The 288358-nt window shown below is 42.6% G+C and overlaps 5 protein-coding genes across 14 annotated transcripts; 4 read left to right on the forward strand and 1 right to left on the reverse strand.

The window, feature by feature from the left end:
• The first annotated feature begins 14142 nt into the window (after nt 1-14142).
• Nucleotides 14143-61866, forward strand: RAB3GAP2 (RAB3 GTPase activating non-catalytic protein subunit 2). Its single transcript, XM_053383128.1, has 35 exons — nt 14143-14423; nt 21331-21395; nt 21881-22007; nt 23302-23383; nt 24743-24790; nt 24929-25004; nt 25536-25637; nt 26912-27011; nt 28052-28150; nt 29230-29378; nt 31179-31258; nt 31374-31463; nt 32714-32853; nt 33335-33551; nt 34187-34330; nt 35678-35760; nt 39333-39397; nt 40014-40104; nt 41626-41753; nt 43505-43718; nt 44521-44618; nt 45078-45183; nt 46484-46644; nt 47398-47614; nt 50282-50455; nt 50581-50687; nt 52095-52161; nt 52830-52900; nt 53723-53758; nt 54961-55035; nt 56530-56748; nt 57772-57861; nt 57952-58170; nt 59221-59379; nt 61626-61866. Exons 1-35 carry the CDS (start codon nt 14288-14290, stop codon nt 61767-61769), a joined length of 4179 nt encoding a protein of 1392 aa, XP_053239103.1. The 5' UTR covers nt 14143-14287; the 3' UTR covers nt 61770-61866.
• A 1114-nt stretch (nt 61867-62980) lies between these two features.
• On the reverse strand, nt 62981-97939 carry IARS2 (isoleucyl-tRNA synthetase 2, mitochondrial). Its single transcript, XM_053383129.1, has 23 exons — nt 97675-97939; nt 96025-96147; nt 95462-95618; nt 94914-95062; nt 94774-94823; nt 94574-94683; nt 94378-94468; nt 92936-93051; nt 91814-91983; nt 90052-90142; nt 89768-89919; nt 89097-89257; nt 81227-81329; nt 80584-80671; nt 72471-72579; nt 72257-72359; nt 68853-68978; nt 67307-67438; nt 66250-66356; nt 65626-65771; nt 65082-65272; nt 63433-63574; nt 62981-63302 (listed from the first exon to the last, which is right to left on the reverse strand). Exons 1-23 carry the CDS (start codon nt 97879-97881, stop codon nt 63160-63162), a joined length of 2967 nt encoding a protein of 988 aa, XP_053239104.1. The 5' UTR covers nt 97882-97939; the 3' UTR covers nt 62981-63159.
• A 1014-nt stretch (nt 97940-98953) lies between these two features.
• Nucleotides 98954-109822, forward strand: BPNT1 (3'(2'), 5'-bisphosphate nucleotidase 1). Its single transcript, XM_053383143.1, has 10 exons — nt 98954-99064; nt 99722-99816; nt 101152-101276; nt 103297-103401; nt 103821-103928; nt 104484-104532; nt 105491-105582; nt 106503-106700; nt 107966-108071; nt 109030-109822. The coding sequence occupies exons 3-10, from the start codon at nt 101157-101159 to the stop codon at nt 109176-109178; spliced, it is 927 nt and encodes a 308-aa protein (XP_053239118.1). The 5' UTR covers nt 98954-99064; nt 99722-99816; nt 101152-101156; the 3' UTR covers nt 109179-109822.
• Nucleotides 109823-110922: 1100 nt separating this feature from the next.
• Nucleotides 110923-151486, forward strand: EPRS1 (glutamyl-prolyl-tRNA synthetase 1). 9 transcript variants are annotated; one of them, XM_053383120.1, is made up of 35 exons: nt 110923-111250; nt 113672-113756; nt 114865-114964; nt 115716-115872; nt 116615-116760; nt 118018-118112; nt 118985-119111; nt 120005-120197; nt 120938-121109; nt 122489-122722; nt 124199-124283; nt 125104-125163; nt 125470-125490; nt 127979-128089; nt 128990-129126; nt 129888-130095; nt 130556-130668; nt 133694-133811; nt 134542-134925; nt 135930-136163; nt 136528-136797; nt 137311-137544; nt 139002-139270; nt 140292-140343; nt 140809-141018; nt 141216-141288; nt 141981-142060; nt 143162-143263; nt 143888-144043; nt 144130-144327; nt 145921-146094; nt 146956-147116; nt 148166-148244; nt 150489-150553; nt 151118-151486. In XM_053383120.1, exons 1-35 carry the CDS (start codon nt 111208-111210, stop codon nt 151266-151268), a joined length of 5097 nt encoding a protein of 1698 aa, XP_053239095.1. In that variant the 5' UTR covers nt 110923-111207; the 3' UTR covers nt 151269-151486. The 9 variants fall into 9 exon arrangements, with proteins under 9 accessions (XP_053239095.1, XP_053239096.1, XP_053239102.1 ...); XM_053383118.1 differs by lacking the exon at nt 110923-111250 and adding an exon at nt 111335-111500; XM_053383121.1 differs by lacking the exon at nt 125470-125490 and having other exon boundaries at nt 110924-111250.
• Nucleotides 151487-156655: 5169 nt separating this feature from the next.
• On the forward strand, nt 156656-168558 carry SLC30A10 (solute carrier family 30 member 10). 2 transcript variants are annotated; one of them, XM_053383138.1, is made up of 5 exons: nt 156656-157110; nt 157618-157665; nt 165698-165781; nt 166891-167130; nt 168061-168558. In XM_053383138.1, exons 1-5 carry the CDS (start codon nt 156663-156665, stop codon nt 168546-168548), a joined length of 1308 nt encoding a protein of 435 aa, XP_053239113.1. In that variant the 5' UTR covers nt 156656-156662; the 3' UTR covers nt 168549-168558. The 2 variants fall into 2 exon arrangements, with proteins under 2 accessions (XP_053239113.1, XP_053239112.1); XM_053383137.1 differs by lacking the exons at nt 156656-157110; nt 157618-157665 and adding an exon at nt 163413-164365.
• The last annotated feature ends 119800 nt before the right edge of the window (nt 168559-288358 follow it).

The following is a 288358-nucleotide window of genomic DNA, read 5'->3' on the forward strand; positions in this document are numbered from 1 at the left end:
TACCCCCACCAAATGGAGTACAGTAGGTGGCTAGTAGAGGGCCTTCTCAGTGGTGGCACCCTAGTTATGAAATATTCCTCACAGAGTGGCTTGCCTGACACCTATTATTTGGCCTTTCAGGTGCCTGATGATCAGGGCCCGATTTAGGTTTGATGAGGCCCTAAGCTACTGAAGGTAATGGGGCCCTTTTTATGTTCAGCTGTCCTTTGTCAACAACAAATTGTTGCTGTTTTTTGTGTTGAATATATATATTGAATATATGCTATATGGTAGTTTATGGACCTAATAGGTATCTACTGTAAAGCCATTTGCACATAACAAAATATGTATTTTCTCAAAGTAATTGTTGAACTGAAATACAATTAAGAAGTACAGTCATACCTCGGGTTGAATGTGCTTCAGGTTGAGCGCTTTTGGGTTGCGCTCCGTGGCAACCCGGAAGTAACGGAGCACATTACTTCCAGGTTTTGTTGCTCGTGCATGCGCAGACACTCAAAATGACGTCACGCGCATGCACGGAAGCAGCAAAACGTGACCCGTGGACGTGCCGTCGCATCTTACATTCTATTCAGGATGTGAACGGGGCTCCAGAACGGATCCCGTTCGCATCCTAAGGTACCATTGTATATTAATAGTGAAATACAATATATAGAAATGAGCAAACCAGTGATATTTTAGGGAGCAGGCTAGCAGGTGAGGCCCACTACTTACATTATAGGAGCCTACACAACACGAAACACTCTTGCTGTATGTAGGTTTTATTTTATTTGTTTTTTATCTTATATTTTGGAAATGTACATCCAGGTTTTTTCCCCTTTAATTTTTTGGGGTGCCCCCAAGAGAGTGGGGCCCTAAAATATAGCTTGTTTAGCTTATACGTAAATCCGGCACTGCTGATGATGTTCCCTAATTTCAATGTCTTCTACTGGTCTATAAATCTTTCAATATTTATGGATTTTTAATTTATGGATTTTTATGGGGAGAAATGCTGCTATTAGATTCCTTATGTTTTTGTTTCATCCCCTGCTGCTGTTTTAAGCTTATTTAAATGTTATCTTTTCCCTTTTTAATGTAACTGTGTTACTTTTGTTATTGGGTGGTATATAGTAAGTAAATGAATCCATGGCTAAATCCCAACTGTTTCTAAAAGCTCTCCTAGCAACTCCCATTAGGCTCAACAAATTGGTTCCATGATCCCCTGCCCTGGAATGACTTCCAGCTATATTCTAGATGGGTTGGAGGAAGGGTCTTCTTTTTGCAGTCAATAATCTTATTAATTGATGCCCACAGTCCTCACTGAATAGCAGACTCCATTGCGCCAAAGAACAAATGTGATTACTGTCACATTCCGCATAACAGAACAGCATGGTTTGCAACAATCCAGCCCCCACAACGACAAACTCACTTGATATCTCCATCTGTTTCTATTAATCTGCCTTGACACCAGCCTGAAATTAAAATAATAATGCTAAGAGTTTTATTGTACAGTACACACACACACACACACACACACACATTTGTCGAAGAAGATAGATATGTAAACAAAGAAGAAAACAACAACTGTGAATTAACACTTGAGTGCAATTATTTTGCATGTTCAGACCCAGAGACCTCCCCCCTAAATATTGTCACACTTGACTCAAATTTTAGTTTTGGTTTTTGGCAGAATTTAGGCCACAGCTTTATTGATTACAGTAGGTGAGTGGTTGCATAGGCTCTGGTTTGACTGGCTCCCTGCACCCTTGCAACAGCATAGGTCAGCCAAGAGTGAACACCTGGGTAGGCGAAAAGCCGGGAACAGACTGTTCACCTCCCAGATGCCCCCCTGGACTCAGGCATGGGCACAGCCCCCTCTCGGGGGTTGACCAAACCAGCTGAGTCCCTGGATTCATTCAATGGAATACCCTTCACATAGGGATGGCGAGACCGTTCTCCCATCCCTATCACCTGAACCAGAGCCTATCCGCAACCTTACAAGTTGTGACGATTTGCTACGCGGCAAGCGAAACCCAAATGGCAACAGCCAATCAGCCAAGTGGGAAAATTCCTGCCGTGTCCCTGTCCCTACGACAGACGACACATGACGGCATAGCAAGGTCAATCGCAAAATGCCCTAAAAGTAGGGAGAGGTGGGTGGGTGTTCCGAATGCACGAGCCAAAAGAGAAGTTCTGGGTCACATGCATAGGTATGTATAGGTCCTGCAATCTGTTTAGACTGTGGCCCATTGGCCAGATTGAACCCAACATTGAAGAACCTACCAATTGGGTGTTGTGGCTGACCAATCTTTTTTTAAATAATAATAATAATAATATTTATTACTTTTAAAAGTTACAAAAAAGGAGAAGAAAGAGAGAAAAAGACAAAAAAGAGGAAAAAAAACAAAAGAAGAAAAGCAAAAACAATACAATACAATATATGAACAATACAAACCCAACCTAAACCCATTAAACTAGACACATAAATAAAGCAAAACAAAAACACTTTAAAAACATCCCTCCTTTTCCATACTCTATCCTTCATTCCCTTGTTTCCTTGACTTCCTCACACCTCCCTTTTTGTATCCCACTTCGAGTACTTGTTTCAGCAAATCCTTTCCATCTTTCTCTATTTTCTGTCATCTTATAAATAACATATTCTTTAACCTTATTTCCCATTAAGGGTAAATTACTTATATGTACTTAACTCCTTATAGCATTTTTGCTAAATCCATAAAATATAATTCCATCATTTTTCTAACAGTCATTACTTTAACAATATTTCTAAATAAACACTTTAAATTATCCAGTAATCTTCCACTATCTCCTCTCCCTGGCTTCGGATTCTGCCAGGCCTTTCCGTCAGTTCCATATAGTCTATCAACCTGGAGATCTTATGTCCGAGGCTCTTAAATCTTTTCCAAGTCCCTTCTGCAGATCTTCTTCATATTCTTTGATACTCAGGAGCAAATCTCGGGAAAACTCCAACCTAGCAATACTTTTATTCCTTCTGAACAGTTCAGCCAAATTTCCATAGTTAAAAGTAAAGTCCATAAAGAATTTCAGGACGTATTTCAGGATTCCTCCAATTCTAGATGCCCCCAAAACTTCAGGCTCCTCCAAACCCAAGCCCATGTCCCAAAAGTCAGTCAATCCCTGGATAGAGGGATCTTTCCAACTTTCAATCCAAGCCGGGATCCAAACCTCAAAATTTGACTTTTGCTAGGTTCAATCATGAAAGACCTCGATTTATAATCCTCAACTTGCTTCTGAGAAATTAAGGATCCCACTTGTACTACTTTAAGCTTCACAACAACAGCTTTCTCCTTTTCCTCCACCATTTGTCCTGCCAAGGTATGTTCCTGTGCCAAATCCTGAATTGTTTCTGTATTGGTACTCACTTTTTGACTCAAATTAGTCACTTTCTGTTCCAAGTTGTCAATTTTAAAGATCGTGTCATCTGTCTTTTTATGGAGCTGTTCCAGCAAGTAGTTTATCTTATATAATACAGTCACAATAGCTCCTCCTATCAACATTTTGAATAGTCCAAGGTCAGTCTCTGGTTCTCAGAATCCTTATCTTGCAGCTGGAGATCTCCCTGTTACACTCCTGTAACAGTTTCACATGCTCCCTCTAGAGGGAAACAGTCTCCACTTGTAACAATTCTTTCAAGCACGACTCAAGCAAATAACAATAGTTTAAATTTTCGGTTACTTTTTCCTCCTTTTTTTGAATGCAAAAGAGGACAATGGAAACAGTGTCTTTCTTATTTAGCTAGCTGTCAAATCCGTTCTGTCAATGAACATTCCCCGAATGTCATCTGGCAGCCCTTTTCCAGGTTCAGAGCAGTGGCAATTTAATTTTCACTCTCTCCTGCAGGCACACTAGATCCAAAACTTCCCCCCTCTTCTCCTGCTTCCAAGGGGGGTTATGTAATTTTGTCCGATGGAAATTTAATCCTTTGTCAAAAGCTTTCAAAGACTTTAGCTTGTAGCGTCTTTGCTTCAGTCTATTTACAAAAGCGGAAGGCGGACTTCCTGTTTAGAACCTTCCCGCTTCGGTGCCAAATTAAAGTATTTCAAGATCCAATTTTCCGTTCTACTCACGGGTAGTTGTTTAAAATCCAATTGTCCACAGGAAAAAGTCAGCGCCCTCCGGCAGCAGCAATGCGGCTTCACTCCGTGAAAGAAGCGGTTGATTCAAAGCAACACGCCGCTCACCCCACGTCGCTCCGGATCCCCGAGTCAGGGTTTCCCCGTGAGTAGGGGAGGCGCAAAGGGTGCCAGCCGAATCCCAAGTTCACAGGCTTCTCCCGCCTGTGATTTCTATGGGTCTCCGCCTTCACCATGGCGGTCAGACCCTGCTTTTCATGGAGCAAGTTCCTCCCGATCGGAGGAGCTCCGCCATTGCCGGAGGCGCCAACCCGGAAGTCTCCAATCTTACCCACCCACAACACAGGTGGTCAGTCTCCAGGTCTCAGTGCAACATGTGCCCTCTTTTCGGGAAGACACGATTTAATGTATTTTTAAAATGTATTTTAATGTATTTTTAATCTCCTGTTGGAAGCCGCCCAGAGTGGCTGGGGAAACCCAGCCAGATGGGCGGGGTATAATAAATTATTATTATTATTATTATTATTATTATTATTATTATTATTATTATTATTAATTTCCACCTGTAAAGAATGGATTCTGCTATATCAGGACAATTAGTTTTATTAGTTATTTTCGGTTATGCTCAAGATTTGCATGTCTCTCTTCTCTTTTTTTATTATAACTGTTTAAGCACTTTGTTATTATGATTCCATATTACGAACCTTCAGATTTGTTGCAGAAATAATGCAGTCTTGTGGCACCACAAAGACTAACGTGTTTATTGTAACATAAGCTTTTATGGACACTAGAATAACCTCTCTTGAATAGTGGAGAACAAACCAGCTGCATCTCAATTAATATCAGCTTTTCATTTACGCCTTGCTTTGCTCCTGAATCTATTTCTGTAATAACTTCAGATTTGACTATACAACGTAGGCTTTTCACACAGTGAGTTGTTCCCAGTGTTAGACTCGTAGGGCTAGCAGCTGACAAATACCGTACCTCGTAGATAGATGTCTGTAGGTGGAGCACCCCTTTTTCTGCTCTGCTTTTCTGACCCGTTTCTGATTGGGTCATGGGATGTGTTTGCTGTTTGGGGCTGAGACCCTGGACCACAGTTGGAGACAGTTATGCTTCTGACTGCCAGTTGTTGGAAACCAAAGGAGAGGGGAATGCTATTGAGCTTGCGTTTTGTTTATGGGCTTCCTACAGGCATCTTGTTGGCCACTGTAAGAACAGGATGCTGGACTAGATGGACCAAAGGCCTGATCCAGTCTGTGCTCTTGGATGCTCTTTACTGATGGTTGTAATCTGCCTACATGTTTTAGTTGCTGCTGTTTTAGTTAATGTATTGGTGTTGGTCATTGTAAATACAAAACAATATTTATTAAATACATAAATATTAAACCACATTCTGTGACAAATTCTCTAGCGTCGAAACACCCTAATCTACAGATGCATTGTAAAGTAGGGTAGGCCTTTTTTAAAAAAAGACTGGTACAGTGGTACCTCTTGTTACAGACGCTTCAGGTTAGACGCATCAGGTTACAGACTCCGTTAACCCAGAAATAGTACCTCTGAAGGAGGTGAGGACAGGCGACCCCACCTAGGCCCGAAGTCACACCCCCCCAACCAGGCCTCAAAACTGTCCAAAATTCCTTTTCTCTCTTCTAAAAATCCACAGCTAAAGTTTTCCTCTGCTTTTCTCACAAGATGCCGTGCATAGGCAAACCGTTACTTTTATCAGTACGAGAAGGCTTCAAAAAGCTAATGAATAGGTTGTCAGAGCAAGCCTGAGAACTGACTTTTATCTCATTCAGTTGCAACATCTTGGACATGCTGAACCACAAGGCTCCTCGACCCCCTTGGCTTCTCACCCCCTTTCCTGGGAAGAGTCCAAAAGAGTCCCAAGACAGGAGCTTTCTGTTCATGCTCAGGAAACACATCATGGGGCAGGACTCTTGAAGAGGAGAAAGGGGAGGGAACTGGAAGGGAATATATGCTCTTTGCAAATGGCTGTGAACTCGTGCTTGTTTTGTGAATCTATCACACTTGCTCCTTCTACCAGTTCATGGATGGTAGAAATAAAGCTTTTTCTCTGAACTATTCCTTGAGTGTCTGTTTGACTCCCACTCCCTCTCCCGGGTGCAATACTTTTTCCCAACTGAGGGCAAAGCCTCATAAGGCTACACCTCGAGTTAAGAACTTTGCTTCAGCATGAGAACAGATATCGTGCTCCGGCGGCGCAGCAGCAGCAGGAGGCCCCATTAGCTAAAGTGGTACCTCAGGTTAAGAACAGTTTCAGGTTAAGAATGGACCTCCAGAACAAATTAAGTTCTTAACCCGAGGTACTACTGTATTTCATTCAGGCAAGATTGTCACTTGCTAGTAAAGTTTACTGTGCAGCTACAGGAGCTGTTGAATTGTGCCTTTCAGTAAGTCAGCCAGAGATTCCAGTTTCTAATAAAAAGGGCACCAATGAGAGAGGCAATATGCAGACAGAGATATACCGGTATGTATCTCAATATAAATTTATGACTCCAAAACTGATCTTTATTGCAACTAACCATCCTCCAAAGCTTAATGGTGCCAGGAAAAACCTTTACATTGTAAATATCATCAACAGATGCCTGATTTTGATGAGAAGGCTTATAAGCTAAAAAACAGATTTGTCCCATACACACCAGTGAACTACATGTAATTCGACAAGTTTGATGCAAGCAACAAACTAGCTTAAAATTGAACTCTTTCCCCTTTAGAATGTGTTCTAAACCAATAAGGGACATGCTTCCTCCAGTCCATTCCTCCCTTCTCTCATACTTGTTTTCCAGAAGCTTTTTCATACGTCATTCTCTGACTGGCTTCTGTCTCAGAGTAGGAAAGACGCATAGGACAGAAAGCAGTCCCAGCACAAGTTGTGCAAAGACCAGAGTTACTTAGCTGAGGACCAAACGACAGGTTACACCTCAGCAAAGTATTTCCAGTAGAGAAGAGGAAACAAAATGCTCAACTCTTTTCTTGCAAACATACTGCAGTGATGTCATATAGATTCCTTCCTCGTGGTGTGTGTTGCCTCTGAAAAACTAGAATGAAGTGCACTCAGTCTTTTAAAGCTGTTTTTTTAAAAAATAAAAAATAAAATAAAAATAAAATGTGAAACTAGTATTTCTCTGTTTAGCTTTCATAATGTCTTTGTGGGCTGGTGTTTTTAATAACTGGAGTGATACTTCAAATACTTCATGCTTAGTAATTGATGTTACTAAGTTTATAGATTCAAAAGGTCTACTCTGAATACAGCTTAGGTTGGCTATAACTCTTGGGATCAATAATACATACATACATACATACATACATACATACATACATACATACCTGCCCATCTGGCTGGACTTCCCCAGCCACTCTGGGTGGCTCCCAGCAGAACATTAAAAACACGATAAAAGATCAGACATTGAAAACTTCCCTAAACAGGGCTGCTTTCACATATCTTCTAAAAGTCAGATAGTTGTTTATTTCCTTGACATCTGATGGGAGGGCGTTCCACAGGGCGGTTGCCACTACCGAGAAGGCCCTCGGAGCTGGACACAATGACAGGTGTGGGGAAGTTCAAGCCCACGAATCAAGTGTAACCCACCAAAGTCACATTGGCTGTTCCCTTGCCCTCTGCCTCTGCCCTCCACCCACCGCTGATATGCATCCCATGATGGAGGGTGGGCATTCCCTGCAGGGGAATGCAATCCTTGTGCAGAAAAGGTCCCCTTGCAACAGGTTTATGGTGTGCTCTTCCCTGGTATCAGTACAGGTGAAGGTTGGTCCAGAAATACTTTAAATAATATACAAGCACACAAATAAATCACTGCTGAGTTGCACCCACAGTTTTGATGCCTGACAGTATGATGGTGCATCCTTAGCTGTTGCTGTTGGCTATAGATTACCTCTGATGTAGCAAAAGCAGATGGCATCTGAGTGGCTATAGAGGTCCTTTTCCTTTTCCCCTACAGAACACAGTGGCCAATAGCTGGGAGAGTCAGCATTGGCCAGTCGTCTTCTACTTGGAGAAGGCAAAATGGCAGGTGGACAGAGATCACCTGGCTGTGGGATAATAAGGCAGATTCATTTGCTGAGCAGGATCATGGCTTGAAGGTGGCTGATCTCCACGGTCTAGTCTAGTGAATGTTGGTGGGTAGAAGCTGGTGGTTCACATTTGCGAGTTAGAAGATGCCTCAAGACTGAAGCAAGCTGGTGTTTGTGGATGCAAGCTGGTTGAAATTCCCCTTCTGAAGCCAGTGGACAGAAACCAGTGGACATTTGTGGGTTGACGCCAAGGCACAAAAGTGAACGAATGCAGGGTAACTTGTAATCTGAAAACAAATCCCTGACAGCATATCCAACACATTCTCAGGAATAAAGACTCGCAGATTGTTTGCAAGCAGGAAAGTAGGCCAGGTTAATTATGTATGAGGAATGCTCCAACCTATTTTACTGTGCAGTAAATTTGCCTGTATCTGTGGTGGAGGGCTAAGTTCCCTGGTCCTTCTACCAGGCTTCTTAGCACAAATTCCCCCCTGAACTCATTGTCAAAGATGGTGAGATTTGCTTTCCTGACATCCAGCTTCTCGCTCATTAAAGGCCACAAGCTCTGTAGGTGTCGTCTCCCTCCACCCACCCCGCTTTTCCACCCCCTGATCATATCCCTGCTGTTTCTTTCAGATCTGGGACATCAAAGTCTTACTCTAATGAATACAGGCACTGAAAAGCTGCACTTCAAATACAGCAAATGAATATTTTTGTTTGGGTGACAGTTTCTTAACAAGGTAGTAACGGTACAGTTATACGGATATGTCAGCCTTGCTTTGAATGATGACATAAAAGCACAGAAGGCCGTAAACTTTTAAGCACTTCTCATCATGGGAATTCTGAGATGTGCATGCTGAAAGCCCATAGATGAGATAAATTTTTAATCCCTGGAGGGGGATTGTTTCACGTACGTCTCAAAATAATACCCACCAGAATTGCAGTGACTGACTGTCTCTAGTGGGGCAGTCCTACCACTAGACAGAGTGTGGAATAATTCTGTTAATTCTCACCAGAATTGTATGAACGGTCTGTCTCTAGAGGGACAAACCTACCACTAGGCACGGGGCAAGGAATAATTCTTTGTAATGAAGAACTTATTATGATAGATCTTTGTCGCAAAGATCTTTCAACAACTAGCTGGAGCGGAAACAGTACAAAAGGAGGAGGAGGCAAAAGTGGTTGCTCTCTCAGCAGAGCTGATGGAGCCGTCCTGCTTCCATTCTCGTTCTCTCTGTCTGCTACATCCTGATGGAATTATTGAGTTTATTTTATTTATTTATTTATTTATTTATTTATTTATTTATTTATTAAAAAAATACTTATATACCCCTATTTCATAGAAAAATATCAAAGCAGTGTACAATACTACATAAGACCATACAGAAAAAACCATTAAAAATGAAAACTAGACACTAATTATTATAATTATTACATATTTATTCATACCATGCCTTTTTCCGTGATCGGACATCAGTTAGCTATTGCGGAAAGATGTATTTTTAATGGCCTACATCGGCATGTCTGCATATCTTTCAGTAGGCATTTAAGAGCATACCCTCCAACATCTCAGGAGGGCAAATTGGGACACCCCCCCCCAAAAAAAGTACTCGCTCCTACAGCACATATACTAAAATTGGAACGATACAGAGAAGATTACCCCTCACCGTGTTGCCATCGTTGTCCCCTCGCTGCTGCCTTACCTTTGCTGGCTCGTGCCATGGCAACCTGAGGCCACCTTACAGCAGACAGCTAGGCAAGGACATCTTGGGCAGATATGCAAGCCCAGCGGCGGGCCTCTCTCAATCTCTCTCCCAGGAGCTGATGGGAGTTGTAGTAGTGAAAGACACCATGCTGGTGGGGAAGGGAAGAAGTCGGCATGAATTTGACTGTCTGATTTAGGCACCCAAAGGTCATAGGACCATCTCTGGGCCCAACTACACATGACACTAAATGATCCATTAGAAACTACACCAGTGTTGTGAAAGTGTAACAATAGACAGGGAGCGCTCTGTGTGTGTGTGTGTGTGTGTGTGTGTGTGTGTGTGTGTATTTTCACAGGGACTGCTGTACATAGGGAGAAGGAGGTTTTATACTTCCCTACTCAGCTGTGATCCCAACTAAAATCGCTCCTACTACCTACTACCATTAGCTACTATTAGCTTTGGTGGTATGGGGGAGGAGTAGGTCACCCTGATGCCATTGGAAGGCCTTGTCCCACCGCAAATAGAAGCAAAGGGCATTATTCTGATCTGGAGTATGGTGGGGCACACATTGCCGAACTGCACCCCCTTCAAGGTTATGGTTAAAGAAAAAAACAACTGCAAACAAGGTAGGAAGTGGTTTGGGTTTGGGGAAATGGGCAAAAGTCCCCTCCCCCTTCTCTTTTATTAATAGATGCATCCACTGGATCTAAAGCCAGTTGAGGCACCAACTGGATTATACACCTAACCACAATAAAACCAGCCATTTATAAAAAATTACAATAAATTAATTTTTCAGCCACGTTGTCCATCTCCCCTCGCCACCCCACTGAGAGTTTTGTTCCAAGAGCTTAGTTAGGATGCTCTCGTAAAGCTTAGAATTTTTTGGGAGGGGAGATTTCCCACCTAGTATTAGGCCACTTAAAATTAATTGCACTTGACGGTTGATCTGTTCAGTTCAACTCTAACTTTAAATGAATAGGAATCCTCTAGGTTTTCCCATAAATTCTGATGCTTAGAAAGGGAAAGAATGATAGCCCTAACAGCTGCTGATGTAAATTACTTTGAGTTCCTAAAATGAAACATTTATCTTCCAAAAATGTTGCTTTTTACTTTCTTTCTTTTTTTGAAAGTGAAGTTTTCAGAGCACTTTAAAAACTGGCTAAATTTCAATTAGCTTTAGTGAATTTCCCAATTTAGAAATGTTGGGCTCTTGGTTGCTTAGCAACAGCAGGTCTCTGTATAGCCAGGCAAGCATGTAAATCTGGCCTTGAAAGGTGAGGTGGGGGGGGGGCAAGATGGATCAACTCCCTTTAGGCCTTAAAATTGCATAAGCCCCTTGTGAAAGTCATGAATGTTTTAAAAAGACAGGGCAGCCTTTCTGAAACACATCTTGGACCATTTTATTGTTTATCACATTATCGTTCAGTTAAAAAAATAAAGCTTTGAACAAGTAATCCTGGCGTTTGCCTCAGAAATAACCTTGGAGTTTTGGATAAAACTAACACACATTGATAACACACATTTGAGTCAAATGTAAATGCAAAACTTAGCCTGGCATTATGGGCAGAAACCTCTGGCTATGCACTCCCTTCTCCCCCCTCCAACAGGGTCGTGAGGAAGAGATTGGAAGCTTTTGCCTCTATTTTAAATTAAACATGCTTTATTGTTACACCCAAACACCAAATTGTAGTTAGTCTTAACTATGGTTGGGAATCTTCTTTCTAAGTGCTTAGTTAAATTTGCATTTTGTACACACCAGGTCCATCATGCCTGCCCAAAGTCATTCATACTTGCTCATCTGGTGGACCTAAGATGTTTTTTCTAGATTGGTTCTCTGGAGTATATCTTAAACCAGATAGCAAGACCTGTTGGAAATTTCAATTATCAGGATGTTAGGTAACATGTGCTGAAGTTCAGCTCTGCAGAGAAAGAGTAATTCATTTACTGAATTATTTATTTCCTTGTTTAATGCATTACTTAATATCTCAGTGCTTTGGTAAGTTCTGCATGCATAACAGAATCCAAATGGGACATTACAGAATTTAACAGTGCTCATTACAATATTTTCTCTATGAGATGAAGGCACAGACAAGTGTCACTAAAAAGGGCAGCTATTGGCAGCCCTCCAGAGCCCTGTTGCATATGCATAAATCTTAGATAAGTGAAACAGACCAAGATAATGGAACAAAGGAAATTGAATGATGCTCCATTGATTTGTATGGCATGAGGGGAAAGGAGATGCAATCAGGAAAACGGAAGGGGCTTCTGTTGACAGTCTGAAGTTGAAGTTCAATACCCACTTATCTAGGAGAAAGCCATACTCAACTCTATGAATCTTACTTTTGAATGGCTATTATAGCACTGCACTCACTGTCAGACTGCAATCCTTTGAACACTTTCTTGGGTATGAGCCAGCTGAACACAATGGGACTTACTTCCTACTAATATTATTTATTTTATTTATTACATAAAATTTATAGAGCACTTAAGTGTAAAAAACCTTGAAGTGGTTTAGAAAAAAACATTTGAACAATAAAATCAAGAAAAATCCACATTAAAACATACACAAGTTAAAATACTAAATCAGATTAAAATTACCTCAACTTACTATGCATCTAGGCTTGTTTCAACAATGATGTTTTCAGCAAGGGCTGAAATATGCATAGGAATGTGCAGATTGTGCGGGGGGGGGGGTTCCCTTTACTGCAGCCTTGCTGAAGATCTTCTTCAGAAAGGCTTGTTCTTCTATATGTTTAATCATTTGAGGTTTCCACAAACATGCCCAAAGCAGATATTAAGTTCACTGATCTGTATTTTTCTGGTTTTGTCTTTATAAGCTGATGTTACACTGGCTACTTTCAAACGCTCTGGCAAAGAAGCAAATTTTAGTGAAAAATTGCATATTTGTGTTCGAAAACAAAACAATTCAGGACATGTTTTTATTTTTTTAAAAACTATTTTAGGTGTACCAGCTAGACCTGGGGAGCTGTTGCATTTTTAATTTGTCAATCTTACCGCACACAAGCCCACCCCAAACCAGGTACAGTAGTGGTGCTGATCCTTTACAGAGAATTCCCATATGAACAGTATAACCAAGGGCAGTGCTGTGGAACGGGAGGGTGGGGTGGGGCTGCTGGGACAATCGCCACCAGTGCTTTTCTGGGGGCTACGTGGCTCCTGACGCCCTCCCCTAGCCAGCCCTGCACCGCTTTGCAAGGCCGCTTGGGGAGGGTGGCACGGTGGTCATGTGCCCTTCAACCCCAGCCTCACCAGCAAATGGAAGGCTGGGATCCAGGGGTGCATAACTGTTGTGTGCTTGTGCCAGCCTCCCCAGGTCCCAGCTTTGTGAGGCAACAACAATGTTTGGGTCACCACCGTTATCTTCTTCAATGCGGTTGTTCTGCCACGTTGATCACCATATTATTATTTTTTTAAATAAAGGTCCGTATAGTTAAAGCTATGGTTTTCCCAGTAGTGATGTATGGAAGTGAGAGCTGGCTGATCGCCGAAGAATTGATGCTTTTGAATTATGGTGCTGGAGGAGACTCTTGAGAGTCCCATGGACTGCAAGAAGATCAAACCTATCCATTCTTAAGGAAATCAGCCCTGGAAGGACAGATCGTGAAGCTGAGGCTCCAATACTTTGGCCACCTCATGAGAAGAGAAGACTCCCTGGAAAAGACCCTGATGCTGGGAAAGATGGAGGGCACAAGGAGAAGGGGTGACGACAGAGGACGAGATGGTTGGACAGTGTACTTAAAGCTATCAACATGAGTTTGACCAAACTGTGGGAGGCAGTGGAAGACAGGAGTGCTTGGTGTGCTCTGGTCCAGGGGGTCACGAAGAGTCGGACACGACTAAACGACTAAACAACAACAAACCATCACATCTCAGGTTTTGCTGTACTGGATTATCTCCCATGTCAAAGCGGGATACAAAAATTCACCACGTGTGAATACAAATTTCCTATGCCTTCTAGTTTTTAAACTTTAAGCTTCATTAGTTCCATAGTAAATCCGCGCCTGGTCTCACTAAATCTTTTTTTGAGGCTGAGTCGTCCTGAGTTCCAGAGCCCCTCTCCCGCCTAACCCGCTCTATTAAAGTACTCCGCTTGCCCTCCACCTGCTTCTTTCTCCCACGTGATTAGCTAAGCGTCGCCTGACGTGAGGCCGGGATTCTCCGCCCCGTCACCGCCTCCTCCTCTGAGAGCCACGTGACCCCAGAGCCGTCATTCAAGGTTCAGCTCTCCTCCCTTTCCTTGCCTTCCCTCGTGCGCGTGCGCGGAACTGCAGGCTGAGGCGCCGACGGCTTCCGGGTTGTGTTGGCTGCCGAGCTCGCGAGCCAGCTCAGGCCGGGCGCAGGGGGGCGGGGGCGGCTGTCGCTTTTAGAGAAAAGGGTGGTCGCGGGCAGAGGGGAGAGAGCCTGCTTGGCGCCAACATGGCCTGCGCGCTCGTGCCTTTCTGCAGCTTCCAGGACCTGGAGTCGGCGCGGGATTTCCTGTGTTCGCACCTTCGCCAGGGGGGCGTCGGCGGTGGCGGTGGCGTAGCGGGGGGCGCCAAGGAAAGCGGCGGAGGTGAGTGAGGGGACCGAGAGGGTGCTGGAAAGAATGCACTTCAGCAGCTCTACCGGTGCTGCAGCTGCCTGTTGTCCTCCTGTCAGTCATCGCTCAACTTTTCCATTATTGGACGATGGGACACCAAAAGGCAGAGGATGGCGGGGCGAGGGGTCGTCACCCCATGCCCAAGGCACCTTTCATCACTCTGGTTTTTTGGTTTTTTTTCCTCCTGTGGGCAAGGCCCAGGGACCCAGATCCTTCTGTGACGTTTACTTCGAAGTAGATCCCTTTAAGTAGAGCTCCTTCCGATGCTAATTGAAAGCCTTCTGCTTGCAGATCCTGGTACAGCTTCATGTTTCTGTGCTCTGTGTGTGTCCGTGAGAAGGGAATGACAGATGGGCTGTTTATGGCAGCCTTGCATTTACACACTAGCCTAGTAGCCGGAGGCGAGTGGAGTAGTTCAGGGAAGGAGTGATGGCATGCTCTTGTCTCTCCACTGTTCCTAGCATAGAAATACAGCAGGCTGCTGTAGGAGAGGAGTTATTTCTCTTCTTGTGCCAGCCGCTGGTTACACAAGTAATATTACTTTGCAGGCAAGTAACTTTTTTTTTTAACCAACTTATTTACAAGGCTGACTTGTGGCACCTGTGAGTGCTGTAAGTAACGTGTGTGTGTTACCTGTACTCTATTTCTACAGAGGGGATTAGGTGGGATCCTTTGCTCTGTGGTCTTACTGACTTGAAGTCCATGGGCTGTGGACTGACGATTCACTAGTTGGATTGACTTTTTGGGTGTGGTGGTGGGTCATCACTCTGAACCAAAGTAAAAGTTATGGCAGAGTGGTTTCTCCATGTAACTTCTGGATGATTTGGGGATTCCTGCTGGATTCTGCTAACAATGTCATAAGTCAAGTTTTGTGAATAAACTAGCCCAGGAGTAACTTGCCTTCATTTGTGATAGTCAAAGATGATGATGTCTGCTTATCCTGTGAAGGCCAAATGCTAAACGGATATGTTATGTGTTCTTGCATTATATTCCACATACCTAACTTGGACCTTATGTTTTAATATCCCTTTCATGAGGTTTTTGTTTTGTTTTGTTTTTTTAAAGTGCAGAATATTAGTGCAGCAAAGCAGTTATATTGGTACAAACAGCAGAAGATCTAGCAAAATGTGTCCGTTTCAGATTCAGAGGGCTCACAAGACACAATCTTACTTTTGCAATAACAAAACAAAATGGTACAAGCCATGCACGCTTACTTGGAGGAAAGTTCTGCTGAATTCAGTGAGGCTGTTTCTTGCATATGTGTGTTTTAGGATTGTAGCTTTACTGTACATAGAAAACTAGATGTTGGGGGAAGGGTGCTCCTCCTAGCTTCTTTTTGACATACCAGCATTATTTCTCTGAATGCTGGGGATTTTTGTGGGATGAGCATTTAATCATGTGCACCCATTTACAATCTGAAGTTAACTGTAAATGTCTGTTGCCTTTATAAAAACATACCATAATAAGGTAATTGTTCTTTTCTTAAAAGAAGGGGTGAAGTTTTAGCAAAGATCTGATGTAATTCTGTTTGTTTAACAAAATTAATACACTGTACTGCTTGTTTGTAAATAGAACCTTTAAGTGATTTACTAAGCATTTTGTTAACTCTTGCTGTGGCAATTGACTTTTCTTGAAAGACACTTTGCCTTTCATCATGGCTTGTAAAAAAGATAAATTGTTTTACAACAAAAACTCAAAATTACTGAGTCTGTCACTGAAGTTTGGGCTCAGTGGCGTTTACAATCCAAAATAGTCCCTTTCTCCTCTTGTCACTTGTATGCGCTATCAGTGTAATAGCCTTCTGATTGAATTAATTCAGCTATGTGCTTTATGGAATAAAAATATCTGTCCTGTAGGCATGAGGATTTTCATGGACGTACAGAGTAGGCAAAATATATTCTCATTGCTGCTGTCCACCCCCCACCCCCGATATTGAGAACTCAGCAGACCTACTCTGTCCTTATTTCTTGTGGCTTTCAGAGGAAACCTTGAAGTGCCATTCTTTAAGGTAGCTCCCGAGCAAAAATGACCTTACATAGCATCTCCTGAGTGTACACAACTTGGAAAAGTTTTCACTAAACAGTATGCCATCTGTGTTAGAAATGTAGTCAGAAAATTATATTCTCACCTGTCACACCTTTTTGGAATAAGACAACAGGCGACGCAGTATTTTCTTGTGTTCCATTAACTGCGTTGCATAAACTATTTGTCCTATTAAAGTGAGCCATAGATGTAATTTACAGGGTATGTTTTGAATTTGGTACCTTGTGCAATAGAAATACAGTAATGCTTCTCTTTAATGAGGAACAGCTTTGGCCCTGAGAAATGATTGTGAACAATAGAACCACAATTAGTTTTCCATATTATTTGTATGTCATAGAATCATAGAACCATTGAATTGTAGAGTTGGAAGGGAGCATGAGGGTCCTCTAGTCCAACCCCCTGCTATGCAGGAAATCAAAGCCCTGGAAGAGTTATCACTAGCTTTTAAAGTGTGGTTTCCTTGTGCCAGAAGAGTTCTGCAAGAATGTCCCTAAATTTTGGGGTGTTGGCAAGACAGGATAATTAAGATTTCCTGACAATGTTGTGCTTAATCTACATTATCCTTCATAATTTGTTAACTTTGTACATTTAAAATTTAGGATGCCTGTGAAATGTTATAAAGAGCTTATAAATAAGAGCAGCTTTGGAACCTGATCTGTGGTTACTCCAGATTATTTACTTCGCATTTATTTTGTGAACCTCCCTGAGATCTTTTGATGAAGGGTAGTGTTTAAATCTAATAAATGATAATAATAATTTAATAAATATTATTATTTAGGGTTATTGCTGATCTTTTGTGGGCTTTGACAGAGGGAAGTTTATACATGCCCTTTAAAAATGTGTTGTGGGAGGTTATTGGGTTGGTTTTGTTTCTATTTTGATTATGTATTTAGTGTTTTTATATTGTGATTTTATCCTGTGAACCGCCCTGAAACCTGTGGTATATAAACTGAATAACTACCCCCCCCCACTGATGCATTCTGAACTATTAAAAATGAAATTTATGTACCTTGAGCTGTAGATAATTGCTAATATGACTGACAATGCAATCCCAAACAAATCTCACCTGGGAGTGTGACTTTCATGCTTAGGATAGCACAGATAAGCTTCAATGCTAAACACAACCATAGTTCCATGCATAGGATTCTCCTGCTTTTGATGCGACTATGCTGTCTGAGCAGTGTCTTGTACACAGGGACTGAACCTGAACTATTTTTTTGCATTTTCTTGCATTTGCAACAAGCATGAGTCTTGATTTGGAAAGCTCTAATAAACCTGCATATTGGTGTAAGTCACCTATAGCCTAGAAGGAAAATAGAACAAGAAGTGTTTTGAAGGCTTTCCTACCTGGTTAAGTAAAGATAATTGTTTCTTGCCATGGACAAGTAGGTAGCTATTTCCAAGTGAGGAGTTATGGTGGACTTAACTGGCAGAGGAAGTTCAGATGTGCAGAGATTAGAATGGTTTGGGGAAGGTTTTTACTGAGGAAGAGAGTTGTCAGGAATAGCTTACGATGTCAGCATGTGCTTAAAATTTTCAGTTTGACCTGTCATAAGATTTAGAGCTGTAATAAAGAGACACCAACATAATAAAAGCAACCAAGCTATTAAATTAACTGTTTAATATTTCTCATTGTGCAGCAGACCCCATGCTAATTTTAATAAAAACTTGGCTGTATTGCTAAGAGGCTATTAGTGTCATGATGCCACAGAAAATCACCCCAGTTAAGATTATACCTGGGATAATTTGTGTAATTGGATTTTTCCAAATACGTACTGCATTTTAAAAAAGCAGTGCTTAAGAATAAGGGCTTGTTTAAATTTAACTTCTGTTGTTATTCTCTTCATTTTGGTGGAGATTAGGTGACCCAATTGGCTACCACAATGAGTTAATTAATGGTGGATTTATTGAACTTGCATTGATTTAAAATAAAATCATAGGGTGGAATCCAGTTGGTGCCTTGCATTTATGGAAAGTATTTCTGATTCTGAAGACACTTCTGTTAAGAAGACACTTCTCCCAGTACGTTTCCGAGCACAATTCAAAGTGTTGGTGTTGACCTTTAAAGCCCTAAACGGCCTCGGTCCTGTATACCTGAAGGAGCGTCTCCACCCTCATTGTTCAGGCCGGACACTGAGATCCAGCGCCGAGGGCCTTCTGGCGGTTCCCTCATTGTGAGAAGTGAGGTTACAGGGAACCAGACAGAGGGCCTTCTCGGTAGTGGTGCCCACATCCTTCAGATGTGAAGGAAATAAGAAGCTGACTTATCTTTAAAAGACACCTGAAGTCAGCCCTGTTTAGGGAAGTTTTTAATATTTAATGCTGTATTGTTTTTAACACTTGATTGGGAGCCGTCCAGAGTGGCTGGGAAGACTCAGCCAGATGGACTGGGTATAAATAATAAATTATTATTATTATTATTATTATTATTATTATTATTATTATTATTATTAAGATAAGAGAAGGAAAGAGTTTGTTCTTGTTCACCCTTCTCCCTGCAGCCCTGCCCCCTTGACATCTGCTGTTTCAGAGGGTTCCTCAACTCTCTGGAGCCACTCTTTGGTGCTGGAGCAGGAAGAAAAGGGGAATTGGCAGACATACCCTCCCCTCTTCCATATGTGGAAGCATCCACTGGATTAAAAGACCTTCCCTGAGCTGAGCGCAAGGGCACCAAAGCGATTTACCCATAAAGATCATTTAGTACATTGGTCTTCAACTGGTAGATTGTTACCCTCTACTGCAGGGGTCAGCAAACTTTTCCGCCAGCTGCGTCCCGGAAGTCAGTCTCCGCGCGGGAACTGACCGTGTGGGCGGCAAGGGCCGGGGGCCAGTTTAATGACCCCCCTCGGGCTGTATCCGGCCCGCGGACTGTAGTTTGCTGACCCCTGCTCTATTAGGTCATATCGCAATGACAGAACTTCCACTATACAGATATAGGATCAAAACTAAGAAAGGAGTTCCCAAGTGCATGTTTGGGTTAAATGTGGGTTTGGCAGGCTTGAACACTGATCTATTTTATTTATTCATCTGAAGGTCTCGGGGTGGTTCACAGCATAAAAATATAAGTTAAAAGCACAAAATACATAATAAAAACAAGAACAAAACAAACCAATACGCCCCTAGTGGATCGCTTGTGGCTTTTAGGCGATTGCTTCTTTTTAATAGCAATACTCTATTATGTATTTTTGTACTTCCCTCTCACAAAACATTAGGCCTGGGTGCAGCAATATATAAAACCCTTTAGGAACATTACAAAATTAACAGCATTTTCATTTTCCTTTTCCAGACGTCATGGTGAACATGCCTCTTCTAGAAGGCTTCAGAATGTATAGAACAGAGTATTTCACAGTTGCTTTCTAACAGTTACTGGCTTAACTTTGCATAGGATGAGCCCCTTATGATGCCCTTTGTGCTTTTCATTCAGTTTCTCCCTATGACAAAGTGAAATATGTCTGCCATAGGGATTTCTAGCTTTGCTTTATTAACTGCACAAACTCGAATATTTCTAAATTTGAGTCGGAGGTGGAAATGATTTATTCTGGTTGTTATGCACAAAGGTCGAGTGACTCACTTCTTTAGACTATGTGGAGACCTTTTCAGTTCAATAAATTGCTTTTCCGTGGGAGTTTTTATAAATAGCTGTGTGTGGGTAATGGCTTTAGCAGCAGTGGTTACTTCCAAAATGGTGTACATCAGTGCTGGCAGTAATAAACTTCTAATTAAAAGCAGTCCTGCTTAGACACTTTGGCTTTGGTATTCTAATGCCATCTTTCCCTGAGTGGAGTTAATTCAATATGAATCTATGTACCTGATCATAATACTTGGAAATGGGGCAGAATAGTTTTGCTGTAGTCTAGCTGGCTTGATTTTGATGCTCTTTGTAGCCCTAGCAGCTATGCTGAACAAAATATGCAGCTATGCAGAAAGAAAAATATGCAATGATCTCAGCAAATATTGAAAGCTGAGTGTTTTGTTCTAGTATTGCCTAGTCAATTGGTGGCCAAAAGCAGTAGATTCTATGGCTTTATAGTCCCTTGTGACATACTGTGTTAATTGCCTAAAGAGGAAAAAAGGGAAACTGAGAAAGCCAATTGCTTTTCAGTTTAAGTTGTGAAACACCCAGCTTCTTCAGTATGTGACAGAAACTACAAAGGAACCTCTATTTCTTCTGTGTCGTTTCATTTTCATGGTGATGTGAGGGACCACAGCAAAGTGCTCCTGTTCCTAGACAGGTGTATCAAAATACAGGACCTGTTTTAGTGAGCTATGCTAGACCAAAGATCTTACACTGCTTCTGTAAGATGATCAACATGCTTATAGAAAGAGGAAATATGTAGGTTGTGACATATAGTGCTTATAGCAGAGCTTATATGGAAGGCAGCATGGATTCTGGAGCGGACTTGCAAAACCCGGGAACGAGCAAGTTGAAGGCATCTCACCAGACATGTTCTATGAAGACGGGGTTTGATTGATATCCTGTTTTTGTTGCCTGCCTGTTTCTACAAAACAGTTGATTGACCAATACTAGTCAAGCTACATTTGATTTGATGTGAGGCAAGTTGTGCAGGTCTGCGTGCCCAGTGATTGCTGGCTCAGACTTCTCTCCCTGGTCAGGTATTTAGACTCTGCACCTTCTGCCTCTGAGTTGTCTGCAGAAGTGGCTTTGCATGCAATCTTTTTCCTTCAAAGGCTGTTATGGGTATTGCTTTATAAACCCCCTTACGATTATTTCTATATTTAAAATTAATAGTTAATCAAATGCTTTTCTAGGCATCAAAAAGCGATATATGGACCATGGTTATGATTTTGAAACTAAGCTAGAATTTTTCAATATTAGGTAAACCAGCAAACTGGGAAGAAGATGGTTGGGGAGCGTGGGATGAACCAGAAACACAAGGACCTGTAAGCCTCTCTGTTTGCTTTCATTACTAATTATGCCTTCTGTAGCTGTGCACTCTTTGTTCCTTGGAATAATATGAATAACTCTGTTAACTGTTTTCAGTAATTAAACTTTTAAGGTTCAATTCACCCATCCAACTCACAGGTTGATGATCATACAGTGTTTCTTCCTGTTATGAGTACATCCTACCTTATTTTATTCAAATATTTGTAACATGCCTTTGCACAAATGACACCTTAAAGTTGCTAAGAAATTTAACTACAATCAGCAAAATGAAAATAGCTTTTACTTTGAGAGCCACTGCACAGTGAAAAAATCAAGTGCTTTCACTGTCCTACGAAATTTGCAATTACATGGAAATAGGCTTATTTACATTTTCCCTAAATGCTGCTATCTTTTGTGTGACTGAGTGTGGACATATATGTTTCTTTAAAACACTATATATGTTGCCCAGAAAATTAATAGCTTTAAAAATCACTGTACACAGGAGGAGGAGGAAGAATCAACTTCTAAGACTCAGGCAAATTCCTGGCTTCAGGACTGTGTCTTATCCTTGTCGCCAACAAATGATCTCATGGCAATAGCTCGTGAGCAGAAAGCTGTGTTTTTTGTGCGTAAGTATATCACAGACTTTTAATTTGTTCCCATTTCCGCTGGAGTTCTGTTTGTTTATTTAAAATGTATTTACGCCACTCTTCAGCTAAAAAAGGCTCCTGCAGCAGCTTGCAAAGATCAGTAATATGGCAGCCCCTGTCCCCAGGCTTGCAATCTACAAGACATGGCACTAAAGGAAAACGGGTTTGGGAGCGACGAGGTAGAAAGGAAGCTTGTTTTTCATTACAAAGTGCAGCAGATAATAAAGCAGAATCATGGGGCTTGATCTAAGCACAATGGATGGTAGTCACCGGATTCTCCTTATTCAACAAGAAAGCTATAGGAGCAAGATACTGTTCTACAATTGCTGTGGTCCTGTCACTAAGGGGGTGGCTACAGGACAATTGCAGCAAATAACATTGCTTCTGCAAAAGCAGATATTAGCAATTCTTCACGTTCTCCCCCACCTTTTATTGATACAGTTTGATAAACCTGAATGTTGAGTGGAACTTCACTCAAGGGATACTCTGATTGCATGAAGGAGAAGAGGCAATTTTATCTTATTCTTGCGTCTCCTTGTAGGTTCCTGTGCCACCAAAAAAGGAGGATTGAGGGAACTACCTGGATTGGTGGGGGAGGTGGTATGTAGGGCACAGGGAGAATTAGCCTCCCACCCCTTCTTCCAATGAAACTCACCCCTGGTTTTGAGTTCCTTGTATAAACGGAACAACCTCTTGCATTTGCTATACAGTGGTACCTCGGTTTACGAACTTAATCTGTTCCGGAAGTCCATTCTTAAACCAAAGTGTGCTTTCCCTAATGAGGCCTCCTGCCGCCGGTGCCCTTCCACCGTTCAGATTTTGTTCTTAGACTGAGGTAAAGTTTGCAAACCGGGACACTACTTCCGGTTTTGCGGAGTTCATAAACTGAATAGTTCATAAACAGGGCTGTTCTTAAACCGAGGTACCAGTGTAGTTTCTAACAAAGCTATGATCTGACTTTAGATTCAATAAGAATCAGGTGGTTGCTAAAGACTGTATCTTCCCATTTCGGCTTATGCATTAAAATAAGCATTAGAGTGTTATTGCTGTTCCCAAGTAAGTGCATATAGACTTATTATGGAAGGAAGTCCAGGGAAATAGATTTTACAAGGCAAAATCTTTGTAGTGCAGAAGAAAAGAAAAATAGTTAAATGCCTGGAAGCTGAAACCTTTATTTTTATGAGTGGTACACAAGAAAAACATCACCTTTTAATTTAACTGTGTTACCTTAAAGTATAACACTTTATCCACTTTTCTCTCCTCTGCTTCCCAGCAAAATGGAAGCACAGTGAAAAAGGGAAAGAAGAAATGCAGTTTGCTGTTGGCTGGAGTGGCTCTTTGAATGTTGAAGAAGGGTAGGCATGGGATCTAGACTATGTTGTGAATGAGAACGCCACTGATGATTTTTTTTACTGCTCTGTCAAAACTTATATGTAAGACGTGATCCAAAGGAATGCACATACAAGTCTCCCTTGTGTTGAGTCAGATCATTGGTCCATGTAGTTCATTACGTCTAAGCCAGTCCCCCCAGCCTGGTGCCCTTCAGGTGATTTGAACTAGAACTCACATCATGCCTGCTCAGTGCTGAAGCTGGCCAGTTGGGATTTACTCAAAACACCTGGAGGGCACCAGGTTGGGGAAGGCTGGCCTGCGCTACCTGGCAGCAACTCTCCAGGGTTTCAGACAGGATTCTTTCCCAGCCCTACCCAGGGTTGAACCCAGGACTGTGCATGCAAGGCAGGAAGGGGACTCCAACACTGAGATCCAGCCCTCTCCAAGAAGCATCCACACACGTCTTGTTCTCATTTTCTCCAGTGGAGAAAATTCCTTCTATTCATGTATGAGAATGGGAAAGTATGTGGAGGAAGAGAGCTACTGGTTGAGCACAATGATTCCGTATAGCAAATAAGATACCTAGAAGAAGAAAACGGCTATTAAAATTGCTATGCATCATAAACTGCCAAAAGCTTTAAAGGGTAGCACCTTTGTTTTTTAGACAGGCACAAGGATGCTATTAAATTACCATTAATTAGAACAGCAGACCTTAATCAGTTAATTGATAAGTGATTAAAACATTCTTTTGAATTTAAAATTTCCCTGTTTGATTTAATTGCTTGCAATATTTTGGGGGGTTCTTAGACTGTAGGCTTTGTCTCCTCTTCACGGTTTTAGGTGTAGCTTCTCTAGATGAATCTGTGAAGCTCTCTATTCCAGTTAGACACTGAGTGGTGTTGTGAAGTGGAGGTAGGAAAAGGAGGGGGGTAGTGGTGGTGCTACAGAGATGCTGGATTTAGACATGTGGCATCCCCGTGATGATGTGCAGTGGTTCACGTTCTCTTATTCTGGGCTAATTAACATGAAATGTCCATGGCCTTGTTAGGCACGGGCAGCAAAAAGCCTAAACGAATCTAGACTGTGTAGCTGGAGGAAAACATGAGCACAGAATATGCAAACAAATGGCTTGTGCCATAAATCCATCTTTACTAGGTGTGCAGTTATGTGGTGTATACTGGTTTGTGTGGAAGAGGGCCTGTATCGAACATTCCCTCTGCTTTGTTGACCAACTGCAGCGGACGTATGGGGAGGAAGCTCTGTTGCTCAGGGCTTCTGTTGACAGGGTTTGTTAGATGAATCCCACTCTGTTTTGTAATGTTATTAATGCTGACAGTTCTCTTCGTGGCAGAGTGCTTAATACTGCTGTGTTTTTCCTCTAGTGAATGTGTGAGCAGTGTATTGTGCATCCCACTGGCAAGTCAAAAGAGGTAAGAAAATGTTTTTAAAAACACACACACAGCTAGACCTCCTTTACAAAGCCTGGTGCTGCCTTTAGAGACACCCATGGTAATTTCATCAATTCAGAGTAAGACTTGACAGAATGCCTTTCATTTTCTTTGAGACAGGAGCTCAACAGGACGACCTGACTGGACCTGTATTGTTGTGGGCTTCACCTCTGGCTACGTTCGCTTCTACACAGAGGTTTGTCACTTGTCACCATGGTTTGCCTGCCTGCTGAGGGCTGTTTGATGTACCATGGTTTTCTTGTGTAGAATTAACGATGCTGAAGTACGGCGCGTATGATATTTTTTATATGAATGCCCCAAGAAGACAGCCGTTACTTAGCTGCTTGCTTATTTAAGTGTATTTATGACAAACCTCCAACATAACTGGCACCATGCTTCAAAACTAGATTAAAATTCCTATGCAGTGGTACCTCCGGTTGTGGACGGGATCTGTTCTGGAGCTCCAGTCGGATCCTGAGGTTTCTGCAACCAGAGGGACCGCTTCTGCACATGCGCGCGTGGCAAAAACCTGGAAATATATTTCCGGGTTTGCCGCTTACGTATCCCGAAGTTTACACAAGTGGAGGGATACGTAAGCAGAGGTACGACTGTAGTGCTGGAAAAACATGTAATGTGTGATGTGACCTTTGAGGTTTTGTGACTTGTAGCCCCATCTCACCAGTAATAGAGTGAATACTCTTTCAGCTTCGTTGTTCTCACTTTTTAGAATGGAGTACTTCTGCTGGCACAGCTTTTGAACGAAGATCCTGTCATGCAGCTTAAATGCCGAACTTACGAGATTCCACGACACCCTGGAGTTACAGAGCAGGTATGATGGCAGATATATAAGAAAGTGAAATAATTACAGAGCATGATACGGTTTTCAACTCTTAATCTTTCAGAGCGGAAGCTTTTTTTTTGAACGAGTCGCGGGAATTAAATTTATTGGGGCTATGTAGGTAACAATCCATAACTCAATCAAAGGATTTGAATTGGGCTTGCTGGCTTGAGTGGGTCCTTGCTGCTGCCCCTTTCTTACTGTGTAGATTTGCCCTCCCTACTTTGCCTCGCCAAGGCTCATCATTGCGTTTTTTACTATTAATCATGGTTTAGGACAGGGTTGACGAAACTGCAGCCCTTGGACCATGTATGTCCCCAAAAATTTATAATTAAAAACAAAAACTGTTCCTTTGGTTTTCTGTAACGCCGTGATGTCAAAAGGATCTTGTGCCCACCACATGCCATTTTTTAAAAATAAAACATTTACACCCACTTTTTTGAGCAGCCGCTGGAGCTCTGACATGTGGGTCAAGGGAGCCCTCAAAAAAGTTAACCATCCCTAGTTTAGGCTAACCATGATGTGCTTTCAACCCAGGGTTTGAGATCATGTTTTGAATCTGGTTACAAATGCTGGGTTATGAGTTTTTTCTGCAGGTGTTGATCTTATACTGTTGCACTTGTTGTAGAGGTGTCAAGGCTGGTGACGTGGAGCTGTGCCAAACTGCACTAAGTGACAACCTAGGTAAAGGTAAAGGGACCCCTGACCATTAGGTCCAGTCATGGCCGACTCTGGGGTTGTTGCACTCATCTCGCTTTATTGGCCGAGGGAGCCGGCGTACAGCTTCTGGGTCATGTGGCCAGCGTGACTAAGCTGCTTCTGGCGAACCAGAGCAGTGCACAGAAATACCGTTTAACTTCCCGCCAGAGCGGTACCTATTTATCTACTTAAACTTTGACGTGCTTTTGAACTGCTAGGTTGGCAGGAGCTGGGACTGAGCAACGGGAGCTCACCCTGTTGCGGGGATTCGAACCGCCAACCTTCTGATCCGCAAGCCCTAGGCTCTGTGGTTTAACCCACAGCGCCACCCGCATCCCTAAGTGACAACCTAGACTTCCCCATTTGTCTTTATAAAATGCTGAGCAATGAGCCTGCAGCAGTTGAGTTTTCTTTTCTGCACTTCTTTTCTGCTCCACCCCTGGGTTCACATCCTGGTGCTGTACTTTGAATGAACACTGGTGCTTGCTTAAAAGTGAAATAAGCCAAACAGGCTGGCACATTAATTCATTTTGCTACAACATGGCAATGGTCTTCTTTTTCTTCAGAACGAGGAACTGAGCATCCTGTATCCTGCAGCAGTTGTGACAATTGATGGTTTCAGCCTTTTTCAGTCCCTCCGTGCTTGTCGAAACCAAGTAGCAAGAGGTAGGTCCAGGCATGTGGGAGAATTTGACCCATTTTGGCGTGCCTTCCAGTGGCAAATGTGTATTAAACTTTTTATTATTTGGCAATACATACAGGGATGTTACAAAGCATTGGGTGATATCCAACATTAGCCATGCTTGGAATAGACAACTGAAATCAGTGAACTCCTCAATTTATTTCTGTAGCTCTGTTCTGCATATGACTAACAATGGATATCACCCATTGCATTTTGGAAATATATTTATTTCCAAAATAATTTGAAAAATTTTCCTTTCTGGAAATCTGACAGCACCCAGGCTCCAGAGCAGTCCCACTTTAGTAAAAGGTTACATACCTTCATAATTTTATTGTCCTGCTGGCTACTTGTAACTTTGAGTACTCTGAATTTTGGATCTCTAATGACTGCTATAGTTTGTATCAAATGGGAGCCTGTTATTGCTGGCAACACATATTCTTGTTTCATTGAGAACTTTGTATAGGTTTGGTGGTACATTTACTTTTACCTCATGTGCCAAAGTGAACTGCTTGCCTTTTGAATGTTGTATTGTGTAAAAAGGAAGAAGCTTTAATCACTCTAATGTTATTTAAGTCCTCCCCACTATTCCAAGGACTTGGTATACGTTCTTGCAAACTACAGAGTTTACTGGTTGATTAGTGAATTGAATATAAATCACTAACTTCCAAATGTCCTGTACTACACTGGCTATAAGTAATAACTTACGACACAATCCCATGCATATCTAAGCCGAAATAAGCATGACTTACACTCATGTAAGTGCATATAAAATTGCAGTTTTGATATCAGTCTTTCAATTAAACTTAGACTTGGCAATATGATGCACAATACAATTTCTGCATTAAGTTTTGCTTTACATTAAATAAAGGAATAATTAAATGTGACTGAGCCTTTTAAACTGTCAGTTCAGTTCAGCAGCACATACATTTATCATTACTTTGTGCTGGTCAATGTACCATAACTTTATTCTAGCCAATAGTTTTCTGCTCTCTCTCTTTCTCTCTGTCTGATAAAAAATGGACAGCTGCAGCTTCAGGCAATGAGAACGTTCAGCCACCACCTTTGGCCTATAAGAAATGGGGTCTGCAGGATGTGGATACTATAGTTGATCATGTTAGTGTTGGTAAGTATTACATTGGCTTACTCTGTTAAATGAATAGACCTGTCACTGAATAATGAATGTTGCAGCTTATACATTTAATAATAAAAAGCATGTATATAGGAACACTGTAGAGGATTTAAAAACACCTCATGTAAGCTGCCTTGGTAACCCTTACCATTTTTCTAGTTCTCTTTGGTTTCTTAGTTAATACACTACGTGAAAATCAGTGCCATGTAATACACATTCCGCATTTGTAAGAACTCAGGTCTTCTGGTGTGGCAGCAGCTACACTGTGGAAATCCCTGCCTATTGACGCCAGGCAGCTGCCTTCACTGTACCCTTCCATCACCTACTGAAAAAATTCTTGTTCAGACAAGCCTACCTGGACGCTTGGAAAACTGAGTTTGATTTTTTTTTTTTTGTAAACTGCTTAGAGGGTCCTTTTTTACATTATCAAGCAGTGCATAATTATATGAAATAAATGGGTCTATATTATTTCTGCTACTCTTTGGTTTCTTAGTTCATACATTACACAAATAGGACAATATCATTTCTGGTTGCCTTCAGTTTCTTAGTTAGTTTACTATATCAATAGCTCAAGTTTTTGGATCCCAGCGTCAGCAGAAGGACGCAGCTGCTACTTTCTTCCCGGCCCCAACCCCATCTTGGGAGGCAGCCATTGTCATTGTATTCTCCCTGTCTACACTTGTCACTCAAGGGTCTTAAAGGGTAAGGTAGCTGACAAGTCTTCACACTCAGCCATGAAGGGTTATTCCTGCAGTCCCAGAGCTCATGAAATATTCATGAATAGTGAAAATATTCAAGATCATTAGATTTCTTTTTGTGCGCTGTATTAAGTTTATTGCCAATAAAACCTTTGCCTCAGTATGGAGGACTCAAAATGCCTCAGGCCTGCATATTTTTAATAGAGCATAAGTAGCGTCTGTTGTTAAATCTTCCTGGAGCTTTCAGGAAACGACAGACTTGTTTTTCTAAACTTATGATAATATTTGGGCCTGAGTTCATGTAGGGCTTTTAGAAATTTGGAGACATGCATTTCTAAAATTGGTTTTCTTTTTTAAAAAAACAAAACAAAATAGGTATCATGACTCTTTCGCCTTTTGACCAAATGAAGACTGCCTCCAATATTGGTGGATTTAATGCAGCCATAAAGAATAACCCTCCTGCTATGTCTCAGTACATCACCGTAGGGTCAAATCCTTTTACAGGTTTCTTTTATGCGCTTGAGGTAAGTGTATTATGAATCAGTCATTGTGAAGTGCAGTGTGCTGCCTGGGAGATGGGACATTCCTGTTCCCTGCTGTGCATATTTTCATTGTCTGCTTTTGCTGATATTCTTGGAGGGGTTGGTTGGGGGGAAAGACTCATGTGGGGAGCAAAACTGGAGATCAGAATGCTTTAAAACTTGAGCTGAAATGCCTTGTCTCTGCACCTGATGAGAGGTTGAAGGGGAAGAGCCCTGAAATCCCTACCAGAATCTTCTCAGTCTTCAGCCTGTGTGCTTCAAATGGAGATAGGGCCACCATCTGCGTGAGGGAGATGTTGTGACCAGCCGGACCAGTGCTCTAGTTGCATTCCTTGCTTCCTCCAACCACCAAACTGTGGTTTATAACAAACAATGGTCAATTTCAAAGCAAGCCAACTTCAAGCCATACTGGCTTGTTAATAAGCGGAGCTGGATGCTGCAAAGATCCTGCCAGCTATGGGGGAGCAAAAATGGGAAGGGTATGAGCCAGATGTTCCTTCCTCACTGTGTGTATAATCAAACCATGGTTTAGTGTTACAGTTTGTAACTACCAACTGCAGTGATGCTCTGAGTGAGTGGTTCTGCTTTCCAAGAAAATGGCCAGAAAATGGCCTCAGTGCCTAGAAGCACCTTTTGCCAGCTGTGACAGGTACAACAACTTTTGGCTGTTCTGAACTGGGAGAGCTTGGTCACAATAAACACAGGTCCCACTTTCTGAAGATCCAAGGAAATAATTCATTAGGCGAGCCTGTGATTTCCATTATTTTCTATGGGAGCACTTCTAATGCCTGCTCTCTTTCCTGCATCTCTCTATATTTTTCCTCCCTGAAATGGCTGCAGCCAATCAGCAAAAGAGAGACAAAGTAAAAAACTGATTTGTCCAACCTCTCCTTCTCCCTGATTTGTCTGTTCTGGCTCCCCTGTTCCCCACTCCATGAGCTCTGCCTGGAAATTGTTGCCACTGACCAGCACAAAAAAATCCCACGAGGAAGTAAGGAAACCAGATGCTTGGATAAGTGACTTTGCGGAGTATAGTGAGGTTGGGCATAATTCTTTGAGTGCAGATAAGTGAATTTTTGGATAGTGAGCGTGCAGATTGAGGGACCTGTATGTAGTTCAGACATTGGGGACATCAAGGTTTGATTCCTGCAGTGCACTCTTATATGGAGATTCCCTTCTATTTTATCTGGAAGCTGCAGTTAGTGCAGAATGCTGCAGCATGGCTGCTGGCAAGGAGTGACACGACTCTGTCAGCATACTGTACCTCTGCTCAGAGATGTGCAATGGTTCCTAATTTCTTGCAGGGCCAAGTTCAAGGTGCTGCTGTTGGCATACTGTATGCTAATGTACTTAACACTATTGGGACCAGTTTACTTGCAGGATCACCGTGCCCCATGTATGTCCACTTGACTGCTTTGATCTGTGCAACCGGCACTGTTAACAGGTGCCACTAAATACTTGATCCGCAGTTGTAAGAAATCAGTCTTTTCATCTGGCAGCCCTTTCACTTTGGAACTCCCTGCCTGTTGACACCATGCAGGCGCCTTTGCTGGGCTGCTTAAAACGTTTTTTTTTAGACAGGCCCATGGAGAAGTTACATTTGTTTTGGGTGTATTTTTCATATTTAATCCCCCTCCCACCAATAATAACTTATAGCAGACATTTCAAGGTGATATGTGTTCATTAATATCAGTTTTCTGTCTGTAAATATGATGTCCTGAAAAGGAAAGTTTCTAAGGAGTAATGGACTCTTATATAAAATATGTCTTACCTTTCCTCTAGGGTAGTTCACAGCCGCTGTTGTCTCATGTTGCTTTAGCAGTTGCGAGTAAGCTGACATCTGCATTATTTAATGCTGCCAGGTAATGAAAGTCAAAACAACACTACAATGAACAATAGATTGAAAATTGTGTCTTTGGCATGTGTTTTCTCTAAATTGAGATAATTTTTATATTTATTTCCCCCCCTGATTTCAAGTGGTTGGCTTGGGTGGAAACATAAGCAGGAGGAAGAGCCTGCGCAGAAGCAGAAACCCAAGGTTGAGCCTGCAACTCCTTTAGCTGTAAGGCAAGTGTTTATAGAATTGAGGTGTTTTTTTTTTTAAAAAAAGAGAAAATGCATAACTGTTGTCCATGTATGTGCAAAATTCATGCAAGGCCCAAACTTCCAATCCCTGTACACTTTAATGCACCCTTATCCAAACTAGTGCTTTCCAGGTGTTTTGAAATTCAATTCCTATCAGCCGCAGCTGGCGTGGCCAATTTCCAGGGTTGCAGTTCAAAACGTCTTGAGTGTACCAGGTTGGGAAGGCTGCCTCTCCTTTTCTCCTGCCACAACTGCCTAACATGTTGTGCATCCCTCTCACCTTGCCATAGGCTGACTGTTGCCTAGTTCACACTTGGTGCTGGCCTCTATGAGAGTGTGCAGGACTTCTGGCAGGCTCATGCCCCGGTTGAAGTCACACAGGCATGCAGGGGTGGTTCAGAAATCATACCAAAGCATAGTGGAGCATTATATGCATGAGTGGGGAGGACTTCGTCACTCTGCTCCTTTCAGGTGTTTCACTTCCCTCATTGTGATTCTGGTAAGAGCAAACATTTTGTCTGAACCTACAAACCTTGTGCTTGCTGCTCAGTTTCGATCCTGGTTTGCCCAGCAAGTTTGCTGGACTGTGCAATCCTATACTTAATACTGTGACGATTTTGCTACAATAAAATAACATGGCTTGCCCCTCTGGATGCCTGTAAGACTGTATACCTGAAGTTGCTGTACCTTGAGAGGATCTTCCAAAAATCTAAGTATTCATTGTATTTTGTTGAATTGATTTGGTTTACTGTTAGCTAATATTAAGAAATTAAGGCAAGGCATGGGGATAACTGCATTCACATGTCATGATAAGCCATAAACCATGGCTTTCTCTGAATGAGCAGTGTAATAGTACAACGCTGCTGAATCACTCCTGTTTGCTCTGCCCTTTCTTGAGCTGGGAGCAGCAAACAATGACTTAATCATGGCATATACTTTTAGTTTGTTTCTCTTCCTGGCTTACTAGTGATTTGTTTGGGAGAAATGGACCATGAGTTCTTATTTTCTTGTCACAGTAAACCAAGGTTTGTTCTCAGCTCAAGGAATGTGGTGTGAAATGGGAGCGATTCAGGCGTGTTCATCAGCCTGCTCATAGTTCATGGTTAGCCATGGCTTATAAGCTTACCATGATGTGTGACCTGGACCATTATTTACTAGCTTTGAATATGCTGTTGTATCAAGGGTGCCATATTTTCTGATTGTTTTACATGCTTTGTTTTATTTGGTTTTAGGTTTGGAATTCCAGATTCTCGTCGCCATGGAGAAAGGATATGTCTGTCTCCTTGTAACTCTTTGGCAGCAGTAACTGATGATTTTGGAAGGGTTCTTCTTTTGGATGTCGCAAGAGGGCTTGCTGTTCGTATGTGGAAAGGTACAACATACTGACATATCTTTTGGGACGATAAAGTAGCTTTTGCATTGCTTCTCTGTGTACCTCTTAAAAGTCTCGAGTGTGAACTCATTGACATACATCTTCCAATCAGAGCTTCCCTGAAGATACTCACACGCATTATTACATAGATGTGTGAATGCCTGCCTTAACATGCATGCACAATAGCAACTACTATTGGCTGGAAATAGGGAAAGCAGCAGCACTAGGGATAGGAGCAGAAAGAGGGACAGGTGGCAGCTGTCATAAAAGGGTGCCAATGAGATAGGGATAACAGGAGGAAGAATTTTTAGAGTGAATCAAGCATCACATGCACCAAAGTTGTTGGCAAGGCTGGTGTTTTATCATACGAAGTTTAGCTTAGCAGATCCAACTGAGTGCAGTGTTGCAGTTTCAAGTGTCAACAGGGAGAAACTGTGTGTGCAACCTATTTAATAATGACTTCCTTCACTTTTGCTTGCAGGCTACCGTGATGCACAGATTGGATGGATTCAGATTGTGGAAGACCTACACGAAAGAGAAGCTGAAAAGATGGATTTTTCTCCTTTTGGCACGCCTCAGGGGCCAAGCAGAGTTGCTCAGTTCCTTGTGATTTATGCTCCCAGGAGAGGCATTTTGGAAGTGTGGAGCACACAACAAGGTCCACGGGTTGGAGCCTTCAATGTAGGAAAACACTGCAGGTGAGAAATGAAAGCACTTATGATGATGGGTGTCATTCAATTGTGTCTGTCATGAAATGAAATTTACTTCTGTTCATGCAACAGGACTTCCCCGCTCCCCCACCCCAAGCCCTTCCAAAACTGTTCCAGGGGATTGAGAAACTTCCCAGAGCAGATTTGAGGAGGGGGGACACTGCTGGGGAGGGAAGAGGAAGGAGAAGTCCTATTGTACAAGTGGAAGTCTACACACCTGTAACCCATATCCCAAATGTTTTTCATCACCTGCTTTTTCCCAAAGCCTTCCACAAACAGGAAGCAGGATTGAGCATGCTCAGGTGGCTCAAGAAAGTGCCTTAGTTCTTTCTCTTAATTGATTTGTATTTGCCTTGAATACATGTGTGTGAATGCTGCTGAAGAATGATCATTATGTTGTTTTCTTGGACTCCATAGAAATTGCTGCTAATAGGAAACAGAATATTGGTATATCCACCTCTATCTGCCACAAAATTTGAGTGTTCACAATGTGGTGTGTGCTTGTGTACGTGTGTGTTTTCCAACTTATTGTACTTAAACCTTCCAGATATTACTTCTCCCCTATGCAAAAAGTGTATGTTGATGGTTCTGCTTTTTTCTGTATTTGTCAAACGCCTGTTTAGGTTGCTGTATCCTGGTTATAAAATAATGGGCCTGAACAATGTAACAAGTCAGGGTTGGCAGCCTCAGACTTACCAGATCTGTCTTGTTGATCCAATGTCAGGAACAGTAAAAACTGTTCATGTCCCTTTTCATTTAGCTCTGAGGTAAGTCTTGATGAGCTTCACGCTGATTGTGTTCACATGTTGCAGCAAGCCATAGTCCACGGCTTACCATGAATGCACAGATTGTTCCTACTTTTCTCCTTCCTTCTAGCAAGTGGGAGCAGTAAAGCATGTTCCTAGGTGTAGTGCTATGAATGAACCAGGGATTATGGCTTGCTTTGCTCAAGCAAACCATAATTAGTCAGCCCAAAACAAACCTTGGCTTGCTTGGGGCGGGGGGAATGATCCCCAGTTCAGATGCAACCCTCAGCAAAAGAATTGTGGTTTGTTGCTCCCACTTGCGTGAGATGTGAAATAGGAGTGAACTGTGCATTCATGGTAAATCACTAACACTGTTGTGCTATTGGATAACCCAGCATACTCTGCTTCTGTTTCAGAGAAATAGTAGGCATCTTTCTAGGCGACTGTGGCTCAGTTTGCATGTCACCTTGGCTTAGCATGAATGCAAAAAGTGTGCAGGCTCCTGAAGAGGAGAATGCAGCCACTTTGCTCCTTCTCTGGTCCTGCTGCTGCACTGCTATGAGCTAGGCTATGCTATGCTTTAGCTAAGCATATTGTCCAAACTCAAGGGTTGTCTCCTTCAGACAAATGGTAAGCTTTGAACCCAGAACCCATGGGTCTGCACTAAACTAAAATTTGGCTTAGCCTCGTGTATGAACCAGACCTCTGTGTTTGTGTATGCTACCAACACACAGTTATTTTTCACTTGTTTTGGGGAACCCAGACAACTTTTCTTGAAACAGTGCTGCTCTTGCAGAGATATTGCATTTTTGCATTGCTCTAACGGTGATAGTTCATTGTGGAAAAATTCAGTTCTACCACCCCCAGCTAGTGCAGCCACTGCTGCTCTCAATAGTTTTTGGAATGCAGCTGTCAGTTAGTGTATTTGACATCACCCGTGGAAAGCGACACAATTTCCGCCCCCAGTGGTGGTGTGTGTGCTTGGTAAATATTTAATACATGACTTTGTAACGATGGAGGCTGAACACTCCCCTGTTGGAAGTGTTCACGTAGTTCTTTGATTGTTTACCATCAGTGACCATTAGTGTGTTGATCCTGAGAGGCGTCAGACCTCCAAGTCATGCTGAGGACAGACATGAGAGGAAACTGTACGACTTCCACCCCTTGTGAACTTGCAGAGGCATCTGCCTTGCTACGGTTGAAAAACAGAAGCTTTTATCCCCTCCCGTCCCAATTGCTTTAATATTATGGACCTTTACTTCTTCATTAGTTGTTTGGAGACTGTGTGCTACCATCTCTTACATTAATTGGTATGTACTGTTGATATTCAAACAATTTCATGTGTTTACCCTTACAAATACCTTCTAGCGATAAGAAGAGTGAGCGAGCAAAGGATATGCATCTAGTGAAGAAGTTGACTGCCTTGCTGAAAGCTAAAACGTTAAATCTGGGTAGGTTCTTTTTTTATGGGGTCATAGTATGATGTAACATGATAAGAGGCAGTACTGTATGCTTCTGAATACCAGTCGCCGGAAGCTGCAGGAGGGGAGAAGGTTGTTTTGCTTGGGTCGTGCATGAGGGTTTCACAAGGTATCTAGTTGGCCACTGTGAGAACAGGATTCTGGACTAGATGGGCCACTGGCCTGATCCAGCAGGCTCTCCTTAACATACTTAGGTACCTTTTGAGGTTCACCTACATCACAGAGGGATAGGCTTTCTGTTACATTTAAGCAATTAGTTGTGTACAAAATTTGTTAGTATCACTAATATTCTGCACTACAATACCTGTATAATATCTGATTGAAATATTGTGCCACCCGTGTAGAAGCTGCCAAAGTGCAAACTCTCCATGCAGTTGGTCCAAACAAGATGAAATTCAAACGTTTTTTAGTAGTCTCCCAATCCCTTTGGATTCCCCCCCGCCCCTGTGAACAGTCTTTTGAAATTGATGGGAATTGGCAATATTGCATAACTGCTGTTGAGTTCATAAATGTGGTTTATGAAGATGTAGTTTGGAAAGGTGTGACACCCATTCTTAATTTGATTGTGACTTATTGCTACTTATTGCCCGGTCTTATTCAACATCTTTATCAACGACTTGGATGATGGACTCAAGGGCATCCTGATCAAATTTGCAGATGACACCAAACTGGGAGGGGTGGCTAACACCCCAGAGGACAGGATCACACTTCAAAATGACCTTGACAGATTAGAGAACTGGGCCAAAACAAACAAGATGAATTTTAACAGGGAGAAATGTAAAGTATTGCACGTGGGCAAAAAAAATGAGAGGCACAAATACAAGATGGGTGACACCTGGCTTGAGAGCAGTACATGTGAAAAGGATCTAGGAATCTTGGTTGACCACAAACTTGACATGAGCCAACAGTGTGACGCGGCAGCTAAAAAAACCAATGCAATTCTGGGCTGCATCAATAGGAGTATAGCATCTAGATCAAGGGAAGTAATAGTGCCACTGTATTCTGCTCTGGTCAGACCTCACCTGGAGTACTGTGTCCAGTTCTGGGCACCACAGTTCAAGAAGGACACTGACAAACTGGAATGTGTCCAGAGGAGGGCAACCAAAATGGTCAAAGGCCTGGAAACGATGCCTTATGAGGAACGGCTAAGGGAGCTGGGCATGTTTAGCCTGGAGAAGAGGAGGTTAAGGGGTGATATGATAGCCATGTTCAAATATATAAAAGGATGTCACATAGAGGAGGGAGAAAGGTTGTTTTCTGCTGCTCCAGAGAAGCGGACACGGAGCAATGGATCCAAACTACAAGAAAGAAGATTCCACCTAAACATTAGGAAGAACTTCCTGACAGTAAGAGCTGTTTGACAGTGGAATTTGCTGCCAAGGAGTGTGGCGGAGTCTCCTTCTTTGGAGGTCTTTAAGCAGAGGCTTGACAACCATATGTCAGGAGTGCTCTGATGGTGTTTCCTGCTTGGCAGGGGGTTGGACTCGATGGCCCTTGTGGTCTCTTCCAACTCTATGATTCTATGATTCTACTTCTGATCATCTAACCTCTGTGCAGAGCTTCCATGGTCTAAGGAAATGAGCACTTAAATTGTCATGGAGAAATACTTGGCTAATTTGCTTGGATAATAAATTTGGGAAGCCTATGATCACTTGTAGAATAGTTGAATTGTCTTAAGAGATGCCTCTCTTTTCTCTCACGATTTGGGGGCAGTTCATAAAGAACTCTAATTTAGTTGTTAAATTACCTTCCCTAAAAATGTATACAGTGAATTTAGATTCCTAAAGAGAGACCATGAATTATGTAAGAAAAAAGAATATCAACTCTTCATGCTGCCAGTAGCCAGTAGCCATGCATTTTTTGTACTCATGGGGGTAATATTACGTTAAACTACACTTAGTTTAATGTCGTGCTACATTAAATATATAATGATTAAATGTGATTCAGTCATGGGGCAGGTTAAAATATATTATAACTTCCTAGCACAACAGCATTGCACTTCACATTCTGCAAAAGTCGCTTAACTTAAGCTGCATCTTGCGTAAAGCAATGCATTATTTTGGAGTGGGACTATGTTGTATTTAATTTACCCCTTGCATATATGGTCTTTCCACATATAAAGCGGCATAAAGGCTTAACTAGAGACTTGGCATTTCTAGTGGATGTGCCTTTCACCTTGTACACTATCAACTTCGTTTTAGTGCTTTTCCATGTTATTTTTAACCAAGTGAATTTGAGCTGTCAGGTTAAACCCCAAGTAGAGGTCGCACCATGAGCATAATACACGCTGACATCCCCTAAAAAACAAAACAAAACAGAGCAAACAGTTCAGGCTGCCAGCCTGTGCAGAATGTATAGATCTGGCAAGGAGCAGAGAGAGACACATCTCTTCCACTCCACCCTTGAAAGCCCCAGGGACTGTTCACATCCCAGGATGCAGGCTTGACACCCCTTTCCTTTGACTTTGCTTCACATCTCTAGCTTTCCTTTCAACTTAGTCCTCTCTGCTATTCATTTATGACCTGAGAGATGCTGCTTTTTGTTGTAAGTAAACAAGTTGTGCAACAGCAGACACAAATTGAATTCCCAGTGACAGGTTTAAAAATCTAGGGCCTAGCTGCTTGATGCCTGGTGCAAATGACGCCACAGTTGGCTCTGCAGATGCACTGCTCCTGGAAAAGTGAACAGTCTGTTGACTTAGTTTTGCCATTAGCTTCAGCAATTGAAAAATGGTGGGGGTTTTTGTGTGTCTGTGTTTTTAAAAGCCATATGATTCTCCTTAACTTGCAAATCTTAGTACAGACTGCTACTGTAGTGGGGCAGAAAGGGGTCAAGGGATGTGTTTGGAGGAGGATGTAACAGAGATAAGCAGGAAGGGTGGAAAACATGTCATAACTTTAATTAGAATTTTTTTTGGGGGGGGGTAAGGAATTTGGGTTGGATTGCATGGAGGCAAATGCATTTCCCACATGTCTCAGCATTCTGCTAAAGGCACTATTGCATAGCTGTGATTTGTGTAGTTCCTTCTGCTGTTTGAAACATCCTAGTATCACACCCAGCAGCTATTAATGAAGCTCTGCCCAAAGAGTCTCCCATTTGCTCCACTTTGCAGTGCTAGACTTTGAGCTACTTGTGACAATAGTTGAGAAGCCCCCAGGGCTGCAAGGCAGGAAAACAAACATCCCACAACTGAAACAAGAGGGTGACATGATAGGCAGTTTTACTTTTAGACTGTACTCTACTTTTAGGCTTTAATTTGATAATTAGAGTGAAGTTTGTCTTGCATTGGCTCCTGTCCAAAGATGCTGAATTCTCCCTGATGTGCTGTGTCACTGCAACAGAGCCAGATCATTCTGGTTGGAAATGGCTGGCTGTAGTGCACTGCCCCTAAGTGGTATGATGCAGGCATTCTGCGCCTTCTCATTTGTTGCTCTCTTGACTGCAGGAGCCCCCAATAGCTAAAGTGGGCACCCTTTAGTTTTCTTAAACCTCTTTTGTAATGTGCATTTATTTTTTCTTCTTCTTATTTTCTTTCTTTCCAGACGTGGTTGAGGCTGAAGTGAAGGGATTAATTCTTGATATTAAATATCCCGCTACTAAAAAACAGGTAATGAGCTAGGAAGGGCTTCATTTTGCATTCATTATTGCCTTTTGATCCAAATTAGGCAAATGGTTTGTTACTGTTTTATGCATGCCTAACAACTCTTGTTTCTATGTGCAGACATTTTAGTTCTTTAAATGGGGAGGCGAACTGTAAGAGTGAAGGGTTGCTGCATTTTCCACCAACATGCAGAGATTATAGCCCCCTGCTTGGTGGTGGCTCCCTCCCTCCCTCTCTTTCCTGGGCCAATCAGTGCATTCATATTGTGGGGTAGTGTTGGTTGTGCTTGCTGGTTTCTGGCAACTGCCTTTGTTTCTCTAAGTAGTCCACCCTGACACTTTGAACAATGTTGCTTTAGGTAACTTACAAATTAGATTTACAGAACTGGTTTGGGAGATCAGACTATAAATGCAGGATTAATTTCGTAGGCATTTCCACCCCACCTTGACAGCCCTTGTCCCTCAGCACATGCACCATAGGCCCAGCAAAGCATTCCAGCCCAAGAGAGATTATTTGGAATTGTGCTGATGGCTGCTTATAGGAAGCCCCTGCATGGCTTTTGTTTTAACAGCATGAAATGATGGAGCAAAATTGACTCGTGTGTGGTTTATTTTACTGACAGGCACTGGAAAGCATTCTTGCAAACGAGCGATTGCCACTGTCTTCTTTGACAAGCATAGCGCAAACGTTAATGGATACCTTAAAAAGTCAGGGTGAGTGAAAATGTCTTCTGTAACCATGTAAAAACATAAGTAGAGGCCGACTGGATCGAACCAAAGGCCCATAGAGACAGTAAAAATGGAGACAGAATACTTCGACTCTTGAAACTTTCACAGTCATCATTTGTTCTATTTATATATTTCATGAAATTTATATACTGCTGGACTGTAAGAAAAAAAACCTCAAAGCGGTTTGGCGAAATATCTTTTCGGCTGTGATCAAAATGGTGACTGAATTTCATATGAAAGAAGCAAGTGGGACCCTGAGGGAGGTCTAATTTTTAGATTCTGTCTTCTTCTTCTCCCCACGGCTGATTAGTTACAGGAAGAAGTGCATGCTTGGAGAGAACTCGCCCCTAATTTGCAGAATCTAGCCCCTGCCATTCCCACAGTCATATTTGGTTGCACTTCATTCCTGATGCAGTTGTTGGAGAAAGAGAATTGGGCTCTTCCCTGAGCTCAGTTCCCCCGCTACTGCTTTGGTGACGTAGGGATCCTGTCCCTTTTTTGGTCCCCCTGTTGAACCCTGTGATCGCTTTCTTTCCCATTCATGCTTCTGCTTTAAGAGATTCCAGGAAGTTTAAGGGAAGCACACATATACACCCCTTGTCTACAGTGCTGTGGGGTAGGGTTTGTCTCACCCCCCTGCTCTCTTTCTGCAAGGATAGGGAATCTCAACCTCAACAGAGATCCTTCCTTACATTTGGCATTCTCAGAGCCTGCATGCGGACAGTTAACTTATAAACTGATTATTTGGTGGGTGATCCCTTAGTTGCAAGGTGAGTCTCTGAACAGGGAAAACTTTAGGGTAGCTTTTTAATATGAGGCAAATTAATTAGTACACAGTGTAAATCTGAACTTACGAGAAGCAGATTTACTATTGCAGCATTTTTCTGTTCCTTTGTATGTGACATAAGCAGATTTTTCCCCACACCCCAACTACCAGCACTCTGATCTGTGTAAAATCAAATGTTATGGCCCGTCTCGTTTGCTTCAGTTGCATATTGAGACAACCCCATTCTTCTTGTTAATGAAGTCTTGAACTGCTTCAGTAGGCAGAGGTCACAGTGTAGATATTGAAACCTTCCACAAGTAAAAAAACAACAACCTGGGTGACTTCAAAACTAAATGGTTTGCGCCCTATATGTAAGCGACGTGTGACAAATGTCAAAATGCGTGTGATGAACTGTTAGACAGTGTAGGGAATTCATTTTCTGCCTGCCTGCTGTGAAGAGACGTTCTTTGTGTGTTGAGACGTTTGATTTTCATGTTGTTGATAAGCGTCCTGCTCAAGATTCCGCTTTCAAAGAGAAGCTGACACTTCCTTTGCCTGTAGGCAAAACTCACCCAGATAACCTTTAACCTGATAAAACAGAATTCTCATGCAAGCAGCTGCGCTCTGGAAATATTGCTTAATGGGGAGTTTAATGAAGCTGCAGAGCTATCTTACAGCTCCATTGCACATTCATTAAGACTAATATGTGTGTGTGTGTTTCCTCCCCCCCCCCCCGGCAGAGATGGAGTGTATCGATGAAGGGCTGTTACAGTTCTGTGCAAACAAACTGAAACTAATGCGCCTTCATGAGTCAGTCAGCAAGCTAAATTCTCTGACTGTGCCGTGTGAGATTGTGCCATCTAATAACGTGAGTAGTGTGAACATTTTTTTCCTGGGGGGGGGGGTTGGTTTTGAGAAAGACAGAAATTTAAGAATCCTTGGAGTGCGCACTCTGTGTGTTATGATCGAAAGAAAAATATACGGATGAAAACATTGCTTTCTAATAAAGTACTAATCCTTCTTAAAATAAAATGTTTTAAAGGCCGTTGCTCTCAGCAGCTCACCATAGCTTTGTAGGCAGTTTCAGCCCCTGGTATCTCCTTTTAGGGCTTGGAAAGACCTCCTTCCTAAAACCCTGGAATGCTGCTTCCAGTCAGTGTAGGGGAAACTGAGTTAGATGGACCCAGTGATCTGACCTGGTACAAGCCAGCTTTCTGTGACCCTACATGCTTTTTCCTACACAGAGATTAAAATGGTGCATGAGGGAATTTATTTTTTTACCATCCTATATGATCCTGTAACTTAAACACAGTTTAACTAGTGCCTTTCTTGGTACTTAGCTGTTTGATCAAGGTACTTGTGCCTAGACCTTTAAAAGAGCTTGCTTCATGCAGTATATGCAGGAAATGAGCATTACAAGAGGGAAAAAAAGTATTTTAAAGGTGGCTTCTCAATAATCTTCACTTTATAAGTGATTGTCACTTGCATGTTAAAAATCAGGGCTACTGCTTGTGCAATATAGGTCATCATTTTTTAGAAGCATTAATAAAACAGCATCTGCTCTGAGAGAATGGCAATGTGAGAACTGTGTTTCCTGCATCTCCTACAACTGCTATTAATATTTCCAGAATGGATGTGATCTTCACGGTTGCATTTTTTGGGGTAAATTTATTATTATTATTATTTCATTTTATAATGTATATAACATAGACAGAACAGTTGTAGGAACAGACAAAAATTCAAAGTGCTGGTTTTGACCCATAAAGCCTTAAATGGATCAGGACCGCAATACCTCAAGGACCACCTCTTTCCATTTTAACGTACCCGGACCTTGAGATCATCTTCTGAGGCCCTCCTTCGTGTGCCTCCTCCTAGAGAGGTCTGGAGGGTGGCAACACGAGAACGGGCCTTCTCTGCAGTGGCTCCCCATCTGTGGAATGCTCTCCCCAGGGAAGTTCGCCTGGCGCCTTTGTTATACACCTTTAGGCGCCAGGCAAAAGCATTTCTTTTTAACCAGGCCTTTGGTTGATCTGGTTTACATCCTATGCCCTTTTAAAATGTGGGGTGTTTTTTTTAATTGAATTGTTGTTTTTATTTTTATTATGTATTTTGTGGTTTTATGTCTTGATTTTATTCTATAAACTGCCCTGAGACCCCCAGCTATAGGGTGATATATAAATTCAATAAATAATAATAATAATAATAATAATAATAATAATAATAATAATAATAGAATTAAAATATTAAAATCAAAACCATAAAATAGGCATGTAGAATGAGTAGTTGCACATGAGTTAAAATAACAATGTCTAAGTAAAGACTATCATCTTTATCTGATCATCAACTATAGTTATAAATTTGCCAGGCATGGCAAATTTCTGTTCTGCTGTATATGTCATAAAGGAACACCAAATCATATAAAAAGTGTCTGGCAGTTCTAGTCCTTGTCAAAATATCCAATTTTGTGGGCTTCTCTCCATTATAGCTATATTCCAGTGATTGATACTAAGCATCCAGTGTAAGAATTTGGGCTGTTTTCCATTGAGTTGCAATCGTTAGTCATGCTGCCAAGATTACATATAAAACTCACTGTTGCATATTTGACTTACTGTTTTTAAGGACTTGGCTAAATTACTCCGATTAGATGAACAAGAGTTTACTAGACTGCAGATGTTACTGGAGAACTACAAGCAGCAGAACACTCAACCTTCGGTTCATTTTGCGGACGACAAAGATGGCGTATTGCCCGTGAAAACCTTCTTGGAGTATATGGATTATGAAAAGGATGTGATTAATGTGAAGAAGCTGGACGAGAGAGAATATGTGGCTTTAGGTATGAACATTTTGCAGTAAACTCCCCCTGTGGTGTCTCCAATATACACGTTAAGCTCCTCTGTTTCTGAGGGTTTCCCCCATTTGTGTCTGGCTAGAGCTGTCTCGTATGGGACGCGGGTTGCACTGTGGGTTAAACCACAGAGCCTAGGACTTGCCGATCAGAAGGTCAGTGGTTCGAATCCCTGCTATGGGGTGAGCTCCCGTTGCTTGGTCCCTGCTCCTGCCAACCTAGCAGTTCCAAAGCATGTCAAAGTGCAAGTAGATCAATAGGTACCGCTCCGGCGGGAAGGTAAACGGCGTTTCCGTGTGCTGCTCTGGTTCGCCAGAAGCGGCTTAGTCATGCTGGCCACATGACCCGGAAGCTGTATGCCGGCTCCCTCGTCCAGTAAAGCGAGATGAGCGCCGCAACCCCAGAGTCAGCCACGACTGGACCTAATGGTCAGGGGTCCCTTTACCTTTAGAGCTATCTCATCTACTGAAATAATGAATTGGGGAAAGAGCTCCAGGAGAAGAACATTGAGATTGAATGGAGGGCTCTGGGTCAAGGTAGTCCTGCGATAGCAGGCTGAAAGACCTGCAGTAGTGCCTAGTGGGCTGCATGCAGAAAGGAGAAGAGGAAAGCTGTGTGCAAGTTCCCACTAGTCTTATTTACTGCTGATGTGAATTGGCCAAATCTGCATGCATTACTGTCTGAAAGGTTGCTTTGTTTGCAAGCAGAAAGTATCCATTCAGTGGGCGAAGCTTTCATTTTTAATTGATTGGGGAAAACCATGTGTGGTGTGTTTTGTGTGTGTGTGCAGGAAGCTTTTTTTTCTGGAAGTGTTTACATGGAGAAAGTTCCACAGAAGAAATGTGCCAGACACTAGAGGCTGCAGGATTTAGCCCCCAGCTATTATTGGTGAGTCCTATTATTAGCTTTCCCCTTTTGTTCTTTATAGTCATTGTCAGGCCTCCACTCTAGCTGCTCTCTGCTAAAGAGCTCTTCTTACTTTTGAGAGAAAAGTTACAAGGTCCTTGATCTCAGGAACCAACATTAAAAAGTTGGTTATTATATCTGAAGACATCTCCGGATGCATAGCGAAGAAACAACTTTCCAAACCGCCTACTGCAATCTCAAGGCAGCATGCAGATTAAAACAATAAAGCAGTAAAATAGTGAAATCACAATGCAGTAAATAATCTGCGGCCGATTAACCCAATGAACACCAATAATTAAGTCTGAAATGACTTAATGGTAATTTTAAATCCTCTTTAGAACTAAGAGTTTTAGCCCATCACTGGCTTTTTGTAATCACCTGTATCTATTTTTATTTAAGAGAAATATCCTAAATCTTTTTCTCCTCTCTCACCTTCCCCAGTCCCTGCTTCTCAGTGTGTGGCTTTCTAAGGAAAAGGATATTCTTCATAGAACGCAATCAATTTGCTGCCTTCATGCTGCACTCTCCCTCCTGAGCAAAATGACAGGTGAGATGAGTTCGCAGAATGGAAATGGGCAAATGCTCACTTCTTGAAAAACGGGCCCTTTACCTGACTCAGCAAGCAATAATTAGAACTGTGAATAAAGCCAAACCTAATGTTGCATGTGAATGTATTTCAGAATAAATGAACCGATGAATAATTGAGAAGTTTGTTTAAGGGCCATCTGCGGCTGCACCAATGTTCTCATTATGGTGCCTAGGAGACCTGAACTTTTGCACGCTCAGGTGCAACAGACCTTTCAAAATATCTCCTCGTCCGGTTGCACTGACTGGAAATTTCCTGTTCTCAGCCTGTTCCTGTACTCAAAAGTGGGCACAGAAATCTCAGGTTCTATCTCTCTTGCACATTAAGGGTCACTTCTATATTGTCAACACTTTATGTACTTCACATAGTGTTTTTGGTTTGCTCAGGGTCTTCCCAGCTTTTTTGCTTTGCATCATCCCAGTGAAGCAGAGCCCCATTTTACGAAAGGAAAACTGTCAGTCATACAAGCCCACAGTGATGGCTTTCGTTGACTTTCTTGCTGGCTTTTTCTGGGGCCTTCTTGGGCTGATAACCCCTCTGGAAATATTTTCTGCTCCCTTGTTAAGAAACAGGGACATAGCGAGGACTCCTGCAGTAAAGTAGGCCTGAAACGTGTGTGCGGGTTATGTTCCGGAAGTCTGTGCGCAAATGCAAAATCACATAAAGTCAGGAAGACCTTCAACCACTGCCACTCGATGAGTGGCCATCCCTTCCTATCCAAAGGGCTGAGTCTCTCAGGAGCCTTGCAGGGCCTTCCAGAGCCCTAGTTCAACTTTTCTAATGGTCAGGTTTAAACTTGCATGTGCCAAATGGAGCAGAGTTTATGGTAGAAGTCTCCTTTGCATGGGACCTGTGAAACCCTTGTGACAGCACCAGCACCAGGCTCAGCATCATCAGCAAATGACAGGTGCTTTATAAAAAGACACAGCCCTCCTTTCCCTTTCTAAATCCCTTTCTAAAAAATGGCTCCAGCAGGTGTTGGAGATGACCGATAGCATGTGCATATCTTGTAGCACGTGCCATTTTTGAAAAGCTTCCCACCGGCAGGAGCCGCTACTGGATTGGGATCTCTTCCACGAACAGAAGTACAGTAGCTGTTGCATTCATGGAAGAAGGTGTCTGGATCCGACCCTTACAGATCGATGCTGTATTTATAGAGCTGACTTTGTTTAAAGTGTGGTTTCCTCTCCTGCTTTATTTCTTGTTCTGCTGATTTTAGCTGACCTAGTTGCACACCGGAGTTTCCCACTTTCTGTTTCAGTCGCTATAGATGAGACTTGGGATTCCCAGTCCGTTTCCCCCTGGTGGCAGCAGATGCGCACAGCGTGTATTCAGTCTGAGAACAACGGAGCCGCTTTGCTATCTGCTCATGTCGGGCATTGTGTAACAGCACAGATAACAGATAGCATAGCGGAGAAAAAAGTAAGTAACTTAGCTGTATTCCTCTCCACCAAATAGCAGCTGCTGCTTTCCCGAAAGAAAGCTATAAAGCCCCTCTGTGATCTGCTGATTTTAATCTCGCCACCATTTGAAAAAGGTATAGTGAAAGTTGTTGTTCTAGGCACATGAGATACCCAGGCGTCAGAAGCGTGGTTTGTTAAGGTGGATCATGCTAACAGCTTAGTAAACTTAGCAGGATAAACTGGAGTGCCACATTTTTACTTAATGCATTGTGTGCTTCCTGGGCTGTTTGTAGTTGTGTTCCTTCTCACCAGCTGAGCGTTAACAGTTAAATGTGCTTTGTTTTTGCTCTTGCTGAGCTCTTACAGTCCTAGGAAGATCAGCTTTTGTACAACAGATTTCCAGCTTTTAGTGTGCAGATGACGGCTATGTATTCATTCACATTTTTTATTGTGCCCCTCCGTCAATGGTTGGAGAGTTGCCTGCATGAAGTGTGTTTTATCTTCATAACCCTATGAAATAGGTCAGTAGAAGTAGTGGTGGTTACATCTTTTGTTTTCCATTGTGTTTACTGAGATTTGCTTTCTCTCTTCCTATTTTTTCTTCTCCAAAGGCTACATCTCACATCCACGCTTTTATCTCATAGTTACACTCATCAGGCAGCTGTGGTTTTGCTATAGCTTTCTAAGCTGGGTTTTGCGTTGTGTAAGGTGCGAAATATTGCTAACTTCACTCTTACTTTGCCTTCTTGGACAAAACCATCTTTTCTGTTAGTTTTCCCATATCACAGTAGGTGCCGATACGGACCCTTGGGAAGCACTCTCCCTCGATACCGAATACTGGAAACTTCTGCTAAAACAGTTAGAGGATTGCCTGATTCTCCAGACACTCCTTCACAGTAAAGTGAACAAGAAGACAAGCCAAGTCTCCGCTCTGCAAACTGAGCCTCTTGGCAGACTCTCTGTGAAGAAGCTGCTGGAAGGAGGAAAAGGTGAATGTGCTGAAAAACATTGGCTTGGATCCAAAGACCCATGAGTGGGGGGTTTCATTTGCAGAAGAGGGGAGGTGGGCAGTTTTTGCCCATTCCCCTGCAGCCCCCATGCCCCCTGAAAATCTGTTCCAGAGCGTTTGCGATCCCTGGGAAGGTGACACAGGAGATTGCAGGGGAAATCAAAGGTCTTCCCCATCTTCTGTGAGCAAGTGCCTCTACTGGATTTCTGCCTCTGCCTCGTATTTGCCTCCCTGCCTCATGTCCTAGCAGTCACCATGGCTATCAGAAACCTCTAGCTTGCTGTCCCTTTCTTGCTTACTAAGGAACAATGGGGAGTGCACTTCAAGACTCCCAGTGGTTTCTTGGTAGCCACGTACCTCTTTCTCTGCCCCACACCTGATATCATGTATGGCATCAGGTATGGGACAGGTGGCTCCTCACCAGGCCTAATTGGGCCTGTGGTCCAGAATTCCCCCACTGCTGATCTGTGGCTTCATGCTGAAGAACTTGCTCCAGCAGGGGTGGGTTAGAGTCAGTTATTGTACTATCCGAACTGTGTGTGTGTGTGTGAGAGAGAGAGAGAGATTAAAAAAAAATCCCAGTGGTGTAGAAGAAGCCTGAAGGAAGATGTTCAGTTATGAATGTAAAAAACAGCGTTTTCTAGCAAAAGATCAGGCATTCTGTTAGTCTTTACAGGACAATTTCAGGTTCAGTGTGGTAGAATCTGATAATGGGATTAGTGTCAGTAGTAGGTTATGTGGCCTGCGCCAGTGTTCATGTCCCAGCAGAGAAAAGGGCTGATGAAACAAAGGATTGACTGTGTGCATGTTGACATTGACCTCAAGCGAGACATTAAGATGGTAAGCTATCTTAATAAAAAATGGTTTTTAAAACCGCGTAGGGGGAAGCTTAAGCAATTGCTTTGATTTAAGCAATGATAGTGACATCTGAGTTTATAGCTTTGAATGTTGTCTTCTCCCATGACAAAAGTTCTTCTGTGGGTTTGGTTCCCCCTAGCGATTGAAGGCAGAAAAAGCTAAACTTGAGAAAGTATCAGGATGTGTCTCTTATAGGGGCTTCAGTTTGTTTCCTGCCTTTGCTCAGATCAGTCCTTTTTTTTTTTAAGCTCTCCGCAGTTATCTTTTTCTCCATGCTTAGACTAATTTAGAACATAGGCCAGGATTGCATATAGATGACATATGCGCCCAATGTGGTAAAGTTCTCATTCCTCTTTGCATTATGACAACTGCAAGCAAAGTTACCCTTGGGCGAGAGAGCTCAGTCTGAAGTAGGCAGATTATATGTTATATATTAAGAGTGTGTGTGTGTGTGTGTGTAAACATTTCTATCGTGCCCTCTACTGCCCATTACCACTTGGGGCATCTTAAAACAGTTTAAAATCTCAATCCAATAAAATACCTTAAAATGCAACATACAGCAGTAAAAATACATAAGATACACAGCATTAAATAATTGGTATAAAGGTTCCAGCAGGTTTGAGTTTTCTGAGCATTCTGTAGAATCTAATAGAAAAAAATTAGGAGCAATTACAGGGTTGAAATGCATGGGAGCCATGCAGTCTCTCTCTCTAGATACTTGATGAATTCGGCCCTTCTAAATTTATTGAAGAAATTTCATATTGGATATGAAACATTGGGCCTGCCCGTACATTCAACAGAAACAACCTTTATCTTGTGGGTGGGGAACTGCCTGTTTGCTTTTCCTTTCTCCCTATCCCCCAGTACCTGCTTCTGCAAAAACATAAAAAGCAGTGGGGGAGGGGGGGCAAACCTGGAAGTTTCTTAGAAAGGCAATGATGGTGCAATCTGGGATGGTTGTTAATTTTGGTGGGATGTGTAAGAAAGAGAATAGATGGTGTGTGAGTGAGAGAGGAGGGGAGGGAGGCAGGATGGGTGAAAATGGCAGGGTGGGGTGGCTTTGTGCTGGTGTACAGACCCCAAAAGAAGACCCCCAAGGGAATGTGGCCTTCCCACCCATGCGTTACACAAATTCTGCTTGCTTTGCTAGCACAACGCACACACATTGTTTCACATTTGAATGTTGAAAACTAGCATTCTGAGGTAAAAGGCTCTGTCTAACCCAGGCATGGCCAAACTTGGCCCTCCAGGTGTTTTGGGACTACAATTCCCATCATCCCTGACCACTGGTCCTGTTAGCTAGGGATGATGGGAGTTGTAGTCCCTGAGTTTGGCCATGCCTGGTCTAACTCTTCTCACTGATGTGCTTTTTTCTCTATATGGGGAAGAGTTTTTCCATGTAAGAGCATCCCAGCGTGATTTTGTATTATTGTACTCGTCCTGCCTATGGACATTTCCGCAAACATTTTTGTTAGTCACTGTGAGAACATGATGCTACAATAGATGGGCCTTTGGACGGACCCAGCAGGACACTTGCATTCTTAGCTATATGCAACATGAAACGTTACTATCCGGGGCGGGGATGGACCTCCAAACTCCCATCAGCCCCAGCCAGCATGCGCAATGGTTAGGGGTGATAGGAATTGAAATCCAACTATCTGGAAGGTACCACATTGGTTTCCCCTGAGGAAGATGATACTATTTGATGGGGTGTGTGTGTTATGTGTAAACTGGGCCTAGGCTTGTTTTCAAAGAGAAACATAAAACTTAATCTTTTACTTTGTCTTAGGAGGCATTGCTGACAGCGTAGCAAAATGGGTTTTCAAGCAGGACCTCAGTCTGCCATTACTTAGGCTGGGGAGGCAGAGAGAAGAATCAGAAAACAAAGAGGAAATGCCACAAACAGACAGCAGTTTTCTAGAGGAGGCCGCTGAAGACCAGAAAGGCTTGGAAACCATATTAGGTAAAAATGCAAAGCCAATCTTTGAATGTAAAGTTACTTCTGGAACAAACAGAAATGACTGAGTTGTTTCTAAATGGCAAACAGCAAATTACTTAAGAACAATCTCCTGTAACTTTTATTTCTAGAATTACTGCATCTAGCATATCAGGAGTTTCCTTGTAGCCTGGAGGCGGATGTGCTGCATGCACATTGCTGTTGGGAGTATGTTGTGCAGTGGAACAAGGACCCAGAGGTAATGGGGCATTTCACTGCTCTTTCCTACCTTACAGGTGCTGTTGCTGTGTGGTGTAAATAATGTAAACTAGCATTTGATGAAAAACATATATATATATGTAAGACTGGCTCATTGAAGAAAGAAAAAGCTGCTTGGATCAGTTTCAAGTTAGAAAGCTACTTTACCACTTCTTTTGCAAGGAAGACAAAATTTGCACTGTGTTTGTAATACTCAGCTCAGCTGTCATAATTTGTTAGCTGTTTTCACATTATCAGCTTCTACAATGCTAGACTGAACTATGTGTCTGTGTGTTTTGCAGACTAAAGCAAATTAGGGCACATAGCAATACAGAGTATAAAGCTGGCTTCTTGGAAGATAAGGCTGTTGCATTAGATCAGGGGCTGGTAAACTTCAGACTTTTTTCATCTGTTTTGGTAGATCTTGGGAGTGCTAGTGAAAGAAACAATCAGAGCCAGATGCAGAATGAAAGAACAGGGTGTCTCTCAGCACATCCTGAGTTTAGGATTTGTTTTGAGTACCAGAACTGAAATGAGCGCTCTGCCCTTTCAGACAAAACTCCTCTCCTTAACTTCACCAGCCTAATATAGCTACCTGCTTTTGTTACCATTGTTAAAAAATTGGGAATCAAAGTTTTGCCTTGTATACTGTAAATCACTCAGAGATCATCTGGTGGATTCTTCTTGACTCTCTCTCCCACACCAGGCTGAATTCAGCCAGTCAGGGGAGTTTTCCCAATGTAGGATGATTGAAAAAAGAAGCAGCACCCCAGATACTCTTGTGCATGAGGGCACATTCAGATTTCCTTTTGTGCCACGTTTCTGGGCACAGGTTTGGGCTTTAATGCTGTGCGTCAGAGTGTTGTTGTTTGTCTCTGCACTTTCCCTGGGAAAACCCACATTTTATCGCTGAATTGGAGCAAACAGCAATCAAGTTTTCCGCAGACTGCTGTTTGCTCTGATTCAGGAGTAAAATGCAGATTTTTTAAAAAAGTTATTTTCAGTCTTCTTATCTCTTTCCCACATTCCACCATCTATTTTTAAAGCTAGAAATATTTATGCACAGCACCAGCTGCTTTAATGTTGTTATAACTGCTCTCTTAAACCCTGCAGTGACTGCCAGTTAGCTATTGTTATTTCTATCTGAATAATCTTTCCAGAACAAAGCTTTTTTTTGGGGGGGAACCTACTCTCAGCTTTCTTGTTTGAAAGAAAAAGTGAAATGCTCCTCTGTGTGTGTACTTGAGTTTCAGCCTGCAAAGCTAATGTCATTGATAAAACAAGTTTGAAATGTTAGGTCAAGGCTACAAATTTTGCAACGAGTAGCTTAAGAGGCACCAACTTCCAGCTTATTTAATTCATTTCATTGACCAATTTTAACACTCTGTTTCTCTCTCTTTAATACAAGGAAGCACGTTTTCTCATCAGGTCTATAGAACATCTCAGATGCATCAATAATGCTCATGTTCAGTATGGTAAGCATGAAATAACTATTTAATACTTGAATAGCACAAGATTCTGCATGCTGTCAATACTTATCGTTCAATCAAACTGATCTATGAAGGTTTCTCCTTGCAAACTTTGAGAGATGCTGTTGTTAAAAACTAGTATATTCTATCTAGACCAACAAATCTTGAGAGAAGTGTGTTGGTCTGGTTTAAGAGGTCAGAACTTCGGCAAAAGAAAGAAAACCTTCAGGCAGTGTCACAGTCCCCCCAAATCCTTCTTAGAGTTTGCTTACTGAATCAGTACAGCATTTAATGACTTTCCCACTTGAACACCACTGGAAAAATCTTTCCACCTTCAAAGCAGTATAAATAGAGGAAGCTCTTTTCCACCAAAGCAATCTTCTTTGTTTCACATCAACACTATTCAGAGATGTTGCATCCTGTGCAGTGATATCTAGTTGTGGTGATATGTGATTAGAATGGACTTTGCTTGTACAACAGGACTTTCTCGTTGTCTCCTCCTTTTAGCTTAGTGCTTCGTGAGAACCCCTCAAATATGTTTCAGAGGATTGTGCTTGTGTGGGGCACTGGGGAACAACAACAAGAAGTCTGCTCATGCAATGTTGGATTTCACCCTATGAATCTTGCCTGACAAAAAATGTTTTTGACATAGCCTTCTACTGTAACTGTTTTAGGAATTGCTCTGATGATGTGGAACACATTCATCGTGAAAAGACTTTCTGCTGCTACCTATTTAATGGACAAGGTAAATATTGAATTATCCTTTCCCCTTTTCTTTTTCTATGAAGTGAGGGCAACATTACGGAATTCAGTTTTAAACTAGGGCACTCAGTTAAAGACATCATAGTCAGCTAATGATATGGGTTTGGTGGGCTAATTTAATGTTCACATAAAAACATATGTAGATTTAAACAGTTCTGAAGAACGTCCCCCCTTCTGTGTTGGTTTTTAGATTGTGCTTGTTGTTGTCTTAGAAGGGACATTCTCACTTTTCACTCTCCCATAAGCTGAGAGAAGATTACTTTTTCAGAAGGCGTATGCTATCTGTAATTTTGCAAGTACTTACGGTGCCTTAAAAAACCCCTGTTTTTCCAATAAGTAGGTGCACCTTTTAAATCAAAAAGTTTTATGAGACTGGATAAATGTTGCAACTGCATTTTAAATACATTTCTTGCTTAAAAAAAAAAGTTAACCAATTTTGTTTTGCTTGGTTTTATGATAAAATTTGCCAGGGATTTAGTATTTCAGGTGTCAGTTGCTTTTGTTGTGTACCTACTGATTTTCCTGCTGGCCCAACTCTGGGATTTTGGGTGGGGCCAGGTGCACAGCAGTTCACAAAACAGAATTTGTCCCAGATGGAAGGGAACCATTTTTGTGTGTGCTGCTCAGACAGAAAGGAAGCTTAATTTTTTTTTAACTCCTGGGCTATCTCCTCTCCTTTGCCTGTAGGGAATAATGGGAGGGAGAGGATCTCAACACTGACTGATGGGAGCAAACCCAATGTATTGAGTTCTTTGCTTTTACTAAATGGATTCTGACACTTAACAAGAAACCATTTCTTTAATAGGTTGGAAAAGCACCAAAAGACAGATTATGCAGACGGGCAAGTAATTTTGTTGTTGTTGTTACCGTTTCTAATTGAAGGCATGTGTAGAAATGGCATATTTGAGAGCATTTGTGTTCACCTGAATGTGGGTTTCCTTATGGTTCAGACTTTTAGTTGTGGCCTCTATCAGGTGATGTTAGTGGTTTTACCTTGTCCTAACCACATGCTTGGGAAAAGCTTGTAAAATGTGGACTGGACAAGGTGGATTTGTAGTTGCTTGACACTAACGGTTCCTCATCATCCTGGAAAAAGTGGGGTGCTATAGGGTTCTGTCCTGGGCCTGCTGTTGCTCCTGAGGCTGGGACCCAAACCAATAAGATTCAAGTTACAAGAAAGGAGCTTCTGACTAAACATCAGAAAGAACTTTCTCACTGTAAGAGCTGTTTGGCAGTGGAAGGGTCTGCCTTTGGAGGTTGTAGACTCTCCTTCTGTGGAGGTTTTTAAGCAGAGGTTGGGTGACCGTCTTTCATGTATGATCTAGTTGAGAATTCTGGATTGCAGGAGGTTGAACTAAATGACCCTCAGGGTCCCTTCCAACTCTGATTCTATGAAATGTAAGTGTTTTTTTGAAACCTAGGTAACTTTCAACAGTTTTGCACTTCCATATTCATGATGTTTCTGCAGAATAAGGGCTCTGCTTTTACCAGTGTTAGGCAACAGTGATACTGTGTTCTGAATACTTTTCTCCATAACAGTCTTTATCTCCTTATAATTTTAGTGCAGTCTGCTTTCAACATAGTCAGTATCTATTTGAGCGGTCTTTTAATTAAAATTTTAGCCTAGCCAGGAACAAATCCACTGAAAGTTATTGGGATCAGATTAATATTGAGTACTTTTATTTGAATTGACCTTGATTTAAGCAGCAATGTAAACAAATGTATTGATGAAAAATAAGGGGAATTATATTCTAAGGCACTTGTTGGTCTTTATCATTGTTTTACATAAACATCTTCAATGGGAAGAGCTCTTTTGAATATTAGTTATTACTTGAGTGGGAAATGTCATGAACATTTTGAATTTTTTTAAAAAGTGTTTTATTATTGCTAGTTTCTCTTTTCCTTCAGCGTCTTGTTTAGCACAAGAGTTAAGATTTTATTTTTGCTATAACTCAGTCTCCTCTGTTCCAGAAAACCAGAACTGTTTTTAAATGTGTGCAGGAAAAAGCACATTGCGCAGGCTAATGTTGTTTTCTCAAACAGGATGTGGGGATGAGTGACATGGCAATGACATCTTTTCTTGGGTCTTGCTCAGATCTTCTTCAGACACTAATGGAGGTAACACCCACCCCCAAACCTGAGACTCGCGTTGTTTGTAATAGATTAATAAAGTGGCATGTTGCAACTCTGTTTCTGTGCAATAGAGAGGAATGAAAGCTTCTTTACGACAAAGAGTCCGTGGGTGGGATTCACCTAGTCCTTTAGGAGAATGTGACCCCATCCAGGTCAGGCAACCTGTTCCCAGACCTGGGAACCATTGACCCACAAACCCTCTGGGCAGGACTGATCTAATGAGTCTCGTCAGTGGAAGCTCTGTGCAAGGGCTCCCCGCCCCCCGAAACTGGCTTGGGAAAGTTGAGAGAACCCCCTGGTTTTATTGGTTTTATATTTTTATATCTATCTATCATCTATCTATCTATCTATCTATCATCTATCATCTATCATCTATCTATCTATCTATCATCTATCTATCTATCATCTATCATCTATCTATCTATCTATCTATCTATCTATCTATCTATCTATCATCTATCATCTATCTATCTAGGAACGCGGGTGGCGCTGTGGGTTAAACCACAGAGCCTAGGACTTGCCGATCAGAAGGTTGGCTGTTCGAATCCCCGCAACAGGGTGAGCGCCCGTTGCTCGGTCCCTGCTCCTGCCAACCTAGCAGTTCCAAAGCATGTCAAAGTGCAAGTAGATAAATAGGTACCGCTCCGGCAGGAAGGTAAACGGCGTTTCCGTGGGCTGCTCTGGTTCGCCAGAAGCAGCTTAGTTATGCTGGCCACATGACCCGGAAGCTGTACGCCGGTTCCCTCGGCCAGTAAAGCGAGATGAGTGCCGCAACCCCAGAGTCGGCCACGACTGGACCTAATGGTCAGGGGTCCCTTTACCTTTATCTATCTAGCTAGCTAGCTAGCTAATCTATCTATCATCTATCTATCTATCATCTATCTATCATCTATCTATCTATCTATCATCTATCTATCTATCTATCTATCATCATCTATCTATCTATCTATCTATCTATCATCTATCTATCTATCTATCATCTATCTATCTATCTATCTATCTATCTATCTATCTATCGGTTGGTTTGTTTGTTTGTGTGTGTGTGTGTGTGTTTAGTTTTAACTCAAATGTTTCATCATCATCATCATCATCATCATCATCATAGCAGCCCAGGAAGGGAGGGGGGGTCATTCCATCCAGGAAGCTGCAATGCTTGTGCAGATGGAATGACCAGATGACCGAGATGTTGAATTCCACCCCATGTTATCTTTTCATAGGAAATGTTAATGAGCAAGTCCTTAAAGACTTTGGTATCCATGTAACACAACAGATTTCAAGCCAGAAAGTACAGTAGTTTTGAGTGAATGTGTACTCATTTTGATATTATCCCTTTGCAACACTGGTTTTGCTGCACAGATTTCTTCTTTTTGCACCTTCAGCCGCGACCCCCTCCCCACCTACTAGTGTTGAAAACATCTTATTCAGAATGAAATTGCAGTGACATTTCAAGTGCCAATGCTTTCCCCTGCTTTTCTGCAGGCTGATATAGGGAGTGATGAAATGCAGCTTCCTGTGCTGGACACGGAAGACGCCTGGGTGTCAGTCGAAGGGCAGACCTCCCTTGTGGAACTAGCCCTTGAGCAGAAGCACATCCATTACCCCCTCGTGGAGCACCAGTCTGTGCTCTGTAGTATCTTGTATGCAATCATGAAATTTTCGCTGAAGAGTGTGAAGCCCCTCTCCCTGTTTGACAGCAAGGTATGTACGTTATAAAAGAGCTGTCAACGAGTCAAAATCAGACAAGTTGCTGAAAAATGTATATATATTTTACATACTTAGGGCAGGAGTGAGCAGTTTGGAAGACTAGAGTTCAAATCCAGACGGCAGCCGCTCATTCCCCCCTGAAAAGTTGCTCCTGATCCAGTATCTTCAGTGGCATTTAATTGGATCAAAGAGGAAAGGAAAATCCGAAACCGTCCTTTAGATTTTTGGAACCATGGCACACATGGGGTTGTAGCCAGTGAAGTCATTGAGCTCATGCAAGGATGTCTGCTTTCACAATGGAACTTCTTCTCCCCCCCCCCCGAACATTTTTTTTTTTGGGGGGGGGTCTGTTCCACAAGTGGAAGTGCTTGCGCAAATGGGATGATTTCGTTTTATGCAACCCATTGGCTTCTTTCAGTCCTGTCTCCTGTATTTTGTACCAACACTGCATTCAGGGCCACATCACATTGGAAAATTTCAAATAGAAATTAATACTCAACCTCATTTAATCCAAATAGAAATTAATACTCATTTGAATTGGTCAAATGAGTGGGTTCCCCCCCACCCCTTAACGTACATGTGTTAGGAAGCTGCAGATGGCTAAATCATCGTGCAACTTTACTATAAGTCGCAAATGTTTTCCCTCTTGATGTCAGTTCCTTGGACTTTGAATGCCATCTTTCTCTGAGAAAAGAACCAGTGTGGTGGAGCGGTAGACTTGTAATCTGGTGAACCGGGTTTGCTTCCCCGCTCCTCCACATGCAGCTGCTGGGTGACCTTGGGCCAGTCACACCTCTCTGAAGTCTCTCAGCCCCACTCACCTCACAGAGTGTTTGTTGTGGGGAAGGAAGGGAAAGGAGAATGTTAGCCACTTTGAGACTCCTTCGGGTAGTGATAAAGCAGGATATCATATCCAAACTCTTCTTCTTCTTCTATAATTTGTTATTAACTGATTCTTTTCTTTCCAAATTCCTCCATGATTTTAAAATAATATTATTTGGTTTTTTCTCTGTGCAGGGTAAAAATGCCTTTTTCAAAGACCTTACTTCAATCCAGTTGTTGCCCAGTGGCGATGTGGATCCAGCTCTGCTGTCTATACGTCATCAAGTTAGTTAAAACCTTGGGGGAAATTGGTGGCGGTTGTGTGTTTTGTCAAACTGAACTGCTACTGATGTGGCGGTCTTGTTTCCTTTGCAGTTCTTAACCAAACTGGTGAGTGCCGTGGCGCAAGCCCAGTCTTCATCTCAGAAAACAAAAGACAGCCCCGAAGAGTTAGTCGCCGTGTCTGTGAAAGATAGAGATTGGCCAGCCTTGGCTTTGGATTTGGCTCAGCACCTTCAGGTCGCAGAGGATATAATTAGGCGGCACTATGTGTGTGAGCTGTACAACTATGGCCTTGATCACCTTGGAGAAGAGGTAAAAAAGGAAGTTAATGTGTAGCCTGTGTTAGAGGGCAACTGTTCCTCACAAGTACCGTATTTTTCTGTGTATAAGACTCGGTTTTTTCCTGCTAGGTCTCCTGATTGATCCTCATGCTGTGGCTATGGGTTAAGCCTGTGACATAATATTATTTCCTTCTGTTGAATTGGCATTTGGGAAGTGAGTCTTAAAAAGTGTTGTTCCTCCCTCTTAGGCAGCCTTTATCCACCCTACATCCCACCTTGGTCTAATATGCCATCAGGGAGAAGGGTCCTTTGGACTTACCTGAAGGGTGTTTCTAAACGATGACAGACTGCGCCCAGGACCACATCCTATGTGGATGATTTTGGCTGTCCGTCTTAATATCTCAAATTTAATGGGTAGTCTGTTTTTGAAATTCCTAGGATCTGTTGTTGTCTGCATTGCAGGTGTGTTTCATTTTTTGTTTGTGTATCCTGCATTTGCTTACACCTCAGCTTGGCAAAACTTGGCTAGTTGAAAGTTTCCTGAAAGGCAACTAGATTACTGCCTTTGAGCAACAGGTGGAGCTAAATCCACCTGGGTCCCGTATGACATCACACAGAAACACCCTTCAGGCGAGTCCAACAGAGGCTGGATAGCATCAGACTCTTAATCCCAGGGTCGTGGGTTCAAGCCCCATGTTGAGTGAAAGATTCCTGCACTGCTTTGTTCAAATGACTAGATACTTGTGGCCTCTTCCAACTCTACAATTCTGTGATCAGACCCTTCTAAACTGGTTTAATCCAGTGGTGTCCAAACTTTTTTCAAAGAGGGCCAGATTTGATGAAGTGAAGGGCCGTAAGGGCTGACCAAAGTTGTTAACCTTTTATACTGACCGGCAGGCCGCATTAGGCCCCGAAACGGACTTTGGACATGCCTGGACTTTAATCATTGCCAATCTTGTTTTGAGGACAATCGTTTCCTTTGTGCCTAGGTTCCTAGGAAGAACACTGAAGTTCTGCTCTTAATATACCAGTGCTTTTCTTCTTTTTATATGATTGTGTTAACATGTCCTGTAATATTCAGGCTATTCTTCAAGTACACGACAAAGAAGTCCTTGCATCTCAGCTGTTGGTGCTGACCGGACAGAGGCTTGCCTACGCCTTACTGCACACCCAGACCAAGGAAGGCATGGAGCTACTGGCCAGGCTGCCTCCAACACTCTGCACATGGCTTAAAGCTATGGTAATGTCCTTTGATTAAAAGCATCTTTTTACCTCAAATAGCACAAGAAGGAAGAGTGTTTAAGAGTTTATTAAGTGCTTCATACTATGTTGTTGGCCCCTGTCTGTCTTGAGGGACAATGGAGTGCACCTAAGGGGTGAAGTCAAACCGTGTTAGCAGCACCAAAGTGATCTATCTGGAGCAAAAGCCTGGGCAGTGTGTAAGGAGGTCCTTGGCTGCTCAGATGACAAGACGCCCCTTGGCCTCAATGATGTGGTCCAAAGGAAAGCAGAACAATACATTTGGCAACAGCCTGGCAGCAAGAGTTGCTGGAAGGAGGCATATAAGGCACCATCCAACTATCTTGGGGACTCCATTCTGGATTTACTTCTTACTGGAAGGAGGCATACAAGGTGCCATCCAACCATCTTAGGGACTCCATTCTGGATTTGTGTAGGGTTTACTCCTTAGCCTTTTCTTCTCTTGAAGATACCCTGCAAGGCAGTGGTTTACGATCAGTTTTCCTTCTTTTAGGGCTACCTTCCCAGGTTGACAAGCCTAATTTGCCCCTTAGTGCTTCATACACTTGGTATAAAAAAATATAAATGTCTAGAGAAGCATTTCACATCTGAAAGTTTCCAAAGTGAGGCTGTCTCTGCTCTAAGCAGTGCCCGCTCTGAGTGGGTTAATATGCATGAATAATTTCTGACTAAGATTCGTACTTGAGGTGACGCCTGTGTCTTATATGACTGTTAATCTTTAGCCAGAGTGTGCCATGTGGCATGGAATCTGGACTCTACTGCAGATCTGGCTACAAAGACATGCCTGGCATTGCACCTCATGTAGTGGGGATCAGATGACTCCAGGAAGTCTTCGCTATCACTGCCCTCCTCCCCTTCTTAAAAACAAAACACAGTAAATTTTAACTTGGAAGTTAATGCCTGCCTGGATGAGCAGGGCTCCTTATAATTGCAGTCTAAATAATGGAATTTGCTCACAAAGCATAGTAAGTAGGACCAACCCTGGGCATAAGGTGGTTGTATCTCTCTAGGATTAGCAGCCATTTGAACAAACAAGAATGGCCTTAGAGCAGGAGCAGGAGCACACTACCTTATCTGTATTTCGGTATACAGATGTACTACAACAGGGCTTTTGTATGCCACTCTCTTGACTCAGCTGTGCAGGTAGGAACGAAACCACTGTAATACAGTGCCTCTGCTGCTCAGCCAGAGCAGTCAGGCCAGGTATCAAAAGCTGTTGAAAGATCAAGGAAGAATAACAGGGCTACACTCCCTCTGTCCCTTCTTGGATATAGGTGGACCTAACTTACTTGTGTTCATTAATTTCTATGGATCTACTCCAAGTACCTCTTACTTGAACGCTACCCAATAACCACCACTCGCCCTGGGTATGCAAAGAGTGCACTTAATCCTATTTGTGACTAAACCAAGTACATACATTATTATTACTTTCATTAATTATAAAATTTATATAGAGTCCTTCATCCGAGGATCACAATATAAAAACACAAAAATGCACGCCATAATAACAAAAGAAAACAATCCTGCTCCCTGGTCAAAATCTCAGAAAGGGGGAAAGGGGGTGCCCTTGTCCAGCTTCTAAGTGATGACCTCTTGTGGCCCACCAGAACAACCAGGCAGCTCTGCTCTTCTGGTTGTAGCGGTTGAAGATCAGCCAGCTGGTTGTGCAATGCCAGATGTAACAAATCAGCCATGAATCAAAGTTGCTGCTGAAGCCATGGCCTCCAGTAGTCTCATTGGTGTTCTTAGCTAATGGTGGATTAAAGCACCAGGTTTGCCAGTGGATAAGAGGGGCACTGGAGGCAGAGGTTCAGAGCTCTGTTCCCTATATGTATCCTCTTTCTCACTGGCAGCCACAGACATCATCAGCACTGTCCACCACCTGACCACAAGAGGGTCATGGTTTCCCTTCTGCCATGGAGTAGTCTGTGTTACAGTGATCTTCACAAACACTGAGGTTTCCTTACGGCAGCTAAGTAGGGACTTGTAGCTGCACCCCTTGCATCCAGACACCAGTGTTGCTTTTGTGGAGTATGCAAATAGGCAAGGACCAGGCTCATTGCTTTAGAATACAATGATGTGTTTCTGGAGAAAATAACCCACAAAATTGGAAGGTGCCTAATAAGCATTTAATCCTGCATTTCCGTTGCCTAGTGCTGTAGCTTGAAAATTGCTTTTATAGGCGAATGCCTGACAACTTGTGTTTCCCCTCCCCTTTCTCTACAGGACCCACAGGATCTTCAAAATGTCGATGTGCCAATCACCACAACCGCAAAGCTAGTAGACAAAGTGATAGAACACTTACCGGAAAATCACGGGCAGTACAGTGTTGCCTTGAATCTAATTGAGGCGGTAGAAGCAATGTCATGATGGCAAGGTCACAATTTCTGCTGCTAGTTTTGAACCGTTCTTACGTACAAGTCCAGTGCATGGCTCTTGTACGTACAGATGCAGAACCAAATGGTTTCAAGTGACTTTTGTAAACTAACCCTTTTAAGGCTTTTAGGAGATGCTACCCATGTGAAGTTCTACCTTACTGTGGAGGGTAATACCAGCAACCTATCATCTTTGTATATTTGTCTATATAACCTTAAATATTTATTTCTAACTTGAAGCACTTGCGCAGTAGTTCAGGTTTAAGAACAGCTTTGTCGTCCAGATTAACATATTAGAGTTTTTCATGTGCTAGATGATAGACTGTTGCATTTTAAATGTTAAATTGAGAGGAATTTAATTAGAAGCTGAGAAAGCAGGAGCTCCTACGTGTATGTTGCTTCTGGTTTTCAGAGTAGTCTCTTGGCTGCTTTTAGCAAGGAGCTAGCTGGGTGGAGGCTTACAGCATTAAATAATTACTTCATACAATCATCATGCTTGGACAACTGGGCAAGGGGCAGCTCATTCTTAAAAAGATTGTTCCATTGGGAGGGCAGAGTGCACAAGTTAATTTCAAAATCTTGAAACAGAAGCTGCCTCTTGTATGTTCTGATAAAGTCTCAGAAATAAAATTAGGAATCTAATTTAAGCCAATCAGGTTCTGTAGAAGCATTAGTCTTTTTGTAACATTGATTGTTGTACAGTTTATTGTAAAAATATTGTAAATTGTCCAGCCCCTAGGTTCCCTGTGTTGAAATTTCAGCTTTCTGTACACAGCTGTCCAATATATGAAGTATTAAAAATAAACTAGTCATTCTTCTGTGGTGTGCACTGGTCTTATGAAGTACAACACATATTTGGGTCTTAGAATCACAGATTTCCAGTGGATGCAATAGGAATAGTTTGGATCTCATAGGGCAGAAGGCAGAAATCAACCTGTAAAGGAGGGAATATAGTTGCTGTTCAGTTTGCAGCAGGGTTTGTGGGCAACAGTCTATAGACCTAAGGACAACATGATCACTTCTTAACTATAATTGAAAAATTAGTGCAGGTTGAAATTACCCAGTTACCTTGCTGGTATGTATGTTTGTCTGCTGTTAATGGTGGGTTGACAGCTGGTTAGCATGAAACCTTGACCAGCAAGAAAGGGGGACTCACTTGTTACTAAGAAATCTTATACCCTTAAGAACACCAAAGACCACCTGGCATCTCTCACAAGCAGTTTATTAATGTACAAGCTTACATATATACACCAAACCAGTTTTCAAATAAACATTCCAACATCTCTCCCCACAGTAGTATTGTGTGTTTTCTCATTACACACATTTCTTAGAAATAAGTCAGCAAAATAGCAGCTTGCTTTTGAGAGAGCATGGAGACGTGGTTGCTATTTCCCACCAAGTGTTTCCCTGCATCGTGCACAGAGTGTGTCTGCTGAATCCGCAGTGTATTTTCGACAGCGCAGGCATTTTGATTTGGCAGCCGGTAGAACTATGACTTTATAGGCAGACTCTTCCCGGATATCACCACCTATGGAAAGAATCAGACTCAACATTTAGGTAGACCTCTCCATCTCTTGCTCACCCACCCCAAGAAACAAGGGAAGGTACAACTAGTCCAAACAGATGCCAAACTGGAAGTTATTTCCTTCTGCACTTACCTTCTAAGTTGATCAGAAATGTCCCTTTAATCATATCATCTGTGCTTATGTCTCTCGGGACTTCACTAAGCAGCGTCGTTTGTGATGCCATCATTATTTCGTTTAGCTGGGATGTACTGGAACACTCCTCGTGTTGCAGCACCTGGACGTGAATGATTGCATTTAGAGAAGGCTGCGGCTGAAGTTAAGCAGGTCCAGCTATAAAGCCTGCCAGCCCTACTGATCCCTTTGAAACAGTGGTTCTCAAACAGTGTGGCAGGAGAGGATGTCAAGTGTGGCAAGAAGATTCAAGGATAATCATAGAAACATTTAAATATTTCAGTGCAGTACAGTATCAAAATATCATTTTTAATTTGAAGAATATGGATAGATATCTTTACAAAACAACAGCAAAAGCATCAAGCAATACTGTGGACAAACCTAGTTGTGATCCAGAATCGAACTGGAGAATAGCACTATTTTCCCCTGCCCCAGCTGTTTATTTTAATCTTTTTACATACCAACTTCAGCTACTCTGAATTTCAGAAGTGTGTACAAATTTATACAATGAGTATATTAGAACCATTATTCAGAGTAAAGCTAATTTAAGATGCCTGTGTGAAAAAAACAAAAATGGATGTTTCAGCCCGGAGTGGAAAAGACTGCAACAGGCAAGCCTGTTTAGGAAAATCGTTCAAAAGGCCTCTTCCTTTGTCGCTGAAAGATTTACATCTGATAGACAAGGCAACAAGAGAACCGTCAGCAGAAAGCTTCAAGACATGGTTAGGCTGGCATAGGAAGAAGCGCTCCTCTGGTATTTTGGTCGCAAGCTGCATAGGGCTTTAAAGGTAAACACTAGGGCTGTGTGATATATCATCCAAAACCAGTTTGAAGTCCATATCATGATACGTTATCAGTACGTATCAGTACGTTTCCGAGCACAATTCAAAGTGTTGGTGCTGACCTTTAAAGCCCTATACAGCCTCAGTCCTGTATACCTGAAGGAGCGTCTCCACCCCCATCGTTCAGCCCAGACACTGAGATCCAGCGCTGCGGGCCTTCTGGCGGTTCCCTCTTTGCGAGAAGTGAGGTTAGAGGGAACCAGACAGAGGGCCCACCCTGTGGAACATCCTCCCTTCAGATGTGAAGGAAATAAGCAGCTATCCTATCTTCAAAAGACATCTGAAGGCAGCCCTGTTCAGGGAAGTTTTTAATATTTAATGCTGTATTGTTTTTAACATTTGATTGGGAGCTGCCCAGAGTGGCTAGGGAAACTCAGCCAGATGGGTGGCGTATAAATAATAAATTATTATTATTATACCGGTTTCATAATTTTTGACCTAGCAATATATTGTGTGCGCTATGCAAAAATCACAATGTGGGGAAAACCATGAAGCCAGCCAATGCCTCTACACGGCCCCATCTTTTTCAGACATTGTGATATATCAGTATATTGCGATGATTAGCTGGTGATATATCACAAAAGTTGAAAGCACAGTTCTAGTAAACACCAGCACCTTGCTTAAGGCCCTGAAGTGAACATCTAGTCAATGAGATTCTTTTAAAACTGCTGCAAAAATGAGTGACCTTTGTTGCACTTGTCGGAATTCTGGAAGCCAAGCTCTGTACTAATTGATGTTTGAACAAATGGTATTGATTTTCCCACTTACCTCCATTAATTCAAAGAGCAGTCCAGGCTCAATCACAAGTACCACCTGATATTCCAAAGCATTTTTGCCAGGGATTGAACCCAGGAAAGCATCTCTCATTGCACATGCTCCCTCCACTGCTTCTTCAAGGCCAGGTTTCTTCCATACGGGACTTGTGTTCATCCAGCCAGAACGAAACACGCTATCTGACTCTTTGAAAGAAAGAAAAAGGTTAATACCCAAAGCAACTGTTCATACAGTCAACCCTGGAACACCCCTGCGAAGCTAAGGCTGTCAGCTAAAATTTCACTTATTGGGGCACTCTTAATATTTTAGCTTCAGATCATCAATATTACAAGATTTTAATGACTCCCATCTTTTTCTAAAATGATTAGTTTAACTCTCTTGGGGGGCCTGCAGGCAGTTCCACCATTCCAGCCAATGCACAGACAGTTCTTCAAATGTTTAGATAAAGGAATTCCCAGGGATTCTCAAACACACTGCTAAGGCTGTAACATACAAGAGCCCTGCGTGAAGAAGCACCTGACAGCCCCAGCTACCTTACCTTTCTGATACGGAAGGTACTGGAATACCTCTTCAGCCAAATGAGGAAGGATTGGTGCAAAAGAACGAACCACCGTGTCAAAAATTGCAGCTAAGGCTGTTTGGCATGAGCGGCGCTTGGGATCTTTTTCTTCTTCACAATAAAGTCTGAAATGGGGGGGGGGGGGATTGAACTTTTAGATATTGGTAGGAATTAAAAGCCGGAATGATGCCATTTTAAACTGGGAATGTCCAAGTATTTGCCCTTCTATATTTCAAACAACTAATTTACTTTCGCATTTGGCAAATTAATACGTGTGTGTGTGTGTGTGTGTGTATCAACACACAAATAGCACTGAACCCAGTGGTTTTGGTACTGATGGCTAGAATTTTTTCACACTGTTTTATTTAGGTGTGTGTGGGGGGTGAAGCACACACAAAATCAAAAATTAAATAAATTTCAGGTTTAAGATTCTACTCGCACATAGGATGGAAACTTTTGCAAGCTAGTAACAACAAATTCATGTATTGCTTGTGCATCTCTGCGTTTGCATTGAGGTTTCCTAAAAACAAGCTTTCTTAAGCGGGAACCAAGGTGTAGTGAAAAGGGAGACTCGCATTAGTAAGGGTACATTGTTATACATACCTGTCCTTGATTATGCTAAAGTAAAAACTAGACAGCTCTCTAGTATGGAAGGCTTGCAGTAATCGTATGACTTTGCCATAGTCATATTCCTTATATGCTGTTGTAACCTGAAAAAATTAAATACAAAAACAGTCAGCTAAATTAAGAAGCAAGTACTGAAGATTCAGAAACCACAGGAAGAGAAAGAGCCTTTCTCCATTCACACCTCCATGCCCAGTATTTACATAAGAGAGCCTGTTGGATCAGGCCAATGGCCCATCTGCTCCAGCATTTTGTTCTCACAGTGGCCAATCAGATGCCTCCAGGATTTAAAGACAGGAGTACTATTGGGGGGGGGGCGAATGCCCCCAAAGTCCTGATTTGATTAAATGTACAAAGGTTTTTAGCATTGCGGCTCCAACCCTCTGGAATCAGTTACCTGCTGAAATTAGGCAGGCGCTTAGAATCATGACGTGTAGGTGCCCTTGCTAAAGGTTTTCTGGGAGACATTTATGAAACAATGGTTATGCATCTGTAGAAATAGCTTTATTGTTTAATCAGAGTTTGTAGGAATGGTTTTCATGGTTTTAAGAATTTGCATTTTATCTTAAATTTGTCCCATTGTACACTGCTTGGATTTGTGAAGCGGTTAACAAATGTGCTAAATAAAAAATGCCTTGGCTGAATTATGACCACTAGGGGCTCCCCAATTCATATTTAAAATTCTCTATGCTTTGAGTACAAAATGTTATTTAATAATAATAATAAATTATTATTTACACTGCGCATCTGGCTAGATTTCCCCAGCCACTCTGGGTGGATTCCAGCGAAATATAAAAACATAATAAAATGTCAATCATTAAAAACATCTGCAAGCCTGTTGTAATCATAAGGAGGGTCTCTCTTATGCTCCAGATTGGCATTCATGACAAAACACTGTCTAACTACTAGGGCCTTAGCTTAAATATGATTCAATCCAACCTCTCTTCTAAGTAATTCACACAGCTGACTGCTCAAAGGCTCACATCCTTCTGCTGTATGCACTTATAACTCCTAGTCCCCCTCCTTCCCTGCTTACCTTGTTTGCATAGCCCTGCAGCAGGTGGAGCATATACTGGTCTATTACATACATCTCTGATGTGGGGACTGTGTCCGTCTCCGGAGTGAAGCCGGCCAGGTTGCCGAGCAAGAAACGGAGCGTGTTCCGAAGCTATCAACAAACCAGTCAGCAACATGCATTAATCAGGATAACTCCACAAAATCCAGAATGATACAGCAGTAATAATTTAAAACAGGTTTTGCTACCAATAGTGCCATTAACATTTCAGAGGCTTTTCTAATTCCTTGAGAATGCTGGAGACTCCTATCTGGTCACTTTTCCAATACAAGCTTTGTTTCACAATTTGGGATAGAAAGAAAGGAGACTGTTTATAGTTGCCTGGAAATCACCTCAAGGTGATCCTCCCTGATCCTAAAGGAGTTTGAAATCATGTCAAGAAGTCACATGATCTCCAAATGCTTTCAGCTCTTCCCTTCCTCTCCTTTCCAAAGCTCTATGTGGCTTGCAATATACAATGGAGGAATACCAGATCAGAGGACTGCCCAATTGTTATCAGTGCCAAGGCCCTAGGGCTGGAAAGGAAAGTTATGGCAAACACAAGGTAGCTGGACTTTACTGCCTAGGCACACGCGTCACATGATGCAACATCAGTTTCCCAAAATTCCAGCTGAATGGCCTGTCAAGTGGGAAGAGTAGGAGACACTGGGCTTTGACAACAGCCTTGAGTTGGCTGCAATACTGTCAGTTTGCATCCCTTAGTGCAGAAAGTATTGATCTGATGTGTAGAGATCTTTCATATTCTAATTAATTCAAGAGGAAGCTTCTCTGTGTGAAAGAAACAAGCAGAAGGTTCATGGTGTTTGGGTTATTCCTTCAGAGAAGCTGAGTACAGCTGGCTTAAACTGGTTTTGTTATCTCTTCTGTCAAGGTCATGCTGACTAAAAAAAGGCCAGAAGGAGCCTGGGTTTCACTTTCTCTTTCTATCTCTCTTCCTTCTGGTGTGGTGTTCTGCACATAGTATACTTAGCTCTAAAGTTTAGTCTTATTGTAAGTTATTGTAAGTTCAAGTTAAGTCTGCTGCAACTGGATTTCTTATGGACAGTGCCAATCCTGAATGTATTAGATTTGTGACCATTATGCTCATTTGTCTTCAGTAGCTCTGCTGGATGAAATACAATTGCCTCTGGTCTATTTTTTGGGAATCCTGCAATGCGTTTTAAGTTTTTACTCTGCCAACTATACATTGGAGTTCTGCTCTGGATCAGTATTGAGGAGAATTCCATGACAAACACATCTAGTTCTACCATAAGAATAGGAAGCAAACAAACAGCTGAATGCAATCACACTGCAAGTGATTTTGTTGCCCTTTCCTGTCAAGTTATCTAAGGCGGGGCTGCAGCAAGTGGTAGCTGAAACAGAAACTAAAGAGAAGATCTCAAACATTATTTCCTGGTTATGCATTCTACAAAACAAACTGACAGTTTTAAATCTGAAATGGCTCCTACTGAAGAGGAGACACTCTGTTTTTCTTCTTACTGTTGTTATTATTCTCTTGGCTTCCTACCTTGTTGATGTCATCTCGTGCAGAGTTAAGCACAGCTGGTCCAATAAGAACTTCCGCAAAGACATTCGACTCTGCCACCCACCAGCGTAGGATATCGGCGCCATATGGAGGGTCTGTACTGTGGTCCTGTGAGTGTAAAGATTGGGTGGGTAGGGGGAGAGATTAAAAGAGAGAGACTAGCTCTGCAAACCTGCTGAATTTACACAGGGGGTGAGAGCCAACAGCTCTATTCTGCTACTGGAAGCCAGCACAACAACTCCTGCTAGTGCAACAGGACTTTCCTCTCTTCTCCTCCTCTCCCAAATCCGCTCAGGTCAGGTGAACCCCCAGAACCGGGGTGGGGTGGGGAGGAGGACTGTTCTATCAGGCAAGCAGAAATGGAACAAACTCTTTAGCGTTACGTTGGAAGTCTACCTAGCATGTTTCGTTGACAGCACACATTTTCCTGGAGCACAATAAGCACCAACTGCTTACAGATTTCTGGCAGCACAGAAATGAAATCTTGACATGCAGCCACCCCACAATTCAACTGGACCAGAGATTCTCAAATGAAAATTAGCAGCATAGTTGCTGTTCCTTATTGCTCTGCAGAGCACAACACACACACACCTATGTCATGCTTGCTAGTGCAAAGCTTGGGGGGGGGGCGGAAGGGAGAGAAAAGTCAAACCACACTTGCTGTCAACTTGGAGCCATCAAGCTACATCAAAGGATCAGCATTACTTTTTACTTGAAAAGCTTTCAAGTCACAGACATGGGGGCGTGCAGGAAAGTTCCTTGCTGCTGTAAAAACTACTACACAGCAACTACTGATGTTCTTGCCTAGAGAGAAAGGGGAAGTACCATAGTTTAGGGGTAGTAGGCTCCAGGTTCAATCATTGAGAAGGACTCCTGGTCTGAAAACCTGGAGAGTTGCCATTAAGCTAGGTGGACCGCTGGTCTGACTCAGTGTAAGGCAGGAGATGGTCTGTTCCCCATTTCTTCCCCTGGCACAGAAATGTAGTAGAATGCTGTGGACAGATAGAACTCTATGCCCCTCCTCTGCCAGCCTCAAGCATGCTAACAATTCCCCTAGCCCCAGCCATTAAATTTTTAAAGCCTGGTTTAGCAAAAGCTGCAGCCAATTTCTCTCCTCCTGTTTAGAATTGTGCTTGTTTACTTTGGGAGGTCTGCTCCAAAAGATGAATTCCCCTTACTGAACAAGGAGTGGGGCAGCCCTAGCAGAATAAGCAACTCAGTTACAAGTATGTAGTGAAACAATTTATACAACTCTCATCTCTTTTTCTCTCTCTCCCCTCCCCAACTGCTCACCTCCCCTCTTTTTTCTATTTTCCTCTAACTCATTACTGTCATCTGCCATCTGAACTGCACTATAATAAGTAGCAAAAAAGAAAAACTAAGCATGGTCAAGAGGAGTACTGGAGTAACAATTGTAGCATGCACCGAACTTCAGGAAAATACATCCCCAAACCAACCTGCACGCTAAATATTTCCTTCATACACATTAAAATCAGAACAAATAAAATACCAGGATTACCTTCAAATCCTGATATCAGAACTTCTAAATTTAAAATGATATGGTGGCACAGAACAACTCAGCCAACATGTGAAGCATACATTAGAACAGACCTGTTTGATAAAGGTCAAAGAACCAGACCCAAAATGTTCCTATATAAAATAAGAGGGTTGCTTGGGTAGAGGGTCTAGCTACTGATTCCCATTTAAAGATGCTGCTGTCCTGGTCTCCATTGGCACATGGTATGGCATCAAGTAGCTGAACCCTTATTAATTCACTGGGGATTGCTCCACATTCCCAGATTCAAGAGCTCTGGCAAAGTAGAAATTCGGGGTCTATCAAATCTAGCCAGAGCAGCCAAAGGACCAGGTAGGAGCTGGGCAGTGAACATCAATACACAAGCTAAACAGTTGATCAAAACGTTAAGTCAAGCACAAGTTGAGCTTCAAGCCACCAGGCATGAAAACCATTCCCACCCCCGCAGAACAGGCACTGATAAGCAAGGTAAAGCAGCAATAAAACTGGTCTGTTTTTATGATGATTGATATATGCAAGCGAGGCTGCCAAGGGCTGTGTTTCAACGACTGTTTCAGGATACACAACGAAGCTCAGCTTCAGAAAGACACTTTAGGAAGCTTTTCCATCAGCAGCAATAAAAATCTGCTCTTTTCAACAATTGGAGCGAAGTGTTACCTTCGTGCCATATTTCCCCTTCCCTCTAAAGCCATCAGAAGCAGACTGGGGTTTTAATGGAGTTTCAGTATAACCGGACTAGGCACAGAACAACTTCCGAGTACTCTTCTACAGAACCTGCTGAACAGGAAATTCTAGAATAAAAGCAACATGCATGATCTTGAAAATATCGTACCTAATCCTAAGAGACTGCTGGATGCACCCAGTGCACCAAAATTCTATATAAAAGGCAAGAGGGTTGCTTGGGTACTCAAAAGTATCTTGCTGACACAGCTGAAACGTAACAAAACCATGTCCTTGAGACCGCTTTACGTTAATACGGCACAAGTAATTCACGTGGAAGATGAGCTTAGAAGCCAACATTTGAGGGACATATAGACCTGGTGTGAATATGGCAATTGAACCATGGTTTATTGTGACATGCACAAACCTAGGACTCGTGCTCCTCCACACTTCTCCTCTAGCGAAATATGAGGTTGGAGGCTTTCACTTCAGATTTCAATTAAATCAGTTTAATGCTGCATCCAAATCCTATACTAGTTAATTCTAACTATAGTTAGTTGGGGGGAGGGGAAAACCAGCTTTGTAATTTACATTTCAAGCAACCACAGTTAACCTAAGTGCAATTTTATCACTTTGAACATAACTCTTAAACTGTGGTTAATCTGAAGTGGAAGTGACAGCTTCCAACTTCCTCTTTGCAGTCACAACAGAGGAGGGGAGGTGGGAGCACCTAAGGCTTGTTCTCATAATGATAAGTCAGTGTTTATTATGCCTATGATCTCTTTCACCAATGCATCTGCCTTTACCTCCCTTCCAGCCTGATCTTGGTTAAGCTACCCACTCATCCTGCATGCTATGCTCTCAGCTAAACCTTTCAACTCCAGAACATAGAAAGCTGCCCTATTGGTTCCTCTAGCCCAGTGGCTCTCCAAAGTCTCAAGCAGTGGACTTGCCCATCATTTGCTACTTTATCCTTCCGCACAATGGGTACTCTGCTGCTGTGATACCCTAAGAACATGTCTTACTCGCCACCTTCTTAGTAATTCTTCTCTCACTGCTGAGCTGGGGATGGATTTAATGCAAAGCAAATTATTTCAGGCAGTAAATAATCGGACCTAGCTGAACCATTGCTACTCTGAGAAACTAATAGACTGAATTTTGTGATTTGGGAACGTAACGATGCAATACTCACGTTGCCGCCATTGATGACTACATCCGGATCGACAACGTTGCCAATCGATTTAGACATCTTTTCTCCTTTTTCACCAAGAGTGAATCCATGAACCATAACAGCCCTAGAAGAAAGACCCTGACACTGTCATTTCCATCCAGAGGTTCAACAGATAGTTACGATGTACTGTGTTTACTGCTTCCCATGATATCTGGTTCCAGAAGCATCAACTTACTTAAACGGTGCCTTTTTTCGTGTTGCCACGCTGGTCAAGAGAGAAGACTGAAACCAGCCTCCCAGCTGGTCTTTCCCTTCCAAGTATAGATCAGCCCTTTCACCTGCATCTGAAGAAAGTCAAGAAAAAAGTGGCATTTTAAAGCAGGAATTTAGCTGCTGTGGAGCTTTTGCTTTAATGCCGTGTTATACTAATGTAACCCGTAAGACAGCTTTACAGCAAAGTTTACACAAAGCCTTTAAAAACACACACACCACCATCACACAATCTGAACATGCCTCATAAATAAAATACAAAATCTAACCATTTTTAAAGACACTTAAAAGACTTCAGAGTGCAAGTACTGTTAAGCTTCTTACTCCCAAATAAAAGGGTGAATCCAGTTGTTTGATTCAATAAAAGACACACCTCCTGTGACCTGAATAGGAGTGGGAAAGGTAGAATTTTGGCCAGTGCATCTTCTCACATCTCTGAAGTCTTATGCAAGAAGAAACCTCATTCACTTGCATTTCCTCCCCTAGCATAAGGCCTCTGTCCCATATTAAACCTATGAAAATGAGGGAGCATATTTATGAAAACAATCTAATTTGCCTTGCAATGGGAACTTCAAACATTTCATTTTTTTTCCCTCCACAGCAGTATTCAGTTACTCCTTTCACAGATTCCTTTGTCACACCATTTTTACAGCCCTCTGCTGTTTGTTTAAGGAATTTTGATATTTAAATTCTGCTGTAACAAGCACAACGTGACAAAGGTCACAGAGAAGTGATTTACTATGTAACACACCTATACACTAAAGTCATGCCTTAAGTGCGGCAGCAACTGTACTTTGGAACTCCCTGCCTATTGACATTAGGCAGGCACCTGCCAAAAGCTTTTCTTCTTTCAGCGGGCCTTGTGACACACTCCTTCAGTGAAGATGGGAGCAAAGTCTGGAGTGATTTGACCTTGGTCACTCCCCTCCTCAAACAACAAAGAATTCAATACATCATATAAACCTAAAACAGGAACTCTTGATATCGGGGGTTCCTGTGACAACTCATTCCCTGAAGTAGGTATCAATTAAAGCTGAGGCATGATGGAAACGAAAACTGTATTTTTCTTGACTAAACCTGAAAGGAGGATAAAGCTTGGCAGTTCACTATTAAAGACACAATACAGTGGTACCTCGGGTTAAGAACTTAATTCGTTCTGGAGGTCTGTTCTTAACCTGAAACTGTTCTTAACTTGAAGCACCACTTTAGCTAATGGGGCCTCCTGCTACTGCCGCACTGCCGGAGCACGATTTCTGTTCTCATCCTGAAGCAAAGTTCTTAACCTGAGGTACTATTTCTGGGTTAGCGGAGTCTGTAACCTGAAGCATATGTAACCTCAAACGTATGTAACCTGAGGTACCACTGTACTTATTTTCTGTCAGAAAAACTGTTTCACATTTGAACAAGAACTTTACTTATAATTCTCCGCAACAGAAGAGTTTCTATTAAAACTATCTCCTTCTAGAATGGCTATCCACTTTTCCTTTTCACATAAAAGCACCTCTAGCCCCTTCCTAAATCCTTTTCAGCCACCTAAGGAAATTAAACAGGTTTATCCTGCCTAACTAGCTGTTTCTTTAACATCCTCACTCTCTCCTAATTGGCCAGTTCTCCTCCCTGGTATGATTGGCTAAGGGTCCCCAAGATGATGACCCAATGGTCTGGCTGGGGCCCATCCAGAGACATGATTTGGTTACATATGTTCTTATATTTGTTTTAGACGTTTTATTGTTTTTAGATGTTATGTTTTGATTTTATTTTTCATTTCATTTTTTAAAGTCACAATAGGGTAACCTGCCCTGGGCTCCTTTGGGAGGAAGGGAAGGATACAAATTTAATAAACACACACACGCACACATACATACATACATAGACACACACACACACACACACACACACACACACACACACACACACACAAAGGCACACACACTATAATCCAGTGAAATGCAATGCACACAAGGCTCCCAACATGCGTAAGGTTTAATGGCAGGATGTTGTTGCTCTGATTACACACCCACTGCAAACATGGCACTACTCTGGCAGTCCAGAGGGCACAGGAAACTTCCTGCAGAGATTTTATTTGGAGATGGTTAAGATGAAAACCTCAAGCTTTCAATTTAAAAAATGGAGGGGAAAGACTTCAGCTCGACAAAGCTGCATTCCTGTAAAAAGTCACTTGGATTAATCCCCCATTGAAAGAAGTGGGATGCCCGCAAAACAAATGCCAGTGTGGTGTGGTGGTTAAGAGCGGTGGACTTGTAATCTGGGGAACCAGGTTCGCTTCCCCGCTCCTCTACATGCAGCTGCTGGGTGACCTTGGGCTAGTCACACTTCTCTGAAGTCTCTCAGCCTCACTCACCTTGTTGTTGGGGAGGAAGGGAAAGGAGATTGTTAGCGGCTTTGAGACTCCTTAAGGGGAGTGAAAGGCGGGATATCAAGTACAAATGCACTTCCGGGTTAGCGCCATCGGCAATGGCGGAGTTCCTCTGATCGAGAGGAACCCGCTCCGCGAAAATCGGGTCTTGCCGCCGCGGCGAAGGCGGAGACCCTTCAAAAATCCCAGGCGGAGGAAGCCTGGGAACGTGGGATTCGGCTGACACCAGGAGCGCCTCCCCTACTCGCAAGGAAACCCCTTTTTCGGGGACCCGAAGCGACGTGGGGTGAGTGGCGCGGTGTTTTGAATCGACCGCTATTTTTACGGAGTGAAGCCGCACAGCCGTTGCCGGAGAGCGCTGACTTTTTCCTGTGGACAATTGGACTCTAAACAAGTACCCGTGAGTAGAACGGAAAATTGGATTAAGAAACATTTTAATTTGGCACTGAAGCGGGAAGGTTCTAAACAGGAAGTCCGCCTTCCGCTTTTGTAAATAGACTGAAGCAAAAATTGTGCAAGCTAAAGTCTGGAAAGTCATATATAAAGGTCTAAAATTCCTCCAGTTTTAACCACCAAAACCCCTCTTGGAAGCAGGAGTAAAGAGGGGGGAATTTTGATTGTTCAAGCCTGCAGGAGAGAGAGTAAAGAAAGATAAACTTCCACCGTCTCAAACCTGGGAACGGGGTGTCAGAGACAGAGATTTTTGGGGAAGTTCATTGACAGTGAATGGAACGTCTTTTGACAGATAGTTAAAGAAGAGAAACAAATTGATTCCAATGTTGCCTTTTGCATTTAAAAGAAACAAAAAATTTGAAAAATGAAAGCAATTCTCTTTTGTTGGACCTGCTTTCAAAAGATGGATACAAATAGAAATTGTCTCCTCTAGAGGGAGCTTGTTGAATTGTTGCTGGAATCGATCTGGGGATTTTACAGCTGTGGAGATTAGGATCGTGGGACCAGACTCTGACCTTGAATAAAAATGTGTTTGGAAGAAGTTTTGGTGCTTGCTTTTTGCAAGACAAGCGCTTTGTTGGAGCAGATGCATGAGAAGATGGATTTGATGACTGTTGCAGTCAAAAATTTTGGACAAACAGCGAATATTTATACAGAAACCATTCAGGAACCAACCCAGGAACCTGTTTTGACAGGGCAAGTGCAAATGCAGAAGATAATGGAGGAAGTTGCTGTTGAACCTCAAGTAACACAAATGGAGAGACCCGAGGCCCTGCAGGAGCATAAGCCGCTGTTCTTGAAGACTGAATTTGGAGTGGGCCAGGGGGGGTCTGGAGTTGTGGGGGCCCTTAATTTTGGAGGGACTTTGAAATATGCTTTTAAATACTCTCTGGACTACACTGCTGACTGTGGGGAATGGGACTGTGGGGAATGGGCTGATCTGCTGAGGAGAGACGGAGATATTGTTGAGTTGGAGTCTCCCCGAGACCTACTCCTCAATGAGAAAGGAAAGAAATTAAGAAAGAGATCAACAAAAGACAAGGTAAAGTGCAGGTACAAACAAGAAGAAGATCTGCAGAAGGGACATGGAAAAGACTTAAGAGCCTCGGACATAAGATTACCAGGTTGATGGACTAGATGTAATGGACAGTAAGGACTGACATAACCCAAGACCAGGAAGAAGAGACGTTGGATGAAGATTGGAAGAAAATTTTAAAAAAAATTATTTTGGGAATTAGTGTAAAATTAATGAGTATTAGGGAAAATGTTGGAATGAAACTATTTGGCTTTAGTAGATATGATATAAGGAATTATGTACAAATAAATATTAATTTTTAAGCTTTAAGGTATTTTATGGTAAGATAAGGTTAAAATAAATTAAGGTAAATTGAACGACAGAATATAGTGAAAGATGGAAAGGATTTGCTGAGCTAATTAATAGGTTAGACTGTTAAGATAAACTACCCAATAAAAATTGAGAAAGATGGAAAGAATTTGCTGAAACAAATAACTAAACTAGAATACAAAAAGGGAGGTGTGAGGAGGTCGATGAAACAAGTAAATGAAAGATAAAGATATGGAATATTGGATGTGTGTTTTTTTTATTGTTATTGTTGTATTGGTTTTTATGCTTCCCCCCCTTTTTTATGTATTGTTATGTATGTTTTGTTAAATTTTTTGTTGTTTTCTTTTCTTCTTTTTTCTGTAATTTTTGAAACTTCTAATAAATATCATTGAAAAAAAAAAGTCCAAACGCATAGCACTGCACTGTGAAAGTGTATCACGCAAGTATGTGCATTGTGGGGGAATTTTTGTTGCCAAAGAACTATATTCCGTGGGCCTCTACAAAGCACTGTAAAGTCCCTTACAGAGAAAAACGGGAAAGGAAAGAAAGGGGAAAACATATTCACAAAATGTGAAAAGCAGACAACACCTTGGGGGTGGGGGCAAATGTAATCTTGCTATGTGTGCTCCTAAGAGAAACCTTCCATTCAAACAGATTCAGCGTCAACTGTCTATCAATATGTGTGTGTTCTTGTTATTAATACACGCACTGGCATACTGTTTTATAACTGCTCTGCCCAAAATTAAACCGTGTTTTGTATTATGGATTTTATGTTGGACTTTTTAAATGTGAGCTGCCTTGAATGAGTTGTATTCAGAAAAAGTGGCCTTTAAATAGTTCAAAGAAAAATAAAGAAGAAAAATATATGTTTTCAAACAGACTTCTGACTTGAGACTGAAATTGGCCCAAGTTTGTGCAAACAAAAAATAATTCATTCTTAACTGCTCACATATCTCTATGTAGATATCTGCCTCCCCCCCCTTACAGTTTACAACATGAAAAAAATGGGATAGAAGGTTTTTAATTAGGGTTATTCTTTACAGTTCGGGAACATAGGTTCTTAATAATCCTTTTTTTGCTGGAATATAGTATTCTGTATCTTTGATTATAGGAGACTTTAACCCATAGATTAAGTACAATTACCCAGACCTTTCCCTTAAACTACCACTGTCAGCACAAAAGCTCTAACCAAATAGTCTTGTTATAAAACAATCCCATTCATTTAGTTAAACATTAGTGTGGTGAGAGCTAGCACAAAGACGACAGACGGATTTCAGTGCTGTTTTTATCTGATGCTCCATTTCTCTGGCATCTTTAAACTTGGCTTAAGCAAGCAGATCCTTCTGCACGAGGAACACAACCTAATTCAGTGTTTCTAGATACAGAATACTCAAACCAGAACTAAAACGCAGTATTGCATGTGTGTGTTTCGATGAATGATGGCTCTGCAAGTAGTTAAGAGTTGTGCTGCAGGGATATCTAGGGCTATGTTCTCCCAAATACTAGAGTACATTTCAACCATGACATTAAAGTGTGTCCACGACTAAACAATGTATTGCAGTGAGAGGAATACAGCAAGATTCTCCTCTCCAGTTCCTGCTATGTCCATTTTTAGTTGAACCAGGACAACTTCCTCCTTGCAGTTTTGTAGGCATGCACTGGGTGAAAAGGAATGGTTTTAACTCAAGGTGTTGTATTGTTTGTTATGGCTTTCTCTGCAGCTTTTGAAAAGGTACAAGTAGTTTAGTTCCAAAGATTCCTTATTTTAAGAATTGATAAACTGCTTGACGTAAAATACTAGTATTTTACAGATTTATATACTGTTTCAGAACCAGAAGCTACTGGGGCAGTGTACAGTAAGATAAAATATAAAAGATACCGACTATAAAAACAATAAAACTGTGTCTTAAATTTGTACAATTAATACAGTATTCCATAAGTGTCTGGTCATACTTCAGGGAAAGCCTTCTTAAATAAAAATGTATTCAGTAGCTGTAATTATATTAAGTCGTCAAGTCATAAACAAGATCCTGAATGCTTAATGGCAATTTGAGCTGCTGTCCCAGTCAGCTGGTTCATTGTCTTCAATTCCAACACAGCCCAGCAGACCACTGCACAGTTGACATTGAATGTTGGAGATAGACACCTTATCTCAAGAGTTTGTAGGTATCATTGGGCAGAGCTTCCAAGCAGCTATAAACTTGGTTTCTGGCCATTAGAATTCACCTGACCAAAATATGCACAGGAAAGGAAGAATGCACTGCTAATGCACAATGTAATGTGTTGACCCTGGTTATAAAACCATCTTTGTCCATCTCTTTCAGTTTCTTGAAGAATACTGTCAGGATTTTGCAACTGTAAGGGAGCTGTACAAAATTCACTATTATCTAACTGAATGGTTTCAAGACAAGGGGCAAAGAGCCCTTCAATAAACGCACTGTTTGCTGATGGTTCTATTGCTTCCCTGGGTTGCTGGGAAATTAAAAACACCACCACCACAACCCTGGGCCAACATGTTTTACAGTTCAACAAGATAGTTATCAGACATTTGTGTACTCCGGGTGTAAAGTTCAAAAGCAGTGATGCCCTGTACCAGATTCCGACTCAAAGCAGCATCCCATGCTGCACCTTTCTGCCATTATCCTGGGGAGCATATAAAGGTGAAGACATAGGTCTTCCCTGCCCCCCCCCTGTTGTATATATGTCACCTCTGCAAATATTCAGAGGACTGGCTACTGACACATCCGCAAGCACCCTGAAAAGCCACTATTTGAAAATGACTGACATGTTCTTAAAAAACAGAATACAGTGGTGCCTCACAAGACGAAATTAATTCGTTCCGCAAGTTTTTTCTTCTTGCGAGTTTTTCGTCTTGCGAAGCATGGTTTCCCATAGGAATGCATTGAAAATCAATCAATGCGTTCCTATGGAGACCGTCCGGGGACAGAGGGGAAGCGCCGTGCGCCTTCCTCTCTGTCCCCGGACCTGTTTAAAGCAAGGGGCGGCGGGGAGAAGATTGCTTCTCCCCGTTGCCTGCCCCGCAATCTCCGGGGACAGAGGGGAAGGCGCGCGCGCCTTCCCCTCTGTCCCTGGACCTGTTTTAAAGCAAGGGAAGGGGCAGCGGGGAGAATCGCTTCTCCCCGTTGCCGCCCCTTGGTTCAAAAGGGGTCCGGGGAGAGAGGGGAAGATGCGCTGCGCTTCCCCACTATCCCCGGAGCTTGCTGGGCAAGCTTCGTTTTGCGAAGCAAGCCCATAGGGAAATGCGTCTTGCGAAGCGGCTAAGAAAACAAAAAACTCCTTCGTCTAGCGAGTTTTTCATCTTCCGAGGCGTTCGTCTTGCGGGGTACCACTGTAAGAAAACAAGCCAGCTTTGTTGCCTGAAGCAAGATTAACATACCGCAGCGCACAAAACCTAGCTCTTACACTTAGGAAATGAAATGCAATGACATCCATACACACTTAAACCTTCAACAGGTTTTCAACATTGTGTTACATGAAAAAAAAGCAGACCTACACTTTGCAACTGCTTAAACTAGGGTTGGGGAACCTGCAGATTTTCAGACATTGTCCTGCAAGTTCATCATATTCAACACCGTCTTTTATTACCTGCCCTTCACTCTAAGCTCCCAGGGCAGGTTACAACAATGAAACCACATCATTGAAAACAGTTTAAAACAACAATTTACAGCCACAAAAATAATTCAAGTCCTAAAAATACATGCCTCAGGTGTCAAAAGCCAGCAAAAACGTATGTATATTTTGCCAACATGGTCAATTGTCAGAGATGGTGGGAGCTATAACCCAACAATATCTGGGGGGCCACAGTTTCCCCATCTCCCCGTGAATGTCTATTGCCCAACTGCACAATTCTTGATAGCAACTGAATTTAAAACCACCCCTTACCTTCCAAAACATGAGCCCAAGATGTTCCACTATCAAACCAGATATCTAGGACATCCTGACCTTGTACGTAATCCTGGACATTGCCAGCCTGTTCCAGAAATAAAGAACAAATTAAGGATTCCACAACTCTCAGATAGATCAGTTTTTCTTCCATTTCTACCCCCTTGAATTCTATATTGCAAAAATTCACAAAGGACCAGCCACAGTATAACCTTTTATTATATCCTCATTGAAAGAGGTGACACATGTCAGCATCAACTGAAGAGAAAACTCTTCATGCATCTGGGGCAGCAGAAGCTAGTCCAATAAAACATTATGCTATGATAAAATCTGTTGGCATTTTAAGGTTTAAGATATAGTTTTCTTTTTGTGTATATATATTGTGGGCATATTCATACAACCTATTAACAGTTCTAGTTACTGTCTTGACTCAGCTCCAGGATATTCTTTGGAACATGGGACATTACTGGGAAGTGCTCAGCCTTGCTGCTTGATCCCTTTATCCCAGTCTACCACGGTATATGGGATCAGAGTCAACCCCTGGCCTGCCAGACCACCAGCCTCCTGGTTCCTGCTCCTTGGCTTTAGCCATTACCCACACAGACCAGACCTTCAGAGAGAACTTCCACTGACAATGACTTACCTGTGCCAAAGCTTCACTGGGAAGAAGCTGCTCAATAGGAAGGGTCCACCAGGCATCACTGCCATGCTGCTCCACTATCTTAATAACATTCTCAATGCTTTTTCTGTAGGGGGGGGGGAAGCAAAGCAGAGACAACGGATCAAGAGACTACCGCTAATATATTCTTCAAACTAGCACAAGACATTGAAGCAAACTGAGAACCAGTAGAACAGAGGTTGCCAATCTGGCGCCTGTGAAGGCCTTCGTTAGCACCCCCTGGAAGGAGCTCCCAACTCTGAGCATACCCTTAAAAAGAAACACTAAGTCTCCAGCCTTCCTAGACAAAAAGTTATGTAGCAAACTGTGCAGGTACTCTCTAGGCTTCATACTGCTTTATACTGCAGAGCAGCTCCCAAAACTGGAAGTTCCCAGCCGCTTTCACTCAAATTGGTTGGGCAGCCATTTCTTCCCTCCTCTGGGGGACAGGTAAGCGGCAGGTATGCTTTCCTGCTCGCCTCATGGTTTGCCTTCCCACTTTTTCTAGTATCATAAAGCATTTTTATTTTGGAAAGGGAGAGGTGATGAGGAGGTCTCTCCCCTATTTTCTTGTTCCAGAGGGCATTTTGCCCCAGAGGGGATGGGTTAAGAGATGATGGGGCAAGCCCTTCTTGTAGCTTCTTGCATTTTAATTCCAAGTGGCGGACAGAGTGGAAAGGGGGTTTCTTCCCCACTTGCCTTGAAGCTTGTCTCATTACTTTTTTCTTGCCCTGAAGGATGAGGGTTTTTTTTTATTTTTATTACAATAATATCCTCTAGGCAACTCAAGCTGGCAAGCATAGTTTTGCCCCTTTCCATTATATCCTCGCAACCATAGTGTGAGGTACCTTAGGCTGAGAGAAAGTGACTGGCCCAAAATCACCCAGTGAACTTCATGACCGAGTAGGGAATTTGAAACCTGGTTTCCCAGGTCAACCAATCAGTTGCTGCTTTATTATTATGTAGGAATACCAGTAGTCCCAATTTTGCATCGAGCTATACCCACTTGACAGCCATTTTGTGTCAAGCAATGCCCCCTTGTGACGGCCATTTTGTGACTGGTGCCTACAACATTCCCTCAGAATTCCAAATGTGTCCCTGGGCCCCAAAAAGGTTGGTGATCATTGCATTGGAACTTCCAGTTCTGAGACATGAGCTGTATAAAAAAGTAAAACTTTTAAAGAGGCAAGCTTTATTTCAGAACACTGTGACATTATTTTATTTCAGAACACTGTGAAGAGTCTGTCGGATCAGGCCAGTAGTTCATCTAGCCCATCATCCTGTTCTCACAGTGGCCTGAGGGAAACATAAGAGCACTCTGCCCACCTGTAACATGGACATTATGGCATGTGGCTAGCAGCTGTGAATGGCCTTTTCCTCTCCATGAATCTGTCTAATCTTCTTTTAAAGCCATCCAAGTTGGTGGCCACGACTGCCTCCAGTGGGAGCGAGTTCCATAATTTAACTACAATGAATTTAAAATGATCCATCTGTTTGAAGCCTCGGGCTTCTTACCATGGAGAGTAACCATTTCTGTTGTCATATTTTGCCTTCAATGATCATGAACCTATCTAACTTTTTATAAGATAATATCTTGATTCAACACATACTGGACTTTAGCAAAGCATATAAAAAGTGATAACAAAGCCATGTTACATTCCCTGAGAAACCCAAAGGCCAATAGCAATTGAACACACTTTGATGAGATTAGATTACTGCAAGTGAGACCTGCAACAAAATGATGCAGTGTGCAGCATTTCTATCAGGGTTCCCGCCATACCTACTTTCAAGATAGTCCACTGCATTCCCCTAAGCTTGCAGATTGACCAACCTCTTAAATGTGGCTGGTGCCATTTTGGCTACAAAACGACAGGCACGCACAAAATTAGCTGGCTATAGGATGTACTTCACTCTGCAACCTGACAAGCAGTTGATAGTGAAGATGCTATGGTTAGATATAATTAATAATCTGCATGTAACAGGCTTGAAAATAGCCACTTGTCTGGGGGAAATTAGAATTGCCTCCAGGCAACAAGGCACGAAACCTTCACAAGGGATAAATGAATGATATCAATGATATAGACATGACAAATGATAAACATGTGTAGGTGGGCAGGTGTCATTTGTGAAAATAGAACCATTCTTCAGAATCTCAGGCTCTCTCTCTATTTCCTTCAAGCCCTTAAGCAGTTTTGCAAACAAATTTTCAGAGTTTGCTGTTGTACAGACTAGAACCTAGCTTTAAAAGCAGTAACATTCCTGGAAGAATTTATACTCTATATAGCCAATGAGTGTTACCTGCTAATCTAAAACAGAACGTAAAATTACAGCACAAAAACATCAGGAAACTCCTTTTCTTAAGACGTTAAAAACAAAATATGATCCTACAGATTTCTAATTAACCAGAATGATCAGCAACTTACTGTTCTAACAATTTTTTTAAAAAAAGAACTACTAGCTATAGTTTTTCAGAATCTCATTGGCCTCCAAAAACACAGTATTTGATAGCCGTAAAACCTTTCCAAATCCTGGAATACATCTCCACTCTCGTGGGTTGTTTCCCTGCCCCCCAAACAACAAGCGTATGTTTCCTGGTCTCATCTGTACAGTATATACCTTGAAAAAAACCCAAGGCAAAAGTTCTCTCTGCAGTGTACACTAAACACCTTCCTCAAATATCTACTTATCACTCTACGAAGGGCAAGTTTCAGTTTGAGAACCATAATTCACAATGTAAGCAAAAGAAGCTTGGCTGTAAAACTTTGCCCTGGATTTATACACCGTATTGGGCAGAAGTTGCATTACGTGTCACTCTCTAGGTTTCTAGCATGAAAATCCACAGGGCAATTCACGCTACCATGACGCCAACCAATCATTTTGAAGTCTGATATTGATTACACCAAATGCTTATTTAGTGGGAAATTAAGCAGCACTGAGACTTTTTGGGGCGAGGAAAGAAACAGGCGCTGGTGGTTGCTGCTCCAACCTTTTTGTACAACAGCGAGGAGTGCCAGGTAAGCTCTCTTGCACTTACCTTTTAAGCTACTTAGGTAGGACCTTATAAATTTACAGAAATTAATACAGATTTTGGGTCAGAAATTAAGATTTAAGAGCTACGATGTGGAAGGATTAGCTCAACCAGGTGATTTAGTAATTTTTTTTAATTAAATGAGGATAACCACATCCAGCTACTAGTGAAATCTAGGTGATGGGACATTTAGCTCTCACATGGACAGATATTCAAGTAGTTAAACTTGAGTACTTGGAAAGCAGCTGATTTAGCAAGGTAATTCATTTATTTTAAATCTAAGTCATTCCAACTAATCTGGATTGTCAATGAGGAAGCTTTCCCCTTATTTGAATAAAGTATCTAGTGTACAACAAGCTGCAGATGCTTTCACAAATTTGTAATTAACTCTTTCCATTTCTGCTCAGTGTTCTCACACTGCATAGTTCAGGATTTTGTAAGTTTTAAATTAAATTAAGTTCCGGGGCGACTGTTTCTTCTGTAAGTGGGAAAACGTTTAGCTTCAGTCTTTCCACTTCACAGAGAGAAGGCTGTTAATCTGTTTCATAGTTTAAGAAACAGTTTTGCCTAGTTTTACACGCAAGTCCTTACCTAGTAATTCAATTTCAAAGCTATATTGATCAATAACTTTCATTTATCTGTTGTGGGAAATTGAAAGCTGGTTGTATTTCTTTTAACATAAATTCCTTTGCCTCTAATCTCAACATTTCTCAAAGCACAAAAATGCTTCTCCAGAAAGGATTTTATCTGCATTCAAATACCATTTTTAAACTTTTCTTCTTCTTCTTCTTTAAAGATTCTTTGACGGATCGTGGTACCTGCTGCAGCATAATCCGGTTCTGTACTATACTTGTGGGGCACCAGGGATGTACCAGATTCCCCACATGGCATTGGATATAAATGTGGGACTGGGTGGGGCAAGAGACAGCAAACTCTTGATTTTTCACATGTAACAGGTGTGTCAGAAATTGACATTTTTTAAAAAATCACTCTAGTAAATGTTCTATGGGCTACGCAAAACGTTTGTTCTGCTTATCTTGAGGTTCAGGGGAACATTTCGCAGACACCTATTTTAGACGAGATGCAATAAGAACATTTACAGACCCAACGATGGACAGAAAAGAAATGCTCCAAGCAGGGCTGTCAAGTGTAACAGCAACTCCATGTGGACTAGCCATATTTCCAGTGGAGGTGCTGTTACTTTTGAAGGCCACTGACCTTCACTGGATATTGCCTGAAGAACAACTGCACAACAGAACAACTAGCTACCTGTTATTTACAGTGCATCAGCTCGACTGAAAACACCGTCTTTCTTTCCCAAATTCTATTTCTGTATGATAATGTTGGCATGATGTCTAGCTACACACGTAAAAGTACCGTGTGTTCAGCAGAAAATGTTCTGACAAAGTTTCTGTTCAAAGTTGAGGTTCAGGGTAATGACCTATGATTTGACAGACAGTGCTTTCTAAGTCTGCCTGTCATTTCTGTAGGCCAATATTCTGAATACTTTCACTACTCCGCAAGGAATGCACAAGATCTGTATGTAAAGTAAACAAACAAACACATAAAAGTATAAAATAAACATACTTTTATCTAACTATGCAGTCCTCATCTGCACAGAAGCTTAGTTTGAAGTCATGTATTACTAACTACTGTATTTAACCAAAGGGAAGATTTGCTTCACATGATTGCTCCGTAAACTGCCCTTAGTTTACACCTGCAAGTGGTAATGTACAATGTGGGCTTTAAAAAAACTGTTGGAGTTGACCGATTTGCCCCAATTGTTCAGTATAACTAGTCAGTATAACTAGTCAGCAATATTAGTGGCATATATATCAATTGCACTTTTGTATATATCAAGTACACTTTTGCTGCTGCTTGTTAGACAACTGCCTAGATGTCCACATCAAAACTACAATAAGGATTATCTTTGTTTCCAATAAAATGCTTTATTCAGCTATTTTCAAAATGTCATCCCATGTACGGCCAAGAGTGCTAAGAGTGTTTAATTTACTTTCATCCCTGATCATACAAAAGAAGAGATTTTATGATCAAGGGTGCTTTTTTTATTAAATGAACCGAATTCATAAACAGTAACTTCCTGCAGTACAGGAGGGCAAAGTACATGATTGCAAGTAGTGTGCCATAAAGAGGAAGCAAATAATGTGTAGGATTATTTAGAACATGCGGTTTTCTGCGTTCATGTCTAGAGCTTGGAACATGTTCTCTCGTTCTTATCCGTGCTACTGCCATTTATTAACCAAAGATGTTACCTACTGAATCTGAAATGTTGTACATATGAAGAGTATGTAGTTGGGCACCGAGCTCTCATCTCCCTCTATCTGGCGCTACAAGTGAACAGTGCTAAGTTAGCAGGTTCAGTCGCTTCAGGAACACTGCTGGATTCGCCTTAACCAGATTAACACACACAGTGTCAAATCCAAGTAGAAGCAGCACACGAGTATACGCAATCCCATAGCTCACTCCAGAAATCCTATTCCTAGTTCCAGAGTTGAAGCCAAACATGGCCCAGCCACAAATCCTTTGTGACAAGAGACTATCAGGATCTCATGAACATCAATTTCAGAACTTCTAAAGCAGAGACTTCAGTCTTGCATGGTCAATTTCTTGTTTTGTTACTAGAATCACCAATGTGCTTTAAAAGCTTACAGAGTAAGAGAGCATGCACATCATTTTGATTTACGTGATCACAAGCACGAACTCTTGCGTAAGAATGAAGGCACCTTGTTGCTTAGGCCAAGGTCTGCATAATCCAGCATTCTTGGCAAGAACCCCAGCAACCAGCAGATACTAAGCCGTTCACCGGAAATTAGCCTACCAGAATACTTTGGTCAACCTTCTTGCCGACCCCTGCTCTGAGAAACACACTTATCCATCTCTATCTGCTGCAGAATGTTTGCAGAGGGAGTAGCACAGAGGACAAAGAGTAAGGTGTGGTTAAAACTGGAACACAGACAGTTTACAACAGCAAATCGGCAAGACAAAGCCATTTTTTACGTTTCAAGAATGAGCAATGCCTTGACCTGCTTTGATACCTAAGCACCAAAGAGCAGGGGTACTAGTTCTGTGGTTGAGCCACAATATTTTGCAAACACTGTGAAATCTGAGGTCAGGCAGATTTAGGCCCAGCACTTCTCCTTCCAGTAATTAACCACTAGTTTTGTCCTTTTTCCTTTCCACCCAATCAGTTCTCTTAATCATGACGTGATGGTGGGGAAAACCTCTTCCCCATGGTGCTTCTGGGGAAGCTAAGCAGGACAGGACAGGATTGGGTTGCACAAGAAGAGTTCACCAATAACACCAATAGCTCTCCTTTATTAATGAAAAATAGCAACCAGGCCTTGCAAATCAGGAATAAGAGAGGAGAAATAATAAAAGCAGATATATAGGACAAGAGGGGGACATGGTACTTCACCTGGCCACAAACAAACATTTAGGAGAAAGAAGATGGGCTTTTGCAAATCACAACTGACATAAAAGACAGTTTATCTGTGACACAGAGGGATTATTGTTTGATGATGCAGTCTTTTCTCCTGTGAAAGCCAGAATGGAGTGCAGTATGGCAGATAGGTAATAATACCTGTGCTCAATGATGTATTTCCTCTCGCTCCCAAGAGGTCTCCCGATACCCAAGATACTGGGATATTGGGACAGACTTTACTTTGTAGCCACTGCAACCCCAGGCTGCATGTGCCCCCGCTGTAAGAACTACAGCTGGGAGGCCTCACCAGGCCTCTGCCACGGGGCAAGCGCTGCCATGAACATGTCTGGTTTTTCTGCAGACAGACTCAACACTGTTTTGCTCTTACACGACAGTAGTAGTCTGGTGAACTCACGGGCCTCATGCCTCTTCCTCACCTTCAGCAACCACAAAGAAACACCAGCTGCTGCTGCTGCATGGCCAGCCAAAGCAAACCACCACAACAGGGACTAGTTCACAGATAGATGCCACTTCCCACGGGCCAGCACAAATGCAAAAATAACCACCAAATGGAGTGATTCAAGACTCAAGCGGCGGGCTTGTTTCTTAGGGTCTGGAGCTCCCAGGTTGAGCACCCATTCATAGACACACCCTCTTACTGTTTCCCAAATAAGTGAATGCAGGCTCATTCGTCATTCATGGAGGGGTAAACCCAGGGCTGCACTGGGCTCTCAGATGAGCAGGGTTCCCAGCACCACCCCTTCATTCCTTGATGCTAGACAGCAGAGCCTATGCTCCTTGATCCTGGTGTTGCAGTGTAATGTGCCCTGCAAATAAGACAGGCTTCATCCTCTGTACAAGCATTTTGCTCCCAGCAGGTAAATGCCTGTGGTCTGCTTATTTAGAACACTGTTATGGTTTGACTTAGAATAATAGAATTGTAAGTTTGGAAGGGACACTAAGGGTCATCTTGTCCAAACCCCTGAAATGCTATAATCTCAGCTTGCATAGATGTGTCCCATTCTGTGGCTGCTTTCATAGGGATGTGCTGCAATCTGCATGCAAACCCTTGCGGAAGACATTGCCCCATTTAGTCTAGAGGGCTGCTCTGTACGCTTATCCCATCCCATGCAGATCCTGACATCAAATCCAACTTCCTGAGAGATTTTAATTTGGGAACAAACATGCTAATAAATCACAGGATTGGATTCCTGTGCAAAATGCACTGCTTCAACTAATCATCTGCCACAGGAACCGAAACAGCAAACGCCAGAATACGGCATGTATTGTAACGCCAATGATTGTTCTACGCAAAAAAGATTGTATTTCTGACAGCAAACCAAATGCCTTTTTGGGAAAAAAAACCAGAACTGTAAAGTACTCACCTGTTTATTAATGATTCTCCCGTTTCCTTATGGTAAAAAACTGGAATGGGAAGACCCCAACGCCGCTGCCTCGATATACACCAATATGTTCTTTTGTCCAGCATCTCTAGCATTCTGTTCACCCCCGAGGCAGGGACAAATTTTACTTTTTTTAGTGCGTCCTGTAAAATAGCCAGAAAGCATTTGGCAAAGTTGAGACTTAAAGGAAGACGGAGGCACTATTTAGACCATGGATGGTGAGCCTGGGGTGCCCAACTCCCATCAGCCCCAGCTAGCAAAGCCAATGGTCTTTCTTGCTACACATCACTCATCAGAAAGCTGCCTAGAGGCATGCGGTAAGACTGATACTTTTGGTAATTAAACTACAGTGGTACCTCTGGATGCGAACAGGATCTATTTTGGAGCCCCGTTTGCATCCTGAAGTGAACGCAACCCACGTCTGCACGTTGCGATTCGCCGCTTCCGTGCATGATGTCATTTTGAGCGTCTGCGCATGCGGCGAAACCTGGAAGTAATGCGTTCCATTACTTCTGGGTCGCTACAGAGCGCAACCCGGAAACGCTCAACCTGAAGCTACTTCAACCCGAGGTATGACTGTATCAGCTATGCAAAGTATGCCCCCCTCCCACATACAAGTGAGTATCCATACACCTTAGAAGTCTGCCTTGTACCTGGGCAGCAGCCTTGAGATTTGCCGTATTAATGAACCACTGCTTGCTGGCACGAATGATCACTGGTTTCTTAGTCCTCCAGTCATAGGGGTAGCTGTGTATGCATTTCTCTTCTTTTAATAAGCTCTTTGTTCCTTGAAGCATCCGAATGACTGAGGAAAGTGAACAAAATTATCACTCGGCTGAAATTCCAAATGCTAATGCACTTCTCTTGGCACAACAGGGCATTCATTATATCTGATAAACTCCACTTTATTTCTGAATACAATACAAAATATACACACCAGCTTCATTTCCTTCTTCGAGGACAGCTTTCTTTTGAAGCTCAGACCCTGCAGCCTCTGTGAAACGTCCATCTTCACCCACCAGGCAGTCCTAAGGGGGAGGTGGGAACTTTTGAGGTTATGTCAAAAAAGTTGAGAAAGTTTCGTCTGATTACAGGAGTGTGAGCTCACTACTAGAAGGAGGAAGGTGATATCATTCTTATCCAGAGTGAGGTATAAGATGCTAAACTTTCCCACCAGAAGCAAATACATTTAGCCATGAGAGAAAAGCAGACTTCCAAGATTTTAGTGAGGAGCATTAACTCTTTTTGCTCAAAATGGCAACTATCTGTCCATTCTAAGAGGAATAAAATCTCTTACTGCTCATACATAAAACATTTTAAAAACTAAGATTAATATTTCAAATGTAAGCTTATAGCCCCCCCATCTCTCATATAATTTATATTTTATACACATACAATTATATATGTTAGAGTATTAAATAACTTCACAAATTCTAAGGGGATGGGATCTATCTGGAAGATACTCTCAGTTCTGGATTTTGCAGAATAACCAAAGTGAAGGAACTATAGGGCTGGAAAGAGCTGTGGAGAATAGCAAGGGCAGCTAAAGGGCTGTTTTTAAACATGAAGAGGGTGTTATCAAAGGAGCTGCCTACAATCAACTTGAGATTGCAAAAGGAGACTTCCACAAGGTACTCTCTAAGGAACACAAGTGCTCTAGATGAGCCAGGCATTTGGAACACCCTTCCCAGTATGTGCCTACTCAGGCTCTGAGATGGGCAGGAGAGGACTTGCTAGTGGTATCACTAACAGGTATTGCCTCTTGTGTGATGACACATGGCAGGGACTTCTCTGCAGTGGCACCACAACAATGCAACTCTCCCCCTGTTGGAAATATGGCTGGCTCCTTCAGTATTGTCCTTCTAGCACCTTTAGAGGATGCATTTAGTCATTCAGGTATTTTGGAAGAACTGAGACAGTAAGGCTGTATATGATACTTTTAGTATCCAATTGTTTGTCCCCAATGTTTAAAATGTTTTCTGTTCTAGGGTATGGTTTTTTTAATGCTTTTATTTGCACACTCTGGATGCTAGGCAATCTAGATGATATAAAAAGGAATATTAATAAAAATAGAGGATTTATATACATCTTGTAAATCCATCACTATGTTTATTGCAACTGCATGGTTTTCAGGACCGAATCAAGAGCATTCTGTTTCTTTATTGCACAACTACATGCAACCTATACCTGGATGAATACAACTATTGCTTTTATCCAATGCACAAACACATTCTGTTCCGCCTCCGACAGTATACTTAAACAGATAAACTTTCTTGCATACAGTGGCTCTTCCCTTCCCTCTATTCACCCCAGCAGCTTCCCCCACCCAATTTATTTTGGTGGGCTCCCCAATTCTCTGGAACAGATTTGGGCAGGTTGGGGGGGAAGGCAGGGGGAGAAGAGGATGGGAAACCCTGTTGCACCAGCAAAGATTTGTACTGTTTGAGAATGGACGTTATCACCTAAGTCAGCCTTCCAAACACAGGGGCCCTCTCCACAATGTTTTAGACTACAAGTCCCCCCCTGCCCCCCCCCAGTGTGACAGCTGGTAGTCTTGTGTACCTTGGTGGCACCAGAGTGGCTACAGAATGCTATCAGGTGATTTTATAACACTTATTATGTTTGATAAATAATATTTTTGGTGCAAGAAGGGGGGGGAAACCCACATGTTAAAGACAAAGCAAGCAAAACCACAGTACCATGGGTAGCTGGTGATGAGAAGCTACACTGTAATCTTCCATACCATGAGCTGGGGCTGTATGAACTAATCCTGTTCCTTTTGACATGGTCACATGGTTTGCAGGCAAAAGGGGAGACTGCTTTTCAGGAATGGTGGGGTGTGAGCACACACCACTTTCCAAATCTGTACCTGAAGGAGAACACAGCAGAAGTAAAAACAACAACTGACCAGTAGAAAAACTGCACACATGTATATATCTATAGGGGGTTGGGGGATGGAGAGAGAGAGAAGAGGTCTGCAGTGTTTTGTTGACGAAAAAGATGGCCAAAGAAATCAGGCAGCATCTTTTCCAAAGAAATATGTACTGATAATTCAGGTACTTAAAGAAACTGCCAATAACAAGCACCATCTTAAAAAGAAGCATTACCCTTTACTCTCATGTAGGAGAGTGTGCTACCTCCACTCCCTGCCCCACCCACTCCAGTCATTCCCATTGTTCTCAACTCATGAGCCACTTCCTGAAGCTTCCTGCATTTGTGAAGGCTCTCCAAACATCTTAGAACCCTGGAGCGAAGGGAACATATTGTTTCACAATGAGGGAGTGCTATTGAGTGCCCTTGTGTTTTTTGTTATCCTGTACTCAGGGTTAATGAGGGGTCTGCATACAGATGAAGGTGATGGATGGTTGTGTGAGAGGCAGGGAAGGGGAGATCTCCCAGGGCAGGAGGCTAAACAAGTTAGTCAACTTGTAGAGTGTTTAACACCCCATCTCCCTGACCTCTCAATTTAAAGTCTCCCCATTCTTTCTATGGGGAACTGTTGAATTATATAGCCTAGTTCAGTCATTCCTTTTGCCTGCCAGTGAGCAACTGGATTACCAGATTCACCTCCTAAAAAGCAACATGTGAACAGCCTGTTAAAGGAAGCGCCAAGGGCTACCTCAAGAGTAACTACAATAATTTAATAAATAGGTTTATTGTTTCAGATTAGCTATTATTCTACAAATTATTCTAACTCAACTACAGGTAAGCTACAGGTAAATTATTCTAATTTACAGGAAAGTAAGTCACCAACCGATCCTCTACTATTCAGTATTAGAAATATATCCATTTCTTTATTCAAATATTAAAAAGGGGGTTACCTTTACATGTTGAAATCACGTCAAACTGCATATCCAAAGCAGCAGCTATAGATTGTACTCTTTCTGCCGCTACAATGAAATGTTCCCCAGTGTCTGCGCACTTCACAATGGAATACCTATAATTTTATGACATCTTTTAATTTAGCACCGTTCCAATCGTAAAAAAATACATGCAAATATCACAGAGCTCTCCCCAAAATTAGCAGAGCAGATCCTCCCCATTTTGTGGCAATCTGTATTTCCCAACGGTGAAATGGAAATGTTATCATGGAAATGTTAACACCATAACAAGGCATTTTCACAGGACTCATTTTGATCAGGAAGAGAAAAATCCAGTTCAATGTTTCTAGAAATCTGCACTGAATTAAATTACATTAGTTTCCCTATAAAGGTCGCCTATCTTTGAATCAGAAAACAATTAGATACAATAACACAAGGCATCCTCCGATTTTATCTCTTTTTGATTTATGCTGCATCCTTCTGTGGCCACACAACTCCTAGTCTCTAATAGTTTTAGCTAGGATTTTCCAAATATTTTTATTTAAATCCTTTTACAGGCTGTTTTTGCTTTGTTGTGGCCATTAGACATCGCTAACACAACATGCAAGTACACAAATCTAAGGCTTTTCCTCTTTCCTCTTTAGCAGCTCTTTGTGCGAAACTACAGACTGCTTTTAGGCTCAAAATGCTTGTTTTGTGAATGGAGTGGTGGAAGAGACTACTGGAAACCATGAACCCATGTCACAGCTGATGCATTCACAACTATGATAATCTCCAAGGTGGCCCTTTGTTCATAGAAGAGATTTGATGTAGCTAAAGCTTAAGCAAATGGAAAACAGGAATACAGTGTTTTGCCAATTCCCTTCTCTTCTGTGTTCCCTGAAAATCTGCTCCAGGAGGATTTGGAGACTTACTCTTCAGAACACTGTGGGATATGGTTCAGGGGGCACCAGACAGGAGGGGACATCAAAATAATCCCTGATAGACCAAAAGCCCTTCAGCAAGCTGCAACGCAGTATGTTTCTAAGCTTTACAACATGCACCTCTTTTTTAAAAAATTGTAAAGCAGTGAGCAAAAATGTTCAACAGAATAAAGGTAGACAATAAGTGGTCTTACTGCATCACTACATTAAATGGCTAGAATACAAGAGACATACATATTGGCAATAAAATGCATACAAAACACCTTTTTTTTAGATCTAGAGGAGTCTGTGATATACCAGTACAGTTACCAGTCAAAATTAATGCTGCAAAATTACTCCAATTAAAGTAGAAAATCATACATATGTACCTGAAATAAGCTCTATTGAACTAACTTCTGAGTACATGTGCATAGGATCATCCTACCTCTGTGATAAGAAAACAACAACCCTAATCCCTACTGTTAGCAATAACAGCTTTTAAGCATGTCCCATAGAAATTAAAAGCAAATGAGTATATACTCTGAATTTGGCATATAGCAGACAGCTTCATTCGATGGAATAGTCCAAGGTTGTGTGGTCCAGATTATCAAATTCACAGCAGGTAATCCGTCTACAAGGGAAAGTATATTTAATAAGCATTATTTCTAGTACATTAAAAGAACATTAACAAAAACGGTATTAAGAGTATACATAACATAGAACATACACAACATACCTAACACAGAAGCTAGCTTGGGTGGTGGTTTCAATAAGGGAAATCTGACATAAACAGAACGACTAACATGCTGCTGGTTGTATTCAAGTTCAGCTTCAGCCAAGGCTGTACTGCATGAAAAGAAAGTGAATTAAATGAGGATAAAGGCCTTCCACTCTCTCACCGACTATATTTCAAGAATGAGTACGGTTACCACTTACTTTGTTGAAGGAGACCAAAACACCGGCTTATAGTCCTGATAAATATAACCCTAGAAGGAAAAGAACATGGTTTAAGTAATCAAAAGTGAATGGCAATCTTGACAGCGTAAGTCTTACTTACCAAATAAATGTTAACTCACCTTATCAAACATTTGGTGAAAAATGCCCAGCTGTTTTGCTTCGTACTTTCTATCAAACGTATGGTAGCAGTTCTCCCAATCTGCCATTATGCCCCAGCGGATAAAGGCCTCTTTCTGTTTTTCAATTACCTTTTCTGCAAATTCTTTAGCTGAAATGTGGAGAAAAAAACCCCATTGTGAATTTGAATCTCACAGACTACCTTTCCAGCTCTCAAAATTCCTCCACAAAGGCGTAGAACCAGAAAGCAGTTATTGCAATTCTATCTAGTGAACAACTTGCCTTCAAACAACTCCCATCATCCCTGACAACTGGCCATGCTTGCTGGGGCTAAATGAGAGTTGGAGACCGAAAGCATCAACAGGGCTACAGGTTCCCCAATCCTGCTTTAAATCATGCACCTATAATCTAAGAAGGTATCTCTCAAACATATGAGATCACACCGATTCTGCAATCCTCACAAACAAGACTTTCTATCAGACCAACAATGGCAGAAATTGCACACCCACATCACAAACCTCTCTCAGAAAGCTTGCAAGAGGAAATATACCTTTCTGTCTGATTTCCATTGGAGAAAGATGTTCAGTTTCCTCAAGTTCTGACAATGCTCTCAACTCTATAGGTAATCCATGGCAATCCCATCCAGGCACATAGTGTACCTTATAGCCTCTCATCACGTGAAACCGATTTGTGATGTCTTTCAAAATCTAAAGGGAAACCAAAGAAAAAGAAAAGCACACATATTTCTATCTCACTCTACAAATTCTCAGGGTTCCATCAGCATGTATTTAGATTCCACCTGCTCCAATGTTTAACAAACCTATGAACTCAGAGACTAGATACACTGGCAAACATTGACTGACTTCAAATTGCATTTCAATAAGAACACAATTCAACATTAATATGCCATGGAAGATCAACCATTCATTTCCATTTAATATCACACTCATTCTAGGAGCCTCAATGGAAAGGTATTTTCTATTATTGTTCCATACATTTAAGTACACATAAGATCAATACTGAAAGATACAAAACTTTTATCGACTTGCTGGTGAACTGAATGTTAAGTATTTACAGAGGCAAAGCAGATTTATTTAGGAAGATAGCACTCACTTTATTCAATGCATGACCAACATGGGGATCTCCATTGGCATACGGTGGTCCATCATGAAGACAAAATTCTTGCTTTGTTTTCCTTTGTCTTTGCCATGAATACAGTTCTGAGAAGCCACATTTCTATAGAAACACATAATTAGAAATAATATTACATACCATATTCTAAACACAAAATGAGTGTTATTTTACAACAGGGTCTGCAAACTTCCTTCCAATGGTCTATAAAAGGCATGGCCAAACTTGGCCCTCCAGCTGTTTTGGGACTACAACTCCCATCATCTCTAACTAACAGGACCAGTGGTCAGGGATGATGGGAACTGTACTCCCAAAACAGCTGGAGGGCCAAGTTTGGCCATGCCTGGTCTATGGTGTATCTGTGGATTTATGGTTGATTTTCAATTGTGATTAATTGCTTTTGCTTCTTATATTGTATTTTACTGCATTACAATTCAAATTCTGTGGAGCTTAACAATCACAACACCCCCAAGGAACGGTAATTTGGTAAGGGTGTTCTGAATTCTGTTAGAGATCCCCAACCACTTTTGGCAATCTTAGCTTTCTTTACAGGTTTCCCTGGAACGAGGGGATTGCAATTAAACTAGTTTAATCTGTCAACTACATATGAAGTTAGCATATTGGGATAAGTGTTCAAACTGCATTATATGTAATGCAGAGCAATCATTTGCATTATGCGTATAAATTTCTGGGATGCCGATTGGAAAAGCTGGTGGGTTGGCACCCATCTTTCTTGGGAGACAACAGAGTGCCCCTTAGGGGGTGAAGTCTAATAGTTTGACTTACAGCGCCTGTTGTGGCTGTAGAGGATTGCAAAAGCAGATTCTTGATATTAGTTGGACCTGACCTTCTGGTACGTCCCAATAAAATCAAACTAGCAGAGAAATCATTTGAAAACAATTAACACGCACATTTCTGTTATATGAATAACAGCAGCATCTCAGCACTTTGGTGCATGGGTAGGAAACGTTTCTCTCTCTCCCTGAACAAATCACCTTCCTGAAGCTACTGTTTTTTTTAACCTCAAGTTACTTCTTGCTAAGAAAACTTCATTGGCAGCTTCAAAGTGGGGGGAAAGCAGGGCTGGATTTAGGTTTGATGAGGCCCTAAGCTACTTGAAGGTAATGAGGCCCTTTATATGTCCAGCTGTCCTTTGTCAACAACAAATTGTCACTGTTTTTTGTGTTGAATATATGCTATATTTTTGTGTTGAATATATGCCCATTACTTACATCATAGGAGCCTACACAACACACTGTTGCTGTATTAGGTTTTTATTTTACTTTATTTGTTTTTTATGTTATATTTTGGAAATGTACATCCAGTTTTTTTTCCTTTGATTTTTTGGGAGCCCCCAAGAGAATGGAGCCCTAAGCTATAGCTTGTTTAATTTATACGTAAATCCGGCATTGAAGGAAAGTGTCAGATTTCCCCTTCACCAGGGCCTCGAGGATGCTCAGGTTTCCCCGGGGCCCGTAGTGACATGTAGTGTCCTAACAAAAACGTGCGCGTCGATTGCACTGCTACGCAATTTGGTTCAGCGTGGGTTTGCAACTAAGGGGGCGGGAGGGCGTAATTTTTTAAAAAAGTGCCCCTCTCTCTCAGCCAGCCTCCCCCGTTTCCTTCTTCTACCTGCTGAATCTCCAACTCCGTTTCGGGCTGCAGCCGGCCGGGCAAGTGGACGGGGAAATCGCTTCGGGGCAGCAACACCGTCTCGCGGTATTTCGAGTTCGGGCTCGCTTTCTGGGCCCTCCCGGGCCCCGCAGACACCGCCCTGCACGCCCAGCCCCAGGCACGCTGAGAGGACTGGAGCAGCGGCGGCGCCCGCAGTGCCCACATCTTCCTAACTTTGCCCTATGGGCACTTCCGGGCCTGCTACGGCGAGCAGCGAGGGTATAACGGGGCCCGGAAAGGGACATCTCAAACGGGTTCTTGTTTCTTTTTCGCGTTCTTTCGCGTGCTGCCGGGCCGGATGGGGTTTGAATTGCCAGCGCCCTCTAGAGGTCGGTCCTCCCGCTTGCTGCTTGCGGGTGTGTAATAACAGCTGAAAAAGGCAAAATAAGCCTGACTTTCGGAGCTTTAGTGAGGCACGCAGAAAGTTCTTGACTGGAAATCGCACAGACCGGCTCGTGGCACGTTTAAGACGCTGGAAGGGGAGAGAGGGTGCTGAAGTTTCAAAGACACCCTGGGAAGGTCGTAAGCAAAAAAGGCTTCACACAACGCTGCCTTGCTATTTGAGAAGCCGCAACCCAACCCACAGAAAAGAGACGCATGCACACACACACACACACACACACACACACAAAACAACAACAACAACAACAACACACACCTATTGCAGTTCAAGGACTGATATATTGCCGCCGGTGTTTATTTTTGCATTTAGGAGGGGGACCTTATATCAACCTTATATCAAGGCTATTTGTCATAAGAAATTCAAAGGGGCTACCCATTTAAAGGAAAAGTTATAAAATAGAAAACAATCCACACTTAAAAGGAATCGCACATGCTTTTCAACTTAAAGCCCCGATCCTATGCACATTTATTTGCAAGCATCAGTGGAATTCGCTAAGTCTACCATCCACCGCCCACGACTCACTTATTACTTGTACTGAACTCAGTGAGGCATCGTTTTGATGAGTAAAACATCCATAGATCTTTAAGTCTGGACGCTCCGCATTGACTTTAAGAAAGCTGCTTTTTACTAAAGCTGGCATGTCTTAAAAACATTATTATTTGTACATCAGAAACCACAGAAATCAGCGTGAAATTTCTACTATTTCAGTGCCTGTTTTTCACCGTCATGCGAATCCTACGTGAATTCTAGAGTATTTTCCTATCCGCACCGCAAAGAAACGTGTACGGGAAATGGATAGAATGGGCTTTAGGACCCAGCTGATGCTGGTAGGCGAGGCGGAGAAAGAACGGGTGGCTTAGAGGGAGGAAGTCACGGGAGGGTTTAGCATTCGGGCTGGGAGGTTGTGTTGCAGGTGTGCTTGGAGAGCTGCTGTTGCAAAGGCAGGTAGGCATGCACTTTTCATATTTCCCTCGCCTTCTTTAATGCGTATCACAGATAGTCATGTTTGTGCCAGTATTTATTTAGCAGCTGCAGGGATCGTATGGGGCGGCGGAGAACCAACGGGAGGGATATTTGCACCCGCTAGGCATTTCCACGATTGCGAAAGAGAGAGAAGCACATTGAACTTCCAGGGAAAAACGAGGCGCAATTCGCTGGTCTTTTAGAATGGGCAGGGCTTTCCCTAACATTACCGTAAATTAATGTAATGAGCTGACGTGGAATTGCTGTTGATCCTTGCCGCTCTCTAGTAATAATAATAATAAACTTTTATTTGTATCGCGCCCACCCCGGCCGAAACCGGGCTCAGGGCGGCTAACATCAAATATATAACAGTATATGTTGCCTAGGCTGGCCCGGAATGGCATGTTTTAAAAACATTATTATTTGTTCATAAGAAACCACAGAAATCAATGTGAAATTTCTACTATTTTCACTGTCAAGCAAATCCTACATGTGAATTCTAGATCAATTAATGTAGGATAAAAGTATAGCTTTGTGTAGTGGTCAGAATAATACTATCAGTCACATAAGTTATATATCTGCCAAGCACTTTGTGATATATCCACAATAGGGCTTTTGTCATGCTTAATATCATTTCAGGTTTGCCTCTCACCACCCCAGCAGAAGATTGCAGCCCTGTGCACCCTTATCTGGGAGTAAACCTCATTGTACATAATAGGACTGTGTTTAAACAGGTAGAGTTTCAGACTGTGTGTTTTGCACTTGCAGCGGGTGAAAGATCTGTTGGGTATGCACAAGCACTTTTAACCTCAGGCCCAGGCAGGTGGGGTTAGGATTATGTGGGGATGTGACCCTCCTGTACCTTTCTGTCTGGCCCTTAAGCCTCTGCCCAGCCACACTTTATTTTTTCAAGTCACACCTCTCACCAGCCCTGCTTCTCCACCCTCCTTGAGTGCTTGTCTTGGCTGGAGTATGTCATTGAATAATCCATCTTGATTTCCTGCATGGAGGACAGAGGTGTGCATGTGTAAACTACAAAGGTAAAATTTACGGGTGTTGTTCCACTCAAGGTTTGCCCCTGGCCCTGCCCGCTACTGGCATGTGGCCATTGGAAGGTTGTCCAGAAGGATTTGTGGCTCTCAGTCTGAAAAAGGTTCCTCACCTCTGTCTTGAAGGAACATGGGATTGTGGCCTATCACTTCTAGAAAGGCCCCTTTTAGCTAAACTCTGCAGCTTTTTACCTTCCAATGCAAATGTTGAAGGACACACTGTCATTTGTGGGGTTTTTTTTCTTTTAAAAGAGGAGAGAAGACAATATATATCTATATTTTTGAGCAGGTTTAGCAAACCTACAATAAATGTAAAAGAGTTAGATTGTAACCTGAGTTGGGTAAGGAATTTCCAAAGGTAGAAAAGCAGTTAGTTGCATAACTGGATCAAAGGTAATGAATACCTCTGAGAATAAGCGAGGAAAGCAAACAAAGGGAGTCCGTGGAGACGTAGTTTTATGTAATAATAAAACTGGTTTAAAGCTTGCACATTCTTGCCTTTTCTAATCACAATAAAATGTTCTGTGGAGTTTACATTTAGCCTTTCCTTTTCACAGCCATGACACTACTTCACAGTGCTATGAAGGCATTACTAAATCATTTATTTACCTGATTATTTATTTCAGGGATGGCGAACCTTTCAGCCTCAGTGCTGCATTTGCTTCTCAGCAAGCTTTCAGGAGCCACATGGTAGTGGTGGGCAGGGCCGGAGGCAAAAGTGGGCAGAACAATAAATGTGAATTTCATCTTCTCACCCATTCATTCTTCTTTATTCAACATCAAGGCAACAGTGGTAGAAACAGAAAAGAATTCTGAGGAGGCACAGAAGGAGCAAAGAATATTTCTAGGTGGACGAGTCGTGCCTCACAATATCTCTGAAAGAAAAATACAGCATATGTTGCCCACTTCTAATGCACTATTCATTTTTCCCACTGAATATTTTTGTGCTAAGCATGTAACGTGTTTGTTTGGGGAGATGACGGTGGCACTCACAAGATTTTTATCCCTTCTTCCGTGCAGTAAGCATGTCTTCCAGTCCAACTGTATTGATGCGTCTTGTGGCCTCGGCATATTCTGTCGCTAATAAAGCAGGAACAATTGTGAGGAAAGTCATGGCTGGAGGAGATCTGGGCGTAGTTGAGAAGGTAACTGTCAGCACACTCCTATGCATGCCTCCTCAGAAATAAGTTCCAATTTAGTCCAGTGGGACTTACTCCTAGGTAAGTGTTCATTGCATTAATGATCAACCCCTGTAGAACATGTAGCAGAATTCTATGCATGTTTAACTCAGAAACAAGCCTCTCATTGTTCAGTGGGGGCCTATTCTGAATTGCTGTTTTCAGATAAGCCATGCCAACATCAGTTGATGGGGTGCTGGGAAATGCACTAGTTGCCTGAACTGTAATCAGAAATCATGGCCCACATAACTGTGAATCCACCTGCCAACTTTCTCTTTCTGAATCATTTTGCTGGCTATCCCTATAGGTTCTAGGACAGTATAGAGCAGGCATAGGCAAACTCGGCCCTCCAGATGTTTTGGGACTACAACTCCCATCATCCCTAGCTAACAGGACTAGTGGTCAGGGATGATGGGAATTGTAGTCTCAAAACATCTGGAGGGCCGAGTTTGCCTATGCCTGGTATAGAGACTCTGCAGATGCCTGCTTTCCTAGGCTTCTGGGACATTTTAAAATTACAGGCTTTGAAAAATGCTTGACTTTGCAGGATTCCATAGGCAATAATCTAGAATCCAAGAGCTAATAAAACCCAAGTATTGACCCTTTCTTGCCAATTCCATCAAAGTAAGTGATTCAAATAGATTCTTCACTGTGGTGTTTGTGATTTTTTTTTTTGCACACATGTTTTCTCTCTGCAGAACAGCCATAGCTCACTAGTAGAGCATCATGTTGTGCATGCAGAAGGTCCCAGGTTTAACCCCACTATCTTCTGGTAGGGCTGGGAGACATCCTTGTATGAAGCCATGGACCCACTGCCAGTCAATCTTGATAATACTGAGCTGGATGGCCCTCTGTATAAGTCTTCTTTATGTGCTGGACATTGTGACTGGTGTTTTATTTATCATCATGTATATCCTGTCTTCAAGGAGCTCAAGGTGGCATAACTAGTTCTTCCCCCATTTTATCCTCACAACAAGTCTGTGAGGTCACTTAAGTAGAAAGATGGTTACTGGCTCACACAGTGATGCAGTGAACTTAATGGCTGAGTGGGGATTGGAACCTAGGTCTCCCCAGCCTAGTCCAACACTCCAACCACCGCACTATGGTGGTGCTTATGAATGCTTAAGTTTATGCATCTTGTTTCAAGGCCAGGAGTCTAACTCTGATCTACCTTTTATTGCACCTTAACAAAAACATCTTTACATAAAATCCAATTTTTACATTTTAAAAATAAAAATAGTAAAGGTAAAGGGACCCCTGACCCTTAGGTCCAGTTGTGGCCGACTCTGGGGTTGTGGCGCTCATCTCGCTTTACTGGCTGAGGGAGCCAGCGTACAGCTTCCGGGTCATGTGGCCAGCATGACTAAGCTGCTTCTGGCGAACCAGAGCAGCACACGGAAACGCCATTTACCTTCTCTATTTATCTACTTGCCCTTTGATGTGCTTTCGAACTGCTAGGTTGGCAGGAGCTGGGACCGAGCAACGGGAGCTCACCCCGTCGTGGGGATTCGAACCGCCGATCTTCTGATTGGCAAGTCCTAGAAAACATGTTCGGTATGAAAAAAAAGAAAGAAAGAAAACATGTTCGGTATGAATTGGTGGTTAAAGGGAACATCTGTTTCAGGAATATAAAAATTAGTACCTTATTTGGTACATATATTTATACATATATTTTACAGTGCTTTGAAACATTCACTAGATGACTGCTAGTTAGATATGCAAACATGCAAACTTATCTAAGTCTAAAGCATTCCACAAAAAAGGCACCTTCCCAATGTTGGAACATGTAAAGATTTGCTGGGCCATAAAACCTCACAGATTCACAAGATTACCATGGCCTCTTGTCATAGTTTACAAGCTGAGAAATGTATTTGCATGGCTGTTAGTATATCTTCACTGGGGAAAGGAAGTAAGTTAGTATTCTGTTTGGGCCACATCATAGCTTTGACTGTCAACCTCTTCTATCTATTCTATTCTATCTGAACAGTCAGGAGCTAATGACCTGCAGACCAAGGCTGACCGGCTGGTGCAGATGAGCATTTGTTCCTCTTTGGCACGGAAGTTTCCTAAGCTCACGATCATCGGTGAAGAGGTGAGGACACTAAAATCCAGCATGTGCTGTTCATGCTTGATACTTTGTAGGGCACAATTGTGGTGTACAAAAAATGTATAAAAATGCAATAGAACAGCAATAGAACCACAATCCACTTGAAAACGAGTAGCAGCAATACACCAACAGCAATTGATAAAAGCAGCAATTGATTAATTGAGACTATTAGTAAAAAGCAAATAAAATGTCCTCAGTTTTTTTCTTATTGCTGCCTCTTCATAGCTTATAATTTTTTTAGGCCCCAAAGAGAGAGATTTGTCAATCCACACACACACACCACCACTGTTTCTTTCTCATGTTACCCAATATTACGTAGGTTTATGCATGGTGAACCGGCAAATACTTATGTACCCGTCTCAGTATTATTAACCTTAACTGTGCATCTCTCCTTTTTACATCAGGATCTTCCCTCTGAAGATGTAGATGAAGAGTTACTTGAGAATGGCCAGTGTGAGGAGATATTGAAGAAATCCTGTCCACAGCAGTATACAAACATTAAAGAAGAAGAGGTACTAATAACTAAAGGTTCATCTAATTATTGAATTATATGTCACCCCAGTTATAGAACACTCTTCCCAAGGGAAGTTTGTCTGGTGTCAATTTTGTTATCCTTCCTGGGCGAGGCGATTGCATTTTTATTCTTACAGGCATTTGGATAGCACTAGGAATCTGGCTTTTGGTGGCTGTTTTTGGTGTGTGTTCTTACACAGGTGGGATGGTTTGTTTTATATTGTTAGATGACTTTTCTGGGTGAGCTGTTCTAGTGTATTTGTACTGCTGTAAAATATATTTTATTGTACAATATATTTAATATGCCATTGGTTTTGTAAATTGGTTTGGGATTTCTGACTGTGTGAAGAAATACATACATTTGGATAAACTAAAACTAACATTAATCCTTAACCATAAAAAGATTTCTTATTCAGCAGTGATGAGGCAGTTTGTAGTTGCTCCAAGTGAAGATGCACTTCACAATTTCTTTTCTTCTTTCTTGCTAGCAATGCTTTTGATATCAAGTCTGTATCTCCGCTTGAAACTCTCCTTTGTTTTGTTTCCTTTCAAAGCTTGTTGTATGGGTCGACCCTCTGGATGGAACCAAAGAATACACAGAAGGTTTGCTTTTTCTTTCAATGCATTCACATTGAGTATGCACTTTTGTTTTATTAAGCACAATGCCAAAGTCATACTGAGTTAATGTGTGACATTTACCAGCGATAAGTGGACAGGTAGAGGTCACCATTACCTGAAAAAACTGTAGAAGATTGGGTTTGATAATAGAAGTTGGACTGTGAAACCAAATCAGCTGGGTGATTTATTCATTCTTTGTTAATTGACTAAGCCTACAGTCCTATCTCCCCTTCATCTGGAAGTTAGTTCCACTGAACTCAATGTGACTTACTTCTGAGTAGACATGTATAGGATTGTACTGTCAATTGTTAGCCACATTCAGGGAATCCCTATTTCTTCCAAGCTATGTTGTGAGACTTCGAGCCTGCCTTAGCTCTTCCTTTTTAAAATGAATCTTGATTTTAGTGAATCATTATTTTAATGAGTGATAGCCAACACCTCTTGCTTGTCTAGAGTTGGCAGCCTTTGAATGTAGCACAATAAAAAACCAGTATATAAGAAATAAAGAGACAAACAAGGTGCAGGAAACTTGCTCATGATAAGCAGGTGCAGCAATGTCTGGATAGGAGAGAGAGTGCCTGAGAACAATACATTCACCATCTTGAATTTCATCATGGATGAAAGGTGGGCTATAAATGTAATATAATAAATATACATGCAGCACGTTTCTATTATATTATCATGTTCTAAATATTCTGAAACTGTAAATCTAACTCGGGGGGTAGCCCAGATTGTGCCCTTGGGGTGTTGCTTGACTCCCACTCCCAAGGGCCCCCTATAACTTGGGTGATGGGAGTTTTCCCCCTCAACACCTGGGGACCACCGCCCTGGTTATGCCTGGTCTAACCCTATGCTGAGAAAAACGCTTGATATGATCTGAGATGAGACAGATGACAAAAGTTAGAAGACGTTTCAAGCTACAACTCTTTATTCCCTCTTTCAGGACTTCTTGATCATGTGACAGTTCTTATCGGAATTGCTTATGGAGGAAAAGCAATAGCAGGAGTCATTAACCAACCCTATTATAACTACGAGGTAGGAGATGCCTTGATTTGCTGAAAAGTATCAAACAAATTGCCTGATTCCCCTAGCTGCTGCTGGATAATGGTGTATGTATAGATAAAAGGAAGTGCACAAAACCAGGCAAAGTATTATTTCTAAGGGAAGGATCAATTCTTTCTTACTAAATCCCACTAGGCAAATGCTATGCCCACAATCAGGGCTTATCTGCAATCTTGTTGTAGAGTCAGGGAAAACTTTTCATATATAACATCAGGAATTCTTGAGTTGTTTTGTTATAAAGTAACGCACCGTATGCTGTGGTCTGCTGAGATTAGGCTTGAAGGCTGGAAATATTTCTGGATGCTGTGCAGAGATTACCTCCTATGGATGATGGGGATAGAGCTGCTGTACTTAACAGTCTGGGTAAAACCTGGATCTTTGTCTCATTTACATGGAGAAAAAAATCACTAAATTATAAAGGTAATTGAGTAAGTGAGCTTGATGGTACAATGACTGGAGTCAAAGATAAAATGTTTGGGAAAGCAAATAAAGATTGTATATCAAAAAGAGAAACAGTTGGCTTAGTACCATTAGTGGGATTCTATTTCCCCTTTAGGAAGTTTTGGAGGAAGTAATATTATCTTATGAAGTGTTCTGAGACGTTATATGTTATTATGGGGCAAAAGTAGACCTCATACTGCTGTAACTCGGGAAAAGAATCGCAGAGTCCTGACTCTATTTCTTCACTAATCATAAAAATACAATCCCTACCAGGGATGGAACTTGCATGTTAATGGAAAAAGAGGCAAAATAAGAGTAATGCTATTAAATAAGTTTTGTACTGCATAAGTGCAGTACTTCCAGCGATCATCTGTGTTACTTTCTTTTTAAAACCGTAGTTTATGACAAAAGGCATCATTGCAGTGTCTGAACTTTTTGTACCTTTTTTGCAGGCGGGTGCAGATGCAGTCCTGGGCAGGACAATCTGGGGAGTCCTAGGTTTGGGGGCCTTTGGATTTCAGCTGAAGGAGGCTCCAGCTGGGAAGCACATTATCACCACCACACGGTCACACAGCAGCAAGCTGGTCAACGATTGCATTAGTGCCATGAACCCTGATCATGTGGTGAGAGTTGGCGGTGCAGGAAATAAGGTGTGGAGATAATTTTGTTTCAATTTTTAGAAAAATAATGTTTTTCAAAAAAGATTAAGACCAAAAAATACGATTGCTCTTAGTGAGCTGTACTGCAGAACATCCTTTCCATGAGAATGTGTACAGGGTTTAAGCCATCAGCTGTAGTGGTAGCAATTTCTTTATGCTGCTGGCAGTGCTGCTGCTTCCCGCGACAGGGATGGGCAAGGTGAGGTTGCAGAGAGGTTGAGGGATCTCCAGTTGCCACTGGCAGGCTTGCAGGTGTGTATACACCTGCAGGTCTGCCACCAACCTAGAGCTCACCTGACCTTGTTGCCACTTGACTCCATCTCTCCCACTGTTAGTAGGCTGCCACTGTTGCTTCCCTTTCACTGCTAAACTAAACCTCTTCTCACATTATATGGTGGGATATGCAAGTGTTAGGAAGAAATGTGAATTGTTTTAGCTTCTGATGGGACTTTGAGACGTACTAATCCTTGATAGGATGGAGATAATTTAGGAAGCGGCCTTCAAAATGATCTGCCTCCTTCTAGTGCTTTTAGGGGTTTTGCACATTAAAAAAAACGAAAACACCTTATGACTAACTCATAGGTTTGTTGTTGTTTTCGAGCAATGGAGTTTTGGCTTTCTTGGGCAAATGAAGCAACTTCAACCGACCCATCAACAATTCCCTGTGGAGGAGGGTCATTTCTCCTGAATTTCAGATAAATTGTTCGCTATGTAAAAATGACAATTGAAATATTGGGATAGCTTCACTGAATCAAAAATGTATCGAACTCTGCATCCACAGAAGCTGGTTGCTACAGATGCATAGTGTACATAGTTAATCATCACCAACTGAAAACTGTGCCACCCTACTCATTGTAAAAATGTTCAGGGTGTTGTGAGGAAGCATTTTTCCACATGCAGAACATCTTCCCTTAACTATAGTAACTGTTCTATGCTAACCAGGAATGATGTTTAACAGCTTTGGAAGAAGCTGTGGTTTTGAAATGATTTCAAACTTTGGTTTAACGTGTTGCCTTATTTCAAAAGTGTTAATAGTAATAGTCACTTTGAATGAAATAAGAAGCTACATCTAATGGAAGACTTCTTTGTTGGTTGGTTCAGTCAAAGGGAGGAGTGAAGGGACTGTGTGAATGGGCCAAAGCCTTGGCCTATCTTGCCTTATTAAGTTGAAATTTGATCATCCAAACTCATACAGGGAGAGTTTGTCTGTAAATGCAATTGCCTACATGGTGACTGTAACTCTTTGTTCATGACAGATCATTCAACTTGTGGAAGGCAAGGCATCTGCTTATGTATTTGCCAGCCCTGGTTGCAAGAAGTGGGACACATGTGCACCAGAAGCTATTTTACATGCAGTAGGAGGTGAGTCAATAGATACACTGGAATAAATGAAACGAAAAGGTTTTCAGATGCTGCACTACATTTTGTAATATTGTCTATGTATGATAACACAGCATGTGTGTCTGTGTACACATATATATTAGACAATAACCTAAAACTGCCTTTCTATTTTGGGTTGTTTTACCATGCAATTTTTATATGAGGTAGTATTGAAGTTATGATTTAATTTACACTCACATTTGTTGGCATATCTTCTCAAGTGCAAATAAATAAGCAAGCAAGGATACAAAACCACTTGAACTCACTATTGCAGTCATTCCATTTCTTTCAACAGTTAGTTGAAACATTTGATGAAACTAGTTGCACATACAGGAAGACCTATGTGCTAAATTCTTTGCTGTGGCTACTGAGTTTCTTTGACATAGCAACTATATTGCTGAGTTATAGGCCAGTTATATTTTGTGGTTAGGTTTTTTCTGGTTTTTGTTACTGGCATACTCATGAATATGAATATTTTAATATTTTTCAGTATCTATAATATTTGGAGTGTATGCTTGTGAGCTACTTTGTCGATATTTCTCTTAAAGAGTTGATTATAAATCAATTAAATAAATGAATTATCCATTATGCTAAAATGGGATTATGTAATGGAGGGAAATAAATTTAGATAACCAAGGTATGGAAAAGGAGAGTTCAGTTCCTTTACCAAATAACCTTGGAAGAGCCATACCTCAGTGGTAGAAGATCTGCTTTGTATGCAGAACATCCAAAGTTAAATCCCTGGCACTTCCAGGTATGGCTGGGAGAGACTTCTGTCTAAAACCATGGAGAGCTGCTTCCAGTCAGAGTAGACAATACTGAGTTAAATTGACTAATGGTCTGAACTGGTATAAGGCAACTTACTATGTTTCTACAATCCCCTTCCTTTGTAGAAATAGAGCTGCTGTGTTTAAAGGCTAACCTCTTCTTTTTCTTTCAGGCAAGCTCACTGATATTCATGGGAATTTCTTTTGTTATAACAAAGACGTCAAGCATATGAATTCAGGAGGTGTCCTTGCTGCTTTGAAAAACCATGACTATTATGCCAGTCGAGTTCCTGAGACGGTTAAACAAGCTCTTGTGCCTTAAAATACAAAGCATGGTGCATTCCACTTGATTGGGAAGGAACTTCAGCTATTATTATTCTTAGCTGGAATTGGTAATGGCTTATGGAACTGGATCAAAGTTTCATTCTGCCACAGTGTTTAGTAATTTCCTCTCCCTGCCACCCATAGGTTACAACAGGCATTAAATTTGGTTTTCATTTGGAACAGTAGGTTACTTCACTTAGCATAGTTCTAAAATGTTATATTGCCCCATTACTGTGTTTATTGTTATTAATCTATACACATTCCTGTTGAATAATCAAATCTTTACACAATCACATTTCCTTGATAACTTGAGAGCAAAAACTGTAAGTACCATTATATTTAATGGTGCAAAATAAATCACCTCTGTTTATAAACCCTGTTCACACGTGAATCACTCAAGGGGGGGTGTCTCGTGATGACTGGGGAGCAGGGCTACATTGCTTGCCTACTAGTTTATGCTAGGCTTCTTGAGTTCAAACATCCATACAATGCTTGACCAGCAATATGATGCCCCATTTGTTCAATTCACGTATGAAGAGGCTATAGACAAATGTATTTCAGATTTTATACACTGAAAGCACAATGTGTCTTGAGTGGATTAAAATGACTGTGAAAATTAAATGATATTTACCATTTCTTAAATGTGTCTTATGGTCTGTTTGGAATTAACACTGGACTCAGAAATGGGACATGATGCCCCCTTTTCTTCTATCCCCATTCCTCATTGCACACACAGCTTGACTCTGATTTGGGAAATCAGTTTTTCATTATGTCTGAATCTGGAAACTGGTTTGTCTTCTTATTTTGTAGGAAGCCCTTACTCATCGTTTTCTGGTTTGCATATCATGGAATATAGGTTTAACAAACCAGGAAGTATTTTTATTTCATTAGAAGCAGCCTAGGGGAGATTGGGAAAAAATTTGGATCAAGACTGCAGCACAGGAAGAGAGGGAGTTTAATCCACCAAAATTTTCCTTCTCATGTAAAATAATTATCCCCTCTGTACAAAGGAGTCTGGATCACAACTGATGTGTTTAGCTTGTGTTGCAGCTCCAGGCAGAATTCTCACTGCAACACCTCAAAAGTTGGAAATCACACCTTTTGTACAAATTATCCCAGATTTCCCACTTTCTAGTTTCAGTGTCATTGCTTAAATCATATGGAAGGTTAATAAGCAAAGTAAGCCCCAGTTAAGTAGGCATAGAGGAAGAAGCCACTTAAATCCTAATATTTTTAGTGTTCTAGTTGTATTTTATTTAGCAGTATTATGACAGGTTCTTGTTCATTAGGGAAATGTTCAATAATCTAAGAGAGTGATGATGAAGAATGTCCACCTAGGCCTAGCCTAGGAGGATAATGGGAAAGTGAGGAGTATCTGCTATGAACCCTTACTATTGGTTAGAATTGCAACCTAAAACAAAATAACAATAGTCATAGCCCATCAGTGACAATGACGCAGCATTGCCCATGCCCCATCTTCTTTACAGAAGACCAAGGTTTGAAATGAAGGTCGCAGATTTTGCCCTTTCAGGCACCAGCTTCTGAAGAGGCTGCCAATATCCCAGCTGCCTCGGGGCTCCTTGACAGCCCCCAAACCCGCCACGTGTGCCTTCGACAAGGATACTGTACACGGCTGCGTGACGAGCAGCCACACGCGCTTCGAAACCCGCGCATGCCACGTAACGTATGAAGAGCAATCGCGTGAAGCGCCTGCGGCCGCCCCTCGTTCTTTTCTGAGGGGAGGAGCCGCGGCTGACAAGGCGAGAAGGGATTTACGGTTTAGGAGAAACGCGCCTCGAGAGTTACGGGCTTGTGGGCGGGGAAGAGCCTCTCGGCCTCCTCCGGGGAGGAAGACGCGCAGGCGTCAGGCCTTGTGAGCAGCCGGGAGCCGAAGCAGGAGGCGGCGCTGCTGCCTCTACTCGAGAGGCGGGAGCAGAGCCGGGAAAGGGGAGGGCCGCGTCTTCAGCCTCGCTGCGAGTCGCCGCGCTCCTGCCCGGTCCTTTCTGCCTGCTGCCGCCGCCGCCGGAATGGCGCTGAGCTTGACGGTGAACCCCTCGGACGTCCCTCTCGGTAAGGGCTGCCCCTCTTTTCCTACACGGGGTTTGGACGCCGGAGGAGGCCAGCGGGAGCCCCTCCGGTGGGGCTGGTGGAGCGGGGCGTGTGGCTGCCATGTTGCGTCAGGCGGCGGCGGCGGCGTCTCGCCCGTCCATTCATCCTCCCGCTCGCCCGCCTGGCAGCGGGGACGTTTTTAAAGCCAAGGGCAGAGCGAGACGCGCCTCGCCGCATTCTCCCCCCCCCCATCTCTGGGCCGAGGGTCGAGGCGGGCGAAAGGGGACGGAGGGCAGAGGGGGTGGGCGAGGGGGGGGAGAGAAAGGGCTTGAGATGGTGGGAAGAGGCCGGCAAGGGCAGGCAGATGTGAAACTGGGAGCCCGAGAGCCAAATACCCAATCTGGAGTAATAACCATGCATGTGGAGACAGAACATACCCATAATCCCCCTGCCAAAAGTGAATTTGTAGTTGCCAGCTGCATTATTTTAAATGGGAGCCTCCCTTCCCTTCAATGTGTGCATAAGCAGGCAAAGGGAGAAAAAGGGGTGGGCTGGTGGGTGGGCCGAGCTCGACTGAAAGGGGCTGACACGTGGCGCCGAGCTGGACAGCTGGAGGATCTTCTAATCTGGAGTATATATAGGCCACAAGCATCGGAACCTGTCATTCCTGGGACTCCGGATTAGTGATTCTTTCACGCCCTTCACAGCCACCCTGTTCAAGAACAATCGGGGTCATCGAGAATAATGCATGGCCACTTTGAGTGGCACCAGACTTAACGATCAGAAAAGTCACCTCCTTCACTGTAGATCCTTACAGTCTGTACGATGTGTAGATGCCATCAAGCAGCACCAAACCCAGGGAGTTGGTCCACGTAGTGCAAGAGAGAGAGAAAAAGTAAATTCTGAGCATCTCTCTCTCTATATATGAAATTCTATAAATGCCATTTCGTTAGTGAATTGGCGCTGCTTTTAGACATAGTGGAGCGTAGCTCAGGAGGATTTTATGCTCAGTCATGGGATTTCTGAATTGTAATTATAGCTTCTCATCCTGCCTCCTGAAATAACTCGTGTAGTCTTAAATAATGTGCACTTGCCTGCAATAACACTCCTTAATAATACTGCAAATTCAGCATATTAAATATTGTACCATAAATATTGTTCTGCTTAATGTAAGTAAAGTTAAAACATTCATATTTTGTTGTGCAACTTAATCCTAAGAATGCTTACTGAGAAGTAAGCTCCACTGAAGCAAGTGTGCTTATGCTATGGACACAATGCAGGAAGATGTTCACCCAGAAAGAATGCTTGTGTGTTCCTCTCTCTTTGTCCCTCTTTTTTAAAAAACCAAAACCAAAACCTTGACCTGAAATAATATGAATGCATGAATGCTGAGTTGGACTGAGTTAGGCTGCAAGTCTTTGAGTCTAATGTAGAAAAACACTGAGTATTTTAACAGTGTGGTCCTATGCAAGTTTGTTCAGGCATTCCTTCTAATTTTACAGGACTTAACACCAAATAATTTTGCCTAAGACTATTTAGAATGTGAACTTTAATCTAATGCACACTTATTTGGTATATTGAAGCTAGTGGTACTTATAGAAGTGTCAAAGCTGCACAGTAACAAAATGATAAATGTAACTTAAGTGAACTTGAGGATCTTTTGTTTAGATTCACTAAGACTGTAACCAGGACTTATTGCCAAATAGACATGCATTGGATTTTTATGTTTTTTAAAATTAAGACAAATCTTGTAAATAAGCCACAAACAGTTACTAGCCTGAAATACTTGTTTTACTATCTTGCTGTGGGCTAGTAGAGGAGTGACAGAGTGCATTGCCTCCTGCAGCAACCCTCTGCATTTCTAGCTGATTGTGAAGGAGGGGCTTCCCTCTGGTTGCTTGGTTGGGAGGAGCAATAGGAAACTTCATCCCCCTTGCACCAGCCTACTCACCTGCAAGCAGTTCTTGTCACCTATAGCTACCAGGGGAGTGCTTAAAATCCAAGTATCCAAAATTTTTAGACAGATGTGACCTTAACAGCAGTCCTTGGAAGTTTAGAACTGTTAGTTCAAACAGAATAGCTGCTTTAAGTTTAGGTTTAACCTGCTCCCATTGAAATCTGCAGGGCTTAAAATAAAGATTTCTTTGGATCATGCATTTAGTATAGTGTTGTGGTGCAGCACTTTGAATTTTGAGATAGTGCTGGTAAGTGAATTTACAGCCATTCCTACTGAGGTCATTACTGTAAACTAGTCAAGGTTTTCCCCCTTCTCTTCAACCCTAATTGCTGCTCGGAAATATCACCAGCAGGAATAAACTGATTTCTTTCCTGAGTGTATCGGTCTTCAAGTGATGAGGGAAATGTTGAGTTTAATCTCAGTCCCTTCAAAAAATATGACTTATGAAATATTTCCTCTTTTAATCAACAAATACTGTATTTTAGGAGCCTTGCTTACTGCAGAACATGTGAAGGATCATGTTAAAATTTCAGTTGAAGAAGGCCAAGAGAACATTCTACGGGTATCTGAGTAAGTGCCTTGTATCTTTGCCATTAGTGCTTTTAAAAGTCAATTTATATATTTATGCTGTTGAGTGCAGGGCAGAAGAAAGAGTAATATGATTTAATGGTTGCTTGTGGGATGAATATTTAGCCATCTCACTTCTTTGCTCCTGTTTAACCTCTATCTTCTGTATTATAAAGCTATTATATGTGTATATATTTACATACTGCTCTTTTTTATTGCTACTTTTTATGTAAAAAACTCTTCTTCAGTTCTTCGTTGAACTGAGTTTGGAGTGGTATTATTAATAAAATTAATTTAGGAATTCTCCTGTTTGTAATTATTTTGTTTTTACTATCTTTATTAGGCTTAGAATCCATTTTATCTGTTTTAGCACCCGACAACTAAAATAGTATTCTTACTGTAAACTAATTGATTTAAATCAGTTGTGCAATTTGTATTTCACTTCCCGTCTTTTCCCCTCCTCCCCCAAACAATATTTCATTGTAAATGGTTACCTCAATTTAGTTTGGTAAAGATACTGGCTGTTTCACCACTCTTTGTCCCTTCTTCATCTTCAGAGTAAAGGGGCTGACACTGGTTCACTCATTTCTATTAGCTAGTTGTGAATAAGGTAGATCCAGGGGCACCTTCCCCATCAAGAAGCAGGGACCAGAGAGGAGCAGCACCCGCTTCTCTTCATTCCAAGTAGAAAAATGCTAGTTTTTAAGTTCAGAATAATAAAAAGGAAGATTGCCCTGAGAATATCTATATCTATATCTCTCCTGATACATTATTTAAAAAAAATCATGTTGCCACCTTTCTTGCTTGATAGTTAATTGAACATCATCAAACTTCCGAGGGAGGAAGGGAAAGGAGAATGTTAGCTGCTTTGAGACTCCTGAAGGGGAGTGAAAGGCGGGATATCAAATCCAAACTCTTCTTCTTCTTCTTCTTTTAAAGGTCTAAAAAGGGGCAGGCACTTAAATGATTTTTTTATTATTTGGTAGAATGCCCATTAGTTCATTTAAAAATAACTTACTATGCTGCTTTTATGATCCATCCTAATGCAATTGTATTTCAGTCTGGAGAAGCTCATGTATTTTTCTTTCTCTCCCCCCCCCCCTTTAAATAGTCAAGTTACATTTACAGATGTGAATTCCATAGCTCGCTATTTGGCTAGAATTGCCACATCTGCTGGATTATATGGATCTAATTTGCTGGAACACACTGAGGTATGAATCAATTGCTTATATTTGAGATTGCCTATTTGATTATTCCCCCTGCTATTTGATTAACCTTAAATGTTGCAGAGTGTTATTAATTGAATGATGTGTAGGTTGTGTATTTCTTTTAATATTTTCCTAATGACAATGGGTGGTAATCAACTAAGTTTTAGTTCAAAATAGTCCCACTTAAATTAGCGAACTGCAATGCACGCTGTGTGCGGCTGCCCTTGAAAATGGTGCAAAATGTGGTGTCTTGACTCCTCCCTGGAACAGGATATTGCCAACATGTTACTCCACCGTTGAAAGAATTTCACTGGCTGTTAATTACCTACTAGGAAAAGCTCAATGTGCTGGTTTTAGTGTGGGAGGCATCTCTGGCAGGGGACTCATTGTGCTTCTTCTGGGGTAGTTTCTCCATCCTTGGTCCCTACCCTGCTCTCAGTTCTCCCCTGTGGCTCCTCCCCTGTGACAGCAGCCACACCCCAGGAATGGCTTCAACTGGCTGGCTAAACCAGATGAGAGTAGCCAATGGGTCTCAAACCCTCAGTGCGTTAGGGACCTCCCGTGCATGTGAAGATAGGCTCCAGCAGACTGAGTGGCTGAGACCAATAGTTGGTTTTCAGTAGATCTATACTGATTAAAACTTAGGTTAATAGCACCCAGTGTTTGATTTTTGTTGTTGGCTATAAACAACACTTTTATATACGTAACTTGTTACATAATATTTAAGCAAAAACAACTCTCTTCTTTTCCAAAGGTTGACCATTGGATGGAGTTCAGCACCACAAAGTTGTCTTCTTCCACCAGTTTTGCTTCAGCAGTTCAAGAGCTCAATAACTGCCTTTCTCTGAGAACTTACTTGGTTGGGAACTCTTTGAGTCTCGCAGATTTCAGTGTCTGGGCAACACTAAAAGGTAAATAATATAGAAAATGTGTTAAAATTGCAGGACCTTGATAACTACTCATTTATGTATTACATTCACCAAAGTGTTAATATCTTTTGAAATTAAAATCCAAAGAATTCTCTTCTTATTTTTTCATACTAGTAAATTTAGTGAGACCAGCCGTTTTCCTTCTTTTTGCTGTGGGAAGTGTTCTGTAATTTTATTGTTTTAATGTAATGGCTGTTTTAAATAGATTGTTTTAATTAATAGCTGCTCTGGAAGCACTTTTAGGTTTGAAGAGTTAGATATTAATGTCAGATTAAATAACATATAATGTTTTGCATGAATTAAATTCTGCAGCATAATAGGTTGCATACCTCATTTTTGTTATATGAATGAAAGTAACTCTATTCATGGAAGGCTACAACCCATGAAATCTACAGATCTGTTACATTATTGTTTAAACAGCTTTTCCAACTGTGTTTTTACCATTTTTGCCAGTGAATTATTTTGTAATGTGATACCACTTTCCCCCCAAAATTGCATATGTTTGAGGAGACCTGTACACCTGAACAGCTCAGTGAATGCATCTATTCTGTGCCCTCCCTAAAATTAAAGCGTAGAATTTGATTTTTTTCTAGTGGTGTGTTCTCATGGCTCAGCTTCTAATATTGATCTGTGCTGATGTTTGGTGTGAATCATGTCAGTAAGAAATCCTGCCAAACTGTCTGATTCCTAATGTTTAATAAAACATAGCTTTTCCCCCCAATAGGCAACAGTGCAGGGCAAGAGCTGTTACTTCATGGTAAAGCTCCAGTTCATGTAAAACGCTGGTACAACTTTCTTGAAACACAGCATGTTTTCCAGTCAGTAGGTTCCAGGTGGACTGTGGGAGCTGCTATTCCAAAGACTAAAATGGTAAGCTTTTTGCTGATTAGGCATTTCTGGCTCATATTCTACCAGAGTTCTGTCATCTAACTAAGGGTGGATGTAAATGATTTTATCTGCAAAGTGCTGAGCAGAAAAGGTCACAATGGGCTGCTGCACATCTGAGACGTAAAAGATCTGAATCAGCAGTGTTGTTAGCACAGTTTTCAAAAGAAGAATGGGAGGAAATTAAAAGCTTGCTCATTACTTTGTGACTTTTCGGTTGGTCCTTATAAAAGGTATCGCACCACTGTTGCTTTTAGATTTTTTTTCTGGTAGACCAGCACAGCTAACAGCAGTTTTTGTCTTTCTGTGCAATGTAGCCTATACAGTGGTACCTCGGGTTACAGAGGCTTCAGGTTACAAACTCCACTAACCCAGAAATAGTACCTTGGGTTAAGAACTTTGCTTCAGGATGAGAACAGAAATCGTGTTCCGGAGGCATGGTGGCAGTGGGAGGCCCCATTAGCTAAAGTGGTACCTCAGATGAAGAACAGTTTCAGGTTAAGAATGGACCTCAAGAACAAATTAAGTTCTTAACCCGAGGTACCACTGTATTGGATGTAGTGCTCAAAGTACAATAAAAAGTATGTTAAAGAAACAAGCATATTCAGTTTAGAATTGAACTGTTAAGATGCAAGCTTTAACTGATACTAGTTGTGCCATTCTAACAACCTTGTCATGTTTCAGCTTAGGGATTTGCTCACAGTAGCAATCAGTGGGAAAGGACAGGGACACTTATCTGACTTCCTGTCACTGACTTCACTGTGTTTGCTGGGATGGGTAGGGAGGTCAGCATGGTGCAATCTCACCAGCAGGAGCTCTGGATTGACTCCTTTGCTGCATTTGCACTGCGCCAGCCTTTCTGCTGCCTCACCCCTCTCCCTCCAGGTAAGCTCAGTGTTGTAACGGGAGGACAGATAAGCACCACCACTTCTCCCTGCTGACCACTGCTGTCTGTTCAGTAACAGAAAGATAATACTGGAAGGTCCCCATTCTAGATGCTGGGGGCACAAGGGGGGGGGGTAGAGCTGCCAGGGGAATGAGGTGGCAGAAAAATCCTCTTCCGCCAGCCGCCTTTTCTCTGGATCCAGCCCATTGAACTTGTGCTGCTGTTCATAGAGCCCATCTCAGATAATTATTTACTCACTCAGTTGTTACTGCTAACTTAGCTTTCATAATAGAAGTCTGTGTGTTTCTGTGCTCAGTTTGTGATTTAATAATTTCATTCATTGTTTTAATTTTAAGGCAGCAGAGAAGAAGCAAGATGTTGGGAAATTTGTTGAACTCCCTGGAGCAGAGATGGGAAAAGTCATTGTTAGATTTCCTCCTGAGGCAAGTGGGTAAGTTGACATTTGTAGGTTGGTGTGTGTAAGGACTTTTAAACCCACACTCTTTTCGCAGTGTGAAAGATATAGAGAATGGATTTTCTCTTGTAATTTTCATAAGGAAAGGAGAATTTAAAAACCATGTTACTTTTAAATTACTTTTTAAAGCGTGTTCTTTTGTATGAAACTGCTTATCTTTAGATGCCCTTCTCATGTAACTGAAAAATGTATGTGTCAAACATGAAGGAAAATAAAGTATATTTTGAGAGTTTTATTTCCATCTCATTCTGTCCTGGGAAACCTCAGTGTTCTGCATGATTACTGTTAGCTCACATTTCTTTTAATTGGGAAATGTAAAGATTCACAATATTTGTGTTTTATCAGTTAAATATTTTAGCTTACATAGGCCTGTATCGAAAGAACTGTGAGTGGAGCTTCACTTAGGGGATAGGGCTTTCCTTTCCTTGCTCCCTTCCTTCTGGAGCCTCTTTTTTGAGCTTTTTTTTGATGATAATCAGGCTATAGAATGGTTTTTGCCATATCAGTTATTGAGTATTGTGGTAGGCATTTGTCTTGAAAGTGATATAAAGTGTACCTTAAACAAAAGAATGGTGGTGTGTCCATGTACAATTCCTAAGTCACTGACTTCAAACATTAACTTGGTCTGAGTCCAAAAACAATTGGATTCTGTTCTCAAGAGGCTATGAAGTTATGACTGAAAGAAAAAGTTTTAAGTTTTTTTTATATTAAACAAAACATACTTTACAGTGGCAATTAAAGAAGGGAAATACTACTATTTTGCCTCTTCCTTTGGCGTGCTCTATGTTTTACTTTACTTTCCCCTTGTATCCAATGTTCTTTTTTTCTTGACATTCTTTTCTGCCTAGATACTTGCATATTGGACATGCAAAAGCTGCTCTGTTGAATCAGCACTACCAGGTCAACTTCAAGGGTAAACTGATCATGAGGTTTGATGATACAAATCCAGAAAAAGAAAAAGAAGATTTTGAAAAGGTATCTTTTCATAATGATATCTCATTCTGGGTATAGAAATTGTTTTGATTTCTATACAGTTCTTTTTGTTAGCTATGGAGTGGGTGGGGACACCTTACATAACACAAAGGGTATCATTCACACAGGTGCTTTAGGAATAGCCTGGGGCTGAACCTAAGTCCTTTCCACCCAAATGTTGTCCTTGCTTTTTTCAGCAGACAGTTGGCTGTTTGGCCTCACCCATGTGCTTCTAGGCTTTCAAAAGTTACCTTGGGTGATATGGGATGAAACAACAGAGAAGAAAAGCTCATTGCACTGGAATAAAATATGAACAGAGCTAGAGAAGATCTCTCTCTTATGGATTTATTTGATTTACAATGCAAACTATGAAATCAAGTACAGAGCCTGATTCATTGTGAAGCTGGGCTTTTAAAAAGTGTTTTTTAAAAGACCACATTGATAGCAAATGAACCTCTCTCACCCCAATGCATATGCATTAATAGTGCTAAGAAGCCAAGTGGGCATGCTATAATTGCACTGAGGATCTTGTTCTTCACTTGGATGGCTCTGGTTCCCACCTAAGATGACCTATTCAGAAGGAAACAGTGGCTAATGGTATCAGAAGGTACCGAGAGGTTGAAATTGGCAGTGAGATCTAGGATATCCTCATGCACAATTCAGAAATGCAGAAATTGTTATTCTCTGGATTAATTAAGCATTTAGAAAAAACTAAATTGACATAGTAAGATTTCGAAGTTATTTTGTAGAGCTCTGTAAGCAACCGCAACCCCCAAAGACCTACTGGATCAGGTGAAAATATGGATCAGGTGAAAAAGGCAAGATCTGTCAGTGAGAGGACTTCATACTAGGATTTTTGTATATCAAGTTAATCCTTTCAACATTTATATCTTCAGGTTATCTTGGAAGATGTTGCAATGTTGCACATCAAACCAGACCAATTCACATACACTTCGGATCATTTTGAAACCATAATGAAATATGCTGAGAAGCTCATTCATGAGGGGAAGGCTTATGTAGATGATACGCCAGCAGAACAAATGAAAATGGAACGAGAGCAAAGAACAGAGTCCAAGCACAGAAATAACTGTAAGATGCTTTGTCTGGCTTCCATCTCTATTTGCTTTGTTAATTAGTTGCTTAGTTTTTGTTGTTACTATTGTTGTTATTATCATCATTTATTAAATCTGAATACCACCCTTCAACCAAAGATCACAGGATGGTTCACAACATAAAAATACAAAATGAGAACCCAAAATACATAACAGTAACAAAAACAAATCAAGAACCCACTTCCCACCAACACATTTAGAAGAACATAGCATGCTAATCAGCCCAAGGCCTGGTTGAAGAGGAACATTTTTGTCTGGTGCGTAAAGATATGTAATGAAGGCACCAGGTGAGTCTCCCTTGGGAGAGCATACACAAATGGGGAGCCACTGCAGAAAAGGCCCATTATTGTATTGCCACCCTCTGGACCTCTCATGGAGGAGGCACACAAAAATGGGCCTCAGATGATGATCTCGTTAATTTTTTGCATATGTAGTTAAAAGATCATCATGTTGTAGATCTGGGAAAGACCTCTATCTGAGATCCTGGAGAGATGCTGCCAGTCAGAAGAGACAATAGTAGCTAAATAAATCAATGGAATTTCAGATGAGAAAATGTTAAACTCTTTAGTTAAAGTCATTGCCAAAATACCTGCTAGGCTAGAGTTGCTGTCAGTTTTAGCTCCGTTCTTGTTGGAGGTGTCTCACTTTTGGTAAATAATATTTCATAGTACCAGAGCTGGGTTATTAAATCTGAACTAAATCTTTGCCGTTTTATAGCTGTTGAGAAGAACTTCAAAATGTGGGAGGAAATGAAAAAGGGAACGGAATATGGGCAGACCTGCTGTCTACGAGCAAAAATCGACATGAGTAGTAACAATGGATGCATGAGGGACCCAACTCTTTATCGTTGCAAAAACCAGCCACATCCACGAACAGGAAATAAGTACAAGTATGTGTTAAGAAATGGGACTTGCAATTCACTTAGTGATAGGGCCACTTACAGTGAGATTAGTAGTGGGCCTCAGGCTACTGTGCTCTCAGTTGCAGAATGAGAGACTCTCCCAGTCCTTCTTTCAGTGCACAGGGAGGGAAGCAAACCAGATGCTGGTTTGTCATTACCTGCAAACCAGCACTCATGGTTTGTTTCTCTATTAACAATCCACAAGAGCTGTTTCACATGTCATGCCAAGCCAATTTCTGGTTTGTTTCCTCCTCAGCATGCTAAAGGAAAGACCAGGGGAGGATTGACTCGTGAATTTTTGAAGTGTTGCCCAGCACACTGTACATTCTTGCTAAACCATACTTAAAATTTAGCGATGGTTTCTCATTAAGTGTGGATGGGGCCACTGAATTGGTGTCTTTATCTTTGGCCCTTTATCAAATTAAGTTGAGTTTTGCTTTGCCTGATGAAATCCCAACAGTATTATGGAAAACCTCTTCTTTTCACAGCAGCTTCTGGCCTTGCCAGCATAGCTTTGTCTGATTAAAACACTGGGCAGAGATAACATTTTGAGGGGATCCCATCCTAATACTACTGTGGACTGGGGATGCACTTTCCAGGGAGAATTAGAGAGCGGTTTCTTAACCCTTCCTTCCTCCTTTTAATCTCTTTCTACTCCCTCCCAAATCTGAAATGGGAAGTGAATTGGGAAAAAGCACACACTGTGTGTGTGTGAGAGGGGGGGGGGGTTTGCTGGGATTGGAAGCCATGGAAGATGTTAAGTATTCTTCCTTGCAGGTGGCCCCCTGCTCCCCCCACATTCTTACTATCTCAGTAAAAAGGGATTTGGGGTAATAACGGAGTTTCACCCTATTAATTTTTTGCTCCAAAGAAGCTTGCTTTATGAACAGTTACAGCTGGGCTCAATCCTCTACTATCAGTGAGCTCAAAAGAAAAACCTTCCTATTTTCTCTTTCACTTTTTCATTCTAGAAAAGCAGTTCCTGGAACTAGCTCATTTCCTATAATTACTGTGGAACTACCTCACTCACTAGTTCCTGGAACTAGCTCACTCACTATAACTACTGTGTTTGTGCTGTAACGTTAAAGTTTTGCTTCTGTTATATATTTAACAGAAGCAAAACCTGAACATTACAGCACAAGCACTTTGTTTGAGAACAAAGGTACAACTGTACAGTATAGTGTTTGAGCTTGGTTTGAAGATAGTAGAAAGTTCTTTTTTCCTCTTTCATTAACAGTAGTCATCACAACAGGCTAAATCTTTCTGTTGCTTTAGAGATTGCTTATTAAATTTATTAATAGTGTGTGCAGTGCTCAACACTTTCAGTGTGCACATGAACCTTACTTGCATTTTTTCTTACGTTTCAGTATTTATCCCACGTATGATTTTGCCTGTCCCATAGTTGACAGTATTGAAGGTGTCACTCATGCATTAAGAACAACAGAATATCATGACAGAGATGAACAGTTCTACTGGATTATTGAAGCCTTGGAAATAAGAAAACCATATATCTGGGAGTACAGCCGCTTAAACCTCAACAACACTGTATTGTCTAAAAGGAAGCTCACTTGGTTTGTCAACGAAGGGCTAGTGGATGGCTGGTATGTTAAAGGAGTTAAACGTGGTAGGAGTTAAATGTGCACATTTGTTTTGCAATGTAATCAGTGTATAGATAATTTTTCATAAGCAGTATCTTACACTAAAAATAAGTTGATGTGGCTTTTTTTTTTTTAATTTACAAAATCATTCCAAAGAATGAAGAAATTAACAGGTTTACAACTTGCTAGATATTGTGTTAGTCAATATATTTTAAATACCCTTGCTCAGTCTTTTTAATCAAACAACTTTTCTTAACTGTCAGTGTTAGACTTTCAAACTCAGATAATAATTGTTCAGAATTATTGACAAAAATAAATAAATAAATAAATAAATAAATAAATAAATAGAATAATTTATTATTTATACCCCGCCCATCTGGCTGGGTTTCCCCAGCCACTCTGGGCGACTTCCAACAAAATATTAAAATACAATAGTCCGTCAAACATTAAAAGCTTCCCTAAACTTCTAAAAGTCTGGTAGTTGTTTTTCTCTTTGACATCTGATGGGAGGGTGTTCCACAGGGCAGGTGCCACTACAGAGAAGGCCCTCTGCCTGGTTCCCTGTAACTTGGCTTCTTGCAGCGAGGGAACTGCCAGAAGGCCCTCAGCGCTGGACCTCAGTGTCCGGGCAGAATGATGGGGGTGGAGTTTTGTGCTCAGTTTTGTGATGAGCAATGTTTGAATATGTAGGTTCAAAGTAGGGAAAGTGTGTGGGTCTCCCTGCACTCTTCTTTTAATGTAATCTTTCCTTTTCAACTGAGGTTTCAAACATGGGGAACAGAATGTGGCAGAAATCTACCTAATAGTAACAAAAACCATGCAAAAGGAATGGTGGATTAATTTACTTTTCCATGGCCACCTGCACAATTATTAGTACTACATTAACCAGGTTAACCAGATTGAGTTTTTCTTCACGTCACTTGTATACCCAAAAAATATAATTGGAAAGATGCTCGTTCTTCTCAAGTGTCATTGTTGACAACTTTTTACTACATATAAATTAAGCAAAATGAGTAGAAATCTCCAAAAATAAGAGAGTTAAAGTCTCAGAAAGTTTGGTATGAATGTTAATAACATCCCTTGGGTAACTATGTAATTATTTAAGAAATCAATGGTACAATGCATGCATGTTTGTTGAAAAATTACTGTTACTTTCTGATATAGTGTTTTAGATATACATTGTATCATTTTCAGCAAAACCATTTCCAGCAAACACTCTTCTGGTCCTTATATTGATCTGTGCTTATGGGATGCCTGCTGTTCTTGGGAAAATACCCAAGAATTAAGCAGGTTGCTATGAATTCATCAAAGTCAGTATCGCAGCTTTTGCAGGATAAAAGAAAGATGTGCAGGCTGTTGGGAGAGCCAAAATAAAAAGAGAATTTTAAGAATCCTCTCTTCCAAGTTTATTCAACATAGGCTTCTTGATATTGTCACAGTTTTGCATTGTTAAATTAAGCAGAAATTCCTTTCTATTAGGGATGACCCAAGATTCCCAACTGTGCGTGGTGTCCTAAGAAGAGGCATGACAGTTGAAGGACTGAAACAGTTTATTGCTGCACAGGTAGGTGGTTGCATGTCCACTCTCCCTTCAGCTGGAGTGTCTTTGTAGATCTAGTTACAGGTAGGTAGCCGTGTTGGTCTGCCGTAGTTGAAACAAAATAAAAGAAATTCCTTCCAGTAGCACCTTAGAGACCAACTAAGTTTGTTATTGGTATGAGCTTTCGTGTGCATCTGAAGAAGTGTGCATGCCTCTAAGGTGCTACTGGAAGGATTTTTTTTTATTTTGTAGATCTAGTCATTTTATAGACGAGTCCTTCTTTCAAGAACATCAGGAAAGTCTTCCTCTTGTGACTTTGATTGTTCAGTTGTCCAATCCATGGGTAGCCTTTTACAAGTTTTTGGGCTATATTTCCCATAGTACTACCAACCTTACTGTGAAACATAGACCACTCATTCTCTGAGATACTCTACCAGGGACCATAGGATTATGATTTAAAGAAGTTGATACATCATATTAACATTTGGAAAATAACAATACATCAAATAACTATAGCATGTTCAATATCTAACTGGACAATTGATCCATCTTTAATTTACCCTCAGACTTATACCTGAAACTTTTAAGAAAGCATAGTGTGTTAAAGAAGATCGTCTCTATTTTGCAACAAAGAATGATTACTTATTGATGGATTCCTCTCACCCCCAGCAAGACACTTATTTCTAGTCCTGAGGAAGGATGTTTATTTTTGTAAAGAAGTAAGGCTGTGGAAGAGGAATGGTTAAAGTAAATAAGATGTAATTCAAAATGCAACAACAAATAACACCATCAAGATTTATGGCCTTTCTTTCTCCTATCCCCCTCTTCCCATTATCTTTTACAGGGCTCCTCTCGATCAGTTGTAAACATGGAGTGGGATAAAATTTGGTCGTTTAACAAAAAGGTACATGCTCCTCCATTTTGATCTGATGACATTTCTGATTGACACCTGCTCTCTTGTTGCTGGTTGTGAACCCAGCGTTCTTTGGAATGCTCTTCAAAGACTAGCTAATGCAGTATGTTGCATCACCTTGCTCCTCATCTTCAGGAAAATGGAATGTCCCCTCTTGCTAACCAGGGCTAACACTAATCTTGCTGACTTCTGCCAGTCTGATACTGAATTGTTGTTCTTGAATTGTGTGGGAGATAATGATATTTTGCTAATGTAAACTCTGATGAAAATTCTGCATTTCATTTTTCTGCTTTCAAGCTGCGAGCTATCTGTAAGAAGGTATTACTTAACGCTTTTTCAGCCTTAGCATATAGCTTACAGTATTGTAAGCATACATAGCATAAGCCATCACTGTGCAACTTCTCATAGCACAACCACGTTTGCTTACATAGCAAGAGCTGTGTATTTCCATCTTAAAATGCATTATTCCTGTTCTAAAGGGGAAATAATGATCTGAGTCTGAATTTCTCAACGGAGAAGAAAGTGTCACTTTTAATTTACAATGCTGGACATGCTGCCTTTCTGCAGTGTACTGAAGGCGTTAACATTTTCTCTCTCAGACAGCAAGTAAAGCTCATCTGATGTGTCTTAATTTAGCATCAAATAAGGAATACTGCATCTTGACATGGTTAGTCGCTTCTTTGGCAGCAGATGCTTGGACACTATAATAAGGCGAACTGTTTGTGTCTGTCTGCACAACTCTGTGGCTGTTCTTATTCTTTTAACTTGAGTCTGGATTTTTGCTTGTTTTCAAGGAGGCTTGCCCCAGAACTAAGTATTTGCTTGCCTGGCATGTGTCTTGTATTCTCCTAAAGCCCTTGTCATTTGTTCTCTTTATTTTATATGAGGGATTATCAATTGGTTCTTTTTGTTGCTGCATAGATGGACACTAGTGTGCCAAACAAATTTATAAACACCATTGGCCTTAAATTTATGTTGTTGTTCACTTCTTGGCACTGTATGCTGCCTTATGCATTCACCCTGGGGCAAGAGTGAAAGCGAAGGCATTGAATTGGTTTGTAGGACCAAGTATTGAGCTACTGAGAAAGCAAAAATAATGAGTCAGTAGCACTAGAGAAAAGCAAACTCTTAACAGTTAGATTAATTCAAGTATACCCAAATAACCTCTGTTTGTTAGTGCAGTCAACAAACTGCGCTGGTTAGCTGTGGAGCAGTTAAAGTTTTGCTTTTTTGTGAATACTGATAAGAAAATTATACCTCTTCACACCTATTAAAAAGTAACACAAGTGTTGCTGATACCTGGATCTAATCCAAAGTCAGATTATTGAATTTAGACTCCTGGGGTGCCCAGATCCAGGGTGTCAACAATTTCCTTGTGTTTCTTATTGATAGGTGGAAATATGAGTGATGTGTGTTTCAAGTACTTCCAACTAGTTAGCATCCATATCAGTAGTAATGTGTACGTTGTTTCACTTCAGGTACAAAACCTGTTTTAGTTAATTTTCTCCTGCAACACTATTGTACTCATGACCCTAGAATCTGGGAGAGCAGAATATAGGATATTTCCTTAGAAGTCACTGTTTTCACATGTAACCTAAAAATAAATACATAAATACTGCCCTCAGATTTCTCTCCCAGATGAGCTAGTTTTGTATGTGTGTACATCATTTCTCCATTCCTTTACTAGCCTTAATACCTCCAGCTAGTACAAAGTAGCAAGGCCTTGTAAGAGAGACTGAAAAGCCTAAACCGATAAAGAAGCAAGTGCAGTAAAAGCAGAAGCAAAAATACCTGGAGGCTGTTCTGTTTGAGTTGTGAATAGAGTAGAAAACTATTTTGTCGGTAATGCAAGAGAGGAGAAGCTATTCTTGAGTTCATTGCTGTGATTTTGCCTTATTATAGTGATCTAACACTGTTGTTAGGGGCAGTCGGTGGAGTGTGGGAGCATGGAGCCACCTTCCCAGCAGGTGTTGCCGCAGCTTGATGCGGAAGTGTGACAATGAGGCCAGGGTTGCTCAGGAGCACCGGTGGGAGTACCAGATTGACTCTGTCGGCACACCCACACTGTCCCTACCTTACCACAGTCATGCCACCCACTTTCTCCTGCACCATCCTAGTAAGTAGTAGTGATACTGCTCTTGGGAGAGTGACTCCATGCCCCCTGCCCGGCCATGTGGCTGCTCCTGGATTTTGTTGAATAACGGTGATGCCGGAAAACATACTTCACGGAAGAAATTCACAGGAAAAAAAGTGAAATTATGGAATTGTGTCCTGTGTTGATAATAACTAAGGGTGAAATCTATTGTTCTTTTAAAAACTGATCCCGTGAGTTCAGCATAATTGCACACTAAGGCTTCACTCTTACATACGTTTACTTAGAAATAAGCTGCATTGAAACTCAAGTAGGGTTTGCTTTCTAGCATGCATACATTGGCTTATCCTGTAAGACTTAAGCCAACTTTCAGAGTTACCTGTAATCTACACAGGTACAAGATTTCTAGGATTTTTACTTGCTTTGTGCCCAGAACTATAACATTTATTGCCCTCTACTAAATATGTAAAGTTTTAGATGATTTCTAAACCAGAGGTATCCGTTTTTTGTGTGGAAGGCCAGGAGAGTGTGTAACTCTTGTGGATTTTGAGTTACTCTTTTCTTATTGACTAAAGATGCAGTAACACAAAGAATACCAGTTAATATTCCTAAATGATGCATACACTTTTTAGTTCACATAACTCTGATTTTTTAAAAATCTGTTCTGGGCGTACTGAATAGATGTGATTATTTTTGGTTATTCCTGGTATGTAGGTTATAGATCCTGTGGCACCTCGCTACACTGCTTTGCTGAAGAATGAAGTAGTCACAGTAAACGTTCCTGAAGCTCAAGAAGAGATGAAAGAAGTCGCCAAGCATCCAAAGGTTTGCTAGTTAGTTGTTTTGTTTTAAGAGACACTGTAATGCACTGTAAAACAGAGAACTTGTGTAGTATTCCCAAGTTTGCTTGAAACCATTCTTCCACACTTCCAAAATGTAACAAAGGAAAAGTAAGATTAGTTAGCTCATGGATGGCAGAGCTGATGAAAGAGTAAAATGGGAGTGCAAGGTGACATAATATGCTCTTTAGCACTCTGGGAAAGATCTTGAGAGAAAACAGTTTTTATTTTAGAGTTGGGATGTATGTGCTGAGGCAGGTTGAGGGAGCCCCTGGAGTTTAACTGTCTAATACACCCTGGCACATCCCCAAACCAGGGAGAACACTATGCCAGCTCTGAAGCTGGGGGACCTATCAGCAGAGATGGGAAATAGGAAGGGGCACCCCTTTCACGTTTCTGTGCTCTGCTCTGGTTCGCCAGAAGCAGCTTAGCCATGCTGGCCACATGACCCGGAAGCTGTATACCCGCTCCCTCGGTCAGTAAAGCGAGATGAGTGCCACAACCCCAGAGTCGTCTGCGACTGGACCTAATGGTCAGGGGACCCTTTACCTTTACCCCCTTCACATCTTTTGCCTTTCTGGCTTGAGCATAGCAGTTCTTCCTCCCCAGGCAAGTAGGATGGACCAGCTCATAGTTTAAACCATTTCATTTCAATCCAAAGAAGAATTCACATTAATAGCAAACTCTCCTGCAAAGTTCAGCATTTGTGTATTCTAGGATGAATTGGTGTGTTATACTCTAAAGCAAAAACCTGCAGTGCAACCCTAACCACGTCTACTCAGAATTAAGTTCTATGAGTAAGTGGAGCTTATTGTTGGGCACGTGTTAGGATTGCAGCCTTAACCAAGCATCTGGGTAAGTTCTTTTCTTTCTCGTTAACATGCAGAATGCTGAGGTTGGCTTGAAGCCTGTATGGTACAGTCCCAAAGTGCTGATTGAAGGCGCAGATGCAGAGACGTTGACAGAAGGAGAGATGGTTACATTTATTAACTGGGGCAACATAATCGTCACCAAAATACACAAGTAAGTTTCTGGATCTTGGAACAAGCTGGGATGTTGAATTCCATCGTCGAGAATTTTATTGGGAACAAGAGGTCTGGCTTTTTAAACATTGAAGAAAAGTATGTAATGGATGGGACTGTTAATACTTCAAGCACAGTTCCGTTATCTGTCTCCCCCACCCAACTGCAAGCTTCTGCACCTCCAGAAGCTGTTCTTGGGGGTTCAAGGGATTGTTAGGACATGCTGCAAGGGAGCTGCAACTGCGGGGCAGCAAGCAGAAATTGCATAAGTTGAAGTGACATCTCACAATAGATCCAGCCGAGTGTAGCTTGACTGTTGAATGTGATGGTAGAGGTCCAGCACCAAGGGCCTTCTGCCGGTTCCCTCACTGCGAGAAGCAAAGCTACAGGGAACCAGGCAGAGGGCCTTTTCGATAGTGGCGCCCGCCCTGTGGAACGCCCTCCCATCCGATGTCAAAGAGATAAACAACTGCCTGACATTTAGAAGACATTTGAAGGCAGCCCTGCAGGGAAGTTTTACTGTGTGACATTTTAATGTATTTTTAATCTTTGTTGGAAGCCATGCAGAGTGGCTGGGGAAGCCCAGCCAGATGGGCGGGGTACAAATAATAAATTATTTTATTTTATTTATTTTATTATTTATATATTTATTTAAACTTCTCTATACAAAGCAAGTTAACTGCATGCCACTGATATAACCTAGATACTATACCAGTCATTTATTTGCACTATTTAATCACAGTGTGTTCTGCTTCTGTGTAGGAACTCCGCTGGGAAAATCACATCCATTGTTGCTAAACTAAATTTGGAGAATAAGGACTACAAAAAAACTGCTAAGATCACCTGGTTGGCAGAAACTCCTCGTGCTCCTCCCATCCCTACTGTCTGTGTCAACTATGAGCACTTGATCACCAAACCTGTCCTGGGCAAAGAGGAAGATTTCAAGCAGTATGTCAACAGAAATAGCAAGGTAGCTTGCAACATGTCACCTATTTATATTATTATTACATTTTAAAAATTTCTCTCGTACTTCAAGGAGCTCAAATACGGTCTCCCCACTCCACCCCCCTGGAGTTTTTTCTACCACAGTAAATCTGCAATTTAGCTTAGGTTGTGTGATTGTGACTAGCCCTCAAAATCACACAGTAAGCTTTGTGGTAGGGACAATATTTGAGCTGAAGTCTTCCTAATCAAAATCTGACACTCTAGCCACTATACCATATTGGTTGTATGCCTGCTTTTCTTCCTTATAGATATTGGCTCTCCAAATGAGTTGCCATATTGTAAATTGGGGGCTTTCAGTATTCAGCAAGATGTGTCTTTCCTCCTGGGCTGGCCTCACCCTTGCAATGCCACTACGCTAATTCTTAGCACGTATACTGTGTTGTTCATGGGACGTAATGCTGACTTGATTTTTAACCTGTTTACAGCAAGAAGAATTGATGTTAGGTGATCCTTGCCTTAAAGATCTGAAAAAAGGAGACATAATACAGATTCAGAGAAGAGGCTTTTATATTTGTGATCAGCCATATGAGCCTATTAGGTGAGCAACTGGAAACGCATTCCTTTTGTTTATCCATTTGGTATGTTCTGCCGTAGAATTACCGTATTTTTCCCTCTATTACACGCAGATTTTTTCTCCTAAAAAGTAAGGGGAAATGTCTGTGCGTGTTATTGAGCGAATGTGTGGTCCCTGGAGCTGACAAGCGCGAGTGAAGGCAAAAATCAGGCAAATATCAAAACGTCCGGAGAAGGGAGGAAAGCTGCTGCTTTCCTGCATTCTGCCTCAGGGTCTTACTGCCCACCCGCTTCTGTTTCCTTACTGTGTTTGCTCAAACGGAACAAAGAGCAGAGAAAACCCCTCCCCTCCAGGCAAGCAGAGCGTCCTTCTAAGTCCTCTCCGTGCGTCTGCGACTCGAAGGCAACATGCAGGTTGGGGGGGGGGGAGAGAGAGAGAGCTGGCTGGCTTGTGGGGGGGGGGACTTTTGCCTTCCTTTCCTTCCTCCGGTAAAACCCCTCTCCTGCATTCTTAGCCAGCTGCTTCTCTGCTCACCCCTCTCCTTGTCGCTTCTATGTTTTTTCTTCCCTCCCTACTTAAAACGTGGTTCCAATCACGGATCCACATGGATCCTCAGGATCTTTGCATTGAGTCACCCCAAATTCACCATCAGATCACATAGCAATGATCTGATGCAAAAACAGGGCTGCAATGGTGCAAAAACATGGTTACAAAGCACGGATCTACATGGATCCTCAGGATCTTTGCATTGGGTCACCCCAAATTCACCATCAGATCACATAGCATGTCCATGGCTACAGCCTGCACCAAAAAAATCACGCACCCACTGTTGCCTGGGGCTGCAATGGTGCAAAAACGTGGTTACAAAGCACGGATCCACATGGATCCTCAGGATCTTTGCATTGGGTCACCCCAAATTCACCATCAGATCACATAGCATGTCCATGGCTACAGCCTGCACCAAAAAAATCACGCACCCACTGTTGCCTGGGGCTGCAATGGTGCAAAAACGTGGTTACAAAGCACGGATCCACATGGATCCTCAGGATCTTTGCATTGGGTCACCCCTAATTCACCATCAGATCTCATAACATGTCCATGGCTACAGCCTGCACCAAAAAAATCACGCACCCACTGTTGCCTGGGGCTGCAATGGTGCAAAAACGTGGTTACAAAGCATGGATCCACATGGATCCTCAGGATCTTTGCATTGGGCTACCCCAAACTCACCGTCAAATCACATGTCTGTGGCCGCAGCATGAAGCACAAAAATGATACATCCACTGTTTCATTCAGAATTTTTTTTTCTTGTTTTCCTTCTCTAAAAACTATGTGCGTGTTATGGTCGGGTGCGTGTTATAGAGCGAAAAATACGGTAGATAAGTGTGTTATGGCCATTGCAGAGTTTCACAGCACAAATTCCCATACTTATACTCATATTCCAAACATTCCTGTTTTGTCAGGAGTCCATGTAGATACAAAATTAGAGGCTTGTGGAATGCATTTTGCAAAAGTATATAGAGAAGTGCCTTTGGAGCAGAATGATTAGAAAAGTATGTGTGTGTGTGTAGCTCTTGTGTGTCCTCTTGAACAAATTGAACATCAGGCATCCTGTTCTCTGTAATATCAGGCTGTATATCCCCCCCCATTTGTTGAACCATGCAGATAACAAAATGTAAAGGTTTTATCTATCCACTATTATTATACTCCTAACTCCATTTTAGCATACAGTGGTACCTTGGGTTAAGTACTTAATTTGTTCCAGAGGTCCGTTCTTAACCTGAAACTGTTCTTAACCTGAAGCACCACTTTAGCTAATGGGGCCTTCCGCTGCTGCCGTGTCGTTGGAGCACGATTTCTGTTCTCATCCTGAAGCAAAGTTCTTAACCCGAGGTAGTATTTCTGGGTTAGCGGTGTCTGTAACCTGAACCGTATGTAACCCGAGGTAGCACTGTACTACTATTGCTGCACTGAATTTTCATGAGGCTGGACATCTCATCACAATAGTTGGACTTTTTTGGTGTTTGCCTTCTATTCTTCTGTACATTTCACTAACACACATACCAGTTGACAGCCATCGAACCCCTGATATGTTGGCACTTCATGGAAAAAAACGAGGAAATGAATCCTGCTATCCTCAAGCAACTAGGCCATTACTCTCTGGCATATCATATTGTGCTGAAAGTCACCACTCTTCAGCCTGATCCAGCACTCGGCACTCATCGCTATGCCTGACTGGATGGAGATGCATGCTTTGGATATGCATCTGGGGGTGCATCCCACTGAAAATAGGGCAGTGCGGAGCAACAGCTGTGCATTAGAATGCAGAGGTTGGCCATCTGCACTGCATTAGTTTCAATAGGATACACATCACATGCACATTGTGCCCCAGCCGCTCAACTAAGCATAATTGGGTTGGGGCACAGGAGCATCATTCTGGTTTCCTTGGCAATGGACACATATTTTCTCTTCTTATACTGGCTTCCCATGGCACTTGGCCCTTTGTGAAATGGCAGATAACTGAAAAAATGCTGTAAATAAGAAACCTGTTTTATCAGAGGTTCAAAAGCTTTGGGGACGCCTCAGATTAGTTACTATTTTGCTAGACTGATACCATTAGGAGAACAGCAAGACTACAAACAGTAAGCAGATATTGATGCTGAAATAAATTACAAGTTTGTCCAGCTGGGGGTATTACTATTTTTACAATTTTCATATGTGCATTTATTTTTATACAAATACATGTTCTTTTGATATGTATAAAATTACAATCAGTGTGAAAAGAACTACATAGATCTAACCGATGCACTGTAGCACACCTTTACCTGGGAGTAAGTCCCACTGAACCATGGGAGATTTGCCTGGTAAATATGCATAGGACTAAGTTACATATCCCATTAACGTAGCAGGGAAATTGAGCTCACGCTTAACCCTTTCTCACGCTGGAATTTAGATGCTTGTATTTTAGAAGTGTTGTATTCACATTTTCTATATTATGCCAATCAATGGGAGATAATCATGAAAAAACCAATTGATGTAATCTTTGTAGTCCATACAGCTGTAAAGAAGCCCCATGCATTTTGATTTATATCCCTGATGGGCATACAAAAGAAATGCCAACATCTGGATCTAAGGAGAAAACCAAGGCAGAAACGGCAAAGAAAGAGGTAAGGAAACCTAGTGTATTTTGATTGTTCGTCAGAAGGATGTTTGGGATGCCTGGCAGAACTGTAGAACAGGTGTAGAATGGAGGAAACCTGGCTTGACAGCAGCACATATAAAAAGAACTCCAGGTTTATAGTCTTGTCATATAAATCATCATCATCAGAAACTGAACATGAGTCAGCAGTCTTACCTGACTGCAAAAAGACTGATGCAGTTTTATGCTGCTTTAATAGAACCATGGTTTCCAAGTCATGAGAAGTAACACTTCCACTTTATTCTGTGCTGGTCTCACCTCATCTGGAGTACTGTGCCCAGTGCTGACCCCTGCATTTGAAGAAGGATATAGACAAATTGGGATGGGTTCAGATGAGGGCAGTGAAGATGGTCAGGTGTTTGGCAAACTACACTGCTATAAAAGTGTTCCAGGTTTTAAACAGCACAGAACTAGTAATCAGACTTGGGAAACACCTATGCTAACCAAAGTTGATTCATTAAAATATACTATTTTAGTTTATTTTCAGTTTTTCTCCTCCTTTGCAAACATTGGGTGCTATCCTGTTCTTGGTGGGTGGAGGATAAAAGAGACATTTGTAGTAGGTCTTTGCATATTGAAGTGCCCTGACCAACTTTGCTGCGGTTCTACTTGAAACGGCAAGTTTTTCACCAGCAGTGTTTTAATTCTCTTTCATCCAGTTTGATTCATTGTAAAGACATGTATTCTTTTTTCCCAAGGCTGGTACTGCACTGAAAGGACGATCTGCTCCACTTGTGGCTGACGCTTCTCATGCTGCAGCCCCTGCTTCAGTCGAAGACCACTTGGCTCTTTACAGCAAGGTGTCTGCCCAAGGAGATGCAGTTCGTGAATTGAAATCAAAGAAAGCAGCAAAGGAAGACGTTGATGCTGCCGTGAAACAGCTGCTAGCCTTGAAAGCAGAATACAAGGAGAAGACGGGTCAAGACTACAAGCCTGGGAATCCTCCGGTCGCTGCAGTTCAGGCCCAGCCTTCCAAGTGTGAGGCTGCCAGTGCCACCCATCTAGACAGCAAGTCTCTTTATGATAAAGTAGCTGAGCAAGGGGAAGTGGTTCGGAAGCTAAAAGCAGAAAAAGTGCCCAAGGTTAGTGTTTGAAGAATAAGCCTGGATAAGAAGGAATTGAGAAGTGATCGTTGCAACCTTGTATCAGGTGGATGATAGATCTGTCTTTTCTGTTATTTATAAAAGTAGATAGACAAAGAATAACTCCTTGGGCAGGACTACCACTAACCTTAACAGAACAGGAGAAGCTGGGGATGGTAAACATAGGTCTGGCAGGAGAGAAAAGGGATTTTTAAAAAAACCATCTATGGTAGAAGTGTCAAAAGATAAAATATTAATTAAAAGTGGTGGTGATTAATTCTGCCCCCCCCATTAATGTCCCCAAAATAATGGCCCTCTGGTATCTTTGCTGAACTATGTGAAAGTGGATATTGCACCCATTTTCTGGACGGGGTGGAGATCAGTGTTGCACTATGACGAACATTCCGTCTGCACAAGCATTGCAGCTTGCCAGAAAAGAACGATCCCCCTTCTCCTGCTCTGGTGTATTCACCTTGCGACTTCCCTCTCTGCCGCACTAATGTGATCCAAAGGAAAGCAGAGCAATACATTTGGCACCAGATTGGCTGCAGGAGTTGCTGAAAGGAGGCATACAAGGTGCCATCCATCTGTCTTAGGGACTCCATTCTGGATTTGTGTAGGGTTTACTCCTTAGCCTTTTCTTCTCCCAGATATACCCTGCAAGGCAGCAGAGGTTTAGGATCAGAGTCTCCCTTCTCCTAGCTGGGCTACCTTCCCAGGTTGACGAACCCCATCTTATTACATACCTGAATCCATCCCATAGAATACAAATAAAACTTCAGTTAAGGAGCACTCTATGCAAAGCAAAACCTTAGTTGTTGGTTACATTCAAATAGCTTCATTAAGTGAAGGGCATATGATGATTTATGGGTTCTATTAAGCCTCTTCCTGATTTTTTCTTTTTGTCAACTTGATCGTGTGCATCCTAACTTTCGTATCTACTTTTCTACATGCTTTTCTGTCTTTTCCTCTCTTTTTAACTGTTCTTTCGCTTCCTGTTGTAGGATCAGATAGATGCTGCTGTGAAAGTGCTTTTAGCTCTGAAAGCAGAATATAAGCAAAAGACAGGCCAGGAATACAAACCTGGAAACCCAGCAAAGAGTTTGCTTCCTAGTTCAGCTCCTTCTGCTCTTCCTTCTTCCATGCCCCTCTGTCCAGTAGTCTGCAAAGCTCTTTACAGCAAAGTGGCAGAACAAGGCGAAGTGGTTCGTAGACTTAAGTCAGAGAAAGCAGCAAAGGTATAATGGCCATGACGGCAGAAAGAGTGCTGAACATTATGTTTTTAAGATGCATGATTAGGTCCTTGAGCAATTCACAAAATTTAAAAAATTGTATTCTATTTTTTTCAGTATTTTTATTTTTACTTTTGCAAAGTATTACGCAATATTTGGTTTCTCTCCATTTTCACTTATTGCATGCAAGACAGATGATTCTTTTGTCCAAGCAGAACAAAACTTTGATATCAATGCTAACAGTTAAATTTATTTGTAGATTTATCATTTTATCATTTGCACTAGCCCGCTTAATCTTCAGTTTCATATTGGAAAATTTTGCATTAAACTTTTCCATTCTTAACCGATACGTATTCTCTCTCTGCTTCAGGATCAGATAGATGCTGCTGTGAAAGTGCTTCTTGCTCTAAAAGCAGAATATAAGCAAAAGACAGGCCAAGATTATAAACCGGGACATCCACCTGCAGTTCCTCTTTCCTCCTCCTGCTCCTCCTCTTCTTCCTCCTCCCTGTCCTCTTGTGCTCCTCTGTCCTGCAATGGTTTGACATCTTCTAGCCCAGTAGACAGAAACGTTCTGTACAATAAAGTAGTTGAACAAGGCGAGCTGGTACGGAGACTCAAAGCCGAAAAGGTGTCCAAGGTAGAATAGTGGTTTTATTATGCATGTGTTTTTTCTCTGTTCATCAGCTGTGCATAATTCTGATTTTGGCAGAAGTTTTTTTCAAGGGACCAGGAAGTCAAGATTGTATATTGTGCTGTTGTTTCACTCCTGCAACACACTTCTGCTTGTGCAACAGTACAGCCCCTGCACACCCTCAAAATCAGTTCCAGAGGGTTGGAAGATCCTCCGCAGCAGATTTTGGGGGCAAATGGGAGTAGGAGAGGAAGGTGAAAATTTTGTTGGCCAGCATTGGATGCAACTCTCAGTAACTGCTAATACTTTTCTCCATATATCTGGATCCCATTGTGGGGGAAACAAGGCCATTTTGAGGGAGCAAAGGAGCAGAAAGGAATCTGCCAATATAAAAGCTATTGCAAATCTATGTAGTGTTGTTAACATACCCTTGGATATGCAGGCAGGAAACTAGAGGTATATACATGCATAACTCTTGGAATTGTGACATGAATGCTCTCCCAATAATACTTCCCATAGGATAAAGTGGATGAAGCTGTAAAACTCCTCCTTTCCCTAAAAGCGGAATATAAAGAAAAGACTGGTCAGGATTATAAGCCAGGACAGTTACCAGCACCTCAAGCACATGCCTTAAACCAGCCGGCAAGCACAGAAACCAGTGGCCCTGACTCTGCAGAAGCAAAAGCTCTCTTTAACAAGGTTGCTCTCCAAGGAGAAGAGGTCCGGAAATTGAAAGCGGAGAAGGCAGAAAAGGTAATACTGTTTATTAACAGTTTAACGTGTTTGAGTGGGTCCTGGGATACTCATCACATTTCCTTTAACTTAAAATTTTATGCTAATATCCTGACCTGCAGTTGCAAGATGGTCTCTTTTCAGTGTCAAGTATTCTGCAGGTATGCATCTGGAGAAATTTGGAATTTCGCAGCATTTGTAAAATGTAAAAGCATCCTCTCTTAATTCAGCCTATTCTCCTTTCACTCGGAAGTGTATCATGAGCATTTATCGCCACCTTCTGGCCAAAGGCAGAAAAAGGAGTTTGAGGGAAGTAGCCGCTCCAGTTTTTTTTCTCCTGCCTTTCATTGACGTGCTCATCTTTACTTCAGCTCCTGACAACATTTGTCCTCTATTTTTCTATTTTCAGACCCCTGGTGATCTTTCAATGCAATCCACAAATATCCTAGACTTAAATATATATATATAAGATTGTTGCAAGATGAGGCAAACTGTGTATGTTGACGTAATTGTTGTTTTGCACAATGCTGAAAACCTTATGCCTCTTAAAAGCAGTTGCTGGATTCCTAATTGAGGAAGGAGCCTGCTTCGCAGGCCTGTCTGATTGGCCACTGTGAGAACAGAATGATAGACTACATAGGCCTTTCTTAGGTTTTAGTTTCAGTCTTACTTCATCATTATATTACTGTTTGCATAGCAAATGTCCACAGCATTGGCCCAGGTTCACTCAGAGAGCTTCATGGCTAAGCAGGGATTTGGACCCTGGTCTCCCAGAGTTCAGCACTAACCATTATGCCTGGCTGTCCCCTCCCTTTCTGGTTGCCTAATATGAAATCAGACCAGTAGTCCAGTAGACTGGTATTGTCTGCTCAAGCTGTCAGCAGCTCTCAAAAATGCTGGGCAAACCTCTACCAGTGATCCTGTTTCCTGATGATGTTGTGCACCGAGTGTGAACTTTCTGTGAATTATATTCCATACTACCGAGTTACATGTCCTAACAAGGAATAGTACACATATTTTGGCTACAGAATGTGAGGATTCCACTTTCGGGACTCTTCGGGGGTTGCTTTTATGGTGATTATAGCCTCTCGCCAGATGTCTCAAAGCATTTGGGTAGTTTTAGTTCTAACACCAAACAATGGTGCTTTTACCTCTCTCATGAAATCTCCTTGGTTAGTAATTGACTGTGGTTTTTCCCCAAACTGCACTTTGCTGTGATGCCGAAAGAAGAAAAGCATAGTTGGTTCAAGCTTTGCAAACCAGAATTGAAAACTAGCTTTCCAATCTTAGTTTGCTGGTTTGGATATGACAGCTAATCACGACTTGCAGAAGTTTCATTGAATTTCTCCCTTTCAGCGTGCATTCTGTAGTTTCCCCAGTACGTATAATTAATGTACCTTGCCTATTCTATGCAGCTAACTATCATTTCATTTCTTTTTGGTTACCTGTGTTTCCATGGGAATGGTGTCCTCCCCAAGGATAAGATTGATGCTGCAGTGCAAGAGCTGCTTCAATTGAAGGCGCAGTACAAGACACTGGCGGGAATAGACTATAAACCAGTCTCTGCAACTGGAGCAGAAGACAAAGACAAGAGGAAGAAAGAGAAAGAGAACAAATCCGAGAAGCAAAATAAGCAACAGAAGCAGAATGAGGGCCAAAAGAAAGAATCACAGAAAGACCAAAGTGGTGGCAGCAACTTCTCCTCAAATGGACCAGGAGATGGTCAGGGACCTAAGAAACAAACCAGGTGAAATTTCTACTTAAAATATAGTCTGGGCAGCAGGGTAAAGGAAAGAATGTAGTGTTAAAATTGGTATTGTGCTATAAGGGAGATAATGAAGGCAAAAACAATAACACCCCAACCCTTTATAGTACTGCTGGGTTGTTTTTACGTTAAAATGTTATAAATCATTTCCTGTTCTTTTGTTGGGCTTGGATCCCTTCTAACTATTGCAACATCACTACCGACTTGTTTGCTAGGTTTTGGGTAGAATACACAAAATAGACAGTCCTTGTCCAGACCGCCTACAACAAAAGCCAAGGAAGAGGAGCTAATATGGACATAATAAAATTTGTAGCAGAAGTATCTTTGGGGTTGTGGTAGTCCATGGGAGATATTCTTTGAGTAAAATTGTGGCTTATAGGAATTGTATATAGGAAGCTGGCCTGGCAAAAGCATGGAGATGTTTCAGGTGAAAGAAATAGCAAATGTGAAAGGGGGAAGGGATTTTTCTTTTCATAAGTATGTATTTTTCCTGACACCATGAGAGCAAAAAGAGAACTACCCAGTTGCGGAGAATGAGGTAGGGCACCACTCCTGCCCTGTCCTCCTGGCTGCTTGCTGGGATCAAGTGAGGACAAGGTAGCACTAGATTGGCACCATCAGCTCAGTGCTCCTGTGCCCCATCCGGGTCCCACTGAGCAGCAGTGACACAGCTCAGAGGGTGGCATAGTGGTGCTCCAGTCCTCCTCACCATGACTGGAGCTACCAGAACACTCGCTGGGGTTTCCCCCCTTCACATTTAATATGCTCTTTCCCCACTAATTGTATTGTTATTTGAGGGAGCATGTCAGCTTGAAGACTCTTACCGTTATATAATAAATTTGCCTGTTTAAATTCATTGAAATGTTTAAACATTTAAATTCATGTCTGGATAGTTTTAACAGTTTTTTGAAATAAAGCAAAATATTTAAAGTGGGCTGTTGCTTTATTATGGCGGTTGTTTTTGAGGCTAAGATTATGCTTCTATCTTTCTAATATACTACAGGTTGGGGCTAGAGGCTAAGAAGGAAGAGAATCTATCTGACTGGTATTCTCAGGCAAGTATATCTTGAGTTTTACCTGGGAGTGCTCTTTCACAGTCTTCAAAATAATGTACTCTTAAGAACAGTTTTTGCAGCTAAACTGCAATCAAGAACGAACCTTGGTTGCAGCTCCTGGCTTGTCTAAAGTGGTTGCTTGGCATCAGATTTAATGCTAAACCAAACCATGGCTCAGCCCCAGCCTGTGCAGCAGCCACAGGAAAAGGGTACAGTGGCTGAGATCCATATGTTTGCTTACTAAGCAATGTCTTGCCTTAGTGTTACATGCAAACCGGTCTCTACATGGGTGCATTTGGATATTTATGGTTCTAATAAAAGATAAACACCTTTCGTACATGAATGTTCAGTGCTCATTTCCATTGAAAGTCATGCGTTCAATTTTATTTCTATTTGATACTTTTAAAACTTGCTGCCGACAACACGATTTTCGTGACACTGAAACACTGATATTTCCTTTAAAAGGTGATCACAAAATCAGAGATGATTGAATACTACGATGTGAGTGGCTGTTACATTCTCCGTCCCTGGGCTTTTTCCATCTGGGAAAGCATCAAAGAGTTTTTTGATGGTGAAATCAAGAAACTTGGTGTGGAAAACTGCTACTTTCCAATGTTCGTATCCCAGGCTGCGTTGGAAAAGGAGAAGACACACATTGCTGATTTTGCCCCGGAGGTAATCTTATATCACATTATTAATAATAATGTATGGAATTTAAGTTTACAATTTTGAGCTTCAATTGATAAACAGAATTCACATGTGCCACAATAATTTTTTTAAAACAAAATTGTACCCACCGTATTATTAAGAATGACATGAAATATATTTATAAAAAGTAGTATTTTCTAAACTTTTACATTCATTGATTTCAGGTTGCCTGGGTTACAAGATCTGGCAAAACAGAGCTGGCTGAACCAATAGCTGTACGTCCTACTAGTGAAACAGGTACAGTCTTACAAATTTAAAATAAAATACTACAGCTAAATAGTCCCTCTTTCCTATCAATTAGTGATGTTGGCTTTTGTAATAACTGAAGTTCATCTACTCATGAATGAAAGCAGGTAGAGTAGGGGAGAAATCAAGTATTTTGTTATCAAGAAGTGTGGTGTTAGAAGTGGTTAGAGTTGTAGCTGTGAAGCTCACTGAGCGACCTTGGGCCATGTCACTCACATTTAGCCTAACCTACCTTACAGGGTTGTAGTGAAGATTTCTGTGCACGTCACCTTGAGCTCCTTCAAGGAACGCTGGGATATAAATGCAATGAGTAAAATGCAATAAATAAAATAAGGAAGAAACAAGATGAACAACATGTTCTCATGTATTTAAATTTTAAATATAAAGAATTAGCCTAACACTTAGGGTAATATCCAGCAGCATGCCAGCAGATAGGATGGGATTTCCCTTTCCTCTCCTTTCTCCCCAATTTGCAAACTGGGGGGCTCTAGGGGGAGGGTAGGAAGGACAAGTCACATTGCACCAGTAGAAGTGCAAATAGGCTGACATCACTGGAGGTCACCCTTAGTTCACACAGGTATTATTATGCATGGGAATAAAAACTCTTACAAATCAGGTTTTCAAAACCAATAGTTAGCATAGTAGCTACGTGCTTTCTGAAAATATTCTCCTTTTTTTTGCAGTAATGTATCCTGCCTATGCAAAGTGGGTTCAATCACACAGGGATCTCCCCATCAAACTTAATCAGTGGTGCAATGTTGTGGTAAGTGAAAGATATACCGGATATTTGCTGTGCTTTACCCAATATGCTCATTCTTAATCAATCAATCAATCAATCAGCAATCACCAAAACCCGCTTTTTAAATTAAGTTGTGGGTTGTTAGAATGTATAGTCTTTGTGGGGAGAAATTGCCATATTTTTTCACCTGGCACTTCTTGTGTTGAAGGATTTGATTCATATCTTATGCTCTGAATATTTCTTCATTGCTGCTTTCCACATCCTAACAAACACCATGTTGAATGAAAAAAATGTGGTATGTAGTGCACACATTTTGGGAATCTCTACAGGCCTGAACTGTGACAGCCGTTGCGATATACAGTGGTACCTCGGGTTACATATGCTTCAGGTTACAGATGCTTCAGGTTACAGACTCTGCTAACCTAGAAATAAGTACCTCAGGTTAAGAACTTGGCTTCAGGATGAGTACAGAAATTGCACAGCAGCAGCAGCAGGAGGAGGCCCCATTAGCTAAAGTGGTACCTCAGGTTAAGAACAGTTTCAGGTTAAGAACGGACCTCCAGAACGAATTAAGTTCTTAACCCGAGGTACCACAGTATCTGGATATGTGATCATGCAAATTATCCTTGTCTACTGGTATTTACAATCTTCATAGAAATAATAGAAATCAGCATATGAGAATATAGCATTTTTATATTGAAAACAAATGGCAGTTAAAATAATCTCTGGTTCCTTTTGTGTGAATAGTAGGTTTCTTAACAATATGTAAAATCTAGGTAGCACTAGCAGAAGCCAGCACAAGAACTCTCTCTAGGTTCATTGGGACTCCACCCTGGCACAAACTCCATGTCGTCCCCAAATCTAATCTGGAGGGTTTGGGAAACTCCAGAACAAATTTAGGGGGAGCAGAGGGGTTGAAAGTTTCTTGTACTGATGGAGCCTTAGCCTTTGCATTTCGTTAATTACAACTCACTATGCCTTTGAATTCATACAGTATAATGCATCATTGAAAAATAGAACTTTGAGCAATGCTAAATAATACATTTAAAACAAGCTCATTAATGACGACAACAACTTTAACTTTTCATGACACTCTGTTTTTTGTTTGTTTGTTTTGTATTGCAGCGCTGGGAGTTCAAACATCCACAGCCTTTCTTGCGTACTCGTGAATTCCTGTGGCAGGAGGGACACACAGCGTTTGCAACTTACGAAGAGGCAGCAGAAGAGGTACAGTGCACAGATTAAGTTAAATGAACTTCATTCTTCACCATCCACCATTCAAGGAAAATTTGGAATTGTTGTATCAGTGGGTGGAGGGAGTCCACTTCGTATTTCAGCATAATTGAGGGAAAACAGTGAAGCTTCTTTTCTTCAGTATGTTCGAAAAGGCTAATAACAGGCTAATATGAAAAGTAGATGCAGTGTTAAATTGTGTTGGACATTGTTTTCTCATGGTGTGATATACAAGAATTAATTTGAATCTCATTGGCTTGTTGTTGTCACTCAAATAATCTACATGTTTCAAAATTGGGTGTCATTAACTATGTGAACCCCCAGACAAGAAATGAAATGAAATGACACAACTAGTGAACTATCATAGTTACAAATGACAGATAATTTCATGTCCGAGAACCACTATCTGTTGTCGGATAGGATTCAGTGGTTATTGCTAGAGCTTTAAACTGTAAATGCTAAATTTTTATTTGATAGCTGCCATAAATTATTAGGATTTGAGAAGGCCATTCATATTTATCCTTGGCTTTCCTATGATTCTACCAAATGGTTAAGTAATACTTTTGGCAGATAGCTTAGTCTAAACTTTTACAAACTGTTTTTTATTACTTGTCTCAGGTATTACAGATCCTTGATCTGTATGCTCGTGTGTATGAAGAACTTCTGGCAATTCCTGTTGTGAAAGGAAGAAAGACAGAAAAGGAGAAGTTTGCAGGCGGAGATTATACAACTACCATTGAGGCATTTATATCCGCCAGTGGGCGAGGCATCCAGGTATGTTCTGATAAAAACATTTTATATACTTCATTAATACGTAGGAAGATGTTACCTGAATTTTGTTTATTGTTGCCTTTTTTTAGGGAGCAACCTCTCATCACTTGGGCCAGAATTTTTCAAAGATGTTTGAGATTGTCTTTGAAGATCCCAGGATACCAGGAGAGAAGCAATTTGCTTATCAGAACTCTTGGGGTATCACAACGCGGACCATTGGCGTAATGACCATGATTCATGGAGATAACATGGGTCTAGTACTACCTCCCAGGGTCGCTTCTGTTCAGGTGAGCAAAATCACATTGATACAAACCTTTTGCTAGTGCCAATTCACTTCTCTTTTCCCTCCTATTTTCTAGAATGGTGGTGGTGGTGGGGTTTTGAATCCAGACTAAGATAGTTACACTTAGATTCCATTAAATTGGTTTAATGGAAACTTAACTTTAAGTCATGACTAACTTGCCCCATAGATTTCCGTAAGACCTAAGCACAACTAACTTAGTCTGGCTCCAAGTCACTGAGTTGACTGGCAAATAATCTTAATGCTTGTGCAGCTGCTGATGTCCTCTGGCTGTATCTTTAAGATGTGGAGGGAAATAGAGAGAGGATGGGGAAATGTTGCGGCAGCCTGCTTCTGTCCACTGGGTGGCAACCAGAAAGAGGGCATTCTTACTGCATTATGAAACAGCCTCCCGAGAGATCTCGCAGACATCTTCACTTAGGTGTTTTCACTCTCAATCAACACTTTTTTGCTCCAACACACATTTACTGGCCCTTAATTCTGAAGGACTGAGCCATATGAAGCTGCCTGGGTTCTGAAATCTTCAGGGGAGGCACTTCTCTGAGTCCAGCCTCCCTCACAGGGACATTTGGTGGGCATTTTGGAGAGGACCTTCTCAGTGGCTGCTCCCAGGCTTTGGAACTCTCTGGAGGCTATGTTTGCTCTTTCCTTGTCCTTCTAGCAGCATCTGAAAACTTTCTTTGGGAACTAACTGCTTTTAAGGAAAGGTATCCTAATGGTATGCTGTACTGTTTTCCCCATCTGCGTTTAATAGATGTGTTTTAATTCCATAGGTAGTTTAATTGCTTTTTATTTATGTTTTAATTTTAATTTTTTTATTGGAATTTTATTTACAACATAACAAAAACCCCCCAATACACATTAAACGTGAGCATAACATACAGTGAACATAACATACAACAATACAAACAACCAAATAAAAGACTTCCTTTATCCTGTATCTGGCCTCCTTATTCTTATAAACTGTGTCCTTTATGAATAATTATTAAGATTTTTCTAATTATAACTTAAATATCCACAAACTCTCCTGCAGACATTAATCAAAACAAGTCCAGGTATGTATTTTAGGGCACTGTTTTGTGAAGTATTCTCTGCATTTCCCCCATGCTTTTTGAAACTCCTGTTTAATGTGATCTCGAATTGCCTCTGTTAATCTAGTCAGTTCAATATACTCTTAACAGTTTCTCTTGCTATTCCTTTTCTGTTGGCACAGTTTCTTTTTTCCAGTTTAATTACTTTTTAAACAGCAACCTTTTATATGTTTTAAGCTGTGTGTGTTTTATCTGTGTTTATTTTAATTTTTGTGAGCGCCTTGAATCCTAGTTCTGGGAAACAATAAAATAAATCCAATAAATACATGTATAAATAATTCTGCTCAGTGAGTGCTTGGTCACTGTTTCAGTGTATATTTATAAAATTTTAATGCAGTTGATTTTATTGCAGCACTGCTTCAATAGTCCTTTTGCTTCAAAACCGATGGTTTTAAGAGCAATCTACAAGTTTAGGGCCTACATATTGTAATTCTTGCAAACAGCATTTTTGTTAATGCTCCTAACTCAATCATTGCATCACCACTCAGGTTGTGATTATTCCCTGTGGAATCACCAATTCGCTTTCGGAAGAAGACAAGGAGGCCCTGATGGCAAAGTGTACTGAATACCGTAAGCAGCTATTCAGTGCCAATATCCGTGCGCGTGTTGACTTGAGAGAGAACTATTCACCTGGATGGAAATTCAATCACTGGGAGCTTAAGGTAAATGTTGTTCAGTTCTGTTTTCCTTTGATGCATTCCTCATTGTCAGCCTTTCCTTGAATGCATCATTCAGTAGTATATGCAGAAGGAAAATGGGAGTTATCAATATATTGGCGACAATAGACCCTCCTTCTTATGAACTTTCCCCTAAGTACATGTCATCTGTTCTTTATTTTCCAATTCTGATGAGCTCATCTACTTCAAGAGTGCCTGTGTAATAAATTATCCAACCTCTTAGTATTGACTCACTCACATTGTCTTACTTCTAGGCTGGGAAAGAGTAATAGCTAGAGTTTTTGCAGTGTAAACTAAACTTTCAGGATGTCATCTTATTGGAGACATGCTATCAATACTGGTTTGCATGTCACTTTAAACCATACTTGCACTAAACTGTGCTGCTGGGATCTGAAACTTGGTTTGGCTTAGCTTTGCATCCAAACCCAGAGTCAGAGTTTGTTTTCCTTGAAGCAAAGCATGAGCTGTCTGGAAGGTTTGTTCTTGGCTTTCTACTTGTAGTTTGGGGGAAACAAACAACACGAACCTGGATGTAAAGCTAAGCTGCAACGTGGCTTGGCTGTTAGCAGTGCAACAGGAGCAGAAGAGGAATAAAGCACCTGTGATACCTGCAGTGGGTGCCTTCACCTTTAAACCATAGTTTAAAGATTTGGTTTAAAGTGACACATTTGTTTTATATTATTCTGGAGTGCGGAATAATTTGCATTTTTGCCAGGTGTAAGTTTCTTGACTATAACCCGGGGTAGCTCCTTCCCTGAAATAGTTTTGTGTTCCACTTAAGCAAGGTAGACAGATGTAAAGAAGTGTATAAAACGCTCTGTTCATGGCCTCCACTTTTTTTTTAAGGGTGTTCCAATCAGGCTTGAAGTGGGTCCACGAGATATGAAAAATCATCAGTTTGTAGCTGTTAGAAGAGACACAGGAGAGAAGCTGACTTTTGCTGAAAATGAAGCAGTGGACCAGCTGAGACGTGTTTTGGACAAAATCCAGACTAATCTTTTTGACAGGTTGAGTTTGGGGGAGGCTGTTTTCAAACTGACACATTTGCTTCTTTATACTGTGTGTCTCATTCACCTGTCTGTCGTTTCATGGGTTTCCAAAGGAATGAGGAAATGAACTGAGGATCAGGGCGCAACTAGATTTAACATTCACTTACCCACCCTGCCTGGATTGCACTGAATGCATGGCAAACTGAGCTGTCTGAATCACCCTCACCAATGATCTCAAAGTTTCGCAATAGCTTGAGCTGGTGGGGTGGAGAATGGTTGAGTGAATCCCCCAAACGGGAGCAATGAAGAGACTAAAAAAAAAAAAAGACTAGAAAGGGGGAGGGGGTAAAATGCAGCTCCTCCCTTCTGTGACTCTAGAACTGATTATTTGTCTATCTTCAATTCACCCCCCCCCCAATTCTCTTAGATTGCTTTGCCTGACCAGCTAGGCAAAAAAGGTCATCAGTATAGAAGTTACAGTCCTTTCTATTGGCTAATGCTGACTTTTCTCACAAAAAAACTCATGCCATCTAAACTGAATACTAGCCCTTGTACTTTCAGTTTGCTCTTCCACCAGTTTTTATGGCCTGACACCCAGAGAAGGCATACTCTATATTAATGGAATCAAGCTTCTCTTGGAAGTGGATTCTAGTCCCAGATGCTTGTCCTGCACTAAGATATCACAGGACTTAAATTTGTATCCCAAGAGCTACTTTAGGTCTGCATAAGGACTTCAGTGTGCCTTGTGAATATAACACAGTCACAAATTCCCTTCATTTTCAAAAGAGGTGTGGTGTGCATTGAAGGTTTGAAGTACAGAAGCCCAAAGTCACCTTGGGCACACAGAATGAGTTGCATTGTACTTTGGGCTATTGCACTTTTATATCCCACCTTTGACTGCAGCTAAGCATGTTCCTAACCATCGTTTGGACTGCTGTGTGGACAAAAATGAATGTAATTAGTGGGATGCAATTCAGATGCATTCTTAAGATCTGGCTCTGTGGTTAAAGAGTTTCTTTTTACAATAAGTAAAAGCTTATGTTGACTGAATATCTACTCTTTCTCAGAGCTTCTAATGACCTAAAGAATCATATGGTGGTGGCCAATACAATGGAAGAGTTTCAGACTGCACTTGATTCGGGAAAGGTAAGAAATCTGCAGCATGATCAAGACTGGAATCCAATGTATATTTACAGCCATAATGAACACGGTGTGGCTGTCTTTCAAGGAAGCATTCGTAAGAATAGGCTGCAAGTTTTGTTTTTGCAAGTGAAGGCACAATTGAGCAACACAAATTTATTCAGGGATTGCAGAATTAGCAGTTTGTACTGACCTAAAACATGAGAGTTTCTTAGGAGTCTCAGAATAATTGCAACCTCAAAAAACGCCAAATGTTAAATCAATATCACATTCCTTGGGAATAATGCTTGCAGTTTTCAGGCATGTAGTGGAGCCTGTAGTTCTTTAAAAACTTTAACCTCTTGGCTCATTTAATTGCAGCTGTCACTGCAGAATCTTTTCCTTTGTGGTCAGCTCTCATAACCCATTCATCCTCCATCAAGGCTATGGGACATCTATGTATGTCCATTGCAGTATGTGAAAAGGATGCCTCTCCACGTCTTTAAAAACATTAGTAAAGGTGGAAGGCTGCCTTCCCTGTGACACTTACTCAGCTGTGCTGCTTTTTCAGCAGAAAATAGCCATGCCATCTCTAAGAAATAGTATCAAGTTGAATTCTAGATCAGATACTGTAATCAATTCATTACAAGTAACCGTAAAATAATTAGCAGACAATATAACTAGTCTTGTCAGTTCAAAGAACGCATTGCTTGCGTCAAAGAACTCTTTCTATCTGATTTAAATAGAGGTCAACAAGTACATGCAGAAAAGCTGGATGACAAGAGGTTATTGGAATTGATATGAAGGTGCAGTGAAGCACCTTTAATTGCAGCAAAGTATTTTAGATTGCCACTGGAGTGTTTTGTGCTCTGGCTACTGGTTTTACGTTAGAGTTTGATTTGTGTGAATTGTTCTCAAATAGCTTTGACCTATTTTTAATAACATTTATTAAAGATAAGTCATTTTCCAACATGCCTCCTTCAAAACAAGCAGCTGGCTTACGTTGTGGAATTTATTTAAACAGATACAACTTACGCATCCTGCTGCTGTTTGTCATAAACTAAATGAGGTTTTAGGACCTAGCATTTTCCATCCTGTTTTTTTTCCTTCCACGGGTCAGGAGTGTCATTGAGTCCAGTGCCATTGAGTCCAAGTTGAAGGCCTTTATGTGATCTGTTCGCATTGTAGCACTCTTGAGAGGAACAAAATCCTGCAAACTATACACATTTCATATTCATGTTTCCTAGAAGAATAGCAGGCTCCCTTAATGTGTGCTTCAAGTTTGAATCAATTTCTTTCTTTTCTAAAAGTTGGAGTCAGAATGAAGTTTAATCACTCAAACAATGCTGAATTATGAGAAATTATTAACTTTCCAACGTGCTGTATGTGCTATCTCTTGAAGCTGGGCTTATTTTATGTTAAATTTCAAATGTAGCAAATGCCTGTAAAGCCTTTATGGCTTGGAAAACAAACAATTCTTTATTGAAAAGCGAACACGTCACTTGAAGTTCAAGAACTCATAATGGTTATTCCTCTGGTTCTGCCGACCAGGGCATGTCATTCAGTTTAACATTCCAGTCCAATAATCTCTTGGGGGTGTGAGTTCCTACACATGCACCTCTCTCCCTTTGAGATGAGCACTTTTGTGTGCATTATTGCAAAATATGTTTGCTTCTGGATCTAGGAGAGTGTTTCTGAAATTCTGGCAAAATACATGAAAGCTAAAATATTCAATTAATCAATGATTTTTGGAGAGAAAACATAGCATTCAAATTTTCACTTTAAGGAAATACGTTAGGGACTGGTTTTTCTATGAATCGTTTGCAGAATAAATTCTAATGACATTGTCCTTCCTTACATCATCTGGCTTTAAGTGGTGTTTTACTCAGTTGCACCACTAAGGGGCGACTTTCTATCTTAATTTGAAGATGTTTTCAAAAGGCCAGTCAGATTCTGCTAACATTCACCTTCAAGAAGCTCTCTACTGGGGCCAGTGTATTGAATGTACACACAAATCTTAGGCCAGAGGGGCAGGGGAGTGAAATTTTATTTGCAGTGAAATATAAAGATCATAAGGCTTTTGAATCCTATCATCAGATTGACTTCTCTCAAGGCAGCTAAAACAGATGAACATTATACTACTTTCTGTTAGACTCATTTCAGCTATTTTCCCTTGCAGATTGGAACAGACAAGTTTTATTCAATATATAAGACATTAATTAAGATTAATTATATAACCTCAACAATGTGTATTTTCCTTTCTGACTTCAGATAGTGCAGATTCCTTTCTGTGGTGAAATAGATTGTGAGGACTGGATCAAAAAGACAACTGCCAGGTAAATAAATGTTTGTGTATAGACATAACTATACAAATACATAAGTACCAATTGAGATGCACACTTGCTCTGAGTTCTTTCAAATTTGAACATTAAGACAAAAATAGGAGTTGGTCTTTGTAGTAGTTATGGGGCCCGTGCTAAAGTATCAGCTAACCAAGAAGTGTAATTTTTCTAAAAGGAAAAAGCACCTTTGTTCCAGACCTGTTGGAGGAAAAGTTTACAGTGGAAGACCATGATCTGTATTAAGGTGCCAAGACACCCTTTGGTTCATGGTTCACTGGAAGCCCTGCAACATCCCTACTAATTATGGGACAATAGACTGTCCCTCATTCTTGTCAATGCTCAGCCTTTTGTCTTTGTACAGCTCTCTTACAAATCTATAGAGCTACCTTAACTTTACTCTTTGTGCAGCATTAATTCCTTTGGTTGAAGAGTGTTTTGATTTCTGCAAATCAGGCTCACATTTAGGTCATATGTGATACCTTTGGTTAGTGCACAATTGTGGGGCGTTGCCATTTAGCTCAGTTTTGGGCATTAAAGGAAATCTGCTTTCCATTTCAGAGATCAAGACCTTGAGCCTGGTGCTCCATCCATGGGAGCAAAAAGTCTCTGCATCCCCTTCAAGCCACTGTGTAAGCTGGAGAACGGAGCAAAATGTGTCTGTGGCAAGAACCTTGCCAAGTTCTACACCCTCTTTGGCCGTAGTTACTAAACTGCTAGTTTGAAACACCATTTTCTTTATCTTTCAAGCCCTCAACTTTTTGAAATAAAGACTGAAATCTTCCCAGATCCTATCACGTTTTTGTTACTTTTTAAAACAGCTACAAATAAAGCCATACAGAGTCAAAGAGCCCCTCCAGTCAGACTAGCAGTGATGCACAGACTTTTCTGTATACAACATCTCTAATAATAAATACATATTGTCAGCTACCACTTGGCTTCTTTTTTGCTTGTGGGATAAAATGGTTTGTGTGGTAGATAATGCTGTATGCAAAGGTTGGATGAATTCACATTAATACTGTAGTGTTCAACATTCTTGAATGAGCTGCAACACTTCATTCCATGAGTGGAAGATACTGTCTGCCTACAGAGTGCTAAGTTTAAAGTTTTAAAATTGTGATTAGAAAACCAATTGTTAGAAAAACTTTAAAAGTGTACAGCATAGTGCCCTCCAGACTACAACTCCCATGAGCTCCTGCCTATATGACCAGTGGTCAGGGATGATGGGATTTGTAATCCAGCATCTGGAGAGCACCGCATTAGTGTACATAATCTTCATTGGAAGCAACTTCAATGGATGCCACCTTATTTAGTTTAAAGATCTGCGTCACAGTGACCATTAAAACCAGTCATATTTCCAGCACCTGCAGATAGGACAGTTCCCTACCTTGTGCCTTTACCAAGTCATTTTTCACAAGATTTACAAGAATGCAACTATACTGTGATAATTGCTGATCATTCCTATGATTGGCAGGAACAGGGGAATCAATCCCCTTTAATTAATGGCCCAACAGCATGACAACATGGGCAACATATGAACCGATAGCTTAGAGGCATACTTTCTTTGGGTAAATACAGTGATATTTGGAATTCGTTTACACAGAATATATTAGATTACTGACAGTTATGTGTACATTAGGATAATAAGAATAAGCATCTGTATATTAATATATGGTAATATAACAGGTTTTTTATCATTTTTTTCTTTTCCCCCTCACTACCTTTTTATAAATGAAATTCTCTTAATATCAATTTGAAAAATGATTGGCATGAACAGATGTAGTAGGGGAAACATTGAACAAAGCTGGCTTGGCTTCTGAGTCACTGCAGCTTCAAAGAAATGAATGGCAGATTCAGAACAACTCGATTTAAATAATGCCCAAACTGTGTCATTTGCTTGAGTTTGTGTCTCTTGATCAAAATTACTTTGATATTTTTTTTTAAGGTTTCAGTAGGAACATTAATTCAATGAGCTGGTGTTAGTGTTTAAAGCCCTAAATGACTCCAAATATTTGAAAGAGCATTTCATTCCCTACAGACCCTCTCAGGAGACTGGCCCTCTCTGTAGTTTGCACCCTCAGAAGTTCCTTTGCCCTGGCCTTGAAACCAAAACATAATTGGAAAAAGCGCTGAATGACCCAGCCAAAGCTAAGTACCGTGAAGCTCCTGTAATTTATATACAAGTGACTTTATGAGACATTACAATATGTAACTTTGGGATGGATCATGGATACCACAGGTGATATTCCATGTTGCACAAGTGGACGTCTGTTTACGGGATGGGACTTCTTACAGCCCCCTGTGCATGCCTTAAATCAGCTCTGGAGAGTAAGGGAGAATAAATTAATGAGTAAACTCATTGCCACCTGACTGCCTCATGGGTGGTTGTTGTTCACATCCATCTATCTTGGGAGATAATGGAGTACGCCTTCAGGAGTCTGTGTGCCCCAGTCTGTCTTGGGAGGCAATGGAGTGTGTCTCCAGGGGCTTCTGAAGTCAAACTGCTGCATTAGCACAAAAATGACCTTGCTGGGGCGCAAACCTGGGCAGTGTTGAGGTGATCCAAAGGAAAGCGGAGCAATACATTTGGCACCAGCTTGGCTGCAGGAGTTGCTGGAAGGAGGTGTGCTCCTTAGGGACTCCCCTCCAGATGTGTATAGGGTTCAATCCTTAGCCTTTTCTTCTCCCAAAGATAACCCACAAGGCAGCAGAGGTTTAGGATCAGAGCTTTCCTTCTCTGAGGGTTTGAGATCCATTGGCTACCCATGGTTTAGCCGGCCAGTTGAGAAAGCAAGCTTTATTTAGTAACGTGTATTACATATAGCTAGTATTGATAACAATTTTCTTTCCCTGCTGTCCTTGGCTCTTGATATTGCCTGGAAATTAATTGTGAAAGAAACGCTCTTCATCCAGCATAGTTAAAGTCTGCTCAAAGTACAGACATACCTCAGAGAAGTTGTGGGTTTGGTTCCAGATCACCACAATAAAGTGAATATTGCAATTAAGCGAGTCATACCATTTTTTGTGTTTCCCAGTACATATAAAAGTTATGTTTGCACTATACTAGCCTATTAAGCCACACATGCCCCAGCTGCAGGGGCAGGAGGGGAAAAACCCATGGCCAGAAAAGGGGTGGTTGTAGTGGGGTAGGATGGGACTGATGGTTAGACAGTGTTCTCGAAGCTACAAACATGAGTCTGACCAAACTGCAGGAGATAGTGGAAGACAGAAGTGCCTGGTGTGCTCTGGTCCAGGGGGTCACGAAGAGTCGGACACGACTAAACAACTAAACAACAACAACAGGATGGGACTGGTCTGCCTGCAGCTGCACCTATGAATTCAGGAGCAATATCTGTGAAGCACAATAAAACGTGTGATGCACAAAGAAGTGTGAGCCATTAAAATATGTGTGCATGAAAAAATGGGCTAACTTGCACTGAAAGGTACATATTCCCAAACTGATAACCAGGATGGAGGATGGTGAACATCTGTTTGAAGAGGAGATGGGCTATCATCATGATGACGAAATTGAAAATGAACAAGCTAGACCTTCTATTTAACATGCGAAACTGTGACGCTGCTGTAGTTGCAACAGGAAAGTAACAGGCTGGACTCAACTCTAGGGTACGTTGTAGGGAATGTTCCCCTGGTGGTGTCATTTGGGATGGCCCAGTGCTTTATTTTGGACTGCACAGCTCCCATTTCCTTATTCATTACTGTACATTAATGCCTTTTTGCCCCAGAGAATGATGTTGCACCTTGAGGGGAGAATCTTCCAGTGATAAAGATGTATGCTATGGGGTATTATCATTCTTATTTTGTGGTGTAGCATCAAATAAAGTCTTATTCACACAACTCTTGGTTGAATAAGGATCTGGGAAACAATTTCAGCATCATAAAGAAACGTGTAAGGCAGTGATAACTGCAAGGTCACCACCTATTTTAACAATGGAAATAAATACAATTATGAAAGTGGGCAGGGGACATTCCTTGCAAATCCCAATTAGCTCTGAATTATTGGGATCTATTGTCATTTCCTAGGTGATTAGTTCCATAAGAAGCTACCAACTTCCACGACAATTAGCAACTGTACCAGCAATCAGCAGTTCCTTGGGGTTTTATATTGTTCCAATGGGAGGCTGATTGTGTGAATAGCTGTCACCCATGATCTAATCATGCAGATCACCAAGTTCTTCTGTCAACTGGGCCAAGAAACGTACTTCTGGGAATGAAGGGGCATGCAGTTTAAGATACACAGATTGGTATTACAAGCATTCTTTTCTATAGTAAAAAGGTAATGGTTTCAACTTAATGATTACCGTAAATTACCAGAAGGCTTAGCGAAATTATTATGTTTCTAACTTTGGACCCATTTAGGCAGTCACTTGGTTTAAAAAAAGCATCAGGAATATGGAATTCCGGGCAATCAATGAAAAGACTGTCTGGTTTTTACAACTTTAGGCTTGTTTGCAGAATGACAGGCTGCATCCGTGACAGTGCCCTTAAATGACCAATTGGTCTTAAGCATATTTGAACGTGGACTTGCAAAGAAGAAAGCTGTGTCAAACAACACACACACACACACACACACACACACACACACACACACACACAATAAGCAACTGGTTGCATGGCCAAATACTCTAATTCAGAAAACCATTCCTCCATTCTCTGCTCAGGCTTATTTTTCTAGTTCCACTAAAACTTGCATTCTGTCCACACGTCTGTGGTGTCCACTGTCCTTCAAAGAACGTAAGGAAAACCTGCTGGATCCAGACAGTGTCCCATCTAGTTCAACATCCTGTTCCCACAGGGGCCAACCAGTTGCCTGTGGGGAACCCACAAGCAGGATTTGAGCACGAGAGCCCTCTCCCCTCCAGTGGTTTCCAGCGGCTAGTATTCAGAAACATTGCTGTCTCCAACTGTGGAGGCAGAGCACAACCACCATGCCCAGTAGCCACCAATAGACTTCTTCTCCATGAATCTATCCAATCCTCTTTTAAAACCATCTGGGTAGGTCCTGTGGGAGAGAGCGCCATAGTTTTACTATGCACTGTGTGAAGAGGTACTTTCTTTATCCTGAATCTTCCAATGGGGGAGGGGGATGCATAGCCTTGCCCCATTTTATCCCACAACAACCCCATGGTGTTGATTAGGCAGAGAGAGAGAGAAAATAACTGGCCCATAACTGAGTGGGAATCTGAACTTGCGTCTCCTCATCCTAATCCAATGCTGGCTCTTACTTATGTAAGACCAATTCCGACTGCTTCATCCTCCCAATATAAAGGGTGTATAAAAATTAAATTAGGGGTCAACAAACGTTTTCAGCAGGGGGCCGGTCCACTGTCCCTCAAACCTTGTGGGGGGCTGGACTATATTTTGAAGAGAGAGAGAAAAGAACGAATTCCTATTCCCCACAAATAACCCAGAGATGCATTTTAAATAAAAGGACACATTCTACTCATGTAAAAACACGCTGATTCCTGGACTGTCTGCAGGCCGGATTTAGAAGGTGATTGGGCCGGATCTGGCCCCCGGGCCTTAGTTTGCCTACTCATGAATTAAATTGCACTTGTAATTTTGATTCAGAAAAAGGGTGTTGCAGCTCCCAGAAGTTTGGGAAACGCTGACCTAGGCCAGGGGAGATGCCTTCAAGATATTGCTGAACTACATCTCCCATCATGTTGCCTGGGGCAGATGGGAGTTTGAACCCATCAATACCTGGCATCATGTTTTCTACCTCTGGCCTAGGCCAAGGTCCTGCTCAAGGCCTCACTCCTCCCCTCCAGCACCCAATGAACCTCTGTGAACAATAAGGCGGGCGCCCCAGCTGTGAAGAATTGTTGCTGCAGCCTCAAACGTTAGCACCCCGGGCAATGAGACAACAAACAGCTTGTTTCATTTGATATCTTAGTTTCCTTTACGCACTTATTGAGTGGCGGCCTCCACGCGATAACCCCCTGGCTTAATTGCCCTTTAAACTGGTTTTATTGCTTTAGTGCATCTTATAAAAATTAGCTTCTAAACACAAGCAGCAGAAGACAATAAAAAGGGGAGACCTGCCAATCGTTGCTTGCTAATCCTGCCAAGACCACGCTTCTCTGCCATGGGTCGCTACACGGGACGGAGCAGCCGGCTTTTCTTCATGTGCATTGTGACTTTTATGCTTTTTGTGGGCGAAATGGTGGTGGGCTACATAGGTAACTCCCTCTCTCTCACGTCGGACGCTTTTGCTGTCCTGTCTCACCTGATCTCTATGATCGTCGGCTTGCTTGGCGTAAGAGTCAGCCGCATTCGGTGGCACAAGAACGGCACCTTCGGCTTCCCCCGGGCCGATGTGGTGGGTGCATTTGGCAACTCTGTCTTTGCCACGGCCCTCATGTTCAGCATCCTGATCGAAGCCCTGAAGAGGTTCCTCAACCCACAGAAGACCGAAAATGCGCTGTTTGTCCTAATCGCTGGACTTGTGGGGCTGTTCTTCAACGCGGTCAATTATGTCGTCTTTCTGGACTGTTGTTACTGTCACGACTCTTTCGACCAAGACATGGAAACAGGTAAGGAATTTTTTTAAATCACTACCTTGTCCATAACTAATACTTCTAGACATAGGTTGACACTTTATTAAAGGGTGATTTTTTGGGGGGGGGGTTTGCTCCATGATGCAGACCCTAAACTTTTAAATAGTTCGATATGTGGTATGATCAAAAGCAATCATGTGTTGGCCTTGTTTTAAATAACAAAAAAATATTACAATGCATCACAAGCCACAAGCTTTTTGCAAGTTACCGAGAACCACCAGTCCTTACCAGTGTGGCATTTCCTCTTATCAAAACACAACTCAGTTACATTTGGAAGCAACCCTAGCTACTTCTATTGGAAATATAACTTTGAGGCTATTTTCCATTAGCTTTGATGAAATCATGGCTATTCAGCTGAGTCTATACTCTTCAGAGGTGCATTGATTTGTAATTTAAAACTAGACAAATTCTATTGCTGTTTGGTTAGTCTGAGCCTTTCCCAGAATATTTAATCAGTATGCTTTCCATTAATATTTTTCTTAGGCTACTCAGTTAGAGAAGGTCCAGTGATAACACCCTTTCCTGATTTAGGTGAGTCTTGAAAATGCCTTATTCCATATGTACAGAAGTAGGTACAACATATACTATTCTATACGTATGCATTGGCACTAAGAATGTGTGTGAGAGTGACTGTGTGATCAGGGCTACATTGCTGATTTGTTGTTGCTGCTGCTGCCTATTTGTGTTATGGGAAAGAGAAGTGTCATCTCACTGTTCCTTGAAATTAAGTAATCTACACTGCTGGCTGAATTCTGTCAAGAGAATAGCAGAAGTCTGGGAAAAGGCCAAACAGTAGAAATGAAAATCTGAATCCCCTAAGCGACTTTAAAAATGAATAAATCAGCATCTGCTTAAATCATCAGGAGCTTTATGGCACATTACGTAAGTTCTGGGTCTAGAATTAAGAAGCTGCACTATAATAGGCAACGTCTCTCCACTGCACTGCCAATGGGGGTCACATTTGTTCTTGCTTGAAAAAAGCTACACACATTTCACTGGATATAACTAGTTTGTACCAATATATTATGTCAAAGGTATATGATTTCTGATTTTAATTATTGTTATGAGCCACCTCTACTGACGGCTGGGCAAGTTGCAAATATGTTACACAATTAAAATAAAATAAAAGGTTGAAAGTTGTGTGTCGACTCTTTTTTCTCATTAGGATCTTGGGGAGAACACATAATCACTCCACTGTTATTTTCTTGGTCAACCAAGTTTGATATTATTTATGTATTAAATGTATGCCCCACCCTTCCTCCCAAAGGAGCTCAGTGTGGCAAACATTTCGGTAATAACAAATACAATTAAAAATGAGATAAAGCAAATTTAAGAGCAAATTCTGTGTCTGGATAGGCTTGCTGAAACAGAAAAGTTTTCAGCAGGTATCTAAAGGAGCACAGTGATGGCGCCTGCTAAATATCTCTCTCTCTCTCTCTCTCTCTCTCTCTCTCTGGCAATTGTGTGAGTCACCAATGCCCTAATACTAAAGCAGAGCATTTGAAAAGTCAGTTGTCATGCTCTACCAGGACATGGGTGACCGACTTGATGTTCTCCAGATCCTGTTGGCCAACAGCTCTTATCCCCGCTGACCACTGGTCATGCTGGCTGCAGCTGATGGGAGGAGTTGGAGACCAACAACACCTGGGATGGCTACCCCTGGACTATGCTAACATTTAGGTGTCAGAGATAAATGTTTGTCTAAACATGAACATCTGTAGTCACTATTCTGGCCAAATAAACTTGTAGAATTGGGAGGTGTGGCAGGCAGTGGTCCAGTAAATTCCCTCCCCTCTTAGCTTGAGTGGTTTCTTGAGCCTACAGTACCTCCCCACAGTGCAGGAGCAATGGAAACCGAATGTAGAGGACATATTCCAAGCTATGCAATCCACATCTCATCACACTCTGCCCTTAGTGATAACTGTGAAGCCCGTTGACGTCAATGGACAAGCCAATTATCGCTTTCTAGCAATTAATAATCTGGTTGTTGTATAAATGGCTATTAGCCAGCTTTGCACTTTGGCCACAATTATTAAGAATCCTTCGGAGGTAACCTAGAAAGAACATGCCAACTTACAGAGTCACTCCTTTTCAACAGACTTGGAGCCAAATCACACATTCTTTTAGGTGTTTTTTTTTGTTTTTTCCCTAATATGTGTCCCTCAAAATGCCAAGTGGGAATCTGGCAAACAGGTTTTCAAATGCATATCTCATACAGGTACGTTTGGCAGGATTGACTATACAGTGGTACCTCGGGTTACAGACGCTTCAGGTTACAGACTCTGCTAACCCAGAAATAGTACCTCGGGTTAAGAACTTTGCTTCAGGATGAGAACAGAAATCACATGGTGGCACGGCGGCAGTGGGAGGCCCCATTAGCTAAAGTGGTACCTCAGGTTAAGAACAGTTTCAGGTTAAGAACGGACCTCCAGAAAGAATTAAGTTCTTAACCTGAGGTACCACTGTCACTCCTTCTTGAATATGCAAAGTTATTGTTCCCCGAAATCTTACAGGGAGCACAATTAAAAGTGCTGGTGCTTACCTTCAAAGTCCCTTAAGGATGGAATCCAGATACCTGCTGGAACACCTACTCTCGTATCAACCTGCTTATAAAGTGAGGCAGTCTTTTGAGGATATCATCCAGATGCCCTACCTGAGGTAAGGTAGGTGGGACTAGAAAGGAGATCTCCTTAGTAGTGACACCGCTTGTCAAATTCTGTCAACAAGGTTTGCCTCGTGTTCACAGTATTATCCTTTCAGTGTTTAGTGAAGATGTTTCCCCTCCCTGCACTATTATAGCTTTTATTATTATTACTTTGGATTTGGATCACACCCACACCATGCATTTAAAACTCTCATTCCAGCATGGCTCCTTCCAAATATCCTGGGAACTCTGGTCTGTTACGTGTGCTGACCTCAAAGACCTACAATTTTCAGCACCCCGAACAAACTATAGTTCCCAGGATTCTCCACGACTGTTAAAGTGCTGAAGGAGTGCCTTAAATGTAGGGTGTGCATGTGACCTCTCCATTCTTATTCTACCTAATTTCGCAGTTATCCTTTGAAATTCACACTTCTCTGAATTTTGCAATGCAATTCTCCGACCGAGAATATGCACACCAAAAAGTGTGCATTAGGTAAAAGTGCACACAAAAATGTGTGTGTAAGAAAATAATGTAAAAAAGGGCATTCTGTGAGGAGAAACTGCTGGGAAAAAAATATGTATGTTAGACAAAACTGCATGCAAAAATGTCTATATTAGGAGAAGAATACATGAAAGGCTATAGCTCAGTGATGAAGTATCTGTTTTGGATGTAGAAGTTTCCCTGGTCCAATCCCCAGAGTCTCCATGTAGGACTGAAATCTGTCTGAAATCCTTGTGAGCCAGCACTATTCAGTGTAGATTATACTGAGCTAGCTGAACCAATGGTCTGGATTCATTATATAGCAGCTTCTCAAGTTCCTATGAAAATGTATATGAATTTTTGTCAGGACCTTTACAAACTTCACAAACTGGATATGGTCAATCTGAACATAAGACAGGAAAAACATGGAGAAACCAAAATAGACCGATATGTCCATGAATCCTAAATACAATCCTGGGAAGCAGGATAGTTATATTAGACAGAGACTTGTCCAAGGCGACACAAATCTTTTTGTCACAACCAAATTCCAGCCACTGTCTCGTGCTACCTATATTTTCATCAGTGGCTTTCTCCACAAGGATTCTGAAACTCAACTGGTTCATTGAGGATGGAGAAGTCCCTGTGCTGGGTTTGTAATTCTTGACACTGGCTTCCCCATAAGCAATCAGGCGCAGGCAGTTATGGCTTGACATCATTAAGAGTACAGTAATGAGATCTAGAAAATTCAGTAGTTACGAACCCACTGAATGGCTAAGCATAAGAACAAAAAGACAGCTATGGTCTGCCACAAACTGGTCTTCAGAACATAAGAAAACTGGAAGAGTCCTGTTGGATCAAACCAAAGGACTATTTAGTCTAGCAGTCTGTTTTCACAGCAGCCCACAAGCAGGACCTGAGTGCAATATGATCCTAAGCAACTGGGATGCACAGAGGTAAGATATAGCCATCATGGCTAGTGGTCGTGTTGCCCCAGTTTAATCCTTGCACATAATTAATAGTGTGACTGGAGGTTTAAGCAACAGTCAAGAGGGTAAATGATGCTAAAACTATGCTACTCACAGAATGAGTCTTTTTTTTTTTTGCCTTAATGTTAGTCTCTCAATTTCAGTTAAATCTGCTTGATATTTCAACTGTTATTTGAATAAATGGGAACTACAAATGCTATTTAGATAAAATATTATTCTTTCCTCGACAGAACTTGGCAAGCCAATTTGGGATATTAAACATAACCACAATCATATTCTTGTCTGCCGCAATTTGATAAGGCAGTGTCATTTACAGCATCCACTTACAACTTGGCAGTAAAACACTATTGCCACTATCCAATCCGGCAGCATTGGCATCCATCAATTCAGTTGGGGAACAGAAAAGAAAGAATCCCACCTTCTGACGGTAAGAGCTGTTCCACAGTGGAACAGACTCTCTCAGAACGTGGTTGGCTCTTCTTCAATGGAGGGTTTTAAGCAGAGGTGGCCATCGGCCATGGATGCTTTGGTTGAGATTCCTGCATTGCAGGAGGTTGGACAAGATGACCCTCAGGGTCCCTTCCAATTCTATGACACATGCAGGATATAGTGAAGATATATCATATCTTCTTCACCAACAAGCAGCAGAGCCATTTTTCTTCTCTCAGGAGAAAATGATACTTCTTTTGTGCATGGTGATGGGGAACAGACGCTGTTTCATTGGTTTTTGAGGATGAGAATATCATATAATGGATGAATTTTGTAACAGGCAAATAAGTGCCCAAGGTGTATGACTTGGACAATACAGAAAATGCTGCCTCTTTTTGTTGTTGTTTATTTGTAAGCTTTTAGTGAAAAGAGCTATACCGTTGCTTGTGATTTCAATTAGTTCCAGATTTTTTTCATGTTGTCTAATCTATGCCCATTGGACTATAATATTCCTTGACGCTGGGTAACTTTTCCTCCTATCCTGCAATGTTTAATATTAGTGATTCACTGAATTTCAAAATAGGTTATTCAATGGCAACATTAATTCCAATAATTCCAAATTAATTTAAGCTGATAACATTTCAAAACATGTCATCTGCTTAAATTAATTTGGAATTATTGATGAAGTTCCATTTGCAGATTTGTACCATGCTTTTAAAGCATGTACATGAATTTTCTCCAAAGAATCCTGAAAACTGTAGCTTCTCCTTCACAGAGCTGCAATTCCCAGTGCTCTTAACAAACTACAGTTCCCAGGATCCTTGGGGGGAAGTCAGGTCTTTAAATGTGCATTGATTGTAGTAGCATTGGATTCATGTAATAATGATGATGATGATGATGATAATAGAAATTATGAATTTTATTTATACCCCGCCCTCCCTGGCCAGGACCAGGCTCAGGGCAGCTAATACCAAATATATGATAAATTAAAAACACAATCAAACAATTAATTAAAATACAGCTTCAAATTAAAATCAGGATGAAATTGAATGGCAGCCCACGAATGGCAAGATAATCTTATCTAAAATACGGACTAGTCTTCAGATTTGATTCCAGTGAAACTGAGAAGGGCATAATTGGTAATATTGTAAGTAATTGCTTTTTAAAAGAATCCTTGAGCTGGAAGGAAGCAGAACATGAAGAATCCTGGGCTTAAATGTCTTCTGGAGATGCTTATATGGGTTTTAATGAGAATATACATAAGACAACACAATTATGCTGAAAAACAAGCTTTTGGGCTGGGCGAACCTGCGCTTAAACTTTTTATCCTCAAATGCTCTTTCCAATATTATTTTATGGCCATTTTGGCTATGGGCTCAAACGGGGCAGGGGAATCCATAAATATTGGTCAACAATCTAAGATATGATGAGCAATTGGAAATACAGGTAGATTATAGGATCACCAAGTCTTTATGATAAAGGCGAGTTCACACCCATAGCTGCAAAACATGGTCGTGAGAGCATGTGTCCGGCAACCTGGAAAAATGATACACCCTAATGTGTGTGTGGCAGCGTCCTAAATGATCCCCAGGAGCGGCAGGTGAAACCTTCACTTGTCCAACATCTTCCCTATTTAAAGGTAAAGGAGGCAGAGATGCTGAGACGGCTCTTGTACCTTGACTGGGTGCACGGCAAGCGTGTGGGCGGGGTGGCGAGTTGGCAAGCGGCGCTTTTCCCCCTTTGTCCTTTAGCGCTGATGGATAAGAATTTGCGGACGGCGGCAAATCTCGCCGGGCGTTGTCGGTGCAGAAGGGCGTCGGTGCCGCCCCTGCCGCGCCTCTATAAAAGCAAAGTGCATAGTCACCAGCCGCGGCAGGGCGCGCAAAGCACTTGTTGGCAGGCGGCGGAGAGGGGCATCAGCGCCGCGCCTTCGCCTCTCTGCCCGCCGGTCCAAAGGCGCAGCCAGCCCGACGGAGGGGGTGACGGCGAAGCAACAAGCCAGCCCGGAGGCTCGCTCGGGGGCTGGAGCCCAGGAAGCCCCTGGAGGGCTTCAAGAGTAGGGGCGCCCACCCGGCAGCGCCCTCCTCTCCAAACGCGCCGCCTCCCGCTTCGCCATGGGGCGCTACACAGGCCAGACGTGCCGCCTGATCTTCATGCTGGTGCTGACGGCGGGCTTCTTCGTGGCCGAGATGGTGTCGGGCTACGTGGGCAACTCCATAGCGCTGGTGTCCGACTCCTTCAACATGCTCTCCGACCTGATCGCGCTCTGCGTGGGCCTCTCCACCGGGCGCATCTCCCGCCGCCGCCGGCGCCGCAGCCCCGACGCCTCCTTCGGCTACGGCCGCGCCGAGGTGGTGGGCGCGCTCTGCAACGCCGTCTTCCTGGCCGCGCTCTCCTTCACCATCCTCGTGGAGGCCTTGCAGCGCCTGGCCAGCCCCCAGGCCATCCGCGACGCCAAGCTCATCCTCATCGTGGGCGCGCTCGGCCTCGCCGTCAACCTCGTGGGGCTCCTCGTCTTCCAGGACTGGGCCTCCTGCTGGCCCACCTGCCTCCGACGCGGCCCGTCGGCCAAGGCCACGCCAGAGCCCAGCCTCGACGGAGACCCCGAGCCCGGCGCCGCCGCGGCCCCCGAGGGCGCCCTGCCAGCGGCCCTCGACCTTGACCTGGAGTCTTGCAGCGTGGACGGAGCAGGTGCCTCTCGGTTTCCTCCTTCACTGATCCCTCGCCTCCTTTCCTCTCTTCACCATTTTCTTTCTCCTCCTTTCTTTCTTTCTTTCTTTCTCGCTTTGTTCTTATTTCCCCCATATTCTCTTCTTTGGGGGCAGATTTTTTCCATCAGTTTTCTTTGCATCAGTATAATTCGTTTCCCACCCACCTCCTTTCCTTAACTTGTACATTTCCCCACACTTATAATTATAATTCTTCTATTTATATTATGATGAATAAATATATTTATCCAGCTCTATATGCTTTCTTCCCTCTTGTTTTTCACTGCCACCCCATCACATCCCCCACTCTTGTATTAGTACTTTTTTGCTTTATTTATATTACATTTATACCTCACCTTTTCTCTGGGGAGTGGTACGCACTTCTCCTCCTCTCCATTTTGTCCTCACAGCAACCCTGTGGGGTAGGTTAGGTTAAGAGACAGGGAACCAAGATCCTCCAGTGAGCTTTTTGGCTGAGTGGGCGTTTCAAAGCCCATCATTCCAACCACCACACTGGCTCTCTTTCTTTTTAAATCCTCCCTAAAGTTCTCAAATCCTCAGCTTTCCCTATTCTTACTTTTCTCTTTCCAACCTCTCTTTCCTCCATCTCCATCTATTCTCCGTTATACGCAAGGTGATATGCACACAGGCCAAGTACAAAAAAAATGTGCAGATTTTACTGTAGAATGCCAGCTAAAAGTGGGTATAGTTGAATAACTTCTAATGTTATACAGTACTGACTTTCAGGTAGATTAGATGAGGCAGATTTTCCATGCCATCATCAGCTTTCTGGTTTGTTATTTTTCTCTCCACAATTTTCTCTCTCTCTCTTTTTTTTACACCTTCCCCCCTTCTTTTCTCTTCCTTCCTGTTCCCTTCTCACATGTTTATTTGCCCTCCTTTCATTTTTGGTGTCCTTCCCTGGCAATATTTTCTCTCTGTGTTAGTTTCTTTTTCTTCAAATACCTTTTTTTGGGGTATTTTGTTTTTGCACTTTGTCCTTTTGCTCATGAAATAAAAATTTTTTTTTTCTTTCACTGACAAAAAAAAAATTGTGTGGGAGTTTGCAGAGCTTTTAAGCACAAATAAATAACCACGATTTATATGTATTGGAGTTTGTTTACTTTCCGCGTTTCCATGAAATTATGCATCAGCTTCCAGTTATGATTGCACGTGTGTTGTCTGCATGCAGGCGTGGGAGGGTCATTGCTAAAACGTCTGGTACCGTTTAATATTTAAGTTGGTTTTGAAAAGATTGGTGTTTTTTCTGTTTGTAGAACTTATACACAACACAGCGTTTCTTCTTTGAATGCAGGTGACACCATAAATACCCAGAATAAGCCCGAAGATGAGGTGATACAGAAAAAAGAGAAAAAATCCGAAGCTTTGAATATCAGAGGTAATACAGGATAGACGACTTATCCAGTTTTGGGGGACCCTCTTTATTGGTGACCTGTTCCAGTTTATTCCCACTGTTTCTAAATACATTTATATTACAAGATCAGTGGTGTAGGAAGAGGGCGGCGGAGGGGGCAGTCCACCCCAGGTGCCACTCTGGGAGGGGTGACAAGATGGCCCCTGCCACTGTTGTTGTTTAGTCGTTTAGTCGTGTCTGACTCTTCGAGACCCCATGGACCAGAGCATGCCAGGCACTCCTGTCTTCCACTGCCTCCTGCAGTTTGGTCAGACTCATGCTGGTAGCTCCTCCACCACTGTACAAGATATCAATAAATCATATTTAATCCAACAAGTTATTAAATTACTGACCAAATAAAAAGAATACAGATAGACTATAGCTGCTCAGATGCAGCCAAGTTGACTCCTGGAAGGCCAAGTTTAGAATGCTTTACACATGATGATGTCCATGTATCTGACGCATTAACAATATCAAATGATCCAGCTTTCGGCTTGTAGTCGAAGAGCTTAGGGACGCTCCACATTTTATTTTTTACTTACACAGGCATAGGAGAACATAAGTGTGTGAAGATCATGTGCCCGTGCGCTTTACTGCATGTCTTCTTTGGCGATCACACATAGCCAAGTAAAATTGTCTTTGCCATGAATATGGTCTTAACAGTGTGTCCATAAGTGACTGTGGAGGCCAATTCTGGGACAGTGGGAAGCCACACTAGATGGTGGTTTCTCACTATGTGTACATGTGGCAAAATGGACTCATTGCAGTCTTCACACTTTTTCACTTGCATCGCTGAGCACCCATCTAAGTAAAATTTCATTTATAATGTCCTCTATAGTTTGCTCTTCCATTATTAAAGTTAATGCTTTGAATCTAATGCTAGTGCTCACGTGAATGTAGTCATTCTGTGACGACATTAGGAATTATGGGTCTAGGTCACATGTGAAAGTGGAACCTTGATTTTAATATTGTCCTATTTATTAAAAGTTAGGTTCAAAAGCAAGTTTTGATTGAGCTCTGGTTGACATCTACTGCCTTTGAACCACCCAAAATCTGATCATCAAAGCAAATGTTTCTCCTGTCCTTTATTTCAGGTGTTCTTTTGCATGTGATGGGGGATGCTCTTGGCTCAGTTATCGTTGTAGTGGCTGCTTCCATATTCTATGCACTTCCTCTGGACGAGAACACCCCATGCAACTGGGAGTGCTACATTGATCCAAGCCTGACCATAATTATGGTGATCATCATACTCTCGTCAGCCTTCCCGCTTATCAAGGAGACGGCAACAATCTTACTGCAGATGGTTCCCAAGAGTGTTAATATGCAGTTGCTGAGTAAGTTGCACTTTACTGCCGAAGCACTTAAAAAGCCAGTGTTATTCCTGGAATTACATTTCTGGATTATACTCTACATTCTCAGGAGCTTTGAGAAACTGACTCACATGGTGGTGTCTTAGCAACATGACTCAAATCTTGGTGGATTAGTGAAAGCATGCATTTCGAGAACACAGTACTCATGCAAAACAGCAGGCGTTGAGCTGCTGTTCCCTGAAATCACTGCATACATCTATAGATGTAAGAAGGTAGAAGGATAACGGTTAAGTGCCCAGAGGGCATTGTTAGTTGGGCAGTATAAAAATAAATCTTTTGTCTTATGGACACACTCAGACCATGTGAAGGTTTGGGGGCTTTTTTTGCTTTTGAATTTAAACTTGTGCAGAAACTTTCCAAGACATATCCCCCCCCCAAGTTATGCCGTCCCATGGGGATAGCTTTCCAGCCTGGGGGGTGGGGGTGGGAACCTGATGTTGCCATTTGTATGTTTTAAACCACATGCAAGGCATAAATACCCAGCGCTGGGTTCCCTAAAATTATGCTGGTACCTAATCCATACAGATACTTGCCATTTAGCAGGGTCTGTTTTTAGTACCTCACATTTGATTCAATCAGCTAATGTTTCCAGAACTTGTGCTCCACTTCACTGTTTTCCTATCGTGTGTGGTGCTGTGCTGATGCCCCTGCAGCCCAGGAAGACTCTAGGCATAGTGTAGCATGGTCCAGTTGTTCTGCTTCTTCCAGGAATGTTTTGGATCTGGCCATGAACCCTCCCGTAAAATGTATTTGTCCTGGAAGGTTCTCTCTGCTTTTGCAGTGTGCTGCTGAACAGTGTTTCTGATCAAATCACTGCTGCCAGTAGACCCTTCATGAAATCTCATTGAGTTTATTTTCTGCTTGTTTTTATTGTCCTCCCTCCCCACCAAACAGCAAACAAGCTTCTCGAAGTGCCAGGCATTACAAGCATTCATGAGGTGCACGTCTGGGAGATGGTCAGTGGGAAGAACATTGCCACCCTCCACGTCAAATGCCACACCAGTTCCGATTACCAAGATGCTTCGCAGAAGATGAGGGAGTTGTTCCACGAAGCGGGGGTCCACTCAGTCACCATCCAGCCAGAGTACACCGACCAGAAGAACCCCGAAGTCCTGTGCAGCACTCCGTGCATCTCCAGAGCTTGCGACCCGCAGCTGTGCTGCAGCCAGCAGGAAGCGGCCCTGGCTGAGGTCAACGGCTACAACGAGAAGAAGAGCAGCCTGTCTCCCTCGCTGCACAAAGTCTTCCACAGGAAAGACGTGGTGGAGATTCCCAATGAACCCACGTGGGCCGAGGAGCCCGTCAAAAAGCACAGCTGCTCAAAGGACAGTTACAAAGAAGCAGGCGATGACAAGCCCTATATAAATAGCACACAATTCTAGGCAGCTTGGGCTCGCGCTTGGCGACTGCTGTTCATCTAGGGCAAAATTATCCTTGGCAATGCCCCCTTGGCTAAAAAGCTGCTGGCAAGCACTTGCCACAGGCCTGGGGAGTGGCGTTTGACAGCTGGGTGTCCAATGCATAGCATAAGAGGGCATCTAGAGCAGGTATTCCTGGCTTGTATCTAAAGGTCTAGCTGTGCAGGTAGAAGGCCCTTCTATCCATGCAGCCACTGGTACCTTCAGCCCTGCAATGCTGAAATGAGGGACATCCCAGGAAACAGAAGTGCCTTTTAGCCATCCCTTGTCTTCAAGGAGTGTTTCTGGCATTTGCCAAATATGCCCAGTGCCATTTTGACACTTAATTCCTTTTCCTCCAGGGGTAAATACCTAAACATTCCACCTAAACATTAGGAAGAACTTCCTGACAGTAAGAGCTGTTCGACAGTGGAATTTGCTGCCAAGGAGTGTGGTGGAGTCTCCTTCTTTGGAGGTCTTTAAGCAGAGGCTTGACAACCATATGTCAGGAGTGCTCTGATGGTGTTTCCTGCTTGGCAGGGGGTTGGACTCGATGGCCCTTGTGGTCTCTTCCAATTCTATGATTCTATGAAATACCTTACGGCTGAGCACACTGTTTTTTTACCTCTGTTTTTACCGAAATGTCGTGCTCATTGCAGGTCTCTTAGTTCCCTTTGATTGGGCTGCCCCAGAGCACCATTATGAAGGAATGAGAGTAGGTGGTAGTTTCATTAGTCTTGTTTTCAAATGCCTCTTGTTTACTTGAAATTAGAAGTGGGATTTCTGGAAAAGTGGGGTGGAGGGCACCAAGTGGGGGAAAGGCTGGCCTAAGGGATTGTTAGGCAGGTTTACCTGAATGCTGGCAATGAACTATGGTTATAATTCACCAAAGTATTGCTGCTCTGTATTATCAGTTGAAAGCACCGTTGAAACAAATGATTATCTCTCCTGCCTGTGTATTTTCCTGCCATTTCAGTGAATGAATGTATGGATTTTTGTAGCATGAGTTGAGACTGTTGTGTTTTAGTATGTGTCCATCTGTAATATCGATTTGATTTCTTTGTATACAGGTTATATATTTATATTCCCCCCAATCATATCTTAAATAGCATAACTTCTTAACTGTACTTGTTTGAGGGGTGATGGTCAGTGTCGTTCCTATTTCCAAAATGTCCGCTGCAAATAAACATGTAATATATCTTACTTGGAAATATAGATCATGTTCCTACTCATTTTTTCCCCTTTAAGAAATGGGCACCTCTTGCAAATGTGTCTGTATGCAAGTGAGAGGTTTCACCAGCTTCAAATATCCATGTCAGTGAGTTAACACCAGGGAATATAGAAATCGTCAGGATACATGTTTGCCAAAGAATGTCTGTGGCAGCGTGATACAATCCATCCAAGACAACTCTCAGGAGAAGCAAGGGTTTTGACTATTATACTGCTCTAACTTTTGTGGATCAGGAAGAGTCGTTGAGATTCCCCCCTTGCCAAAAAACTCAAATTTGTTCCTTCCTATAGTTTCTATAAACATGCAATTGCATGTGCTGCTTTGCTCCTAGAGCGGCTCCTATACTTGACCTGTTGTTGTTTTCACCCATGGGTTTTTGTTCTGCAAAACCATTATCCAAGTCTTATTTTTCAAAATACGATATACTGGTCGGCCCTGGGCCTGTCCTCAGGTTCAGTTCCTGGCATCTCCAAGTAGGATTTGGGAAAGGTTCTTGTCTCTAACCTTAGAGAGCCTTACCAGTCAATACTGAGGTGGATAGACCAATGGTCTGTTTGGAATAAGGCAGCTTCCTGTGTTCCACTTCCTACTCGTCTCAAAATTTTCTTCAGCTTTGAAAGAAGTGGGTGGATTGTCCATCCTCATTTATAGATTGTTTTGATCCATGACCTCTTATTTTTTGCTTTAAGCACATTCCTGCCTATGTAAGGATTTCATTCTGACGTGATGGAAGCCATCCCGCAATGAAGAAAGCCACAGGATCATTGCTATACCCTTACAAATGTGTACTATAAATTATAATAGAATATTGTTGTCGTCCCCAGGGGGGATTCTAAGTGAACTGGCCAGCTTCCTGGTATGATAAAAATTCGCAATAAAGCCCTCTAAACTCTAAATTTTGCCACATCCTGAAATTTTCACACAAATATTGGGTGGCACATTCCAGTAAGATTTAGTTCTCTTTGCGGGCTTTGGTATGGCCATGATACCTTATGATTATGATGAGGTGACTGAGTCCTTGATTCTTAATGTTGAGATGCATGGATTGAAAGCTGCATGAATCTTAACCAAAGTATTCTAAAGATTTCTATAGTTTGTGCCAAATATGGCCTCAATCCAAGCACTTCATTTGGGGACGGTTGCTGACATTTAAAAAATCATATTCACATTTAATGAACTGCCAAAAAAAGTGGTTGTGTATCATCTTTTGAATGTGCTCTCTTCACTGTATGAAGGTTTATGTTATAACTTCTTGTGAAGTTACCTCCTGCCTGTATAATAAGTGGACTCTCTGGAATATAATTCTGTTTGGAATAATAATGTTTTACCTGACACATCTAATTCTGCATCTAATTAAAAACCTTGGCTTGTATATATGCTTTTGTGAACAAAACACTGGTGCAAACTTTCTCCACATGCCTTGTGAATTTTATATGTTGAAGAAGAAAAAGTTGGATGCTGTAAATAAAGTGTTTTTTTTAAGTAAACACCTTGTGTCTACGAAAAATAAAATCTTTCAAGGCCTTATTCTCGCTAGATATTTTGTGCTTGGGTACATATATGGAAGTACAAATACAATGTCAGGTAAAATTTAGTGTCTGTGCCAAAGGGATTCTGCCCTTACCTAGTATTTTAAGGGAATATGCCCCAATTTTCACATGTATCAACATTATAAGAGGCATGCATATTTTGGACTATTTGGCAAATGGTGTCTCAGTGCTGTCGTAAGTTTGGAAGGGTGAGATAACAATTGCCTGATGTTTGAAGCTGAGTACAGCCACAGTTCATGCACACCCTGTGATCTGAGAAATGCTGCTGTTTGATGCATTTCCCCTCAAACATGTTTTTAACCAATTTGAAAATTTAAGCAAAAACTGCTTGCCATGGCATTGGGAATGTGGTGTGTGGAGGATATGGGGAGGGGGCTTAGCTGGGTGGGAATGGGCTTGGAACATTACTAGTTCTAATTGGTTTTATAGAATCACAGAACCACAAAGTTCAAATTGACTTTGGGAGATAACATATGCAACAGACAGCTGTTTCTTTTACAAAGGACCTCCCTACTCCCAAACCACAAGCCATGTGCTCTTCAAAAATTGTATACCAGATTCTTGTTTTCAATGTTTCTTACTCTTCCAGATGGAGGGTGTAACACTGCTAGTTCCTGCTCTCATCTCATAGCCCAATGCCTCATCCGTTATCTTGCATTTCCAGTCTGCACTGTGCAGGCTTGTCCAAACCCTTTTTTATTTTCCTGGTTGGGCCCAGTCTCGTTATCATCCAGCTAAGACTGAAGCTTTAGTGTGGGCTCTTCCTTGTGCAAATACCACAAAAGCACAATAGTCAGAATCAGGTGGAATGCACACCAGTCAACCCCAGTTTTGAGTGAGAAGATATGAAGAAGGCTTCATAGGTGCCTTCAGCTGATAAGGCCCTGGGAGCACCAGGAACTCTTGTGTTATTGTCAGGGACTGGGCAGAGGAGGAATGGTGGAGACCGCCTCCCCATCCTGACCCAGGGAGAAGGAAGAGGAAGACAGTACAGTGGTACCTCTGGATGCGAACGGGATCCGTTCCAGAGCCCCGTTTGCATCCTGAAGCGAATGTAAGATGCGAGTGCGAGTGTGCGGGTCGCGTTTCGCCGCTTCCGCGCATGTGCGTGATGTCATTTTGAGTGTCTGTGCATGCGCGAGTGGCGAAACCCGGAAATAAGCTGAAATATACCCAGAGCGCAACCCGAAAATAAGCTGAAGCGTATTCATCCTGAGGTATGACTGTATAGATTTACAACAGGGGGTTGAGGAAGGGAAGGTAGCAGCTCAGAAGCAGATGAGGGGAAAAGTTGGGAAATCATGGGAGAGCCAAAGCATGACACATTGTTATTAGAAAGCATTCCAGACCCTCTATCTCCCAGAACCCGGTGGGTCTTAAAAGTAGGAGAGCAAAGAGCTCAAAGACAGAGGGCACTTAGCACTTGTAGAAGAGGTGCTAATGATGATGAGGAATGAGGAAGTGGGAGAGATGGGGGGTGGGGTGGAAATTCACTTGGGACAACGCCATTATCCAAGAGGCTGGGTTCTATAGCCTCTCTCTGTAAGGTTTGAAATAAAAAAGGACTGTAAGAAACTTTTCCTTGTCTTTATACTTGTTGGGAATCTGAATACGTGCAGCTACTCACACAAAGTCAATTAGGGTTTGGCAGACAGCCAAGGCAATGTGAAGGAGTAATCTGCCTGGTGATACAGAGGCATGGAGACAGCTCCATGATTGGTCAAGCTCTCTCACGGGAATAATGATTAATGGCCTACTAACTGGAATGTGTGTTAGTACGAGTGTAGGAGTTGAGAGTTGTAAGTCGTGTATGAGAGAGCTAGCTAAAGATCCGTGTTCTGTTCTGTTCCTGTAAATAGTCCACTGTATATAATAAACACCTAACTACAAGTTCCTGGTTTCTGCTTCGTCCATCCTGTCTGCAGCCAAGTTGCCAATTGTTTTTGTGAATTCTGCGTTTACTCTGCTAGGTCTGGCTAAGGTCCTGCAACTAGTCAGAAAGTTGCAAAACACCAACAGGTTATGCCAATAATACTTTCCTGGGCAACCAGCCGGGAGCTGTTGACAGCATCCTGACAGTTATCAGGATTCTGATTGTGATGAACTTTCTATGCATGGCCTGGTTGGGGCAGGAGCAGGTGGGTCCAGCAGGCTCATGGGGTGGGGCAGAGCTAGCATGCAGGGCCCCACAATCTCTACTTGCATTACTGTAACCTGTTCAAGTATAACGCCTAAACAGGGCTTCTTGGGCATTGAATTGCACACGGAGCCACCATTCTTGGACCCCTTTCTTCCAGTTATTGTGGCAAGCAGTTTCCTGCAGTTCCTTAACTAGTTTTGCAACTCATTTGCACACAATGCAACTGTCACCATCTTTGCCAGGGCCGACTCAAGACTTTTTGTGGCCCGAGGCAAAGAACCAGATTGCACTCTCTCAGTCTACATACAGTTGGGACTCCTATCTCAAACATGGCAAGGGGACAACATCCTTCACCACACCATTAGGGAACAGGTAGTTGACTCAGGAGGTGAAGAATAGGCTAGCTTAGGGAGGACAGGAGGGCAGTTGTGAGACTGGTGTTGCCCACCAGCATCTGCCACCAGAGGCAGATACACCACTCTGCCTAATGGTAGGGCCAGTCCTGCTCTTTTTCTCAAGTTATGCAAACTTTCCTGACCTCTCCTTTCCCCCACTCACCTTTCAGGTGGACCTGCTTTGCATCTGTTATATAATCATAATCTATCTCTTCCCACATCCTCTCCTCTCTTTCCTTCCCCTCCCCCTTCCTCTCACACACATGATGGACAAATCAGTCAATTTTATTTTCTCTCAGTTTCTCATTATCCAATCTTTTTTCAGCTCACATTTTCACACATTTGCATTTTTAAAAAGTCCTTGTGAAAATTCATTTTAGTGAATGTATTCTTATGCCCATTTGTATGCAATTCTTCCCCTTTTCCCAAAACCATTTCCTTAATATCATGCATCCCCCCCCCCATATGTGCATTTTAACACATACTTTACCCAAGTATATAAATTTTTGGGCACATTAATTGGCTAAAGAACTGCACTGCCACTGCAAAATTCAGAGAAATGCAAATTATGAAGAATGGCTGTGTGTTGCTTCATATATTCTTTCAGAAAATGTGAATTAGTTATTTAAATGAGCTCAGAATCAAATCCACCCCCCCAATTCCTCTCACAATTTTATCCCATTCTTTTTGTTTTTATTACAGAGTCATATAGCAGCACCACTTTTTAAATTATGGTACATGCCTATCAAACACCTGCGATCAGTTCATAAATCTGGTAGTGCCACATAATGTACTCTCTTGGTTTCAGAACCAGTTTGCTGGGCATTCTGAGGCTGTGATATATTTCACTGCTGGTGATGGCGAGAGTGACAGAAAGCAAGTTGTCCTGGATTGTGTATTGTGCGGGATCCAGACTTAGTCATGCTTAAAGTAGACCCATTGAAACCAATTTAGTCATGGGATAACTCAAGTGCCATTGATTTCAATGGGTTCACACTGAGCGCTGGATCCAACCCTCTGTGTTTAAAAAGAGAAAAGAAAAACACTTGAAGGCAAATTCTTAAGAAAATGCTGGTGTTTGCAATTTGTAGAAACTAAGGATAGGCAGAAAGGTAGACCAATGGTCCATAGACCAATTTCTCATAGGCTGCCTTGTTGCTGGGATTGTTGCCAAGGATGCTAGCTAGGGATGATGGGAGTTGTAGTCCAAAAACAGCTGGAGACCCAAGTTTGGGAAACCATGGGTTAGAGAAAGGGTGGTAACAGGACAGAGGTACCGTATTTTTCGCCCTATAGGACGCACTTTCCTCCCTCCAAAAATGAAGGGGAAATGTGTGTGCGTCCTATGGGGTGAATGCAGGCTTTCGGTGAAGCCTGGAGAGCGAGAGGGGTCGGTGCACACCGACCCCTCTCACTCTCCAGGCTTCAGGAAGCTCTCCGCAAGCCTTGGGAGCCCGCAGGAGTTCCCGTCGGGCTCCCTAGCCTTGCAGATAGCAGCCTGCATCTCGAAGCCTGGGGCGTGCTGCACAGCGTGCCCCGGGCTTTGGTTCCCCGACCTGGTTTGGAGGCTGGCAGTGGGGAGAAGCGTGCTTCTCCCTGCCGCCAGCCCCACAAGCTCGGGGGACACCGGGGAGGCGCAGCGCCGCCATCCCGCTGTTCCCCGACCTGGTTTGGGCTTCAGGCAGATATCCGCAAGGCGTGGGAGCCCGGCGGGAAGTCGTGCCGGTCTCCCAAGGCTTGCAGAGAGCTGCCTGTTCTTCCCCTGACCCCAGCCCCGCGCCTGGGGGGAAAATAATTTTTTCCCCTTTATTTCCCCCCCCCAAAACCTAGGTGCGTTCTATGGGCCGGTGCGCCCTATGGGGCGAAAAATACGGTATATAAAATCATGCATGGTGTAGAGAAAGTGGATAGGGAAGATTCTCTGCCCTTCTTTCATAATTCTAGAACTTGGGGGACATGCAAGGAAGCTGAATGTGGGAAGATTCAGGGCAGACTAAATAAGGTGCTTCATCCCATAATTAAACTATGAAATATGGTCCTACATGATGCAGTGATGGCCACCAGCTTGGATGGCTTTGAAAGAGGATTGGAGGAGAAGGCAATCAACGTCTACTAGCAGTTGTCAGAGTCAGTAAGCCTCTTGACACTTTTGCTGGAAGCTGCAGGAGGTGATCAGTTCCTGTATGCAGGCATCCCATAGGCATCTGGCTGGCCACTGTGAGAACAGGATGCTGGACTAGATGGACCACTGGCCTGAAACAACTGGATTTTTCTTATGCTCTTAGATCTAAAGATCTAAAGACCTACGGGACCGCCTCTCCTGGTATGCCCCACGGAGAGCCTCAAGGTCCATAAATAGCAACACCCTAGATGTGCCGGGCCCTAAGGAAGTTAGATTAGCTTCAACCAGAGCCAGGGCCTTTTCAACTCTGGCTCCGGCCTGGTGGAACGCTCTGCCTCATGAGACCAGGGCCCTGCAGGATCTGATTTCTTTCCGCAGGGCCTGTAAGACAGAGTTGTTCCGCTTGTAGTCAATTTGATTCCCTCCCCCTCTTTCTTTTTTCTTTTTCCATTCTCCTCCTGTGATGAGGCTGCATTTAATCTTTTAATATTTTAATGTTGTATTTTAATCTTGTTTTTAAGTTGTATTCATTGAACTTGTTTTTATTATTGCTTGTTAGCCGCCCTGAGCCTGGCCTTGGCTGGGGAGGGCGGGGTATAAATAAAAATTATTATTATTATTATTATAGCATTACTCTTCCATTTGGATTAGTGTGCATGAGGAATTGGGCAGGGGCTGAGCCTGCGACAAATGTCAAATTAATACACAGCCAACTATGCTTCTTCTGTTGCCCTGGCCAAGAGAGCCAGAGGTTTTTAGTTCCAGTACAGTAGTTCTTGGATAGAAACTCTTAGCCAGTCAATTCCCCTCTCCTGATCGCTTTGAAACCACGGCAGCAGTGATAACAACTGACGTTATGCCCGTAATACCGCTTCACGTAGTAAAAGATTTCTAGGTTATACAGCTTTGAACTCATTATCCCACAATATATAATATCACTGTCTCATGTTTGTTTGCCAAAGTGATTATGAGGGCATGTGTCAAGTTACGCTCCCCCCTCCTTATGGACGGTTACAAAACATTGACTAATTCCAATCGCTACTGCATTGCTGAAGAAAAATGATTTTAATATCCCGGTTACTCTGTTTACCAGCCTGTCAAATGGGGAAAAAAAGGGTGGTGTTAGTTGGTTTTTCCATGGTGATACGACAAGGTTTGCATTACTTAAGGAGTTGGCTTTTATCCTACTCACCTTGCCATGGGAACCCCAAGGCATGTTGGTGCAGGTGGGCAAAGGGTTTCACACTTCAGGCCCAGATTTTTTTTGGGGGGGGGCGGTCCTAGTCAAGCTGCACTTGGTTCCTCCCCATCACCACCTGCTTCCTAGCTGGCAGGCAGGCAGGCAGGCAGGCTGCAGAGCACCCAGCAGCCACCACCATTTTAACAAAACTGGCTCCAACGTGCAGAGGCAAGACCAGGGGTGGACTTTAGCCTATCAAATGTAAGTGGTGCCTTGTGTGAGGCCAAAATTCAGCACCCCCCCACCTCTCATCTTCTGTTCTGCTCATGCACTACATCATAGTTGCAACACCCTGTGGCGCTCTCCCTCAGCTCAGGGCCCAGTGTGGGGAAACGAATCATGCTGCCCTAAATCCATCTCTGCTGTGCTGGTCTCCAGACTCAGTAGAAGACAGTTTCCTATGTTACTGTGCTACTTGTTCAGCCAGAAAACGCCCTCCTCTAGCATTTCCCCACTCAAAGAATTAAAAAATGAACCTGAGACCCACTTGCAACAGGTTGAAGAAGAACGAGACCCAAGAAGGAAGGTTAACAACATGAAGATTTAAAGGAACTATTGGAAAGACTATTCAAGGCAGCAGAGTTATGAGATGATCAGAGCCCCCTGAACTTGAAGCATGGGAAGTCCCAACAAAAAAAATTATAATTTAGGCAGAATATTTGGATTATTTGATATGCATTTGTATAATTTGGAACATTCAATGTGATTTGATTGGATTGTTAAAATGGGAAACTTAATAAAAATGATTTAAAAAGAAGAAGAGCGAGGCCCATGTTAAGTGCCTTTCTCTGTTTGCTCCTCTTGTTTCCTAGAAGTGTGTAAACTCACCCCAAATGCCTAAGCTCCAAGTATGCATGATAAGCAGTCGTGTGATTCCTTTTCATGCTTTTTAAACATCAAAAGTCTTGCAGACACTGTATTTTTTTTAAAAAAACTGAAAAATAAAGAAGAAAGAATGGGAAGAGAGGCAAGGAAACTGTTTAATCCTGTCTTCTCTCTCTGTGTGTAAAAAATACCCCCCTCCACACATGTGGAAAAGCAGTTGAAGGGCATTTTGATTGAAAAAATAACATAGGAAGAATGGAAGCTGTCTTCTACTGAGTCAGGCCATTGGTCCATCTAGCAGAGTATTGTTGTCTACACTGACTGGTGGCAGATTTCCAGGTTTTTAGAAAGGGAATATCCCACACTTCACCTGGAGATGCTGGGACCTTGTGCTCTCCCACTGAATCATGGTCCTTCTCCTAACAGAAAGGTCAAGGGTTTAATAATTCGATCTGTCTGTCTCATACACAGAGGGTTCATTCTGCCCTTGAATGAAGCCCCTGACGTCGCTAAGCATCAAAAAACAACATGCAAAGGGAGTAGTGTTAAGGAGATTGTCATACAACTGATCGTCATGTGGAATTTGTGTCTCAGATAGATGCTGGAAATGGTATTTTCTTTGCATCTGGCCACCCTAAATGGAACCAATTTTTAATTGTTGCACCATCTGACTCACTGCCCATCTTTGAATTGCTGCACAGTTTGAGCTGCACTGCAAAGGTGGTGTATTATTATTATTTCGTCCTATTCCCCTGAATTTAGCAAATCACCAGGTTATTCCTCTTCCGCTCTTAAAAAATAAATAAATCAGGTTAATATGCAATTTGCACATTGTTCCTTTAATTTTGGGGAGGGAGGTGGAGGGAAGCTGATATGATGACTCAGTTAAATTGATTATCAACACTGTCAACTGCAGGACTGACTCCAAAAAGCCTTTTCCCACTAAGATAGGACAGTGAAGCAACAGCTGCCAGAGTTTGACTGCTTCTAAGTGGCTTATTTTTGTGACAGATAAGGGACAGAGGTTCCCTCTGGAGTGAATTTGCATGGAGAACTGCATGGAGATCCCTCACCGCATGGAAAAACAAATCCCCATTCACGTAGTCACAACTTTGTGACAATGCATTAATCTTAACACTAACATTTTTTGATATTTAGAATATAGGCATTAAAGTGCAGTATTTGAAAAATTGGAGTCTATGTTAATGTCTGAATTATGACTTGTTTGCTATTAAGCATCTCCTGCTTATCAGGAAGCATCTGAAGCTAAACAACAAACAGAAACACATTCCTGAGCCCACCGCTAACATGTGGAGCAAGGGCATTTCAGTATCTTAAAAACTGTCGTACTAGGAATGATGAAGGAATTCCATTCAACACTCATTTAAAGGTGAACCTACCCAATTCACACTTTCTGAAACAACAGGCAAACTGAAATATAAGCACCCTCTGAAATTTGCACCTCTCCATATTTTGCAATGCAGTTCTCTAGTCAAAAGCAATGTGTAAAATAAAATGGATATGCGAGGGCAAAGTGCAAATAAAAATACACATATTAGTAAAAAACAACATTCAAAAATGCATTGTGTTAGGGGAGATTTATACTCGGATAAATCAATGATTTTTTATGTGAACATTTGTTTTGGGGGAAAATTGTAAACTGATGTGAAAATTCAGAGAACTGAGCTTAAGACTGGAAAAAATGAGATATTGAGAGAAACTGAAATCGACAGATCCACCCATTCCTACTTCCTAGTGTTCCATGTCCAATTCCTAACAAAAAAGCTGTAGTTTCCTCCTCACAGAGCTACAATTCCCTTCACCCTTAATAAACTATGGCTGCCAGAATTCTTTAGGGGAAATCATGTGCTTTAAATGTGTGTTAGCTATGCTTTAAATGCATGATGTTGATCTGCCCTTGATCTGTCTAGGTAGAAGACACAGAGATAAAAGGGAAGAGCAGTGTGCAGTGAGATGAGAGAGAGAGTGGTGCTTCTCAACTAGAAACTTTAACGGTTATGAGAAAGGGGACATAAGAGGGAGGTTTTCCCCACCCTCCCACTTTATTATAGTCACCAGGCCAGTCACCAGATGCATTTGAAAAAAACACCTTCGCAGCACAAAACTCAGTAATTGCAGGCTGGTATGTGACCGCAGAGCAAGCAAAGAAACGAACAACAAACCTCATGACCCTGAGGCAGGATGAAAGATGTCACTGGGAAAAGCAGGGAGGAACACACCTAGCAGGAAAATGGAACGTTCAATGCACATAATAAAACACATGACTTACCGCCCCAAAGCATCCTGGGAACTGTAGTTCCACCCTCACAGAGCTACAGCACCCAAAGATTTTTTGTGGGAACTTACACGCTTTAAACGTATGGCCTAGATCTGCCCTAACTGGCACTTTGGGAAGGTTAAATAGTACACAAAGTGTTAAAAATGATCCAAGAGTACCCAGGGCACAACCCACCCTCTGGTAAAGGTTAAAGGTAAAAGACCCCTGGACGGTTAAGTCCAGTCACAGGTGACTATGGGGTTGTGGCGCTCATCTTGCTTTTCAGGCTGAGGGAGCTGGCGTTTGTCCACAGATGGCTTTCCGGGTCATGTGGCCAGCACGACTAAACCGCTTCTGGTGCAACGGGACACCAGAGCACATGGAAATGCTGTTTACCTTCCCGTCGCAGCGGTACCTATTTATCTACTTGCACTGATATGCTTTCAAACTGCTAGGTTGGCAGGAGCTGGGACAGAGCAACAGGAGCTCACCCCGTTGCGGGGATTCAAACTGCTGACCTTCTGATCGGCAAGCCCAAGAGGCTCAGTGGTTTAGACCACAGCGCTGATGGATCCTGCTGAAGGGAGCCTCTTTTGCTTCCCTTCTTTTTCCTCAGCCTTGGCTGAGCACACACACACGTAGCAAGGCAATGATCCACAACCCGTTATGGGAGGCTCCCATGTTTCAATTCAGCTGGCTGTTCATCACCTGGACGGGTTTGCGATGTCAGCCCTGGTTGAGGCACGAGCGAGCTGTGCATTTATGGGAGGGTGAATTGGGTCTTCTTGATCAGGCACAGGTGAGCTGTGGCCCTCTAGATGTTGCTGGACTACAAGCTGCAGTTTATTCATTGGGAGCCAGCACGTTTGCGTGGACTCATGGTAAGCCATGTTCTGACTAACTGTGACATCCAAACCAGCTCATTCTCTGTTCTGAAAACAAACACCCCAGAATGCATCACTGGTATAAACAGGAAACACCGAAAGAGATTTAGGAGGTATAAAATGGAAAGCACTCGTGTGAGGATGAAGGCACAAAAATGCATATATGGAAAAAGGGACCCACAAATGCATTAACACCCAAGTGTGGAGACAGCTTTTGTAATTAGGATTGTGGTCACAGAAAGGCTCCCCCCCCCGCGCTTAAGGTTATTCCAGTCACCATTTCTACAGTATGAATTATCATAATATGGAAGGGGATGGTCCTTTAAGTAGACAGTATCAAGAAGGCCTAACAGAAAACTCTGGCCACAGTTAATAAATCCTTCACTTTGCAGAATTAATAGGACAGAGCGTTGTGAGAAAAAAAAAGTTTTTAAAATTCCTTTTAGTTTATCTCACGTTCCTATACATTCTAAAGCAAATTCTGTTCTGTCTGCTGAATAAACTAGACCAGTGGTAGCGTCCTTGATTCCATGTTTTGGAAAAAAAGTTCTTAGTCTGTCACAGCTTTAATGATTATTACCTATTAATTAGGATAAGCTCAAAGGTAGCAGAGTTTGCTGTGACAGAAGCATTTACATACATTTTGACGTCAGAAGTGCGTCAGAGCTGAGATACGGGAAAAAAAAATCAAAGACCAAGTAATTAGAGGTGATACTTGATAAACTCTCAACCAAAAGTTAGGTAAGATGTTTTTCTATCATTGGCTGGCCATGGAATAAGCACCCTGGATTCTTCAGAACTTACGGAGGAATAGTTGAGGTCTTGCCTGCCCTTTGGACAGAATAATGAGAATATTTGCATGGAATGCCAGTCTGGAAGAGATTGTTGAGATTGTAGATCCAGGCATCCTCACCACTATCCATATCTGGCCAATAATTGTTTTCAGGCCACAATCACAGGGCCTTTTATTTCATTTCCCTTGTGTTTTCCTAACTGTTAATTTCTGCGTTATTTTATTAGCTTTCACAAGATGTAATATAGCACATGTTTTGCACTTATTTGATTCCATAAAAGAATGCATTTGCAGCCCCCTTCATGTGGAAAATTGCGAGAGTAAAGTGATGAAATTTTGGGTGGGATACTAACATACAGTTTTCTCAGGGGAATCATGTGAAGCATGTGAAGAATTTTGCCCAATGATGTTTGTTCCTGTGTCATACGACAGCCACTGGCCTGAATGAAATTAGCCATGGCATGCAGTTAATTTGGTGTAGTGGTCAGAGTATTGGACTGAAACCCAGGATACCAGGGTTCAGCTCTCCACTCGTCCACAAAACACATGGAGTGACCACCATCTCTCAGTCTAGCCAACCTTGCAGCCTTGTTGAAAGGCCAAGATGTGAAATGGGAGAACCATGCATGTGACCTGGCAGGCGTTCCATGCTGAGGCCTGTGGGCCCCAGAGATGTTCTCAGCCTCAATACCAGGGCCAGTGGCTTTTGTGCACTGGCTAGCTATGATGTAGTTTCCTGCCCTGGTGGTTCCTAGGTGTCAGCAACAATGGTTCTTCCGAAGTGCTTTCTGCCTTTGCCATCCATCACCATCTGGTGACACAGCAGCTCCCTCCACTGTTCAGGCGATGCTCTCCTCCATTGTCATTGCCTCTCTTGGTCTCGGATGTCCCCTTCCTGTGCGTCTCTCGCGTTGAGCATGCATGCACCCTAGAAAGTTGTGGTGACCCCGAGTGCTTGCTATCTCTCCACTTCTGCCCTTAGTTGCTGGACTGAGACTCACCACCTGGGTCTTGGCTTCATTAGTTCCAACTGCTGGCTTGACTCTTAACTGTCTTCGGGTGGCAGCGAATCATGTACTTTCCATCTGGTGCTCCTTCCTACCAGCCATCCCAGCTGTTCTGCCCTCCTAATCCCCCGCCTGGCTCTTGGAGACAGCAGGGACGGGAAATTGGTTTCCTCCAGGCTCTGAACCCCCTCTGTGCTAGAGGGCTGATCTCTTCTTCCCTGTGTTCTAGGCAGGCAACACAGGGACCTCTAGAAAAAGAGGTCCCATGAACGTCTCGCTTGTTCTCTTATAATGGACCCATGTACCTATGGGACCGCCTTTCCTGGTATGACCCGCAGAGGACCTTAAGGTCCACAAATGACAACATTTTGGAGGTCCCAGATCACAAGGTGGTTAGATTGGTCTCAACTAGGGCCAGGGCCTTTTCAGTACTGGCCCTGACTTGGAACGCTCTGTCACAAGGGACTAGGGCCCTGTGGGACTTGGCATCTTTCCGCAGGGCCTGCAAGACAGAGCTGTTCCGCCTGGCCTTTGGTTTGGACTTAGTCTGACCCTTATGTTTTCCTCCCCTTGTGGTCTTGATTTATCAGCTACTTTAAAATGAGGCTGCATTTTTAATTTCATTTTAACCTGTACTTTAATTTGGGTCCCCCCCCTTCTCTCTCTCTTTTCCCCCTATTATGTTTTTACTGTTATTTTATTGGTGTTAGCCCGGCTCTGGCTGGGGAGGGCGGGGTATTATTATTATTATTATTATTATTATTATTATTATTATTATGCCAACCTGAGGGGTGCTGGAACCGAGTTGCAGCTGGGAAAAAAGCCCTGGTTCCAGGTATTCCATGCTATCTTCTTGCTCTCCCACTGGCCCCTCTTCCCTCAGCCCTTCTAACGGCTCTTCATTTTCCACAGGGTGCTGAAGTCTCCTGACCCGAGTCCTGAAGACCCCCAGTAGCTGCAGGTTCCCTCCTCCAGGTCGTCTTTGTCCTGCCAGTCCTGCCGCCCTGTCACACCACAACATTGTGCTGCCTTGAGCTCCTTGTAGTAAAGCTGAATATAAATGGAGCAAGCAAGGAAACAGACCGGCCTGTGACAACTCTCTATCACAGTGGCATACCTGTTCCCTGACACACATGCAAACAAAGAATCCCTCAGGACCTGCTAACATCTGAAACAGAATTGGCCAAACAATAAGATGCAAAAAGGAAGGAATGCCAGCACCATTTGCACCAAATCCGATTAGCTGGAGCAGGTCATGTGACTGCAACCTAGCCAGAGGGACAACTCACATGACATCAGTCAGGTGCAGGTGTAGGAAATTTGTGGTAGAGCGAGCAGAGCTGGGACCAGATGCCCCTACTGGAGTCACCTTTGGGTCTTGCCGATAGTCATGTGCCGCCTTGCCAAAGAGGGCATGATTCTGAAAGCACTTGGAAATAGAATGGAAGCACCATGGACACTGCGGCTTGTCATGATTGCATTCACCGTACTTTCACTCGCGTACATTCAGGAAAGCTTCGGTTTGCTAGTAACAGGGGAAAAGCAATAATAACAAGCAAGCATCAGCTGGAACACACAAGGTATGCAAAGATCTGATAGATCCCATTTGCAGAACATAAGGAATTGAATTACGAGAGCCTCAAAACAACACAAACAAATCCTTTTGCTGTGGAAGGCTTCAAATGTGGTAAAACAGATCCCTCTAGAGGGGAAAAGCTGCAATTTGAAAGCAATTGAAGCATGCATGGCATTTAATTCTTCCCTAGATGGAGCAGCTCCATTTCCAGGTTTTCCTTATAGTCACCTTCTTGCCAACTATCACAGTCTCTCTCTCTCTCTCTCTCTCTCTGAATTTTAGGGTGATTCCAGATGGTTGCTATTCTTTTTTGGTGGGGGTGGGGAAAGCAGATCAATTCACAGATCTGTTTCCCTCCAATTTCCCTGGAATTTTCATGATAAGGAAAGTGGTGTGGGAGAAGGCACTAGATATGTTGGTGGGAATGTCCACGTTTCTCTATTCTGGAATGAAATTTATCAGGAGATATCAGAGATTATTAAAACAAATAATCACCTCCCCCCATTATCCTTACTAATACGGATATTATGAAGACATTTCACCGAAAGGAGATTCTGGCATGGATGCTGGTAGCTGCCAGCGCAGGAGTGGAAATGGTGAAAAAATCTGCCTTTATCCCTATGGTATAAATATTTTTGGAATTTAGTTATTTTTAGTTATTACAAAAAATATCACATAAGTTACAGGTCCCAAAGCAACAGGAAGGCTCTGGTCATTTCTACTCAGTATGGTAGGATTTTATTTCATAGAGTTTAGTTTCAGATTTAAAGGCATCTCTCTCCATGAGGTCTAGCGAAACGTATCATGAATCACATACCATGTGATTATTTAATATGTTTAGGTTTTGTATGCCTTGTACTTAATAATATGGATTTCTTAATTGTTTGTTTTTGTGGTTCTATAATAATTTGAAAACTAATAAAAATAAAAATAAAAAAAATTGTAAAAGTGTGGGATAGCAATAATTGCCTCCTGTGGAATCAAGTTCCAAAGTTTCACTATGTTCTATATAAAGAAATCCTTTCTTTTATCTGTACTGATGCATTGTTCTAACTGAATTTTGTATGTAAGCTTTCTTGGAGACCATTGATGGAAAACCGAAGTTTAATTCTTTTAAATTAATAATAACTAATCTTCTTTTTATTTATTTGGATTTATTTTCTTCAAGCTATATTTATTTATTTTTATTTTATTTTTTAAATTTTAAGAAGAGAAGAAGAGTTTGGATGTGATATCCCGCTTTATCACTACCCTAAGGAGTCTCAAAGCGGCTAACATTCTCCTTTCCCTTCCTCCCCCACAACAAACACTCTGTGAGGTGAGTGAGGCTGAGAGACTTCAGAGAAGTGTGACTAGCCCAAGGTCACCCAGCAGCTGCATGTGGAGGAGCGGGGAAGCGAACCCGGTTCACCAGATTACGAGTCCACCGCTCTTAACCACTACACCACACTGGTTCTCATTCAAACAATATTTAGATGGCATGAGCTATTCTGTCAAGTAGTGCCCTGGGTACTTTGAGGAAAGGTGGTCAGCAACTGCTATAGACAAACAAACAAAAAAGGCCTCACCATCTTTTATAGTTTTAAATTGTAACATATATTGTTAGGTTTTCTCTGCGGAGTGAGAAGTTCTAAGGGTGCAGCACTTACTTGGGCTTAGTTTTACTTGGAAGGAGGTCACTGAAGACGTTTGGCGTGTCTTCCATATTTGAGCTTAATTACAAACATAGGTGGAGGCAAACAGCTTACATGCTGCAGCAGCAGATTCCACTGCCCCACATACAATCTCAGAGAGGAAGCCCAGTACCTCTAAAATGCTCCTATGCCTCAAAGAGCCCCAAAATCTGTGAAGCCCTCTCTCTGTGTCTCCTTGACTAGCTCAAAAACTACAGCCTGTCACCTTTCACAAAGACACAGACGTATATAATTGTCAGGGAACTGCCATCTGAGGCGCAGGAGGTGAAAGGGCTCACGGAGGGTGAGAGAGACCATTCAGCTGAGGAGGGAACCAGCAGGGGGAGAAGTGGAGTTCCAAGGGAAAGTGAGTCGGAGGGAGGGCTCAGAGACACTTCAAGCGAGAACAGTGGGGAGGTTTCAGGACCTCCTATAGGGACACCCACTCCTCGCCGGAAACTGTCACGCCGAGAGTCCAGAAGACGCGTTTCCGTTAAGGAGCTTTTATGCTGGAAGAAGTTCCGTAAACGCCCACTGTCCGATACAACGAGCGACTGATGGAGCCATGCTTAAGGAGCTCCGTCACAGACAGAGGTTTGTGGACTTAGCCAAACTCTGAGGGACTAGGATTTTACGCACAAGCAGCTCACCATCCCATCACAGCAATCGGACAGTCCCTGAAAGCAGCTTGTGCAGAGAGGCATCATGAGCAACCCAGCCGGAGCCGGGGGAGCAGGAGGAGCTGGAGAGGGTCCAAGCCTGGAAGAAAGGTACAGGGTGTTGGAAGTCCAGCTAGCACTGCAAACGGCGAGGCTAGAGGAAAGGAGGGCGCAGGATGCAGAAAAGGCAAAAGGCGCTACACTAGCAAGAAAGATGCCAGGATTGGTGCAGAAGTTTGGGGGGGACCCCAGGAACTACCAAGCCTTTAGGACAGAGATGCAGTATGCTCTCGAGCTGCAGTTTGCTGACTTTCCCGACGAGGCATCGCGAGTGGCGTTTGTGATTGGCCATCTCGAAGGGGGGGCGAGAGACTGGGTCAGACCCCTGATAGCAGGGAATAGTGAAATGCTGAAGGACACGAGGAAGTTTTTTCGCGCCATGGATTTGATGTTTTCCAGCGAGATTGAACAGGGACTGGTGCGCAGACAATTGATGGCTTGTAAACAGGGTAGCCGATCGGTTCGTGAGTACTGGACTGAGTTTACAATGTTGATACATAAATTGGGGTGGGACCTATCGGCGGAACCCATTCAAATGCTCTTTGAAGAGGGGCTTTCTTCGGCGGTGAAAGACGAACTTTCCCGGGTGCCCAGGGCGGAGTCTATGGACCAGCTGACCAAATCAGCGCTGACCATTGGAGCGCGCCAGGAGGCAAGAGCCTTGGAGAAGCGGGAGGGGAAAGGAGAGCGTTGGAGGGATTTCCGCATTCCAGAGATTCCGGAGCCAAATCTCCCGCCAGGAGAGCCGATGGAAGTTGGAACAGCGCGCGCGCAGTTTCAAATCCCAGTGAAGGGAGGAAGAAGGAGGGAAAGAGCGCCAAGAAATGTTATCTCTGCCAGCAGCCAGGTCACTTTGCCAGAGTCTGCCCGCAAAGAAAGGAATGGCAAGGGATGGCGGGAGCTGTTGGGGGGAAGGAGGAGGGAGTCCAGGAGCCAGTAAAAGCCAACGCCTGGCTGCCACCGTCAGGGCACTGCAGCCAGGCCAAGGAGCAGTAAAAGTGCCCACTCCGGAACCTCCAAGGCCAGCCCTGGTAATAGAGGTGTTGCTAGAGCTGGCAAACGGATACCCACTAAAGACAAAGGCGCTGTTGGACTCAGGCAGCTCCTGTAATTTTATGAGTAAGGAGTTTGCAGCTGAACACCAGATACAGATACTCCCTTTAAGCAACCCCCTGCAGGTGACCACGATCGATGGGAGGGAGCTGTTGGGAGGAGAAGTTAGCCTACAGACCGTCCCAATGGTTATGAGGGTGGCCAGGCACACAGAAAGGATAGCGTTCAATGTGGCCACCCTGGGAGGGGCTCCCGTCATTTTGGGAATGAGCTGGCTAGCGTTGCATGATCTGCTAGTGGGCTGGCATCAGAGAGTGGTTTCCTTTGGGTCAGCACATTGCCTGGAACACTGCAGAGAGGGAAAGGTGCCAGAAGGGGCAAAAGCCTTTCTAGCAGGGACGGAAGTGGCGGACAAAGGGAAGGTGCCCAAACAATACGCTGACCTAAGCAAGGTCTTCAGCGAAAGGGAAGCAGATAAACTACCACCGCATAGAGCCTTTGACTGCCAAATTAACCTGGTCCCTGGGGCCCAGCTCCCCGTGGGCAAGCTGTACGCCATGTCAGACAGGGAAATGCAGGAGTTAAGGGAGTTTATTGATAAAAACCTGAAGAGGGGCTTCATCAGAGAGTCCAGAGTGTTGTGGACAAAAAAAACACGGATAAACCCAGGCTTGTAGTGGACTACCGGAGGCTAAATGCCGTGTCAGAACCAGTGACTTTCCCCATGCCCAGGATTGATGACATTTTGACCAGGGTGAGGAAGGGAAAGATATTCACGAAATTGGACCTGAGAGGGGCATACAACCTGATACGAATGAGGAAAGGGGATGAATGGAAAACCACCATGTTCACCCCTTTGGGGGCTTTTGAATATTTAGTTATGCCATTCGGATTGCAATCAGGCTCCGCATGTTTTCAATCGCTCATGAACCATGTCCTGGGACCTTTGCTCTACAAGAATTGCGTGGCCTTCCTCGATGGCGTGCTGATATATTCAGAGAATGAGGAGCAGCATGTAAAGGATGTCAGGGAAGTGCTGAGCCAACTGCAAGCAAACCAGCTGTGGGTGAAATTGGAGAAGTGTCAGTTTCACACCAAGGAGGTGGAATTCCTGGGGTACCGCTTATCAGACAAGGGATTAGCCATGGATCCAGGCAAGGTCCAGGCGGTGCTGGAATGGAAGCCACCGAAAACGAAAAAGGATGTGCAAAGGTTCTTAGGGTTTGGGAACTTTTACCGTAAATTCATCAAGAACTTTGCCCACTTAACGGCTCCCATCACGGACTGTCTAAGCAGCAAGAAGAAATTCGTTTGGACGGCGGAGGCGGAGCAAGCATTTGAGGAATTGAAAAGGGCATTCGCTTCGGAAGAACAGCTCCTGCATGTGGATTTACAAAAACCCATGAGAGTGGAAACTGATGCCTCAGACCGGGGGGGGGGGGGGCGGTGCTGCTTCAGCCAGGGAGCAATAAGTCGGAATGGAGACCGTGTGCCTTCTTTTCGCGTAAGCTGAACAAATCCGAGAGGAACTACACCGTATATGATCGAGAACTACTCGCCATTCACGAAGCGTTCCAGAGATGGAGACATTTACTAATTGGCGCACAGCATAAGGTGCAAGTGTGTACGGACCACAAGAATTTGGAGTATTGGAGAACGGCACGAGTGCTCAACCAACGACAAGTGAGGTGGGCCCAGGAGTTCTCCAAATTCCATTTTGAAATTTGCTATGTGCCAGGTCCCGAAAACATCAGAGCGGACGCTCTCTCACGCAAACCTGAATATTTGGAGGGGGAGGGAGTGCCTGAAGAGAGACATATTATCCCAGAGGACCACTGGGTGTGTGGGGCAGCCTGGGTGGGGCAAAGGGAACTGGTAGAGGGAACGGTAAATGATGAATACGCCCAGAATAAGCTCAGAGGTTTAAGGAGGGAGGGAGAAGACCCCGGAGGTTTTGAAGAAAGAAACGGGGCATTGTATTACAAAGGGGCACTATATATACCCGAAGGGGAATTGAGGGGGAGAGTACTCAAACAGCTGCACGACAACCCCACAGCGGGGCATTTTGGGCAACACAAGACCATGTGGTTGGTGACCAGGGAGTTTTGGTGGCCCAAGGTGAGGGAGGATGTACGGGAGTATGTGAGAGGGTGTGACCAATGCCAGAGAGCCAAGGGAGAAAGGCGGGCGCCAGCGGGGTTATTAGAACCGTTACCCACACCAGAACGACCGTGGGAGGCGGTATCGATAGATTTTATGACTGATCTGCCCAAATCCCAGGGGAAAACCGCCATACTAGTCGTAGTAGACCTGTTAACTAAGATGGGTCACTTTGTAGCTTGCTCACATGCAGTCACGGCGGAAGAGACAGCGAAATTGTTTGTAGAACATATTTTTAGGCTGCATGGCGCCCCCTTGAGGGTGGTCTCCGACAGAGGGAAACAGTTCACGTCCAGATTCTGGAGGAAACTTATGAGCTTGTTGCACGTAGAGGTCAACTTTTCGACTGCCAGGCACCCTGAGACCAATGGGCAGGCGGAGAGGGCAAACGGTATCCTCCAACAATACCTGAGGTGTTATGTCAATGACAGAGAGAACGATTGGGTCGAAAAGTTGGCGCTAGCGGAATTTGCTTACAATAATGCGGAGAATGTGTCCACCGGGATGAGCCCCTTTTTGGCTAATTATGGGTGCCACCCCAGGGCGTTTCCAGGGGGAGGAGGGGAGAGATGGAGTGTCCCGGCCGCTGAACATTTTGTAGAAGAAATGGAAGCGATCCATCGTCAACTCCAACTCAACTTAGAAAGGGCCAAAGAAGAATATAAGAGGCAGGCAGACAAGAGCAGAAGGGAAGGTGAAACCATTAGGGTGGGGAGTCAGGTCTGGCTATCAACCCAAGGGTTGCCGTTCAAGGGGGGTTGCAAGAAATTGAGACCCAAAAGATTGGGACCATTTGAGGTCATCCAACAGGTCAACCCAGTGGCTTTCAGACTCCGGTTACCAAACCACATGAAACTGCACCCAGTATTCCACAGGTCATTACTGTCACCATATAGGGGGGAAGGTGAAGGGGTATCCACACGGGGGCCAGTCTTAGAAGAAAGGGAAAGCAGCAACCATGTGGCGGAAATCATCGACTCCAGGTGGAAGGGTAATCAGGTGGAGTATTTGGTCGCGTGGGAAGGGGAACCGGAGTCGGAAAACACCTGGGTGACGGCAGAGGAGGTCAGTGACGAGATCTTGATCGAAACGTTCCACCGAAGGTTTCCCAGGAAACCTCAGCCAGTAGCGAGGTTCAGGAGGGAGTACTTTGGCACCACCGACGATGAGGAGGAACTGGAAGGATTCAGGGAATCGGAGTTGGAAGAAGGAACAGACTCCGATGAGGAGGAGTACTTGGAAACAGGAAACAGCAACAGGTGGAGGGAAGTGTTCGAAACTTCGGAAGATGAGGGAGGTTCTTTCAGGGGTTTTGCTCCCTCGCCTCCCGCAGAGGAGGGGAGGGAAGGGGGTGAAGGGGGCCCTGGAGGGGAGGTGGATGTCAGGGAACTGCCATCTGAGGCGCAGGAGGTGAAAGGGCTCACGGAGGGTGAGAGAGACCATTCAGCTGAGGAGGGAACCAGCAGGGGGAGAAGTGGAGTTCCAAGGGAAAGTGAGTCGGAGGGAGGGCTCAGAGACACTTCAAGCGAGAACAGTGGGGAGGTTTCAGGACCTCCTATAGGGACACCCACTCCTCGCCGGAAACTGTCACGCCGAGAGTCCAGAAGACGTGTTTCCGTTAAGGAGCTTTTATGCTGGAAGAAGTTCCGTAAACGCCCACTGTCCGATACAACGAGCGACTGATGGAGCCATGCTTAAGGAGCTCCGTCACAGACAGAGGTTTGTGGACTTAGCCAAACTCTGAGGTACTAGGATTTTACGCACAAGCAGCTCACCATCCCATCACAATAATAATTAGATGATGGGCTGTTGGGATGGAAATATTTCTCCTTTCAGTAGAGCTGTGTCTGAAAAGCTTCTCAAAAGCCTCTGCCATATGGGCAGAGAAATGGACCAGATTCACCAGATTTCTCCAGGGGTGGAGAGAAGTTCTACAATAGCATTTTGTGTATGTGTGTGTGGCAGGGTCCGCGCTAGGAACAAATGTGTTCCCTCCTCCTCAGGTTTCATTTTGTTTTGCGCGTACGAGTGGTAGCAGCAGCAACTGTGTTGGCAGCCTAGTCACCATTTTGCATTTTCCGCAGTGCCTCAGAAGTGGCATCATTCCACAGCAGTTGGAGAATATTTGGAGAAAATTATGCAAAGTGGTTTTCTTTTTCTAAGGGGGTGAGAAAAAGAAATACTTCAGAGATTTTCCTCAGGAAAAAATGTTTTCTGCTCTATCTTCCAGGTAATTTCTCTTGCAAAGGAAGATATAGACAGACCTGGCCTGCAAGTTTGACCGACTTTAAGACATATTTCTGGACCCACCAAGCCTCTTTTATCCACGACCCCTCCTCATAACAATATTACTGAACACAAGGGCATTTTAAAGCCACTACAGGACTCAATAGCAAACCTAGTTTTGATTTCAGTGGGTGTGGTGCACCTTACGATAATTTTCTCTTTGCCTAGAAAAAATTGCTATTTTTTAAGTGCATACAGGGTTCGGCATAAACTGAACCAATGCAGTATAATAGCAGCAATGGCCCAAATGAGGCCCGCATCAACTGGTGTAAAAGAAAGAAAATAAAATGGAAGTTGATTTAAACTTCCTGTGAAAATGTGTGTTCTGTTTTCGTGAGGCTCTCACCATTCACCTCCAAAGTAAGACAAAGAAGCCCCTTCCCTACATAAATGTCAGAACGTAGCACAAACAGTCAGCTTACGTCAAAGTGCAGGGAGAGTTGGTTTGCTAAAATATATATATTAAAATGTTTGCCCTGGGTATCACTTCCCCATGAAGCACACCTTACAGCCATATGTTCTCACAGCTGCATTCCATTCCACACAGTTGCCAGTTGTTAAAACATCTTCTTTGTATTTCTGCGAGGAAGCTTCAAAGGCACGTGCATCTATCTAAAAAAGCACTACCACAAATGCGAGTTTGTTGAAACTGCCACATTCCCTGGCTGAGGAGTGCTGCAAAAATGCATGACAGTCATTTTATAACATGGAACAGAATACGTTTAGTTTCACAAAGCAGCTCTCTTCTTCAGTCACATTGTGCATTTAGAGCCTTTTCCATGAAATGAGTAAAACCTGGGGCATTCCAAAATTTGACACAGGGGTCAGTTTACGCCTGTGCTTTTAATAGGGGAAATATTGCCTGGAGGTGAAAAATGCCTGCAGCCCTACCATGGTTACTGGTTCTTATAAACATGCCCCACAGGAAGAAATAATAGATATACGGCTGCACAAAATTCAAAGGGAAAAATTTGCACTATGGTTGTCTCTCGTTCGCCCTTGAATGGCTGATGCTATAGGAATGCAAAATACAGAAGAATGGAGTGACTTATTTTAGGTTAAAAGATTTAAAGGCCTGCAATTTGGAACGCGTGACACTTTTTGAATGATATTGATGTTTGAAGATGGAGTTTTGGGCCTCTTGTAAGAACCTGCATCAGGGCAGAAATAAATAAACTGATCGATCTGTAGTAGTATTACATCGCTCATCCTCTATTATACTAATTGCAGACAACTGTCAATCATATCTTCCCCTCCTCTCTCTTTTCCCAGTTTGACACTGGACTACAACTCCCATTATCCTTGACCATTGGCGATGCTGGTTACTGTTACTGGGAACACACACCCTGTCAGGAACGTGCCGCCCCCCCAGCACACCGGGAGAGTCAGCCTCAGAAACTGAGCTGAGTGAGGAAGAGGCTGACTGTAGGTGAGAGCTATCTGTCTGATTTTAGAGTGAACAGCCCAGGGCCCCTTCTTTCCAAAGAAGAAGCAGTTAGTTCCCAAAGGAAGGAAGAGTTGGATGTTGGCCAAGGTGTTGCCAGGCAACCAGCAGATAAGACACTGTTGGAGGCTATTCTGAGGAAGAGGTAGCTCAGCCCTGCAGTCTTAAACGAGGAGATTTGAGAGATTCCAAGAGCAACAGAAGGGAAAGAGATGAAAGGCGGGATTTGGGCGTTCTTCCTGTTGGGGGAGGAACGATGAGTCAGACTGAGCAACTAGATTAATGGGAGCAGGCAGATTGCCATGCTCTGAAGGTGTTTTTCTTTTAAATAAACTTGTATAAAACTGACTGTTAGGAGAGGCTCAGAACTTACAGGGTTAAGAGTTCTGAGTGACGCCTCACATTCTGAGGAGGAGTTTAGAACACTGAGGGGTGTGTTTTCCTGTGTTCTCTCAGTCTGTGTGTGTGTTTGCTCCGTGGAGAGAGCAGCAATGTGCGAACTGTCGCCAGGAGATTTATAGATGTTGTGTTTTGCTAAGGAATAAAGACTTTAAAGATAAGGAGACTGCTGCGTCCAGCCTGAATTATTGCCCTCACACGAAGAACGTTTCCTGCTTCTGTTCCGCTGTGTTTACAAGCTCTGCTGAGTCAAAGGTCCCTGGGGGAAGAGCAAAGCCGCGCAGAGAAGTGTGCCGGACCCCCCGGACGCCATTGGCCTCCAAAGGTTATGGGAGATCAGCAATTAAGATAAGCAACGTTCGTGCGTGTGAGAGGCCAGCAGCCAAAGGCCAGCTAAGGAGTAGCTGGAGCCAGCTAGAGCGAAGGGAGCTCGCTGGGAAGGATCTGCCGGACCGGGAGGTGCTACTGTATCGTAAGTAGGCCGGGCCCCGGGGGAGAGATGGCAGACAGCCATGAATCGTACTCCGTCCCTTTTGAGAGGCTGGACGGCAAGAACTGGGAGGAGTGGAGTAGGAAGCTAAAGGCCTGGCTACAAGCCAAGGGTCTGTGGGAGGCGGTGCTACAGGCCCCATTGCCCCAGCCAGGAGCCGGAGCAACGGCAGCGGAGATCGCAGATGCTCATGCCTCGCGCAGAAGGAACCAGAAGGCCCTGGGAGCTATAGTGCTCAGCCTGGAGGGTTCGCAACTGCCATTGGTTGAGGGGCTTGAGACTGCTGTAGAGGCCTACCGTGCGCTGGAGAGAGTGCACCACAGAACAACAGCTGGGGCAAAGATACACACCACCAGGCGCTTGTTTGAGATGAAGCTGCGTCCTGGGGACAGCATCAGGAAGCATGTAACTGAGATGCTTTCTGTGTTCAACCAGCTGAGATTGCTGCAGGTGAACTTCTCAGAGGAGCTGAAAGTTTATATCTTGCTCAGCTCTCTGGACAAGAGTTATGACAATTTGTGTCTAACTCTGGAGTCAATGGATCCGCAACAGCTGACGCTGGAATATGTGACCGGCCGTCTGGGGGATGAAGAAGAACGGCGTATCAGAGAGGGCAAGGCTGGCTCGGGCGGCTCCTCCAGTTGCAGAGGGGCCAGACCAGCGGAGTGCTCTGTTCAGGCTTTTTCCGTTCGCCGCTGCTTTGTTTGTAGCTCCCCGGACCACTTGTGTCGCAGCTGCCCACAGAGAGCAAGGGAGACAGGGCAGGATGTTTCCAAGGTTGCTTCCCATGGGAACCAGCCGGGTTTCCAGGGCAACCAGACCAGAAGAGGGAGCAGGCGTGGGTTGGTTTCGCACAGTGCGAACCTAAGGTTTGTGAGGTTCAACAGGTGCCTAACAACGATGCCAGGAAGGGGCGGAAGGCAATGGGGAAGGTGTTGAACACTCAGAAGTCCTCTCAGAACGTGATTCGAGAGGGGGTGTTAGGAGAGGCTCAGAACTTACAGGGTTAAGAGTTCTGAGTGACGCCTCACATTCTGAGGAGGAGTTTAGAACACTGAGGGGTGTGTTTTCCTGTGTTCTCTCAGTCTGTGTGCGTGTTTGCTCCGTGGAGAGAGCAGCAATGTGCGAACTGTCGCCAGGAGATTTATAGATGTTGTGTTTTGCTAAGGAATAAAGACTTTAAAGATAAGGAGACTGCTGCGTCCAGCCTGAATTATTGCCCTCACACGAAGAACGTTTCCTGCTTCTGTTCCGCTGTGTTTACAAGCTCTGCTGAGTCAAAGGTCCCTGGGGGAAGAGCAAAGCCGCGCAGAGAAGTGTGCCGGACCCCCCGGACGCCATTGGCCTCCAAACTGACGTAGAGTCTTTGCTAATTTTTTAGGCTTCTCGCCTGCCAGAAATCATTATACACCCCAACGAAGGGCTTTGTCCTAGCCTGGGAAAAACCTGACCCATCCCCAAATCAATTTTTGTGTGTGCGCATGTGCACTAATGTTTAATTGTGGTTTATTTGGTCCTTCATCTTGATTCAGCATGGCATCTGGTGCCCAAATGTTGACAAGGACTGCCTCCTCCATCTTCATTCAAAATGGCGGATGGCATACCAACACTGACAAAAAACGTCCCCCCTCCCCCCTTGGGAATGCTGACTTTGGCAATGATCTCTTGAGAGGTGTCTGAATGCATAGAGAACAAACCGACAAACCATTTCCCAGACAATGAATGTCACCAAACTAGTCCACGCAAAGTCAACAAACACAAACGTGTGCTACTTTAATTGCACGACTCAATCCTTGAATAAATCCACTGACAATGCCCTGCCACCGCATCCCTTCAACATTTCTCTTACGTACCCTGAATGGGAGCTGAAAGCAATTTAGGCAATCATGTAAATGGTTTGCACAATTGGTCCTGACAGGCAGGAGTAGCTTTGGTGTGAACTCTCTGAAATACCTCTAGCATGTTATGAAGGAGGGGCTTGACCTTACCAGCCGGGGGAGCTCAATAACCCCCTGGAAATGTTCTACCCAGAAGGGCTCTACGCTGCTGTGAAATATGTAACCAACAACAAAAAAGTTATAGCTTAGATAGCTTAACATAAGCAGCTCATTCAGGACGGGTCTGACATCACTGGCAGCCAATTGGAAGATTGCATCTCTGTTCACTATTCCAAAAGCTGGGCCACAACTCTTCACTTTGCTTCTGAATTTATAATAAATAATACATATGCTGCTCTCATTTTATTTTTGAAACCTTCTCTTTTCTTCTTAACTTCCCCTCTGGATAACCCATTTCCTCTCTCAGTTCTCTCAACAGACGTTCTGGTGATGATCCAACGTGGCTCTCCTTATCTGTGACACACATTTTGATGCAAGGTCATTGATGTTCTAAATGATTAGGAACATTGGGAACTGCCTCAGATTGAGTCTGGGCAGTGGTCCACTTAGGTCAGTATTGTCCACACAGATTGACCACAGCTCTACAAGGTTTCAGACAGGGAGTCACTCCCAGCCCTTCCTGGAGGTGCCAGGAATTGAACCAGGGAACTTCTGAATGCAAGGCAGATGCTCTGCTGCTGAGCTTTAGCTGTAGGTATGCAGTTTAACCAAAAATAAAATAATAAAATAATAACAACAGCTAGTCCTTCCTCTCCACCTCCAGGGCCTTCCTCTCCACCTCCAGGGCCAGCCCTGCCATACAGCTGAGGGAAGCAGCCTGCTTTATGCAGAACCATTGGCAGGCTGAATACAAATGCCTGAATGGTTCAGCAAGGCTTCTTAATGTATTGTCCATAGCTGGTGGGGAGGGACATGCACATGATCTCTGCTTCAGGCAACAAAATGCCTTGGACTGACCCCGCTCCCTTGACTTGGAGAAGCTTTTTCAGACACTCATAAAACAGGAAGGTGGACCTGGACTGGGAAAGGGTGAGACGACCACATACTTGATCTGGGATCAGCCCTGTCTCTCCTGGAGAACATATTTGCTCTGGTCAAACCACCAGTTCCCATAGATACTGCATGTGTAAGCAAAGCAGACTTACCAGCTCTTTTATATTAGCCTGCTTCTGTAAATCCTGTCCCAGAACAATTTTTTCAAACTTACTTTCTTTCTTTTTCTTTTTTGGCAGGAAATGTCAGCCAAATAGCTAGACTTAAAAAATAAAATCAAGAGCTGTGCCTATTTTCTAGGAATGCTTATGAAGGGCCTGATCCAAAACCACACTAGAATCAGTACAGAGAGCTGCTAATAACAACTTGAACAGGATCACAGATGCAGATGAAACTTCACAAGATTAAATGAAGCAGCCTCCTGGTTCAAACTTTCAATTTAAAGGGACAGGAAGGAAGGAAGGACTGAGAAAGAAAGGAAGATAAACTTCAGGTGGGATTCATTTCTATACTGGCAAATTCAGTTTCTACAATTAAGGTTGATTTGGTGCTGTGGTTCAGCAATCCTGTCAAAAATCAGACCTTTTTGCAAAAAGGAAAGTTATGGGGCAATGCCCTGGAAAGTGTGAGATAATATTTGCTTGATGCAACATCATATAACAAACCAGGAGGGATGCTAAATAAACAGCTGATGCTGCCCAACCTCCCCACAGACAGCTTTTGTGCAAACAAATCAGAATGAATGCTCGAGAAACAGGTCATCTGGAAGTGACCCAGGAGTCAAAACTCTTCCAATGTGTGATTCCATCTGGAGGAATCTACCCTATAGGTTTACACACTTGCCTAGGGAAGAGTCCAACATGGGACTTTATGTGGACCTTTCCAAGAAAAAGGACAGGTATGATTTGCCAGCCTCCGAAGGCAGGACTGGTAGTTCACAGCGAGGAGTTTGAACTCCCTCTTGCACAGATCCATTGACTGTGTGAAGCTGATGCACAGATTCGAGATCATTTGTTTGCACCACAAAACACATGGCTCCAAGTCAGCCCTTCACCCTTTTAAATCACTTAAACCAGCTGTTTGCCAACATGATGCCCTCCAGGTGTTTAGCCGCCCAGAGTGGCTGGGGCAACCCAACCAGATAATAAATAATATATTTATTAATATTTATAAATAATAAGATAATGATTATTAGGACTACAACTCCCATCAGCTCCAGGTGGTGCACCATGCTGACAGTGGCTGATGGGGGTTGTAGTCCAAGATGTCTGGAGGGCACCAGTGGCAGGACTCCTTTGAAACCTGCTCTCCCTCAAAGCCATTACCCATGGAGCTCTCCCAGGTGCTGCAGATCATGCTGCTGGCCATGGTACCCAGTACCCTGACATCCAACTGCATCACTGTCGGCTCCTTTGCTGTTTCCTGTCAGCTGCTACCTCCATTTGCTTCTAATTGGCTGAACTGCTCTGGACCTATGTAAAACTTTGCCTTTCCTTAATCTGGGCCAAAAAAACATCCCAGGCTGGTAGCTAGAGTACAGTTAACTTGAACCAATTTATGCAGTTGCAGTGCTTGGCAGACTGGTGTTTTTATGTACTGGCTAATTTTAAGATTTGGGGGGGGGGGAGAGTTTAAAATTGGCTTCTTGGGAGGAGAGGGTATCTCCTTAAAAAGACATTGTATCATTGTTTCTAATAAAATAGAAACTCAAAATCTTTGACATCTTTACACAAAGAAACCCATAGATTCAAGAAATGCACACAGAAGCCATTAGCATAGATGTCAACTGTTCCTTTTTAAAAGGGAAATTCCCTTATTCCGAATAGGATTCCTCACAAGAAAAGGGAAAAGTTGACAGCTATGGCCACTAGAGAAGTCTACTAAAAGAGGGTCAGGCATTAACATTGGGTGTCCAAAGGAACAAACATATCCCACGGTCACAGTGACCGCATGGGGTCGACCAAGGGCTCTCCACTCCTGCCCCCATCCCATAATTGCTTGTAGTGTGTCCATCCAGATTAGAATGTAAAATCCTTGGGGTAGGAGCCTGTCGAAATGATGTATTGCCATGCACACCTATGACATTGGGTAAATAATTAACAACAGCAACAGTAATTAATGCGCCTGGGCAGCCTCATCGCTTGACATTGCTGCTAGCTAAGCGGCTGCCATTCAGCATTGTGTTCGAACAGGATCTCATCAACTCTGTAGAAAACCAAACTGTAAGGATGAATATGTATATGAAGGGATGGTTCTGACTTTAAAAAATGGGCTCTGATTAAAATGGAAATGCTGTTATGGATTGACATATTCATTTTTAGCTTTATCGGAGTAGGGTGGAAAACCAGACCTAACCCTAACCCCAAATCTGGAAGAGACAACTACATTCATGCTGAATCATAATGGAGCTCAAAATGGATGCTTATTAAGGATGCTTATTAATGGATGCTTATTAAGGATGCTTAAGTAAGGGTGCTTAGCTTTCCCCCACAAGTGTGGAGTCTCCCTTTCTCGGCATGAGCTTAGGGAGTCAGGGCGTTGGAAACGACACCCAAACCTTCCATTACATGATGCTTGTGGGTGTCCAGCCCAGGGCAGCCCAACTCCCCCCACCTTCATCTTTATTCATTTATTTTGACAAATATTCACGAAATCACATTGTAACTTCTCAATTCTCCTGTAACTAAACATGTGATTCTAAGACATAATAAAGAAAACAAAATATTTACTTATTTGTTTGATTCATTTGTACTCCATTTACACTTGACTTCCCTCCCCTTCTTACTTGGGTCCTCTATTTTACTTAGTTGAATGCCCCTTATAACACATCTATATTTTTGGTAACTTATTTTCCCACTATATTTTAATATTTTTCCTTACAAGAGTTATTCTAAACCAGAATTTTTGTTTTGTTTGATCTTTTATCTGCCCTCTCAGCTTATATATCTCAGCATACTCCATCAGTTTAATCAGCCAATATTTCTTCGTTGGTAATATCTCATTTTTTTCAATTCTGAGCCAAGTGGGCCACAAGAGTACTTTGACATGGAACCTGAGGGCCACATACTGCTGTGTTGCATGCACAGGGTGGTGGGAGCGAGGCCAAAATATGGCACCCCCTTCAGCCCTTGCACTGCCTTTCGAAAGCCAGCTAAGTTAGGTGCTGGGCTTTGGGAAGGAGGCACAAGGCCTCTGGCAGGGTCCTAGAGTCTCCCAGCTCCTTCCCTTGAGGCTTCAGTCCATATGTTGGACCATCCTGGTTTAGCCTTTTCTGAGGGAAAGAATCAAACCCTAAGTCTAGTCATCTCTATCTGGCCCTCAGAATTCTCCTCAGGCCACACCCCCTATGTTATCCTCCAAGCATTTCTGCCAGGCTGGAACACGTCCTTGAACACTGATCATGACTCTTGATTGCATGGATGTAGGATAGAAGTGTGTGTGTGTGTAGAAGCTAGCCTTCTGCACAAAGGTAAAATTTACATTTGTTGCTCTACCCACTTTTGGCCCTGGACCTGCCCACCAATAGTATGTGGCCCCTGGAAGGAAATGTGGCCCTCAGGCCAAAAAAAGGTTTCCTGCCCCTAGCCCAAAGCTAGATTGAAATGTGTCAAGATAATCAGCTGACATTTTATGTCCACAAACTTCTCAAGGCCTTGCCCAAGAAGGGAATGTTGGCATTAAAAAGTTCATGGTCCAGGATGGGCCTCTGAAGGATAGAAGCACCTGCTGTATTGCAGATATTAGTATTGTGCAATTTGAAGTGATTGGATGCATAAGAACAGACTCCTTTTGGAAATCATTGTCCAGAGTCCAGACCCAGAAAAATATTTTCAAACTTTTACTTGCAGAACTCGTTAAAAAGCAGAATAAAAGACATCAAATATACATCCAAAACTTCCAAAAAATCAAAACGGTGTCTCTCTCCCACATTCCAGCCTGCCTTAGCCTTCTTAAGGCTATGCAGCTTCTTGGAGATCCATTATCACATGCTTTTGTAATAAGACTAACAGCCGCCACCCTTTCAAGATGGTGAATTTGCAACCCTATACCTTTGTCACCTGATCTAAGGTTACAACACTCACATGTTAACTAGCAGAAAACAACAATTACTTAATCATCAACTCAGCAAGTGCTCCGAGCCCACTTAGAAATCTACTATGAAAACCCCCCACATTTAGTCATTTGCCATTTTAAACCTTCATTAATACACATGGACTTTCCATTTCTGTGTCAATTAAACCTGTTATATTTAACAAGCCAGAAGTATTATCTTCTGCAACAAGGCATGATAAAGGCATAAATCTGGCACCCTGAACCATGGAACAAAACCTAGCCTGCTGCAATGCAAAAATGAGATTGAGGGTGTCAGGCTGAGGCAGTCCCATGATTGTCATGGAGAACATCAGTTCCGGAGGCTTGGCGTGAATGTTGGAGTCACTCCTAAAGTTTGTGAGTGCTGTTTCAGCTCCTTTCATTCCTGCAATCCAAATACAAAAAGGATTTAGGCCTATACTATGCAGCTCCTTTCTATTTTTAAGAATCCCTTCTCTTCCCAATAGCACACTCAGGAGGGTGAGCGCTGACAGATAGTCAAGCAAGGAAGCGATGTGCAATGGTTTCAGTTGCATGTGTTTTGACTAAGTTACAGAGTGAGTCACAGTAGGGCAAGAGAACTAGGGGTTCACTTTGCAGATAAGTCTGGTTTAGGCAGTCACCACAAGCTGCCTTTCCATATAATTCTGGAATATTCATTATCCACAAGATGGCAGCATTTCATAGCAATTTGTATTTGATTATACCTCACAGGTGCAAGAAGATCAAACGCATCCATTCTTAATGAAATCAGCCCTGAGTGCTCACTGGAAGGACAGATCGTGAAGCTGAGGCTCCAGTACTTTGGCCACCTCATGAGAAGAGAAGACTCCCTGGAGAAGACACTGATGCTGGGAAAGATGGAGGGCACAAGGAGAAGGGGGCGACAGAGGATGAGATGGCTGGATAGTGTTCTCGAAGCCACAAACATGAGTCTGACCAAACTGCGGGAGGTAGTGGAGGACAGAGGTGCCTGGCGTGCTCTGGTCCATGGGGTCACGAAGAGTCGGACACGACTAAGCGACTAAACAACAACAACATACCTCACAGGACAAAATGTGGTTTGTGAATAGGTGTCAAGAAGGAAATCAGCTCAGTGGCAACTCCTAGTCTGTTATGGTGCTGTTAGTGTTTTTTAGCAGCAATCTGTATCAGTGATAAAAGACCGCTGCCTCCAAAACCTCAGTGCAATAAACCTGTTACTCTAGTTGTTTAGCAGAGCTCCTGTGAAACCACGATTGAAAATATATTTTTTATCTTACAGGATGCTACGAAGCACTTGGGTAATTCCTGACATATTATATATGCCACTGAAATCCAAAAGGCATATATATATATATATATATATATATATATATATATATATATTCATTCATTGCATAGCTAAAATAATATTCAATGCAAATCAGCATAAAACCACTTACGATGCTGCAGTCTGAATGCTAGAACAGTAGTTGCAACTCTAGCTGTAATTACAAGGGGCTGGATCCAAGCTAAGATAGTTGGACTTCATTAAGCCATTGATTGCAGGGGGAATTAAGTCCCATTGTTTTCAGTTTCAGCTTACCCTTCATTCAACCCAATGTCTAAAAGGATAGCTGTGCTAAGTTTATAGCAGCAAAAGCAACACATATTGCGACATCTGAATAAGTTAAAAATTAACATATTTATTGTGGCAAAATCTCCTATAGGCTAGAGCCCACTTCATCAGATGGGGGCAGGGTGCTACCCAGGGCTCCTTTGGAAGCGAGGGAGGGATATAAATTCTATAAATCTCTATCATCTATCTATTATCTATCTATCTATCTATCTATCTATCTATCTATCTATCTATCTATCTGAAATGGCATTTCAAATGTTGGGAGCCAGAGTGAATGCTCACGGAAGAATAATTATAATGAGTGGAGGCATAGGTGGGAAAAGACATGTGTGTTTTTATTTTAAAAAGGGAAATAAATCAACGTGAGATATCTGAAAAGGAATTGCGTTATATTCAAGATTTTCTTTACGGGATGTTAGGGGGTTAAGATCCAGAAGTTCTTCCTCTCTTCTAATCTCATATCCTTAATCAAGAAGATAACATTCCAGATTAATTCTAGCCTTTTGATTTTTCTTTATAGCCCTTCTATCCTAAAATAAAAACATGGCAGTGCATATATATTCCTAGAAATGTGACACCCCCTGCCCAAGGTCTTAAATGCAGGGGGTAAAATGGTACGTGTTCCAAGCAGGCCTCTGTTCTGTTTCCATGCACTAGGTGGCACAAATGCCTCAGAAAGACCCCTGCCTAGATGTATTTGGCTCCGGCCTCTTTCGGCTATTGTTGTAAGTGTGCCAAAGGTTAACTTCTAATGCATTTCAGTTATGTTCAAGGCTCTATTTCCAGGGAGGAAAAGCCCAACCTGCCTGTGATATACATATTCATTTGAAGACAAACCACTGCCCTAAGGTTCCCTTGCTCATATTTTATAAACTGTATGTGATTTGTAGATGACAGGGAAATTTATTTGCAATGCATGAGAAAGTATCTGCAGCTGATCTCACCGCATGATGCTGGCTTAGCTACTGAACTGATGGATATTTGTCCCAGGAGGCATTTGGCAGCCAGCTGCGGGGCGTCCTTTGCTGCTAATACCTCTGTAGCCCTGAGGACCCAATAGGGCTCCATGCTAAACACATCGTTTAAAGTGCCACGGTTGTTGTTGTTTATTTATTTATTTATTTTAAAAAAACGCTAATACCTGCCACGGGGAGGCACCCAGTTTTCTGGGCAGTCAGCACAGTACAGTGGTACCTCGGGTTAAGTACTTAATTTGTTCTGGAGGTCCGTTCTTAACCTGAAACTGTTCTTAACCTGAAGCACCACTTTAGCTAATGGGGCCTCCTGCTGCTGCCGTGCCGCCGGAGCACGATTTCTGTTCTCATCCTGAAGCAAAGTTCTTAACCCGAGGTAATATTTCTGGGTTAGTGGAGTCTGTAACCTGAAGCGTCTGTAACCTGAGGTACCACTGTACGTGGGAAAGGAGAGTTAACTCACAGGAGCTCATTGTCCAGAGCAAACAGCTGTTGTTATCTGCTCACCGTCCTCTCTCCACCACCACCATATGCTGTGTCTCTGTGAGTATCGCATCCGGCAACCAATGGGAAACAAATTCTCCTCTCCTGCTGGTCACTGGTATTCAAAATTCCCACCCACGATTTGATCCAATGCATGTCTTTGGGGGCTGCACTCCCCCAGGAGCCGAAATGGAACATCCTGGGACACAATCATAAGTTGGGTTCTGTAATTCCAGGACGTTGTGCTCAAAGTGTGAGAGCTGGCTGGTGTGCATTCTTAGTCTAGGGATCACAGAAGTACAGAATCTGGCTAGAGTATTCAAAGTCAGGTCCAGTCCTAAATGAAGTGGAATGAAGCTACTGCCTTAATTTTTATTTAATTTTCTGTTTTACAATTTAAAATACTCATTTAAACATCCATAAAATATCAATGACTTCCATTCTTCTCTTTCTATGGTTCATTTTGCATAGAATGAATCCCTGCATATTTTTACAAAAACAAAACCACTCAGTATTCCATTATTAGATCCATCAAAACTTATTTACACTGTTGAATTTATCTTAATCCTGCCAACGTTTTCAAGTGTACACAACCCCTCCATGTATTCAATAAACGTTTTCCAATCTTCTCTAAACGTATGTTTTTCTTGTTCTCTTATTCTATATGTTAAGTCTGCAAGCTGCGCATATTCTGTCAGCTTAAGTTGCCTTTCTTCTTTAGTTGGGGCTTTGCTCATTTTCCATGTTTTGGGCTAACAAAACACAGGTCGCAGTAGTGGCATAAATCAATAACCTTTTTTTGGCACCTGGGAATTTACGTCTGAATTATCCCCAATGAAACAGATTATTTCCCAATACTCTTTTACCCTTTTAAAGGTCCACCACATGTGAAAGAACGTTCCCTCAACCTCATTGCATCTCCAGCACTTATGTGATTTAGGCTTATACATCTTAGCAAGCCCTTGACTATTGCTTCTGATTCCCCTGCTGTGCCCTTGGAGGACAGATCAATGGAGGGCAAAGCACTGCCTGCCATGTGGCCTGTCTTATGCTCCCAATTATTAACCTGCGGCCTTCAAGTGAATTGGATGACCCTTTTCTGTCGCTAAGTACTGAAGTGACACTCAGCTGCCAATCCAGTCAGCTTCTGTAAGTCAAAAGTGGGTTGTCCTTTGCCTCAAACAGTAAAACGTCTTGGACAAACTCTGTTCAAATGGATGACTATGTTGCCCCTCAGGTTTTGTACCTCAAACTTCCGGAATATTCTTTCATCTTGTATGCATCATTATTCTCCACTATCCTCAAGGTTCAGAAGGTGGAGCCAATACAAAAAACCAAAAGACAACTGCAAACAGAAAACCACTTCAAAATAAATGTATTAATCTAAACAAATTTACTATATAATTTATAAAATTCTCGTCTGAGGTAAATTCCACCCCCCACTGGCGCCGTATCAACTTGAGGTTTACAACAGTGCTTTGTAATAGTGCTCTATAAAAGACAGATTATTTATTTTCTTTTTTTCACAGGCTGCAAAAGGTGGCATGGCAGACACATTGCCTATCCATGACTACAATATGCTCAGCAGCAAAAGTAACCGTTTATTGTCTTCCACTTGCCCTTTTCTATGCAGATAGGGTGGGAGCCTCAGTGTGGTAGCGTGAGAGAACTGATAGACATGTTAGAGCACTGTGTGCAGGCTGCATTTCAAAACTCTTCCATATGGCAAGTGACACCATCTAGTGAAAAGATACTAACACATACTAATACACACACTTGGGACGCTCCCTCCCAGAAATATCACTCGATTTATATGGCAAGAGCAGCCAAGTGGAGTCATGGGAAATTGCGTCCATATTGTATTTCTGAATGTGTCAACTAGCACAGTGTGTGCGCGCACTAGGGGCAGATGAATCTGTCCATTTTTATGTATCTCAGTTGTCATTTTTCCAATCTTAAATTCAGTTTTTCATGGCAATTTGTGATTTTTTTAAGGGGGAAAAAAAGCCTTATGAACATTAACCAGCATTTTAGTGCAAATTTCCCTGAATATACACATTTCTGCCAGCAGCTTCCCCCAATATATTGCATTCTGCGGATTATTTTCACCAATGTGTGCCATTTTTAAAAAAATACAAAACACTTTTCCTAAAATATGTATTTTGATACCCCTTGGTTGGAGAATTGTGTCACAAAGTTTGGAAAAGTGCAGACTGGAAGGAATAATTGTGTTTTGTTCTTGTATTGGTTCAAAAAGTGCAATACATATTAGATAGTTTCTCGTTAGAATGCAATTACATCCATTCCCACCCCCTATTCCCTAGTGTGCATGTGTGTGCTCATGGAGATAAAGACCAGGTAGGAATCATAGAGGAAACATTTTGGTCGGTGATACATTTATCATTAGCTGCCATATTTTTTTACCTCTTTTCCTTCCCACTGGACATATATGCTTTGTGTGTATGTGTGTGTGTATCCCCATGCTCTGTATTTTTAAAAAAGAAACAGAACTGGTTTTATTGCTTGTATTCAGTCACCGTGGATGGCAGTCTTCTGTCTCCTTCAGTACAGCCCTCCTTCTCTTCTCTAGGAGGAAGCCTACTGTAGGCCTGGCTTAAAGACAGGAACCTGCCCCCAACCCTATTTCAGAAGCCTGTTTAGTCACCAACTCTTGTGTTGAGCACAAAGCAAGGCCCAGCAGAGAGCACATTTGTTTTTTTCTGAACTTTGTACAAAACCATCCAAAGTTTTGGATAAGAAATGTGCACAATGGTTACTGAAAGTTGAATACAAAATGTGTGTTTCATAGAAAAGCTACATTAAAAAAGCATACCAATAAACAACTTCTTCTTCTTCTTCTTCTTCTTCTTCTTCTTCTTCTTCTTCTTCTTCTTATTATTATTATTATTATTAAAGGTAAAGGACCCCTGACAGTTAAGTCCAGTCACGAACGACTCTGGGGTTGTGGCGCTCATCTCGCTTTACTGGCCGAGGGAGCCAGCGTTTGTCCGCAGACGGTTTTTCCGGGTCATATGGCCAGCATGACTAAGCTGCTTCTGGCGAAACCAGAGCAGAGCATGGAAATGGCGTTTACCTTCCCGCCGGAGCGGTACCTATTTATCTACTTGCACTTTGAAGTGGTTTGAACTGCTAGGCTGGCAGGAGCAGGGACCGAGCAACGGGAGCTCACCCTGTCGTGGGGATTCGAACTGCCAACCTTCCGATCGGCAAGCCCTAGGCTCAGTGGTTTAGACCACAGCGCCACCCATGTCCCTATTATTATTATTATTATTATTATTATTATTATTATTATTACCACCTGCCCTTCACCCAAAGGTCCCAGTTTAGTAGGCGGAGTGCAAAATGCATACTTTAGGGGAAAGTGTGCACAGTTTAAATTGGAATATGTATACCCTCCAACTGCCTATGCTTTAGTTTGATATTTAATTTATATTTGTTGGAAGCTGCCCAGAGTGGCTGGGGCAACCCAGTCAGATGGGCCGGGTACAAATAATAAAATTATTGTTATTATTAACAGGACATTCCCAGAATTACAGAACAATCCCAGAATGTCCTAGGGTTGAGCCAGTGCTTGCAGTGGTTCTGTGCTCTTGAACTAGTCAACTGACTTGGGTGAGCGTCAGGCACCAAAAAATGTGTGTCTTTTGGTGTTGTGCTCTTGTGTTCCAATTTTCATCAGGAGAATGTTGGAGGGTATGAATATGTCATGATTATTTTTTTTAATCCATGAAAACCAGATATGGACCTATGATTGAGCACATGCAAAATTGACACGGAATGGAAATGGACTGTGCCATTCACTCTTCTGAAGAAGAGCTACTCTCAATTCGAGGCTTAGTGCCTATTTAGAAGTAGTCCCAGTTAATGCAATGAGGTCTACTTCTGAGTAGGTATGCATTGACTTGCACTTGAGCATTGCTTCTGCACAATTCCAATGTCTCCAGCTAGGATAGTACTTGGAAGAAAACCACACCATTGTTATTCCAGTTTTAGCTGTTTCCCCAATCTGATTCACAGTAGCAATTGGCGTCTGCTTCTCTCTGACAAGATAGTGCATTCTAAGGAGTCAGGGAGACCCACAATAGGAGCTGTAATTTATCCTTTAACTTAACTAATGACTTGTGCGAAGGAGTATCTATGCCACAAGTGTGATGGATTTCCCTTGGAAATTGACCCCAGTGGCTAAGGCTTTTGAAAGAGATCCTAGCGACCAGACGTGCTTGGAGCAGTCTAAAGCAGGGCTCATCACTATGTAAAAAACAAAACAAAACAAAAAACACACACACACAGGGCAGAGATAGAGGAGAATTTGCCTCTGAGATAAAAATGCCTCTCCTAGACTGAAGCGCACAGAACAATACGAAATGATTTGCAAAGCTCTCCCTGGCCTCCCACCCGATCCTCCTTCTCTGCCATCCTGCAAATGCATGCATCAGGTTTCGAACTGTCTCTGCATCCCCTCTTTCCCATGGCATGGAGCCAAGAAATAGGATACTGGACTTAGCCTATGATGGGAATCTGGGAGGGAAAAGGTCAGTCATTCTTATTCCACAAAGGCGAGCGAATCAATCAGTTGTCAAGCCGTGAACCTAAGGTGTCAGCAGCTAAAGAATGTCTGAAATAGATCATCATAAACACTACCCAGCTCTTCTCAAAAAATATGTGGGGGTGAGGGTATGTGGAAGAGAAACCTCTCTGACTCTTCCTTCAGGTCTGAATGAAAGTTCAGCCTCCCCTTTTGATAAAGAGCCTTCTGGTTCCAGCAAAAACACCGCACAATGGAGCAATCTCCTGTGCACAACCATCCTTGCTTCCCACAAGGAATTCCAGGGAGGGAAATGACATTGAAGGGCTGGTGCGAGTCGGTGGAAAGTGATGAGTTAGCAGCTGCAAGGAACTTGAAGCGTCACCCACACTATGGTGCATTCCATAAAATATTGGATCCCATGGGATTCAGTTCAGGAACCGGCAACCTATGACTCTCAACCTAATTTTCTGTGGCCCTCAGCATGATTTTAAAAGCCTTCTGCAAGCAACCAGTTCAGATATCTGGCAAGGCATCCCCCAGTGTCCTATTGGGAAGGAAGGAAGGAAGGAAGGAAGGAAGGAGAGTGGCAGAAAAGGAATGCCCCACCCTCTTTTGTCTGTGGTCCTTCCCAACACTGACTTCAAAGTCACAGTCTTCTCTCAGATACATTCATGCGCAAAGAGAAAATAAATAGTAGCAAAACCAACTACAGTATCACTAAACTTTGGAGAAAAAGCAATTCTGTTTCAAACAGAGGCCATATTCACACTATACATTTAAAGCAGTATGATACCACTCTAAACAGGCATGGTTGCCCCCCAAAGAATTCTGGGAGCTGTAAACCCTTCTGTGATCCTCGGATGAAGGGCACTATATTTATTTAATCATTCATAATAATGAATAATTAACAACAACAACAACAATTTGTCAAAGGTGTGGAGAGTTGTTAAGAGACCCCTATTCCCCACCCAGAGCTACAATTCCCAGAGTTCCCTGGGAAGAGGGATTAACTGTTATGCCACTCTGATAATTGTAGCACTGTTAGGGTGTCATCAAGGCCATTTCTAATAAATAGGAGAGGAGGACATTGTTTGGCGCCATGGGAATTACCCTGTGGTGCTCCATCTTGTTCCCCAACTAACTGAGACTGTTGGGAGAGATAATCAGGAGATTTGGAATGAGGTGTAAGAAATCTAATTAATGATAAGCGCCGTGACTTGAGGTACAATGCTGATGTCTTTCTTATATGCAGTCATTTCCTTTTCGAAATGGCGCTGTGCAGTAAACGTAAGTCTTGTTTCCCTGAAAAGTTCTTAAATATGGAAGGGGAAGAGAGGCACTGTGCAGAGCATAATAGAAATATGTCATTCTAAGGACTTGTTTTTATAGCCACTTTCTTTCATATTGGTTGTTGGTGAGAAGGCATTTTATCCAATAACTATACTGTTAAGAGCATTTGTTTCCCATTGTTGCTAAAGAGACAATGTGGTTTTCATTTCCTCCGAAGATGAGCGTGATACGTTAAGTGAAACATCAGCTGCTTTTAGATGTTCTGAGGGTAAGCTTAAAACAAGAAGGCAGCACTGCTGACCGGTATTATGGATTTTTCCCCAGATAGGAAGAATGCGAATCCCAAAAGACCAGAATTGGAACCTCTTAAGTAGAGATGGATGAATCTATCCATTTCGGTTTCTCATTTTTTCAGGCTTAAGTTCGGTTCACCCCTTTCTGTATCAGCTTGCATTTTTTTATATTAAAAAAGCACCCTCTCACCAGCATTCTTGTAAGCTTTTATCTTACTACCTACATTGTTTTTGCATACAGTCTAATATGCACATTTTCACCAGCCATTTCCTTAATAGAAAGGATTTTTAAATATTCTTTTTGGTCAGATGCACATTTATACCCACTCTTTCCTCTAAGCTGCAGGGGTTTTTTTGTTTTTTGTTTTTTGCATGTGAAAGGCTCACTTCCCTCCAAACAGCAAAGGACCATGAGCTGCTAAAAGAACAGGCCTCAAAGACTGGGCCACACATCAAAGTCTACCTTTCAGACATGGTTTTATGTCCATCATGCTTAGCCTCACACATATAACTCCACACCCCACCATTGGTGAGGGCATGTGTGATGCTGTTGGCTGGAATTTATTTTATTCTATAGCTTGCCTTTTGACTTACACAGATTGCAATTTTGCAAAAGTAATGGTTTGAATCCAAAGGGGCCCTTCATGCTGAAGGGGACCTTGCTTAAGGAAAGGGAGTTCTTACAACTACGCAAAAGTGCTGCATGACGTAAGTGAAACTAAATACTAAAGCTCCCAACCCACCCTGGCTCAGGAACTTGTGCAAGCATGAGAACTGCCATGGATATTTTCAATTTTTAGTATGCTAGCTCCTCCGCTCACACTAGTAGGACCTGTGGAAGTTGGGACCAGAAGACCGAAAATATTGTTTCACCCCTTATTTCCTCAATGAATCACTGCACTCTGCAGGAAAGGACATCTTACAGACGCCATTTTGCAGATGCCATCCTGGCCTGAAACCTTGGAGAACTGCTGGCAGTCAGTGTAGATAAGAGATGGGGAAACGTAACTCCTAGGTGGGTCAGATCTTTATCTTCATTACCCCTTCTGGGACAAATTTGGGGCTGCCCACTTGTCATTTACCTTTATGTCAGGTGATGACCCTCTTTGAAGGTAGGCTTCCAGATTGCTCCGGGATTATGAAGGGGTTTGCAGAGAAAGCCCTGCTAACTATAAAAGGAGCTGAATCACTGGGGTTGGTTTTTTTAGAAGGAGGGTTCATTTCACCCTACAAAGATTCTAAACTAGCCCTCTGTGCTCCATGAAACCTTCTGCTTCACTTCCAGTGACTTAACGTGATCTATTTGCACTGTTGCAGTTGGCAACTTAACATGTGTCCATATATTTTTCATCTGTTTTCTGGGGATGGCTCCAATGTCTCCATTCAACCCGTGCCCCCCCACCCCCGACACTATGAGAAGCCTCTGGCTTACATGCAAGATTGCATTCCTAAATAATATAACCAACACTGCGGCTCAAGCAATGTTGATTTAATTTGGGAGGGAACTTTTTAATATTGAAAAGAAAACATTTAACTCACACTCCACATCGGTAGATGTCCTGTGGCTCACACCACCATTTCAGCAATTGTGTGTGCCTAAAATATCACAATGACAACTGAATGACGGTGATGGGAAGATTAAGAACATAAGAAAAATAGGAAGAGCCCTGCTGGATCAGCTCAATGGCCTATCTAGTTGAGCATCGCCTTCTCACAGTGGCCAATCTGATGCCCATGAGACACCTGAATGCAGGACTGGAGTACAACAGCATTCTTCGCATTTCTGATTCTTAGCAATTGATATTTAGAGGTATGTTGCCTCTGACACATTCCCTCCCCCGTGGAGCAATGGGTCAGTGTGTCTGGCTGTTAACCAGAAGGTTGGTGGTTCAAGCCCACCCAAATATGGCTGTGGGCAGGATTCCTGTATTAGATTGGATGAACCTTGGCGTCCCTTCCAACTCTATAATTCAATGATTCTATGACAGCGGAGAAAGAACATGAACTCATTAAAACATGAACAGGGGATGGTTTTATAGCCCAGGCTTGGTGATACAGAATAGTGTTGTTCACATAAGTCTCCACATAAGTAGGAGACACAGAGCTATGCTTGCCAGCTTTTCCTCCATGTTCCTCTGATGACACTCCAGTCTCTGCATATTCAGCAAAGAACATCTGTAGGGGACTTTTTGCCCATATTCACTTGAACATGAGTACTGAGTAGAAGACTCTTGCTTTATGGAGCCTTGGCTGACATGAGATCACCTTAATGCAACTTAAAGCCACAGGTTGTTCACATCATCAAATATAACTTATATTCTACACCTGGTTTACTCAAGAGTTGTTGGCTCCCAACATAATTGAATTATAGACTGCATCCACAGGTTCTTAGATTTTTCAGGATAAATTTACACACAAAGGAAAAAAGGAAGGGTTCAAAGTGCCACAAACTGCATTTCCCTCAATTAATTCCGCACAACATACTTGCTGTGCTTTCTGCTCTGGCTCCAGTACAAGCAGAGCACAAATATTAATATTGGTCGTAAGACGCAGAGGACACCCAAATGTAGCAGCATATGGAGGGAAAAATAATGTAGTGTTTGGACAAGGAATACTGTCCAAACTGAGCCAAAGGGAAAAAGCTGATGATCACTTGGCCAGGAGACAAAATGCATTAAAAGCAGAAGAAAAGCTAAAGTTAGCATGTGTGGCATACTATAAACTGGTGTAATCTGAAGCAGATCTTCCCTGAAGAGTATATCCAATGTTTCCTGGACTCGATCCAGGTACTTCAAAGCTGCGTTATCAGTGAATTGTGGCCTTGGTGTTTGGAAGGCCGAGCAATGTTCTGAGGAAATGTCAGCTTCGGATCACAGTTTCCTTTCGTTTCTGTGTGTGTGTGTGGGGGGGGAGAGCTCAAATTAGCAAGAGTGATGCCCATCCATGGTTTCTGTGGTTGCCTCTCTAAATGGTTGCCGTTGCTTGAGCCAATCCTCAGGTTAAATCTTAAGGAAGGCTTTAGAATAGCACATCTTGGAAACAGGAGTTTAAAATAAACACACCTAATTAAAGATTTGTCCATGGAGTTTTCTTGGCTTGCCAGTTCCTCCTTCAGGTGGATCACGTTTGGTCAAAACTCTCCACTATGACCTGCTCATCTTGGGCAGTGGAAGACAGAAGTGCCTGGCGTGCTCTGGTCCATGGGGTCACGAAGAGTCGGACACGACTAAACGACTAAACAACAACAACAAAGTAAAGATTGTGTAGAACAATTAAGGGGGATGGCTTCTAACTCTCGGCCCACCATAATTTCATCCGTGTTCTGTAAATGAAAGAGAGCAGAAAGGCTGGGTAGGTGTGCAATCTCTCTCTCTCTCTCTCTCTCATCTATCTATCATCTATCTATCATCTCTATCTATCATCTATCTATCTATCATCTATCATCTCCTGTATGTCAGAGCATGCTTTATACACAACTTTCAGATTGTTTTGTTAGCACAAATAATGCACTCTCATCCCAACCCAACTTTCTCACCTGTACCCCATTATAAGGACCTATCTTTCCAATACTGCCCCAGGGTGAATGAAGGGGTTTCTTACTTGAGTGTCAAATTGCTGGGGTCACAAATGCCACTTACTGTAGGTGGCTGATGTTGGGTCACAGTATCGTTGATGCTTGCCTGAATGCTTGCTGCTCTTCTTGAAGTCCTTTATCAAGGGAGAGATTATTATTCATGTATACCTCATTTTTCCTTCAAGAAACTTTAGGCTGTGTAAACTTGGTTTTCTGATTATATCTTCACAACAACCCTGTGAGATAGGTTGAGCATAAAGATAGTCACTCAGCGAGCTTCATGGCTGAATGGATATTTGAATCAGAGTCTCTACCTTCTAACCCAGGGATGGAGAACCCCTGTTCTGCTGATCAGATGTGGCCTTCACCCAGATTTTATAAGAACATAAGCAAATATGAACAGCCTACTGGATCAGGCCAGTGGCACATCTAGTTCAACATCCTGTTCTCAAATCAGCCAACTAGACTATTATCATCATTATTATTTGTATACCATCCTTCATCTGAAGATCTCAGGGTGGTTTACAACAGAAAAAGACAAAATAAGAATGCAAAGTTTGTAAAAATAAAGTAAAATACATTTATGAAGAAATGGAAGGTAAACTTGAATGCTGTTACTAATAATATAATATATCCTTCTGCTTCTATGGGAAATAGCTGTGTGTGATTGTATGTGTGTGTTTAAGATGTGTGGTTGCATGTGGGTCTGGCAATGCAGCCCCCAACTGCATTGATAGCTATATATCAGGTTACTGTGACCCTTAGCAAAAAGAAAAGAAAGCATTCCCTATCCTTGTTCTAACCACTATCCTGGTATGCCCCACAGAGAAACTTACGGTCTTCAAATAAAAACATCTTGAAGGTCCCAGGCCACAGAGAAGTTAGGCTGGCCTCAACTAGAGCCAGGGCTTTTTCGACTATGGCTCCGATCTGGTGGAACACTCTGTCACAAGAGACTAGGGCCCTGCGGGACTTGACATCTTTCCGCAGGGCCTGCAAGACAGAGCTGTTCCGCCAGGCCTTTGGCCAGGGCACAGCCTGACTCCCTCCCTCGGCAATCTTCGCGGAGCTCTGGCCCAATGGTGGCCAGTGGCTTGAATTTAATTAATTTTATAATGAATGATTTTAGAGTGTTGTTTGTGTTGTACTTTTGTATTGTTTTATTGTTGTTAGCCGCCCTGAGCTCGGCTTCGGCTGGGGAGGGCGGGATATAAATAAAATTTATTATTATTATTATTATACCCCACTACACTGTCTACCTCAATGAAAATGGGTTCAAAGTATATGGAGAGTCTTGACTTGATGCTGTTTCTTCTGTTGATCACCCTGAGCTTGCATTTTGTTAAATTTCCAGTTTCCCTCTAAGGATTTGAGCTTCTCAGAAATAGGATACCCTCCAAATCCAAGCATTCCCATCCCTAGAGATTCATCCCAACAAGTAGAGCTCTCATAATTGAACAAACTATTTGTGTCTTTGGAATGGATTCATCTAAGGCCAGGTCTCAAATTTATCATAACATTCCTTGCTTAAGGTAGGGGGGGAAAGTAAAATAAAATAAAATAGAAATCCAGGATTAAACTGATGAAAATATTTTTTAACAAAGAGAAGAATCTCACTGTCATGATGGGAGATGGCAGAGGAGACTGTATTCTAAACATATGGAGAAATTGTTATCTCGAATTACCCCTAATATAAGGAGTCTTCAGCTACCGTGTGAATTTCAAGAGCTTAAGAAAGGTTAGATTGGAGACAGGTGATAGTTTTAAGAGAGCTGAAGGCAGTAGGATAAAGGGCATTGTTTCCTAGAGTGATTATATCTGTTTCTCTTGCCACACCATTATTTTGGTAAACATATTTGCAAGACTTTTTAAAGGCACTACAATGGGATTCATACACTAGGGTGGTCCTCCAGATATTGGCATAACCAGTGTTCAGGACTGACGAGAGTTGTAATCCAACAACCTCTGGAGGGCTACCCCTGGTATAAAGGTAAGGGTAAAGGTACCCCTGCCCGTACGGGCCAGTCTTGACAGACTCTAGAGTTGTGCGCCCATCTCACTTAAGAGGCCGAGGGCCAGCGCTGTCCGGAGACACTTCCGGGTCACGTGGCCAGCGTGACAAAGCTGCATCTGGCGAGCCAGCGCAGCACACGGAAACGCCGTTTACCTTCCCGTCAGTAAGCGGTCCCTATTTATCTACTTGCACCCGAGGGTGCTTTCGAACTGCTAGGTTGGCAGGCGCTGGGACCGAGCAACGGGAGCGCACCCCGCCGTGGGGATTCGAACCGCCGACCTTTCGATCGGCAAGCCCTAGGCGCTGAGGCTTTTACCCACAGCGCCACCCGCGTCCCCGCGTACCCCTGGTATACACCATGGCAAACGATTCCTTACTTATTTATAACTTACCCACAATTATTTCTTTTATATCTCGCTTTTCTTTCCCAGCTGCTCCTACCAGCCTCTCTCTGCCAGAAAACTGAGAGTTCCCCCTCTGACCATCTCTTTCATCTTGCTGCCATAACTATACCAGGGGTTCCCCACAAAGAATACTGGGAGCTGTGGTTGGTTAAGGGTGCTGAGAGCTGTTAAGAGGTCCTGTTCCCCTCACAGATTCTCCAAGTGGTTTAATAATCAATCCCTTGTCCTGGTGAATTCTGGAACTGTAGCTCTGTCTGGGGAACAGGGGCCCCCTGACAAATTTCAACACCCTTAATCAGCTATAGTTCCCAGTATTCTTGGGGTGGGGGGAAAGCCATGGCTGTTTAAAGTCGTATCATGGTGCTTTAAATGTCTGGTGTGAAAATTACTCGGACCAAAGTTACTTTGGACCCTATTTTAATCCCCCTGTACTGCACTCCTCCTCTATCTTCATCTTCTTCAAGTTCAGTACATGTCAGCTCCTTCAATATGAAATTATATATAACTATGTGCCAGGTTGCAATCCAATGCACAACACACTTAACTAGGAGTAAACCCCATTGAATCACAGTTGGATTTAATTCCAGGTAAGCATGCAGAGGATTGCTCTGGCAGTTGTTGTTTTTAGTGCTCTTTTGTATGTTTTGATGCTCTTGGTGTCTGTGGGTACATTATATTCCGGTCTTGCTTCATATTATTAGTCATTTTCTCCTCCCAAATCAAAGTGCTCACTCTGGCATTCATAACCAGGCATTCCCTCCCTTCCTCACCACATCAAGCACATTCCACTCATTTTTATTAGGAGGTTACCATCATTACAATAAGATGTTGAGCAAAACAAAACAAAGGGAGGGGGAAAATTGGCATTTGTCAACACATTTAGAAAATCTGCACCTGGAATGTCTCAGTGTTTTGTAATGAAAAAGAACCTGACTTCAGAGGGCATTAATTGACTTTAAAGAAAGAAAGAAAGTAATCTATGTCGGCAGCAAGGTGCACAAAGCAGACATCAGCCTTTGAAATTAGATTTGCATCATGGCATTAAAGAAAATCTTGAACACTCCTGCTCAGTGCTTTTTCAAATATTCTGCCTTCGTGTTGGAAGGGTGAAGAAATTCAATTCACTTCACATTTAAAGCAAACCTATCAAATTTGCACTTTCTGAAACAATATGCACACCAAAACAAAGGTATCTTTAGAAATTTGCACTTTTCACATTTTGTGGTGCTTCTCCAAAACTCGTGAATTGTTGCAGCAATGTTGAGAACTACTGTAGATTTAGGATTGGGAAAATGAGAAACCAAGAGAACTGAAATAGACAGATCCTTCCATTCCTACTTTCCTAGAATCATAGAGTTTGAGGGAATCTTGTTGTGGGCCATCTAGGTCAATTCTGCTGCCCAATCAAGAAATCCATTGGATTTCTTATACGGAGTCAGACCATTGGTCCATCTAGCTCAGTATTGTCTACACTGACTGGAAGCAGCTCTCCATGGTTTCAGGCAGTGGATATTCCCAACTTTTTATGGAGATGTCTGGGATTGAACCAGGAACCTTCTGCATGCAAACTGGTGGCTCCAAACTGAGTGCAGCTCATCTGGCCCTGGAGATCTGAATTCATTTGAAGTAGCTAGGGACTCAGCTACACTGGCAAAGAAAAAACACTTTATATGCGTTGTTTATGCATTCTAACACTGCGACACCAGATGGCGCTGTGGAGTTCCGTTTTTGCTTACCCAATTTCTTATACAAAGTTTATAACGTGTTTAACTGAAACGTTTCTTTGATTTGTCTAGATTCAGCCTAGGTGTTTTCCTTCTACCTCTTTCCCTATCTTAGGCTGCAGCTCCCTCCTTCCATCGTTGCCTGTTGCCACCTCACCACTGACACACCCTAGCAACTGCAGATTGCAGGGAAAGCCAGTTGAGAGAGTTAGTCCATCATTACTCATGCTTTCCTTGAGGCATCCCTGATAAGCTTAGAAGAAACTCCAGGGTTCCACGCTTCTGGGACGTTATTGAAAAGTCCATGCTGTAGCTGATACACAGGCTGCTCTTTATGCTAAGCTGAAGGGTAGGCACAGGAAATCCTGCCAACCTTCCAATTGCAGTGTTAACAGGAGTTGAGAGATGCAGTTGGTACCCAAGTCACAGCGCTAAAGCCATGCATTGCGAGGATGACAGGGAAAATAAACAGGCTAAGTTTATGCTGGGGCAAGCATCACAACATCTGTTGAACAGGTGTAGCAAGCAACTGCATATTCCAGTTTTGTCGACACCCTCCTTGTCTTTTTCACCTGCAGTGCTGCTGGGATCTTTCTGCTTTAGATGTTCATGAGAGCTTGTCCAGATGATAACTCTGCAAGTTGCCAATTGCACAGACAGAAGCATGGGAAGTAGATAAGAGAAAACAAGACTCCTCCTCTCAGACTCCTTCCACAACCTGTTTATGCCTGGATATCTATTTTTAGGTGGAGTTGCATGATCTATTTATAATCTCCCTAGGGGGTTTAAATTGCAGGGATACAATTTGTGTTTTGTATTGTAAGGATTCTCCCCACTCCAATATCAGTGCTGATGAGTTTTCTAAAGCCTGGTGAATGAGGCAGGAGCAGAGAGTATTTTGGGATATCACCACCACCACCATTATTCCCTGTTAAGGATGGCAGGGGATGCTGGAGGTGGAACAGGTAGATGAGGAAGAGAGAGGTATGATCCAATCTGGCCCAGAGAATATGATGAAAGGACAACCTCTCAGCAAATTCTAACAGGTGATGATGATTTCCTTCAGAGAATTAAGGTACAACCCTATGAAAAGGCCTCTCGTGCAAGTCCCCTTGAAATTAACAAGTTGTGCTCTTGGATTCTGAACTAAAGAACGTCTTCAGCATACGGCTGGGAAATCAGTCAGGAAGAGAAACTTGGAGACGGAATCCAGCTGATCTTGGTGGGAAGGTTTCCGTTGCAGTGGACTATAAGGCTTTCATTGAAAAACACAACCATCTCCAGCTCCAAAAAAAGCAGGGAGGGAGGAATGCTATCAACACAAGTCAAGCACCTGTATGCCTGACACAGCTGGGTATGTGCCACCATTGGTTCATGTGCAAAGCAAGCCATAAACTTATTGCTTGATCTTGGGCTCTGAGGGAGGGGAGAATATTAGAGAATAATTTACAGTAAAGCTAAGAGGGGTCATTTTCCACGTCTGCCTCCTTTGACATTCCCACTGCTTCTCAGCAGCACTTCCTTCAGGAATACTATTTTGGAAAGGCATAGTTCCAACAATTGCACAGTTGCTGCCGATTTTCCCCACCTGCACGTTTCCATATGTATATCAGGGAACCCACAGAATAGGGCAGAGTAGGATGAAAAGACTCATAGACTCATCAAATTGTGGAGTTTTCTCCCGAGGGTAATCTGATCCAACCCCTTTCAATGCAGGGTCCCGGTGTGTGTGTGTATGTGTGTGTGTGTGTGTGTGTGTGAACCTTCTGGTTAACAGCCAGATGTGTACATAATTGTGACTCGACTAATTCAAGCTTTCTGCTGCTTAGACAAAGAACACAATCTATAGCGCTCAGGTGTCCCCCCCCCCCGCAGTATAGGTTAGCTGTGTGTCTACTCAGAGGACAGCCCTTACTTAAAAAGTCTTCCAGACAAAGTTCAGTGGAAAAAAGAGCAATAAGAAGGAGATCAGGAGGCTTGAAGTTGCCCACCTATATTTATTACCCGGATAGCAGATTGAGCAGGCAGATACTATACAATATACATTGCAATACCACCAAAAAGTATAGTAATGATTTCTAAATTTGCACTGCATACAATTAGCACATGCAAATTTCATGCAAATCTATGTCTTTCTTTCTTTCTTTCTTTCTTTCTTTCTTTCTTTCTTTCTTTCTTTCTCTTTCTTTCTTTCTTTCAGATTGCCTTTCCTCCTTTTTGGTAACATGCAGGCGGGCCACACTCTTTCAATACCACTGTTTGGATGCTGTAATTTCTTTATATCTCCTCTGTTTTTTAATAATTGGACAAAATGTTCCTCCAATTTAGGTTAGGGGATGGCACGGATCCCAGGGAGTGTGTGTGTGCTCACAAGGGTCAGGACTTCCAGATCCATAGTTTTCTCCAGGGTAATTATTATGTCACAGTTAGGCTTGTTATGGGAAGCATAACTTTTAGGAGTGAAAACTTTTCATTTTACATTTCATATTTATAAAAGAAAAGAATCTGGTATTAGTTCCTAAGTATTTCTGTGTTTTATGCTGCCTGAACATGGTTCATTGAAGCCAAAATCCTGGGCCTGGTCAAGGAAAGGAAGGGAAGAAATGACAGAAAGCTGTTGGTGTATCTAGTTTCTTGATGTCTTTATGTTTCTATACAGAGCAACAGTAATTCCTATGGAATTTGAAAAGCTTTGTGTTTCAGTGCAGGATGTTTTGCAAAGAGAGGGATGCACTATAGGATTCACTTTGAGGTTGTTTTTTTAGGTTGGTATAGTGTGGGACGCGGGTGGCGCTGTGGGTTAAACCACAGAGCCTAGGACTTGCCGATCAGAAGGTCAGCGGTTCGAATCCCCACGACGGGGTGAGCTCCCGTTGCTCGGTCCCAGCTCCTGCCAACCTAGCAGTTCGAAAGCACGTCAAAGTACAAGTAGATAAATAGGTACCACTCCAGCGGGAAGGTAAATGGTGTTTCCTGCGCTGCTCTGGTTCGCCATAAGCGGCTTAGTCATGCTGGCCACATGACCTGGAAGCTGTACGCCGGCTCCCTCGGCCAATAAAGCGAGATGAGCGCCACAACCCCAGAGTCGGCCACGACTGGGCCTAATGTTCAGGGATCCCTTTACCTTTTTATAGTGATGAGTAGCTCTGTTACATAGCCTTTGAAATACTCTTTACTTATTATCAACTTGTTATTAACCATTTTGTTTCTGTTTTAGCTTCTTTCCTGTGAGTAGGCTCAAACGGTGGGATGCAATGCCAGGCCTACTCAGAGTAGACTCATTGAAATTAATGGCCATGACTAAGTTAGGTCAATTAATTTCAGCAAGTCCACTGTGAATAAAAGTTGGTTGAATTCCACCCATAAGGTTGATGAATGGAAAGAAACGCCCAAATGAATGAGAACCGCATGCAGACTTGTCGAAAAGCCCATATCCTGATTAGCTAATTGGATTTGCACATGTTTTCCCTAATAGAAGGAGCATATTTGCAAAATCAATTATATGCTGTGCTTTTACAGGTTTATTATTATAGTCAAATGCGGTCTCGGTTTAAAGAGTTAAGTATTTTTTTTTGAAGTAACTTCAAAGCAGTTCTTGTCTACACGGATGACATTTGGAAAATTGCTAGTCCTTGTTTTATAGAGTTGCTATACGTTGCGTAGACAAAATTAAGTTGCACTGATTTTGTTTAAGGAAGATTATAGGCACACCCATATGCTAATTCATTAAAAAACAACAACCCACAAAACCCTTCCAGTTTAAGAACAGAGGTTCAAGCACCACAAAGCCAGGAAACTGGAAGCGAAGGTTAATTCCTTAACAAATGTGTCTTCTGTTCTGGAAAGATGTTATTCAACATCACACAGTGGTACCTTGGGTTAATAACTTAATTCGTTCTGGAGGTTCATTCTTAACCTGAAACTGTTCTTAACCTGAGGTACCACTTTAGCTAATGGGCCACACTCCCGCTGTGGCCACACCACCGCCACACGATTTCTGTTCTCATCCTGAAGCAAAGTTCTTAACCCGAGGTTAGTGGAGTCTGTAACCTGAAACATCTGTAACCTGAAGCATCTGTAACCTGAGGTACTAATGTATTCTGCTTGATTACAGCTTAGTACACATGGGGCATCTTTGCTGTTCCCAGACACTCCAACATCTCCATTTGGATTTGGGCCTGAAAGAGCAAGGAAAGGGGCAGGACATGGGTAGGATAAGTTGTAGGCATGCACAATTTATGGTCTTCAACCAGCTAGTGTTTGTTTTTAACATTGAATTTTTCTGTTTTTTTGAACGCATTATATTAAAATGTTGGGGAACGTGGGTCCAGAACCTATCAATAATATTTATTTTAAACTAGTAACTGTAGGGAACCTCATACTTTAAATTGCAGTATGTTCAATATGCAGATGTAGACATATCTTGCGCAGACCTTTCCAATATCTATCAGTGATCTGAACCCATATCTCATTGTTCCAAGTCCAACACTCTATCCACTAAACCAGGCTCTCTCTCTCTTTTAAGATGGATCATTTGTCCTTTTCCAGCTGATTACGAAAACAATCTCTGTACAGAAAATCCCTTTGATTCTTTCCAGTCTCATCTCCTTTCTGTTGTCCTCCTTTCTGTTATTTTCAGACTCTTCTTCTCCCTCTTCGTTCAGTTTTCCCCAATGATATATGTTAAAGCACAGCATGCTAGTCACCAAGATGGGGTGCCAAGATGAAGGAAGTGGCACCTGAAATGTTCCCTATTCCTTGCTGCTGCTCCTTTGTGCCTTCACCTGCCCCCACCAGCACTCCCTTTCTAAAGCCAGGATGTCACTGCGAGTCTCCAATCCCTTCATGCACTTTTCACAGCACTGCCGCCACCTGCCATGAACCACCATTGGCAAGATCAGCAGCAACGGCAGCAGATATGTTCTATGCTTATGATAACATTTTATCCTCTTGTGAAATATGCTGTTTTAAATGTGCATTTTATGTTTGACTTCCTTTATTAATGTTTGCTTTTGAGACCTTTGCGATTTCTTTTCGTTAACTTTGCTGTGCTCAATGTGAACCTGCAGTTGACCTGCTTTGTAATGTTTTCTTTTGAAATCTGAACGATAACACTTTGGTTTCCTGTTGCTTTGAATGTATCATTTCTATTTGACTTCCTTCAGTACTGTTTTATTCTGGCTTGTTTTATTTGATGTTTTCATGTGTTGTAAACTGCTTTGAGATTTTTTTCCCTTAGAAATATAAAGCAGTATAGAAATGAAATGAATAATAATAATAAATAATCATAATTGAACCATTGCTGCGATTGCATCTTTTGCAGGATGGTGGTGTCACTGATTAAGTGTAGGTGTCACTGCCCTTAACTCAGCACATAAGAATCTCATGATTCCAGCAGATGTTTCCGCTTCTTCGCCAAATGTGAAGTTTATGGACCGGCAATGTGAAAGTCCAGAAAGCTGTCACTCAGCATGTCACCTGGGGAGCTTCTCTTGCTTCATAAAATCACTTCATAAACATGCATTCCTCTTTCATACTGGACGAAGAACTCCCTTCTCCCAAACTCTTAAAATGTAGAGCTTCATTAAAAATCAAACAGACAACAGAGACTCTCATTGCGTGTCAAAGACTCGCAAAGTTATTGTGGCATTAACTTCCAGGGACTAAAGTCCATTCCATCAAATGCATGAAGTGTTATCCTGAGTTATGGACATAGTTATTATATGTTGGGGGAGGAGGGGATTGTAAACAGCGAGGTGAGAAGGAAATGAAACAAGTAAAAATACAGATTGTGGTAATTACATTATAAACAATGGCCGTTAACAAACAAAACCCCACACACATTTGTTGATTGTGGATGCATGTAGAGTAACAAAATCCATTGTCCCAATTCAGTCTACAAGTGATAGTATGGAACTTCTTGAAGTCTTGTGGTTTCATGTTGCAGTCTCCCTTTGTAGTTCATTTGCTCTAGTATGGCCACCTTAAGATTTGGTACAAAGCATCCTGGGTAGCTGAAATCTCCCCCCATTTGTTTTTGGATGGTGCCATTTCTAATATCAGATTTGTGCCCATTATTTTGTTATGTATAATTTGTCCTGTTTGTCCTGTGTAGAATGAACAAGGTCGTTGTTAGACAATGATAGCACATAACACATTGAAAGAGTCCCTGATGTTATGGCTGGACTAATTAGATCCTTTGATAGCAGTGGCAGAGCCGGCTTTGGTCTGCTGCAGAGATTAGTGTTTCTGTCCATGTCTCTGTTATGTGGCTTTTTGTTGATGGGGAGTAATGACAGCCTGAAGTTGTGATGGCCAGCTTTACAAGAGGATTAGAACAAGGCTATCAATGGCTGCTTACCATGACTGATATGTACAGTCTCCATGGATGAAGGCCGTAATGCTTCCAGTGGCTGGAACCCACAGGAGAGAAGACTGCTCTTGTGCTCAGGTCCTCCTCGCAGATTTCCCCAAAGCATCTGGTTCATCACTGTGTGAGAACAGGATGTTGGAATAGATGGGCCACTGGCCTGATCCAGCCAGCTCCTCTTATGTTTTTATATTATATTATGAGCAAAGCTATGAGACAATTAGGGACGTGGGTGGCACTGTGGTCTAAACCACTGAGCTTCTTGGGCTTGCCGATCAGAAGGTCGGCAGTTCGAATCCCCACAATGGGGTGAGCTCCCGTTGCTCGGTCCCAGCTCCTGCCAACCTAGCAGTTCGAAAGCACGCCAAAAGTGCAAGTAGATAAATAGGTACTGCTCCAGTGGGAAGGTAAACGGCATTTCCGTGCACTGCTCTGGTTTAGGTGTTCCATTGCACCAGAAGCGGGTTAGTCATGCTGGCCACATGACCTAGAAAAACTGTCTGCAGACAATCGCCGGCTCCCTCAGCCTGTAAAGCGAGATGAGCATCACAACACCAGAGTTGTCTGCAACTGGACTTAACTGTCAGGGGTCCTTTACCTTTTTATGGGACAATTAGAGTAAAGCACCTTAAGGAAATGTTTGATAACTATTGAGAATATTTGGACATGCAAGTCATGCAGCCAAATCAGACAGGGGGAAAATGTACTGGCAATTTATTAGGGTATGACCAAGGGGCTTTGACAGAGGTCATAAACAGAAACTCTGGCGTCATAATATATATTTAAATAATTGGTTACCGCTTAGTGCACTTGCTGAGTAACTTCCCCAAATTTTATCAGTCTACTGCTGTGGAGTAACCCATGACTCTCCAGATGTTGGTGGACTGTATCCCATCAGCACTAGCCAGCATGACCAATGGTGAGGGATAATGGTAGGGGCTCCAACAGCATCTGGAGGACCACAAGTTCCCCATGTCTGCTTTAGTAAGCTGCCTGGGACTTGCTTCTACGCAAACAAGAATAGCATTGCACCGTAAGTGTGACTTGGCTTTTTTTTTAAAGGGAGGCTATTTTTATAAAGCTTGCTTTATGAAACAGATTTTCCACTAGAAAGCCCCCTTCAAGTCAGGCCTAAAGGTCTGACAATTATCTGGGTGGAAATGAGCCTCTTTATACCCTTTTTAAAGTGAAAAGATCTAATGGCAGAAAACATCAAACTTTTGGTCAAATAAGAAAAATAAACTTCTTTTGAGGCAAGCCTCTTTCCCATAAACTGAAACCTCTATAAGAAGCGTCTGCCAAAAAAACAGACCGTTTTCCTGGAATGTGGGGAATGGAAAGTCAGCAGTTTGCTTTGAATATGTTCAACCAACATCCACTGCCACAGTTGACATCCTAGCTGACCCGGTGAGCAACTTTTTGATTCCCGTTGCTCCCCCCCCCCCATCTTGGTGTATTCTTTGAGGACTGTATACATTAAAAAGGAAGCTGGCCAGCAATAAAGCTACTAATGGACCTCGATGTGCTGGCCAGAGCTTCTTTTGCCATAAAATAATCATATATATTAAGACCACGCTTATCTGGACCTCCCATAACTAGACCTTTTTCTCTACTAGGCAGACTTCCCAGTATTAACTATATCCTATATACTTTATGCCTCTCTGCCTCCACAAATTTCGGATATCCGCTACTGTGGATACATTTCACGTCCCCCAGGATGTCCGGACCTTATGGGCTCTCCTCTATAACAAATGCCTTCTCAGTGAGCAGAAAGACTTTGAACGATGCTGAGGAATGCTACTTTGACTAGAATATCCTCTTTGCCTGCTAACATTGTAAATCTGTAATTGGCAATAAAAGGCAGACCACACTCTCTCTATTTCACTAATATTTACTTAAACCTTACCATAAAGTGTACATAGCTGTTTCTCTAGACTCCAGCAAGACAGAACCTCTTAGCCAAGGGTAAAGAAAAAGGAAAAAAAAAAGAACGAGAGAGAGTGTTTTATAACACTGTTCTGTAATTTTTAAAATAAATTTTCTGGAGAGTAAAAATATAAGGCACAATCCAGGCACCATTAAGCACTTCTAAGCCCATTTGATTTCAGTGGGAGAGTTAAGCACATGTTTTATCTTTCCAGTTGGAATCAGAACTTGGGCTGAATCATGCCTGGAGTATTTTAATTTTTACTGAAACTTCCCGTGTTCATTAGTTTCAGGCATGCTATCCAGTCCAAGAAGGTTGACCTTCTTATGGAATGGATGAAATAGAGCACACTTCCCAACCTGGCGCCCTCCAGATGTTGTGGAACTGCAGTCCCCATCATCAATGACCATTGACCATGCTGGCTGGAGCAGATCAAAGCTGTAGTCTAAAACATCTGGAAAGCACCATGCTAGGGGCGGCTGAAGTACAGCCCAAACAGGCAACTGGAGATACTCAGCTACTTTCTCCCCTTTCAGATGTAATGGTTCTGGCTTGCTAAATTATGGCTTAGCAAGCTGGGAATGACTGTCAGATCCACATGCTCTTCCTCTTCTTCTCCGCAAACACGCTGCCTTTGATGCTGTGATACTGGTCGGTTGGAACCAGAGAATCAGTATTACACCTGAATGGAGCACTCTCGTTTAATGTCACTTGAACCAGGAACAGAGATGTATCTCCCTACTTATATCTGTTAGCTGATGCTATGTGTGGGGTGAAGGTACCCATGCTTAATGGTAATAGCTTTATAAAAACAAAGAATGACTCTCTGAGCTCCTCAGAGACATGGTCTCATACATTGCTATTCTGACGTTTTCTTTAGCCTCATCTCTCAGCATCAATTCACCATATATCAGTGGTTTTCAACCAGTGTGCCATGGCACCCTGGGGTGCCTTGAATGATGGTCAGGGGTGCTGCGGGCAACACTGGCCTCTGTCCCTCTTTCCTTCCGTCCCTCTCTGATGCTCTCTTGTGTCTCTGCCTCCCAAAGTCTTTCACAGCTGTTTGTTGCAGCAGCACTGGCTACAAGCTCCCCAGGTGAATGGTGCCTCTGGGGTTGGCCAGGGGGTGCTTCCGAGGCCCCTGTGGGGCAATGTGAGGAGGCACCTCTCTTTGGGGTGGGAGGGGTAGCTCAGCGACCAGGGGCGGCAACAGTGGGTGCCCAGAAGACTCTGAAGGAGAGGGGAGAGGAGAGGATGCTCAGGGAATACTCCACAAGGGAGGGTGTTTGAAAAGGGGTAAGGGGCTGCCAGCTCTGCAGGCAAGGGGTGACATAATTGGGCTCCTGGAGCCCCAGAGGGGTGCCGCAGAAAGCATGTAGCTGGTCAAGGGAGCCGTGGACTCAAAAAGGTTGAAAACCTCTGCCGTATATTAATATGATGTTTATCATCTAATTCTCATACAGAAGAGGAAACAATACAAACACCTTTTCTGTGGACATTTTAAGGACAGACAAGTTATCACTACAATCTAACCCATTCCCCCACCCAGTGGGTGTTGCTTGTAATGAAAAAAAAAGTTTCGTATTAGTTTGAATATTTAAACTGTGAATCTTACTAAGATATTTATTGTCAATGTTGCTTCTTTGTATGAACAAATAAGTTTAAATTGCATACTTTTAAAAAAAGAAAATTTGCTTTTTTAAAGAAATGCATTCTTACAAATGAATGGCATTTTGTTTGAAAAATCTGAATAGAACATACATTTTGTTATAAAAATGCTTATTTTAATTATATGATTTATTGATCTCCTTTCCCTCTTTTTCATGTGCTTTCTATCATCTTTCTTATGTGTTGGCTTCCACTTTATCCATACAGTAATGGTCAAAGTGAATTATTTTTTCTACAAGGAAAAGTAAATAAAGTGAGCTTTACAAAGCCTTTTATGTTTCTTTCTTTGTTGTATACTTCTCCGGTCTCTCTGGGTTTGCGTAGATTGGTCTGGGCAGTGGGCACTTTTAAACAGCTTTTAACAATCACAACAGTTACCTGTGCAGTGCGCACCTTTCATATAGAGTTAGCATTTGAGTCAATGCATTTCAGGTGAAGCGAAGGTGGCACAACCCCTGATGTTTATAAAAATGACTTTCTAACAGTCTGTAATTTTTTTGTTTGTTTAAAAAATATGTTTCTGCATTTCTAAAGCTGCTGCCATTAAGCATGACTAGCTTACAGGATAACAAGCATAACAATGATAGCTAATAGCTACCACCATCGCCTTAATAAAGCAGAGTAATTCATGTGACATCGCCAATAAGAAAATGCCCCCCTGCAGGAAGTGGTGATTTGATGGCAGGCAAGAAAACACAGGGAGGACGCAGGTGGCGCTGTGGGTTAAACCACAGAGCCTAGGACTTCCCGATCAGAAGGTCAGCGGTTCGAATCCCCGTGATGGGGTGAGCTCCCGTTGCTCAGTCCCTGCTCCTGCCAACCTAGCAATTCGAAAGCACGTCAAAGTGCAAGTAGATAAATAGGTACCGCTCCAGCGGGAAGGTAAAAGGCATTTCTGTGCACTGTTCTGGTTCGCCATAATGACCTGGAAGCTGTACACCGGCTTCCTCGGCCAATAAAGCGAGATGAGTGACGCAACCCCAGAGTCGTCCACGACTGGACCTAATGGTCTGGGGTCCCTTTATCTTTACCTTTAAGAAAACACAGCAGCAGTACTGTAAATAGCAACAGGAGAATTGCAAACAGTAACATTCTTTTCATAAATTGCCATACCCAGCCGAGATCATACAAATTTAACAAAATGTGGAGTCTTAACAGACAGAGCTTGTGTAACAATAATGGGATCAAAAGATGAAAGGATATGGAACAGTGAACAACATCCCATCTTGGGTGTTGATGCTGGTTGAAGAAGAAGGACATGTGAGTTCATGTTAGGAGGTTCAGGAGAAACCTTGGCTGTAGAGGATTAGAAGGAATTCCAATTCCCTAACACTGCACCCTCCCCCACATGTGGGATAAAAGCTATGACAGCTCTTGAGTTGGTCAACAGACAATCATGAAAAGCTTCTCACCTTGCAATCACGAACCTTGTAAAGTCCAGGGAGGGGCAGTTCCTCCACCATAAACTCCTTCCCATAGGATACTCTGCTGGTTTCTCACAGTTACTTCCTTTTTCCACAATTTTTGAGATGGGTACATGCAACATCAGCTGGATAGCTCAGTGGGTTAGAGTGTGGTGCTGATAATGCCAAGGTTGCAGGTTTGATTCCTTTAAGGGCCAGCTGCATATTCCTGCAAGGGGTTGTACTAGATCAGGCATAGGCAAACTCTGGCCCTCCAGATGTTTGGGACTACAACTCCCATCATCCCTGACCACTGGTCCTGTTAGCTAGGGATGATGGGAGTTGTAGTCCCAAACATCTGGAGGGCCGGAGTTTGCCTATGCCTGTATTAGATGATCCTCAGGGTCCCTTCCATCTTTGTGATTCTTCTCTTCTCACTAGAACTCCCTCATAGCTTCAACTGACAGAGAGCTGCCATTTTATAGTCCTGGAAGACCCATCCCAAGGAACATTCTGAGGAAAACATCATTGCAGCCATTACAAAAGGAAGAAGAATGAAAGTGGTTGGCTCCCGGGCCACCAGGGGGCGCATTGGAAGATGGCCGACAATAACATCTCTCCAACCCACACGAGGTAATTAAGAGGCTGATATGGGAGTATGCAGCCTCCCTTGCCCCCCAAGGGAATGGGGGGGACTGCCTTGCCAGCTGTGTCCATAATTCACCCCCAGATTCGAAAGAAGGGGGTGTCCAGGCACTTGGCACGAAGCCCTTGGGTGAGGTCGGCTCTCCCTGACGCTGTCTCTAATCGTGCACTGGTTCGCATTAGCTCGAAATACATAATTGGAAATATATAATTGGAAAGAAGCTAATGCACATACATCAAGTGAAGATCGGGAGTAAAGAGTGCTGATTAATGGGATCTCTGTGATCGGAGCGACGGGCTGGACAATAAATCAAGTGGAGAATCATCATTAAAAGATTGATATGTTGGAGTGAAACGGAAAGGGGGGGGGGAGGAAAAAACTTTTCTTTTTTTGTCTTATGTGAGTACCAATAACCCTCCCCTCCAGAGAGAAGAATCGTTGCAAATTACTAATCACAAGCAGGAGATCAAGAACTGTGTGGAAATGAATTACTGATCAAAGGGAGGACTGGCGGAAACATCGGGAAACGGAAAGAAAGTTTTATGACGCAGTTACAAATGGAGTTTCGTTAAGACAGGCTTGCCCACAGGAGGACGAGGGGGAGGAGGACCAGGGTCATCGGAATGTGAATGTATGGTTATCGGAATGTGACCTTGACCTGGCAGGGCCCCCTGAGATATACATTGGCAAGCCTGTGGAAATCAACGGACAGACTGTGGGAATGTTTTTTACGGAGGTGTGGAAATGGTGTCTGTCCTTTATGTGATATGACTCTTGGAGAGTGTAAAACCCACACAGGAGATGTTTGTTTTCAACCCGCTTGTGAAGATTATCAGAGATCACAAAGAAAGGAATATATGATAACAAGAAGATGAGGAAAATAACAAAGAGACTATCTGGACAGAACTAGGTAGAACTGTTTAATTAAAGCAGCAGCAAGAGTGATGTTTGGATCCCTTTCGGAGCTTGAAGTATGGGTACCCCCAACAAAATTTTAAAAATCTGGCTGTATAATTTGGAACTAATGTGATTTGGAATTAATGTGATTTGATTGGCCTGTTAATAAAAATTATATTAAAAAAAAGAAAGAAAGTGGTTGGCCCCACTTCAGCCCTCCATTTTCTGTTGTGGCTACCATCTTCTCCTCAGGATGATGATGATGTTTAATTATTATTATTATTATTAATTACATTTGTATACCACCCTTTATCCTCAGCATTCGGGGACAGGAGGGTAGGGGGTTTTTAAGAGGGGGAAAAAAACCCCTGGCTACTGTTAGGCAATGAGAGTTGAGAGGAAGCTCTGGTGAGCTTGTTGGTGAATCCCAAGATCTGGAAGAGTGGAGGCAGCTTCACTACTTCTCCTCCTCTTCTTACCCCAAATGCGAGCAGAACATTTGACAGTTTGAACATTTGGCCCAGCTTTAAGTGGGATCCAGTGGAAGCTTTTCTTTTTAACTTTTGAAAGAGCTGAGGCAGATTCTCCCCCTCCCTGCAAGCTAATAAAGAATCCAGATGGACAAAAGTGTGCAAAATAATTGAAGAAATGTCTCGAGGCTTGATGTATTTTGTGATTTTGTACATATTTTTCAAAAAGCCAGTTGGTTGTTCATAATAAGTTATTATAACTAATGGTATATTTAATAAGAGTTGCTAGCCTTGAAAGATTTCTGGACCTTACCAGATGATGGCTGGCAGACCCAGCAGGAAGCTTCAGCCCTACAGAGAAATATGGAAGACTTTTGAGGGTCTGCCTGTGATAACATCTGGATACTATAGCTGTTCCTGATGGGATGGGCAGGAATATTATGGTTTGCATCTTTCAAAATATACCATTGATTCTAGAAATTTGAACAACTGGAAGTGTCACATGGGTCTTGATCAGATACTCTTGCATCAAACATACATTGACATTTCTTTCCCCCCATGAACTTCAGAACTTAATAACCAACGGCTGAGTCATATATATATATATATATACACACACACACACACATCATCCAGCTGTCTCCTTTGAGCTTTTGGTTGAGCTGCTAAAGCGAAAGAGTCGGGCTGCGAACACCCCATACCTTGGAAGCACATTCAAAACATGTTGTTTCCCTCAAATAATTCTATACTCACAGAGTTACAATTCCCAGCAACCCTTAACAAACCACACTGCCCATAATTCTCTGAGGGAAAGAATGTGCTTTGGATGTGCTTTAAAGGTATAGTGGGTCCATAGCCTAAGCCTCAGAATATTGACAAGCAATGAAGACATCTTGAGTTAAGGGGAAGATTGGCAGAATTGGCTCTTAGGGATGGAAAACAGGGCAGTGAAGTAGGCAAGCTCATTGGGAGCTTTTGAAGTGATCTCCTGAAATAGACCAGTGAAGACACAGTACCTTTTATTTTAGAATCAGTGGAGGCTGAGAACTTTTTTCTCCTATGCAGTTCACACACAATATAGATCTATGGTCCTGACGTGTGTGTGTGTGTGTTTGTTTGTTTGTGTGTGTGTATGCTCAATGGTGTTGTGGCTGGGCCTATGTCAAGCTCACAATTCCCACTCCCTTCTTTGTTCACCTGGGGGCACAAACAAGGAGGAAAAGGCACGGACAAGCTAACCAAGGGGAAGGTTTTCAAATGTTTATCAAGCAACCCCACCCACCCTTGTGGATGGCAGGATCTAGAATCAATTTAGATTGAAGCTAGCATGTTGAGGGCAAGTGTGATTGACTCTGGATTGAGAAAAAAACTACATTTTTTGTATTACAAATGGGTTAGTGTGAAGGTTTTTGCTTTGCACAGAGATGACAAAGATAATGCCAAATCTTTCATAGGTTTAAAGGTTATGGGATTATAAACATGCTTTAAATTGAGAAAGGTTACAGGAGCCATCTAGAACAATGTTGGCCATCCACCAATCCTGTTTCTGTATTGGTACTAATAATGACAGCTGTGCTGTCTCCTGCCCTGAATCTTCATCATCATTGGGTTAGAAATAAAAACAACTAATCATGCCACTAGACACATGACAGTCTATGTGTATACACCTCGTGTAAAGGGTAAGGAATCTGTAGCTTTCCCACTGTGGTTAGAATATAACTCCCAGAATCCACAAGACTCTTGGGACTCAGCTATACTCAGCAAATGTGTTTTAAGTAGCATTATTCAAATGTGACCTGAGGTGGCGATGGTGAGTTTAATGGCAAATTCAATATGTTTTTTAAAGTTTTGTTTTTTTAAAGCATTTTCACAGTGTTTTTCTTACATGTCTAGATTCCACCTTAAACTCAGGCTTGAGGGTTTGAGCCTCACTCTGGGCAAAAGATTCCTGCATTGCAGAAGGTTGGACTAGATCAGTGTTTCCCAGCCTTGGGTCTCCAGCTGTTTTTGGACTACAATTCCCATCATCCCTGACCGCTGGTCTTGCTAGCTAGGGATGAGGGACTTGTATTCCAAAAACAGCTGAAGACCCAACGTTGGGAAACACTGGACTAGATGACCCCCAGGCTCCCTTCCAACTCTATGAAAAACACAGAGGCAATCTATGCCTGAGCATTGGCCATGCTGGCAGGAGCTGGTGGAAATCTTCCATCCCTGCCTTATGCTATAATGCTCTATAGGACTACAGGTTTGTTTTGTTAATCGGTTTAAAATCGGTTAACTTGTGTTTGAAAACAGTTCATGACGCTTGGGGATTTGTCAAGCAAATGCTACGATTCGTTGATGCTCTGATCAACACTGCTTTGTCTCAGTTAATGAAGAAACAGTCTAAATTGCTCTTTCAACAATCTCTTAATGCTTATTGGGTTTTCTTGGGTGGGTGGGAAGACACTTGGAGTTTATGAAATGGAGCCTGCAGGGGAGCCACCAAGCTAAGTGGTCTGATATACAGTAGCTTTATTGTACTTTGAAGCGATGCTTAATTTGCAAGGGACAAATGTCTCTGACATTTCTATAAACACATTACCTTTTAAGCAATCCAGAAGCTAGGCACGTCCTTAGCCTGCTTTTTTTTAAAAAAAAATGCAACTTTTGTGGGCTTTGTAAATAAATTGAATTTTCCAATAGGCATTTCTATGTTGAGTGGCTCTTAAACCCTAAACATGTTTAGTAGTCAAGACCATTACGTGAAGAGTGCAATGGAGTCTTTTGGGTGTACAGCTTGGAAGCTGAAAATTGACTCAAGCAGCTGTTTACCTGGTTTCAAAGAAGCATAATCCAGTTCACAGCAAGTCAGGGCACAATTGCCCTATGATGTTATATGCACACGAGGTTTGGGGTTAGGAAATTCAGAGTAAAAGCTTCCCTGAAACATCCAGGCTGATTGCAAATTGAGCCCAAACCATCATGAAATTCAGGCTCGCCTTGCAATTAGCTCATTCCTAGCCCCAGCAGCAGCCCACTCATTTGCCAAAGATGTTACTCTTCTTTCCTACTGAAAATTTAAAATTTACCTCATGGCAGAAATAATGATGGAGAAGGGCTGTTGACTTCTGTGATTTCCTCAGGTAGACTGTGACATGACTTTAGTTCTCCAGGACTTCTGCATCCCTCATAAGGACTGCAGAGGTCTGTATAATTCCTTGGAATTTTGGTACCCAATATGCTTCTGAGAAGCTTACTCAGCAGGAAAGTTACAATTCCATGGGCTAGTAAAGGTAAAGGGACCCCTGACCATTAGGTCCAGTCGTGACCGACTCTGGGGTTGCGGTGCTCATCTCGCTTTATTGGCCAAGGGAGCTGGCGTACACCTTCCGGGTCATGTGGCCAGCATGACTAAGCCGCTTCTGGCGAACCAGAGCAGCGCACGGAAATGCCGTTTACCTTCCTGCTGGAGTGGTACCTATTTATCTACTTGCACTCTGATGTGCTTCCAAACTGCTAGGTTGGCAGGAGCTGTTACCGCGCAACTGGACCTCACCCTGTTGCAGGGATTCGAACCGCCGACCTTCTGATCGGCAAGTCCTAGGCTCTGTGGTTTAACCCACAGTGCCACCCGTGTCCCTCAGCGCCAAGTTGCCACACCAAGGACCTAATCAAGCTGCTTATCTAATCTGTACCTGTAACTACTGACAGGTAAGAAAAGTGGAAAGGGCAAGATAGATTTGGGAGGAGGAGTTCAACCAGGCTTAGCTGTGTTCCCCTGTGTGGACAGAGGCCTTCAGACCTCATTGCTTTCCCGATGACAACATCATTATTATGATCAGTCCTGGAGTTCAGGATGAGCCCAAGGATAAAAATGAGCTAATTCGGATCTTTTGAATTATGGTTGCTTTTGAATTATGGTGCTGGAGGAGACTCTTGAGATTCCCATGGACTGCAAGAAGATCAAACCTATCCATTCTTAAGGAAATCAGCCCTGAGTGCTCACTGGAAGGACAAATCGTGAAGCTGAGGCTCCAATACTTTGGCCACCTCATGAGAAGAGAAGACTCCCTGGAAAACACCCTGATGTTGGGAAAGATTGAGGGCACAAGGAGAAGGGGACAACAGAGGACGAGATGGTTGGACAGTGTTCTCGAAGCTACCAGCATGAGTTCGACCAAACTGTGGGAGGCAGTGGAAGACAGGAGTGCCTGGAGTGCTCTGGTCCATGGGGTCGCGAAGAGTCGGACACGACTAAACGACTAAACAACAACAACAATTTGGATCTAAACCAAACTGTGCCCAAATTAGCCAATTTTAAGCTAAACTGAACTCAGAAGAGCTTGCTCATTGCTAGTGCTATGTGACACCCTTAATTATGGAACCATATCTATGCCATTCCACATTCTCAAACAGCAAATGCATATTTAACAACACATGTTCATATAATGTGTGTGTATGGGGAAGGTGAGGGGAGAATGATGGCCAATTTTGATTCCTTGGCGTGTTCACTTGGATAATGCACATGATGGCAACATACATATGTTTTCAGAGGTACGTATGCAAAGTTTTGCATGCTCATGTTAAAGACTTGCACATCTTGGGCTGGTGGAAGAAGAATGATGCCTGCCATGTTTGATTCCTCCTCCTCAAAAAAGTGTGTGCATTTGGGGGCAGGGAGAGAGATTGCTTGGATTCCATACAATAAAGGATAAAAATTCTGGGATGGAATTGACCCAACACCTATTAAGCTTTCTGCTGAGAAATATGCTGCATTAGGAGAAAACAGAGCTACGCACATATGGAAAGAGATTGTTTTCCATGTACCCTATGCCACAACTGCATGTTTAAAAAAGTTGAATATTTGTTCCCCTATTATGTTGATGGTTTGGGGGGATGATTCCTGATAGTCTCTAGCAGCAGAGGGAGGTGTAAGACAAACAGCGGGTTGTGGGAGGCTGGCAACGAAGCGAGGAGAAGCGGCCACACAATGTGAGAAAGATAGGGCTGGAAATGCTTAAGGAAGGGTTTTGTTTTAAATGCATGGATTGAGAAAAGCCTGGTAGCCAAAAACAAAAGCAGCCAGAAAGCTAAATGCATGCAGCTGAAAAATTTAAACAACTTGAGTGGAAGACGTGAGAGATGGCCAGGAGAGCATTAACAAAACTAGGCTGTCTTCCAGGCCTTAATCTGAGCCAGCAGGACACCCCAGGCCTCGGCCCCGGAACCAGCTTCAGCTAGGGCTTGAGACTTGCAAAGTAAGTCATGAAAAGGGAGAGCACTTTGGAATGAGCAAAGTTGTGGCTCGGTGGTAGACCACATGTTTTGTATGCAAAAGGTCTCAAGTTCAATCCTGGATTTTTCCAGGTGGGGCTGGGAGGGAGCCCTGGCTGAAACCCTGGAGAGCCACTGTCAAGTCATTGTGGCCACCACTGAGCGAGGTGAACCAATGGTCTGACTTTGTACAAGGCAGCATCCTATGTTCACCAGTGGATAACCACAGACACTCCCTTCTGCACCTAGAAATGGGGAACCTGTGGCTTAGGGGTAAACTCACACTTCAAGAGTTACACTTCAAGTAACATAATTAAACAATAAAGCTCTCAGAACAATGTATGCTAGTAGAGTAAAACGAACAAACGAAATTCACCCGCGTTTTAGTATGCATCTGTCTTGCAAAAATGTGTATGCAAAAATGCATACACATTTTTGTATGCAATTTTGCCTAAAATGCACAGTTTTGCAAATCAATTTCTCTTAGTAGAAAGCATTTTTGTATACTATTTTCATGAATATATGCATTTTTATGTACATTTTTGTATTTTTGTACACATTCAAAACTGCAGCTTGAGAACCGCATTGCAAAATTCAGAGCACTATGATTTTAATTTTATGGCTGTTTGGGGAAGTATAAATTTGGTAGATTTTCCTTTAAATACAAATGGAATTGAATTGATCCCCCATAAGAGCTAGTATGAAGCTCCTGTCTGTGGCCTTTATGTTTACATAATGAATGTGCCATGAAGTTGGTAGCCATGTCTTTACAGGAAATCATAGAAGGTAGTATTTCAGAATCTCAGTGGATGTTTTGCATGTGACAGAGTTCAGCTCTAGGAATGACTGAATTCCAGCTCGGCTAGTTGTGCATCCTGCCTATCCAAATTTCGCTGTAGTTGAATTTGGATGTCTTTGCTTCCCTTAATACAAACACAGCTGTGTGGTGTTTCTGGTGCTCTGTTTCCACCATCTCAGGGGATATATTTTGGCAGGGCTTGAAAACTGACCCACAAACATACATCCTGTACAGTGTTTAAAGTATATTTGGGATGGAATGTTCCACGAATTACGTAGAACAATATTGCTGATTAAAAAGGATTTCAGTTTTCAAATTAGTGCTTTAAATTTCACCGATAACTTTGGCAACGTGCAGGAAAATTAATGTCCAGTGTTTACTGTATCTCTAAAACTGCACGTTAGATCAGAAAGTACTCTTGACTGCTTTTCCTTCTTCAGAAAGAAGGCAGCAGAAGGAGGAGGAGAAGTTTTCCCCGCTCTCTCATAATACCAGAATTTGTGGCTTTTCGGTGAAGCGGAATGTTGGAAGATTCAAGAGAGACAAACAAAAGTTCTTCTTCAGACTATGAAATTCTTTCCTGCAGAGGCAGTGATGTCCACCAACTTGGATGGCTGTAAAAGAGGATTAGACAAATTAATGGAGGAAAAGGTTATCCATGGCTACTACAAACAACAGCTCTACCTCAACTGTTAGAGGCAGTGAACAAGAGCCCCAGGGAATCTTAAGTTAAAAGAGGGCCCAACTCCCACCTGAGAGCATCCCATGGTCATTTAATTGGCCACTGTAAAAACAGGTCACTGGAATAGATGGGTGCGGCGTTTGCCCTCCTAGGTGTGTGACATCATACTGGGTTCATAAGGAAGGGGTTAACTTATTGTAAAATGACTAACCAATGGGAACCCAAGGGGCGGAGTTAACTGTGTATAAGGTTTAAGCACAGAGGGTTTTTTGGAGGAGTTAGAGTTGCTGAGAAGACAGTCTGGAGTTAGGAGAGAAAGAGAAGATAAGTCTGTGGGTTGGGCTAGTCTGGTGTGAGAGAGTGTGAGAATTTGTTAAGAGGAGTCAGTCAAACAGTTGAGATAATCAGTCAGAAGGTATTAGGAAGGTATAGGCTGGTAAAGAAACTAAAGTTAAGATACTGACAGGAATATTATCTGAGAAACCATAAACTTGTTAATGTTTGTAAAATAAACTTGTTTAGCCAGTGTGGTGTAGTGGTTAGGAGCGGTAGTCTTGTAATCTGGGGAACCGGGTTCGCGTCCCCGCTCCTCCACATGCAGCTGCTGGGTGACCTTGGGCCAGTCACACTTCTTTGAAGTCTCTCAGCCCCACTCACCTCACAGAGTGTTTGTTGTGGGAGAGGAAGGGAAAGGAGAATGTTAGTCGCTTTGAGACTCCTTAAAGGGAGTGAAAGGCGGGATATCAAATCCAAACTCTTCTTTTTGGTTCACTTTTAACAACTGACTGGACTCAGTGTTTTACCCGAGAGTAATGGGTTGGTGGCAGCGGGGAAGCGAGCACAGTGGTGGCACAGGGATCAATAGACCATCAAACATCCGGGGACCCTGTGTGATTGCCACAGTAGGCCTTTGGCCTGATCTAGCAGGGCTCTGATGTTCTTATGTTTTAGCTCACTTCCACCTCTCGTTACCACAATGTCTAAGTAGAGCTGATACTTTCCCCTCCACTGGCTTCTGGGATTGCTACAATGTCTTTGCTTGGCATTATGTACTGTCCTTAATGATTTCAGTTGGTCTTGGTGCTCTGGAGGACTGGTAGGGTGTTAAGAAGCATTTATCACCAACAGGATTCCATAAGTCAAGAATGTCTTGCCTCAGTTTCATCAATGAAGCATCACTGTGGAAACCTCCCTGTATTTCCCCCTCTTTGCAACAGTCCCCTGTGCTGAAGAGCTTTAAGAATGTAGCAAACATCCTACCACTCTGGGAAGCTTCCCCTTCCCTTTCCAAAAGTAAAATATGTTGAGTGGAGGGAACAGCCTGTGATACAGAATGAATTTTGTAAATTGGCTTTCCCCTGAACATGACACACCTCCATATCAAAAGGCACCACACTTTCATTAATTTCAGAGTTCAGAACCAGGCTGAAATTGAAACATGGCATTTTAGTCCTTTCTTGGCTGTGTTACTTGCGAGAATCAATTTGTCACTGTGATACAGAATAATAACCGTTCACATGGCTAGGGCAAAGGTGAGGGAGAGTGTATCGTTAGTGCTTTTCGTATTACTTGCTTTCAGAAATATTCCAGAAGCTACTAGGTGGTTATGAAAACATTACAGATCCCTTGGTTCAATTTCCATTACTAGTCATTTATCATACTCCTGATACAAAACTTTCAGTATTCCATTTAGTAAATCAGATAGGTAGCAGCCATGTTCTGCAGCCAATGAAATGCCACCGATCGTGGATAATGTATAGCTGCATTCTTCAAGAGTTTGGCAACTGTCCAAATGGCTGAGTGAGTTATTTTGAATAATGAAGACATTTCTAAGAAATTCAGAAATGATTCACAGCCTCTTCCCACCAAAGTCTAAAGTCATGCTATTTTTCACTCGGCGAATATTAGTTGAAAAACTTTCTTGCTTGTGAATGTTTGGGCTGTTTGCAGTTCTGACAGAAAACAACAACAAACACCTTTCAATGGGGGTCATCTCTTGATGCTGCTTGAGGAACATGTAGAGGGGACCCGGTTGCCCTCTAGATGATGGTCTCTCTACAACACCCAACATCCCTGACCATTGGCCATGCTGGCTGGGGCAAATCATAGAACCATAGAACTGTAGCGTTGGAGGGGACTGCAAGACTCATCTAGTCTGATCCCCTACAATGCAGGAATCTCAGCTAAAGCATCCATAACAGATAGTCATCCAGCCTCTGCTTAAAACCCCCCCAAAGAAGTGGAATCCACTGAACAGCTCTGACTATCAGAAAGTTCTCCTTGTGATGGGAATCAGAGCCCTGAAGGGCTGCAGCTTCCCCAGCCTTGCTTTGCTTGAATGACTCAAACCCAAGGGACAGAGCACAACTAGGCAAATTGGGCTTTGGGGGTGACCCTTTCCTTACGCTGCCCTGAAAAAGGTGTGTGTGCCTACAGGAGGAGGAGTTTGGATTTGATATTCCGCTTTATCACTACCCTAAGGAGTCTCAAACATTCTCCTTTCCCCTCCTCCCCCACAACAAACACTCTGTGAGGTGAGTGAGGCTGAGAGACTTCAGAGAAGTGTGACTAGCCCAAGGTCACCCAGCAGCTGCATGTGGAGGAGCGGAGACACGAACCCGGTTCACCAGATTATGAGACTACCGCTCTTAACCACTACACCACACTACACACAGGTAACAGTAAGGGGCAGAGTCACTTTATTTAGGGAACTCCATGAGGGGAGTGGGGACAAAAAAGGCAGGTGAGACCAAGATGATGCTCGCTTTTGCTTATTCCATCACCTCAGCCTTCCTTCCTGCCTGCCTTCCCTCCCTCCCTCTCTCACACAAACTCAGAATTCCAACCTCCCAAATGCTGGAGAGAAAGACGAGGAGCAGAAAGTGGAAAGATGGGAACTGGGAGTTCAATGACAGCAGCATGGTAGGGCCAGCCCTGCATGTGAGTGCATCTGGATTGGGGCCTAAATGTAAATGCTAAGAAGGAAAGCGAGAAGTATCTGATATGTTATGGAACTCTGCTCCGTGACACATCAGAAAAGAATATATACCTTCCAAACAAGCAGTTTCTCCTAAGCCACATTTACTCATTCTTCCGTTATGCCTAACCAATTGCTGCGGCAGCCTTTTGCCTGTGGTTTGAACATGCAGCCAGCCTAAGAGGAACACAGCATGCAAGCGGCAGAACAGCGGAAGCATCCTATAAACATCACTGAACTTGTTTGCCACATTCACTACAGATTCCAGTCCTGTTCAGGGATTATATTCATCAGTTAAAACCAATGCGTGAGTCGGGAAAGGGGCCACATTGAGTAGCCCTGCCCCTATGCACACACACACACACACACACACACACACACACACACTATCCCCTCCACCTGGCATTCCCACATACAGATGTATACATACAGTATGTATACACAGGCTTCCACACAATCATCCCTTCCAACTCTACAATCCTATGATTCTATGATTAGCTTCTCCTGAAACAACCATGGGAAAATATTGCAATATAGCCATAGATCAGGGGTCAGCAAACTTTTTCAGCAGGGGGCCAGTCCACTGTCCCTCAGACCTTGTGGGGGAGCTGGACTATATTTTGAAAAAAATATGAATGAATTCCTATGCCCCACAAATAACCCAGAGATGCATTTTAAATAAAAGGACACATTCTACTCATGTAAAAACACGTTGATTCCCAGACCACCCACAGGCCAGATTTAAAAGGCGATTGGGCCGGATCTGGCCCCCAGGCCTTAGTTTGCCTACCCATGCCATAGATGATGAAGATTGGAATGCACAGTGGGATAAATCCCCGTAAGTCCATTTCAGTTCACACCAAAGATGTTGAAAATCACCCACAGTTGGTACATGACTTGCTCAAAGCTGGCATGCATCAGCAACACCTACCCTGCAATAAATTGGTTCTGTGTCAAGGTGGCAAAATTGTGGGTTACTATATTTAGTAAAATGAGAAAAATTACAGGCAAAAATATTGCTAAACACCACGAGCGGCGTTGTTAAATCTTTTTATGGAAGAAAACGAGGACTTGTTATTTAAAACCTTGATAGGACATATGTTGGTGGCCGCGAGAATAATAGTGGCTCGTTTTTGGAAGGACTTAAGAGGAGCAAACTTGGATGAGTGGAATGCTAAACTGTGGGAAATGGCCTTATTGGAAAAACTTGCTCAAAAACTTTGGACACTGAAGAGGAAAAAGCATACAGAGATGTTTACAGCAGATTGGTATCAATTTATTGTACACACAAACAAGTCCGTTAATAACAGAAAAGTCACGGGAGCAGATTTGGACCATCTAATAGAACTGCTTTCCCTAAGTTCATATAGTGCTATATTATCCAATCATTATTTCTATTTGTTATATATATTTTGGGGGGGAAAATACAAATAAAGAATAAACAAAAAAAGAAAAGAAGAAAGCATTGCTACTTTTACCAGGGGTGTCCAAACTTTTTTCAAAGAGGGCCAGATTTGATGAAGTGAACATGTGTGAGGCCCGATCAAAGGCTGACCAAAGTTGTTGACCATTTTTTAGGATTGAATTTTACCCCAGGAAGTAAACTGCCACAGGGGCCGGATTAAACCGACTGGTGGGCTGGATTAGGCCCCCGAAATGGACTTTGGACATGTCTGGTTTAATCACTTCAGGAGAGAAGAGATCGGGCCATAAAGCCTCTTGTAAACGAGTCAACTGCTGGGATGGTGGATAAGAGGAGGAAAAGGCCTGAAGCAATTCTGTTGTTCTTTGGGCATAATGTGCATTAGGAGCAGTGGGATGCAATGGGGTCTATGTGACAGGAAGGAGAGGCAGCTTAGGGAAAGGAAGAAAGGAGTCCCTGCTCTTTACTGAGAGCCACTGGGGATCATGACTGCCATGCCCATGGGGGCAAACTCACCAGCAACAGAGGAAACAGAGTGTTATCTGTAAGATGTAAATTGCCTCTGATTACAATAAAAACCTTCCTCAGGTGCCTTGTGAGTTTCCCTCACCAGGGTCAATAGTGTCGAAAAAAGGCAGCCATGCCAAAATGGTGGGAAACTGTGGTGTCTGGGCCACCAAGCGTTGTCCAGGTCTTTTTTGTTTGAGCAAGGGTGCTTTGGTTTTTCCCATAGAAGAAGAGTTTGGATTTGATATCCCGCTTTATCATTACCTGAAGGAGTCTCAGAGCGGCTAACATTCTCCTTTCCCTTCCTCCCCCACAACAAACAAGTGGGGCTGAGAGACTTCAGAGAAGTGTGACTGGCCCAAGGTCACCCAGCAGCTGCATGTGGAGGAGCGGAGACGCAAACCCGGTTCACCAGATTACGAGTCTACTGCTCTTAACCACTACACCACACTAGAAGGCAAAAAAGCCACCACCCTGTCTGAGGGGCAGGGTGAGGAACTGAGAAATGCTGAGGAAAAGAAAGCCTTTTTAAAAACACAACAACACTTCTTTGGGGGAATAAACATAGCAGCAGGTAACAACGAAAAATGGAGAGAAAGGACAGAGAGATTCTAAACCGGATGTGCTCTGAGCTGAGAGAGGAAATGGACTGAGTTTCAACAGGAGGAGAGAAGTGAAGTCTTTGGCTGAAGCAGTGGACATTTCCTGTCTCTGAGCTGCAAGGGAATCGGAATTACCTTCTCAGAGACATTGCCTTCCACGAGGGATTCAGGAATGGCCTTGTTGCTTGTGTGACTGAGAAAGGAGGCTGTATCCATTCTGCAACAGGGTCTGCCATGAGATGATTTATCAGCTCCAGTCTCACTAACTGGAACCAACAGCAGTTTGGGGCTTTTTATTGGTTTAGAGCAGACTGAGAGGGAAGTAAGTGTCCCTCAGCTAGAGAACACAGGGAATCTCGTTCTCTGCATTTATTGCTTTTCCAGGCAAGAACCATTTTCCCCCTTGGCGTGCTATCCTGTGAAATGCGGCTGGTGCCCACCTACTGAATTCCCAGGCTTTTGTGTCCAGAATTTCCTCCCCCATCTCAAATGGAAATGGTATTAAATTTCAAGGGCTGGCTTGTACCTTGCTCTATCTATGCCAATGCAGTTGCAACATTTTTCATATCAAAGTACTTCCCTGCTCTGAAGATACATTGGTGCGGCTTTTAACATACTGCTCGAGGAACATGTTTTCCAAATTATATTCAACTCGCCTGACTGTCTTTTCCACTTGGGGCATGGCCTCTAAGTGTGCTACATATCGCAAGCTGGGAGAGCACCAAAGCTCAAGACTCATTAACATTCTCAGGCATTAACTGTTGTGTTTAAAGACACATGCATCAGTTAGTCTGGTATAGGTATCGGAATGAATTCCTGCGGCTGTAAAGAAAAGTCTGAGCTGAAAAATGAGAGTCCAGCAGAGACTAGGTATCAGGATTACAGTTCAATAGAGATGTCATTCATAAACGAAGGAAAATACCAGCTAGGAAGGTAACCTATGTTCTCCACTGGCTCCATGATACTACAAAGCTTAAGATGTTTAATGGGAAACTGCATTGTTATATTTTTAAATTCAAAATCTCTTGAGCACAAGTCCAAAATAGAAAAGGGAACATTAAAAAATCCATTGCCCAGACATTGTTTACTAGGAATAAAACCGACTTAGGCCATTTTGTTGTATTAGGTAAGGACAAGATGGCACCCTCCACCCCCATGCTATGTGCAAAACCTGACTGGAGTGACAGTTGAATCTTACCTCAGTTTGGCGATTGAACAATGTCTTCCACTAGACTGGTGGGCAGCAGACTAGCTTTAGGGGTGCAAGGTAGGACACATTTCACACAAAGTTATGTTCCCTTCTACTTCTCTGCCACTCAAAGCCCTACCAGTATCTACCACGTGAGGTGGCTACCTCATTCTGCCTAGTAGTAAAGCTCGTCTGGTAAGAATGTTTTTTTGGCTCTCATGACCATGTTCCTTCCATGTGGGATCTCCCTGATCCTATAACCAATCATTGCAAAGAATGGAAACTTTGGGCCAGGTGGTCAGGGAAGTACCACATTCAAATAAATGTGCTTCAGCCTGGATCCAAAGGACTCTATAGTGAGTGTCATCCACAGCTGAGATCCTAACTCTGCGATGAACCTAAATATATTGCTGTTTTACGGGAAGTCTTGCCTCACCTGTGGGAATTCATTTCAGCATGTCAACCAACGGGTAGATAGAGCAAATCCAAGATATGTTTTGTGCCTGGGCTTCCAAAAAGCTCTTGACAAAATACCCCCAAATGCTCCTGAGTAAACATAGCAGTCATGGAATAGAATACAGCGGTACCTCGCGTTAAGAACTTAATTCGTTCTGGAGGTCCATTCTTAACCTGAAACTGTTCTTGACCTGAGGTACCACTTTAGCTAATGGGGCCTCCTGCTGCTGCTGCGCTGCCGCCGCATGATTTCTGTTCTCATCCTGAAGCAAAGTTCTTAACCTGAGGTACTATAAAGGTTCTTCTTATTGACTAGAAAAAAGTTATGGAACCAGAAGCAGGAATGAATGGGCACTTTTCATAATGAAAGGAACAGAAGTAAACAGTTAGCCCCCCCCCTCCAGGATCTGAAAATGGCACTGTTTAACTTTTCCATTAACAATCTGGAGCCATAAGTAAGCGGTGATTTGTCCAGACAACACCCAGCAGGACTGAGGTCTCCACTCATAAGTGGGTGAGTGGAAGGTTCAATCCTGCTCTCTGCAGAGCGGTTGCAGGGGCAGGAGGAAATGTAGTGCTTCCTTTTCCTCCCCCTCCTACTTGCATCATCATCATCATCATCATCATCATCATCATCATTGTACCCGGCCCATCTGACTGGGTTGCCCCAGCCACTCTGCCCTAGCCCTATGTTTAATTAGGGTTTTCAAACTCTGCTCAGATATGCCATTGGGAGGGAAAGAAGGAGCCGCAGGATATCCTTCTTCTCCTGCCCCTTCCAGACCACAATTAACCCCCAATTAAATATGGCTTTCTCTCTCTTCCCGCCCCCCACCAATCAATTTGGGTACAAGGCCCAGCTTGGACTGGGGTGGGGGGTGGGGTGGGGTATGTACAGCTCTAACAATTCCGAACATGTGTTAATTAGACCAAGTGAGCAGTGGCCCAAAATGTCTAAGTATTGAAAACTGAATGTTGAACTGGAAGAGGTTAGTGGAATAAAAAGCCATAAACCTCAATAGTAAAATCCACATGGGGAAAAACCCCCAATACCTTCATTTCCTTCAACTCTGAGTTACTTTTCAGGAAAGATATACCCCACATACTACATTTAAAACGGATTTGGGAACATATAAAACAAAGAGTACTCTGACACTACCCAATATTTATGAAGTATATTTCCACACGTATAAAATATATTGTGTCATGTCATTGATTTTAAATGCCATGGAAATTGGCCATGTCATAATATTTTAAGGCTTGTTTTATACTTTGTCAGAGCTATCTTGAAAAATAATGTGCTCAGCATTTCTGTGAAACTCCTAACACATGGACATATGGAAAAAATATTCCATGTCCATAAGGGACAAAGATTTTAAGTGCAGGGTAGAAGAAATACATATTGGCTAAAGTCAGAAAACCTTGTTGGTTTGCTCCTAAGGTTACAACATCCCAACTTAAATTACTTTTTGCATATCTCTATCTATCTAAGCATAACTCCCTCCCTGCCCACAGTTGCATTCGGAGTTTCAATAGAGCTATTTTTCACTTAACCACAAATCCTAATATTAAAAATAACTTTGCTTAGTTAAACCAATGGTTTTGCCATTTTGCCTGCTACCTCATTGTTTTCAGAGTGTACTCCAAAACCCCTTTAGTCTGTTTAAGTTATCAGCTGACAGCCGTCCTGGGATACCCTGAACAAGAGGAAACACGTACTGAAAACAGCTTTGTCATGTCAAGTTCTTCCCCTTCGTAATGTGTAGTAACACTTAAGCTTCTGTTGTGATGTCATGGCAGTATGTTTCCCTGCTCCACCTGGTTGGCTGTTGCTTCTAGGGGCGGAATGTAAAAGGCCGGCCCTTCCATTTGGCAGAGTGAGGTGGATGCCTCAGACAGCAGATTGTTAATGATTTATTATTGTCTCAGGCAGGAGTGGTCAGTGAAGAGAGCTGGTGCACCTGACATTCTGGCAGCGAAGTTGTCAAGGTGAGAGGTGCAAGGTAAAGTTGATGCTGTGCGGGTGCACTGGTGAGAGTACCAGATTGCCGATGTGCCCATACAGCACTGACCTCCCCACTGCCTCGTTCCTCTCCCTAGTGGTAATCATCAGTGACTCCGCTGCTGGGATGGGCAGAAATGTCCCTCTTCACTGAGGAGGCTGCTGGGCCCAGGTTATCCCAGAATCATAGAGTTGGAAGGGACCCTGAGGATCATGTAGTCCAACCACTGAAATGCAGAAACATGCAGATGTCCCATACGGGGATCAGGCCTGCAACCTTGTTATCAGCACCATGCTCTAACCAACTGAGTTATAGCTAAGAAAATTGTCATAGCTAAGAAAAAATGAGGGTATGGTCAGTGCCTGGATGGGTGACTGTTAGGATATAGTTCTGTTCCATCTTAAAAGGGAACAGGCATGACTGTTGTGTGTCACATGCCTGTTTACTTCCAGCACTTCCTGGGAACTTCCGTTTGTATATAGCTTTTGTTTTGCTGCTGTTTTGCTGGAGATGAAGGGAAGCAGACATGTTTTCCTTTGTTCCTGACCTATGCTGAATAAAATGTTGTACATTATGCTTACACAATTTTCTGTCCGCCTCTTCTGCTGTGAGAAGATTTATTCACTCTGCTGACAGAGCGTGCACGGGTCTCTAAATGTATCTGAGGCTTGTGTCGCTGATTGATGCTGTTAAAAGGGAGACTGGTGATCGTCCGGCTGCCGGCCGGTGGCTGGAGCCAGCTGAGGGCCATAGAATCATAGAATCATAGAGTTGGAAGAGACCACAAGGGCCATCGAGTCCAACCCCCTGCCAAGCAGGAAACACCATCAGAGCACTCCTGACATATGGTTGTCAAGCCTCTGCTTAAAGACCTCCAAAGGAGACTCCACCACACTCCTTGGCAGCAAATTCCACTGTCGAACAGCTCTTACTGTCAGGAAGTTCTTCCTAATGTTTAGGTGGAATCTTCTTTCTTGTAGTTTGGATCCATTGCTCCGTGTCCGCTTCTCTGGAGCAGCAGAAAACAACCTTTCTCCCTCCTCTATGTGACATCCTTTTATATATTTGAGCATGGCTATCATATCACCCCTTAACCTCCTCTTCTCCAGGCTAAACATGCCCAGCTCCCTTAGCCGTTCCTCATAAGGCATCGTTTCCAGGCCTTTGACCATTTTGGTTGCCCTCCTCTGGACACGTTCCAGTTTGTCAGTGTCCTTCTTGAACTGTGGTGCCCAGAACTGGACACAGTACTCCAGGTGAGGTCTGACCAGAGCAGAATACAGTGGCACTATTACTTCCCTTGATCTAGATGCTATACTCCTATTGATGCAGCCCAGAATTGCATTGGCTTTTTTAGCTGCCACGTCACACTGTTGGCTCATGTCAAGTTTGTGGTCCACCAAGACTCCTAGATCCTTTTCACATGTACTGCTCTCAAGCCAGGTGTCACCCATCTTGTATTTGTGCCTCTCATTTTTTTTGCCCAAGTGCAATACTTTACATTTCTCCCTGTTAAAATTTATCTTGTTTGTTTTGGCCCAGTTCTCTAATCTGTCAAGGTCGTTTTGAAGTGTGATCCTGTCCTCTGGGGTGTTAGCCACCCCTCCCAGTTTGGTGTCATCTGCAAATTTGATCAGGATGCCCTTGAGTCCATCATCCAAGTCGTTGATAAAGATGTTGAATAAGACTGGGCCCAAGACAGAACCCTGTGGCACCCCACTAGTCACTCTTCTCCAGGATGAAGAGGAACCATTGATGAGCACCCTTTGGGTTCGGTCAGTCAGCCAGTTACAAATCCACTGAGTGGTAGCATAGTCAAGACCACATTTTACCAGCTTCTTTACAAGAATATCATGGGGCACCTTGTCAAATGCCTTGCTGAAATCAAGGTAGGCTACATCCACTGCGTTCCCTTCATCTACCAGACTTGTAATTCTGTCAAAAAACGAGATCAGGTTAGTCTGACATGACTTATTTTTCAGAAATCCATGCTGACTATTGGTGATCACAGCATTCCTTTCTAGGTGCTCACAGACTGTTTGCTTAATGATCTGCTCCAGAATCTTCCCTGGTATTGATGTCAGACTGACTGGGCGGTAATTATTTGGGTCCTCTCTTTTCCCCTTTTTGAAAATAGGGACAACATTTGCCCTCCTCCAGTCTGCCGGGACTTCGCCTGTTCTCCAGGAATTCTCAAAGATGACTGCCAGTGGTTCTGAAATCACATCTGCCAGTTCTTTTAATACTCCTGGATGCAGTTCATCTGGCCCTGGAGACTTGAATACATCTAGACTAGCCAAGTATTCTTGTACTATCTCCTTAGTTATTCTGTGCTGTGTTTCCTCTGCTGAATCATTTGCTCCAAATTCTTCAGGTCGGGCATTGTTTTCTTTATCGGAGAAGACTGAGGCAAAGAAGGCATTGAGGAGTTCAGCCCTTTCTGTGTCCCCTGTTTGCATTTCACCATCTTCTCCTCTGAGTGACCCCACTGTTTCTTTGTTCTTCCTTTTGCTACGAACATACCCATAAAAGCCTTTTTTGTTGCTTTTAACCTCTCTAGCAAGCCTGAGTTCATTCTGTGCTTTAGCTTTTCTGACTTTGTGTCTACACGTGCTGGCTATTTGTTAGAATTCCTCTTTGGTGCCCCCCCCCGTTTTCCATTTTTTGTACACATCCTTTTTTAATCTTAACTCAGTTAAAAGTTCTTTAGATAGCCACCCTGGCTTCTTTAGGCACCTTCCATGTTTCCGTCTCATTGGTATTGCCTGAAGTTGTGCTTTTACTATCTCCCTCTTAACAAACTCCCAGCCATCATGAACTCCCTTTCCTTTTAGTATTACTGTCCATGGGATCTCACCCAGCACTTCCCTAAGTTTTATGAAGTCGGCTTTCTTAAAGTCAAGAAATTGGGTCCTAGTATGCTTGGCTGCTTCTTTCCGCTGTATAGTAAACTTCAGAAGAGCATGATCACTCGCGCCTAATGATCCTTCCACTTCTACCCCACTAACCAGGTCATCAACATTGGTTAGGACCAGATCTAAAATGGCTGTTTCTCTTGTTGCTTCTCCCACTTTCTGGACAATGAAGTTGTCTGCAAGGCCAGTGAGGAATCTGTTTGACCTTATGCTCTTGGCTAAGTTTGACATCCAACAAATATCCGGGTAATTGAAGTCCCCCATTACTACTATCTCCCTTCCTTTTGCATGCTTGGCCATCTGTTCCAGGAAGGCATCATCTATGTCCTCCGTTTGGCTTGGGGATCTATAGTAAACTCCCACAATGAGGTCACTGTTATTCTTCTCTCCCTTAATTTTGACCCAAATGCTCTCACTTTGGCTTTGAGGTTCTAAATCTTGGATGTCTTCACAGGTATACACATCCCTGACATATAACGCCACTCCTCCTCCTTTCTTGTCTGGTCTGTTTCTCTGAAATAGATTGTATCCCTCCATTATTACATTCCAATCGTGGGACTTATCCCACCAGGTTTCAGTGATGCCTATTATGTCATATTTAGTTTGCTGTACCAAGAGCTCAAGCTCATCTTGTTTATTTCCCATACTTTGCGCATTAGTATACAGACATTGAAGTCCATTAATCATTCCCCCGTGTCTCTTATTTAAGGATTTTTTCCTCCCACCACTAGGTCTGCGTGCTGTTTGCTCCATTCGGTCTATGACATTTGGATGATCATCTTCATCAATTGATAGACTCCTACCTTCAGGAGCACTGTCTCCCTCCCCCACATTAGTCAGTTTAAAGCCCTCCTGATGAGGTTTCTGAGATTTTTTGCAAAAACATTCCTCCCAACCGTTGTGAGGTGCAGCCCATCGCTTGCCAGAAGTCCATCTTCAAGAAACTGCAGTCCGTGATCTAAGAATCCAAACCGTTCCTGTTTACACCATTTGCGAAGCCAGTTGTTCACTTCCACTATTTTCCCCTCTCTCCCTGGGCCACATCATTCAACTGGGAGGACAGATGAGATGACAATTTGTGCATTTAATTGCTTCAATATCCTGCCCAGAGCCTCGTAATCTCTTTTGATCTTCTGGAGGCTATTGCTTGCAGTGTCATTGGTTCCCACATGAACCAAGAGGAAGGGGTATTTGTCAGTGGGTTTTATGATTCCTTGCAGTCGTTCAGTTACATCTTGGATCTTAGCCCCGGGGAGACAGCACACTTCCCGAGACATCTTGTCAGGCCCACAGATCACTGCTTCTGTTCCCCTCAGTAGGGAATCCCCTATCACCACTACACGCCTCCTCTTAGGTCTGGTCGGGGTTCTTCCGTGAGCTGTCCGTTCCAAAGTCGCCTGCACATTCCCTGAGGACTGACTTTGCTGCTCGTCTTCATATACCTGATCGACTGTAATGAGGGAGAGATCCTCAAATGGAGTCTGCTCTTCGTCTTCCATGCTAGGGGAGAGGACCTCAAAGCGATTGTGTATTTCTAAACAATCAGAGCGAACCCTGGGCCTCCTACTTCTTTGAGTCACGTTTCTCCATATATCTGGCTCCTGTGTTGGTGAACTAGCCTCCTTCTCAGGGGAGTCCCCTGTCTCCTCCTTGGTGGAGACGGTGTGCTCTGTTGCTTCCAAGAAGAGCTCCAGCTCTCTAATTCTTTGGAGCATAGCTACACGTTCCTCCAGTTGCTGGACTTTGTCTTTTAAGAGGGCAATGAACATGCAATTGCTGCAGGTAAAGCTGCCTGCAACCTTTGGCAAGATGGCAAACATTGCGCAGGAACCGCAGGCGACTGCAGCTGTTCCCTCACCCTCCATCTTGAGAAAGTGTCGTTGGGGGTGACTACAGCGGTCCTCCATCATAAAAAGCGTGAAGACAGGACAAATAACCCCCCCCAAAAAACCTAGGTCTCCCCCAACAAACGTTTGAGACTAGCTCCCCTAAATCCAAAAGATGGATCAAACTCCTTCTTCAGCTGCTGCCCTGAGGGCCTGCCTGATCAGGGCCTGCCTGATGCCCCCGTCTCCCCGGCAGTATCCCAACAGTGACCACCTGGGAACCGCCTATACTTTGCTTTAGGTTCTGTGATGGAAGGGAAATGTAGGGGGTAAATGTAAGGGGGAACAAAAACAAAGCTGTCAAGGTTTGGGGTGAAAGCTAGTGAGATTTTATGTCTCAGGTGCCAAACTAGCCAGCTTTGGATACTTCGATTTGCAGAGCTGAAGGAGCACCATTTGCTACTTTATTTCAGGCAGCAAAATGTCTCGGCCTCGCCTTGAACCCACCACGTCTAGCAGAGGTCAAGATCTATCCAAACTTTTAGCACTACAGTTCACACATGCATGTTCTTCACTTGTTTACTGTATGACCAAGCAATGACATTTATTGTAACATCTTGCTCTTCAGTCTACAAATATGATACAGCTATTCTTCTTTGAATGTGGATTAAGATGGCTCGGCTAAATGTATATATAACTGAAATAGCACCAGTGTTTTAAAAAGAAACTTTTAAAAAGTAAGTAACATTCAGTTATATATTTCCTCAAATTAGGTTGGGATTCACCTGCTCCCCAGGTGCTGCTGAAAACCAAATGTTGTTTCAGCACTTCCAGGAATACAGGACTTACAGTGTCTGGAATGCTTTTAGCTTAATGAAGCCAAGAAATGGTAAAAATTAATCTGAAATATTTTAATACATAATCAAAAAGTTCTCCAGAGCAACGTATATTCCTTTTACACATGTGCAGGGTGTTGTTTTTTTAAGGCAGTATATGAAACTGTTCTTTGTTGTCTAGGATAATATGTTGTCCACACCACCCCCCTCGGGCTTTCCATACTAGTGGAAAGGGATTCGCATAGCAAATATATGTATGCATTCAGATGTAAGCCCGATTGACTTCAATGGGGCTCACTTCCCAAAAGTCCACACTGGATTTTCATCCCACCACCTCTGCTTTATGTTTCAGGGCAATTATTTGCCAATTATATGAATCCCAAACTCCCTGTCCAAAAATGAAGAATGCAGCAAAATCCCTGATGGATGGCATGTGTGTGGAGGAAGAACAAGCACAGCAGAAATCTCTACAATGAGTGCATTGATCCTAGGTTTACAAAGTACATGACACAGAGGGCTGGACCACAAATCTCAAAAACCAACAGCATCTATAATAGGCCAATGGTTCACAAGGAAGGTGGGATGGTGAAACTAAACAGGTCTGCCTCTGGTCAGTGCCTAGATGGGTGACCACCTGGGAACTCCATGCACATCACCTTGGGCTCCCTGATGGAAGAAAGACAGGATATAAAGGTAAGAAATGAAATAAACATCCTTTCCCATTTTGTGGAACCTCTCACCCTTTGTGTGTGGGATTTTGTGACATTCAGAGGCAGGCCGATTTTCAGATTTGCGTGAGGTAATACAACAACAACAACAACAACAACAACAACAACAACAACAACTTAAAGTAATACTACTTTAAACAGTCATGGCTTCCCCCAAGGAATTCTGGGAGCTGTAGTTTTTCCAAGAGCTGTTAGGAGAACCCTATTCCCCTCACAGAGCTACAGTTCCTGGGGTGGCACAACAATCTATCCCTCTTCACAGGGAACCAGCCTTGGCCAGTTTGAATCTTGACATGGGGAGGGTGTGTGTATGTTATTTGCTGCACCACCTCACATAGCAAATTCATTTGGCCAGACTATCTCCATCCCTTCCCCATATGAATGTCTCATGTTCACAGTAATAAAAACACAGCAAAACAGCATGCACTAAAAACTTCCCTATACAGGGTTGTCTTCAGATGTCTTCTAAAACTCAGATAGTGATTTATTTCATTGACATCTGATGGGAGGACGTTCCACAGGGCGGGCATCACTACTGAGAAGGCCCTCTGCTTCCAGTGAGGGAACCACCAGAAGGCCCTTGGAGCTGGACTTCAGTGTTTGGGCTGAAGGATGGGTGGTGGAGGTGCTCCTTCACGTATATCGAGCCAAGGCTGTTTACAATCTCCTGTAATGCCCTCATCTTTTCCAAAATACATTTTCTTTAGGCCTTTTGATTCTCCCAAATGCTTACCCTTTTCGTATGTGCAATCTTTTGTGTTGTCCTCTCTCTCTTTAACATTTCATCTTTGTGCTTCCAGGCTGTTTTAATGGCACTGCCCCATTTGAATCAGTGGCACAAGCTTGGGCACTCTCAGCCTTATACATTTAACACCACTCAAGGGATAAAATTACCAGTCTGGAAGAATTTTTTTCAATAAAATAAAATAAAATGCACTTTTGAGCCTTCACTACATGCAAGGTTTTTAGCTTTCATTTTTCTTACTTGTGACTCTCTGGGGTCCAGTTGGGAAACCGTTCTGCCCCATTTGCTTCAACTTTGGCTGAATTTTCCTCAGAATGAGTGTAGAATTGAGTGTTTCTAAGTAAAATACATGAATCTGTGTACAGTTACTTCTTTATATAACACACACCGGAGGGAGTGTGTAAAGGGGAAAGAGGGAAGAAGGGGGGTGGTGGCAGGAAAATCTGGATTTATGCTCTTGTTCTTTTTCTCACAGATATATGCCAATATCTATAGCTATCTATTTATACCAGTTGTCACTATTACTAGTAGGGTCACAGTAGTAGGGACAAGAAACAGAACCTGGGATAGGGCTACACATAATAATAATAATAATAATAATAATAATAATAATAATAATAGAAATTGCACTTATTAGTCCCATTTTTAAGAAAAGCAACTCAAAGCAACTTACAGATACGTATTATATAAATTAAAGCCAATATAAAACAGAGCAAAAGTTAAAAACCCATATCTATTTATAAAAGGGCACTGAAGGAGGCCATGAATATCAAGGCCCAATATAAAGGCTGAAGTCCTGGTGGAGAATAAATGCTTTTGCTTGGCATCTGAATATGAATGTATGAATTCATACAACCTCCTATGTTGAAAGAGGCACCGCCCTTTCCAAGCACTGAGGCTCTACCCGCACCACTGATGCCCTCAGCAAACACTTCTCCCAATTTTGCCAGGTTCCCCACTTACGTGTACATTTATGGGCAGTGTTTCTGCTATAGGTGCCGGCAGCTGGGTGTGTGGCCTCATTGCATGTTGATGATATTGGGGCTAGCTAACATGGCCTTCCAACTTCCTCCACAATTCTTTCAACAAATTGGAGGTGGGCGGGGGGAGGTCGTATGAACCTGTCTAATGGGTCCCTGAGGTTGTTTGCAAATATCTGAAAGGCTGTCCCATGGAAGATGGAGCAAGCTTGTTTTCTGTTGCTCCAGAGGAGCTGAAGTCAGTCCAGGCTCCGCCCTCCCAGGTTAGGTGGAGAAAGCTTTGTCTGCAAGGCACAATTCTAGCTTTATTAGGACATGTTACTGATGGTGAGGGTTGCTTTTTTGAAAAGAAAACCCTAGGTTGGAATGGTGGCTCTTCCATGGAATCCATGGAATACGATCAACTGTGTTAGTAATGAGATAAAGTTGTGGGGAGCAATTGTTCCATGCCAAAATTGTGTGTGAGTTTTTCACACATCAAAATGTACATAACGCAATCATAATAATGTCCTAGTGTGTACGTGTGTGCTTAAAAAAATAGCAGTGTGTAGTATAAAGGGAACTATTTAAATCCACCCAATTTCTCATCCCACTTGTCACATAAATAGAACTGAAGGCAGTGAGATATGGCCAATATTTCAATATGAAGCAGCCTTGAGGCTAATTCTATGCTGAGACTAATCTGTAACCACAGAACAATCATATGGACGTTTAGCTGTTAGACGGCAGATATTCAACAAGAATTGGAACCATCAGTCATAATCATCTCCATCTTCTGATTGTGATTGTCTTGTATTATATTTAAATGAAGTTGAATCCAAAAGGAATCCATTATGTGATGCATTTTAAACCTATGACTTACTGTCACAATGAAACAACTTCCAGAGAAGCAGTAGCAAACTTGTATGTATTTCTTATTTCTTAAATCTGTATCCCTTTATTCCTCAAAATGGTGGTCAGTGACAGAGACATGTAGCACCTCTAGCAGGAGCAAGTTTAATATGGCGTAAGCTTCCACAAACTACAGTCCACTTCAGATTTTATTTTGTATTTTTTTCACTAAAATTTATATACCACACAAGAGGAGCCTGCTGGATCCTGCCAATGGCCCAGCTAGTCCAGCACCCTGTTCTTGATTTTTGCTGCAACATTTAATTTATTGTCAGGGTCTGGCTGGCTGGCAAGGCATGGTGGGTGGCTCCAGCTGGAGAACCCCCTAGGGAAGACCAATAGGAGGAAAGCTCAGAGCCAGGGGAGTGGTGGTGAGACCCTGAGGATGAAAGGGGCGGCAGGGGAAGCATGGTTGGGTGCTGAAGAAGCAACAGGCTTGAGCGAGAGAGAAGAGCCTAATGCAGAAAGCAATTCAGACAAAGGACATGAAGCAGGTAAGGAGGGGTCAGAGGTTGCAGAAGCAGCCACAGAGCTTGCCCTTTCAAAGAGCACAGGTGGTCGTCCCCCCGAGATAGTTTAAGGCTGCTTAGGAGACATCTGGCTGGGGTGGAGACTTAGGGGGAAGTAAGAGGCACAGATCATCAGTCTTGACAACTGTGTGACTGGGGCAGGCCTTGCCCTGAGGTTCCACTGCTTGTATGCTGTTTTTATTGAATAAACAGTTAACTTTACTGCTTATCTCTGAGTCTTCTGTGCTGGCCTGCCTCTAAACCAGCCCTGACATTTATAGTACAATCTCTTGAAAATTGATTTTATGTGGCAATGGCTGTGAACCCTGTTTTTGTTTTGTAGAGGATTCCCCCCACTTTTCTTTTCTTTTTTAATTTTACATTTCTTACTGGAATGTTATGTTAACTTCATAGTAATGTTTTGAAAATGAAAGGATTAAAAGAGATATATTCAGATTTTCCACTTAAAAAATTAAAGTCTCAAAAATTCCATCCACGAATTCTCCCCAAGAAGTTTCATGCAAGCTGCCTGTTCACTTCCACCACCTTCATATGCCTCAAGTTAACTCTACTGCCCTCCAGCCAGAAACCCTTTAGGTTATGATATTTTGGAAACTTGCAGGAGCCAAATACCCAACCTTTGGAATATTATGTGTGATCCTACCCGCCCCCCGCAAGTTAAATGTCATCGGAAATGATGATGACTTTCTTGCTTAAGAATAGTAATCATAATCTTAAAAATTGTTACCAGGTCAATTACCAGAAATATTGACAGCTACAGCATTGGGACAGGGGGAGTTGACTTTGGCCAAGTTTTCATTAATTCTAAAATGGGCTGTATTGGAGCTGCTTTAAAGATCTGCTCTATAAATAGCTGAATGAATCCAAATCTGGGGGCTACTGAATGAATACTAGTCTCAGTTTCCATTATTTATTAACATAATAAGGCCGCACACAAGAAGTGATTTTTTGAGTGTTTTGTTTTAGTGCATAGATAAAGCCAGGAGCCTGATGGAAGGGAAGGGCACACTTTTCATTTAAGAATTCTGCAATTAAAGCAACATTAGACTATTTCAGCATCCAGGAAGCATTCAAATAGGCATCAGGCTATATTTTCGGCATTCAGCAGGTAAAGCTGCATTCGTAAACACACTTACAAGGCAACAATCCCCTTTGAACAACAGCGGGACCTACTTCCAAGTAAACTAGCCTAGGACAAAGGATTTTTAAAAAGACTTTTTAATACCCCCCGAGGTTACATGCACACAGCCCCTGCTGCTAGATTAGGTTTAATAATATTCATATACATACCAGCCAATCAGAGATTCACGGAAGCTATTGGAGGGACTAGATATCCTATCTATCTGTGGACTGATTTTGAAAACACAGCACTGGGTGAATGAAGGTGTGTCATGAGACTAGAGTAGGTCATGTGTTCCTCATGGACAGTCTCACTCTCTGAGTAGGGGTGACTGGCTAGTGCAAGAAGGGAGAATGACATCTTTGAAGCTGGAAGTTCTAAAATTTCATGCAACCCTGGAAAACACTGATTGAATGATATCTATCTATCATCTATCTATCTATCTATCTATCTATCTATCTATCTATCTATCTATCTATCATCTATCATCTATCTATCTCTATCATCTATCTAGGTTTTCAGCTAGATAGGTTTGCCTGGTGCCTACTTTTAATGGCAGGTGCCTGGTGTGGACAATTTTTGTACTCTTAGGCTTTTCAACATCTTTTAACATTTATCATATGTTAACGTACTTCATATCTACACCCAGATCAAGCAGGAGGGTGCCAAGGTGGAAAAAGTCCAGTTTAAAAACTATCAAAGACCTTATAGCTTGGGAATGGGCTGCCTGCTGCGCTGAACAAAGAAGCGCCTTCTCAGAGAGAGGATGTCATCCAGCCCAGGGATGGTGCTCAGCAGCTCTTTCTGAGACTTTGAATTACTATAATTTTACTAAATTGTATTCATTGGTCTGATGAATTTATTGTTGTTGTTTGCTTTATTTATATGTCACTTTATTTGGTATTACAGTGTTTACCAATGTTTCCCCATTCCAATGCTTTTGTGATGATTGTGAACCATTTTGAGCTCAACGTTTGTGGTTGGAAAAGCGGAATACAAATATTAAAGCAAGCAGGCAAGCACTCATATTTTTTATTTTAGTCTCTGTAGAATGACGACAATTTGGTCTGTTTCACCTTTTGAAGCTGTGCTGAGCTTTCCTGTTATGCCAATTGGACTGGTTTCTGAGGTCTCATTTTGTCTATATTGGATTGTATGGCTGTATGGTTTTATTGACTTATGGCTTTTGGTTGTCTGTTTTAATTTTGTCTATTTTTACTGTGTGCGTTGCCTGGATAATATTTTTTTATTTGGCAACTTGTAAATTGAATTAATGAATAAAAATAGATAAATCAGCCACCTCTTTTGCACATGTGACTGCAGCGAACAGGATTTGCAATCTAGTAGTAGGCCAAATGGTACCTGGACCGTAGTTCCATGCACTGTTGGTTAGAAGTAGGTTCTGCTGAAAAAAGTGGGAATTACTTTTGAGTAAAGATGTATAAGATTGCCTTAACAGAACTCACAATCTTCATTCAGCACAATTTGCGATATTCGGCAACGGAATAAATCAATCTCTTTTATTTTCCTTTTACTTCATAAGGAAGAGAAGGGTGTTCTCACAATCTGGATGGCGTGTCTAGAATGGTGGCCTCTTGTTCTTTAAACCTCAGCTATTTGACAACTGCATACAAGTAGCTGAGTCACACATGTGTCATGAGCACTGATGGAACATTGCACGATTAAGAAGAAAGAAGTCTGGCTTTGATTACTGATAATTATAGATAAGATGTAGTTGACAATCATTTTCTGACCACAAACTCAAATCAATCAATTAAAGACTTCATACAGCAGCACTCAAGCCTAATCATTCCCAGGCTCTTAAAACGATCCATTAAGTCTTGAAGCATGTCAGGGCTGCTGCATTCCATTTGTTCGTGCTTCCACCGATCAGCTACCCGGCTTCTATTCAGCTAATTTCAAGTGGCGGCTTTTGTAGCTTTAAAAATGCTACGTTCGTGCGGGGAAATTAGCTAAAATTGTAAAATCTTTGGCTTCGTTTAATGGGGGGAACTTTAGAAATCACGATTAAAACAACCTTGCTCTCAAATATGTGCACAAATATAATTATGCACATTTCTTCCCGGCTCTGCAGATTTCCGGGAAAGGTTGCACTTGGACCGTAACATTTTAGAGGAGTTGAAACGGGATCAGAGTTCATGTACTCCAGCCTCCTACCTGGCGCCAAAGTCAACAAATCAAGACTATAGATAAGCATAAAGTAATAATTTGAATGATGTTTCCACCCCCCTCCAAGTACACAATGCCTGGAATATGGGTCACTTCTTGACATGAACCATTTTGTTAACTTAAGCAAAATTGTTGGATTCAACATTAGCCATGATTTTGTTTATAAGTTCTATTCTGACTTTTGTGCACATTTTACACTTCCAGGCAATCGTTTCCTTGGCACAGAAGCAGTGCAGGGCATTTCAGAAAGCAGACTAAGGCTGGTTCCATCCTGTTCTTCTCTAAGGAGGATTCATGTTAGGACTATGAAATGATGCAGTTACTCCCCATTTCAGCATCAAGAAGCTGAAACTACTGGCATGGGGTGTAGGCAAGTTATCTGTCCCTCATATATAGGTATGATGGCCAATGGCCAGGGCTGATGGGAGTTGGAGTCCAATGACAGCTGCAGAGCTCAAGAACTTCAGTGCTAAACAAAGCTCAACAACTTTGGGGTAAAATCATAAAAAAGGTCAACAACTTTGGTTGGCTCTTTGGTTGGCCCTCACGGCCCTTCACTTCATCAAATCTGGCCCTCTTTGAAAAAGGTTTGGACACCACTGGCATAAGTTGTCAAAAAGAGGCACTTCTGGGGCATGGCGGAGACACTCACACCTATTTCAAATCCTTTTCAGCTCAGTCATGTGACTTAGCAACCCAGCAGAACTTAGCCAGCCAAACAAGCTGTGTAAATCAAATTCCTCCAAAGTCCTCCTGAACAGAGTGTGGAATGGGGTTGATTTACAACAGATTTCTATCAGCAGGATTGTTCTGTGAAAGTACATGAACAGACCAGAATTTAAACATTAAAAAACTGTTGTAAAAATACAAGCAGCAGAAACCATCTTAAAAGAGTGCAGTAGCTAGGAATCAGCAGGCAACCTTTGGGGGAATAATTTGGTGCAAGGAGAATGTTGTCACCTGGTACCTAAAGGACCATAGCTTGTGGGGAGGGTGTTCCATAAATGTTAAACTTTGAGAAGTCTCTCTGTCTAGCAGGGATGGGCAAATGAATCAGTTTTTGTTTCTCTCGTTTTCTCATTACTCCACTTAAGTTCACTTCTCCATACTTCCTCAGAAGTTTGTGAATTTTTGAAAAACACATCCTCATGAAAATTCAGCAGCCCTGTAGTACAAATGTATTGTAATACACACGTGGTTGTATGTGGTTTTGCTCGATATTTTGCCCAAATATATTTTGTATGCTATTTTCACTAATATAGGCATGCTTCTGTACACTTTAGCCTAGTAGACAAGTTCTTGTACGCATTGCTTGGTTGGAGAACTGTACTGCAGCATTCAGAGAAGCATGAACTTTGAAGGATGACTGTGTTTCAGTTCCTACATTGTTTTGGAAAGCACTAATTAAATTTGTTCACCTAGAAATGCAAAATGAATCAAATTTCTCTTCCACTCTTACTACCTCGTAACCACCATCCCGGGGGCAGGAAGAAGGGTCTCAGAGAGGATCTCAATATGGGTAAATGGGATCCTTTGGATAATCTGGCTGGAAGCTGTTTAGCCTTGAAACAGATTGGCATTAGAATGAGTAGTAATGGTGGAACTTGGGGTAGCTGAAATATATCCTTAAGAAAACTGGTGGGTACTGATCTGGAAGCTCAGATCACATCTGAAATGTGCCAAACTCATTTTCAGTGACTGGGCTTCTCCTCAGCCTTCACTGTAGCTGAATACGAATGCAGAGTATAACCCTTAGCATCTAGTTACAATCAATACTTTAATTTCAATGAATGCTGGTATTGAGATGGCTAGGTTATTTGGCCAACACGTGCTCCCTTTTTGCCCTTCCCCTCAGGCACAATATCAGATAATGTATCATCTTCCAAACTAAAGCTAAACTCAATAGGAGAATTAATTGGATTTATGTTTCCCTGGCTAATGTAAGTCTTTGTTGCTTAGGCTGAAAGAAAATATCTTCCAGTGGAATTAATGCCCAACATTTTGACACAAGGAAGTGCATTTTCTAAGTGCTGTGGTTTCGGTGCTTGTCACTTAAGAAGTTGGAAGAAAATCCTTAAATATACAGCTCAGGGGGTGATTTAAAGATGACTTACTTTGGGGTCATTCTCTCTGGATTTAAAACAGCTTATTAGAGAAAGGAGAACAGCCTTCATGCCAGCCAAAAAGATGCAGGAACTTACTCTTTCATCCCCAAACACCTCAGATGTTCTTTTTTCCAGTCTATTTGCAGCCATTTAAAAAAATCATACCCAGTGTAGCAGCACAATAAAGTCCTCTAAATGCGCATTGAAATGAATCTGCTCTGGGTCCCATGCTATCCAAGGAAGTATCACTGTGCAAGACTAGGGCTGCTATATATCCAGGGTTTCCTGGTGTGAGGAGAGATAGCCGAGGCAGCTCTTGGTGGTGGCTGCTCCCACTCTGGTTGTTGAGTCAACAGGGGCTGCAAGAGGTGAGCCAGCCACCAGTGTGCAGCCAGGGAAGGGGATTTTCAAACAGTGTTACAATTTGCCCCCTCCCGAAGGCTCAAAAGCACAACAACTTTGGTGTCTGGATTTTCACTCTTTAAAATATGGCAACCCTAGTCCTGACAGACAAGTCAAATGGTTTCAGGCATTGACAATTCTTGCAATTATTTTAATAAATAATTTCAATTTTGTTCCCTTAAAATTTGGCACAGTTCTTATTTTAATGACAGAGCTGACAACATGATATGAGACATGGTTGACACAAAGTTTGTGAAATAGACATGAAAAGACATGTAATATATGGATATACATCTACGAGGAGGAGACACCTATCCCAACCTGGTGCCCTCTGGATATTTTGAAGTGCCGCTCCCATCAGCCTCAGCAAGCATGACTAATGGGGAGGAATTATGGGAATTGGAGTACGACAATGTTTGCTGTGCATCAGATTGAGGAAGGCTTACGTAGAGTATCTGCTATATTTGTTGATTTGTTGATGAGATGGTCTTTGCCTGCTTCTTAAAAAGCTGTTTCTCAGGTCTCTCACATATTTAATTGGGCTGTGCACCAATCACAGAATTCATCTCAGATATTTCGTGCTTCAGAAAAGAACCAGATTTAGTCAAAACATATCTGGTTGTTGAGTCAAAAAACGCTTCAGAGGCTGTTCAGTTTAGCTTCTGGTCTATATCTGAATCTTGGTCTGGAAAAAAGGCTTCATGCCTCGTGCATTCACTAATTACAGGGAAAACAAAACAAAAATGCTATAATCTCTCCCCCCCCCCTTTGGCAGAACTGGATGAAATTTGCAGGCATGGTAGTCCCTTCTGAGAGAATTGATATTATTAAATCTCAGAAAATGGCTGCAGTGTTGTTCTTTTTCAGCAAGGACAACCTACAAACCTTGGGAAGGTTAAAAATGATTCACTTAATGTCTCCTATTGTTTAATGTTGCCCTGTGCTACAATCCTTATTTTGAGTCCTCACTCAACCACCCTGCTCCCCCATAACTCCTATTTGCATCTGAAAATTAATACTAGGGAGGTTTTCATTACATCCCCTACCCATGCATGTAAGGGGATGGTACTGGATCAACACAGTGAAAAATTGATTCATAGTCAGGAGTCACGTGGTTTATTTTTCAGCTGTATTTTTGCTGGAAATGTCATCACTACTACAGATGGGGAGACCAAGCCTAAGTATGGTAAACCAGTGTAAATTAAAGGGAAGACTAAGTCTAAGTATGGTAAAGGGACCCCTGACCATTAGGTCCAGTTGTGGCCAACTCTGGGGTTGCAGCGCTCATCTCGCTTTATTGGCTGAGGGAGCCGGCATACAGCTTCCGGGTCATGTGGCCAGCATGACTAAGCCGCTTCTGGCAAACCAGAGCAGCGCACAGAAACACAGTTTACCTTCCTGCCTATTTATCTACTTGCACTTTGACGTGCTTTCGAACTGCTAGGTTGGCAAGAGCAGAGACCAAGCAATTGGAGCTCACCCTGTTGCGGGGATTCAAACTGCCGACCTTCTGACTGGCAAGCCCTAGGCTCTGTGGTTTAACCCACAGTGCTACCCGTGTCCCTAGCGCCACCCGCATCCCTCAGTGTAAATTACACCAGTTTAAAATAAGCATGCATAAAGTACATTGGATCCAGACTCCGTTCAGGAGCCCTTGGGAAGGGTAAGTGCCTGCTGAGTTGACCCCAGCCTGATGGATGGAAAAGCCATGGGAACTGTTGCCTCCTGTTGAAAGTGCAAAGGAGAGTTCCCAAGACCTTAAAACTTTGATGGCACACAACCATACTTGCTGGTCCAGAAGTCAACAGACACGTGTCACCAATCTAGGTGGCGATCTTTTTGTCTCTTCACCATTGTAGCTTCTTTAGTGGCAGTAAAGATACACAGAATGGAAAGACTCTTGAGGACACTTGATGAGCAAATCCCAGTTGCTGAAAGACGTTGGCAATCATAAAAAGGGCAGCATTGCAATAATGGAATTATCACAGGGTATTCCCGTTCTGGAACTAGACTTGCCACTGACTCTAACCCAGACCTCTCCCATGTATAATTAACCCTTGGTCCTCCACACTCTCTGTCAGCACAAAACTCAACATAAGGAATGGTGGAGAAATTAGGTTCCAATTGCATTTATAGGTGAATTCACCTAATTTGCTCTCCCTGAAACAGGATATGAGCTGAGATGCAGCCTTCCTTCTAAATGTGCACTTCCCCCCATTTTGCAGTGCTGTTCTCCCTCCAAGTAATGTGCACAATAATGCCTATATTCGTGAAAACAACACAAAATGCATGATTTTAGAGGAAATTGTAAAAACATGGATATTAGGCAAAGTTGATACAAAGATGTGTATATTAGAAGTCTGCAGTACAATACTGATGGATTTTCATGAGGACTTGTAAATATATAAAACTGATGTGGAACAAACTGATGTGGATCACTAAATAAGAACAGGGAAGTTTTTAATGTTTGATGTTTTATTATGTTTTTGTATTTTGGAAACAGCTCAGGGTGGCTGGGGCTACCCAGTCAGATGGGAGGGGTACAAATAAAACCATTATTATTATTATTATTATTATTATTATTATTATTATTATTGACTGGAGTCGAAACAAGGGGGACTGCTAATCTGCTCATTTTAGATGCTGAGTAGGAATGCGCAAATCTGCGAAGTTTGGTTTATCTGTTTCTAATTTTTCTCCAATCTTAAATTTAGTTCTCCACATTTGTACTGTATTACCTGAACACCCCGCCCCCCCACTTGCCTTCAATATGGTTGCTTCTTAACCCATCTGGAACCCAGCTGTTCCTTTGCTAGGAGTTTGCCATCATGTTTTAGACTCTTATCCATGCCTATAAAGGCAGTGATAACCTAGGCTTAACATCAATCACGTCATTTATCTATAGACCCCCTGTAGTCCATTCTATTCCAGAACCACGGGTACCTATGGAGAGACAGATGTTTGCAAGATGATGGTGGTTCCTTCCCTGAGATGATCTTTTACTCCTTACTCTCAGATCCGCACTGATGTTTCCTATCTTGCTTGAAGAAAACTCAGCTCCAATCTAGCAAACTGTAGCAATATAACACAATCGGCATATTCATCTTCATATAAAGTGATGATGATGATGATGATGATGATAATAATAATAATAATAATAATATCATCCATCCCTGATTAAGCCCTACCTTGCTTTCCTTATCATTACAAATTCTGTGCCAGTGCTCTCAAAACAGGGGAGGGGAAAAAAATATCTTTCTTCTTCTGCTGCTGACATTCTGCTGATTCTTCTTGCCTTCAAATGTGGACCAAAACGAGCAAACCGCTAATCATTCACAAATGTTCACATGCTCAAGTAGTCTAAACATGAAGAAAGAAAACTGGGCTTCTGTCACAAGGTCATTCCATTCAAAACCATCGCTACACAACTCACGCCATTATTTCTGATTTGAATTACAGAGCAAACAAACAAAAAGCCATCATTGCAACCTGGCGCCAAGAGGTGGCAGTACTGATCCACTGTTCATCTCTCAGAGAGAACCCAGTGCTGTTGCAATGTTTCTCCCTGACACAGGGATAGTTCCTACTCCTACAATCTTGCATCTTGGTTTGCAACAGAAGACAAATATTAAACATTTGCTTAATAAGGCTTCATAATATTGCTTTTATTTTTACTGCGGCGTGGCACCAGTGCTGGCTGCAGGGTAGGCTGTTGGGCGGTGTGTCTTTTGAATGGGAGCTCAGGATACATCTTCTGCAAGAGACTGTAGTATGCTCTGTTCTCTTAGCACTCATCTGAGGAGAACAAGGTTTCAGTTTAATTTAGTGCACTCTATGTGGGGCTTCTTTTGTCCAAAAGATACAGTTCGTGCAGAATGTGAGACCCTGTCAGCATGTAACACCTTTGCTCAAAGATCTGCACTGGTTGCCAATTTGTTATTGGCCCCAATTCAAGGTGCTGTGATTGGTATATAAAGCCCTCAGCAGCTTGGGACAAGTTTACTTGAAGGACTGCCTCACCCCTTGGAAGTTGGCACTAACCGGAGCTACTCCCATCACCCATTGCCTGTCTCATTGCACATCACTAGTTTTAAAAAAAGGTAAAAGCAAAACACACAATGGTAAAGAAAAAAAAGGTCCTTTGCTTACAGTTACTTCATAATCACAAGGATAGCTTTGGGTTCTAAGCCTACATTGTGAGACATAGTTTCATGGCATCCTCATGCAAGAAGTAGGAGAGAGAGACACAGAGAGAGAGATCACAGGAGGAATGGACGGAGCTTAGTTGTTTAGTGGGAAACCACAAAGTGTTTCCCCCCTATCCATTAGTCTCTACGCTGCCCAGGAATGGAGGAAGGGTGTGTGTGGTGGGGGCGGGTCACCCCAGGTGTCACCACTGAGGGGGGTGACAAAATGCTGGGTGGCACTCACTGTGGGGCCAGCAGTGTGCCCAAGCCACACGTCTCTCCTGGGAGTGATGTGATAGCTTGGACGCCCACAGGCTCCGCGCTGCCCCAAACAGTCCGCCCGCTGCCTCCCCCTCAGCTGTAGGGCGGCTGAGTGGGAGGAGGCAGACAGACTCCTCGGAGGCCCCGTGGAGCGTCCTGGCCCCACCCTGTGGGCGACAGGCCCCGCCCCTGTGTGCAGGGCATGTGTTCCAACTCAGGCGCCCAATCAACTTGCTCTGACGCTGACCTCTCTACAGGCTGGAGGCCTGCAAGGTTGCTTATACCCAACAATGCATTCACTACAGTGATGTAGACAGTCTTTCTGATATTTGGAGCCTAAGTCATCAAGGCACATAAACACTAATGCAAGCCCTTTGTTTGCACTAATGCAAACTTTATGTCTCCTCCTGGATTTAATGTTTTACAGGGGTCCTTCTCATTACATGGACATGCATGTTGCTGCAGTTACTTCAAATGGTATTAGGATTGCCCCCTGCCCCATAGATGGTCATGTGCATTGCTTCAGGTAAGCTAGCCCTGTGACAATTGGGAGTCCTGCTGCTCATTCTGCTGAGCGGGGCTTTGGATAGCACCACTGAAAAGGAGAGATGCAAAGAAAACAACCTTTGTTTTTGTTATGTACTGAAGTTCTCACCCTGGGCCAGCAGGGGGATACTGTAGATAGTTATGCAAATAAGGGATTGAAAGTGATGTTCAGTGATTGGATAGTTTTAGAAAGTTGTTACAATTATGTGTACTGGAGCTCTATATAAGCAGGCTGACTGAACCCTTCAGCTCAGTTCTGTTCTGGCCTCTGAATAAACAAGAGCTGTTTGAAGAATCGCTGTGTCGTCTGATATGTTCACCCACAACTTAACAGTTTTCATTCAGGCTGCATTCACATGGCAAGTTACTCTGTTCTCCCGATGTTGCCCTAACTGTTAATTTCCACATTATATTTGAGTTTTCACATGACATAAAAGTCACTTCCAGAAATATAGCAGAATATTCTTCTTTGGCAATCACTCGTAGCCAAGTAAGATTGTCTTCCATGACCGTGTTCATGGAAGCAGAATATAGCACAAGCTTAGTACTCATTTCTGTGTGATTTTCTTCCAGCAAAGAAAAAAAAATCTGTTTGCAGGTAACACAGAAAATAGCACTAAACTTGCACTGCATTCTGCTCTATTTCTGGAAGTGGCTTTTACATGTGAAAGCTCAAGGGAAATGTCATGGAAGTAGAATAAACTGCCATGTGATTGTGGCCTGGCTCTCATTACTTCACCTAAATTGCTATGCTAGCATTTAAAGCCAGAAAGAAAGATGACATACTCCACAATCTTCCTAGCATTCTGATACCCCTCACTTGCACATGGACGATATCATATTGGCTACATAAAAAGATAGGTCATTAGAGAATTGAGTTGCTGTTTGTATATATATCTGAAAGCATTTCTAAACTGCTTAACTTTTTTTTAAAAAAAATCTCTCCACCATATACAATATCAAAACAATAGAGAAACGTGACTCAAAGAAGTAGGAGGCCCAGGGTTCGCTCTGATTGTTTAGAAATACACAAACGCTTTGAGGTCCTCTCCCCTAGCATGGAAGACGAAGAGCAGACTCCATTTGAGGATCTCTCCCTCATTACAGTCGATCAGGTATATGAAGACGAGCAGCAAAGTCAGTCCTCAGGGAATGTGCAGGCGACCTTGGAATGGACAGCTCACGGAAGAACCCCGACCAGACCTAAGAGGAGGCGTGTAGTGGTGATAGGGGATTCCCTACTGAGGGGAACAGAAGCAGTGATCTGTGGGCCTGACAAGATGTCTTGGGAAGTGTGCTAAGATCCAAGATGTAACTGAACGACTGCAAGGAATCATAAAACCCACTGTCAAATACCCCTTCCTCTTGGTTCATGTGGGAACCAATGACACTGCAAGCAATAGCCTCCAGAAGATCAAAAGAGACTACGAGGCTCTGGGCAGGAAATTGAAGCAATTAAATGCACAAATTGTCATCTCATCTGTCCTCCCAGTTGAACGACGTGGCCCAGGGAGAGAGGGAAAAATAGTGGAAGTGAACAGCTGGCTTCGCAAATGGTGTAAACAGGAACGGTTTGGATTCTTAGATCACAGACTGCAGTTTCTTGAAGATGGACTTCTGGCAAGCGATGGGCTGCACCTCACAACGGTTGGGAGGAATGTTTTTGCCAAAAATCTCAGAAACCTCACCAGGAGGGCTTTAAACTGACTAATGTGGGGGAGGGAGACAGTGCTCCTGAAGGTAGGAGTCTATCAATTGATGAAGATGATCATCCAAATGTCATAGACCGAATGGAGCAAACAGCACGCAGACCTAGTGGTGGGAGGAAAAAATCCTTAAATAAGAGACACGGGGGAATGATTAATGGACTTCAATGTCTGTACACTAATGCGCAAAGCATGGGAAATAAACAAGATGAGCTTGAGCTCTTGGTACAGCAAACTAAATATGACATAATAGGCATCACTGAAACCTGGTGGGATAAGTCCCATGATTGGAATGTAATTAATGGAGGGATACAATCTATTTCAGAGAAACAGACCAGACAAGAAAGGAGGAGGAGTGGGGTTATATATCAGGGATTTGTATACCTGTGAAGAGATCCAAGATTTAGAACCTCAAAGCCAAAGTGAGAGCATTTGGGTCAAAATTAGGGGAGAGAAGAATAACAGTGACCTCATTGTGGGAGTTTACTATAGATCCCCAAGCCAAACAGAGGACATAGATGATGCCTTCCTGGAACAGATGGCCAAGCATGCAAAAGGAAGGGAGATAGTAGTAATGGGGGACTTCAATTACCCGGATATTTGTTGGATGTCAAACTCAGCCAAGAGCATAAGGTCAAACAGATTCCTCACTGGCCTTGCAGACAACTTCATTGTCCAGAAAGTGGGAGAAGCAACAAGAGGAACAGCCATTTTAGATCTGGTCCTAACCAATGTTGATGACCTGGTTAGTGGGGTAGAAGTGGAAGGATCATTAGGCGCGAGTGATCATGCTCTTCTGAAGTTTACTATACAGCGGAAAGGAGCAGCCAAGCATACTAGGACTCAAATTCTTGACTTTAAGAAAGCCGACTTCATAAAACTTAGGGAAGTGCTGGGTGAGATCCCATGGACAGTAATACTAAAAGGAAAGGGAGTTCATGATGGCTGGGAGTTTGTTAAGAGGGAGATAGTAAAAGCACAACTTCAGGCAATACCAATGAGACGGAAACATGGAAGGTGCCTAAAGAAGCCAAGGTGGCTATCTAAAGAACTTTTAACTGAGTTAAGATTAAAAAAGGATGTGTACAAAAAATGGAAAAGGGGGGAAACCACCAAAGAGGAATTCAAACAAAAAGCCAGCACGTGTAGACACAAAGTCAGAAAAGCTAAAGCACAGAATGAACTCAGGCTTGCTAGAGAGGTTAAAAGCAACAAAAAAGGCTTTTATGGGTATGTTCGTAGCAAAAGGAAGAACAAAGAAACAGTGGGGTCACTCAGAGGAGAAGATGGTGAAATGCAAACAGGGGACACAGAAAGGGCTGAACTCCTCAATGCCTTCTTTGCCTCAGTCTTCTCCGATAAAGAAAACAATGGCCGACCTGAAGAATTTGGAGCAAATGATTCAGCAGAGGAAACACAGCCCAGAATAACTAAGGAGATAGTACAAGAATACTTGGCTAGTTTAGATGTATTCAAGTCTCCAGGGCCAGATGAACTGCATCCAAGAGTATTAAAAGAACTGGCAGATGTGATTTCAGAACCACTGGCAGTCATCTTTGAGAATTCCTGGAGAACAGGCGAAGTCCTGGCAGACTGGAGGAGGGCAAATGTTGTCCCTATTTTCAAAAAGGGGAAAAGAGAGGACCCAAATAATTACCGCCCAGTCAGTCTGACATCAATACCAGGGAAGATTCTGGAGCAGATCATTAAGCAAACAGTCTGTGAGCACCTAGAAAGGAATGCTGTGATCACCAATAGTCAGCATGGATTTCTGAAAAATAAGTCATGTCAGACTAACCTGATCTCATTTTTTGACAGAATTACAAGCCTGGTAGATGAAGGGAACGCAGTGGATGTAGCCTACCTTGATTTCAGCAAGGCATTTGACAAGCTGCCCCATGATATTCTTGTAAAGAAGCTGGTAAAATGTGGTCTTGACTATGCTACCACTCAGTGGATTTGTAACTGGCTGACTGACCGAACCCAAAGGGTGCTCATCAATGGTTCCTCTTCATCCTGGAGAAGAGTGACTAGTGGGGTGCCACAGGGTTCTGTCTTGGGCCCAGTCTTATTCAACATCTTTATCAACAACTTGGATGATGGACTCAAGGGCATCCTGATCAAATTTGCAGATGACACCAAACTGGGAGGGGTGGCTAACACCCCAGAGGACAGGATCACACTTCAAAACGACCTTGACAGATTAGAGAACTGGGCCAAAACAAACAAGATGAATTTTAACAGGGAGAAATGTAAAGTATTGCACTTGGGCAAAAAAAATGAGAGGCACAATTACAAGATGGGTGACACCTGGCTTGAGAGCAGTACATGTGAAAAGGATCTAGGAGTCTTGCTTGACCACAAACTTGACACGAGCCAACAGTGTGACGCGGCAGCTAAAAAAGCCAATGCAATTCTGGGCTGCATCAATAGGAGTATAGCATCTAGATCAAGGGAAGTAATAGTGCCACTGTATTCTGCTCTGGTCAGACCTCACCTGGAGTACTGTGTCCAGTTCTGGGCACCACAGTTCAAGAAGGACACTGACAAACTGGAACGTGTCCAGAGGAGGGCAACCAAAATGGTCAAAGGCCTGGAAACAATGCCTTATGAGGAACGGCTAAGGGAGCTGGGCATGTTTAGCCTGGAGAAGAGGAGGTTAAGGGGTGATATGATAGCCATGTTCAACTATATAAAAGGATGTCACATAGAGGAGGGAGAAAGGTTGTTTTCTGCTGCTCCAGAGAAGCGGACAAAGAGCAATGGTTCCAAACTACAAGAAAGAAGATTCCACCTAAACATTAGGAAGAACTTCCTGACAGTAAGAGCTGTTCGACAGTGGAATTTGCTGCCAAGGAGTGTGGTGGAGTCTCCTTCTTTGGAGGTCTTTAAGCAGAGGCTTGACAACCATATGTCAGGAGTGCTCTGATGGTGTTTCCTTCTTGGCAGGGGGTTGGACTCGATGGCCCTTGTGGTCTCTTCCAACTCTATGATTCTATGATTCTATGAATATCTATTAAAACGAAAATATTATGTAAACCAATAAAGCATATAAAATAAACAGAGAATCAGAGGGTTCCAGCACATAAAACATGGTCCAATCATGGTATTTGAGGTGGCCCATTTTCCTACTCTAACTTCCAGAGATCTCTGGATGAAATTAGGAGTGCAAGAAAAAGAAAATACTGTTACAGATCTGAGGGCACCCATAACTGCTAGAGTTAGTGAATATGAGAAACTTATAAATGGCAGAATTTTGATAAAATTTGGAGTATTGAAGGGAAGATAGTAGACCAGTGATAAAATACAGGCTAAGCTTCTTTTCCAGGACACCTGGGATAGAAGAAGAAGAAGAAGAAGAAGAAGAAGAAGAAGAGGAAGAAGAATTTATTATTTAGACCCCGCCCATCTGGCTGGGTTTCCCCAGCCACTCTGGGCAGCTTCCAACAGAATATTAAAATACAATAGTCTATTAAACATTAAAAGCTTCCCTAAACAGGGCTGCCTTCAGATTTCTTCTAAAAGTCTGGTAGTTGTTTTTCTCTTTGACATCAGATACAAGTTGTTAAGAATGGCAAAAGGTGCTGGAAACAAGTCATTAATCCACCAATGGAAATCATCAACCAAGCAAGAGGCTCTGCTGATGAGGGGAGGAGGTTGTCAAGGTGATGGGGAGACATGATGCCACACAGGAAAAATGTGTCCTTTCATAAAATAGAAGTTGGAAATTTGTGCACCGCTCGGAGATTGGGGTGGCCAGTAACAGTACATAGATGTACAAGAATTCCACCAATATTTCTGCTTGGTTGCAAGCCAGCGTTCTTACATTGTTGGGCAACAATACATTGATTTCAGCATGAAACATGTTTATTAACTATCACTGTTTAGAGAAAGGTTCAGGTGCGGGTGACCTGACTCCAGACACACTAGCTGATGCTGAAAAATATGTCTGTCACCTGTGTGATCATGGCAATACAGTGTCTGTCACATTCAATAGATATTTGATGTCACAATCAATGTTTTCCAACACAGAATGCACTGAATCACCGTCTGAAAAGAATTCAGTATCAGAGCATGGTGTGGAAGCAAGCATACGCAGACTCCTGTCATTCTAAATCCTGAAGACATGGGATGGACACCTGAAAATGGAGAACTGAAATCCGTCTTGATGACAACTTTATGCAAAGAAATTATCTTCTGGGGGAGCAAGAAAGGATGTGGAGCATATCAGTGCAAGTGTAAAAACAGCAAAATGACATATATCACACACTGTCAATGTAACCTTGAAGACAGCACATGTGTGGACCAATCAATGCACTGAACTTGCACATCTGTTGTCAACATTAGTTGCTAATCAAATGTTTAGATGTACCAAAATATTTTCATATATAATAATAAAGTTCCTGTTAACTGAATAGTATAAAGTCCTTCTGACTCAGTTGTACACCAGAAATGGAGTACACACTCTTCATTAACCTAGGTCAATTTGTCACTTTACAGAAATCCACCATAAAAAAACCAAGCGCTTTCAACTTTCAGGTTTTGAATTTCAAGAACTGGTACAATGCTACCATAGAAAAAAATTCCTGAGCACATCAACAAATTGTCAAACTCTAAGGAGGGGTTGGCTAGTGTCACAAATAAGGGAACGGCACTCAATTATAAACTACAGTGACTTAGCTAAAGCTTGTCCACAGAAACCTGGGATTTGAATTCCATCTGGTCTACAAACTGAGGACAGAAGTGAGGTTTTCTAGAGCCATGGATAATTTGCACTTTGGGGTCCCTACTTCTGCTGAATATCCATTGTGGACTATCACTGACCTCACTCAAGGTGAAGTCTGTAAGTTTCAGAGATAATTTAAACTTCACAGATTTTCTCATAGGTGAGATTTGTGAATCTGCACTTCAGATATTTCATCAGAATTAGAAATTCTGGCAAGATTTGCTTCTCTTTGACCTCTGAAACAGCCTAGGAATATGAGGACCTGTCAGTTTCAGTTTCTCATTTTTCCAATCTTAAGTTCAGTTCTCCACCTTTCCATATCAGTTTGTGACTTTTTAAAAAAGGTCTCATGAAAATTCAGAATCATTTGTCTGCATTTTTCCTTGTAAACATATTTTTGCATGCAATTTTGCCTGAGATACACATTTTGGAAAAACAATTTCCACTCACATAATGATTGCTTTTAATTCATTTTCTATTTTTTTAGAAAGTTTTTTTTTTATTTAAAACATCCATACAAACAGAGAAAACAGACAAAGAAAGAATACACAATTCATACATACCTTAACTACCACCACCCATAACACCCCTGTGACTTCCCTACACTGCAACTCAACATCCTTAAGTCCTAGAAATTCATCTATCATTGCATCTTTTATATATTACTTCTCATATATGCCTTACTATTTATTAATTTCATTTATACTTTACATACCTAGTCCATGCATACCAACATATTCTCTTTAGAAAAGTGTTTTTTCATATAATCTTCAAAGCATTGCCATTCTGATTTTAGTTTTTTATTTGTCTGATGTCTTGTGGCTGCTGTTAACCTTGCCAATTCTATGAATTCATTTAGTTTGCATAGCAAATCTTCTTTTGTAGGTATATTATTCAATCTCACTAATATATGCATTTTAATGCATATTTTACCCTAGTACATATTGCTTGGCTGTAGAACTGCACTGAAAAATTATGAGAAGTGAGAATTTTGAGGAATGGCTGTGTTTCAGTTTGTGTATTTTTTCAGAAACCGTGAACTGGGTATGTTTTTTAATGGACTCTGAATCGAAACTCTCCTCCAGCCTTAATAAGAGTCTCATTGATGCAAAATAAGATACCAGCAATTTAAGTCAGATGAGGAAGTCTAATACTAGATATGACCCGCAACCCAGACTGGTCATTTACCCCCATGAAACCTTTTGATTGTGATAAGCAAGATTTTCTTAGCTGTAATAAAGTGACATTCTCTCGCTAGGCATGAAATATTATCTCTCCTCCCAAGAGATTCATTTCCCCTCAACTTGTTGAGATTGAGACCTGGGCCACCTGCATATGAGCTATCAGGAAACACGGTGCTCTCACTTAACCACCAGACAGCTATCCAAATAGCAAAGCGAGGGGCTATCAGAGTTAATGCTGGTGTGTGGTAAAATAAAAGAACTCTCTGAGGTACAGCCATGTTGCTCTTGCCATTTGTCAGGTGTATAATCACCCTGGAGAATAGGAATAGTCAGGCCTTTGTAAAACTATGAATCAATGTTCTCTGAACAATTCAACTACTGTGTTTAGGTCAGGTCAATACCTTCCTGTCTCCAAACACTACTTAAGCCCTCCTGCCTTGCAGGGCCCATTACATCAAGAGATATCGCTAGTGCTGCTGAAAATCACAGCTTGCAATGTAATACGAAGAGATCCCTCTTAATAGCCCTTTCATATGAACAGCGGTTGGGGGAGTTGCCTGGGAACATTAATCCTTGTTTTCAAAATGATGCCCCATAACTCTGCGGCTATAATGTGAGAGGAAAGGATTTGATGTGTGTGCAGGCAGAAGTCAGAACTGCAGTAAAACATTTTACTTCTAGAAATTTAGGCAAAGTCACTTTCATATATACAATACTGTACGGTTTGTGAAGGCGCCTTGAATTCACTTCCAACCAATACAGTGGTACCTCAGGTTAAGAACTTAATTTGTTCTGAAGGTCCGTTCTCAACCTGAAACTGTTCTTAACCTGAGGTACCACTTTAGCTAATGGGGCCTCCCACTGCCGCTGCGCCGCCGCCACCCGATTTCTGTTCTCATCCTGAAGCAAAGTTCTTAAACCAAGGTACTATTTCTGGGTTAGCGGAGTCTGTAATCTGAAGTGTCTGTAACCTGAAGCGTCTATAACCCGAGGTACCACTGTAATGGAGAATTTTCAGGAAAATGGAGTGGCTTCTAAGTTTGCAAAGTGGTTCGGGAGTTCCACAGCAGGAAACATCTCAACGGCAGAGCATTTGCCTTTCATGCACCCAAAGTTCAATCCCTGGCAGCTCCAGATAGAGCTCAGAAAGAACTGCTGCCAATCCGTGTAGACATTGTTGTTGTTTAGTCGTTTAGTCGTGTCCGACTCTTCGTGACCCTATGGACCAGAGCATGCCAGGCATTCCTCTCTTCCACTGCCTCCCGCAGTTTGGTCAAACTCATGCTGGTAGCTTCTATGACACTGTCCAACCATCTCATCCTCTGTCGTCCCCTTCTCCTTGTGCCCTCCATCTTTCCCAACATCAGGGTCTTTTCCAGGGAGTCTTCTCTTTTTTAAAAAAAGATATTTATTAGGGTTTTACATCCAGGGAGTCTTCTCTTTTCACGAGGTGGCCAAAGTATTGGAGCCTCAGCTTCAGGATCTGTCCTTCCAGTGAGCACTCAGGGCTGATTTCCTTCAGAATGGAGAGGTTTGATCTTCTTGCAGTCCATGGGACTCTCCAGAGTCTCCTCCAGCACCATAATTCAAAAGCATCAATTCTTCGGCGATCAGCCTTCTTTATGGTCCAGCTCTCACTTCCATACATCACTACTGGGAAAACCATAGTAGGGTTAACTATACGGACCTTTGTCGGCAAGTTGATGTCTCTGCTTTTTAAGAATCTGTCTAAGTTTGTCTTTGCTTTTCTCCCAAGAAGCAGGCGTCTTTTAATTTTGTGACTGCTGCCACCATCTGCAGTGATCATGGAGCCCAAGAAAGTAATGTGTAGACATTACTGAGCTAGATAGACTAATGGTCTGACTCAATAGAAGCCAGCTTCCCAAGTTCCTAAGCTTCTGGAAAAGAAAGATAGGAAATTTGTAATGGCCACCCCGCCCCTTGAATCATAAGCCACAAGCTTCATCATCCTTGCAAGTAATGTTGTTGTTTAGTCGTGTCCGACTCTTCGTGACCCCATGGACCAGAGAACGCCAGGCACCTCTGTCCTCCACTGCCTCCCGCAGTTTGGTCAAACTCATGCTGGTAACCTCGAAAACACTATCCAACCATCTCGTCCTCTGTCGCCCCCTTCTCCTTGTGCCCTCCATCTTTCCCAACATCAGGGTCTTCTCCAGGGAGTCTTCTCTTCTCATGAGGTGGCCAAAGTACTGGAGCCTCAGCTTCACAATCTGTCCTTCCAGTGAGCACTCAGGGCTGATTTCCTTCAGAATGGAGAGGTTTGATCTTCTTGCAGTCCATGGGACTCTCAAGAGTCTCCTCCAGCACCATAATTCAAAAGCATCAATTCTTCGGCGATCAGCCTTCTTTATGGTCCAGCTCTCACTTCCATACATCACTACTGGGAAAACCATAGCTTTAACTATACGAACCTTTGTTGGCAAGGTGATGTCTCTACTTCTCAAGATGCTGTCTAGGCCTGTCATTGCCCTTCTCCCAAGAAGCAGGCGTCTTTTAATTTCGTGACTGCTGTCACCATCTGCAGTGATCATGGAGCCCAAGAAAGTAAAATCTCTCACTGCCTCCATTTCTTCCCCTTCTATTTGCCAGGAGGTGATGGGACCAGTGGCCATGATCTTCGTTTTTTTGATGTTGAGCTTCAGACCATATTTTGCGCTCTCCTCTTTCACCCTCATTAAAAGGTTCTTTAATTCCTCCTCACTTTCTGCCATCAAGGTCGTGTCATCTGCATATCTGAGGTTGTTGATATTTCTTCTGGCAATCTTAATTCCGGCTAGGGATTCGTCCAGCCCAGCCTTTCGCATGATGAATTCTGCATATAAGTTAAATAAGCAGGGAGACAAAATACAGCCTTGTATCAGTTGTTCCATATCCAGTTCTAACTGTAGCTTCTTGTCCCACATAGAGATTTCTCAGGAGACAGATGAGGTGATCAGGCACTCCCATTTCTTTAAGAACTTGCCATAGTTTGCCGTGGTTGACACAGTCAAAGGCTTTTGCATAGTCAATGAAGCAGAAGTAGATGTCTTTCTGGAACTCTCTAGCTTTCTCCATAATCCAGCGCATGTTTGCAATTTGGTCTCTGGTTCCTCTGCCTCTTCTAAATCCAGCTTGCACTTCTGGGAGTTCTCGGTCCACATACTGCTTGAGCCTTCCTTGTAGAATTTTAAGCATAACCTTGCTAGCGTGTGAAATGAGTGCAATTGTGCGGTAGTTGGAGCACTCTTTGGCACTGCCCTTCTTTGGGACTGGGATGTAGACTGATCTTCTCCAATCTTCTGGCCACTGCTGAGTTTTCCAAACTTGCGACTTCCGGGTTAGCGCCATCGCCTAATGGCGGATTCCCTCCGAGCTCTGGAGGGAATCGGCTCAGCAGGGGTTGGGTCCTGCCGTGGCGACGACGCAGGGACCCTCATAAACCACAGGTGTTGAAGCCTGTGGACCTGGTGACTCGGCGGGCACCATTTGCGCCCCCCGACCCGCAAAGGAGCCTTTTTAAAGGCTCCGGAACGGGGGACGGAGAGTGGCGTGGTGCTGTGAGTCGACTGCTTCTCCTGCTGAGTGAAGCTGCATGCCATGGACGGAGAGCGCTAACTTCTTTCTTTGAACATTTGGACTAAAAGTAACAACCCGTGAGTAATACGGAAATTGGACTTAAAAGGGAAATTGTTTTTGGGAATTAGGCACGATCGGGTGAGGTGTTAAAAGGAGGTCCGCCCACCCGCCTTGTAAACATCGTAAAGCAAGGATTTTATTACTAAGGTTGTGAGAATACCTTTCTTCTTTGTGGAGAAAAGCAATTAACTCTACGTTGGGGCAATTTAAGTGATTGTGCTGGAGGATAAGAGCTAACATTGAAAACGGAATTCACCCCCCCCAAGACCCGGGAGCGATCGATGGGAGAGCCTGCGGAGGAGAAATAAAGACTTTGACAGCTGTCAAACTAGCTATCAAAGTTGGGGAAAAAAGAGAACTTTGTTTTTGCTATCTTTGCTGGTTATTTTTGCTACAATTTGGTAGCAAATTGTTAAAAATAAAGAGAAAAGACTAATTTGACTTTTGGGTTGGAACTGGAAGATAACAACAAACTAGAATCCCTCTAGAGGGGATTCAGGACATTACAAAAATGGCTGTAAGTGGAAAAATACTGGCTGAACTGGAGAGGTCTTTTTTTCTCTTGGGAGAGTTACAGAAATAGAGTGATGTTTTGACTAATAATGTCACAATACTGAAGGGAACAGTAAACAAAGTTGCTGAGCCTGGGAGGGACTTGACTCAAGTTTTTGCAGATGAACAAGAAAGTCTTGCAGTTGACCTTAAAATTTCAGCAGCCGAACAAGAAAAGAAATTTGAGAAATCTGAGAATGTGATGGAAGAGGAACATGATGACTTGAAGGAAAAAGAAGGAGGAGCTATAATGCCACAGATGGTTGAGGAGAGCCAGAGGCCGGCCAAGATGGATATAAAGGAAAATAAGATCAGGATGATGGAAATTTGGTTTGAATTGAAGAATGTGAAATGGAGAGATCTCCCTATGTGGAGATCTGAAGACATATGGAATACAAACCTGGCTAAAGTGGAAACTGGAGCTTTTGGGACATTTGGACTTAAGAGAAGTAAGAAACAAGATTTTGGCTCCACTTTTAAATATGGAGGCCTGGCTGGAAGAAATATGGACATTATTGGGACAGAGCTTCTTCGAGATTTGGTGTTTAATATAAAGGACTATCAAAAATACCGGCAGAGAGGAACTGAGAGAGAATTGAGAGCCTCGGATGTGAGGTCGCCAGGCTGACTGCAGATGGACTGATGGATTTTTTGTTGGGGTTCGAAACCGGGAAAAGGGGGTGGTGGGGTCCTGTCCTGGGAATCCAAAGGGTGTATAACTATATATTGTTTTAATTAATTTGGTTTTGCCACTAACATAAAAATGGGGATTTTAGGGAAGGGAATTGGGGCCGACCTTAGAAAAAGACTTTTAAGAATAAGTATTGACGTATAAAGATTGAGGTTCTTAAGTTAAAGTTGGTTAATTAAATTGATGGGGTGAACTTAGAAAAAGATTTTTAAGAATAAGTATTGATGTATAAAGACTGAGGTTTATAAGTTAAAACTGGATAACTAAAACGAATAGAGAAAATATGGTAAAATTTGGGGACAAGAACTTGCTGAGCTTAAATTGAAACTGGAATACAAGAAGGGGAGGTGTGGGGAAGTCAAGGAAATTGGTCATTGAAAGTAAGATGTGAATTTTTAAGTGTTTTTAATTGTTGTTTTTCTTTTTTTTTTAATGGTTTTTTTCCCCTTTATTTTTTGAAAATTTCAATAAATATTAAAAAAAAAAGAGTTTTCCAAACTTGCTGGCATATTGAGTGTAGCACCTTAACAGCATCATCTTTTAAAATTTTAAATAGTTCAGCTGGAATACCATCACTTCCACTGGCCTTGTTATTTGCAGTGCTTTCTAAGGCCCATTTGACTTCACTCTCCAGGATGTCTGGCTCAAGGTCAGCAACTACACTACCTGGGGTATACGAGACATCCATTTCTTTCTGGTATAATTCCTCTGTGTATTCTTGCCACCTCTTCTTGATGTCTTCTGCTTCTGTTAGGTCCTTTCCACTTTTGTCCTTTATTATGGAAATCTTTGTACGAAATGTTCCTTTCATATCTCCAATTTTCTTGAACAGATCTCTGGTTCTTCCCATTCTATTGCTTTCCTCTATTTCTTTGCATTGCTCGTTTAAGAAGGTCTTCTTGTCTCTCCTTGCTATTCTTTGGAAATCTGCATTCAATTTCCTGTATCTATCACTATCTCCCTCGCATTTTGCTTGCCTTCTCTCCCCCGCTATTTGTAAGGCCTCATTGGACAGCCACTTTGCTTTCTTGCATTTCCTTTTCATTGGGATGGTTTTCGTTGCTGCCTCCTGTATAATGTTACGAGCCTCCATCCATAGTTCTTCAGGCACTCTGTCCACCAAATCTAAATCCTTAAACCTGTTCCTCACTTCCACTGTGTATTCATAAGGGATTTGACTTAGATTGTATCTTACCGGCCCAGTGGTTTTTCCTACTTTCTTCAGTTTAAGCTTGAATTTTGCTATAAGAAGCTGATGATCTGAGCCACAGTCAGCTCCAGGTCTTGTTTTTGCTAACTGTATAGAGCTTCTCCATCTTTGGCTGCAGAGAATATAATCAATCTGATTTCGATGCTGCCCATCTGGTGATGTCCATGTGTAGAGTCGTCTCTTGTGTTGTTGGAAAAGCGTGTTTGTGATGACCAGCTTGTTCTCTTGACAGAACTCTATTAGCCTTTGCCCTGCTTCGTTTTGATCTCCAAGGCCAAACTTGCCAGTTGTTCCTTTTATCTCTTGACTCCCTACTTTAGCATTCCAATCCCCTATAATGAGAAGAACATCCCTCTTTGGTGTCACTTCTATAAGGTGTTGTAAGTCTTCATAGAATTGGTCTATTTCAGTTTCTTCAGCACCAGTAGTTGGTGCATAAACTTGGATTACTGGGATGTTAAAAGGTCTGCCTTGGATTCGTATCGAGATCATTCTATCATTTTTGAGATTGCATCCCAGTACAGCTTTCGCCACTCTTTTGTTGACTAAGAGGGCCACTCCATTTCTTTTATGGATTTCTTGCCCACAGTAGTAGATATGATGGTCATCCGAACTGAATTCACCCATTCCCATCCATTTTAGTTCACTGATGCCCAGGATGTCAATATTTATTCTTGCCATCTCATTTTTGACCACCTCCAACTTACCCAGGTTCATGGTTCTTACATTCCAGGTTCCTATGCAATATTTTTCTTTACAGCATTGGACTTTCCTTTTGCTTCCAGGCATATCCGCAACTGAGTGTCCTTTCGGCTTTGGCCCAGCCGCTTCATCAGCTCTGGATCTACTTGTACTTGCCCTCCGCTCTTCCCCAGTAGCATGTTGGACGTCTTCCGACCTGAGGGGCTCATCTTCCAGCGTCATAACTTTTATATGCCTGTTGTCTTTGTCCATGGAGTTTTCTTGGCAGGGATACTGGAGTGGCTTGCCGGTTCCTCCTCCAGGTGGATCACGTTTGGTCAAAACTCTCCACTATGACCTGTTCATCTTGGGTGCCCTGCTCGGCATAGTTCATAGCTTCTCTGAGTTCTTCAAGCCCCTTCGCCACGGCAAGGCAGTGATCCATGAAGGGGTTGCAAGTAATACTCCTATTTAAAAGTTGGTGCCGTGTAGATGGGCTATCTTTAGCCTCATTCATGAACTCACACTGGCCTTAGGCAAGCCATGGTGGTATCTACCTAACCCTTTCCTACTGCGCTGTTTGTTTTCTCACTGAAAATGGTGGCTGCAAGTGGGAAGTTCATATTGCAGGGCTTCGTTCTGGTGGTCCATGGCATTTCCGTGAAATACGGTGGGATCAGTGGCTGCGAATGGCAAGTGTAGTGATTGCTCCATCATCCTTATAACCAGGGGGTCTGTCTGGAAGGTGAGGGGGTTGTACCAAAGTGATGGGCAGAGGAAGAGACTTTAAAGGAGGGGAGAGCTTTAGGCACCAGAAATGATGATGATGATAACAGAAGCAAAAAACCACCCCACAATTAAAATATTGTACAGCATCTATAACACAGTATGATTGCTGAAATATGCAAAACAAACAAACAAACAAAAAACCAACCCCAAAACCATTAAGTGGTCTGCCAAGACCCTCAGAAAGTTTCAATTGGTCCCTGGGGGGGAAAGGCATATGACTTTTAAGAGAGCCTGCATGAGAGTCTCCTTCTCAAAAGTCTGGATAGAGTTTCTTTCTTTCTCTTTCTCAGCCTTAAAACTGAGACAAAAACTGGTGGTTTTTCTTTTCTTTTTTTGGTTACAGAACACTGTTGTGAAGGTACCTGAGTCTTCTGTGTGTTGCCTGATGACCAAAGCCTTGGAGTGACTAAGCACAACCCACATATCAACCACTCCCAAGGGACATTGTAGCCAGCCGGGGAGGACACAGTTTTTGCAAAGAGGTGTCTGCAAAGAGATTACGGGAGTGCAGTTTTGTGTTGCTCCCCACTTGCTCCCAAATATGAAAGATGGAAGATAGAAGATGGTGGAAGACATTCACTGTGAATGTCTCCCAAAGTTGGGCCAAACCTTCAGTCAAGTATTACATAAGATAAACCATTTTTTCTCAGTGGGGCATCTTTCAGACTGTGTGAATAGAAAACATCTGATCCTGCAGAGAGTTTTGCTAACTTATATTTCCAAAAAGCTCCTCTGCCTGGTCTACTTTTCTGCCTTTAGGGGTATAGAAACGAGGGCTGCTTCAAAAGTTGGCAACTCAATATATCCTTCAAGCCCAATTCCAAATGCCTGCATGACAAGGAATGATAACACTGGCTTAATGTGTTTGTGTGTCTGAGTAAGCTGCAACAAACTGGATAAATATTGAAAGATGAAACATTCAAGGTTATTTAGCTATCAGCTCATAATTTATATTAATGGTTGATATTGGGGTGGGGACTGAAGCTCTTAAGAAAAAAACTTTCATCAAATTATTAGATCAGGACATTGCCAGGAACAATCTGCAGAAATACACACTGGTTCAATTAGAAAGGAAATATTTGAGGTGAGAGTTGTAATGTATGCATGTCCATGAAGGCATTTTTCTCTTTTCTGCATATCCTTTGCAGTTATTTCTTTCAAAAATTACAGAGTTCATGCTACGGAATACTTCCTAGCCGCCGTAATCAATTTTATTGAGGAGCTAAACAGAACAATACAATTCTCTAACAACTGGGGCACATCCTAGCTCTCGTCAGCAGAAAATGTAAGCTAGGGCAAACCCTTTTCATCTTTTAGCGAGGGAACATTATTCCTCTGTCTCTCTCTCTCTCACTCGCTTCTGTGCTTTATGAAAAAGTTCGTATAGTAAATAATGATCGACTGTGTTGCCGTCCTTTGTTCTTTTGCCAAGCTCCTTTTAGCTTTGGCAGCAATTCTGTTTTCCCTGTCATCATCTAATGTCTATTTATTTTACATGGCTACAAAGCCAGTGAAATTCCCTCTTAAATCCCAGGTTGCAAAGATGAAGAAGCAATTCAATTCCTTTTATTAAAATTCTCCAGTGTACTCTCTCCTCCATCCACCTCCTAATTAGGTTCAGAAAGGGTCATCCATTTGAAAAGCTTCTGGAGAGGCCTCGGCTGAATGAACAGGTCACGCACACAACATTGCTGAGCAGCACTGAAATACCGAGGGGCTCGGGGCAACCCCCCTTCCCATGCCAGCCGCTGGCCTGGTCTTCACCACACTCGCTTCTCTGTCTCCATCTCTTTCTGTCTCTCTCTCGCTCACAGTACATGGCTCATTACCTAAAGAAATAACTCATGTCGCAAAAGGAATGTAAAAATAGGATCTCTAGGCAGGATACAAGTGGATTCAAATTGCAGTTACGAAAGAGGGAAAGTTTGGGACGAGCAACTGGTTTGCCAGCAGAATTCTCAAGCTTCCATGAGATGAAAGAAAAACACTTTTGCTTGTCGCATGTGGCTTGTGTGCCCAACTTTACATTTGTGCAAGGCTGCTGTTTGATGACCGCCACGTTTGCAATCTCTTGAGTAACAGGGTAGCTACTCTAATGATTGGCTTGGGAGACGCATGTCACTGGCCACCAGTATGATTTTATTTAGTCATCTGGAGGATCCATAGAGCACTTTTTAATGTGATGATTTCAAGGTGGTATACAAAAATTATAAAGAAGAAGCAAGATGGTCATAACAATTTCCCCCCCAGAAAGAAGGAAAGAAAATAATTAAAAGTCAGAACGTCTAAAATGTTCCAGAAATTTAATATGTACTTAAAATTCTGGGTGCCTAAAAGATCAAAAAGGTTGTTGCTATGCATATGTCTCCTTGGGGTGGAAATTCATAGCCTTCTACTTAAATATGTACGACAGTATCCATCCATTAGTGCAGGGATTTCTGTTTGCAAAAGAGAACTCTCCTTTCCTCTCCTCTCTTCACATGCCCTCGTGCACTCCCCAGATCTGCTCCATAGGGTTGGAGAAACCCCCAGAACTGGTTTAGGGGAACAGAAGACGAAAGGGGATTTCTTCTGAGCAGCCAGAAGTCCCTCTGCTAACACAACTACTTTGTAGGATATCACCTTTATTATATATAGCATCCCACACTTTTGATCTTAGGGGATCCCCAAGGTGGCCTACAAAGCAAATTAAGAAGAGCAAGATACAAAACAGCAAAACAAATATAGAGCAGAACAAAAATACAACAAGAAAAATCACATCAAATTTATTTATTTAATAAGTGTATAAACTGCCCTTTGTCAAAAAGACCATAGAAGTGGTTTACAACAAAGAACACAAATACCGATATATAACATAATATCATACCATAAAATTTTTTTAACAATCCCAGAAATACAGTTGTGATAATAAGAAATACAAACTTAAATACAGCTTCTCATAACGGCAACAACATGTAAAATAGGAGAAAATCAACCGCAAGGTATCGGAAATACAAAAACAGTAGACAAATGCAGAATCTTCTCTCTATCCAAAAGTAGCTCTTATTCCCAGCCCCCACAGAAAATGACAGACCCTCCCCAGTTCTCACCTGAGAGCTTTCATAATAATAAGATAGCCAAGCAGCCTTTCCAGTTCACTGCATTAAGCAATGAACTATGCGTTCCATGCACGCAGCCTCATGCCAGAACTGGGCTCTTAGCCACAAAGCATGCAGCATTAGCGTGCCAATGCAGCACCTGCCTGGACCACAGATCCCTGGCATGTGACTGCTGCAGAGAGGACAGGTTTAAATGCCACGCAGGCAGGTGGAAAGCCACCACACATGTACGTTCCCTGCCCCCGCCCATGCACTTGGTGTCACGTTTAAATGGGGCTCCTCTTCCACATAGCTTCCAAACAGACACCTTGGACAAAGGTTCCTGGCTGTGATGAGCCCCAAGCTGTTAGGATAACGTAGTTTGCTTCTTGACCCACTGACTTGACTGCATAAATAAGTCTATAAATAAATAATCCATTCATAGTGGAGTTAACAGAAGGAGCATATGAAAATCTGTAGATATTTGGCCCATAATTAGTTTAGGAAATCCAGGCAATTAATTTGGTATTAGTCTGGTGTTATGCTTGGCGCCTGCTCGCATGAAATGTTCTCCAGACAGATACTTTTCTCTATCATTAATCGTGATAAATCACCGCTTGCAGCAAACGGCAGAGAGGAGGAGAAAGAGGTTTAAACCACCTTACTTACTGCAAAGTGCCTAAATTAAAATGGCCTAAAACCAACCCAGATTATCTGTTTGTCATGATCCAAGTAAAATTATGATCAGAGCGGAGTAATCACCTCTGGCTGCAGGATGAACTTTCCATTGTGCGAAAGCCAAACCAGTTTGCTTGCTCAGATTTTCACTTGAATCACAGCTCCTTCTGCATGTTGGTGATTCAAAGATGGGTGAGCGTTGCGGAAAGAGTCAGACAGAAAGAGCAATAAATACTACTCAAGATGATGTGTCATAAAACCAGACAAGCCTCATGGGAACAGTCAGGATTTTGTTTTTGTTTTTTATGTACTGTGACATAGGTTGGGAATATAACTACATGTATTGCATAGTAGAAATCTGTCCAAATGAAAAATAGTTCTGTTCCTCAACAGACCCATTTTCACGTCTGCAACTTAGGAGTGTGTTGCATTTTCAAGAGGTAACCCTAGACCTTGCTAAATCCCAGGCAAAATATCTCCACCACCACTCCCATCTTCACTGCAGCCAGATATAGAGTCTCCCTGGCCCAGACACACAGATGGAGAATTGTGACCCAACACTGCTTCTTTTCTCAAAGCAGTGATGTGGATCCTCACTTTCCCAATTACCCCGGTCTTCCTTTCACACCTAAGCTGCACGCTAGATCTCATTGCTGCAGGGAATGCTTGGAAGTCCCATTTCCCTTGTGGAAGCTAAGCAGGTCTGGGTCTGGTCTGTGCCTGGATGCATTCCCACCTGGGAATGACATGCACAGTACCATGGGTAAATATACGAAAATAAAGTAATAAAAAAAGGTCTAATAATTCACAAATGATTATGCTGTGCCTCAATTCTTTCCTTTTGTCTTTCTTTCTTTCTTTCTTTCTTTCTTTCTTTCTTTCTTTCTTTCTTTCTTTCTTTCTCCCCCTCTCTTTATTTTCTGGCCCTGCTCCTCTGTGTGCGCTCTCTCTCTCTCTCTCTCTCTCTCTCTCTCTCTCTCTCTCTCTCAAACTGAAATACAGAATATAATGGGTGGAATTCAACGTAGTGCTAAGTAGGGTATGCACACATGAAATGAGGTCTGCTTGCACAGTGGGGCCTTCTCCCCACCCCCTGTGAGGTCCCTAGACTTGTTTCCAGGGGTTCCCCAAACTGTCCTGAACAGATTTAGGGGGTGGGGGTACAAGGAAGG

The sequence above is a fragment of the Podarcis raffonei genome, chromosome 3, assembly GCF_027172205.1.
Source record: "Podarcis raffonei isolate rPodRaf1 chromosome 3, rPodRaf1.pri, whole genome shotgun sequence".
Taxonomy (NCBI): domain Eukaryota; kingdom Metazoa; phylum Chordata; class Lepidosauria; order Squamata; family Lacertidae; genus Podarcis; species Podarcis raffonei.

Coding starts and splice junctions, on each gene's coding strand:
- IARS2 (XM_053383129.1), bottom strand. CDS start 97,881: ATGTGGGCACTGCGGGCGCCGCCGCTGCTCCAGTCCTCTCAGCGTGCC. Junction 95,063..95,461: donor AATGGAAATCAGACAGAAAG/GTATATTTCCTC, acceptor TCCACATTTCAG/CTAAAGAATTTGCAGAAAAG. Junction 72,360..72,470: donor CGAAAAAAGGCACCGTTTAA/GTAAGTTGATGC, acceptor TCTTTCTTCTAG/GGCTGTTATGGTTCATGGAT.
- EPRS1 (XM_053383118.1), top strand. CDS start 111,350: ATGTTGCGTCAGGCGGCGGCGGCGGCGTCTCGCCCGTCCATTCATCCT. Junction 120,198..120,937: donor GTCCAAGCACAGAAATAACT/GTAAGATGCTTT, acceptor GCCGTTTTATAG/CTGTTGAGAAGAACTTCAAA. Junction 144,328..145,920: donor CCAGGGTCGCTTCTGTTCAG/GTGAGCAAAATC, acceptor ATCACCACTCAG/GTTGTGATTATTCCCTGTGG.
- SLC30A10 (XM_053383137.1), top strand. CDS start 163,789: ATGGGGCGCTACACAGGCCAGACGTGCCGCCTGATCTTCATGCTGGTG. Junction 165,782..166,890: donor CGAAGCTTTGAATATCAGAG/GTAATACAGGAT, acceptor CCTTTATTTCAG/GTGTTCTTTTGCATGTGATG. Junction 167,131..168,060: donor TGTTAATATGCAGTTGCTGA/GTAAGTTGCACT, acceptor CCCACCAAACAG/CAAACAAGCTTCTCGAAGTG.
- RAB3GAP2 (XM_053383128.1), top strand. CDS start 14,288: ATGGCCTGCGCGCTCGTGCCTTTCTGCAGCTTCCAGGACCTGGAGTCG. Junction 28,151..29,229: donor AGTTGATCATGTTAGTGTTG/GTAAGTATTACA, acceptor AAAACAAAATAG/GTATCATGACTCTTTCGCCT. Junction 52,162..52,829: donor TAATGCTCATGTTCAGTATG/GTAAGCATGAAA, acceptor TAACTGTTTTAG/GAATTGCTCTGATGATGTGG.
- BPNT1 (XM_053383143.1), top strand. CDS start 101,157: ATGTCTTCCAGTCCAACTGTATTGATGCGTCTTGTGGCCTCGGCATAT. Junction 103,929..104,483: donor CAAACATTAAAGAAGAAGAG/GTACTAATAACT, acceptor TTCCTTTCAAAG/CTTGTTGTATGGGTCGACCC. Junction 104,533..105,490: donor AACCAAAGAATACACAGAAG/GTTTGCTTTTTC, acceptor TCCCTCTTTCAG/GACTTCTTGATCATGTGACA.